This window comes from Callithrix jacchus, chromosome 15, assembly GCF_049354715.1.
Source record: "Callithrix jacchus isolate 240 chromosome 15, calJac240_pri, whole genome shotgun sequence".
Classification (NCBI taxonomy): Eukaryota; Metazoa; Chordata; class Mammalia; order Primates; family Cebidae; genus Callithrix; species Callithrix jacchus.
Genome location: NC_133516.1, coordinates 70,409,299 through 70,659,260, shown reverse-complemented (window position 1 = coordinate 70,659,260; position 249,962 = coordinate 70,409,299). Strand labels below are relative to the sequence as shown.

The 249,962-nt window shown below is 49.9% G+C and overlaps 2 protein-coding genes, 1 long non-coding RNA gene and 1 pseudogene across 16 annotated transcripts; 2 read left to right on the top strand and 2 right to left on the bottom strand.

Moving 5' to 3' along the window:
* Positions 1–9,844: 9,844 nt before the first annotated feature.
* LOC144579584 (uncharacterized) lies at positions 9,845–15,849 on the bottom strand. The gene is made up of 2 exons (XR_013527514.1): positions 15,770–15,849; positions 9,845–15,317 (listed from the first exon to the last, which is right to left on the bottom strand). It is a non-coding gene; the product is annotated as an uncharacterized LOC144579584 (long non-coding RNA).
* A 25,062-nt stretch (positions 15,850–40,911) lies between these two features.
* HDAC11 (histone deacetylase 11) lies at positions 40,912–66,617 on the bottom strand. Of its 8 annotated transcripts, XM_078351694.1 has the most exons (11): positions 66,395–66,617; positions 65,892–66,010; positions 64,608–64,756; positions 61,672–61,772; positions 48,786–48,902; positions 47,831–47,873; positions 46,073–46,149; positions 44,949–45,011; positions 43,965–44,061; positions 42,985–43,163; positions 40,912–42,790 (listed from the first exon to the last, which is right to left on the bottom strand). In XM_078351694.1, the coding sequence occupies exons 3-11, from the start codon at positions 64,672–64,674 to the stop codon at positions 42,575–42,577; spliced, it is 960 nt and encodes a 319-aa protein (XP_078207820.1). In that variant the 5' UTR covers positions 64,675–64,756; positions 65,892–66,010; positions 66,395–66,617; the 3' UTR covers positions 40,912–42,574. The 8 variants fall into 8 exon arrangements, with proteins under 8 accessions (XP_078207820.1, XP_008980427.2, XP_017820602.1 ...); XM_008982179.5 differs by lacking the exon at positions 65,892–66,010; XM_017965113.5 differs by lacking the exons at positions 65,892–66,010; positions 66,395–66,617 and adding an exon at positions 64,951–65,723.
* Positions 66,618–85,385: 18,768 nt separating this feature from the next.
* Positions 85,386–87,713, top strand: LOC100386829 (proline-rich protein 3 pseudogene; annotated as a pseudogene).
* Positions 87,714–94,066: 6,353 nt separating this feature from the next.
* Positions 94,067–237,115, top strand: NUP210 (nucleoporin 210). 7 transcript variants are annotated; one of them, XM_078351692.1, is made up of 41 exons: positions 94,067–94,248; positions 102,643–102,838; positions 139,634–139,770; positions 142,343–142,474; positions 148,297–148,393; positions 151,178–151,328; positions 153,818–153,950; positions 160,511–160,669; positions 161,243–161,311; positions 162,894–163,000; positions 164,011–164,151; positions 164,780–164,917; positions 166,500–166,655; positions 168,352–168,550; positions 171,909–172,054; positions 177,947–178,168; positions 180,058–180,231; positions 184,089–184,281; positions 184,534–184,640; positions 186,036–186,140; positions 186,239–186,340; positions 195,058–195,186; positions 196,219–196,346; positions 196,457–196,592; positions 198,221–198,283; positions 198,483–198,662; positions 200,303–200,383; positions 201,298–201,429; positions 202,537–202,695; positions 205,399–205,490; positions 207,490–207,664; positions 209,459–209,634; positions 210,933–211,153; positions 212,429–212,565; positions 214,888–215,011; positions 216,011–216,157; positions 216,515–216,765; positions 218,082–218,298; positions 218,732–218,827; positions 218,901–218,984; positions 220,256–221,785. In XM_078351692.1, the coding sequence occupies exons 2-41, from the start codon at positions 102,798–102,800 to the stop codon at positions 220,354–220,356; spliced, it is 5,538 nt and encodes a 1,845-aa protein (XP_078207818.1). In that variant the 5' UTR covers positions 94,067–94,248; positions 102,643–102,797; the 3' UTR covers positions 220,357–221,785. The 7 variants fall into 7 exon arrangements, 6 of the variants coding, with proteins under 6 accessions (XP_078207818.1, XP_002807652.2, XP_078207819.1 ...); XR_013527513.1 differs by lacking the exons at positions 94,067–94,248; positions 102,643–102,838; positions 220,256–221,785 and adding exons at positions 120,054–120,383; positions 232,444–232,570; positions 237,036–237,115; XM_002807606.5 differs by lacking the exons at positions 94,067–94,248; positions 102,643–102,838 and adding an exon at positions 120,054–120,383.
* The last annotated feature ends 12,847 nt before the right edge of the window (positions 237,116–249,962 follow it).

Below are 249,962 nucleotides of genomic sequence, written 5' to 3'. Positions count from 1 at the left end.
CCCAGAGTGTCTCTTCCCCCAGCCCAAGCCCACGCCGCTCCCTTTCTGGGTCTCTTTCGGGGTCTCCATCTCTGATCTAATGTGTCTGTCTCTGTAGGTTTGTCCCTCTTGGTCTCTACATCTCCCTCTGACTTTATCTCTTGGTCTCTGTGTCTCTCTGAGTCCTGGGGCCATACTGTGTAGGTTCTGAGGCTCAGAACCACCTCCCATCCCTGTTCAGAGACACATGGCCCAGCGGTCACCACCTCACATCTGAGCAGCAGCCCTGGGCCCAGAGTGTGCCCACCCCACCCTAGAGGTCTCCCTGAAGCCCAGGATAGGGATGAGACAGCCAAGAGCAAAGGCACAGGGCAGGGCAGCTGACTCCCCAGGGCCACACAGCAGACAGGGCGTAGATCCAGGAAGGGCCCAATGGCTCCTGTGGGGCCACCCACAGGAAAGCCAGGAGCGGATGGAGGGGCCAAAGCCTGAGCTGGCTGCCTGCACCTGGGCTGCCCCGGGCTTCTTTCTAACCCCAGGCAGGTCCCTTCCCTCTGGGCCCTTTCCCTATTGGAGCTCTGTGCTTGCTGTTCCCTCAGGGCCTTTGCCATTGCTGTTCCCTCTGCAGGGAATGCTCTTCCCCAGATCCTCCTGGCTGACTCATCCCTACATTGAGATGCAGCTGAAACGCCACCACCCCCAGAGAAGCCCTCCGGGAGATCCCAACAGGGGTAGCAACTCCCACTCTCCACGCTGGGACTCAGCCACACTCTATTTACAGTGCTTGTCACTGGCTGACTTCTTTTATTCATTTATAAATGACTATAAGTAGGATCACCTGGTCGTTAAGAAAGTAAACACACAACAGCTGTGTGACCCTGGGCAAGTTACTTTACCTCTCTGGGCCCTCATTTCCTCAACTGTAAATGAACATAATGACATCAGAGCCTCTTATGATGCTACTGGAAAGATCAAATGAACCGAAATGAGCCAAATCGAAAGTACAGAAGCTCCTCAATTATAATGGGATCATGTCCCCATAAACCCATAATAAATTGAAAATACAGTAAGTTGAAAATGCATTTTATCCACCTAACCTACAGAACATCATAGCTCAGCCAAGCCTACCATTGTTCAGAACACTCCCATTACTAGCCTACAGGTGGGCAAAATCATCTAACACAAAGCCTATTTATGATGAAGTGTTGAATATCACATGTAGCTCATTGAATGGTGTACAGAAAGTGAAAAACAGAGTGATCATGTGGGGATTCCAAGTTCGGTTTTTCCTGGGTGTGTACCACTTTCCTAACATCCTAAATTCAAAAAGTCTTACGACGAACCATCATTAAGTTAGGGATTATCTGTACTTTGGATGGGACTTGACCCAAGGGAGTACTCAGTAAATATCGGATGAGTAAGTGACAGATTGAATCCTTTCTCCTGTGGGGGAGGAGGGGCAGTGGTCTGGGGTGATCGAAGTGCCTCAAGACCTTGAGCAACTGCTAATGAGGCTCGCTCCACCGCACAGGGCCCAGGCCTGGGAGCAGAGGCACTGAGCCAGATGCAGCTCACCCTGCAGCCCAGGGAGCCCAAGGCCTGGCCGGCTTTCCACGAGATAAAGTGGAGACACTTCTCCCGTCCTCTGTTATCTGAGCCGGAGATGCGGCCAAAGCAGCCATCCCTTCGGAGTCCTTCCAGGGCTGTTATCACAGACAGAGCACGCATCACCCACCAGGAATTTGGGGCCCAGGGCTTGGCTGAGATACGGTTGGAGGAAGTTTCAGGCTGATAAGGCCTAGACAGAATGACCACAGTAGGCAGCGAAGTTATTTACATCAGCGACAATCTCATCAGCTCTCTGGGCACTGAGGTGCCAGGGCCAGCAGGCATGAGGCTCACTTGTCCCACCTGGGCAGCCTGGATTGGGAAGAGAAGCGTCGCTGGGCTTCCTGGGTCTGCATCCTCACTGGGTAGCCTTGGGGAGGCCACCTCCACTTCTCTGAGCCTCAATCCTGACATCTGCAAAATGAGAGTAACAATGATAATAACCCCATGCAATAATATAGATTTAGGAGCATGAGCTCTGGGACCCAATGGCTTTGATTTAAATCCACATCCTCCCCGTATGACTTTCAGCAGATGGCCTCACCCCTCTGACCTCGGTGTCCTAGCCTGTAAAGAAGTCCCTGCCTTATAGGATTGTTTTGAAGCTTTGATGCTCACAGCAGTATCTGGTATATCATAAGCTCTCCACTAAATGTTTGTTGTTGTTAATTACAAACAACATAAACTAACTTGAGCTGTTTGGATGGGAAAAGAGATTTGTGATCAAAGAGTCTCTGGAAGCCAAGCTTCAGGGGGAAAGGCCCAGCAACAGGGCCCAAAATCTCGCTGCCCATCTGGGACTTCTCCCCGGCTCCCTCCAAGGGATGCGGTGCCTCTCCTTCCCCAGCAGTGGTTCAGCCCTTCGCCTGCTTAGTCACCTCTCCTGACTCCCATTTAACAGAGGCTGCAGCTACAGTGGGGGCAGCATGGGTCCCCACCTTCAAGGGAGAAGAAAGTCAGTGTCCAGGCCCACCAAGACCCTCAGGGGGAGAATTGCACACAGTAGGAGAGATATCTAGACAGAGCCCCGCTTCCCTCAGGGGACAGCCCCACCTGCCATCCTGCTCCCCATCAAAGACCCAGGACAGCACACCTGCTCCCAGGCTTTAGAACAAGGCTTTTCAGCATCCAAATCATCTGGGGAATTTCTCTCTCTCTTTTTTTTTTTTTAAATACCACCGTCTACTAGCCTCTACTCCAGAACAATTAAATCTCAGTCTCCAGAGGGTATAAATACTTTTTTTTTTTTTTTTTTTTTTTTGTAATCCTCAGTAGATTGTAAGAGGCTGCCAGATGTGCAAAACACCACTTAGGGAACCTCCCTCTGGCCTTCTTCTTCCACCTTTGTCCCTTCCCAGAGTGAGGAGTCTAATAGAACCGGAGATGTGCTCACCAGGAGTCCCTAATGCCCTCCCCCATCTCCTTTCCAGATCGTATGCCAGGGCCCAGAGGTCCCTGCTCAAATAGCCCTGATCCCCAAGGTCTGCACGGGTCTCTTCCCATCTTCCTTCCTCCCAAAAGTGGACTGCACACCAGTCTACACACTCCAGGCCCAGGTCCAAGGGCAGCTGCTCGAGGTAGCATGAACCAAGCACGGACATGTGGGCACACAGTCACTCCTGGGAGCCCAGTTCAGGCTCTCTTTGGTCGGGATCCCCACCGCCTCTCCAGCTCTTTACTCATCCTACACCCCTGTCCTTACATCCCAGAGCCCTACTCCTCACTCAATGAAAAACTGATTTCTTCTCTTACACCAGGTACTGCCCCACCTCTCTGCCTTTCCATCCTACTACGAATGCTGTTCCACCCACCCAGATCTTTCCTACCCTGTAGCAGAAACCTCATCGGCCCCTACCATTCATGTAAGAAACATAAATATAGAAATTTCAGATGGACACATGGCTTCCTGGCTGAAGATTTCACTGCCAGCCTCCCTGGCAGCTAGGTAGGACCACAAATGTGTTGTGCTGTTGAATGGGGGCAAAGTAATGTGACCAATTTCTGGTTCATGGCCTTAAAGGAAAGGATGAGTCTTCTCCTTCCTTTACCCTCCTACTGGCTGGAAACAGCCACTTTGTATTACCAGATGAGAGGCACACTTGCATGGAAGGGGTCCCTGGGCAGCAGAGAGGCACCCACTTGACCTGTACCTTCGCTTGGGTCTTTTATAGCCTTGCTATAACTAGCAGCCTGAACTACACCTAACTAATAACCACCACTCCCATTTCAATATCAGGCTCAAATGCTCTACTAAGAAGTCATACATAGACATGCTGTATTCTTCAGTCTCCCACAAAAGCTCATGACTCAGAGCCTTCCAAGAAGACTTGTGCAGTCTACATCTTTGGTGTCTGCCCATTCCCATGCCCTGCACCAGCTGCCAGCCCTGAGTCTCCTCTGCAGAGCCCTCTTGGCTCCATTCTGGGTTCATTCAGACGGAGCTGATCCTCGCCGGCACCTGCGCCAGGTGTGGCCCACTGGGGGATCCCCTCTCCAGACACGGTGGTTGGCTCAAGGAAGGGCATGTGACCCTAGTGAGGGGCATCTGTAAGGGCTGGAGATTGTGCCTGCCCTGGAACTGGGGAGGGAACGCTTTTTCGGCCCTGTTGCTCAGCTGGAGGTGTGAGCCAGTAGCTTGGAGACCACCTCTTAGGGGAACTTGCTAAGAATGAAACCAGCTCAGAGGTAAGGGCTGAGAGGAGGAAGGGAAGGAGAGAGAGGCTTTCTGATGGCATGATGTTTAAGCTTATAGCTCGGCCTGAAGCCATCTTGCCCTTGGATCTTTCAGTTATAAGGGTCAATAAATGCTCTTTGGTGCTTCAGTCAATTTGAATTGGGGTTTTGTTTTTAAGTTGGTTTAGTTGAGGCTACAGCCAATTTAAGTTGGGGTTTCTTGTACCCGAGACTTGATGTGCCCACTTCTGTCACCCTAGAGCCTTGGCTAATAAAGTTCATCTCACTGAGACAACATTACCCACCAAGTCCAGCACCTGTACTTCCCAGGCCCCTTTGAGCACTGGTATTTGCTACTGGGGTTCCATTTTTTATGATGGCTAGGTTCTCTCCAAAGGTTTAAATAAAGGGGGCAGTGATTGTGATGAAAAATAAACTCATGGGGCCAGGCACAGTGGCTTACATCTATAATCCCAGCACGTTGGGAGGCCGAGGTGGATGGATCACGAGGTCAAGACCTGGACATCAAAGTCAGACTCCATCTCTTAAAAAAGAAAAACAAACAAACAAATGGCCAGGCGCGGTGGCTCATGCCTGTAACTTTGGGCAGATCACGAGGTCAGGAGTTTGAGACCAGCTTGGCCAACATAGTGAAACCTTGTCTATCTACTAAAAATGCAAAAATATTAACCAGGCATGGTAGCAGGCACCCTATTTGGGAGGCTTAGACAAGAAGAGTCTCTTGAACCTGGGAGGCAGGGGTTGCACTGAGCCAAGATGGCACCACTGCACTCCAGCCTGGACGACAGAGTGAGTCTCCGTCTCAAAAAAAAAAAAAAGAAAAGAAAAATAAACTCATGTCTGTTAACCATATACTGTGTACTAAGCATTTCAACAGGCACCTTACATGGATTAGTTCATTTAATCCTCTACACAATTCTAGAGGTACTAGATATTTCCCCCATTTTACAAAGAAATTGAGGCTCGGCAGCAGACCTAGGGCCCCACCCAGAGCAGCCCAACTCCAGAGTCAGCATGCTTTTCCCTGCCCTTCCAGAGAAAGAGGCGGAATATCGTAGTGAGGTGGTGGGAGGCTGGAGTGTGCAGACAGGTACTGGGACCCCTTGGCAGAGTGGCAGGAAGGGCTGAAATGCATGGAATAGAGTGGGGAGAGGAGTGGGGGAGAGGCACTACAACTTTTCTTCCACTCTGGAATTTCTTTGCACTTTCCCAAGTAGTCTATTTTTTCCAGGAAAGCCATCTGGCCTCACAACCCCCATCTGGGAATGGTCAGCCCTCCTTACCTCCTATGTGGCCCGGCTTGCTCGTGACTCACCCTGGCCCATTCCTTCGCCTGGTGTGATAAATTGTGGCCCAGCCTTCCTGTTGGGGCCAACTCTCCCAGCAGAGGAAAGGGTGAGGGGGTAGGGTGCTGGTCACAGAGGCTGGGATCTACCCAGCAGGCTGAAAAAATAGGCTGAGAGGCCTCAGAGCCCCTTCCCCACTGCAGCCACCCAGAGAGGGAAGCGACTTGCCTAAGGGCACACAGTGAAACCCTAAGGGGCCGAAGGAGGGCCGTGGGACAGCAAAGGCAGCTCAGAGACAGGGGGCCTGGTTCCAGAAAGGCTCTTGCCCACTTTCAACCTCAGTTTCCCCATTTGTGAAATAAGAGAGACTGGCTCTAATTTTAATAACCCAGTTAGAAAATACATATAATAAATATAATACATATAATAAAACATTTAACATTGGGAGATTCTATCTTCCCAAGGAATCTCTTCCAGCCACTTTTGTTTTTGTTTTTCGTTGTTGTTGATGCAGCAACATCTCAGAGAGACCCAGGACTCCCTGCACTTACCTGCTGGACAAGTTCCCAAGGCTCCCTTGTCATCCTGAAGTTTTTTGGAATTGCATCATGTTCCAAGACTCCTTCTCCACAAGCCTTCTTCCCCTTCTCCCAGCTAAAGTGGCAGCACTGTGCTGCCCTCTGAACCTCTCTCTGCCTTCTCCTGCTTCCTCCCTGCAAACTGTTCCTTGCACATCTAATCCTGTCCTGCCTGGCAAAATCACTTTGGGCTTCTAAACAGACTTGAACTAATGCAATGATAGAAATAGTAATGTTAAATACAGGGAGTTCTAAGTTTCTCTTCAAAGAATCGGTATGTCAGAGTCTTGCTCTGTCATCCAGGTTGGAGTGCAGTGGCGAAATCGCAGCTCACCGTAACCTCTGCCTCCTAGGTTCAAGCAATTCTCCTGCCTCAGCCTCCTGAATAGGTGGGATTACAGGTGTACACCACCACTCCTGGCTAATTTTTTTTTTTTTTTGTATTTTTAGTAGAGATGGGGTTCACCATGTTGGCTGGTCTCAAACTCCCGATCTTGTGATTGGGAGTTCACAAGGTCGGGCTTCCCAAAGTGCTGGGATTACAGGCCTGTTCTCCATTTTGAAGTTCAACTTCCTTATTCTCTTTGTCTCCTTGCCCCTAGTTTTAATAAACAACCTTCCCACTAGCTCTAATAAGTAGTTCACATCTGTTCCCCTGTTACCTGCACTGATTCCTCTCAATGAAACCACATGTTCCCCCAACACATCCCCCTTTTAACCCACATATTTAAAGTCCTGACTCATCGTGGTCACCTGCTTCATCCTGAGTCACCCCTGGTCACCTGCTCCATCCTGAGTCACTTTTAATCACCTGTTCCATAACCATCTTTCCTGCTCTGGCTTGTATCCCTGCTTTATTTTAAATAGCCAATCAGAATTAGCTTAGACTGCACGGTCCAACGCTAGCCAATAGGGCAACAACACAGCAGTAAGGGCTACCTGTGTCAGGGATATGAACCCCTTCCCTTCCCTTGTTCAGGTGTGCACTTGCTCCATCCACGAGACGCACCCTTCTATAGAAGCAAGTTGCCTTACTTCTATAGAAATAATATTAGCTAATACTTACTGAGCACTTACCACATGCAAGCCACATGCAAGTAAATGCTGAGAACATTTATGTTCAAGTTCTATTCCTTTTGCAGTACTGAAAATTAATAAATTTATTTATTTAATTATTTCCTTCTTTCTTTTTTTTTTTTTTTGAGATGGAGTCTTGCACTCACCCGGGCTGCAATCTTGCCTCACTGCAACCTTGCCTACCAGGTTCAAGTGATACTCCTGCCTCAACTTCCTGAGAAGCTGGGACTACAGTGTACCACCATGCCTGACTAATTTTTTGTATTTTTAGTAGAGATGGGGTTTCACTGTGTTAGCCAGGAAGGTCTCGATCTCCTGACTTCATGATCTTCCTGCCTTGGCCTCCCAAAGTGCTGGGATTACAGGCATGAGCCACCACACCTGGCTCTGAAAAGTTAATTCTAACAGTAACTGAAATCGTCACTGCATTATACAGTTTATGAAGCTCAGATACAGCTGCCTTTCTTGCATCTCCTCCACCTGCTGAAATTTAAACACTGTGTGTCCCCACTTCACAGATAACAAAACTGAGACAGCTGAGCTTGGGTCCCCCCAGGCAGCTTGGGTGAGCCGCACAGCCCCCTGGAGTCCCAGGCTCTTCTGTCTAGTCTCTCAGTCCAGACCCTGTGCCTGGGGCTGTCGACCAGCAGGCTTTGTGTTTCCCACAGGGCCACCAGAATGCCAGGAAAGACAGAGCCTGAAACCCCCTTCCTTGGGAGGAAAGAGCCCAGGTCCCCCTGCCCCAGCTGAACCCAGAGGAAGGAGCCAGGAACTGGGCTATGGGGTGGGAAAGCAACACCTTCTCTTCTTGAGCAACCCTGGATATTGAGAAAAAAGTCCTCTTCTCACACAGAGATGACCCCCTTCTGAGTTCCGGCCCCGCCCTCTGCTCCTCCAGGCTTGCCTGCTCTTCCTCAGCCAAAGCCTCAAGGCTGCTGTATTCCAGGCTGAGTCACCCCAGCTGCTCTAGCACCCTGGGGCTAATTTAGCTGTCCCTCTTCCAGGACTATGTCAGGGACTGAGCATAGGTCCCTGCGGTGGTCTGCATGGCCATAGAGAACTTTCACCTTCCACGTTCCAGCCTCTAGACTTCAGGCCATGTGACCTAAGCTGGCAGTAGTTATTTGGGGTGATGTATTAAGGTGCCAACACACTCTGACTCCAGGGTCCCTTGACCTCCAAGCTGAACATACAAAGCTGCTTGGCCATGGGTATCTGCACTGGGTTGCCCTCTGGTCTCTTCCCAGTCCCTCCAGCCTTCTCCCAGGTGCTTCAGCCCCTCCTTTTTCCAGGCCTCCTCACCAGGGCTCTGATGAGGGGGGAGGTGGGAGACCCACACCCTCTGGACCACACTGGCCCAAGCCCCTGGAAATCAAGAAGACCCCAGGGAGGTATGCCTGCATCCTTCATTTCCATCTGTCAGTCCTGGCCTCCTGACATGTCTGGGGCTTCCACGACTTGAGAGCCCGTCTCTCAAGAGGAGGTGGCAGGGCCAGACCTCATGGGGGAGCCTGTGGGCGTGGGAAGAAGCTTCGTGTTTATTCTGAGAGCAGTGGGGAGCCACTGGAGGAGGCTGGTGCAAGATTGCAGGTGGGAGATGATGAGGCTCAGACTGGTCTGGCGGCATGGAGGCAATGGTGGGGTTGGAGAGATTGCGGCGGGGAGAGGACACAGACTGGTATGATGCTAGGAGCCAGGGAAAGGGAGGGGTAGGCTCTCTCTCTCTCTTTCACACACACACACACACACACACAGAGACACGTTTCTGGCTCAGGAGGTGTGACTGACATGAGTTGGGAAAGGGTGCCAGCCTGGACTTTCGCTACAAGTCACAGTAACTTGACTCAAAGAGGCTTAAGTCAAGAAGGGAGGCCGGGCGCGGTGGCTCAAGCCCATAATCCCAGCACTTTGGGAGGCCAAGGCGGGTGGATCACGAGGTCAAGAGATCGAGACCCTCCTGGTCAACATGGTGAAACCCCGTCTCTACTAAAAATACAAAAAAAAAATTAGCTGGGCATGGTGGCGCATGCCTGTAATCCCAGCTACTCAGGAGGCTGAGGCAGGAGAATTGCCTGAACCCAGGAGGCAGAGGTTGCCGTGAGCCGAGATTGCGCCATTGCACTCCAGCCTGGGTAACAAGAGCGAAACTCCGTCTCAAAAAAAAAAAAAAAAAAAAAAAAAGTCAAGAAGGGAACTATTGACTTCAGTACTGACAGAGTACGGGGGTGGACGTCAAACACAGCACAATCCAGACTCTCTAATTTGTTACCAGGAGCAAGTTTCTCCCCCGTTGTCCCTCAACTCATAACCCTTCAAGTCCCGCCAGAATGCAGCACTAATGCACTGGTCTTAAGGTTCTCCCCAATTGGAGGGGCTCAATTCAGGTGCCCAAGCCTGAACCAGTCACTGCAGCAGAGATGGGCTGTGCTGACTGGCTCTGCCCAGGTCATACATGTGCCCAGAGGCCTGAGCAGATGGGAGGAATCTCCACATGGAAACTGAGGGCTATTCCCAGATACTGGAGAGTGATCCGTGAATGGCCCCGATAGTGGGGGTAAGTTTGCAGTCTTTAGTTTCAGGATAATTTCTTGGACATTAAATTCAGACACTGTCAGACATGTATTTAGCACACATTTTTTACATACATATTTTTTATTGTACTTTAGGTTCTGGGGTACACGTAGCACACATTTTTTTCATATGTTCTCTGTAAAATTTTCAGTAGACACAAGGGGACTTCATCAAGCTCCTCAGTGATTGGCTCTCAAGTCGTGGAAGCCCCTGTGATCCAGCCAAACAGAGCCCAGAGATACCCAGAAATACCCGGATCTCATAGGGTCATTGGTTTGCACTACGCTGGGAACCGAAGAAGGCTAGGCGCACAGCGAGGGTCTGATGGAAAAGCAAGTCGCCTGCGGTTGGTGACTAATAATAAAACAAGCAGGTTACACCCATTGCAAAAATGTTAGCCAGCAGGAGAGAATGTCACATGAGTCCAGGGGCTGATTAGGGTTATATGCAAACACGAGAAGGGGGTCCTGTGAAAAGCACAGGCTTCTTGACCTAGAAATCCTCTCTGGGGTCCCTTCCCAGTCATACTAACTCCCCGAGTTTCCTTAAAAGTGTTCCCACTTCTGTATGCCTCCCTAATCTGTTTAGTTAGGGCTATTTTCGAGCTTGATATAGAGACTCATACTTTAACTGATCCTCATTGCATTGAGGAGATGAGATGCATTCATCAGTGCTCCCAGGTGATCTTCATTCCTTTTCAGTGCTGTAGAGTATTCCACAGACCAGCTCTTGGATACTGAATGAGTCTCTGTCTATGGACATTTAGATTGTTTTCTGGTTTTTGTTTTGTTTTGTTTTTCCTATTACAAATAATGCTGCTATAGCTTCCTTGTGCCTGTCTCCCTGTGACATTTGTACGAGTCCTTTAGGGCAGGCATACAGAAGAGAGTTAGGTCACGGGGCATCCACATATTCAGGCTCATCAGCTCATGCCAAACAATTGCTGCAGAGCATTTGTGCCCACCTGTATTTCCACCAGCTGCTGCCAAGCGTGCCACCTCCTCACCAACTCTTGTGTGCCATGTAGTAGGTGTGAAATGGCACCTGGTGTGGTTTTAGTCCACATGTCCCTTGTCACTAGTGAGGATGGACATCTTGCCATGTTCTCAGCCGTCTGCATTTTCTCTTTTGTGAAATTTCTGCTCATGGCTTTTGCCCCTTAAAATATTGCTTTCCCCTTTGCAATCACTAATTTCTAAAGAACAATCTGGCCATGTGACTCCCTGCTTTCAAAGCCTTCCGTGGCTCCCTGTGGGCCTCGGAGTCAAGCCCATACCTGGCAAGCCTGGCCGGCAAGGCCCTGCGTGGTTTGGCTGCAGTCCGTGTCTCAGTTTTCGATGGGAGCTGTTTCCTGTCTGTTTCCGCTCAAGGTCTCCTCCCCTCCCCTCCCCTCCCCTCCCCTCCCCCGACTCCTGCTTCCTCCACTGGCTTGCCCACTCCCTACTCTCTGCAACCTCCCAGCTCCTGCTTGTGCTGTGCCACTTGCCAGGAGCACCCTGCCCCTCCCCCAGGGCCCCACATTCTTTCCTGGTTGCTACTTTCTCAACCTTCAGGTCTTAACTGAAACATCACCTCCTCCTGGGAGCTCTCCTGGCTCACTCCCATCCTCTGGACTGTGCAGCCACAGCACCTGTAAGCGCCTGTCTCAGGCCACTACTCCTGTGACATCAATGTCAGCGGGCTCATCAGGCCTTGTCACTGGGCAGCAAGCTCCCTGAGGGCCAAGATCATGACTGTTTTGTTTACACTCCCATTCCTGGTAGCTGGGAGTGTGGCTGCATGGAGCCAGCTCTCTGAAACTCTCCGTGGGAGGGCAGGAAGGAGGGAAGGATGGGCTGGAGGAGTGGGGTTGTTAAAGAAAAGTGGCTACACCAACACAAACTCTGGGAGGGACCCAGGGGCCCCCGGGAACCCACCTTAGGGTGGAGGAGGGGAGAACACTGGATTGGGAAGCAGGAAGCTAGGTTCTAGTCCTGCCCCCACTGCTGGCAAACTGAGCTCTCTGGACCAGTCTCTTGTTCTCTCTGCCTCAGTTTCCTCATCTAACAGAGGGTGACCCCTGGCTTCCTCTATCACAGACAGTTCCCCAAGATGCCCAGTGTGAGGTCCGACCCATAATTCCAGGCCCAGGGAGCAGGCAGACCCAAGACCAGACAAAGGGGCCTTGTTCCCCGGACTCTCTGGAGGAAACTTCCCCCAACAGCTTGGCTCCTGCTGAACAAAACCATATGCCAACATGTGGGAGGAGGGGCAGGTGGGCGGCCAGCATCCCAGCGTCCCAGCACCCTTTGCAATGTCTGGGCCCCTGCCCAGAATGCCAGATGCTGTGGACTTCGAGGAGAGATCCTTTCTACCCCCGCCCCAAGCCCGGCTGCACCAGGCCCTCATCTAAGTCTCCATGGGGCTGAAGGAGCCAGGCAAACATATCCCCTTCCTGTCCCACGCATGGCTCATGCCAACCCGCCAAGCAGGCCCTGCTCTCAGGACCATTTTACCAATGAGAAATGAAGGATGCTTGGAGGTGGTGATGTAAGCTCTTGGGCTCAGCCAAGAGGGACAGAGGCAGCCTGACCCCCCACAGCACGGCCACCCCAAGACTCCTTCCTGAGACCACAGTGTCCTCCAAAGCTCCCAATAAATTCCAAATCCCACATTGGCCTTCCCTCTAGAAGACTGGGCACGGTGCAGCCTCTCTGCAGCAAGCCCAAGAATGGGCAGGGAGAGATGTCACCACATGGCCTGCCCGACAACCTCAAGGAAGGAGCGGCTGTCAACCCCACGGCAAACTTCCCGCAGCTGAATCAGCTCCATGCCCCTCGGGGCTGCCCCCACCACCTACATCCCTCCAGAGAGACTTCAGCTAATATCCTGCCACCCACAGGGAGTGTGACGTGGAACAAGGAACTCCCTCCCCTCACCTTTGTGTTCTCATCTGTGAAATATGAACAGGGTGGCAGGAGGATGGAAAAGCTGAGGCTCCCCCTCCCCGGAACTGTGGAAGAGGCCAGAAATGCAGAAAATAACAATTGTGGACAAAGAAGAGAGGCCACAGGAATGCTCATCTGCCAGCGGGAGTTTCGGATGGTGCGACCATTGTAGGAAACTGTTTGGCAAAAGGGACCAAAGCAGGACATATGTGTGCACTGTGACCCAGAAACTCCCCTCCTCAGTTTCCACTCAGGAAAGTGTGTGTCCTCCAGGCAGGTGGCACAAACAAGAAGATCCTCAATAGGGCTGGCAGCAGCTCCCCAAACCAGAAGCCACTCCCCACCCACTGACAGTGGAGACGGGCAGATGCGTCATGGGGTCCCCACACAGCTGAATATCCACAATTCAAACAACTACACATGGCAAGGTGGATGTAGCTCACCGACACAGCCCAGAGCCAAAGAAGCCAGACTCAAAGGAGCACCCACCTAGGCGTATGCACTTGGTACATTTTGTATGAAGTTCCAGAACAGGCAACACTCATCTATGCTGTTAAAAGTTAGGAGTGGGTACGCTTGGGGTGGTGGCACCTGGAAGGGAGCACAAAGGGGATGGGAGCGGGGGTGCTGGTCGGGTTCTGTTTCTTGATCTGTGTGCCAATTCCACAAGTATGTTCAATTTGTGAAAAGCCGGTGTGCACGCACTTGTGATCCAGGCATCGGTAACTGATGAAAGACAGGGCTGTGGTGCACCATTCCCTGGGTGTGTTGATTTTGTTGTTGGTCTCTAAAGGGATGGCTAGAGTAGTTCAGGTCAGATGGCATCCTGCCTATCATCCTTCAGTCAGTGCTGGAGGTCACCGCAGCCTCATGGCTGGCTCCTGCACACAGACATGACTTCTCACCTACGCCACTGGCTGCGAGAGCTCATCCGGCCTATGTTGGCCAGGCAGCCCAGGCGTGTCCTGAGTTAGTGCCTCCAGGAGCCGCTCTCAAGCAACGTCAGGACAGGGGACGGCGGGGCTGGCAGTCTAGCTGGGACGATTCTGAGCTGTGCTCTACACTGTCCCTTTGGATTCCAGCTGGACTGAGCTCCAGCGGCTGCCAGTGATGACATTCATTAACATGCCTTTTCTTGTTTATAGAGACAGGATCTCACTCTGTCCCTAGGCTGGAGTACAGTGGCGCAATCATAGCTCACTGCCTCCTCAGACTCCTGGCCTCAAGCGATCTTCCTGCCTTGGCCTCCTGAAGTGCTGTGATCACAGGCGGGGCCACTGCACCAGGCCTAACACACCCTCTGTGGGCTTCTTCCTTTCCCTGCCTCACATCCTCACTGTGCTCTCTGAGATAAGCTCTCAAATAAACTACTTACACCCATTCTTGCCCCACGTCTTCTTTTGTGTCCCCAGATGTTAAGACAAGAGGGATTGTTCACATCTGGAAATCAAGAGGTGGGAATGCCAGTGTCCGAAGGAATCAGAACATACCACATGGCCTTAGACAGATCACCAGCCTTGCCTGAGCCTCCCACAGGAGAACGGGGTGTTGAGGGAGCCTTTTCCTTTTGCAGGAATTAGTGGCCAGGACCCAACGCTCAGGACAAAGAAGCAATCTGACGCCCACGTTCTAAAGAGAGCCAGCAGCCCTGCCAGCACCCCAAGATCCTCTCCTCAGCCAGCCCCACCAGTCTAAATATGCAGACATCCAGGAAGAGAAAGGGAGCTGGGAAATCACCAGGCTTGTGAACTGTTGCTACGGGGCAGGAGCTGCACTTCCCTTCCTACTCCAAAAAAAGCCAAAGTAAAGCCCAAAGCCAAATCTCCAAGAGACTGAGAGCACCTCCACGGCAGGGAGACAGGCACCCCCGTCTCAGCCTGGGTGTCGTCTCCTGTACCAGACCAGCTGTGCTGTGTTCTGGGCCCATCAGCACAGGGAGAGGAGGGCCGAAGAGAGCTTCAGGACAAGGAGGGGCAGCAGGGTCTGTCCACAGCCCATGGATTGGTCCCATGAATTTCTGCAAGTCGAATGTCACCACAGTAGGGAGCCTGGCATGGGCTGTCTCCCTGGTTCCGCACCATAGAGCGATGCCTGGCCATGGGGAGCCACAGCAGTAGGGGACCCTGACAGGAGTAGGAACTGAGCTGGTGGGATGGGGTCCAGCAGGAGCCAAATGCAGAGGGGGCCTCCCCCAGTAGCACTTCTGGAAGAATCACAGGAGCTCTGGTGGACAAAGGCCATACCAAGGGCATTGCTGGCGTTGATGACTGGTCAGTGCAGCCAGGAGGCTACAGAGACAGAGACTGGCCAGGAGAGTCAAACTCAGCCTCCTCCCTGCTATCTCCAGCCTCAGGGAAGGACAGGCCACACCCTCCCCTCCCCATCCCTGGTGTCTTAGGCCACTTCCATCCAAACCTAGTGGAGAGGGGAGGAGTGTGGAAGTTCCCAACTGAAGCCTGAGTTGGGATTTTCAATCTGCAAGTTCTGGGATGTCCCAGAGACAGCGATTAGGGCACACCAGAGTCCCTTTTCCGTTTGTTCTCCCGGAGAGTTCAGGCTGCTCCCGAAACTGGTGGTGCTTGGATTGGGAAGCTGCCCTGCAGGAATGAAGAAGGGGAGGGGAGCCAGGGATGTGGGGTTTATGGGGAAGGGGAGTTTGACTAAGGCTTAGCCACAGGAGCCCCCCACTCACCCATCCACTGCAACAGGCACCCTCCAGACTAAGGGAAGTCTCCATCACCCTTGGCGACTATGTCCCAGTGGCCACCAGCCTCGTGTCCAGGATCATTAACTCCCCTCCCCAGAGGGCCCCGAGCTCATGCCCACCTAGGGCCCAGGAAGCTTTGCCCCACAGCCCTGGCCAAGCTCTTGGTCTTGGTGGCTGGTCCAGCTCAGATAGCTGAGCCAGTGAGCATGGCCAAGGGTTGGGTGGGGAACGGGGTGGGGGTGATTGAGCAATAGGAGGTTGTAAGTTTAAGTAAAGGAAAGCACAGGCCAGCCTCATGCAGAGACAGAGATGCAGCGCCCTACAGTACAAACACTAACAAACCTGGTGCAGCCGCTTCTGAAGGCAGTTAGTCACCTGCCAGCAGGAGGCATCCAGGAAGGCAAGTTTCGCTTTGCCCTAGAAGAGCAAGGCATTTAGCTTACTAAGGTAAAGGAGCAAAGTGATATGATCTCCTCAGTAGAGACGGGGAAATGTTTATAATAAAGGCAACACCGGGTCATGCACATGGCTCATGCTTGTAATCCCAGCACTTTGGGAGGCCAAGGCGAGCAGATCACCTGAGGTCAGGAGTTTGAGACCAGCCTGGCCAACATGGCAAAACCCATCTCTACTAAAAATACACAAATTAGCCAGGCAAGGTGGTGGGTGTCCGTAATCCCAACTACTTGTGAGGCTGAGGTGGGAGAATCAGAATCGCTTGAGCCTGGGAGAGGGAGGCTGCAGTGAGCCAAGATCACACTACTGCACTCCAGCCTGGGTGACAGGTGAGACCTCGTCACACACACAAAAAAGGCAACAACTTACAAGCTAGGAGTAGAAAGGAACTGCCTTAATATCATAAAGTATATTTATATATTTCATTTTCTACAGAAAATTAAAGATAGGATCAGATGAGTGTGCAGGACCTATTTCAAGAACAGTTTGCTCTGGCAGGCAAGTGTCCCTCAGGACCTCTCAATGCCAGACACATCACGCAGAAATAGCAAGGGGCCCCTCCCTGGTGGAACTACATGTGCCTGTCCTGCCGCAACGAGGCCTTGTCTTGTTCCAGAGGTGACTGCCCCTAGGATCGGGGAGCAAGGCAGAGCCGACCCTGCCATGTGCCAGCTTCCTGGCCTGCCTTTCCCTTCCTCATGTGAATATCTGCCACTTTTCTTTACAAATTATGATAAAATACACATAACATAAAATTTACCATCGTAACCATTTTTTCTTTTTCTTTTTTTTTTTTTTGACAGAGTCTCGCTCTGTTGTCCAGGCTGGAGGGCAGTGGCACCATCTCAGCTCACTGCAATCTCTGCCTCCCAGATTCAAGCAATTCTCCTACCTCAGCCTCCTGAGTAGCTGGGACTACAGGCGCTACCACCACACCCAGCTAATTTTTTGTATTTTTAGTAGAGATGGGTTTTACCACGTTGGCCAGGCTGATCTCGAACTCCTGACCTCGTGATTCACCCACCTCAGCCTCCTAAAGTGCTGGGATTACAGAAAATTTTTAAATGCACATTTCAGTGGCATGAAGTACATTCACGCTGCCATGCAACCATCATCGCCATTCAGCTCCAGAACTTTTTCCTCTTCCCAAACTGAAACTCCCCATTCAACACTGATTCCTGACCGCCCCCTCCCCCAGCCCCTGCCACCCACACCCACCATTCTACTTTCTGACTCTGGGAAGTTGACTCCTCTAGGGATCTCACGTAAGTGGAATTATCCAGTATTTGTTCTTTTGTGACTTGGATGATTCCACTGAGTATAATGTCCTCAAGGCTTATCCATGTTGCAGCATGGGTCAGAATTTCCTTCCTTTTTAAGGCTGAATAATATTCCATTGTATGAATAGACCACATTTCCTTTATCCATTCATCTGTCGATGGACACGTGGGTTGCTTCTGGTTTTTGCTGTTGTGAGCAATGCTGCTGTGAACACAGGGGAACAAATATCTGTTCAAGTTCCTGCTGGCAATTCTTTCAAACCCTAGGACCACTGGCTCCTCCTCTCTCAGTAGCTCAGACACTGCAACTGGGGAGATTTGCTGCAGGACTGCTTTCCACCTTTCTGAGGCTTGTTTTTAAGAAGGGGAGGGATGTAGGTGGGCAGAAGAGTCAGGGGCTGCATTTGTTGGGGTCATCCACGCATGTAGTCTCAGCTCAACTTCACGGTAACCCCGTCTGGGCCACAAATGCTTTTGTTTGCTCTGGGTACTTTAAAACTCAGGACAGTTCAAGAATCTGTGTTTCTGGCTTTCTGTATTGAAAAGCCAGTGGGTGTGGTTTGGCCTGCATTCCTGCAGCGGGAGCCACGTGGTGGCCTTTAGTCAGAGCCTGCCCTACCACTCCCTGCCCTTCCCTGAGCAGAGGGCTGAATACCTTCTACGCTGAGCAGAGGGCCGTATACCACTGGCCATCCTGGGCTCGTTCTCCTCCCTGGAGACCCTGAGCAATGGAGCTTGTGAGCCCTTAGCTGAGGTTCAGGGAATGGAGGGCATCATTTTCCCATTTTACAGCTGAGGAAAGTGAGGCGGAGAGGTTAAGGAAGTCGCTGAGTCAGGGTTTGAACCCAGAACTCTCAGGCTACAAGCAGACACCAAATGAAAACCTGACTGTGGAAGTTGGGACTGGATGCTCAGAGAGGAATGTGGTGACTCATCCACAGGCCCTCATCTGTATCCCAAACTGCTCTCCAGTTTGCATCCCAGACTGTGGCCAGGAAGGGCCTTTTGGAAGCATGCACCTGCCTATATTATTCCTCTGCCCAGAAGTCTTCCTGAGCCCCCACCACCTTCAGGATGGAGTCTGAATGCATCAGCCTGGTCTTCAAGGCCCCTGTGAACAGGCTCAGCTGCTCTGCCTCCCCATCCCCCAACACCCACCCCTCCAGCCAGATCACACCATTCATGCCTCGGCCTTTGCAGATACTCTCCCCTCTGCCTTCACGCCCTGCACTCACTTTTTCTCCTGGTAAATTCCTACTCACCCTACAGAGCCCAGTTTAGGCATTGCTCTCTGCCCTGGGCTTCCTCCGTTATATGTATTCCTACTATCCTTCTCTCATGAGACTGAGCTCTGTAAGGGCAAGGAGCTTGTCTGAATCAGGCCTGAGGCCCCCATGCCCAACCTAGAGCCTGGCACAAATTGAATAAATAAGTGGGTAATGGGAGGAATGGAGGAAGGGAAGGATGGGAAGAGATGGGTGGGTGGAAGAAGGGAGGAATGGAGGGATACAAGGAGGGAGGGCTAGACAGAGAGAGGGATAGAAGGACAATGGATGCAGGAATGGAAGGAGAGAGAGAAGAATAGGTGAATGGAGGGAGAGAGGGGAAATGGATGGATGATGGGTTGAAGGAAGGAAGACTGGCTCAATGGAAGGAAAGAGGGAGGGATGGTGGGAAAAGGGGATGGATAGATAGGTAGAGGGAGGGAGGGAGAAATAAATGAGTAGAAGAAGGAAGGGAGGAACAGAGGGAGATATATAGAAGGATGGATGGATGTGGAAATGGAGGGAGGGAGAGACAGATGGAGGGGTGGGATAAAAGGGATTTCCTTACCCCACTGTGTGGTGAGGCCCTTGGGGAGGCAATGAGGTCTTCATGTGACCCAGGGGTCCTCCTTGGAGCCTAGCACAGAGGTGGGTACACAGCAGGAGCTGCGTGGAGTGAGGGGTAGCTGGAGCAGGGGTGTGCTGGAAGTGTCATTGGGAGTGGAGAGAGCAGCCTCAATGATGGTGGTGACCAGCCTAGGACAGGGGCTGGGGTCCAGGGAGGAGTGGCCAGGCCATCAAGGATGAAAAGACGGGGGTCATGGGACTGTCGGGGAGCATGGAACTGTGGCCAGCTGGGGCTGACATGCAGAGCCCGAGGACTGTTCCCCTAGGGTACCATCCAGGGGCAGTGCTGGAGCCTGGGTCAGTGCTCTGGACAGGAGCTGGGCTGGGGGTTTCTAACAGAGAGGGGGAGGGAACATGTGGGATTGAGGGAAGAAGCAAGAGGATAAGGCAAAACCTTGGGGACAGGAGAGTGAAGCCAGCCAGGAAGGAAGCCAAGAGAAAGGGGTGGGGAAGGGGGAAAGGGGTGGGGAAGGGGAAAGGGGTGGGGAAGGGGAAAGGGGTGGGGAAGCCCAGGAGGAGCCCAGGCCAGAAGGGGCTGGAGAGAGGGCATTCAGAGTTTGTTCCCTTCCCTTAGGCCTCTTCCTCCATCCTGTTCTGCCTTTGGGGTCAAAGAAATGATTGCAGAGAAAGGATGAAGGAGGTGAGGAGTGGGCAGAGCAGTTGTCATTTGCAGCACCAGGGCATCAGGGCTGCCTGCCAGCAGAAGCAGCCCAAGGGTCATGTTAACAGAGATGTGATGTGCAGAAAGTGGGAGTGCTGGGTGGCTCCTGGAAGACTCCACCACCCTGGCCTGTCGTGGCACCCCAGCCTCTGTTTGGCTTTCTTTCCCACCCCTACTTCAGCTGTGCCTTCAGCAGCCCCTCCCCAGCCCTGCCTTGCCACCCTATCCAGACCTGGGGTTCAGAGTCCCACACCTCAGGATCTTGCACCCCATCCGGGTTCTCTCTGTGGTGACTCTAGCCCAGTGGCAGACGTAGCACATCGGACACAGAGCCGGTCGCTTTTACAAAGTTACTCTTGGTAAAAATCACAAAATGAAAATACTGTGTCGATGAACTGAAATGTGCACTAACCAAGCAAAACCATTTCACCCTGTTTGCATTTGTTTCACTGTTTTAAATGTTAAACCCAAATAAAAACTCCATGTGGGCAGGCACAGAGAAAGAACGAAAGTAACCCAACTTCTGTTTCTTCGTTTCTCTCTCTCTCTCTCTCTTTTTTTGGAGTACAATGGCACAATCTTGGCTCACTGCAACCTCCGCCTCCTGGGTTCAAGCGATTCTCCTGCCTCAGCCTCCTGAGTAGCTGGGATTAAGGCATGGGTCACCATGCCCGGCTAATTTTGTATTTTTAGTAGAGACAGGGGTTTCTCCATGTTGGCTAGGCTAGTCTCAAACTCCTGACCTTATGTGATCTGCCCGCCTCAGCCTCCCAAAGTTCTGGGATTACAGGCATGAGCCACCACGCCTGGCCATGTTTCTTTGTCTTTCTAGTCACTGCACAGTCGCTGATTACTTCAAACCCACTACCTAAATACAAGAGTAGATAGCACCACGGGGAACCAGAAACACAAGCTGTACCTTAAGCTGCTCAAATGATCCTAAATCACCACAAACAGACTCTCCAAACACATGCTTGTCATTGAATGGGCATGTGTTGGGGCTGGCTGCATAATTGAGTTTTCCAATTAAATTCCATGTTTATTAAAACAAAAGTCAGCCGGGTGCAATGGCTATAATCTCAGCACTTTGGGAGGCCTATTATCCAAGCACTTTGGGAGGCTGACGCAGGCGGATCACCTGAGATTGGGAGTTCAAGACCAGTCTGACCAACATGGAGAACCCCATCTCTACTAAAAAAATACAAAATTAGCCAGGTATGGTGGCGCATGTCTGTAATCCCAGCTACTCTGAGGTAGGAGGCTGAGGTAGGAAAATCGCTTGACCTCGAGAGGCAGAAGTTACAGTGAGCCGAGATGGCGCCATTGCACTCCAGACTGGGCAATGAGTGAAACTCCATCTCAAAAAAAAAAAAAGTCACCAGAATATGCTAACGTGAGCATGCATATGTTAGTGAAACTTAACAGTATCTACCTCAATTGTTTAGCACAAAGAGCAATATTCTATCATTTACCTTTTTTTAAGATTTTTTTCAGAGCATGGTGATAATAAAAAGCAGCCTGGCTTTTGGCCCGGTTCATTACTGATTCAAATCATGTGCAGCAATGCACCCCTGACTGGCTGTCCCGGACAGATGGTTCCCACCTCTTGTCTTTGTCTGCCACAGCCCTGGCACCTCATTAGCTGTGAGGAAGGGTCCTGCCCAACTCCCCAGGCCTACCTCTCTGACCACGGCACAGATCCTGTGGCTGAAGACTGTCCCTTTTACCCTGGCCCACCTGGAGACACCAGACCACCTGGTCCTCATCCTGACTGTGTCCTGCCTGGGCAACCACCAACCCTGGTCTGAGTAGTGGCAGGGCTGGCCTGAGGGTGAGGTCTCTGGGGATGAGGGCGTTTCTGGCTCTGCCCTGTGACGCCAGGAGGACACTTGTCAGGGTCCCTCTCACTTTCCCAGGCCAGATGGCTGTGAGTCCACCCTCCACAGAGATGTGCCCCAGCAACCAAGCCTCGCATCAGCAGGGACGCCGTGCCCAGCAGGCAGCCTGGGCCAGCCTGTGCCTGCCCACCAGACTGATGACCCTAATCCTGTGTGCAGACAGGGCCGGCCTGAAACCCTCCCTTGCACAAAAGGCCTTTGTTCTGCTGCCCCTCCTCCCTGCCCCCCATGGCTGCCTTTTCTTCAACCAGGGAGGAAGGAAGCTCCCTGCCGAGCACACCACCTCCAGGCCTGGTGCCAGCAGTCCGTCCCCGTCCTCATCCCTGTCCATAGCTGAGAAGAGACTAGAAAGGCCAGGCATGGGTTTTTGTGTCAAACCTGAGAGGGTTTGCTCCTGATGCCATGCACTCACTTCACAAGTCCGGGCTTGTTCCTGCCTCTCTGCAAGCCCACTTCTTAGACATGGAGGTGTCCTCCTTCCTGGAACATATTCAAGCGCAGTAGGAGACCACACCTCCCTCCCTCCTTGCTGTGTCTCTGGCTCCCCAAGCCCCATCCAGACTCCAGGCCCTGACCCTCACCAAGCCCCGGGCCAGAGCCCTCCTCCCCCAGTGGCTGGTCCTGATGACATGGCCCCTGATCACATGGAACACTCTGAATTCTTATCCGACTTATTTTTCTTCCCAAGCAGCAGGTCTTAAATATGTTGCTCTCAGGATCCCTTTACGAGGATTGCTGGATTTACTACATAAATAAAAGTACAGAATGCCCAGTTCAATTCGAATTTCAGATAAATAACAAATCATTTTTTCAGAAAAACTATGTACCACATATTGCACAGGACATACTTCCATTTCATCTGGCAGGCCTATTCTCTATAGTCTTAAAAATTATCGAGGACCTCAAAAAGCTTTAGTTCATGTGAGTTATGAAAACTGATATTTACTGTATTCAAAATGAAGACAGATTATCAGTCTATTTTTAAAAGTAATAAACAATATATGTTCACATGAAGCATTTTTATGAAAAAGCTACGTTTTTCAAAACAAAGAAATCAGTGAGAAAGTGGTGTTGTTTTGCACTTTTGCAAATCCTTTTAATGTCTGACTTAATTGAAGACAGCTGGATTTTCGTAGCTGTTTCTTCATTCAGTTCGTTTCGATATGTGGTTTTCATTGAACTATGTGAACAAAATCTGGGCTTACACAGATATGCAGTTAGAAAAGGGAGGAGAATTTTAATAGCCTTTTCAGATTGTTATAAATGTTTTTCTTTGCTATAACACCAAAACTCAACAAGTGTTAATTTCTTAAACTTTATTCGTGATGTGGAATTTGGAACCATATGAAGAGCTTTTCATACTTGGTTACACAAAAATTCACCTGTCTTTTTTTTTTTTTTTTTTTTTTTGAGACCAGGTCTCACTCTGTCACCCAGGCTGGAGTGTGCAATGGCGAGATCTCAGCTCACTGCAACCTCCACCTCCCGAGTTCAAGCGATTCTCCTGCCTCAAACAACCTACTAGCTGGGATTACAGGCACATGCCACTACTGCCAGCTAATTTTTGTATTTTTAGTAGAGATGGGATTTCACCATGTTGGCAAGGCTGGTCTCGAACTCCTGACCTAGTGATCCGCCACCTCAGCCTCCCAAAGTGCTGGGATTACAGGTGTGAGCCACTACACCCATCATTTTGTTTTGTTTTGTTTTTTAAGATGGAGTCTCACTCTGTCACCCAGGCTGGAGTGCAGTGGCACACTCTCGGCTCACTGCAGCCTCCGCCTCCCAGGTGCAAGCGATTCTTGTGCCTCAGCCTCCCAAGTAGCTGGGACTATAGATGCACACCACCACACCTGGCTAATTTTTGTATTTTTAGTAGAGATGGGGTTTCACCATGTTGGCCAGGCTGGTCTCAAACTCCTGACCTCAAGTGATTCACGGGTTTAGGTCTCCCAAAGTGCTGGGAGTCACCTCATCTGGCCTGCCTATCTTGTTCTTTGAATGGCTCTTTTACCTACACACTTATTATAACAACATGTGTTGACCATTTAAATATTGGTTCCCTCACAGTTCAAATGTTGACATATCTTATTATTCAATAAGTAAACATCACGGTTTGCTGATATCTCTGCCAATCTGATCAGAAAAGTCTATAAGTATTGACTACTGGTGCTGGTACAAGTTTTTGTTTGTTACTTTGTTTGGACTCAGGGTCTCGCTGTGTCACCCAGGCTGGAGTGCAGTGGCCCAATCACAGCTCACTGCAGGCGTGCACTCAACGATGCCCAGCTACTTTTTGTATTTTTAGTAGAGATGGGGGTCTTGCTATGTTGCCCAGTCTGGTCTCAAACTCCTGGGCTCAGGCAATTCTACCAAAGTGCTGGGATTACAGCTGTGAGCCATCACACCTGGCCAGTTTTCTTTTTTCTTTTTTTTTGAGACAGAGTTTCACTCTTTCACCCATGCTGGAGTGGAGTGGCACAATCTCAGCTCACTGCAACCTCTGCTTCCCAGGTTCAAACAATTCTCCTGCCTCAGCCTCCCGAGTAGCTGGGATTACAGGGGTGTCCCATCTTGCCCAGCTAATTTTTGTATTTTTAGTAGAGATGGGTTTTCACCCTGTTGGCCAGGATGGTCTTGATCTCTTGACCTTGTGATCTGCCTGCCTTAGCCTCCCAAAATTCTGGGATTACAGGCATGAGCCACCAAACCCCACCACCTGGCTAGTTTTCTAACGTTCTAATTTTCACTTGAAAGCTGGAATCTTTTCACTGGCAACAATTCCAATCGTTTTCCTTGAACTGACAGCTCACTTTGATCATTTTCGAGAAAATATCTGCCACATCGCCAAGTCAGAATAACCACAGCTTGCCATTTTTATGGAACCCTAGGGTTCTATAAAAACACGGCTGGTCCGGGTGCAGTCGAGCATGCCTGTAGTCCCAGCTACTCGGTAGGTTGAGGCAGGAGACTCACTTAAACTCAGGAGGTGGAGGCTGCAGTGAGACAAGATTGCGCCACTGTACTCCAGCCTGGTAACAGAGTGAGACTCCATCTCAAAAAAAAACCGTGGCTAGTTGGGTTGACAACTCAAACGTCACGTGTATGCCTTCTCTCAGAGAACCAACCATCGCACTTGGGCTTGCTTTATGTGCACTTCCCACTTCGTCACATAGAATATTCAGAAGATGCGCACTCAAGGGTCAGGCTCAGCACCGCAGCTGGTCTGTGCTTTTAGCAAGGATGTGGCCCAGGTGTGCTGGTGAAGACGCTAGGGGCCACCAACAGGTGCGCCACAGTCCTGACTGCGATTTCTCCTCATCTCTGCATCATTCGTCCAAATGTCAGTGAGGGAAAGGGACTGATGATATCTTAGAATCATTATGAAAATCATTTGAGTGGCCAGGCACAGTGGCTCACACCTGTGAAACTTTGGGAGCCAGGACTCCATGTTTGGGTCCCCTTCCAAGAACACTCCCTTTATGGAAGCCATCTTTCTATCTCCTTGATTTCCCCTCTGGAGTCCCCTTCCACACTCTCTTGTGGAAGCCTCTCTTCCCCTCCTAAACTCCATAGTGCTCTCTCTCTATTCCCTTCCACTCAGTGTGGAAGCTGCTTTCCTCTCCTGGACTCCATCTTTCTGGATTCTCTCACTCAATGTGAGAGTGAGCTGTTTCTTTCTCTCTCCTTGTCAGGTTTCTCTGTCTCCATTAAAAAATAAAAAAATTAAAAAAAAAAAAACTTAGGGAGGCCGAGGCAGGTGGATCACGAGGTCAGGAGTTTGAGACCAGTCTGGCCATGGTGAAACCCCATCTCTACTAAAATACAAAAAAATGAGCCGGGCATGATGTGCCTGTAGTCCGAGCTACTTGGAAGGCTGAGGCAGGGGAATTGCTTGAACCTGGGAGATGGAGGTTGTAGTGAGCCAAGATCGTGCCACTGCACTCCAGCCTGGGCAACATAGCAAGACTTCATCTAAAAAAAAATCGGAGAACCATTCGACCTTGTGGATCTTCTTCTGAGAGAGGCTGAGGATGGCCAGGGGTCTGTGGACCACACTTTGAGAAGCTCTGTGTTGCATGGATTTATTTGTGCCTATGCCACTGGACTGTTGGCCCCACGAAGGTCAGGGTCTTTGTCCCCCATTTCCTGCTGTGGCCCAGCCCCTCAAACAGTGCCTGCCTCTCCTGGAAACACAGAATGGACAATCAGGGCTTCTCCTCCCTGCCCAGAGAGACCCACAGTCATAAGTTTGGTGTCTATGCTTCCAGGCGTTTTTCTGTGGGTTTCCATGCATGGTTACTCTCCAGGAAATAAATGACATTCATGCTACACACCCTTGCCGAGTGCTGACTATGCGCACAGTGGGGGGCCCACCAGGCAAGAAGGCACACAGATCTCCGCTGGCCTGCGTCTGACTGCTGTGTGGGGAGACCACCAGCAGGCCCGTCAGTAAGCCAATACGCAGAGGGTCAGCTGGTAACACGGGCAGCAGGACAAAGCTGGGCAGGGCTGTGGAGGGCTAGTACCGGGGAGGGTAAATACGAGACAAGTCAGGCAAAGCTCCCTAAGAAGGTGACACATAAGCAAACAACTGCAGACAATGAAAGTCACGTGGATTTTTACTGAAAGAACAGCAGGTGCAAAGGCCCTGAGGTGGGAACACGCTGGCTCCCTGTCATGGCCAAAAACACCTGGGATTCATTCCACACTCCAGAGACATTCCCGAGCACTGGCCATTTGCCCAGTGCTGCCTGAGACCCTCATGGAGCTCATTCCAGGGAGAGGAGAGAGACAATAAAAACCAATAGATAAACAAGCACATCTGTGTCCAAACTGGCGAGTGAAAAAAAGATACAATGGGCCTGGTACACTGGCTTGTGCCTGTAATCCCAGCACTTTGGGAGGAGGACAAGGTGGGGAAATCACGAGGTCAAGAGATTGAGAGTAGCCTGGCCAACATGGTAAAACCCCGCCTCTACTAAAAATACAAAAATTAGCTGGGTCTCGTCACAGGCGCCTGTAGTCGCAGCTACCCAGGAGGCTGAGGCAGGAGAATCGCTCAAACATGGGAGGCAGAGGTTGCAGTGAGCTGAGATCACACCACCGCACTCCAGCCTGGGCAACAGAGCAAAACTCCGTCTCCCAAAAGAATACGGAATAGCAGGATGGCTGTTTTCAAAACAGGGCCCAGGGGAGGCTTCTCTGCTGAGGGGACATGAGGAAGAGGTGGGGAAGCTCTGCTGGCTTCATTCCCATTTCACAGATGGGGAAACTGAGCTTCCGGCACTCACCAGCCTGCCCAAAGGCACACAGCTATAACAGGACAGAGTCAGGGGAAGATCTAATTTTCTCAGGCCCAACGTAGACTTCCCCTGTGCTGTGTCATGGCAGCAGGACCCGAACTCGAGTGGAATCTGCCAGAGCTGGGCAGGGCCTCCCTGCACAGCCCAACAAGGATAACATCCACAATTACAGTTACAGCTGGGGCAGCCCAGAGTACTTCCCCTCCGAATCCTCACAAGCACTGTGTGAGAGGAGTCCTCGTATTATCCCTACTTTACAGACAAGGAGACTGGGGCTCAGGGAGGGTGTCTCACACCTAGGGCCATAGGCACACTGACTCCAAGACCATATGATTTTTTTTTTTTTTTTTTTTTTTTTGAGACAAGAGTCTCGCTCTGTCACTCAGGCTGGAGTGCAGCGGCATGATGTCAGCTCACTGCAACCTCCACCTCCCAGATTCAAGTGATTCTCCTACCTCAGCCTCCAGAGTAGCTGGTATTACAGGCATGCACCTCCAATGCCCAGCTAGTTTTTGTATTTTTAGTAGAGATAGGGTTTCACCATGTTGGCCAGGATGGTCTTGATCTCTTGATCTCATGATCCGCCTGCCTCGGCCTCCCAAAGTGTTAGGATTACAGGCTTGAGCCACTACGCCCGGCAAAGACCATCAGCTTCCCTTCCTCCTACGAGGTCCATGGGCTGCAAGTTAGTACAGAGTTCCACCTATACGCTCCAAGTTCCTGCAGCTGAGACAGGGGCTGTGGCACTCTGCAGTCCATCGGGGTTGACGTGGGCACCCAGATCCCTGGCCCGGTCCCAGCCCTCCCCAGCAGTCTTCCCAATACACAGGCTGCAAAGGGGTGGGCACTTCTTGGGGACCTCAGCCCACCTCCTGAGGGGGCCCAAAGAGGAAAAAGGCCCCCAATCTCAGCTTGGCTGCCTGGTGGGAGAGGAGATGGGGGAGAAAGGCAGCGAGACTCCTACAGTGCCAGGCAGCCAGGAAGGCAGGAGGAGCAAAGATGGGGTTTGGGGGTTGGGGGTGCAGCCTTGGCCTAATCTTGCAGGTATTGGGGTGGCAGCATCAGCGCTGCTGCAGGAGGGCCTTCCCATCAGACACACAAACACCATCGTCCCGCTGCCCGGACTCTCCGTGTTTATTCCCCTCTTGTCCTCATCAGAAGATTTTCCAAACAGTCCAGCCCTGTGTGTCATAGGACCTGGGGGCAGGACGTCCAGCCACTCAGGGACCAGGGTATCAGAGGGAGGAAGATCACCCGGCTTCCCCCACCCCCAGCGGCCTGGAGTCACTGGGGAGGGAAGAGGGGACGCTGGAGACAAAGTGAGCTGAACCACTGTCACAAAGCTTCCCTGCACCCAGGAAGCCGCCCCGCCAGGGCCAGCCTTGGGGAAAGGAAGGACCAGCCCTGAGTTGTCCTCAGAGCCGCAACACCCAGGGCACAGTGAACCCAGAGCCCTGGTCTGTGAGGCCGAGAGGCTGGGCCCTGCCTGGGTCTTACCAGCCCTCCCAAGGCCTTGGCCCCAGGCCCTGATGCCTCGTCCCAGTTCCCAGCCCCTAGACTCTGCCAACCCTGGCAAGATGCCCTCCCCTCCCCTCAGCAGGCACCACATTCCTTCCCCAGCCTGGTAATTGTCTCATGTGTCCAGCCACAAGGGGAGCTCCTGGAGCTGGCTTTGCCCCAAGCATCCTTAGGGAACATATCTGCTCCCGCCTGCAGGCTTCCCCAGGCCTCCCGCCACCAACCCGCAGCAGGCAGCCCCACCGTTTGTGCTGAGCCCTGGCCATCAGTCCCTGGCACTGCTTCTGCAGGCAGGTGCCCACTCTTCACCTCATGCCCGAGACCTTGGCAGAGCCCTGGCCAAGCCTCCACCCTGCCCTTTCTCCTCCCCACCATCTGGCCTACATTCCTGGGATGGACCCAAGTTCCTGTAGGCAGAGAGACCATCCCTGTACTGGCATCATTTGGGAAAAGCATCAAGGACTCGCCTGGAGGTATCCAAGGACTCCGCAGCCAGTGCCAGAAGAAACCCCACCCGTGCCTGCTTCCATGGGCCCTCTGGAGGGATAAGGGGAGGTGGAGGAAGACAGAGGCACCGAGCTCCAACTGCAGACCAGGACTTTGATGTACATGAGAGCCAAGCCTTGCCTCCATCGCATTGTATTGGTGGCATTACTGTCCCGCTTTATTGATGAAATGGAGAAAAAGAGAGAAACGACCTGCTCAAGGTCACACAGCCAGGAAGTGGCACAGGCAGGATTTGAACCCAGAACCCATTTTCAATAGTCCTGAAATCAGCCTCCCATGATTGGGGCCTGGACCTCCCTTGACTGGGTTGGGAGAGATGGCAGCCTCCTTCCCGTCAACAGGTAGGGCTGCAAATGGATGGTCTTGGGCCATAGATTCAAAATGACCCTGGAGCCCAAGTATCCATGCAGTAGCTGCCTCCTCCCTGGATTAAGTTTATTAGGCCCTATAACTGGGCTCCTGCCTCAGTTTCCCTTGATGCCTAGAAGGCTGGGTCCCGCTGTTCCCCCTGGGTCCAGCAGACAGTTCCCATGTGGCTCCCCTGGCCAAGTTTGCAGATTCCTCACCTTCCGGGGGGCCCTGATGGCTCACCTGTCACCCCTGCCCCATTCTGGGGAGTGCAGCCCATTCTCAGCTCAGGCCCACCCTGTGTCAGGATGGGAGGCAAAGGGTAAAGGAGGCAGGGACTGTGGAGACACATCCCTGTATGATCTGGGCATCTTCTTTTTGCCTCCTAAGTGCCAGCAAGGGCATGAAGTTCTAAAGCAGCTCCTGGTACCAAGTACATACAAATCCCCTGGCCTCAACTCGGCCCCCACCGTGTACCTCCTTGTCCTCCTTTTCCTGGGTCTTGGGTTGGAAGGGCAGTGGGGACAGAGGGCTCTGCCCCTGGTTTCTCAGTGGGGGTAAAAGAAGAAGGCCAACAGAGGGTCAGGGCCTGCCCCAGGCCACCCAGCGCACAACCTGGGTCAGCCAGGGACTGTCCCAGGCCTGGGAGCTGCGGGAGGCGAGGGGAGGGTGGGGCTGCCGGGGGCTGGGGCTGATGACTGCTCTGTCTTCCAAACAACAGCAGCAAGGACAGCAGCCAGGCTGTCGGGACAGTTTGTTCCCGCAGCGGGGCCCAGGGGAACCTGGCCTGACCACACCTCAGCTATGCTGGGCCTGACATCTGTGCAGCTGCATTGGGTGACCCAGGCTGGCCCTATCCCTGCTCATTTCTTCTGAGGGCTGCAGCATGGCAGTAGCCCAGGGCCCACAGGTCCACCGTTTCCATAGCTGATGAGGCTGGGGGTCCTCCCTGAGGTCAGGGGACCCATCCGCTGCCTCTGGGGGCACCTGCCAGGCTGGTGAAAGAAAAAAGGGGAGGGAAAACTGAGGAAGCAAAGGAGGGAGCTGCCACCCACTCCACTTCTCCTTCCTGCAGCCTGTGTCACATCCGGAGAGTTGCTGTGGGCGCACACCATATGCAGAGGCAGTGGACTGGCTGGCCTGAGCCAGACAGCTGTGTGTGGCAGAACCCTCGCATCCAGCCTAGAGTGCCTGGAACAAGGGTCACCGTTGGGACCACTCACTTCTGGGCTTGGTTCTCAGTGCTTTACATGACACATTTATCCTCACAGCAACCCTGAGAGGCAGCTACTAATATTATCCCCATTTTATGGATGAAGAAAATGAGACCAGGGCAGTTAAGTCACTCATCCAAGGTCAAAGGAAAGTGGGCCCTGACCAGTGCCATCCAGTTATCCCAGTACTGGTGCCCCTGTGGATGTAAAGTGTGAAACTTGTTCCTCCCACCCCCGCTGTCATCTCCTCCAACAGCCCCCCCACCCCCCCACCAACCCGCCCGGCCTGGCTGCCAGCAACTCCTTGGACACTCCAGGTGGAAAAACAATTGTGGAGCTGGCTCAGGCAGCCGGAGCAGCCGGGAGCTCTGGGCCTGGTGTCCCACCAATGCCAAGCTGCTGGAGCGGGATGGGGGATGGGAGCACTTGCTCAGGAGCAGAGTAGGGAGAAAGGAGACACTGGAGCCCACCCTCCCCAGGAGAGGGATGGGAGAAGCAGGTCTCTACCGTGGCCTGGCCAAAGTAGGCTCTGGGCCTGCTCCCCATAGGCAGGAGGGCAGAGACAGCCCCCCAGCAGGCACCAGCCAACTTCCCTCCCAACTGGAGCAAATGACTGAGTCTTAACCAAGCGCCTGCTAAGCGCTGCAGGTCCTCTTCTGGGGATCGAGTCAGGGACAGACCCAATCCTGCCCCTTTACTGCCTGGCAGGAAGAGCAGGTAAAGAAATGTGCCTGCTTAGTTGTTTCAACTCCCTGGGGATCTCTGAGCTGAGGAAACTGGGACTCTGAGGGATGAAGTGAATTGCCCAGGCACTGAGCAAGACCAGGCTGAGATTCTGAGCCCTCATGCTTGGGCTCTGAACTCACCCAGGTCCCACTCTGATGCCAGCTGCTTCTCATTGAGCACCTACTGTGTGCTGGGTCATTCCCATGTCTGCTGACCCTCCCAGCAGCCCCCCGGGTAGGCCATTGCTATTTTAGGGAAGTGGTAACCGAGGCTCCGAGTGGGGGAACCACTTGCTGAGAGTCATCTTGCTGGAAGGGACTCCACCCCAGACTGTCTGACCCAAGCCCGCAGCCTCTCCTAGACTTTTTCTGGAAACCCCAGTCATTTAGGGGAGTAAGAAAGAGCTGTCCTGAGCAGGCCAGAGTGGTATTGGAGACGCTGCTGGTGGGGCCACCTCCTGCACTGGGGCAGCTGGGGGCTGGACCTTGGCTGACACCATCCTTTTACAATGATACGTTATTCATCTAGCTCAAGCCACACAGATGAGAACTCTCTAGATAATTTCGGTCTTTCCTTTTAGGCAACAACACAGTTATAATTTAACTATTTTAAGAGGAAATGAAGTCTACACAATGTCTTCTCTGTGTTAATTACCATGGTGAGCCATTTTCAGGCCACAGTCCAGTACAATAAAAGTCTTGGTCCTCTGTGAGATAGGAAAGGTTACTTGCACCTACACAAATGGCCCCAAACTGATATTTGATTGTTATTCTTGTTCTTATGACTGCATTTAATGGTTGTTCCATCTCCTCTCTTATTGTTGAGCTGTTATTTCTAAAAGCACTTAGGGTTTGCTCTGGAAAGTAGAAAAGCAAGCTTGATACATCTTGCAGGTGACTGAATTAACAATGGTTCTGCTGTGAGCAGAACTTCACAACAAAGGGAATTTACCAAAATAATAAATTCTACCAACTACTTACCAGGCTAGGGAAGCTCCGGGGACTCAAGGATTAAAATCAGCGAATTGATATGGCATGGCCACTAGCCTTTACAGCAATTGTTTGCAAATTTAAAAAAGGCTCCACTTCCTCAAAATACTTTACCAGTGTCTGCTAGAAAATTATCCTAATCAATAAACAAATCTGCTGTGATTACTGTGTAACGGCAGCCTCGAGAGTTGTGCACTGCACAACCTGGGTAGATGCTCATGGCAGCCCTATCGGGTTCCCTTTTTTCCATCATGCTTTTTTTCTTTTGCTCCCTTCATTTTACTATTTCATACCTCAGACAGGCTTTCTCTTTGTGGTGGGAAATAATGGCTTTTCTAAAACTTGAGAACTCAGAAGATAAAGTCCTTCCTCTTCCACTCAAAATGTAAAAGTAATGTAAGGACTCTTGAGTTACATGATATCTCCAAACCATCCCTGTGATCAGGGAAATGGAAAGTGTATCAGCCAGGCTGAGTAAGGTTATGCTGCAGAAACAAACCACCGTTAAGCATCAGGAGTTTAAGTAATGAAGGTATATTTCTCGCTCACACTGGATGTCAGCCCCAGTTTGACTGGGAGCCCTGAGTCGTCTGAGATTTCAGGGACCCAGACTCTTGGAGGCTACAGCTTGAAATGTGCTCCCTCCTCTGCTGTGACAAAGGGGCGTGGAGAATCTCACGCTGGCTCTAAAAGCTTCCACTTGGAGGGGACACAAGCCACTGAGCTCACGGATCATAAAACGAGTACATGCCACGTCTAACCATGCAGGGGATGGAGGTGCAGGCCTGCCTGGCCTGGAAGGAGCCTGGTCTAGGGTTATCTGAGCTGACACAGCGCCTGGAATCACAGCCTAGCAGGGGCTGGGCCGGGTGAGGAGGGCACTGTGACTGTTCCAGCCTGGGACTGGGGAGACGGGGCTCTTCAAGAAAGTAAGGAGGATGTTACCTGGTCCCAGGCAACCATGCAGGGCAGCTGTCCAGATTCAGCCAGCCCAGAGCAGCCACACCCAGCCTTTGGACACTGCAGCCAGAGGAGCCCAAAGAACCAAAAGGGACAAGAACTCCAGCCTAGCAAAAGCATGGGAGTGGCTGGGCCTGAAGACAGCTTCTCCCTGCAAGAAAGGCTTCAGACGTACAGCCCCTGGATTTGCTCTCACCCTCTGGGTCTGGAGGCAGCCATGGGTAGGCAGAGGCAGCGGGTGAGTAAGGAACAGTCGTCCATATCCCCTGCCATGGATGAGGGCTTCCTCAACTCCTACACCACACTTTCCAGCCAGGTTTCACAGAGCAGGCTACTGGGGCTTAGATGGGTCAAGAAACCTACTTCAGTTCACAGACCCAACTGGGAAACCTGCGTATACCAAACACCTACCACGCATCAGGCTTGCTTTCCATTCTCAGGAGTTCCCGTCTCTAGGACACAGGCAAGAAAGCACAGAGGCTGGCACATCGCAATCACAGTCAGGCGGGTCCACCCCCCGAAGAAGCATCTTCCCTCCCCATGTCACTCTCTAGGTAATGGGGTTGGGAGGGACCCTTTGGGGTTGGGGAGCCGAGGGGAAAAAGCAGCAGTCCTTTCTTAAAGGACAATCAGTATGACACGTGACCAAGGGACTCGTGCACCAAGTGGGCGTCTGCCGGCTTGCTCGTGTTTAAGGCACATTCCTGAGCTCCAAAAGGAGAAATAAAACTGTTCCCTTGTCTGCAAGCTGAAGAGACAGCAATATTGTGGGGTAACTAGGACCAGATGGGCTCTAGGAATTTCCAAAGGCCTTTTAGCATATTAGACAAAATAGCCTCCCAGACACACACCGTAACTTTGGCTGCCTGGTATCGGTTACCGAGAGGACTGTCGGGCTGCACACACTGGCTGGAGGGTCCCAGAAGGGAGCGGGCCTCTGGCGGGGCCCTTGAACACTCCCGCAGCAGGAGCCCCCTCATATGCAGCCCCTTCCCTCTCATTCCAAGATGAGGGCACACCCCGAGAAACAGCCTCTCAGGGTTGGCAGGGACTGGGAAAGTCCCAGAAGCTGGTAAGTCCCAGGCGGCTCCCACACTCAAGCCTCTGCTTGTACACCTTTGAGTGGTGTGGGAGGTCACACCCCACAGGACACCTAGAGTGGGGGTGACTACAGCTGGCTAGGTGTCAGCCCCGGGCTCTACCACCCTGGCTTTGGCAGGCCATCAAACCTCCCATGGTCCCCTTTCCTCATCTGCAAGACACAGTTACGTGAGGACAAAGCCGTTTGACGCAAACATGGTGCCTAGAGTGTGCTAAGATGCAAGTGCTCCATCTGCCCTGGTCACTGTTATGGTGTTGTGTGCACAGTTCCGGCTACGAGAAAGTACTTTCTCACTCTGACTTAGGCAATATTATTGGCTAATATTAACTGAGCAGTTGCCACATGCCCGGGCATCTGATGGGGGAAACACAGCTGAGGCTCATGATGGTGGTTGCCTTACCCAAGGCAGCACAGCTAGACCCAAGCTCTATTCACTGTGGACTGCCCTACCGAACCCGCCTCCCCATGGGTCCCAATTCCTGCTCGGCCCAAGGCTTCTGATCTCTCTGGGTCTCAGTTTCCCTATCTGTGGAATAAGTTGGTAATTATCTTGTTTTTACCAGTCTTTCTTAAACATACATATAGCTCACGTTTATTTCAATGTTTAGTATTAGAGGTGCTTCGTATTAAAGACGTTTGGTGTTTTTTTCACCGGAAAATATGCTGTAGGAACTTAGTTCTTGTTTATATCAATTAGCGTATGGTAAAATCGGTATTGTTATAACTGATGTATTAGTCCATTCACCAACTGCTCTTAAGAAATACCTAAGACTGGGTAATTTATAAAGGAAGGAGGCTTAATTGACTCCGTTCTACAGTTTTTACAGATAGCATAGTGCCTGCATCTGCTCAGCTTCTGAGGAGGCCTCAGGAAAAATACAAGTGGTGGAGGTGAAGAGGGAGCAAGCAGGTCACATGGCTACAGCAGGAGCAAGAGAGAGAGGAGGGAGGCACCACACACTTTTCAATGACCAGATCTCATGAGAACTTACTCGCTATCATGAGAACAGTATCGAGAGGATGATGCTAAACTATTCATAAGAAAACCACCCCCATGATCTGATCACCTCGCACCAGGCCTCACCTCCAGCACGGGATTACATGGGATTACATTTCAACATGAGATTTGGAAGGGGACACAGATCCAAACTATTTTTTTTTTGAGATGGAGTCTCGCTCTTGTGGTCCAGGCTGGAATGCAGTGGTGCAATCTCGGCTCACTGCAACCTCCGCCTCCCGGGTTCAAGTGATCCTCCTACCTCAGCCTCCTGAGTAGCTGGGACTACAGGTGCTTGCCACCGCACCCAGCTAATTTTTTGTATTTTTAGTAGAGATGGGTTTCACCGTGCTAGCCAGGATGGTCTCACCTCCTGACCTCGTGATCCACCCACCTCACCCTCCCAAAGTGCTGGGATTACAGGCGTGAGCCATCTTGCCAGGCCCAAACTATTTTTCTTTTGGAGATGGAATCTCAATCAATCTGTTGCCCAGGCTAGAGTACAGTGGCACAATCTCAGCTCACTGAAGCCTCCACCTCCGTGGCTCAGGCAATTCTCCTACCTCAGCCTCCTCAGTAACTGGGATCACAGGTACACGCCACCATGCCTGGCTAATTTTTGTAGTTTTTTTTTTTTTTTTTTTTTGAGACAGAGACTTGTTCCATCCCCAGGCACCAGGCTGGAGTGCAGTGGTGCGATCTCGGCTCACTGCAACCTCCACCTCCCGAGTAGCTAGGACTACAGGTGCATGCCACCAAGCCCAGATAATTTTTGTATTTTTAGTACAGACGGGGTTTCACCATGTTGGCCAGGATGGTCTTGATCTCTTGACCTCATGATCCACCTGCCTCAGCTTCCCAAAGTGCTGGGATTACAGGCATAAGCCACTGTGCCCGGCCTAATTTTTGTATTTTTAATACAAAGAGGATTTCACCATGTTGGCCAGGCTGGGCTCAAACTCCTGACCTCAGGTGATCCGCCCACCTCAGTCTCCCAAAGTGCTGGGATTACAAGTATGAGCCCCTGGCCCGATTCAAACTATTTTACGTGGTTTCACTTGAAGTCAGTTTCCAAGACCCTATCAAGGACTTAAATGTGGACTTACTGTATTGCTTTGCAGGGTAAATAAAGGTGGAGGTGGTGATTACAGCAAGATTGGCAACCCCTGCCCCTCAGTGATACAAGAGTTGAGGCTGATTAGGTGCAGTTCTGATGCTTAAATGGGTTTATTCCTTCTTACAACTACTCTGTGAGGCCGGTGCTAGTGTGAACCCTATTTGACAGATGGAAAAACTGAGGCATGGGGAGCTGTCACCTGCCCAAGGTCACATGGAGGGTAGGGGCAGCAGTGGGACTTGAATCTGCTGCCCTAGTTCCCAGAGTGTGCATGCACTGGTCATGCTCCCTCCTTCTTCAAGCTCACTGTCAGCTGGGTGCGGTGGCTCACACCTGTAATCCCAACACTTTCGGAGGCCAAGTCAGACAGAATCAGTAATTCGAGACCAGCCTGGCCAACATAGTGAAATCCCGTCTCTACTAAAAATACAAAAACTAGCCTTGTGTGGTGGAAGGTGCCTGTAATCCCAGCTACTTGGGAGGCTGAGGAAGGAGACTCAGTTGAACCTGGGAGGCAGAGGCTGCAGTGAGCTGAGATTGTGCCGCTGCACTCCATCCTTGGCGACAGAGCAAGACTCCATCTCAAAAAAAAAAAAAAAAAAGAATGTCACTGTCTCTCAGGACCAGCAGGGGTGACCTGTGAATTCTCGGTGATGAAGGGGACCCAGACTGGTGCTCTACCTGCCTGGCCTCCTTGACCCTCAAGCCAGCCTGGGAAAGGAAGGGATTATCATCCCCATTTACAAAGGAGGAAACTGAGGTACAAAGCGTGAAGTGATTTGCCCGCAGTTACCGAGAGCCTAGATTCAAACACAGACCCAAGTCCAGGCCGGAATTTTCCCTGTATGGGAAGAAGGCTGTCCTCCCACAGTTTGGAGATGTGACCTGCCCAGCTCCATTCCCGGGACAGAGGGCTGGGGGTGCAGCAGGCTTCGGGGAGGCTCCCTAGCATCCCGGAGGCCAGGCTTGATGATGTGTGTCCCCAGGTCCTTTCAGCTGAACAGACCCTGTGAACTCTACAGCCAGGAGCCTGGATCCATGGGAGGCTGGTGTGGGTTCAGGCCCGGCCTGAGGTAGGTGCGTGGAGGGCTGGGTAAGCTTTGGCCTGGGGCCCTGCCCTAAAGGGCCAGCCCCCACAGCCCCTGAGAGGCCCGAAACCAGAGATGGAAACAGGACTTTGCCCTGTTTCTGGGTCAAAGAGGTGATGAGAACAGAAGAGGATAAAGATGTTCATGGCCAGTGTCATATGTGTTATGCACCTGCTGTATGCCAGCCTCACTCCCACTGTTACCAGAGTCCTCTAATAGAGGAGGCAGTGAGGCTCAGCCCATGGCCACACCGCAGGTATGCAGCAGAGGCAGGACTGAAACCCTGGTTGAACAACCCAGAACTGCGTTCTTCCTCTGAAGGCCACTCTCCACTGTGAGCTGAAGTCCTGGCTCTTACCCACCCTGTCCACTGTGCCTGAGCCCTAATAAAATCAGGAAGTTCAAAGGTCAACACCAGGGTGGTGGTGAAGACTTACCACTCTGCTACTTCACCATGCATGGCCATGGGCAGGGGCCTGCAGGCCTCTCTGAGCCTCGGTGTTCCAACCTGGACAATGGAGCGAGAGGACCTGCATAGGGAGGCTGCTGTGAGGACGAACAAGGACCAGGCATGCAGAGAGTAGCATGGGCCTCGCCCTGCAGGGGCCTCTGCAATCCTCTCATTGATGTCAGGCCTGGCACATGGCACACGCTCACCACAGTCACCCTCACAAGGAGGCTGCCAGGGGAGAAGAGGAGAAGGCTTGGGCCCTGGTTTGCTTGCCAGGGGGTGCCAGGCTCCTTCAAGTCCTTCCTGGGCCTGGCCTTCCCCATCCACAAATCAACAACACCGACAGCCAGCACTAAACCAGGGTGAGCAGGCCTCCTCGAAGGACACCTCCCTTCTCATCCACCCCTGCACGCCCTGTCCAGCTGCAGCGCCGAGGCTGGGTCTTTGCACGTGGAACGGGCAGGTGGAACAGGTGGTCTCTAGGGCCTTAGCCCCAGCTGCATGCACCAATCCATGATGCATTTCTCAGCTGCCTGCTCTGTTTTATGATGATTTTTTAATTCACTTTGTATTTTGAAAATTCAAGCTGAAAGCCAATTGCCTTTCAGAAAGCCCAGTATATGTTTTCCAGCTGAACAGCATTTCAAGGGCAAGACGTGGGAGTGCTTATTTCTGTAGGCCCTAGCCTGAGTAGACAGCCATGTACCCACAGGTGCCACACTTCCTTCCACCAGGCCCTGCCACCACCACTGAGGGCCTGTGGGACTGCCTTTCCCCTCCAGGTCCCTGTCTCATCTGGACAACAGGGGTGCTGAGGCCTGCCTCTCCCAAGGCTGCTGGTAAGGGTATGAGGTGGGGAAGGGCATGGAGTCCAGGTGGCATATGGGATGCCATGCTCACCAAGACACTCTTTGACAGAGGGCCTGGCCATGGGGAAAGGGCACTAGTGTTGGAGTCACAGGAATGTGGGTGCATTCACTGGCTTTGCATTGCCCAACTGTGCAATCTTGGGCAAGCCTTTTCACCTGAGTTTCCGTTGCCCATCAGTAACAAGGTGGTCGTGATGACAGTGATGATGAATAGCTTGGTTGAGTGCTTACTCTTGTTTTAAGCCCTTTACAAACATTCGCTCATTTCTCTAACACCTAGGAGGTAGGTGCTATCATCCCCATTTTGCAGATGAGTAAACTAAGGAACACAGCTATCGAGGGGAGGAGGCAGAACTCAGAGCCAGGCTAGAGGGACTAGAGCCCATACAGCCACTCAGTGGGCCTCCCTAGCAATCATGTGACACTCCCAGGGTGGTGCAGAGCCTCCCACATTGGCCCTGGGCCTAAGCAGGGTGTCCCCAGCCAGTGTTGGCTGAGCTGAATGAAACCAACTCAAGGGCTGGCTGCCCTGGAGGAGTTCCTGGCCCTAAACCTCAAACGTTTGGCTGAGGAGCCAGGGAGGCATCATAAAAGTCTTCTTTTAGGTCTGCCTGGGAGTCCCACTAGGCAGGGAGGGGACCCAGGCCAGCATCCGCCTTTGTTTATGCCTGAGCTGGCAGGGTTGAGACATTCATGCCTGCCTCTGTCCCCATGCTGGGGCCTTATTAGCCTAGCCTGGAGGAGTGGGTCCTGGGCAGGGGCCAGGTTACAACCAGGCACTGCTGCTTCCTGCTGGAACCTCCCTGTGTCCAGCCGGTGGAGAACAGAGCTGTGACCCGCAAGATGAAATCCCTCTTCCCAAGCCTCAGCTGGCTCACTGGCCAGGCATGGTGCAAGGTCATGCCTCCCAAGGTCTCCCCGGATCATGAGTCTGATGGCCAGTCATCCCCAGCCTGTCCCTGCTCTTACCCAAGGCTGCCAGCAGCCACTAGGGTGCCAGGGCTGCTGTGCCACTTCTCAGCCACTTCATGAAGCTGACATGGGCTGGGGTCTGGGACAGCCTGGGATGTAACTTGGGGTGTAATTTACACACAGCAAAATGCACATATTCTGCAAACATATCCAAACACCACCTAGCCTCAATTCTTCAGCCTCACCTATAGGACACTCCTCCCCCTCACTCTGACAGTTACTGGGAGCAGCAGAAAGCCACCTGGTGTCCTGAGCGCCTTCCAGATACTGAGGCTCTTTTTCCAGGACAACCTCTTCCACGAGCATCTTTAAGGAGAAAGCAGCTCACAGGTTCTGAAGCTGGGGACTGGGCCCCAGCTTAGGGGCAACGGGCACTCAGCAAGTAACTTACCCCTTTCCTGCCTCTACTTCTGCATCTGTGAAGTAGGCATGGAAACAGTTCTAACCTTGAAGTGCCATGAGGTTCCATATGCAATTCCCAACCAGAGCCTGAATAGGGCCTGGCCCTTAGTACCCCCTGGTCAGCGTCAGCCTTCATCAGTCTCCTCATACCCAGCACAGGAGTGCCAAGCTGGACGCCTGCCCGCCACCCCTATGTCCTTATCCCTAGCACACTCAGGAGGCCACCCTGCCCCTACCCAGGCTGTGCCACTGATACTGAGGATGCTCTGGTCACTCTGCCCAGCCAAGGTTCTGCCTCCCCCACTGCCTGGACACCCCACCTTCCACCCCAGTATGCAAGTGTTCCAAAAGCACCCCAGGCCTAGAAGACGCCCCTTCCACCTGCTGCCCTGCCAGGGCCTCCTCCTGCTGTGCAGAGCCACCATTACAGCCCAGCTGTCCCTGCCCACCCATTCCCAGGCTGTCCCAAACCCCCGCCCAGTGACCTTATCCCCTAGGACTCTAGACCCTTCTCTGTCCAGAGAGTAACTCCCCAACGCCACCCCCCTGCCAAGTGTGAGGCAGCTGAGAACTTTTACTTTGGAATCTGGCAGAGCTGGATGCAAACTGGCTCTACCACTGTTGAGATCCGCTGAGAGGTACAGCCTGGGGCAAATTTCTCACCCCTGCCAAGCCTCAGTTTCCTCCTCTGTGAAATGGGAATCATTATCAACTCCACAGCACTCAGAGGATGGAATAACACACTAGCATTTATTGAGCAGCTACCCATGTCAGGCCTTGTGCTACAAGAACTTTCCATCTTCATTTCCTTTCACCACTAGAAGGTGGGGATTCTTCATCTCCAGCACACACAGCAGCCTGGGTCAATCAAGCCTCTAGGGCTCTCTAGGAACAGCTCAGCAGTGACAAACCATGTCTGTGGCTGAGCCCCAGAAGTCGCTGGCCTGCACTGGGTGTGAACAGATGTTAGGTGCCTCGAGTCAGCAACAGAGACCAACGGCAAGGGTAGGGATCTCAGAGTGCATTGTTAGAGCCTCAGGAGGCCGGCACTGTTGACAATTTGTGATCTTGGAACCCTCCCCCTGCAGCAGAGGGAGCATGAGGGAGGCTGGGAGACAGTGGAAGACCCCCACTGTAATGAACACAAGTCCTGTAGGGGGCTGATGGAGCAGGGACACCTCCACGGATCCACTTTCCCTCCCCAGCCCTGATTTGGTCACGGCCACAGCCGCTGGCTAGCAGGGGCAGATGCTCCCCGCATACTTCCTGAAGGGCCCTGAATGTCCCCATTAGAGTAGGGCTGGGGAACAGGCCAGAGGCCCGGCCTACCTGGGGGCCCTGGGCACAGAGAGGAATCGGGGCCTGGGCACTTTGGTGGGGCCAATGGAGGCCACAGCCCCACCCAGGGCCCTGCCCTGGCCACCTATGCTCACAACCCCCAGGCCAGGATAGAGATCCTCACTGCCCTCTACCCAGGAAGCCCTGCCCCGCCTCACCAGTGCCTGGGTCCCTCCCCGACCTGGCTTGACCACCAGCCTGCATCCCTGATTTCCACCTGTGAGCCTGGCCTGCCCATGTCCCCCACCCTTCTTCTGCCCCCTCCCCACCTGGGTCAGCAGCCCCCTGGAGGTTCCAGGGCTGAGGCCTGTCCCTGAGCTAAGAATTCCTCCCCCAAAACCTGCCCCTTGCACTGAACAGGACAGATTGCTGCCAAAGCAGGGATCGGGGGGCTGCAGATCTTCCCCACCTTCACCCCCACAGAAGGGCCTGGGAAGGCAAGTCCAGACCTTGCTTTGAGGGTGAACCCCACCTGTACCCCTTTCTGACCGCCCCTCACATCCAGGCCCAGGCTTCCCACCTGCTGCCTGAGAACCAGGCCCACCTGGAGACCTAGCCCCAGCACCTCCCAGGCCATCCACACCAGTGCCCATGGCTCTTCAGCTCTGGGGCAAAGAGGACAGCAAATCCCATGACCAAGGGTAGGGAGGGAGGCCCAGTCAGGATGGAGGTGGAAGCTTCCTCACTCTGAAATGGGTCTGCCATTCACCAGAACACCCCAAGCCCAGGGCCCTCGCTGTGGCTAGGATCTCGCCAGAACTCCCTGGTTCTCAGTGAACTGCCTGCCTCCCTGGGCCCATGGGCCCATGGGCCCATGACTCCATGTGGGTCCCCCTGGGACACAGGCTCTGCCTTCTACCTCCACCCATAGAGGCATCGAGCCCCTCTGGCATCCAGTGGGGAAAAGTGGAGGAAGGGCCAGCTCCAGGCCCCAGCCAGGGATGGCCCTGCCCCTCCATGCTCGCTGAAGGCTGCCTCCACCACCCTGAGAGGTTAGAATCAAAAAGCACTAAGGGGCGGATAGGCGGGGCCAAGTGACAGGCAGGGCAGCGAGGGTCAGGGCACTGCAGGGGGAAGCAGCGGTGTGTCTGAGTTCTGTGCCAAGATGCTGGGTGACTCAGGCCCAATGAGCCCCAGGCCAAACAGATTAAGGATGGAGTCAGCAATGATACGGGCTGTGCGCTTCTGGTACCCGCCTGAGGTCACCATGAGGATGGGCACCTGGCGGCCACGGACCATCCGGAACACCAATTCATCCCGCTTCACGATGCCCTATTGGGGGAAGAGGAGGGTGACTCAGGCAGGCCAGACCCCCATGGTGTCAGGAAGTCCTGCTGCAGGGCTAGCCTTGCTCCAGACTATTGCTTCAGCCCATCTCCTCCCTGACATGAGGCCGCCCAACCTTTCCTGCTGCTGCTGAGTCCACAGTGCAGACCCTCCCTATGGCCCCCAGGGTCAGGACGTACCGCTGGGCTGATGGAAAGTCCCCCAAGGCGGTCCCCCTCAAGGATGTCAGTGCCTGCATTGTATACCACCACGTCGGGCAGGTGTTCCTGGAGGGCCTTCTCAATGTTCCTCTCCACCTTAACCAGGTACTCATCATCCTCCGTGCCCCACTCCAGCTCCACCTTCCGCCTGATGGCCTCTGGGAGGGAGACATGGATAGTCTCAATTTGCAGAGAAGGGAAACTGAGGCTCAGAACAACACTGTGAACATGAGGCAAGACTGGAAACTGCTCTGTCAGATTACGGCACTGCTCAACCTCATGCCACCCAAAACTAAGCTGAAAAGGGCACTGAGAGGTACAAAAAGGGGACTGAAAGGAGAGGAGGGGCACTGGGGCCGAAACACTGCCCTGGGGGTGTGGCAACATCAAATTTCACTGCCTCCGCCGGGCCTTGCCTACACATGTGGACCCCCTGCCCTGCCCTCAAGCCCAGGCTCAGCACCTGTGAGGTTCCACTCAGAAACTGGTCCCTTGGGCCATACCAGCGGCTGACTTATCCACACCAGACTCACCACAACTGGTGCAAAAATGTCCCCTACCTGCGAAGGTGGGAGCCCTGTTTTCAAATCTCATCTGAGTCTTTGCCTTTCGACTGATGAGTTTAATGCACTTTCATTTTAACTATTATGCGTGAATTTATTTCTTATTTTGTATTTTCAAATTTATTCAAATTTTTCTTTTTTTTTTCTTTCATCCTTTACTGGTTTTTTTTTTGCCAGGCAGATGCATGTTTTTTGGACGGGGTTATGTGATCTTGGGTGGGTTGAGTGACTTCTCTAGGACTCAGTTTCCTCATCTGTAAAATGGAAAGGATCCCCACACAGGGATGCTGGGAACCACTGTGGTGGCTTCTGCAGGGCCTAGCAGACAGGAGATACGCAGGAGAGCACCTCATCCACAAGGACACACTCAGGACCAGGGGAGGGGCGGCAGCTTACGCTTGGCAAAGCGGTCCCCAGGGTAGATGTGGCGGTTGTAGACATCCATGATGTACACGCGCTTGTCGTCCATGAAGTCTCGCTCATGCCCATTGCCCTGTGGGGAGGTCACAGTAGCCACTCTTGGGCAGGTGCCCTAGGCAAGATGGGGGCTCCGCCACCCTGCCTCAGGAAACTCCCCATGTGCCAGGGCAGCAGGGCCTGCTCTCAGGGGCAGCAGGTCTCATGGCTGTTAAGGGGCAGAGCTGGGATTCAACCTCAAAACCAGGCCCCGAAACCTTCCAGCATGAGCTTGAACAAGCCCAGCCCTCTTAGGTTCCCTATCAGAGGAAGAAATCCTGCTCTGCCCCCTGTCAAGGCTGTGGTGGGACTGGCTGTGAAAAGCAAACTGTAAAAGACTGTGCACATGTGACCTGGCTCAGGAGCTCAGGGTCACGTGAACCCAAGGCAGGGCCCAACTCCCATAAAGCCACAGCAGTAGCAGTGTGAAGGGGTGCACCAGGTCCCTTCCCCATCTGACCAGAGGCACTGGCCTTGTTAGGGGTCCTGAGGAGGGGGTAACCCTCTGCTTTGACTCTTTACTCCCTCGGTGCTGAGTTCTTAAATGGGAGCCACCCTGAAGCCATGTGTGTGGCCATCTGCCTGAGGGGCAGGTTCCAGTGCTCAGCAGGTCTAGGCAGGGGGCAGTAAGCAATGGGGAGCCACAGCAGAGCTCTGCATGAGAGCAGTCCCATCAAGGTAGGCTTCAGGAAGAACCTCATGTGGCACAGTCAGGAGGCATGAAGGAGGACCCTCAGGAGCAAGGAGGACTCACTGTCCTGGACACAGTGGCAAAGACAGACCCTCCATTTGTAACCCAAGAGACAGAAGACAGAAGCTGTGAGAGCTGTGGGGACATGAGGAGGGAGAATCTCCTTCCCCAGGGAGATTCTGGAACTAGGGGCATCAGGTCCCCCAAGAGTCCAGCCCCTGCAGGGCACTCACCTGATGGGCATCAAGATCAATGATGGTGGCCCTGGAGATGCCCTCCACACGCTCAAACAGAAACTGCCAGGGAGGAGAGGGTAGACATGAGGACCTGGGTAGGCCAGAGGACCCAGCCCTACAGCAACTCCCAGCTGGCTGGTAAGGGGCAGGGCAGGGGCATAATGCTTGTGGGTAATAGGCCACCCAGCAAAGATGTCACTTGCCAGGGAGAGCTGTGCAGCTCCAGCTGCTCCATGTGTGCATGCAGGAGGTGGTCAGGGAAGGCTCCCTAGAGGAGGTGGCATGTCCTGTGCCCTGAAGGGTCATAGGTCAGGAGGCAAGTAAGTCACTCAGGCCCTGGATTTTCCCAGATCCCCTAGGAAATGTGTGGGGATAATCCCTGGGACTTCATCTAACCTTTCCCTCATCCTACAAGGCCAAGTCCTAAATGCCCCCTCTTCCAGGAAGCCTTCATTCCCTACCCCTCTTCCCCAGGAAGGTCTCCTGTGCTTCCCCCTTCTCCTAACGGCCTGCCTCCCCTATTAGTCTATGTGCTCTGTGAGAGCAGGGACACATGGGAACAGGTCAGCCTGTTCCTGATGCCCAGCACGAGGCCAGGCACAGAGTGGCAGGGGAGCTGTGGGGCCCCACAGACCAGAAGCCAGAGCTGGCTCTGCTCCTGCTAGCTGCATGCCCTCACCTCTGTGGGCCCCTGCCTGCATGTCTGCGAGGATTCAGGGAGTGAGTCCTGGAGCACAGCACAGGCTGAAGCATGCAGAAGTGCCCGCGGCTATCAGCACCATCGCTTTCCACTCCCTACACCCTTTGCAGCCATGCCCTTCTTCCTACAACTTAATATGTGGCTATGCAGCAGATCCTGGCCCTCTCTAGTCCCCTGGCTCTGTGGGAGGCTGGAATAACTCCCTTCCACCACTAGCAACCCTCCTAAGCACCATGGAAGAGGAGCAAGTGTCAGATCTGGATTCTGTTTCAGCCTGGCTGAGCAACCCAGACTAGCCCCCTCCCTGCTCCAGTGGAGGCCCCTTGTCTATAATTCAAGGTGAGAACAGTTAATGTGGAGCTGTGGGGAGGATTCCAGGGGGGGCTCTTGGAGGCGAGACCCCATATGCTCATAGACACACCTTGATGGCGAGCGTGATGTCCGCATAGGCACAGAAGCCCCCACCTCGGTCACTGGAGCAATGGTGGAAGCCACCCCCTGCAAAGGGCAGAGAGCGGTGCTGCTCAGAGCCAGGCTCCCAGGCTTAGTCCAGGAGTTCCTCCATCCCTTCACCTCCCCCAGCATCCTCCCTGCTTAGCATCAGGGACCAGTGCCTCGGACTCTGGGTTGGCAAACTGAACTGAGTGCCGGGACATGTCATCATCCCGAGGACAGAAGGCAGCCATCTCTTCACGGTGTCCCCAGCAAGTCCCCAGTGCCCACTCATACCCCCAAGTGACAGGGAGTTCATCATTCCCAAGGCAGAAAGCTGCTCCTTGTCCCCACCAAGCTGGGCCTGCCTCCATGTGTGGCTCCCCACACCAGGAAAGAGTGGTGGCATGGGGTCTGTGCAGTTTCTGCCAGTGGCCAAAGGGGATGGTCAGGAAGGGCACCTTCTGCTGGTCATGACTGCCCACAGCCACGAGGAGGGCCCTAGAGCCTGGGATCCATCACCCTTCAACCCTGAGAGAGCCTCAGAGCCCCAGGGCCCAGAGACCCCTTCCCCTGCAGCCCCTGGGATGGCCTGAGTTGCAGGGGCCCTCTGAAATGGAGCCCAACAATTGTCCCGTCACACAGTGTGCAGCTGGCCCCATGGAACCAGGAACTTGCCCCTCCCACGCCCTAGGAGGCTACTGTTGGCTCATAATGATGAATGGTAGCCATAGTGAACACCTGACTGGGCACTTAGCTGGGGACTAGTCTCATCACCCTCATTTTACAGATAAGGAGACTGAGGCACAGAGGTCAGCAACTTGCCCAAGGTCACACAGCCAGGTAACAGCAGAACCAGGATCAAACCTAGGGTGGATCAGGACCCAGGCTCTTAACCTCTACCAGGCAGTAACACTTGCTCTGGGGAGGGCCATCCAGGCCTCCTCAGAACCCCACTGTAGACAGGCAGGGCACAAATCACTCCTGGGTTTGTGCAGCAGAGTACCATAACATCATCACTACACCAGGCTGAATGCTGGGCATCTGGTGATACCAAAATGGAAGAGACCCAGCCCCTGCAGAGTGAGGCTCCCCCCAACTCTGGAGTGGCCCAGGGTGGCCACTCCCTTGCAGAGCTCACAGCCAAAGGCTGGGGGAACCTGCCTTGGGGCTCTGCACAAGCCCCTAAGCATCTCTCCATGTCCATTTCCTCATCAGTGAGACAGGCCTGACAATTATGCCCAGCTCAAATAAGAGTCTGGGTAAAAGCCAGGAGCGGTGGCTCATGCCTGTAATCCCAGCACTTTGGGAGGCCAAAGCGGGCAGATCACCTGAGGTTGGGAGTTTGAGATCAGCCTGACCAAAAAGGAGAAATCTTGTCTCTACTAAAAATACAAAATTAGCTGGGCATGATGGTGCATGCCTGTCATCCCAGCTACTCCAGGAGGCTGAGGCAGGAGGATCGCTTGAACCTGAGAGGCGGAGGTTGCAGTGAGCCAAAACTGTACCATTGCACTCCAGCCTGGGCAACAAGAGCAAAACTCCATCTCAAAAAAAAAAAAAAAAAAAGGAGGCCGAGGTGGGTGGATCACAAGGTCAAGAGATCGAATCCAGGTAGCCTGGGGACACCAGAGCCACTGAACTCACAGCTGCCACCTCCAGGATCCTTCTGCCCTCCTCCAGCCCCCTTTCAGGCCAGTTGCACCAAGCCCGGCTAGACATTCCCAAGGACATTCCCAGCACTCACCCACGTTGATGGCCCAGCCTCGTTCCACAGCCAGCTTCCCCGCCTTTAAAGACAAGCAGAGGGTGAGGGGCACAGGCAGCCAAATCTCCACTCATTCATTCACTGATTCATAGACTCATTCCATAAACACTGCTTCTAGTCAGCTCTGAGGGAAGGACAAGCTACAAGACAGGGGTGTAGAAAGAACTCCCCATCCCAAGCAGCAGTCCAGGAGTGCAAGACTGACTGGCATATGAGATGTATAGTGCAGAAGCACCTTTGCAATTGTGCAACGAAACTGGAAGAAATAAAAGTACTTATCGTCCATCACATATGAGCTGACAGTAATTTTGACGTGGCTTTCAAAGGGAAATTAAGTTTTGATCATAGAAATATAGTAGACTGGACAGGGCGTGGTGGCTCACGGCTGTAATCCCAACACTTTGGGAGGCCGAGGTGGGTGGATCATGAGGTCAGGAATTCAAGACCATCATGGCCAACATGGTGAAACCCTGTCTCTACTAAAAATACAAAAATTAGCTGGATATGATGGCGTGTGCAGCTACTCAGGAGGCTGAGGCTGAGAACCTGGGAGGAGGAGGTTGCAGTGAGCCAGATCATGCCACTGTACTCCAGCCTGGGCGAGAGAGAGAGAGAGAGAAATAAAGAAAGAAAGAAATTGGGGGGTGCATTAGAGTCACAGTGCTAGGATATCTGCTTTGGTGGGTGGAGAGATGTATTATATATTAGCAATTACAGTAACCAACAGTAGGTCACAGGAAAAGGAACAATGAGAATTCTATGTCTCAAAAGGGAAAAAAGGCTTTTGGAGAAAGGGTCATTGTTGCTGAACCTCGAGGAATATTTAAGATTCTGTTCAACTAAAGTGGGAGGAAGGCATTCCAGGGCAAAGGAGGTGAGAAGGACCCAGGGGTACGGGGGCTCCCAGCCCGGCCATGCCCCATCCCCCACCTACCATTATGGTTCCTCCTGTCTGGGTCCGAAGGGGCCTCAGCACCTTCCTCTGCACGAGGAAGTTGGGGAGAAAGATGACAGGGGGGATTTCTGTGATGGTGGCAACAGCAAAGGACCACTGTGGAAAAAGACACGGACTATTGGCCTTCATTGCCCCACCCCGAGGCAACCCGTGGGAAATCGGATCCTCGGGAAATGCCTTGAGGACAGTTTCCAGATGCCCTTGGGTGAACTCCCTTGTCAAGCACACTTCCTTTGGTAGAAAAGAGAGCCAGAGCCACAACCCTACCAGTCTCCTGCCAAGCTCTGGGCTCAGTAAAGAGCAGTTTGCACCATGCATTTCTTAAAGGGTTGACTGGGATTTCCCAGGTTTCTGAGGGCCTTGGCTGCCCTCTTGTGCCTAGAACAGGAGCTGCAGAGGGCTTCAACTCAGCAGTGCAGGCCTAGGACTGCTTTGGGAGAACAAACTGGTCCAGACCACCCACTGTACAAAAGAGTAGCAGGGAGACCCAGGCAGGGAGGATCTTCCCAAAGCCACACAGTGAGTCACTGACAGAGCCTGGACTGGAGCACTGGCCTCTTGCTCCCTTGCACTGCACTGCCTCTTCGTCCTCAGGAATAAGACCTTCTTGGCAAAAGAAATACACTGCCCTCATCTCCAGCCGCTGAGGCTGGGGGGTCTACAGTACCTGAAAGGCATTTGTACTAAGACCAGGACAGAGTGTGCCCCGTGACCTCCAAGTCCACCAGGTAAACATTCATGGCACTGGCTGCCCAGCTGCACCCAAACCCCAAGCCATATCCTGGCTGAAAATGCATCCCTACTCCCCACCCACCTGAGACAGAGCCACTCATTTTGTAAATATTTACTAAGTGCCTGCTAGGTGCCCCAGGTGGGCAATGATGGGCCCATCCTCATGCCAGGACAGTTGCAGGCACTTACTTGCAGTGTGATGAGCGTGGTGATGAACTGGGTGGGGGTGAGAGAGGCTTTCTGGAGGAGGTGACATCTGCAGGAGGTGAAGCGTGAATAGCAGTTATCTAGATGCAGAGGTCAAGGGAAAAAGGTGACTGTGGGCAGAGAAGTGAGTCCATGATCCAGAGGAGGTGGGCACAGCTGGAACAGGGCAGGCTGAGCTTATAACACAGGGCCTAGTCTGCTAGCACAGGCTCACACATTGTCATCAGAGCAGTAGGGAGCCATAGATGGTGCTATCCCAAGCTGCTCTAGCTATAGTAAGGAGAACCGATTAGAGGAATAAGAATAGAAGCAGCAGCCCCAGGGAGGAAGCATGAGATAAGGAGGCTCTGGGGTGGTAAGAAGAGCAGGTGTTAGCAGGCAGCATATGAGGACAGGGAGGGAGAGCCCAGGTGTCAAGTCTGGGGCCTGTGAGGGTAATGGCCCTCAGAGGTGAACCTAAAGCAGAGTACAGAGAAGGCACCAGGTTCTGCTCTCCATGGGCCAACTCAACCCCTGGAGCAGCCAGGTGAGACAGCTGAGGTTTAAGTGAGGCTAGAGCTCAGAACAGGGGCAGGAGAGTGGGAGGTGAAGGGCTGGGTTGGGACTGCAGGACTCCCGTGCTGAAGGGCAAGGCCCAGACAGAGAGCCCCTGGGGATAATTGAGGGCTTCCCTGGGACAGGGTGAGGCGTGGGAAGACCTGAGGTACGGTGCTCAGGAGGCCAGAGGGAGAGACGGTGGCTGGAAGGAGCGGGTGGAGGGAGGCACCAAAGCTGATGAGACATTCCATGAGAGGGAAGTGGGAAGTGTGGCCACGGTATTCATCAACCGGAAGGAGGAGTTTTAGAATGGGAGACCCGAGCATGTTTAATGATGGAGAGCAGGCAGCAGGGAGGGAGAGGGTGGCCAGGGATGGTGTGATGGCAGAGGGGGGATGAACCTCGGAGGGCCAGGAGGTGCCAGAGCCAGGCCACTCAGGACCAGGCAGGAAGTAGGACACACTGTAGGTCAGGCCCCAGGAGGGGCCTCAGGGCTTAGGCCCTGGTCACCAGGGCAGGCCTTCTGTTGTAGTGCTGGGGAATGCCTGTGGCCACCGGCCCAGGCCAGCAAGGGCGGCTGAAGGCTGGGGAAGCTGGCATCACTCCCTCACTCTGGTGGAGAAGCCAGTGAGCAGGGTCCCATTTGTGGTCCAGAAGGAGAGGTGGCCATGGGGCACCACTTCCATGAGCCCAGGCCCTCCGGCTGTAACATGGAGGCATTGTGGGGCCTGGGAAGGGGTGGCAGTTTAAGAGCTGGGACCAGGATGGCCAGACAGCTGCAGGACACACCCGTGTGTGTATATTTATGCACAAGTATGTGCATGTGCATGTATGCATGTGTGTGTGGTACAGGACAGACCCAGAGAAAAGAAGGTCCCTGCCCAAGGTCATCAGCTCCTTTTGTTCACCACACCCATCCCACTGCCCAGCACAGGCCCTGCATGTGGCATGGAACCATGGTTTTCCATGAATGAATGAGCAAACATATGAGCCACTGCAGGAGCACATGGAGTCACAGCCTCCCTCCCTCCCTTGGGAAGCCAGCAGGGGACAGCCTGGAAGACAATGAAGCCGAGAGGTGCATCATGGACACAAACCACGAGAAAGGCATCCTCTCACGTGTTGCACAGGTATGGGTCTCGAACACCACTCCTGGAGAAGGCTCCCACCAGCTAGTCATTTGAGAAGCCCGGCTTACGATGCCTGCCTCCTGAAGACTCGCAGCACACCATGGCATGCTAAAGGCTCTGAGAAGTTCCGCAGCAAACAATCCTCTCTAACTTTGCTCCCCCCAGGATTTCCCACACCCTCTGACCAGTGTCAGAAAGTCTGCGTGCCGTCTTTGCTTTTTAAGTCACATACACTAACCTTCTGCAAAGCTGCAGTGGCATGGGACACACTTGGGAACCTCAAAGAGGTTCCTTGCTATCCTCCAAAGGCCAGGTGCAGACTGTGGAGGATAGCAAGGAACCAGGGGCCAGGTGCAGCCACTCAGAAGCATGTGTGGGACTTGGCCAGCGGGACCAGCCCCTACAGGAGAAAGTACGTGTGTTTGCTGTGCCACCGTTCCCGGGAGATGAGCCCCTCGCGGGAGCAGCAGCTTTGGGCAGCAAAGAGGAGGCTGGCACCTGGGCCTTCTCCTGGTCAGCAGTTGTTTCTGTACAAGGCGGTGATGCGGCTAACAACACCTAGACCTGAACCATCCAATCCCATCAGCCACAGCTGGCTACTTATGAATGGCCGTAAATTCATCAATATTTTTAAAAATCCAAGTTTTGTTCTCTCCATAATTCAAGATCCATGTGCGGCCAGTGACAACTGGATGGCACAGAGCAGGTCTGAGCATTTCCATCATTGTGGAAGGTTCCACAAGGCAGCACTGCTCTAGAAAAGCCACCCATCAGTGGCTGAGGTGAGAAATAAACAGAGCAGGCAGGGCAGACTGGTGGCGGGGCCCTGGGTGAGGGGAGAAGAGAAAAGAGGGACTGGACTAGAGCAGGCTCTGTGTGGTCAGAAGTGGTGGCAGGTAGGAGGAGCTCAGGGCACCAACAGGTGACATCTGAAGATTCACTTTCTGACCAACACTTCCAGGGATAAGCCCCCAAGGGAGCTGTGGATGGGGAAGTATGGGGGTGCAGTTCTGCTAACAGATACCTTATCTGGGACTACAGGAGGCTGCAGTAGGACTGCCCAGATCTGCCCACAGTTCAGACTCCCTGATAGCCTCATCCTGGGCAAGGGCACTGGGCCAGGCTAGGACTGAGGTGGACAAGCTTAGAAGTCCCCCAGAGTCAAACTGGTTCAACTCTGGGTTCTGCCACAGGCTACGTGAATTTAGGCTTCACTTCTCTGTGCCTGTCTCATCTACGAAACAAGGCTTTGGATGAGGACTTAGATGTGGAAACCAGTTAGATTAGATGTCTGTCCTCACCATCTAATCTAAGATAGCCCTACCCGGCCAGGCACTGTGGCTCACATCGGTAATCCCAGCACTTTGAGAGGCTGGGGCAAACGGATGACTTGAAGTCCAGAGTTCACAACCAGCCTGGCCAACATGGTGAAATCTGGTCTCCATTAAAAACACAAAAATTAGCTAGGTGTGGTAGTAGGTGCCTGCAATCCCAGCTACTCAGGAGGCTGAGGCAGGAGAATGGATTGAACCTTGTGGGGGCAGAGGCTGCAATGAGCCAAGTTTGTGTCACTGCACTCCAGCCCGGGCAACAGAGTGAGACTCCGACTCAAAAAAAAAAACCCGGGGCCCCCTGGAGCCCACACCTTGGCTTCATTTTCCCACACAGCATTTCTCTTCCTGAGGCTACAGACTCAGGGAGATTATCTATCTCTCTCAAAAGGATGCTAGCTTCAGGAGGAAGCACTTGTTCTGCTCACTGCTATGTGGACAGTACCGAGGCCACGCCTGGCACACAGGAGATGCTGGCCGTGCATGCTGTTGATCCCCTATTATGGCTGGTGCACCAGAGCCCTTCTCCTAATGGAGGCCACCTCACCTGCACCATCCCGTGAGAGCCATGACTGATAAGGGGCTTTATCAGTCATGCCACATTCTTCTAGGCAAGGAAACCCTGTGGTGACATTCACACCCCAGAGCTCTCCACAGAATCAGGGTGAGGAGCTCAGGGCACCACCAGGTGACATCTAGACATTCGCTTTCTGACCAACACTTGTTGGTCAGAAAGTGGATCTTCCAAACCCGTATCTGTGCCCAGCTGCTCACTCTACCCACTCCCCACTGCCTGCACCTCTTGCAGGTTTCACCTAAAATCACCTGCACCATTTCAGGTTCTGCTTCAAGAGATGTGGTTCTCAGACCAGCAGCATCTACAGTACTTGAGAATGTGTTAGAAATGAAGATTCCCAGTCTCTACCCAAAACTACCCAGAGTTTCTGGGGAGGGGCCTAACCTGCTGGAACAAGCCCTCCAGGTGTTTTGGACACTTGCTTGGGTTTGACAGCCACCATTCTAGGGAACCTGACTTAAGGCAGTGCTGGGTGAATGAACATACTATATGAGCATAGGAGGTCTGCCCCAGACTGATGCCACCACATGCCAAAGGGCATGGGCTGCATCTGACCAGGTATCAGGGCTTCCATACTTCATTAGCCTCTAAGGGACATCAAAGAGAGCAGGACTTCCCTAGGGCTGGCCACACCTCTGGGACCTAATGCCCCATCCACTTCCAGATGCCTGGTTTCCTCAGGCAGACCCCCTACTGTCAGAGGTTCAATCCAAGAACTGTTGTCAGGGAAGAGATAGGCTGCAACCTCCCTAGGGCCCCCACTGCTTGCTTTTAGGTGGGTTCTTTCTACCAGTAGAAGGGGAGCAAAAGCAGAGAAGGGGAAAACACGATCTCTCAGCTGCTACACAAAAAGCCTTTGATAAAATTCAACAGGCTTTCATGATAAAACCGCTCAACAAACTAACAACAGGAGGGAACTCCCTCAACATGATAAAAGGCATTAAAAAAGGTAACCCCACAGCTGACATTACACTCAACCATGAATGACTGAAAGCCCTCTGTCTAAGATCAAGAACAAGACACGGGTGCCTACTCCACTACTGCTATTCAACATAGTACTGGAAGCTCCAATCAGAAAAATTAGACAAGAAAAAGAAATAGAAGGTATCCAAACTTGAAAGGAAGCTACCTCTATTCACAATGGTATGATGTTATACATAGAGGAACCTAAAGAATACACACACACACACACACACACATACACACACACACACATACACACACACACACAACTATTAAAGCTAAGAAACAGGCCAGGTGCAGTGGCTCACACCTGTAATCCCAGCACTTTAGGAGGCCAAGGTGGGCAGATCACAAGGTCAAGAAATCAAGACCATCCTGGCCAACACGATGAAACCCCATCTCTACTAAAAATACAAAAATTAGCTGGGCATGGGGGTGTGTGCCTGTAGTCCTAGCTACTCAGGAGGCTGAGGCAAAAGAATCACTTGAACCCAGGAGCAGAGGTTGCAGTGAGCCAAGATCATGCCACTGCACTCCAACCTGGAGACAGTGCAAGACTCTGTCTCAAAAAAAAAAAAGCTAAGAAACAAATTCAGCAACATTGAATGTTACAAGATCAACATACAAAAATAAGTTGTATTTCCATACAACTGATTATTGTATATAACAGCAATGAACAATCTTAACGGGAAATTAAAACAATTTCATTTATAATAACATCAAAAAGAATAAAATACATGGGAAAAGATTTAACCAAGAGGTGCAAGATCCCATGTTCATGGATTGAAAAACGAAATATCATTAAGATGGCAAAACTCCACAAATAAATTTACTCAATGCATTCCTGTCAAAATCCCAATGCCTTTTTTGCAAAAAATGGAAGTTGATGCTATAATTCACATGGAATCTCAAGGGACCTCAAATAGCCAAAACTGTCTTAAAAATGAACAAAGTCGGAGGCCTCACAATTCCAAATTTCAAACTTTGCTCCAAAGCCACAATAACCACAATAAGCTACAGTAACAATACCAAAATAGTGTGGTATTGACATAAGAACAGTGTAATCCCAGCACTTTGGGAGGCTGAGGTGAGCAGATTACTTGAGGTCAGGAATTCAGGACCAGCCTGGCCAACATGGCAAAACCCCGACTCTACCAAAAAACACAAAAATTATCCAGGCGTGGTGGCACATGCCTGTAGTTCCAGCTACCTGGGAGGCTAAGGTGGGAGAACCCAAGAGATGGAGGTTGCAGTTAGCCAAGATGAAGCCACTGCACTCCAGTCTGGGCTGTCGAAGGAGTCCAACCCTTTCTTAAACAAATCAAAGAAATGAATATAATTGAGAGTCCAGAAATAAATCCATACATCTATGGCCAATTGATTTTCTACAAAGTACCAAGACCATTCAACGGGGGAAAAACAGCCTAACAAATGGTGCTGGGAGAACTGGATATCTGAGTACAAAACAATGAAGTTGGACTCACCTCACACATATACAAAAATTAACTCAAAATTTACCAAGACCTAAATATAACTTAAAACTATAAAACTCTTAGAAGAAAATACATGACCTTGGGTTTGGCAATGGATTCTTAGATCCATTGCCAAAAGAAAAGGACCAAAGGAAAAAATAGATAAGTTGGACTTCAGCAAAATTTAAAAATTTTGGGCATCAAAGGACACTATCAAAAAAAATACAACCCACAGAATGGGAGGAGTTATTTACAAATTGTATGATATTCAGAATATATAAAGAACCCTACAACTCAACAGAAAGCCAATTTTTAAAATGGGCAAAGGACTTGAACAAACATTTCTCCAAATGAGATATACAAATAGCCAACAAGCACACAGAAAGATCCCCAGTGTTAATTAGCCATTAGGGAAATGCAAATTAAAACCATGAGATACCACTTCACACCCAGTAAGATGACCACACTGGAAAAAAATAAACAGAAAATAACAAGCATTGAAAAGAATGTAGAGAAGTTGGGACCTTGGTACATTACTGGTGGGAATGGTGCAGCCTCTATGGAAATCACCTTGATGGTTTTTCAGAAAATTAAACGGAATTGCCATGTGACCCAGCAGTTCTACTCCTAGGTGTAGACCCCAAATAACTGAAAACAGATATTCTAATAAATACTCTTTTTTTTTTTTCTTGAGATGGAGTTTCGCTCTTGTTACCCAGGCTAGAGTGCAATGGCACGATCTCGGCTCACCGCAATCTCTGCCTCCTGGGTTCAGGCAATTCTCCTGCCTCAGCCTCCTGAGTAGCTGGGATTACAGGCACTCGCCCCCATGCCCAGCTAATTTTTTTGTATCTTTAGTAGAGACAGGGTTTCACCATGTTGACCAGGATGGTCTCGATCTCTTGACCCGCCTCGGCCTCCCAAAGTGCTGGGATTACAGGCTTGAGCCACCGAGCCCAGCCCTCTAATAAATACTCTCATGCACATGTTCACAGCAACACTACTCACAATGGCCAAAGGCCAATAAACTAATGAATGGATAAACCAAATGCTGTGTTTTACAATGGAATATCATTCAGCTGTATAAAGGAATAAAGTACTGATACCTGCTACAACACAACACGGATGAACCTTGAAAACACTGTGCTAAGATAAGCCAGACACAAAAGGTCACACATTATATGATTCCATGTATATGAAACATCCAGGATAGGCAAATCCACGGAGACAGTGATTACCAAGGGGACTTAAGGGGGATGAATGGGAGCAACTGTTTAAAGGACACAGGGTTTCCTTTTGGAGTGATAAAAATGTTTGGAACTAGAGGTGATGGTTGCACCACCTTGTGAATGAACTAAACGCTACTGAGCTGTACACTTTACAATGATTAATGGCTAATTTTGTTATATGAATCTTACCACAATAAAAAAAAATGTTTTTTAAAGGAGAGAGGAGCCCCCTCAGGGAAGAAGAGAAAGAGAGTTGGAGACCAAGAGGAGCTCATTCCCCTAGGGGCCCCTCAGGGTCCCTCCAGGTGTTCCACAGAGCTATGGCCTGTGTCTCCTCTCCCACGCTTTACTGTAACTCACAGGAGATAGTTCTGCCCTGGGCCCTTTGCACTTGCTGTTCCTTCTGCTTGGAATGCCCTTCCCCAGATGACCACATCACCCACTCACCCACTCCCTTCCTGTCTGTGATCACGTCACCTGTGATCACAGGTAGTAAGCCCTTTCCTGACTCCTGATTTAAAACTGCCATCCTCTCACCAGCTCTCCCTGCCCCTTTCCTGCTGTCCCTTCCTTTCCTCAGGACACTCAGCACCGTCTAACATATTATCTCATTACTTATTACATTTATTGTCTGACTCTCCCAGCTAAATGCCAGCTCCACCAAGAAAGGTCTGTTGCTCCATCCCATCCCTGCAGCACCTAGATCACGGAGTGGTACCCTCTGAGCACTTGCTGGATCCATGCATCCTAAGCACTGCCCAATGAAAAGTGTACAGGGGCAAGATGTCAGACACCGCTCAGCACTAACCCACACTCCATGGCAAACTGTCACCTGAGAATCAACTAAAGGCAAGAGCCCAGTGCTGGCATGCTGGGGTGCTCGGGAGCTCAGCAGCCACCCTCAGAGAAGCCAACTCTGAACCTTACACACAGTAGGAGCTTGATGGGTTTCCCTGAATTGACATCATCTTGCAAACATCAAGCTCCTGCTTCTCCTTCAGTGCCTTTATTAAGTATCAAAGGCCACACCAGTGCAGAGTCAGGCATGAGCCTCCGCAGGGGGTGGAGGCCAATTGGGATGAGGCAGGGGAGAGGGTGGATGTTACACAGCACACACAGAATAATCAGGAAAAAGCAGCCTGAGAAACCTGCAGGACTCTCCAGGGCACTCTCTGGGTGCCCACAGCAGAGGAAGGAGAAAAAGAAACATTGCAGACATCTGCAGGAGGTGGGAGATGTTCCTGAGCTGCCCCCTAGGTGCCAGATGATGTCTGAAACAGGCTTAGGTCCCACCTGGACAGCAAGGGCATGTCACACCACATCACCCTCCTGCTGAAAACCCTCTTGTGACTGGCCAAGGTCCCCGGAACACAATATGCACTCCTCCCACAGCCTGTAAGACCCTGTGAGGCCTGGGGCTCTGGCCTCCCTACTGCACTGTGTATAAGTACAATGTTTTATTCCCTTCCATCCAGCCTCCCAAGCATTCTTCTCCCCTTTGGGAGACCAAGTCTCCTCCACCCTTCAGGCCTGGGATTCTGAAACATTCTTCCTTCAAAGCTATATATGACGGCCAGGAGTGGTGGCTCACACCTGTAATCCCATCACTTGGGGAGGCCAAGGTAGATGGATTGCTGGAGTTCGAGACCAGCAGGGCCAACATGATGAAACTCCATCTCTACTAAAAATACAAAAAATAGCCAGGTGTGGTGGCAGGCACCTGTAATCCTAGCTACTTGGAAGGCTGAGGCAGGAGAATCACTTGAACCTGGAAGTGATGGTTGCTGTGAGCCAAAATCACATCACTGCACTCCAGCCTGAGAGATAAAGCAAGACTCCACCTCAAAAATAAAAAAAGTTTTTAAAAAGCTATACATGAGTATCACCTGCTCCTTAGTTTAGTCTCAACTCAAACATCACCTCCTCTGTGAAGCCCTCCCTGACCACCCAATTACCCTCTATTTTTCACTTTCTTCATAGCCCTTGGTGCTCTGAAATGCTCTTGGGTAGCTGCTTCCTTAATTTTAATCTTCCACAACTCAAATGCAAATCCATGGTGTGTGCTCTCTGTACTCAGCACACAGCTGGCGTTCAACACAGATGTGTTGAATGACTACTTCTTCACCTTCATAGATGCTGCAGAAACCATCAGTTTCTCCTTTTGCTTTGGCTTCCAGGGAGCTCCAAGCCAAATATGCAGCTGGATCACCAACTTGGTTGACTTTTTCAGTTATCTGAATTCTCCTCCTGCCCCCAACCTCAGTTTTCTTCTTGGGACTCTATCTGTTAATGCTTTTTTTTTTTTTTTAAGAGACAGCCTCACTCTGTCACACCAGCTGGAGTGCAGTGGTGCAATCATAGCTCACTGCAGCCTCAAACTCCTGGGCTCAAGGTCTCCTGCCTCAGGCTTCCACGTAGCTGGGACTGCAGGCACATGTCACCACACCCAGCTATTCTGTATTATTTTATATCGCATAGTAAGCTGCTTTCAGGCTTTTGGAGGACCAAGCCCAGGCATGCAGCCTGCCCTACACAGTTCCCCTGAAGGCTCCTCGGATGCATGGGGTCCTGGAACCTAGGCCCCACCCCCAACCTGGTTCACTCACACCCTGGCCCCATTCTGCTCTGGTTTCTCCCTGCCCCAGCTGAGCGCCTCCTGTCTCTGCCTTCCCCTAACCCTCGGGACTCTGGCAGCCATGTGCTCCTGGCTCAGCCCTAGTCTGTGGACTGTGACCACGCATGCCTAGGGAAACCAGGGCAGCCAAGCCCTGGGCTTCCTGCCAAGGCCTCACACCCCTCTCTCTCCCAGGAGCCAGGTTTCAACCTCTTCCTGGTAATCTTTCATGAGCTCACACTGTCGTGGCCCCATCTAGAATTCTCACAGCTCCGGCTGGAGTTGGGGAGCAGGGAGGCAGCAGTCCTGACTGGGAACCTAGAAGACTGGCCTGGATGGCCTGCCAGGCCATCCAGTTGGCCCCAAGGCCTGGCCAACTTCCCAGGTGACGTTGAGAGAGTGCAGCCCCTTTCTGGGCCTAGGCTTTTCCACCTGTTGAGCAGAGGGGCCTGCTGGCCTCAGACATCCACTGTGGCTCTGAGTCTAAGGTGAGCCCAGCCAGGGAGCCTGGGGGTCAGGGCTCCCACACTCTTGGGGCAGATAACCTAAGGCATCCCTGACCCTGCTCCCACCAAGGCAGGCTGACAGCCCCAGATTCCGATGCAAGCCCCTGACCCAACCTCCCTCTGTTCCCACAAAGAGCACTGAACTGAATGCCTTGGCCTTCAGAACCTCAGCCACTAATGGGAGCTGTGTCCTCCCCTGGAAAAAAGGTCACAAGCAGGCAGCCAGTGTGCCTAGTTCCGTCTACAGGTGGGCTTTTACAATGTTACAATGAATGCTACATTAAGAAATCAGGGCCAGGTGTGGTGGCTCATGCCTGTAATCCCAGCACTATGGAAGGCCAAGGTGGGTGATCACCTGGGGTCAGGAGTTTGAGACCAGCTTGGCCAATATGGTGAAACCCTGTCTCTACTAAAAATACAAAAATTAGCCAGGCACAGTGGCAGGTACCTGTAATCCCAGCTACTCGGAAGGCTTGGGCAGGAAAATTGTTTGAACCCAGGAGGCAGAGGTTACAGTGAGCTGAGATCACACCACTGCACTCCAGCCTGGGCAACAAGAGTGAGACTCTATCCCGCCCCCCAAAAAAAAAAATCAGGAAATGTCACTTAATAATCTGGATTCCTGGCTTCTCTTTGAAGACCAGGTGCTCTGGCCATGCGGGGCCCACAGTGGAGCTGAGTAGCAGCCCCTTGGGAAGGGGCAGGAATTCTCCAATTTACCCCAGACTCTACCACCGGCCCTCCCACTTGTTTCTGTTCTCTGCTGAGCCCTGAGGGTTCCAAATTAGTTTTTAGACCAACAATTTTCAACAAATCTTTAACAGAAGTCCTTAGACCAGAATTTTAAACTTCAGCCCAATATAAAAAACAGGGCGGGTACAGTGGCTCATGCCTGTAAACCCAGCACTTTGGGAGGCGGAGGTGGGCAGATCACCTGAGGTCAAGAGTTCGAGACCAGCCTGGCCAACATGACGAAACCCCATCTCTACTAAAATACAAAGAAATTAGCCAGGCATGGTGACATGTGCTTATAATCCCAGCTACTCACTCAGGAGGGTTAGGCAGGAGAATTGCTTGAACCTGGGAGGCAGAGGTTGCAGTGAGCTGAGATCACACCACTGCACTCCAGGCTGAGTGACAGAAGCAAGACTCCATCATAAAAACAGAAACAAAAAAACACAAATGAACAAACAAAAATAAGCCAAAGTGAAAGAGCTATGGTTGGATAAGGACAGGGGCTGGACTCTCTGAGGCCTGTCCAGGGAGCACAGACTGAAAGTCATACTCTAGAAGCCTGAAACTTCTATGAAGGTTTTCATACACCCTGGAGGAGGGAAGGTCACCACCTTCATAGTGGCCTGGACCAAACTGAGGTCCGCCTTTTTATGACCTCGCTCCTTCTCTTGGGGACCACAGACTCCCACGTTCCCCCAACACTAGGGACATGAATGGGTGCCCTGTGAGGCTGTGCTTCCCCAGGCTGAGCTGCCTCTTGCCTCTGGCCAATCCTGGCTAGCAGCCCCCGCCCCAGGCCCACAGCACCCCCCCCAGGCCCGCCGTCCTGTACCTTGAGCTCGTTAAGATAGCGCCTCGTGTGCACCACCAGCAGGTCCTCCTCCGAGGCCTCCCGTGCCTCCACCAGCATGCTGTCAGACAGAAGCTTCTCTTCTGAAACCACAGAGGGAGCACCCTGCTTCCCCGCTGACCTCAAGGCCAAGGCCAGCCCCAGACCCTCCTACAGGCTTCAGACTTGGCCTCTGGCAGCACCACCCCGACCCCGACCCCGACCCCCCCCCACCGCCCCAGGGGTAGGTAGGTGGGCACTGCTGGCTTATGGTCCTTCTGAGAAGGGGCAGCCTCCCCAGCCATTGTGGTCAGTGGACAGTGCCTCTGGCCAGGGAGCACTGAACATTGTACACACAGCGATCCCGTGTTTCCCAAGCCACTGATAGTCACAAGGAGAGCTCAGGTGTGCCAGGCAACCTTCAGAGATAAGTGGCACAAGGGGCAGAGATGTTGACCCTCAGAGTGAGAAAAACTCTTCTTAGGAATTCTCTCTTCACCTTTTTAATCGCTTTTTCCCCTTTAAAGAGACAGGATCTTGGCCAGGTGTGGTGGCTCATGCCTGTAATCCCAACACTTTGGGATGTGAGGCCGGTGGATCACTTGAACCCAGGAGTTTAAGACCAGCCTAGGCAACACAGTGAGACCTAATCTCTATAAAATGTCAAAAAATGAGGTGGGAGGATCACTTGAGACAGGGAGGTTGAGGCTGCAATGAGCTGCGACTGTGCCACTGCACTCTAACCTGGGTGATGGGAGTGAGACCCTGTCTTAATAAACGAACAAATAAATAAATGTGAGACAACCTCTTACTCTGTAGCCCAGGCTGGAGTGCCGTGGCACAACCATAGCTCACCGCAGCCTCGAGCTCCTGGGCTCAAGCGATCCTCCTGCCTCAGCATTTCAAGTAGCTAGGACTATAGGTGCATACCACCACCCCCAGCTAGGTGTTCTATTTTTATTTTGTAGAGACAGGGTCTTGCTATATTGCCCAAGCTGGTCTCAAACTCCTGGACTCAAGCGATTCCCCAGCCTTGGCCTCCCAGAGTGCTGGGATTACAGGCATGAACCACTGCGCCTGGCCTCCCTCCACCTTCTGATGACATCACAGGAGGCTCAGTGAGGCATGGCCTCCCAACACCTGCCTGTGCTTTGCTTATCTTCCTTTTGAACCAGCAGTCAGTCTCACAGCCTGCAGGCAATAGTAACCGCCTGAATTGAATTAAACTGTTGTTTTCATTGCATTTCTTTTTTTACCATCACCTATTTATGGCAAGTAAAATTGCCTTTTCCCATTTTGATGACATAATGTTTCCTTTTAAAACAAGTGTTTTTGTTGTTGTTTTTAGACAAAGGCCAAGTCATTAAAAATAAGAAGAGTAGTTTACAACTGATAAAGGGGAAACAATGCCTTATTTCCTCACCCCTTGCCTACACCAGGCAAGATGTGCTCCATTTAGCAAAAGAAGAAACTGAGGCTGAGAGCAGAAAGTGCTCTAGGGCACTGTGAGAACCGGACCATGATGCTCTGGGTTCTAGGGAAATCTTTCAATGAGTCACCCCTAGTAACTAACCCTGGTAGAACCAACGAGTTCCATACATTTTCCACATATAGCTCCAGCCAGGACTTCTCTCCCAGAACATTGCACAGTCCCCACTGCCTTCAGGCACAGGATCAGCTCCTTTTCTGGCACAGCATCTGAGGCCATCTGCTACATGGCCCCTGCCTCGCCTCCATCCTCAGAGGAGAGAGGAGGGAACTCAGGCCAACTGCTGGCTCCAAAATGAAGGAGAGGAGGGACCTTTCCGTTGAGCTACTTGGCGATGCAGAAGCCCAAGGGGACCAATGGGGAGAACTACTCCAGCTGATCCTGCTGGAGACACAGTCTGAGGACTGTTTAGGAAGGCAAGAGAACAGCAAGGTGGGAGGTGGGCTGGCTCCACTCACCTCGCCAGGACTCTCACCATCACTGCACACCACCTGTGCTCTTTTCTACTTAAGATTTTTCTTGGAACTCTCATTCTGGTTATGATTGCGGATGAAAAGTTAGTATCACTTGCCATAAACAGAAGTTAAACAAGAAAAGAAATACAATACTAACAAGGTTATTGATCTCCAATTCAATCCTATTTTCTGCAAGACACAGAGCCTGAGGCTTATTCTAGACTTGTTAAAAAGGGAGATGGGCTTAGGTATTAAGATGGGCTAGCGCCAAAGTGAAATTTACACACAGTGTGATCACAAGGGTTGTGTGATTCTAAAATGTTCAGAGCTGCATCTGATGCCAGGCAACATCTCCTACTTCCCTCAATTAAAGAACCCCTGATACAGGAAACAAAGGGAATATTTATGCACCAGCCTCTGGTGATGCCTCAATTTCCCACCTCAATCAGGCCCCTTGATCACAAACCACAGTTAAAATGATGTGCTCTCCAAAGTATCATTTTGCTCAAGGGGATGAGCCCTAAAGATGGGGCACCTGGAGCTCTGAGTTCCAAACCCAATTCTGACTCAGTAGCTGTGTGACTGTGAGCATGTTTCCCAACCTTTCTGGTCCCCAACTTCCCCCACGTGTAATCAAGGGGGTTGGGGTGGAGGTGCTCTACCTCCTGACTCTCTAAACCTCAGGGAATGGACTCCTCCAAGCTTCACCTTCCCTGTGCCCATCAGTAATCAGCTGTCCTTCCTCTAGGCCTCTTGGGCAGACGCAGGAATTAGGTCCATAGGATGGGAAGCCAAGGAAAGTCTGAGTCAGGAACATCATATCGTGCTTAGGAGTCTGTGTTGGAAATACCCTTTTGGGGGGAAGCATAGGTATAAGGCAGTCCGTGGGCTAAAACTGAAGATGGAAGAGCCTGAGGCTTATGTTGGGGATGAGGACGGAGAGGGCAGGTCGGTTGGAAGCAGCAGATGAGAGTCCAAGGGGGGCCCTTCCATACCTTTTAGGAAATTGATCACTTTGCCCCATTTTCCAGCATCAAAGGGATGCAGCTTCTCCAGGCCCATGAAGGTGATGTTGTAGCGAGGCGAGTACACGATTGGCCAGCGTGTCTCTGGCACATGCTGGTACAGCTGGGTTGTGTGTAGCCTACCGTGTGGAAAAGGACAGAGGCATAGCTGAAGCAGCTTCAGCAGAAAGCAGCTCCCTCCCAAGCCCGCCGGGATTGACCCACCGGCCTTCGCCCAATACCACTAGCCCCTCAGCCACAGAGAAGGGCCACTCAACAACAGCCGTTTATACTGGCTGTCCTTCCACAAACCCAGTTCCAACCCGGTCCTCACAGCAGCCCTGGGGGATAGGCACCACAATCGCATCAGAGGTTCAGCGAGCAGACTAGGTGTGCCCAAGGTCACAGGGCAGGTCTGCGGAGAAGCAGGCGTGCACTCGTGGGTCTGCCTGCAAGGCAGTCAGTTTCCTAAAAGGTATGGAAGGGCCCCCCTTGGACTCTGCACTTCACCTCTGCACTGCAATCACTGCCCCCACAGATGTGTGGCCCTGGGCCCGGGCTGCAAAATGTGCGGCTGTTGTGAGGACTCCGAGAATGCAACCGAGGAGCTGAGCACAGCAAGCGCTCAGAAACGCAGTGGGGACCTAACGGGAGCCAGGGCAGGGGGCCCTTGGCCCCGCCGCGCGACTGACCCCTCCCATCACAACCAGGCAGTCGTCACCCAGGGACAGAAATCCGCCCCAGTGGCTGCCGCCGTGGGGGCGTCCGCGCAGCCGGGGGGCCGGGCAGCGCAGACGTCAGACCTGCGCACATCGCCTGCCCGCTCCCGGTCTGGGCCCGTGGCCGGCGCGCGTCCCTCGGGCCACCGAGCAGGGGCTGGCCTGGCGCGCCGGGAGGGCCTGGAAGCACCCGGCCCTCGCGTCCCTCATCCGCAAACCTGGACCCTCACCTGGCGCGCCCTCCCGGCCGCCCCAGCCCTCACGAGCCCGCCCAGAGGGACCCCGGGACGCCCGAGTTGGCCTAGACGTCCCACCCCCGCCCTCGCCCCGCGGCACTCACATCCCGGGGCCGGCCCTCCCAGCGCTGGCCGCGGCTCCGCGACCGGGCGGGGCGGAGCGGGGCGGGGCGCGGGTGGGGCCCGACCGCGTCCTCTGGGGGCGGAGCTCCGGCCGATTTGACCCGCCCAGCCAGTACCTGCGTCACAGAGGGCCCGCCCTCAGGAAGGCCACCCCCGACGCCCGTCAAGACCGAAGTCCCGCCTCCGCAGGTAAATACCCAATGGCATCCCGCGTGGCTCGGAAGCCCCGCCCTCTGGCGGGGGGACCGCGCGGGTTTCACCCCGGGCGTAGCTGAGGGAGCAGCCTACTCTCGGTCCTGTTCCAGTGTTCCCCAAGCTAAGCAGAAACAGTGAGAGGCTGGGGGTTAGAAACGCCAGGTCCCTGGCGGGCTGAGAGGGCGGGGGGACCGCGCGGGTTTCACCCCGGGCGTAGCTGAGGGAGCAGCCTACTCTCGGTCCTGTTCCAGTGTTCCCCAAGCTAAGCAGAAACAGTGAGAGGCTGGGGGTTAGAAACGCCAGGTCCCCGGCGGGCTGTGCCGGCGCCTCGCTGAGTGACCTTGGGTTGGAGTCCGCGCTCTCTGGACCCTTGTTTCCGCGGGTTAAACGTAGGGGCGAGGGAGTTTCTCTGGCCCTGCCGCCTGTGACCTAAGGAGCCCCGTGACCTCTCCAACCCGAGCCCACCCCCGGCCCCGGCTGCGGCAGCTCCGGGACCAGCACTCACGGAGAAGGCATGTAGGCTCTCAGAGCCTGCGTTTCGCAGGCTGCGTCTCCGTCACCGACCCGCCCCCCACCGCCCGGGGAAGCTGAGCCAGGCCCGAGCGACAGCTGGGGGTGTCCGCGGGGCTGCAACCCAGGAGGAGGCCCCAACAACAGAGCCCTAGAGTACGGAGACAATGGGCCTCTCTGTCGGCCCAGCTGTCCCCGCCAACCAAACAGAAGCAGCTGACAGAGGACTGCCGGGCTGGGATTCCTGGGCTCCGCGGGGGCGGCGGTGTGCCAGGGCGGGGCGCAAGGGAAGCGCACAGACATTCGAAGAGTGGCCCCCGTGTGCCTGCCATGATTGCGTAATGGCATTTGAGTCTCAGAACCTAATCCTGAGAGAGGTGCCATCATCACCCCAAATTTATCATGAGGAAACTGAGGTCCCGGCCTGAGTTAAACCCAGACTCTGCCACCTGCCAGCACTGTGGCTTTGGCAGGTTGCTTCAGCCTTCTGGTCCTTCATATCTGCATCTGAAAATAAAGTACTGGGCCTGGCGCAGTGGCTCACGCGTGTAATCCCAGCACTTTGGGAGTCTGAGGCAGGTAAATCACCTGAGGTCAGGAGTTCCAAACCAGCCTGACCAACATGGTGAAACCCCCTCTCTACTAAAAATACCAAAAAGTAGCTGGGCGTGATGACGGGCGCCTGTAATCCCAGTTACTCAGAAGGTTGGGGCAGGAGAATCGTATGAACTCAGTAGGCGGAGGTTGCAGTGAGCCCAGATCACACCACTGCACTCCAGCCTGAGTGACAAGAGTGAGACTCCGTCTCAAAAAAAAAAAAAAAAAAGACAATGAAGTGCTGATTCCACTTCATTCTCTGGACTTCATGGGGAAGTCCAGAGAATCAAGAGACAATAATGTTGATTATTATTCAGAGAGTATCTGCATGTGCTAAGTTCAAGTCCAAACACTTTTTGTTCACTGAACTCTTATAACGGTCCTAGAAGGCAAACTATTGTCACCTCCATTTTATAAATAAAGAAATTGAGGCACAGAATGATGAGGTAACTCACTCAAAGATCAGGAATGTGGACAGATGTAAACCATAGCCACAGAAGGAATCAGTACTATTTTATAAAGTGATAGAGTGCATGCAGTGGCCCTGTGGCATTCGTGAGAGTCCGACTTCCTCTCAGAACTTGCTCTGTAGTTTGAGGAGCCACACAGATGAGCCTCTGGCTGAGAGGAGGATGATCTGAGGCAGCCTGGACCTGAAGCTGAAGCCAAAGAGAGTGGGATTGGTCTGGGTAAAAGGAGTTTAAAATTTTTTTAATTTTAAAATTATTTTTTTCAGAGACATAGTCTCATGATATTGCTAAGGCTGGCGTCTAACTCCTGGGCTCAATCTATCCTTCTACCTTGGCGTCCCAAAGTGTTGATATTACAGGCATGAGTCGTAATGCCTGGCCAAGGGTTTTTTAAGTTGTATCCTGGTAGCTAAGGAGGAAAGTGGTCTGCAGAGGCCCTGGAGCTTGTAAACATCTTCAAACCACCATGCCAGCCTAGGCCACTGACCCACATTATCACATTTGGGAGAAGTAAGTGTTATGCATGCTGCTGTGTTTGGGGGCCTCTTCGTTACAGTATCATAGTGTGTCTGCTCACTAAGACATCAGTGGGGAGGCAGCTGCACACAAAAGATGAAGTCAGAGACCCTCTGTCAAGCTCTTAGTAGGAGAGACAAGCCTTAACCTAGGAAACAAAATTGTGATTACAAAACGTGGTAACTGCTGTGAAAGGCACAGGCTGAGACTTGAGAGAGAAACTAACGGGGTCCCTAATTGGACAGCCGTCAGGGAAGTCCCCTTTGAAGAAATAGATTTTTTTTTCACTTTTTAACCATATGTATTTTATTTTTAAATGGCATTTAATGAAACAATACACTGACTTATTGAACATTGTAGACTTATTTTTTTTCTTTTCATGCAATCTTGAAATATATTTCAACTTAAAGTCCCAAATATAACACTTCTCTTGAAAAATATAGGCACCCAAAGGACATTACAGAAATACACCAAACATGAATTATTGGCACAGATCCAATATTCCAAAACAGTTAATATTAATTAGATGGAGATACCTTTTTTTTTTTTTTTGAGACAGAACCTTTTTTTTTTTTTTTTGAGACAGTCTTACTCTGTCACCAGGCTGGAATGCAATGGTGCAATCTCAGCTCACTACAACTTCCGCCTCCCGGGTTCAAGCAATTCTCCTACCTCAGCCTCCCAAGTACCTGGGACTACAGGTGCACGCCACCACACCCAGCTAATTTTTGTAATTTTAATAGAGACAGAGTTTCACTGTGTTGGCCAGGATCGTCTCAATCTCTTGACCTTGTGATCCACCTGCCTCGGCCTCCCAAAGTGCTGGGATTAAAGGCGTGAGCCACCACACCCAGCCCAAGACATCTTATTACAATATTAACACCATGTCCTGTAGGGTTGATGGCCCCACAGGGTCATGGGGTGAGCCTTATGCTGTGCTGAGGCGCAGTATCCAAGAAATAAAGAAACAGGACACAGAAGTACAGGAAAAACGCAGCTGGGCTTGGGGGGGCACGCCACCTATAAGCAGAGTCAGGTGAGGCTCCGAATGTCCAGAAGCATGAGTATTTATTGTGTGTAGGTTAGGGGGCAGGGCAGTGAGTGAAATCATCTTTAAGGATAGTGATAGGGTTGTGAGCAATAAAACATGGGGTCCACCCGCATTAGGTCACCTAGGGCAGGAGGTGGACAGTGCGCAGCAAGGGGCCTGTTCCCACGAAGGCAAGGGCCCTGCGCAGTAAGGGGTCCACCCCCAATAGGTCACCGAGGTTTGAAGGTGGGCCGTGCGCAGTGTGCAATACTTCTATCTATGGTCAAACTACTTCTAAAAAGATTTATAGGAGGATGCTTTAAGTCACATAGCAGTGACAGAGCTGTCAGGGTTACTGCCACCTTCTGGCAGCTTCCAATGGGTTCTATGGGAAGATGCTTTTCAAGCAGCACAGTAGCAAGAGCTGATAAAGTTAGTTCAATCGCCAAGGTGGATTGCCAGTCTGAGGGCAGCCTTCCACAAGAACTGGAGCAAGGTCCTACAACTCCTTTATCAGGAGGAGTGGCTCTTGCTCCAAGCCTGCCATACAGTGGGTATCTTTACGATAGTGAATGCTGCCACCTGGGCCATGGATTCTTGTCCTGGCATAACTGTTTTTCCCTTAAATCATGCTTTGCACTATGTCTGCTCTAGGCATTCCTCTGATTATTAGCTGCTTATTCCTTAATTTATGCTCTGTACTGTGTCCACTCTAGGCACTCCTCCGATTATGAACTAAGATATAATTATAGGTATATGTGTAGGGAAATATTCTTTAGGCACTCATACTATCAACTATTATATGATTATATATAGAGGATTATATAAAGGGATTCGTCAAGCCCTAATTCTATAAACTAATATATGATTATATAAAGGAATATATAAAAGGAAATAGCTGAGTAGTAACACTATGAAGTGAGATATTCCTCAAGCCCTAACTGTGCTAGGGTTCTGCTTAGCTCTCATTCCTCGGTGCCTATATGGGGGGTTACCCAGAATGTCCCTTTCAATTCAGGTGAGCACCTCTATTTCCATTCCAAGACCCTGTGATTTTATACCCATTTAACACAACAGCAACAATAACAGTAATGTTAGCTAGTATGTTATGCGCTTCATGAGTGCCACGCTTAGCTAAATATGTAAAACATGTTTTGTTTGTTTTATTGGCCAAGAGATGATTTCTTAAACAACCAGAAGATACTGTAAGTTCAAAGTCCTGGAGGCCAGAAGGAGCTTGTATTCAAGAAGCAATAAAGGAAATACAAGAAAATATATTTTCTCAAGGAAACATAAGTTGTGTTTCTATGTAACTCTGTGCACCAGGAGGGCCCCCGCAAGAAAGAGAGATCTCACTCTACAGGGTTTACTGAGAAAAGTTTAGTGAAGGGGCCATTTACCTGAAATGTGGGCGAGGTTGAGGGGACCAACAGGAGATGGCGCAGCACCTGAATTGGCAACAGAGGAGAGGGAGCTCTCACCCCTAAACCTGAAGGGAGGAGGGGGAGTGGTTTCCTGGAACCAGTGAGAATAGCTGGCTATGGGTCACCTGGAAGCCTGAGAGGAGGTTTGAGGCCACACAGTCACTGCCAAAACTGGGGGTACATGGGGAGAATACCCCACATTTGCTCTCCTCCCAGCCTCCTATGCCCTGCTGGCACTTCCCATTGGCTGGATGAAACTGGAACCCCAAGATCAAGGAAGCCTCAGGCATCCATGGGGGTCGGCTTTGTGGGGGAACACTGAGCAGGGTGGAAAACCCTGGTGAGCAGGTCTGCAGGTTGCAGGTAAGCAGAGAATGACTACTGATGTTCTGAGCAACATTGGAGATTCCTCCAGCCCTCGTGAGCCAGCTCCAAAAGAGGAGTGAGTGAGCTTGAAAAATAACCCTTCCTCCTGTCCCCAGTACTGCCTGCAAAGGTCTTGTTGACCTGGAACATTCACATATCCTGTCACTATGGAAACCTGACACTCACTCTTGGCTATCTCTTCCTACCATCTATACCAAACTGGTGGCCAAGAGGATGAGAAATCACTGCACTGCTAGAGCCCCTATTAGAAGCCCCAGTCCCCACTCTAGGCTCCTGGCAATAAGCAGTTTGCTCCAACTACAAGGACTGGCTCCAGGGGAACTCATAAGTCCACACCATTGCCAATGACAAACTCAGCACACACTCTGGGGTGCTCCCTCAGCTGCACAGATGGAGGGAGACACAGAGCCCACAGCTACAGGCACACACCCACGGTGCCAGACTCAAATGCACACACACAGGCACAGACAGAGACGCACCCTCACAGTGAGTGCTGCCATGCCCCAGCCCCATGTCTGGCCACCCCTGCCAATCTCCCAATCTCCATCTCCCTGATTGTCCCAGGATAAAGATAAAAATGCGACACCCCAAAATACTGAACATCTTCCCTGCTGTGTCTGTTCTCCAGAAAGGGAAGTTCCTGGAGCACAGATGTGACAGGAAGGCAAATATATAGCTGTGGATCTAGATATACATATGCCAAGGACAGAGTCAGGGTTTGTGAGGCCTGATGTTCCTACAGTGTGGGAGGGACAGCTCTTAAAAAACAAAAAAGGCCAATGCAATGGCCCATGCCTGTATTCCCAGCACTTTGGGAGGCCAAGGCGGGTGGATCACCTGAGGTCAGGAGTTCAAGACCAGCCTGGCTAACATGGCGAAACTTTGTCTCTTCTAAAAATACAAAAATTAGCTAGGCACGGTGGCAGGCACCTGTAGTTCCAGCTACTTGGGAAGCTGAGGCAGGAGAATCACTTTAACCCAGGAGGTGGAGGTTGCAGTGAGCCGAGATCACACCACCACTCAAGGATGGAGGACAACAGTGAAACTCCATCTCAAAAAAAAAAAAATTAAAACTATGAATACAAAACTAGAAACCTTGGAAGGAGCCCTGAAGCTCAACAAGAAATCTGCCTGATGCATGCAGGACACAGAGAGATAACCCCATAAACACATGTGGGAGCAAAGACACAGACACTCCAGGCTCCTCAAGCCATATACATTAACATGCACAGACACAGGCATGCACACGCACACACACTCCGTGCCTCAGGCGCTCTCAGGGCAGCCTACGAGGCCTCTGTGCACCAACCTTCAGAGAGGTCGCTGCAGCCCTGGCTTAGACCTTAGGCTTCCCCTAGCTGCTTCAACACCCACAGGCATCCTCTGAGACCCTGCACTTTACTGTTTCAGAGGAACCAACCCTGCTCCCCACTCCAGCTTTTTCACCCATGACCTCCAGCCCCAGGACAAGATGAGCAGGAGGAGGGAGAGCTACCCAACACTCACTGAGGAGTCAGCCTCTGGACCTCAGAGCCAGCATCACCCCCCTGCACTCACACCCCCACCGCATTCTGCAGCCTTCTCCTAAGGAGGGGAAACTGAGGCCCAGAGAGAGAGTGCATGAGCTCTAATTCCAGTCCTCTGGGATGACAGCAGTACATCATTACATGCACACAAAGAACCAACACACATTTTTCTGGAATGCAGGCTATTTTAAAAGGTTTTCTTTTTTTTAATACGTCTTTTTTTAAGCACAAAGATGAAAATGGCCTGTAATGCTGCCGCACAGATAATCGCAGTGGTATTTTTAAAATAAAGTTAATGAATGCCTACGTTTGCAAAATTCAAACCATACCAAAGGATTATGAAATGAAAACTAAAACCTTTTCCATCACAGTCGCTCTCCCCAGAAACGATGCCTCTTTGTTTCCTTCCTGAAGACATTGGTATGCCAGCATTTTTTACCTATAAAAAGAAGATCACTCTGCCCACTACATTGGACCTTGCCATATTTTCACCTAAAACACATCTCCGCAGATCTTTTCACATCTACCCGGCTAATCCGCCTCCTTCTTTCTAACGGCTGTGCTGTACTCTGTTGTATGAGTGTGCCTTCTGTGGGTGTGTATTTACCGTATTTCCGGTTTCTTTCCTCTTACAATGCACCAGCAGAACGCTGAGGTACCTGAATATACTGCAAATGTTTCCGCAGGGAATATACTGCACATATTTCCACACAGGCAGAGGCGCTGGGACAAAGGGTATGTGCATTTTTAATTCTTGGCAGGTCTCTTGGCTCATGCCTGTAATTCCAGCACTTTGGGAGGCAGAGGCAGGTGGATCACCTGAGATCAGGAGTTCAAGACCAGTCTGGCCAACCCAGGGAAACCCCACCTCTACTAAAAATACAAAAATTAGTGGGGCATGATGGTCTGTGCCTGTAGTCCCAGCTACTCAGGAGGCTGAGGCAGGAGAATTGCTTGAACCAGGGAGGCAGAGGTTGCAGCGAGCTGAGATCATGCCACTGCACTCCAGTCTGGGCAACAAGAACAAAACTCTGTCTTAAAAAAAAAAATTCTAGTAGAGCTTGCCAAAATGCTCTTCAAAAAGATAGCATTCATTGACACTTAGCAATGATATTTGAGTTTGTCTCCCTAGGCTTTTTTTTTTTTTTTAGAGAAGTCTTGCTCTGTCCCCCTGGATGGAGTGCAGTGGCACAATCCTGGCTCACTGCAACCTCTGCCTCCCAGGTTCATGCGATTCTCCTGTCTCAACCTCCTGAGTAGCTGGGAATACAGGCAACTGCCACCATGCCCAGCTAATTTTTTGTATTTTTAGTAGATACAGGGTTTACCGTGTTAGCAAGGATGGTCTCAATCTCCTGACCTGGTGATCCGCCTGCCTCCGTCTCGCAAAGTGCTGGGATTACAGGCATGAGCCACCGCGCAAGGCCTTTGTTTTTTTCTTTTCTTTCTTTTTTTTTTTTGAAACAGAGTTTTGCTCTTGTTGCCAAGGCTGGAGTGCAATGGCACAACCTCCACCTCCTGGGTTCAAGTGATTCTCCTGCCTCAGCCCCCCAGTAGCTGGGATTACAGGCATGTGCCACCATGCCCTGCTAATTTTTTATATTTTCTGTAGAGACAGGGTTTCTCCATGTTGGTCAGGCTGGTCTCAAACTCCTGACCTCAGGTGATCTGCCCACCTCAGCCTTCCAAAGTGCTGGGGTTACAGGTGTGCAGGCGTTAACTACCTTGCCAGGCCTTTTTTAAGACAGAGTCTCACACTATCACCAGGCTAGAGTGCAGTGATACAATTTTGGTTTAAGCAATTCTTTGCCTCAGTCTCCTGAGTAGCTGCGATTACAGGCGCCTGACACTACACCTGGCTGATTTTTGTGTATTTTTAGTAGAGATGGGCCAGGTTGGTCTTGAACTCCTGACCTCGTGATCCACTCGACTTGGCCTCCCAAAGTGCTGGGATTACAGGCATGGGCCACTGTGCCTGGCTGTCTCCCTAGAGTTTTCATCAGTGTTGCCAATCTAAGGAGTGAAAAGTCCCATCTCAGTGGTTTTCAACAGGTTTATTTTTATATAATTCACATACTAGACAATTCACTATCCAATGGCTTTTAGTATAGAGTTGTGAAAGTATCACCATCAACTTTAGAACATTTCGATTACCCCCAAAAGAAACCCTATACCTTTTAGCACTCACTCCCCATTTCTTCCCTTCCAGCAGCCACTGGAAGCCATTAATTCACTTTTTTGCATCTATAGATGTGCCTATTCTGGACGTTTCACCTAAATACAATTGTGTAATATGTGACCTTTTCTGGGAGCAAAGGGGCACAGGAGCTGCTGTGATTGGAGCACCCGGCACCTGGAGCCTCGCTGGTTCACACTGCCATGCCGTTGGGCACACAGGCCCACAGAGCAGAACTTGATATCTAGCTCTCCACACCCATTCATCCTTCCTGGTCAAATGCCTGCCTAAGATTGCCTGCTGCGAGGGAGGGCAAAGGGCTGACTTTATGTCCCCTGTCATCTTCCCTACCCTCAGCTGGGTCCCAGCAGGGTGCCTGGGCACTGCTTCCTGGCCCTGCAGGATTAGCATGACTTTAAGGGGTTTTTCCCCCCTTCTTTTTATTATGGAAAATTCCAAACATATGCAAATAGTATAAATGAGCCTTGTGTACTCATCATCTGTCTTCAGTACTGATCAGTTCAATAATGATCAGCTCAGCTGGGCATGGTGGCTCACACCTGTAATCCCAGCACTTTGGGAGGCCGAGGCAAGCAGATCATTTGAGGTCAAGAGTTCGAAACCAGCTTAGCCAACATGGTGAGACCCCTGTCTCTAATAAAAATACAAAAATTAGCCAGGCATGGTGGCAGGTACCTGTAATCCCAGCTATTGGAGAGGTTGAGGAAGGAGAATCACTTAAACTCAGAGGTGGAGGTTGCAGTGAGGTGAGATTGTGCCACTGCACTCTAGCCTGGGGGACAGCGAGACTCCATCTCAAAAAAGAAAGAAAGCAAGAAAGAGAAAGAGAGAGAAAGAAAGAAGGAACGAAGGAAGGGGAAAAGAAAGGAAGGAAGGAAGGAAAGAAGGAAGAGTACTCGTGTTACTCCCACCTGAAAAGTGTTCCCAGCTGATGGAGCCTACACCAGAAGCTGTATGAAATAAGCCATCCATGGACTGGACGTTGCCACTTCAGTGACAAGTAGGAATGAATTTGGCAACATGGAAGGGTAAGGGAAGCATTCTAAAATTTAACAAGATTTGGCTACCAATGTCTGAATTTTAACTGTGGTAGAAACCAGCAGTTGCGGTGGTTGAACATGGATGAACCTTGAGGACATTATGCTAAGTGAACAAGCCAGTCACAAAAGGAAAAATACTGAGTGATTCCACTTATATGAGGTACCTCATATGAGATACCTAGGGCAGTCAATTTCATCGAGACAGAAAGTGGAATGCGGGGTGCTGGGGCCACGGGAAGGAGAACTAGGGAGAGGCAGTGAGCCAAGATTGCATCAGCACAATCCAGTCGAGCCAAAAAAGAGTGAAACTCTGAAACTCTGTCTCAAAAAAGCCAACTTTACCATATTAACCATGACTAAGTGCACAGTTCAGTAGTGTTAAATATTTTTGTACAACAGATCTCTAAAACTTTTTTTTTCTATTTCTTGTTTTTTTTTTTTTTTTTGAGACCCAATTTCACTCCATTGCCCAAGCTGGACTGCAGTAGCACAATCGGCTTACTGCAATTTCCACCTCCTAGGTTCAAGCAATTCTCCTGCCTCAGCCTCCCAAGTAGCTGGGATTACAGGCACCTGCGACCACACCTGGCTAATTTTTGCATTTTTAGTAGAGATGGGATTTCACCATCTTGGTCAGGCTGGTCTTGAACCCCTGACCTCAGGTGATCCTCCCACCTTGGCCTCCCAAAGCATTAGGATTACAGGCGTGAGCCACCTCGACCTGCCCTCTGGAACTTTTTTATCTTGCAAAACTAAAACTCTTTACTCCTGATACACTAACTCTCTATTTCTCTTTCCCATTGCCCTGGCACCCCCCATTCCACTTTCTGTCTCTATGAAATTGACTGCCCTAGGTACCTCATATAAGTGGAATTACACAGTATTTTTCCTTTTGTGACTGGCTTGTTCACTTAGCATAATGTCCTCAAGGTTCATCCATGTTGTAGCATGGCTCAGAATTTCCTTCCTTTTTAAGGCTAAGTAATATCCCATCATATGAACAGAGACATTTTCTTTATTCGTTCATCTGTCAATAGACATTTAAGTTCTTTCCACCTCTTGGCTATTGTGAATAATGCTCCTATGAACATTTGTGTGCAAATATCCATTTGAGTCTCTGCTTTCACTTCTTTTGGACATGTACCCAGAGGTGGGATTGTGGATCATATGGCAATTCTATGTTTAATTTTTTCAGGAGCCACCATACTGTTTATGCCAGTTGATATTCCCACATCAGAACAAGGCTTCTAACTTCTTCATATCCTTGCCAACAGCTGTTATTTTCCATTTTATTTCTAATAGTGGCCATCCTAATAGGTGTGATATTAATAGAAGTGACATTCACTGTGGGGTAGTTTATTTTATTTTTTTTTATTTAATTTTTTGAGACAAGGTCTCGCTCTGTCACCCAGGCTGGAGTGCAGTGCAGTAGGTTGATCTCCGTTCATTGCTACCTCCGCCTCCCTGGTTCAAATGATTTTCCCACCTCAGCCTCCCCAGCAGCTGGGATTACAGGCATGCAAACACGATTCCCAGCTAATTTTTGTATATTTTGGTAGAGACAGGGTTTTACCATTTTGGCCAGGCTGATCTTGAACTCCTGACCTCAGGTGATCTGCCCACCTCGGCCTCTCAAAGTGCTGGGATTACCGGCATGAGCCACCATGCCACACCTTTTAAATGGATGGCATATAATGGCCCATCCTGGGAGAATTGAGCTGAAAGAAATAATGTAAGAGAAAGCTTAAATCATTGTACCTATCTATTTTGTTTGTAGAAGCAACAAAACTGGAATGGACCCAAATGCCAAAGGATAGGGAAATAGTTAAGCCAACAAGTAGAGTACTTTGCAGTTAGGAGAAGTAAGTTCCCAGATGCCTCCAAGGAAATGGAGAAATGTGTACCTTAAACAACAAAACTAAGTGGAGGCCAGGTTTCTAAGTAAACACTGACCCTTGTTACATAAAAGCCATACACAGCATGCTGGTCAACTGCCCACAGGCACTCAGGTCCATTTCCACTCTGCCCTTGTCCTCTGGCTTCTCATTCAACCAGTGGCCACTGGTGCTGGAACGCTGAGGGTGGGAAGAGAGGATAAGCCAGGGCATTTCTCCCCTGGGTGCCCTTTGACATCACCAGGAGCGGGAGGACCTTCTCTGTGGCTTTAGCTCTGCCTGGTCCCCCTGGGAACTTCAGTGGTCCCATCACCTACCAGGAAGGCCCTTCCCATGGCTCTAGCTTCTGCTGGGTACCCCAACTCCTGGGTCACACCTACTACCATCTCTTTGTTCCTAGGAATGAGAGTGGCCTCCTGCTGAGCTAATTCCTCTAACCTGACTGCCACCACCTCCCTCACCAGAGCAACCAATCCCCTGTATTAAATTCCATGAGAGAACATTGTGTTTTCCTGGCTGGCTCCAGGCTGATATTTGCACTAATAGATAAAAATAAGAAGTGTTCTTTTTTTTTTTTTTTTTTTTTTTGAGTTGGAGTTTTGCTCTTGTTACCCAGGGTGGAGTGCAATGGCACAATCTCGGCTCACTGCAACCTCTGCCTCTTGGGTTCAAGCAATTCTCCTGCCTCAGCCTCCCAAGTAGCTGGGATTACAGGCGTGTGCCACCATGCCCAGCTAATTTTTGTATTTTTAATAGAGATGGGGTTTCACCATGTTGACTAGGATGGTCTCGATCTCTTGACCTCATGATCCACCTACCTTGGCCTCCCAAAGTGCTGGGATTACAGGCGTGAGCCACCACGCCCGGCCAAGAAGTTGTTTGTTTGTTTGTTTTTATTTTGAGACAGAGTCTTGCTCTGTTGCCCAGGCTGGAGTGCAGTGGTGTGATCTTGGCTTACTGCAACCTCTGCCTCCTAGGTTCAAGCGATTCTCCTGCCTCAGCCTCCTGAGTAGCTGGGACTACGGGTACATGCCTACCATGCCCAGCTAACTTTTGTATTTTTAGTAGAGATGGGGTTTCACCATGTTGGCCAGCCTGGACTTGAACTCCTGACCTCAGGTGATTCACCTTGGCCTCCCAAAGTGCTGGAATTACAGGCATGAGCCACTGTGCCAGGCCGAAGTTTTTTTTTTTTTTAATATTATAAATGATATGTGTTCATTGTACAAAATGTAGAAAATTCAGAAATATATACAGTAGAAACAAAATAAAAATCAGCATAGCCAGGTACAGTGGTACATGTACTTGTAGTCCCAGCCACTCAGGAGGCTGAGGCAAGAGAATCAGTTGAGCCCAGGAGTTTGAGTTCAGCCTGGGCAACATAGTGAGACCCCATCTCGTAAAAAAATCAGCCATAAACTTACCACCTGAATTCAACTACGATTACCATTCTCTACTTTTTTGAACATATGAGATCATATTCTTATGATTTTGTAATCTTTTTAGCTAACAGCATAACACAAATATTTTCCAATGTTGCTTATAAATTCCTTGTAAATGTTTTTGAACAGCTATATATAACTTATCAAAGAGATATATCCTAATTTACTTAATGAAGCTGTTAGATATTTTAGATTTTTTCTAATATAAATAACACTATAATTAAAATCTTTGTGTACAAAGGTTTTTATTTTTTTATTTTTTTCCCCAGATTTTAGATTATTTCCTTAAATAATTGTACCAAGGGTGTGAACTATTTAGAGGCTTTTGGCATACATTATCAAATTATATTCTACAAATATTGGTCCTGTTTGCATTGCCCAGAATGTCATGAGATGGCCTTGATCACCACTCTGTAATGGAACATCCTGTGTCTCAGATGCCACAGCTCTGTCAAAGGAAAGCTTCTCCTATGCATGCTATTCAATGCCAACAACCCCGGTGGGGTCTAGGAAGCAGGGAGCAGGCCCTGGAGTATAGGGAAAAATCATGTATCAGTTAGCTATTGCTGAATAACAAATCACTCCAAAACTTTAAGGCTTAAAAACATTCATTGTTTCTAATGAGTCCATAGGTCAGCTGGGTGGTTCTGTTAACCCGGGCAGCACTTGACTGATCTTGGCTGCCATCCTGTAGTGAGCTGGTAGGTCAGCTGGGACACCTTGGCTGGGATGACTCAGCCCCCGAGTTAGTTGGCCGTTAACTCTTTCTGTGTACCTCTCACAACGTTCCAACCTGCTAGCCTGGGTGTGGATGGGCATGGACTCCTCCTGGGCTCATCTCTCCAGCCCACTTCATGGCAGTGGCAGGATTCAAGAGACAAAACCTCAATGATCAAGGGCTTTTTCAAACTTCAATTTGTATTAAATTTCCCTCTATGCCATTTGCCAAAGCAAGTCCCATGGCCAGCGTGGGAGGGAAAGGATGCTGTACCGAAGGACGTGAATATTGGGAAGCAAGAAAAATCGGGGCCATTATTGCAATCAGTTGCTACATGCTGCATCCTCGGCAGATGGGAATGTGGTCTCCATGGCAACCAGCAAAGACCACTCCTAAGGCCCAGATGATACCTTAGTGGAGGCTACTAACCCCTCCCCACGATGACTTAGCACCACATTTAATCCCTCAAGTGTGTAGGTGCATCCTAGAGATGGAAAGAGAAGAAATGTTGAGTTGCCACCCTACAGGAATAGGATCTGGGAAGAGAAATTAGGATATAAAAATTAAAGAAAGGTGTGATTTGTGCACACCTGAGTTTATAGATTAGAATCCAAATCCACTACAACTGAGAATAATTGCCCTTCAGTGGAATGCAAAGAGGGTGATAAAGACACTAGAATGCAGTGGGAAATGTTCCAGCACTGGAGGGAAAGAATCCTCCCACTCCCTGGAATCACCCACTTTGAGGTCAGCAGGGTCCTTCAATAATCAAGCAGCATGACCCCCTCATTTCATAGTCAAAAGAACAGATGTCCAGGGAGGCTCAATAGCTGGCCTGAGATCTCGCAGTCAGTGAACGTGGGGAGCCAGAACCCGAGCCTGTGGTTTTCTCTGCTACACTTGGGTGGCTGCTAGGGCTTGCTGCAAACACCCAAACTGCTTCTTAATTGAAGTCTCCTGCTTAATTAGCTGCTTCCTGAGCAGCCTGTGCTCCCTGTCTGAAAAATCTCAATCAACACCGTCTTCTCTAAATTGTTGTGACCTCGCTCTTCTCATCTCCTCCATGCAGGGATTCACTTCTTGGTTTTGCCCAGTGAGACAGCTGGGGAGGCGATAGGCCATGTGGGCAGCCTCTGCAGAGAGAAAGCAGCTGTTCTTACCACCATGCCCTGCTCCAGGGACTTCAGATGGCTTCACAGCCACCCCAAGAGGGTCAGGACTGAGGAACAGGAAGACTGGGTCCAATCCTGGATTTGCCAGTAACTCCCCTTGTGATCTCAGGAAACCGCTGTCCCTCTAGGGGGCTTCAGTGACCACTAAATTATGATTTTTCCTCTAAATTAGGGTTACTAGGTTTAGCAAATAAAAATGCAAGATACTCAGTTACATTTGAATTTCAGTGACCAACACAATTTTTTAGTATAAGGGTGTCCCATGCAGCAAGTGTATATGAGATATACCAAAAAAAATTTTTGGTATCTGAAATTCAGATTTAAGGAGGCATCCTGTATTTTACCTGACAATCCTACCCCACATGGAAAAATTCTCTTCCATCTGCTCTGTGGCGACAGCCTGATGAAGCACACACAGCACAGCTTGAGGGTGAGGCAGTTCTGAGGGTGAGTCCCAGACTTGCCACCTGCTTGTGTGATCTTGGGCAAGTCAGTTGACCTCTCTGAACCTCAGTTGCTCAGACCAGAAAATGGATGTATTAATCACAGACTGATTATCTCTCCAGACTGATTAGTTCTCTTTCAAGACTAGCAAAAGAGACCAGATGCAGTGGCTCACACCTGTAATCCCAACACTTTGAGAGGCAGCGGCAGAAGGATTGCTTGAGTCTAGGAGTTTGAGGCCAGCCTGGAGAACATGGGGATACCCCGTCTGTACCAAAAAATACAAAAGTTAGCCAGGCATAGTGACACAGGCCTGTAGTCCTAGCTATACTCAGGAAGCCAAGGTGGAAGGATCCTTAGAGCCCAGGAGATCAAGGCTGCAGTGAGCCATGATCATGCCATTGTACTCCAACCTGGACGACAGAGCGAGACCCTGTCTCAAAAAAAAAAAAGATGAGTGGAAGGACATAATTAAAATCCCTTTACAGACTGCAAAGCATGCAATAAACTTGAAAATTGATTAAGAACCTGCTTATACAACATATTCTACCAAATATTATGGGAAACAGAGATAACAGTGCAATTTGAAAGACTGTAAGAAAAGCCCAAGACTATTTTTCACAGAATCCTTCCATGAAGTAAAAGTCCATCAATAATCTGGATTTGGACTGCTATGAACTGATAAGAAATTTGACGCTTCAGGAAAAAAAAAAAAATGTGTGCAGTCTTGGGAAACAGTCATGTCTGGGCTTGGCGACAGAAATAGCTGGAGAGATTCCCTGAGTCAGGCTGGACTTTCACACTCCCACCTGGGAGTATCCCTTGGGAGGAGACCTGGCTGATCTAAGGTGATCAAAGTCATCAGCTTAGGTGGGATCTTTCTTATCTTGCCTTGGGCCTGGCAACCAGCAAAGACCACTCCTGAGGCCCAGATTGCCTTGGGCCTTGGAGATGCCTCAGCTATCAGGGAAGAGCAGGCTTCATTTGGTTCCTGCCATCCAGAACCCTAGAATAATGGGGGTTGGTGGAATTGCCAGCCCAGCACCAGTCCTCAGGGAACCAGCTGTTCCCCTCAGTCCAGGAGGTTCTCCAGGAGTGGGAATTTAATCCACACGTGGCCACTGCAGCGAGTCAGAGACAGGCATGTGAGGAAGACAGGATTCCAGAATTGTTTGAACTGGGCCTGAAGCCAATTCCCTGAGTCAGTAAATTCTCTTTGTACCAGTTTGAGCTGGATTTTCTGTCACTTGCCACTGATGGACACATTGCTTCAACATGCTCCCTGCTTGGCTAGCCGCAAAGAGAGAAACCCAGCATGAGTTAAAGTATGCAGGGAAAGCTTCAAACAGAGAGAAAAGCCACCCAGGGACTCAGCCCGATGTTTGTGAAGGACTCACACACAATTTTCACACAATCAGCATCTGCTCTGTTAATGGGCAGTCTCCACTTGCGTTCAGGACCCAAAAGCCACACTTTTTTGGCCAACCCGAGTGGGGCTTTAGTGGATGTGCTGTCTCCTGTGTCCTTCCCTCCCCACCAAGCTCACCCCTCACAATGGCAGTAGAGGCACATCCTAAGTTGGCACCCCTCCCAACCCAGCACTCTAATCCAGAGCGGCCCCACACTGTACACTTCAGTCACATGCTGTAATCCCCGAGACACAGGCTATGCTTCCAGCGTCTCCACCTGGCCTCCTCCTCTACTACTTCTGCCTGACACCCTCTGTGCTGTTCACCCCCATCTTGAACTTATTAAGTATCTACAGAACAAAGCTCCTGGTTGCCTCTCAGAACCATGTCCCAGCTTCCCCTCCCCGATAGGTGCTTATCTCACTCTGACAGCCTCCAAGAGCCCTGGGTCTGAATCTTAACCAGAGGGTATTATTCTGCCATGTCTTTGGTAGCAGGGCCCAGCCTGAGTCTAAGCTGAGCTTGCCCCTGGGGATCAGACCATCTGATGAGCCAACAGAGCTTGGAAGAGGTCATTACATGGCCATTCTTGTCTCAAAGCTAAATATAGGCTCTCTCTGATCTTCAGTTTCCACATTTATAAATAGCAAGCAGGAACAAATCCTACCTGCCTTATGTAGTTATTGTGAGATTCAATGGCATAACATATCCATCACTACTATGTCCCACATTACCAGTTACTTGCTGGAATTATCATATGGTCATTCAACTTGCAGCCAATCAGACATTCAGGGTGGAAGGTCATTGGCTTTTTTATTTTTATTTTTTTGAGACAGAGTCTCACTCTGTCACACATGCTGGAGTGCAGTGTGGTGCAATCACAGCTCACTGCAGGCTCAGTCTCCTGGGCTCAAGTGATCCTCCCATGCCAGCCTCCCAGGTAGGGCTACAAGTGCTCACCATCATGCCTGGCTATTTTTTTTTTTTTTTTTTGAGACGGAGTTTCGCTCCTGTTACCCAGGCTGGAGTGCAATGGCGCAATCTCAGCTCACCGCAACCTCCGCCTCCTGGTTTCAGGCAATTCTCCTGCCTCAGCCTCCTGAGTAGCTGGGATTACAGGCACGCGCCACCATGCCCAGCTAATTTTTTGTATTTTGAGTAGAGACAGGGTTTCACCATGTTGACCGAGATGGTCTCGATCTCTTGACCTTGTGATCCACCCGCCTCGGCCTCCCAAAGTGCTGGGATTACAGGCTTGAGCCACCACGCCCGGCCTTTTTTTTTTTTTTCATAGAAACTGGTCTTGCTATGTTACTCAGGCTGTTCTCAAACTCCTGGCCTCAAGCAATCCTCCCTCCTTGGCCTTCCAAGTGCGGGGATTACAGGTGTGAGCCACCATTCCCCAGGTACAGCTATTATGAACCCCTTAGCTCTCCCCTTGTTCCCACCATTCAGACTAGACCTTACTCCTCACTGTCCCAGAGAAACTAGAGCATAGCCAAGCTGAAAAGAAGAAAACGTTATTTTTAGCTTTTGAACTCACAGGGACCCTAAATTCTGTTAATTCAAGGCTGTTTAAGGAATTTACACAGGCAAATTAACTATAATGTAAATTGGGTTTAGGCTTTAGCACCTAAACTTCACATAAAGCAGAAGTCCCTTTACATTCTCCTTGAGGCTCATCCTCCAAAACACTGGATTTAGGACCCTGAGGACTCACTCATTGTAAAGGGACCAGTCCAAGTTGCTAACACCAGGCAGAGAGGACCACAGCCACCCTCAAAGTCCAGTCTACAGCCTTGCTGCCACCACAGGGGGCGCTGCAGAACACTGGTGCTGAGAAGTCTGGGGGAACTTCCTCCTCTGCCAAGGCGATTCCACCTGTGCCTGAGGCCCAAACAGTTCTGGGAAGGTAAGTGTGCACGTGGTGGTCAAGGCAGCGGGGGGGGGGGGGGGGGGGCGGGGGGGAGGACCTCACATGTTTACCATGACAGGTGCTGTGATGATCGGTGATCATTTATTTGGTGTTGCCGGTGTACAATTAGAGAGACTTGAGGGTTTGCTTTTGTAAGTAAAACAAGTGGTATTTTTCTTCTTTGTCTAGGTGAACTAAAAACGTCACTGTAGAGCTAATTGTGATTTTGAGAAGAGTCATTAACTGGCTCTTCCGAGGTAAATACAAAGCAAGCATGGAGGGGCCTTGGGAAAAGGAGATTGTAATGGGACCTGCTAGCTACTCAGAGCTGGCAGCTGGGGAAAAGTTGGCAGTCTTGCACTGAGGTCAGATTGCCTCCTGGACACAAAGTAATCAAGATCCCAGCCCTTTCTCCTTTGAGAATCCACTATAGGAAGCCTGTCTGACAGATTACAGTGTTTGCGAGAAGGGATTTCTAGAGCCTCGAGAGAGAAATCACCTGGGGACATAAAAACTCATGCTCCGTGCCAGCTCTGTGTATGTGGAGGGAGAGCTATACATTGTGCCCAAACTAGTAACCCTGACATGGGGTACACCATCTGGGGGCAATGGCTGAACATGAGATTATAAACCAAAGCCCAAAGCAGTGTGGGCAGCACTGTGGCCAGCCTAAGGGCCCAGGCCAGTGAGAGCATTAGCACAACCCCAGGTCACACAGGACTGGACAAAAGTCATAACAGCCAAAAACTGCACCCTGCTAGAGGCTTGGTCCAGTTCTTTCATTAAGAGTTCCTCTGGCCAAATCCCACTGCAGCCATTGCTGTCGCCACAATGCCAAAATGAAAGAAGCACAATCAGCACCAGCCCCTGCCACAGCAGCAGCCCCCACTGTCCGAGTGGGAAGAGACTGAAGGTAAGGAGGATGGGAGTCCTGTCGGACCACACAGACTTCATGGCCAGTGGAAAACCTGGTGACCCTAAGTCAGCTCCTCATAGAGTTCTTCCAGGAGCAAGGGGACAGCTGATTCCATGGCTCCTGAGTCTCCCACCTCCACCTCAGGGTAGACGCCCAATTCCGGGAGGCCTTGGCCCCATGCCTACCCATATAGCTGTGGTTGGTGGGGAGTCAATGCTGAACCTCCTTTTCCGGGTTCCCGCCAGGGGAAGCCTTCACAAAGAACAGAGAAACCCTCGAAGGCTCAAAAGCTGGTCTCTTATCAAGAATAGCTGCCTGACCAAGGATGACCCCTAGGTTATGGAAGACAAATCCCACCGCCCTGTCTGTGGACATTTTGCCAAAAAGGGCCACTGTTGATATGAGGATCTCTGTGCCTTCTACTACCCGGGTGCCAATAGCCCTCCTCTGTGAGACTGTGCCCTCCCAGCCAGGGTGGAAGGAGCCCTCTGTGACCAGAGGCCATGTAGTTCCTTGTGGCCCTGTGATGACTACTCTGAAGCTCTTTCAACAACCCCAACTAGTGACACACCCACCCTATCTGCCTGTTCCCCCATTTGGGGTTCAGAGTTGTGTTATGTCACTAGGGCTCGGTGCTTGCGCTTCTTCTGACGCAGCTGCTACAGACTCACCTTTGGGACCCATCGTTGCTCCTTCCCTTCAGCTGCCTCCGGGATTTTTCCTTTGTCAAATGACTGCTGAACAGGAAACCTCTTTTTTCTTTCTTTTTTTGGAGATGGAGTTTCATTTTTGTTGCCCAGGCTGGAGTGCAATGGCGCAATCTTGGCTCACCACAACCTCTGCCTCCCGGATTCAAGTGATTCTCCTGCCTTAGCCTCTTGAGGAGCTGGGATTACAGGCATACGCCACCATGCCCAGTGGATTTTGTATTTTTAGTAGGGTTGGGGTTTCTCCATGTTGGTCAGGCTGGTCTCAAACTCCTGACCTCAGGTGATCCACCCACCTTGGCGTCCCAAAGTGCTGGAATTGCAGGAGTGAGCCACCACGCCAGACCCAGAAAACCTCTTGGGGGCTGTTTCTTGTGCCTCTGTCCAGCTGTTCCCAGTATTGCCCTCCATTCCTGAGAGCCCTGGAGCAGTTTCTTGCCCTTCCCTTCTTCTAGCTGCTTGTTTTAAGTCCTTTTTCATGTGACACCCCTTACCCCCAGTGTTGTTAGCTGCTCATGGAACTCAGCCAGATTGTCTAACCTGGGGTCAAGTTTGAGTGACTGATACAGAGTTACTTCCAAAGGGCCACTCTCCCTGCTTTTGGAATTCGTAGTTTCTCTGTCAGTAGCACGATCCCCACTGCTACGGTCTGTGATCTCTGTGCTTTGTGAAACTCTGCATTCCCTCGCAGCCTTTCTCAGTATCTGTGGCACGTCTGTGGCTTCCCAACACTAGGTTAAGTTTTTCTGCCAAAATGAGTAAGGTTCTTGGCGCCCTCTAAACTTTCCATCTCCCAATATGGGAGGACTGTGACCTCTCCATCGGACTGCCTCCCTGGTCCTCCCCATTCTTCTCTTGTTGGTCATTCTGGGTCTGACACAGGCGCATGAGACGTTTTGTAAAGCCTCAGATGGCTTTACCCTACCTAGATCCTTTCCAGCCCATTTGAGTTAGACTGTGTCATTGGGAGGCCACCGGTCCTTTCATTTGAATTCTGTGAATCTCTACCTTGCTTATCTTTGGGTGGAACCTGGGCAGTACAGTCACCCTCTTCCAACCCTCTTTCCCTACATCCCTGGCACTGATTGTTTTCTGTGAAAATGGCAGAGAACAGGTTCAGTTTCAAACTGACCTTGAGGAAATAGGCCAGAAGTGGCATGGGCAAGAGGGTGGGATGAGAGCTGTTGGAGAACTGAGAATGAGACTTTTTTTTCTTTTTAACTTTTTTTTTTTATATTTGTAATAAATGCAGTGGAAACAAACCAGAAAAAAAAAAAAGGCATTCTGGGTCCAAGCACAGCACTTTGGGAGGCTGAGGCAGGAGGACTGCTTGAAGCCAGGAGTTTAAGACCAGCCTTGACAAACACAGCAAGATTCCATTCTACCAAAAAAAAAAAAAAAAAAGTAAAAAAAAAAAAGAAACAAGTGAGCTGGGCATGATGCTGACACTGCAGTCCCAGCTGCTCGGGAGGCTGAGGTGGGAGGATCATTTGAGCCCAGGAGTTTCACACTGCACTCCAGCCTGGGTGATCAAGCAAGACCCTGTCTCTAGTAAAAGCTTTTTAAAAATAAAAAAGTTCCTTTAAATTGCTGGACTGAGTAATTCCCCAAAGCTGTCCCAAAATTTGGGAAGAGTAACAACACTTGTCTAGGCTGTGCAGGTTCAGGCCTGTTGTAATTTGCAAAATTAGAGGTAAGCTTGACTATCCCCCCAAGCTGCTAATAAAGCACAAGACAAGTTACCCTTCATTTTGTTGTTAAATTGTCTTTTCAGTGAAGGCCCCATCCTTTAGACACAGCACCTGCCTGGGGTTTCTCTTTTCCTTTTCTTGTTTGTTCCCAAGTCTGTGGCTGTGACTGCAAAGCCATGGGCTTGATTACTGGGATAAGGTTTGTCTCCCACTTAAAATGAAAAGAGTAGACCTGGCCAGATACACATCTTAGATAATTAATTCCAATTTTTTCCAGCCTCAACATCCAGACAGGAGCATGACACTCATCCTCATTTTAATGATGATGCCAGGTGTGGTGGCGCTTGCCATAATCCCAGCTGCTCAGGAGGTCAGGGTGGGAGGATCGCTTGAGCCCAGGAGATCAAGGCTACAGTCAGCCATGATCACGCTGCTACACTTTAGCCTGGGTGACAGAAGGAGACCCTGTCTCTAATAAATAAAAATAAAGTTGAGGTCACTGATACTCGAAGACGTTAATGCAAACGGGGAATGTACCACAGTTTAGGATCCAGGTGTGGTGGATCACTTGCAAAAATGGTCCAGATCTTCCACCAGTTATATCCATGCCTGTTTTTAAATTTTCTTTTCATTTTGGTAAAATACATATAACATTAGTTTACCTTCTTAGGCATTAAAAAAAATTTTTTTTTTTAAGATGGGGTGTAACCATGATGTCCAGGCTGGTCTTGAACTCCTGACCTCAGGTGATCCACCCACCTCGGCCTCCCAAAGTGCTAGGATTACAGGCGTGAGCCACTGTGCCCGGCCAGGCATTTTAAAATTAGTCCTGTCTAACTGAATGGAAACTTTGTCCTGTTTAACTAACATGTCCCCGTTTTCCCCTCGGAAGCATTTTTGTGAAGTACATTCACACTGTTGTGCAACCATCACCACCATCCCTCTCAGAACATTTTCATCTTCCCAAACTGAAACTGTTCCCATTAAAACACTACCTTCCATCCCCATTCCTCCAGCCCCTGGAACCGCTTTCTGTTTCTGAGTGTTACTATTCTAGGGACCTCATAAAAGTGGAATTGGCTGGGCGCGGTGGCTCACACCTGTAATCCCAGCACTTTGGGAGGCCAAGGTGGGTGGATCACGAGGTCAGGAGTTGAAGACCAGCCTGGCCAATATGATAAAACCCCGTCTCTACTAAAAATACAAAAATTAGCCAGACATGGTGGTACATGCCTGTAATCCCAGCTACTCAGGAGGCTGAGACAGGAGAACTGCTTGAACCCGGGAGTTGGGAGTTGCAGTGAGCCAAGATGGTGCCACTGCACTCCGGCCTGGGTGATGGAGTGAGATTTCATCTCAAAAAAAAGAAAAAGTATAATCATTCAGTATTTGTCTTTTTATGACTGGTTTATTTCACTGAACATGTATTTAAGTTTCATCCATGTAGTAGCATGGGTCAGAACTTTCTTTCTTTTTAAGGCTGAATAATATTCCATTGTATGGATACACCACATTTAGTTTATCCATTCATCTGTCAATAGACACGGCAGATACCTCTTGGCTATCGTGAATAACGCTGCTATAAATATAGGGGTTCTGCCAGGGGTAGTGCCCCATGCCTGTTATCCCAGCACTTTGGGAGGTCAACGCAGGCGGATCACCTGAGGTCGGGAGTTCAGGACCAGCCTGACCAACATGGAGAAACCCCATCTCTATGAAAAATACAAAATTAGCCAGGCATAGTGGCACATGCCTGTAATCCCAGCTGTTTGGGAGGCTGAGGCAGGAGAATTGCTTGAACCCAGTAGGTGGAAGTTGTGGTGGGTGAAGGTTGCAGTGAGCTGAGATGGCGCCACTGCATTTCAGCCTGGGCAACAATAGCAAAACTCCATCTCAAAAAATATAAACAAACAAACAAACATGGGGGTTCGAATATATGAGGTCTTGCTTTTCATCCTTTTGAGTATATACCCAGAAGTTGAAGTGCTTAATTGCATGGTTTTTTGTTTGTTTGTTTGTTTTTGGAGACAGAGTTTTGCTCTTGTCACCCAGGCTGGAGTGCAGTGGCAGTATCTTGGCTCACTGCAACCTCTGGTCACTGGGTTCAAGCGGTTCTCCCTCCCGAGTAGCTGGGATTATAGGCACCCACCACCAGGCCTGGCTAATTTTTGTATTTTTAATAGAGATGAAGTTTCACCATGTTGGTGAGGTTGATCTCAAACTCCTGACCTCAGATGATCCACTCAACTCAGCCTCTCAAACTGCTGGGATTACAGATGTGAGCCACCTTGCCTGGCCAGTAATTTTTTTTTTTTGAGACACAGTTTCACTCTTATTGCCCAGGGTAGAGTGCAGTGGTGCCATCTCAGCTTACTGTAACCTCTGCCTCCCAGGTAGAAGATATTCTCCTGCCTCAGCCTCTGGAGTCGCTGGGATTACAGGCACGTGCCACCATGCCTGGCTAGTTTTTGTATTTTTAGTAGAGATGGGGTTTCATCATATTGGTCAGGTTGGTCTTGAACTCCTGACCTCAGATGATCCGCTCGCCTCAGCCTCCCAAAGTGCTGGGATTACAGGCCTGAGCCACCGTGCCTGGCACCGGCCAGTAATTCTATGTGTAATTATTTGAGGAACCACTGTCTGTTTCCCAGCACTGCCCCATTTACATTCACAGCAACGGTGTGCAAGTGTTCCAGTTTCTCCACGTCTTCACCAAAAGACTTGTTGGGTTCTGTGTTTTAGATAATATCTGTGCTAGTGAGTGTGAGGTGGTATCTTGTCATTTTAAATTGCCTTTGCCTAATATCCATGCCTTTCCCAGTGTGACATGGCAGCTCCTCCCATCAAGTAGTGACATCTGTGGCGGCTTTATGTCTTGCTTTGGTCTTTAGAATGTGGTGGAGTGAGGTTGTACTGTGAAAGGAAAATAAGTCTTCCAAAATCACTAAGCCAGAGGGAAAAGTCAAGCTGGGAACTGCGAAGGGCAAACCTGCCTCACATTCCATTCCTAACTAAGACAGCTACAGGTATTAATTTTATTTTATTATTTATTTACTTTTCAGACAGAGTCTCACTCTGTGTCACCCAGACTGGAGTGCAATGGCACAATTTCGGCTGGAGTGCAGTGGCACGATTTCATCATGTTGGTGAGGCTGGTCTTGAACTCTTGACCTCAAGTGATCCACCCGCCTCAGCCTTTGTATTTTTAGTAGAGATAGGGTTTCACCATGTTGGTGAGGCTGTCTCAAACTCTTGACCTCAAGTCATCAGCCTCCCAAAGTGCTGGGATTACAGGCATGAGCTACTGTGCCCAGTCAAGATTTTAAAAAGCTACATACCTCCCTTACAATTACCCACAAAGAAATTCCTTGAGGACAAAGAACAGGCAATACTTGAAGTCATCCCTCTGCTCATGTAAGACAAATACATATCTGATTGCTTCCTCTGCCCTATCGTTTCACTAAGCCAAACTAAGGCATAAGTGACTATTCCTGTAAATTGTGCATTCAGCGAAAAGCTAATCAGAAATTCAAAAGAATGCAACTGTTTGTCTCTTATCTGTGACCTGGAAGCCTCCTCCCCGCTTTGATGTCCCACCTTTCTGGGCCAAATGTACATCTTATATATATTGATTAGTGTCTCATGTCTCCCTAAACTGTATAAAACCAATATGTGTCCTGACTACCTCAGGCACATGTTGTCAGGACCTCCTGCCAATGGCAGAGGTGTGTGAGGCTGTGCTAGACCTGCCAGTCCAGCTGAGTTGCTGGATGACTGCAGTGGAGAGCCCAGCCAGGGTCAGCCAAACGTGGCCCAGAGCAGAATCACTCAGCGGATCCAGAGAGTCATAAACAATAATAAGTCACTGCTTTCTTAAAGCAATGAAGTTTGTGGTGGCTTGTTATGCAACGATTGCTAAATGATATGTCAGTGTCCTAGCTCCTGCTCCAGGGTTTTTACCATATCCCAAGGACAGACTCCTGAACTGAGACAGAGCAGGCAAAGCTCTCACCTAACTTCTGGAAGACATCAGAGCAACCCCTTACCTGGGGTGTGGGACACAGAGGTGGAATGACTCTCTCAGAATCTAATCTTAAGTACTGCTCTTCATGAGACTCTCCCCACAGGGACCTGGGAATCTTTACTTTCAATATGCTCCCCAGGTGGATCCAAGGTGCAGTCAGGTCTAGGTACTGTGGCAGAAGGCCAAGGGGAGTTGTGAAAGGTTCACGCAGGTGAGGTGATTGGTCAGACTGTCAGCAAATGCAAGTCTCTGCTCACCGGTTGGAAGCCAGATACGAGAAGTGAGATGGGGTAAAAGGAAAGCGATTTTAATAATCAAATGCAGAAATTAGGAAATGGCCAGGCTCATGCCTGCAAAAGACCATTTCATATTTTGGCCTGGGTATGGTAGTTAAGAAGGGAAACTTGGTATGAGAAGCATGCAGGAATGTGCGGGATATAGGGTCTGTGTGTCTTGTGCTACCTTGAGTTATTGTCCACCTGGAGCAGCACAGGCTGGGGCTATCTCTACACTGTCTGGGTTGTAGATTAACAGCCTTGAGGCCATCTCCAGATGGGGAGGATTCTGCAACTGGGTCTTCACCCCTGGTTTATTTCAAGATCAGTCCCTGGAATTTCTAAGCAAGCCCATAGTTAGATAAACTAGCCCAGTACAGTGCAGGGAGTATCTGGTGGGAAGGGAGAGAAACAAAGAGTATGTTTCAAGGCCAAGACTAGAGAAAGGGAGAAAAAAGGTTTTTCAAATGTATTTTGAAGCTAAGCTGCTCGGTTATGAGACCATGTTGTAGGGCGAACCCTGCCCTTGCCCCCAGTGGCCCTGATCTCACTCCCATAACAGAATTTCTCCCACACCCACCTCACCCTCCCAGGTGGAGTTAGGGTCTTCCCCCATCCATCCCCCATGGACTAGGCACGGCCTGTGGTCATCACCACCTCACACACCGTCTTCTCCTTTGGTTTGTGGGCTCCGTGAGGGCTCCCAGCAATCAGCCCAGGGCCCAGAACAGGTAACACTGGGATCAGAAGCACAAACCCCTGAAGCTGAATAAGTCACCTTCCCATCCTGCAAACCTTGGGCAAGTGTGGCTCAGGTATTTTGCATTTGTGTTTTCTCATCTAAACAATGTGAATAGTAATAGTACCCACTTAAGGAGGTGCGGGGAGGATTCAATGACAGCCGCACACAGGATGAGCCTAATAAATTGGGACATATTGGGTGTGTCCATGTCCAAATGTGTTTAGTTATCAAAATTTCAAATCCAAAAGAATTATATTTTAGTGAAGGTATAATACGCAGGTCTTAAGTATATATGTACGTCCTCAAGCTCCAAATCAAGATACAGAACCTTTCCTCCGCTGAAGAAATTGTCTCTTTCCAAAGAATTTCCCTCCCCACTAGAGGCCACCACTGCTCTTACTTCTAATGTGATCGGCTAGTTTCGCCTGTTACTGAACTTCAAATAATGGAATCTTAGAGTCCTCAATCTCTTTGCGTGCAGCATTCAACAGTGGCCGGGCATCGTGGCGCGAGCCTGTAAACCCAGTACTTTGGGATGCCGAGGCTCCTGGGACCATCGCTTGAGCCCAGGAGTCTGAGGCTGCAGTGAGCTATAATCTCACCACTGCACACTCCAGCCTGGGCGGCAGAGCAAGACCGTCTCTTAAAAAACAAAACCACAGTTATGCCTATGGGATTTTCTCATGCTTTCAAGTTTACCAGTAGTTTCCTCCTTTGTGTTGCTGACTAGTATTCATTTTATGAATACACCACAATTTATGCATTCTCCTATTGACGCATATTTGCGTTACTTCCAGCTGGGCTATTACGAACCTGCCCTACTAACGCAGGACAGGTTCTTGGCTTGCCCAGTAAAACTTGAAGAGCCAGCCGGAGGAGATAGAAGAAAACAGCTTTGCTGAGGCGGCGGCGGCGGCACTGCTACAGCTCCAATGACTGTTCTAGCATAGCAAGACCTCCCCCACAGGAACTGTGCAGAGGGTAGCAACCTATGGGCAGTTTTGTAGGCGTATTTAGGTCCACTGCGAAAGATACGTTAGTTAAGAGGATAGTCATTCAGAATTAGCTAGAAAGTGGGCGGGAGCTTCCGGTGTTGCCTCGGCAAGGGGCAGTAACGTCCGGGTGTTGCCACGGCAACGGTAAACTATCATGGCGGTGGTGGGCGTGAGTCATGGAGTGGGGCTTTTAGCGCCTCTTCTCAGTTTCCGCCAATCTTAAAGCTGTTCTGGAGTCCTGTCCTGGCTGCCTCCTACCTCACAATGAACATTTATTTGTGCTCGATATTTTTTGGTGAACGTATCATTTGACTTGGGTAAGTAGTTAGGAGTTGCTTAAGTCTTAGAATTTGTTTAACTTTATAGGAAACTGCCAAACAGTTCTCCAGAGCAATTGTACCGTTTCAAAAACTCACGCCTGCTTGACCCGGCGCAGTGGGAAGCCGAGGTGTGCGGATCACTTGAGGTCGGGACTTCGAGATCAAACTCACACCTGCAGCGTTCCACTTGTTCCACAACCTTGGCGGCATTTGGTGTCACTCTTCATTTGAGGTGGTGCTGATGGATAGGAAATGGTGTCTCTTGGTGGTATTACTTTGCATTTCTCTGATGGCTAATGATTGTGAGTTTCATGTACTTAATGGCCATTCATAGATCTTTTATGAAGTGTCTGTTCATTTTTAATCTTTTTTTTTTTTTTTTTTTTTTTTTTGAGATAGGGTCTTGCTCTGTTACCCAGGCTGGAGTGCAGTGGCATGATCATGGCTCATTGTGGCCCCAATCTCCCTGGCTCAAGCAGTCCTCCCACCTTAGTCTCCCAAGTGGCTGGGACCACAGGCCCACACCACCACTGCCTGGCTACTTATTTTTATTTTTATTTAATTTTGATTTTTTTTTTTTTGAGACGGAGTTTCGCTCTCGTTACCCAGGCTGGAGTGCAATGGTGTGATCTCGGCTCACCGCAACCTCCGCCTCCTGGGTTCAGGCAATTCTCCTGCCTCAGCCTCCTGAGTAGCTGGGATTACAGGCACGTGCCACCATGCCCAGCTAATTTTTTGTATTTTTAGTAGAGATGGGGTTTCACCATGTTGACCAGGATGGTCTCGATCTCTTGACCTCGTGATCCACCTGCCTCGGCCTCCCAAAGTGCTGGGATTACAGCCATGGGCCACCTCACCCGGACATTTTTTTTTGTAGAGATGGGGCCTCCCTATGCTGCCCAGGCAGGTCTTGAACTCATGGACTTAAGCAATCCTCCTGCTTCCACCTCCCAAAGGGTTAGGATTACAGGCATGAGCCACTGCGCCCTGAGTTTTTCCATTTTAGCCATCCTAATTGTTATGTAGTAGTAGCACACAGTGAGTTTAATTTGCATTTCTTTTTTTCTTTTTATTTTTTTGCGAGACAGAGTTCTACTCTTGTTGCCCAGGCTGGAGTACAATGGTACAATCTCAGCTCACTGCAACCTCTGCCTCCCAGGTTCAAGTGATTTTCCTGCCTCAGCCTCCCAAGTAGCTGGATTAAAGCCATGTGCCACCATGTCCAACTAATTTTGTATTTTTAGTAGAGACAGGATTTCACTATGTTGGTCAGGCTGGTCTGGAACTTCTGACCTCAGGTAATCCGCCGGCCTTGACCTCCCCAAGTGCTGGAATTACATTTGGATTTCTATTTTGACTAATGATGTTGAGTATCTTTTCATGTCACCCATGTAATCTTCATAGTGAATATCTGCTCAAATCTGTTGTGCATTTTTAATTTTTTATTTTAATTTTAATTTTTTGGAGACAGATTCCCCCTCTGTCACCCAATCTAGAATGCTGTGGTGTGATCATGACTCACTATAACCTCAACCTCCTGGGCTCAAGTGAACTTCCTGCCTCAGCTTCAAAAGGAGCTAGGAATACAGGCACGTACCTTAGCACCTGGCTATTTATTTATTTTGGTAGAGACAGGGTCTCATCATGTTGCCCAGACTGGTCTCCAACTCCTGGGCTCAAGCAATCCTCCTGCCTTGGCCTCCCAAAGTGCTGGGATTATAGCATTAGTCACGCACCTGGCATGTTGTGCATTTTTAAATTCGATTTTTAAAATTGAGTTTTGAGAGTTCTTTGTTTATTCTGAATATAAGTCCTTTATCAGGTGTATTATTTGTAAGTATTTTCTCCAGTCTGTTTGTCTTTTTATTCTCTTATCAGTGTTTTCAAAAGAGCAGAAATGTTAAATACTGGTAAAGTTCATTTTATCCAATTATTCTTACATGGTTTTGTGACTTAGAAGATGGCCAGGCACTATGCCTCAGGCCTGTAATCCCAGCATTTTGGGAGGCAGGCAGACCACCCTGAGGTCAGGAGTTGAGACCAGCCTACCCAGCATGGAGGAAACCCCGTCTCTACTAAAAATACAAAAATAAGCCGGGCATGGTGGCGTGCGCCTGTAATCACAGCTACTTGGGAGGCTGAGGCAGGATAATCTCTTGAATCTGAGAGGCCAAGTTTGCAGTGAGCCAAGATTGTACCGTTGCACTCCGGCCTGGGTGACTGAATGAAACTCTGTCTCTAAATTAATCAATTAATTAATTAAATTAAAAAAAGAAGAAATTGGTGCCTACTTCGAGCTCACTAAGGTATCCTTGCTTTCTTATAGAAGATTCATGATCTCAGCTATGTGTGAATTTGGTTATCTAGTTGTTGTAGGACCACTCTTTGAAAAGCTTTCATTTCCCAACTGAATCATCTTGTCCTCCTTATCAAAAATCATTTGACTGTATGTAAGGGTCTATTGTTCGACTCTAATTTGTTATGTAGATCTATTTGTCTGTTTTTGTTGTTGTTGTTTGAGATGGAGTTTTGCTCTTGTTGCCCAGGCTGGAGTGCAATGGCTTGATCTCGGCTCACTGAAACCTCTGCCTCCCAGGTTCAAGTGATTCTTCTGCCTCAGCCTCCCAAGTAACTGGGATTACAGGTGCCTGCCACCACACCCAGCCAATTTTTTTTTTTTTTTTTTTGAGAAGGAGTCTTGCTCTGTCGTCAGGCTGGAGTGGGAGTGCCGTGACGTGATGTCGGCTCACTAAAACCTCTGTCTCCCGAGTCCTTGGCCTCCTGAGTAGCTGGGATTACAGGAGCGCGCCAGCGTGCCTCGCTAATTTTTTGTATTTTAGTAGAGATGGGGTTTCACCATGTTGGCCAGAATGGTCTCGATCTCTTGACCTCGTGATCCTCCCACCTCAGCCTCCCAAAGTGCTGGGATTACAGGCGTGAGCTACTGCACCTGGCTTATTTGTCTGTTCTTATCTGATACTGCACTGTCTTCATTACTATAGCTTTATAGTGAGTCTTGAAATTAAAAGAAGTAAGTCCTCTGTAGGGCAGAGGGCCCCACAGGGTCATGGGGTATGCCTTATGCTGTGCTGAGCCGCAGGATCCGAGAAATAAAGAGATGGGAAACAGAAGCACAAGGAAAATGCAGCTGGGCTTGGGGGGTCACGCTACCTATAAGCGGAGTTAGGCGAGGCCCCAAATGTCCAGGAGCATGAATATTTATTGTGTGTAGGTTAGGGGACAGGGCAGTGAGTGAAATCATCTTTAAGGATAGTGATAGGGTTGTGAGCAATAAAACATGGGGTCCACCCACATTAGGTCACCTAGGCCAGGAGGTGGACAGTGCGCAGCAAGGGGCCCGTTCCCATGAAGGCAAGGGCCATGTGCAGTAAGGGGTCCACCCCTGTTAGGTCACCAAGGCTTGAAGGTGGGCTATGAGCAGTGAAGAAGGTACAGTGTGCAATACCTCTATCTATGGGCAAACTACTTCTAAGAGGATTTATAGGAGGATGCTTTAAGTCACATAGCAGTGACAGAGCTGTCAAGGTTACCACCACCTTCTGGTAGCTTCCAATGGGTTCTATGGGAAGATGCTTTTCAAGCAGCACAGTAGCAAGAGCTGATAAGGTTCACAGTCACCAAGGTGGATTGCCAGTCTGAGGGCAGCCTTCCACAAGAACTGGAGCAAGGTCCTACAACTCCTTTATCAGGAGGAGTGGCTCTTGCCCCAAGCCTGCCATACAGCAGGTATCTTTACGATACTGAACGCTGCCACCTGGGCCATGGATTCCTGTCCCAGTATAACTGTTTTTCCCTTAAATCATGCTTTTTACTGTGTCTGCTCTAGGCATTCCTCTGATTATTAGCTGCTTATTCCTTAATTCATGCTCTGTACTGTGTCCACTCTAGGCACTCCTTTGATTATGAACTAAGATATAATAATAAATATATGTAGGGAAATATTCTTTAGGCACTAATACTATCAACTACTATATGATTATATATACAGGATTATATAAAGGGATTCTTTAAGCCCTAATTCTATAAACTAATATATGATTTGTAAAGGATTATATAAAAGGAAATAGCTGAGTAGTAACACTATAAAGTGAGATATTCCTCAAGCCCTAACTGTGCCAGAGTTCTGCTTAGCTCTCATTCCTCGGTGTCTGTATGGGGGGTTACCCACGGTCCTCCAAATTTATTGTTTTTCAAAATTGTTCTGGCTATTCTAGACTCTGCATTTTAAAATAAATTTTAGGGCCAGGCATGGCGGTTTATGCCAGTAATCCCAGAACTTGGGGAGGCTAAGACAGGAATTGCTTGAGCCCAGGAGTTGAGACCAGCCTGGGCAACATGGTGAAACCCCATTTCTACCCAAAATAGAAAAAAATTAGCCAGGCAGTGGTGGTGTGCATCTGCAGTCCCAGCTACTTGGGGGGCTGAGGTGTGAGGAACATTTGAGCCCAGAAGGTCAAGGCTGCAGTGAGCCATGATCATGCCACTGCATTCCAGCCTCAGCAACACAGGGAGACCCTGTCTCAAAACAAACAAACAAATATTGAGTATCAGCTTGCCAGTTTCTGCTAAATAGCCTGCTGGGGTTTTTAATTGAATTTCTGTTGAAACTTTAGGTGAAGTTGGGGAAAGTGAACATCTTAAAAATATTCAGTCCTCCCATCCATGAACATAGTGTATCTCCACATTTATTTAAATATTCTTTAATTTCTGTCAGCAACATTTCATAGTTTTCAGTGTATGAATTATATGTTTATTCATTAAAAGTTGATAATTTTGATGTCATTATGAGTGGTATCTTATATTTTTCCAATTGCATGTTGCTAGTATATATAAATATGGTTTTTTCTTATATTGATCTTGTAGCCTGCAGCCTTGCTAAGTTCACTTATTAGTTCTTGTATGGTTTATCTATTTTTAAATAAACTTCTTTGAGGTTTTCTATACCTAGTATCATCTTGCCTGCAGATAAAAACATTTTTATTGCTTTCTTTCCGATCTTTTTTTTGTTCTTACCTTGTACTGAAACTTTCAGTACAATGTTGAACAGAAGTCATAAGATTAGATTTCCTTGCCTTATTGCTGATGCAAGGGAAAGATTTCAATGTTTCACTAGTAGCCAGTAGTTAACTATATATATCTCTTGGATGCACTTTATTAGATTGTGGAGGTTCTCATTTCCTTGAAAGTTATTAGTATGAATGGGTGTTGATGGCCTCAGATGTTTTGTCTAACTCAATGAGATGATCATATGATTTCTCCTTTTATCTTGTTAATGTGATGATATATATTGATTAAAGTTTTTTGTTTGTTTGTTTGTTTTTGTTTTTATTTTCCTCCTGGGTTTGAGTAATTCTACTGTCTCAGCCTTCTGAGTAGCTAGGACTACAGGTGCATACCACCATGCCCAGGTAATTTTTGTATTTTTGGGTAGAGATGGGGTTTCATCATATTGGTCAGGCTGGTCTCAAACTCCTGACCTCAGGTGATCCACCCTCCTCAGCCTCCCAAAGTGCTGAGATTACAGGCGTGAGCCACTGTGCCCAGATATATTGATTTTTAAATGGCAAACCAATTTTGCATTCCTGGGATAAATTCTACTTGGCCATGATGTTTTATATGCTTTTCTTTTTCTTTTTTTTTTTTTTTTTAAGACAGGGTCTCACTCTGTCATCCAGACTGGAGTGTAGTAGCATGATCTTAGCTCACTGCAACCTCCACCTCTCAGGTCCAAGTAATTTGCATGCCTCAGCCTCCTGAGTAGCTGGGATTACAGGCACCCACCATCATGCTCAGCTAATTTTTGTATTCTTAGTAGAGACAGGGTTTCACCATGTTGGCCAGGCTGGTCTCAAACTCCTGACCTCAAGTGATCTGCCTGCCTCGGCCTCCCAAAGTTCTGGGATTACAGGAGTGAGCCACCACACCCGGCCCATGATGTATTATATTCTTATATTACTGGGTTCTGTCTCCTAATATTTTGTTAAACATTTGTATGTTCAAGAGGGATATTGATTTGTATTTTTCCATTCTTGTAATGTCTTTGTCAACGTTTGGTATCAGGGTTCTGCTGGCCCATTAAAAAGTAAAGAAAGCCAGGGATGGTGGCATGTGCCTGTAGTCTCATCTACTAGGGAGGCTGAGGTAGGAGGATTGCTTGAGCCCAGGAGTTAGAGGCCAAGGTGGGCAACATAGTGTGACCCTGTCTCTTATAAAAAAAAAAAAAAAAAAAAAAGAATAGAGAAACATGTACACCTCCTCTATGCTCTGAAAAGGATTGTGTAAATTTGTATTATTTCTTCCATAAATGTGTGTTAGAACTCCCAAAGATGCTATCTTTACCTGGAGTTTTCTTTGTGGCAAAGTATTTTATTGTAAATTTAATATATTTTTTACAGATAGAGAACTATCGATATTTTAAATTCCTTTTTGTGTCCATTTTGTTATGTTTTTAAAAAGTATTTTTTTATTTCATCTAGGTAGCCAAATTGTTAGCATAAAGTTAGTTATTCATAATATTAAAGATTTTAACACCTCCCTTCAGTAGATAAAAAAGTAAATGGAACATTAGGAAACATATATTAATAGAATATTTTTTAAAAACTCTAAAGAAACTTGTCCTAGTTGATATTTGTAGAATATTACACTGAACAGTTGTAGAATAAACATTGTTTTCAATTGTTCATAAAATATTTACTGTACATAGACCACATGCTAGATTATAAAACCAGTCTCAAAAATTGCATTAAATTAGGCTGGGCGCGGTGGCTCATGCCTGTAATCCCAGCACTTTGGGAGGCCAAGGTGGGTGGATCACGAGGTCAAGAGATCGAGACCATCTTGGCCAACATGGTGAAACCCCATCTCTATATAAACATAAAATAAAATAAAAATATAAAAATAAAAATTAAAAAATATGTGAATGTGCTTAATGCCACTGAATTGCACTCTTAAAAATGGTTAAGATGGGCCGGGTGTGGTGGTGTGCCCCTGTAGTCTGAGCTATGCAGGGGGCTGAAGCTGGAGGATCTCTTGAGCCCAGGAATTTGGGGATGTAGTACAAATCACACTTGTGAATAACAACTGCACTTCAGCCTGGGCAACATAGTGAGACTCCATTTTTTTTTTTTTTTTTTTTTTTTTTGAGACAGAGTCTTGCTCTGTCGCCCAGGCTGGAGTTCAGTGGTGCAATCTCAGCTCACTGCACCATCCACCTCCAGGGTTCAAGTAGTTCTCTGTGTCAGTCTCCCAAGTATCTGGGATTACAGGCAACTGCCATGATGCCAACTAATTTTTGTATTATTAGTAGAGACAGGGTTTCACTATCTTGGCCTGGCTGGTCTTGAACTCCAGACCTTGTGATCCACCAGCCTAGGCCTCCCAAAGTGCTGGGACTACAGCCACTGTGCCTGGCCAAGACACCATCGATTTAAAAAAAAAATGGTTGTTCAGGCATGGAGCCTCATGCCTATAATGGCAGCCTGACCAACATGGAGAAACCCCATCTCTACTAAAAATACAAAATTGGCTGGGCATGGTGGCCTATGCCTGTAATCCCTGCTTCTTGGGAGGCTGAGGCAGGAGAATTGCTTGAACCCGGGAGGTGGAGGTGGTGGTGAGCTGATATGGTGCCATTGCACTCCAGCCTGGGCAACAAGAGTCAACTGCGTCTCAAAAAAAATAAAAAAGATTAAGATGGTAAATTTTGTGTTATGCGTATTTTACCACAGTTAAAAATAAAATTAAAAAGCTGTTCACAAAATCCCCAAAATATTTGAAAATCAAACAAGCCACTTATAAATAAAAAAATGAACAAGAAACAAAGTCACAAGAGAAATTTGAAAATACTTTGAATTGAATGATAGTGAAAACACAACATTTCAGAATCTGTGGGAAGCCAAGAAAGCAGTGCTTAGAAGAAATCAATGGCTCTGCTGATGGTGGATTGTATGTGTCAACTTGACTGGGTCACGGGAACACAGACATTTGGTCAAATCTCATTCTGGACGTGTCCCTGAGGGTGTTTCTGGAAGAGATTAGTATTTGAGCCTGTAGACTGCATAAAGCGGATTTCCCTCACTAATGTAGATGGACCGCATCCTATACTTGAAGACCTGGATAGAATGAAAGGCTGCGCAAGAGGAACTCCTTCTACCTGACAGTTTCGGCTGGGATATTGGTCTTCTGCCTTCAGACTGGAACTTGGCTTTCCTGGTTCTCAGACCTTCACTCTCAGATTGGAGTCTGAGCACTGAGCACTGGCCCTCCTGGGTCTCCAGCTGACTGCAGATTTTGGGACTTTTCAGCCTCCATAATCATGTGAACCAATTACTTGTACAAAATCTCAGTCTCTCTCTCTTTCTTTTTATACAGTCACATGTCACTCAATGCAATGCGTCACATGTTGTTCAGCTGTTTTGTTGCTATGGGAACCTCACAGAATGTACTTACACAAACCTGGATGACAGAGCCTGCCATATGAGGCTATTGCTATGGCCTTTTGCTCCTAGGCTGGAAACCTGTAGTTCATGTGGCTGTACAGAATACTGGAGACAACTGTAACACAATGGTAAGTATTTGGGTGTCTAAACGTAGAAAAGGTACAGTAAAAATATGGCATCGTCTTAACAGGACCACTGTTGTATAGTTGGTCCATTGTTGACTGAAATGTCATTATGCAATGCATGACTACACATACATCTACATATACATATGGATTCTGTTTCTCTGGAGGACAGAGACTAATACAGCCCTAAACACTTACCTCAGAAAAGATTCAAGGCCCATAATCAACTCTCTAGGACAGGAAGGGAGTTGGGATTGCCTGGTCAAGGTCTCACAGTGAGTGAGGGAAGGTGCCAGGACTCACATGCTGCCACCGTATGGTACCTCAGGCTTGCAAAGGACCAGCACTTGGGAGGGCAGTGATCATGCTGACACTGTGATGTTCTTGAGGGTAGAACTCAAACTAATGGATGAAGAGGAGCTATAGGAAGGAAGATTAGGGACTGACATAGGGCAAAATGAGTGGACATCTCATCTTGCTGAGATGCTAATGAGTCTTTTGTCCTTGGAGATGTTCCACAATGAAGTCAGACAATAACTTTTCTCTACTCCCAGTCAAAACCTATGAATAATTTTGTGTTCATACAGATAATTAATGAATACTCTTCAAGAAGCTATCATGGCTGGGCACAGTGGTTTATGCGTGTAATCCCAGCACTTTGGGAGGCCAATGCGGGTGGATCACCTGAGATCTAGAGTTCGAGACCAGCCTGGCCAACATAGTGAAACCTTGTCTCTACTAAAAATACAAAAATTAGCTGGGCATGGTGGCAGGCACCTGTAATCCCAGCTACTTGGGAGGCTGAGGCAGAAGAATTGCGTGAACCCAGGATGCAGAGGTTGCAGTGAGCTGAGATGGTGCCATTGCACTTCAACCTGGGCAACAGAACAAAAATTCCATTAAAAAAAAAAAAGAAGCTATTGTGCTATCATGATTGTCCTAATTGGTCATGGCTTTTTCTTTTTTTTAATGGTCATCTTTCACAAGCCATACTTATCTGGTCATTAGTCTAAAGACCATGATGATATTTTAAATAGGAACATGATCCATTTCCATATTTGCAAAGGAAATAATTACATGAATAAACAAACAGAACCACCTTGTCCTGAGGAGTATAGAGAGGGGATTCTTATTATTTATTTATTTATATATTTTGAGATGGAGTTTTACTCTTATTGCCCAGACTGGAGTGCAGTGGCGCAATCTTGGCTCAAGGCAACCTCCACCTCCCAGGTTCAAGCAATTCTAGAGACGGTTTCATCATGTTGGTCAGTCTGGTCTGAAACTTCCAACCTCAGGTGATCTACCCACCTCAGCCTCCCAAAGTGCTGGGATGACAGGCATGAACCACCAAACCCAGCCAGAGAGGGGATTTTAACTCAACCCAACGTCCACCCCCAAATACAGGAAAGTACACTGTGCTCAAGTTCTGGATCAGGCTCTATGGGATTATGGGCAGTGTTTTTCTACCTTCCCAGACCTCAGTATCCTCCTCTGGAAGATGGGCATTGTGTTAATAAAAGTGTGGCTCAAGCCTGTAATCCCAGCTCTTTGGGAGGCCGAGGCGGGTGGATCATGAGGTCAAGAGATCGAGCCCATCCTGGTCAACATGGTGAAACCCCGTCTCTACTAAAAATACAAAAAATTAGCTGGGCACGGTGGCGCATGCCTGTAATCCCAGCTACTCAGGAGGCTGAGGCAGGAGAATTGCCTGAACCCAGGAGGCGGAGGTTGCAGTAAGCCGAGATCACGCCATTGCACTCCAGCCTGGGTAACAAGAGTGAAACTCTGTCTCAAAAAAAAAAAAGCGTGCACTTAGGCTGGGCACAGTGGCTCATGCCTATAATCCCAGCATTTTGGGAGGCTGAAGTGGGTAGATCACCTGAGGTCAGAAGTTCGAGACCAGCCTGGTAAACATGGTGAACCCCCATCTGTACTAAAAGGGAGGTTGAGGCAGGAGAATTGCTTGAACCCAGGAGGCAGAAATTGCAGTGAGCCACGATCGAACCACTGCACTCCAGCCTGGGCGAAAAAATAAGACTTCACCTCAAAAAAAAAAAAAAAAAGTACACTTGCCAGATCTCTTGGAAGCACTTTCCCAAATGCTGTGTCTTGTGTTATGGTTTTTGGTGAGGATAAAAGATCACAGATGCAAACAACATCTGAACAGTCAAATGCTGAATGCACTTGGAGGGTGTAATTTTTTTCTGCCTGGGAGGAAAAGAACCATATCTTTAATTTCAAAGCTTTTCGGGTTATCAGCTCTTTAGCATCCAAATGTAGCCCACTTTTGCTAAAAAACACAGTCTGTGAAAGGCAAACTGCTCATCCCACCTCAGGGATCAGACTGGAATTTGAGAACATTAAACCCTTCACAGCAGTTCCAGGACAAGCTTTTTATTTTATTTTATTTTATTTTTTTTTTAAGACTGATATCTTGGGTTGCTCTGTCGATGAACTGACCCAAGCAAAATAAAACAAACTAATTGAGTATAGAAGACAGAATGCAGACAGGCCCAGTTTCTATGTTCATGGAAAATAACATCTCAAAGTTAAAGTAAGAATGAAAACAGGAAAAGAATTCTAATTTTCTGTTTGAAAAATGTCATTGTGAATCTCCTTAGCAGTGGCTGGATGTCAGGAGAATTGGGTTTGAATTCTTACTCTACCAACTAAGTGGTTGTGTGATGTTTCAGAAGTCACTGTGCTTCTCTGAGGCTCAATTTCCAGATCTGTAAAATGGGGTTGCTTTTACTATGTAGTTGTGAGGAGGAATTTATGTTAGCAAAACAAGCTTTTTTTTTTTTTGAGATGGAGTTTCGCTCTTGTTACCCTGGCTGGAGTGCAATGGCGCGATCTTGGCTCACCGCAACCTCCGCCTCCTGGGTTCAAGCAATTCTCCTGCCTCAGCCTCCTGAGTAGCTGGGATTACAGGTACGCACCACCACGCCCAGCTAAGTTTTGTATTTTTAGTAGAGATGGGGTTTCACCTTGTTGACCAGGGTGGTCTCGATCTCTTGACCTCGTGATCCACCTGCCTTGGCCACCCAAAGTGCTGGGATTACAGGCTTGAGCCACCGCACCCGGCCCGAAATAAGCTTTTTTTAATATACCCTTCTTAGGGGAAAGGGAGATGGGGAAGTGTGGATAAGGTTGGGGTAGTAAATGATTTTTAAGGGGAATTCAGTGGGCTTCAAGAGCATACAGTGTCCTGGGACAAAGTCTGTTGGGCCTGCAGAGCAGACAGTGGTTTGTGACAAAAGTCTGTCCAGGTGTGTTACAGGCATTTGAACTAGAGCAACTCCATCTTGAATAGGGGCTGGGTGAAATGAGGCTGAGACCTACTGGGCTGCACTCCCAGACGGTTAGGCATTCTCCATCACAGGACGAGATAGGAGGTCTGCACAAGATACAGGTCCTAAATGTAACCGCCCAAGGGGTTCACCTTGCCTACTGCCTAGCCTATACAGAGCCAATTCATCAAGACAGGAGAAGTACAACAGAGAAAGAGTAATTCATGCAGAGCTGGCTCTGCAGGAGACTGGAGTTTTATTATTACTCAGGTCAGTCTCCCAAGCATTGGGGAGCAGAGGTTTTAAGGGGAACTTGGTGGGTTGGGGGAAGCCAGTGAGCCAGGAGTGCTGATTGGTCAGAGATGAAATCATGGGGAGTCCTAGCTGTCTTCTTTCACTCAGTCAGTTCCTGGGTGGGGGCCACAAGATCAGATGAGCCAGTTTATTGATCTGGGTGGGGCCAGCTGATCCATCAAATGCAGGGTCTGCAAAATATCCCAAGCACTGTTCTTAGGAGCAGTTTAGAGAGGGTCAGAATCTTGTAGCCTCCAGCTACATGACTCCTAGACCATAATTTCTAATCTTGTGGCTAATGTTAGTCCTACAAAAGCAATCTAGTCCCCAAGCAAGGAGGTCGGCTTTGGGAAAGGGCTGTTACTGTCTTTGTTTAAACTATAACTGTAAATTAAGTTTCTCCCAAATTTAGTTCAGCCTATGTCCAAGAATGAAGAAGGTCAGCTTGGAAGTTGGAAGCAAGATGGAGTCAGTTACGTTGGATTTCTTTCACTGTCTCAGTTGTAATTTTGCAAAGGCAGTTTCAATCCCTCCCTTTGGGTTTTATAACACCTTCATCTTAAGGTTATGAAGGCTAAGAAGATGGGAAAAGGCCTCGATTGCTCTGGCTTCTTCCTGCTGACAGGGGATATAGTGGGAATGGGAGTAAACCCCAAGGTGAGAAGAATGGAGTCGATTTGCAACTGTCTAGGTGTACCCATGCACGCCTGGCTGGGCTTCCCAGGCTTAAACACTTAAACAGTGTTTAAGTGAACAGCCTATTACAAGGTAAATAACAAGTCCTAGGATGAGAAGTACAATTCCCAATTTTAAAAGCAAAGATTTGAAAACATTTGTTTGAGGACTTCTAACCCATGAAGAATTTAGAATTTAGTCTAAACTGCAGGAAAAAACCTCAAGAACAGCTAACAACAGTGTATTAAGTTTTTCTTTTCTTTCTTTTTTTTTTGTTTGTTTGTTTGTTTTGAGACAGAGTCTCACTCTGTTGCCCAGGCTGGAGTGCAGTGGTGCTATCTCAGCTCACTGCTACCTCTGCCTCCTGTATTCAAGCAATTCTCCTGCCTCAGCCTTCCAAGTAGCTGGGATTACAGGTGCATGCCACCATGCCCGGCTAATTTTTGTATTTTTAGTAGAGACAGGGTTTGACCATGTTGGCCAGGCTGGTCTCAAACTCCTCACCTCAGGTGATCTGCTTCCCTTGACCTCCCAAAGTGCTTGGATTACAGGCGTGAACCATCATGTCCAGCCTAGTTTTTCTTTTGAAGCATAATTTTTCTCTCTCCAGTCCCTATTTTTATTAAAAATAAATCATGATAGAACTGAGTTGTTTGCAAAATAAATTTTAGTCTTACTGTACTTGGCCTGATTATTTGCATAAAGTACAGCAAGAATAATTATTTTTCACTTAGGATTTTTTTTCTTTTTCTTTTTTATTTATTTACTTTTTTAAGATGGGGTTTCACCATGTTGGTCAGGCTGGTCTTGAACTCCTGACCTCAGGTGATCTGCCTGCCTTGGCCTCCAAAGTGCTTGGATTACAGGCCTGAGCCACCATGTCTGGCCCACTTAGGATTTTTTAATTGGCTTTGATAGAACTCTGTTCCATGAAGAATCTCAGATAAGACTTTGAAAAGCCAAGTCCAACTATGCGTTTGTACCCTCAAATATCTATAAGTTGGGCAAATTCCTCTCCTCTTGAGGTCCCAAGATAGCTTGGAATTCCTGGGGCTGTTAGAAAGTGACATTCTGTATTTGCCACATGTTAGGAACCTTGTACAGGGATTCTGTGTGAACAAGAATAGCGTGAATGGGAGTGAACCCCAAGGTGTGAAGCCAGATTCCCTGATGAACTTTAATTAGCTGTATAAGTCAACTTTGAATCTTTAAAGAAAGCATGCCATTCCATTCAAAGCCTTGGTAAAATAACCAATTTCTCCAACTGTCCTGTTACAAAAGAAAACATTCTTGGCCGGGCATGGTGGCTCACACCTATAATCCCAGCACTTTGGGAGACCAAGGTGGGTGGATCACGAGGTCAAGAGTTCAAGACCATCCTGGTCAACAAGGTGAAACCCTGTCTCTACTAAAATTTTCTTCCTGCAATGTGGAGTTCCGTTAATGAAAAAATAGCGAAGGGACTGGAGGTAATTGTTTTCTTCTTTGGCAGGTCCAGACTTTTGGCAGTTAAGGGAACTTCAGAGAACAACTTCATCCTATGCTTTGGGACAGACAGGAGTGGGAGAAAGGTCAGAGAGACCTTAAGGCTGTTTCTTCAGTTTAGCATGTCAAAGCTCCATACTTGGGGAGCTGTGTGTTGCTGAGTGTGGTGGCTCATGGCTATAATCCCAGCACTGAGGTGGGTGGATCAACTGAGGTCAGGAGGCCAACATGGTGAAACACTATCTCTACTAAAAATACAAAAATTAGCTGGCCGTGGTGATGGGTGCCTGTAATCCCAGCTACTCCAGAGGCTGAGACAGGAGAATCACTTGAACCCAGGAAGTAGAGGTTGCAGGGAGTCAAGATCCTGCCATTGCACTCCAGCCTGGGCAACAAGAGTGAAACTCTGTCACACACACACACACACACACACACACACACACACACACACACACAATTTGGCTAGACTAATTTACGCTTCTACCAGGGACATGAGAGAGTTCTTTCTTCCATCTTTGCCCAGACTTGATATTGTAAGACTTGAAAAGTTTTGCCAATCTCATCAGTGAGAAAAGACAGCTTGTTGCTGTTTTTTTAGACAGAGTTTCGCTCTTATTGCCCAGACTGGAGTACGATGGCATGATCTCAGCTCACCACAACCTTTGCCTCCCAGGTTCAAGCAATTCTCCTGCCTCAGCCTCCCGAGTAGCTGAGACTACAGGTGCCTGCCATCACACCCTGCTAATTTTTTTGTATTTTTAGCAGAGATGAGGTTTCACTGTGTTGGCCTGGATGGTCTCGAACTGCTGACCTCAAGTGATCCGCCCGCCTCAGCCTCCCAGAGTGCTGAGATTACAGGCGTGAGCCACGGTGCTGGCCCCTTGTTACTGTTTTAATCAGCATTTCCCTAGTTATTGAGAAAGAAAAGCAGATTTTCGCATGTATGTTGACCATTTGAATTTTCCTCTTCTGGGAATTGTCTGTCTTTATGTCTACCCAGCTTTTCATTCTTATTTCTCCCTTTCTCAATACATGGAGAAGTATTTAGGGCCTGCATTGTAAAAATGGCAGGAAAAGTTTCTCTCCTTTTCTCCCCAACTAATTAGAATTTAAGCTCATAGCCAGGCACCGTGGCTCATGCAAAATTTAGCTGGATGTGGTGGCTCATGCCTTGAAGGGAGGCTGAGGCAGGAGAATTGCTTCAGCCTGGGTGGTGGAGGTTGCAGTGAGTAAGCTGAGATTTCACCACTGCACTCCAATCTGGTCACAGAATGAGATCCTGTCTCAAGAAAAGAAAAAAAAAATTTAGCTCATACAATTTCTGATGAATACAAAACCTCCAAACATAAATTAATTCAGTCAAGCCAGGTAATTAATTAAAAGACATTACAGAGCCACCTGTAATCTCAGGACTTTGGGTGGCCAAGGCAGGTGGATCACATGAGGTCAAGAGTTGAAGACTAGCCTGACCAACATTATGAAACCCTCTCTCTACTAAAATACAAAAAATTAGTTGGGTATGGTGGCGGGTGTCTGTAGTTCCAGCTACCCAGGAGGGTGAGGCTGGAGAATCACTTGAACCCAGGAGGCAGAGGTTGCAGTGAGATGAGATCACAGCACTGCACTCCAGCCTGGGTGACACAATGAGACTCTTATCTCAAAAAAAGAAAAGAAAAGAAAAGAAAAGAAAAGACATGACAGTTTAATACAGTCTAATATGTATATTTATGATGTAAGTACTGAGGTATTGTCAACCATTTAGCTGAATTTCCCTGGCTAATCACGCAAATGATTAACTTAAGCCTACTTAATCGTACTTAGTTTTAAAGTAAGCTGCTCCTTGAGCAGAGAGGAAGACTGGGACATTTTACAGGAAGTCACCCTCCCTCTGACAAGATAGGAAGACACCTGCCCCCTAAGGAAAAGTCTCAGATGCAGGGCAAACAATCTGAAAGCTTCAAGATCAGCAGAAGAAAATTGTTGCTTCCTCCTAGGTGAATACAATGGAAAGTTGTGGAAAACCTAAATTCCCATTTGATCATTTTGTTGATGAGGCTGTGGGTGAAATGAAAGTTTCCTAACAAGTCTTTTGTTGCCTGGGCATGATTTTTTTTTCTTTTTTTTCGAGACAGAGTTTTGCTGTTGTTACCCAGACTGGAATGCAGTGGCATGATCTCCGCTCACCGCAACCTCCGCCTCCTGGGTTCAAGCGATTCTCCTGCCTCAGCCTCCTGAGTAGCTGGGACTACAGGTGCGCACCACCATGCCCAGCTAATTTTTGTATTTTTAGTAGAGATGGGGTTTCACCTTGTTGACCAGGATGGTCTCGATCTCTTGACCTTGTGATCCACCCGCCTCAGCCTCCCAAAATGCTGGGATTATAGGCGTGAGCCACCGCGCTCGGCCTTTTTATTTTTTTTTTTTTCTAGACAGAGTCTCACTTTGTTGCCCAGGTTGGAGTGCAGTGGCACAATCTCGGCTCACTGCCAACCTCCGCCTCCCGGGTTCAAGTGATTCTCCTGCCTCAGCCTCCCGAGTAGCTGAAATTACAGGCACCCGCTATCATGCCTGGCTAATTTTTGTATTTTTTTAGTAGAGACAGGGTTTCGCCATGTTGACCAGCCTGGTGTCGAACTCCTAACCTCAGGTGATCCACCCGCCTCAGCCTTCCAAAGTGCTGGGATTACAGGCCTGAGCCACTTCACCCAGCCTGGGCATGAATTTTTATTCATGAGTAATATATAATCTTATATATGTACTCATTCGGGATGAAAGGACTACATTCAAAAGAATGAAATCAGAATATTCTGGTCTCATCTTAATCAGAATAAGTGATTATTTATATTAGAAGAATCCTTTACTGTTAACAACTGCTTTTATATTAACTATATTATTTATTTATTTATTTAAAGACAGAATCTTGCTCTGTCATACAGGTTGGAGTGCAGTGGCACAATCTTCGCTCACTGTAACCTCTGCCTCCTGGGTTCAAGCAATCTCCTGCCTCAGCCTCCCGAGTAGCTGGGACTACAGGTGCTCACTACCATGTCTGGCTAATTTTTGTATTTTTAGTAGAGATGGGGTTTCACCATGTCTCAAACTCCTGACCTCAGCTAATCCGATCTGCCTGCCTGCCTCCCAGATTGCTGGGATTACAGGCGTGAGCCACCAGGCCTAGCCTTCCTTTTTAAGACTAAATATTATTCCACTGAATGGATAGGACACATTTTGTTTATTTATCCATCAGTGGATGAATCAGATGGCCTTCATCTTTTGGCTACTGTGAATAATGTTGCCATGAACATGGGTGTACCATATGGGCTTTCAGTTGTGTTGGGTATATACCCAGAAGTGGGATTGCTGAACCATATAGTAATCCTACATTTAATTTTCTGAGGACATATCATATTGTTTTTTATAGTAGTTGCATCATATTACATTCCTTCAGCAGTGCACAAAGGTTCCAGTTTCTCCACATTTTGTTTTCTGTTTTTGAGGTTTTTTTTTTAATATAGTAGCCAATCTGATGAGTGTGAGGTATCTCATTGTGGTTTTTGAAATGCATTTCCCTAATAATTAATGATTTTGAACATCTTTTCATCTGTTTGTTGGCCATTCATATACCTTCTTTGAAGAAATGTCTATTCAACTCCTTTGCCCATCTTTTGATTGAGTTATTAGTTTGTTGGTGTTGCTGAGTTGTAGGAGTTCTTTTATATGTTCTAGATATTAACCTCTTATCAGATATGTAATATGTAAATATTTTCTCATATTCTGTACATTGCCTTTTCATTACATTGAGTTGTATCCTTTGATGCACATGCTTTTACTTTTTTTTTTTTTTTTTTTTAAGACAGAATCTCATTCCATCACCTAGGCTGGAGTGCAGTGGCATGATCTCAGCTCTCTGAAACCTCCACCACCCAGGTTCAAGTGATTCTTGTGCCTTAGCCTCTGAGTAGCTGGGATTACATGTGTGCCATCACACTTGGCTAATTTTTGTATTTTCAGTACAGACGTGATTTTACCATGTTGGCCAGACTGGTCTCGAACTCCTGACCTCAAGTGATCTACCTGCCTCAGCCTCCCAAAGTGCTGGGATTACAGGCATGAGCCACCATACCCGGCCTGTTTTTACCTTGATGTAGTTCAATTTATTTATTTTTTACTTTTATTGCATTGTTGAATTTTGATAACATACAAACTTTAAAACTTTTTTTTTTGAGACAAGGTCTCAGTTGCCCAGCCTAGAGTACGCTGGCGAGATCATTGCTCCTGGCAGCCTAGAACTCCTGGGGTCAAGTGATTCTCCCACCTCAGCCTCCTGAGCAGCTAGGACTACAGGCGTGTGCCACCATGCCAAGCTAAATTTTTAATTTTTTTTTTTTTGTAGAGATAGGGTCTCACTATGTTGTCCAGGCTATTCTCACTCTCCTGGCCTTAAGCAATCCTCCAACCTTGGCCTCCCAAAGCACGGGGATTATAGGCATAAGTCACTACATTTGGCCTAAAATAAAACTTTAAAAAAAAATTGATCCTTTATTAGCAATGCATTGTACATGGATGTCAATTTACAGAATGCCTAGAACAGAATGGCACCCAGATACATCAATTCAGCTCATGCGTTTGTTCCTGGAGTAAGCTTATAACTTTTTGGAATCATTTGAGCTTGCTTCAGGAACAGTTGTTGCCCCCAACCCTTATGGTACTATACAGTGTTGTGTTTAAACAGTAGATTTGAGATAACCAGTGATAGCACAGTGACTATAAAGACAGATTTGAATTACTGCTATTCAGCTATCCTATGCTGAATGTAACTAAAAATACATTAATGTAATTTTCAAAATATTAAGCCACTATCTTTTCCTTTTTGGCTATAATAGTTATTTTGTTTAAAAATTTTGCTGGCTTGCTGATATATATAAAGTTTAATAAAAGAAAATGTTATTTTTTCCTAGAAATTATTATATTTCATGTTTATTAGTGAAAATAATCTTGTCTTATAAAGGAGGAATGGTTCCAAATGATCCTCCCTAGGGGGTCCAATTTGCTAGTTGTGCTATGGGAGGTGTGAACTACCCAGGAGGGGCCAGGCCAGAGGAGTAAGTGTGGCAGGCAGAGGTGAGAGAGGATGCCTCAGAGGGCCTGGGGACCACAAGCAGGAGTTTGAATTCTATGTCAAAGGCACCTGGGAAGCTCTGGAGGGCTGGATCCCTGAGGGGTGTGCCATGATCTGTGTTGACCACCCTGGCACTTGAGAGGAGCTCAGAAGCAGCAAAAGTCTATTAGATTCTCCAGAGAAACAGAATAACAGTGTGGGTGTGTGTTGGGGGGCACTTTGTAGAGAGGGGAGAGATTAGGGGAATTGGTTCACATAATTATGAAGGCTGAGAAGTCCCAGAGTCTTCTGACTACAAGTTGGAGGCCCAAGGAAGCTGGTGATATAATTTGGTCCAAGCCTGAAGGCCTTAGAGCCTGGAGATATGATGGAGTTCAAAGACCTGAGAGCCTGGGGTGGGGGTGGGGGTGCTCATATAAGTTCCTGAGTCAAAAGGCCTAAGAATCAGGAGCTCCAATATCTAATGGCAGGAGAAGACATGTCCCAGCTCAAGCGGACAGTTAATTTGCCTTTCCTCCCCCTTTGTGTTCTAGTTGGGACCTTAAGTGATTGGATGATGTCCACTCATATTGGTGAGGGCAGATCTTTACTCAGTCTGATTCAAATGCTAATGTTATTCAGAAACACCTTTACAGACACACCCAGAAACCATGTGATACCAGCAATCTGGGCATCCCTTAGCCCAGTCAAGTTCACACACGAATTAACCATCACGAAAAGGGACTGTGCTGCTGTGTGGGTTGGGGTAATTCTAGAAAGTAAGGAGTAGAGCCTGCACTCCTCTGGTATTGGTGGCCTAGTGATATCTGAGGACCCACTTGTGTGTCCAGCTAGGTTTGCTGGAATCATATTGAGGTGGCTGGGATAACACACGTGTGCCTGGACTTCCAAGGAAGGCTGAAGGTGTGACAAGCTGGCTGCCATCACTTATTCTGCAGCCATCATCATCTAGTGACACCTGTGGGGAAGGATCCAGGGACCTGCAGGAAGCAATCGCCAATCCCGGCAGAGGCTGAAGGTGGCAAGTGTAAGGAACACATTCTGAGAAAGAGTAAACACATCCAGAAAAGCTGCTCACGGATGTGAGCGGGAGGCAAGTCTGGGCATTGACGTAAGCAACAATTTCTGTAATTAAGTGGTGCCATTCTCTTAAGTATGACGGGGTTTTGGAAAGCACTTTGTAAAGGTGGAAGCCATTCCAGTGCTCCTGGTGTTTGCTTTCTTTTTCCTTTTTCCCAAAGCCAAGGTTTCCAGATCAGAGGTGATGCTGAAGGTCCCCAGTGGGTGTCCCTTTCCTCCATTTCCAGAGTCCATGAATAAACCTGGGGCAGACTTGTGTGAAGGGGATACCCCATTGCTGCTGCAATGGGTGGGGCCTGGGGTGACTGCAGGGCTCAGGAGAGGTGGGACTCAGCTTGGGGGTGTGTGAAAACACAAATGTCTACTCCAGAGATAAAGGGGCAACATTTAAATGCAAGGGAAAAAAGAGAGATGGGGAAGGAAACCTATAGATTGAAAGAGGCTTAAAAGACATTTCAGTCAATTCCAATGTGTGAGCTTTACTTATATCCTCATTCTCAAAGCATAAACTGTAAAAAGGCATTATTACATGTATGAGACAGTTGGAAATTTGAACTCTAACAGTAATTTATGACCGTAAGATTACTGTTAATTTTTGTGTGTGTGATAATAGTATTGTGGTTATATTATATCTATAAAAGGATTGTTATCTCTTAGTGATACACACTGAAATACAGATGAAATGACAGGATGTCGTGGATTTGTTTCAAAATGAGATAGGGTGGGGCCTGGGGTGACTGCAGAAGCAGCAGAATTGACTGTGGGTTGTAGCCACAGGACTGGACAGTCATGAGTTTCATTATACCATTCTGTCTACTCTATGGCTCTTTGAGGTTCCCCATTGTAAATGATTCTTAAAAATTACTGTTTGGCCAGGCACAGTGCCTAATGCCTGTAATCCTAGCACTTTGGGAGCCTGAGGGGGCAGATCCTTTGAGCCCAGGAGTTTGAGACCAGCCAGAGCAACATGACAAAACCCTGTCTCCACCAAATAAAAAAAAAAAGCAAAAATTAGACGGGTGAGGTAGCACACACCTATAATCCCTGTTAATCGGGAGGCTGAGATGGGAGGATTGCTGGAGCCCAGGAGGTAGAGGCTGCAGTGAGCCAAGCTAACACCACTGCACTCCAGCCTGGGCGACATAGTAAGACCTTGATTAAAAAATAAATAAATAGGCCGGGTGCAATGGCTCACACCTATAATCCCCCCGAGGCGGGCGGATTACAAGGTCAGGAGATTGAGACCATCCTGGCTAACACACTGAAATCCCGTCTCTGCTAAAAATATTAAAAAAAAATTTAGCTCGGCATGGTGGCATGTGGCTGTAGTCCCAGCTACATGGGTGACTGAAGCAGGAGAATCGCTTGAACCTGGGAGGTAGAGGTTGCAGTGAGCCGAGACCATGCCCAGCCTGGGCAACAGAGCAAGACTTTGTCTCAGTAAATAAATAAAGAAATAAAAAGATATAAATAAAAATTACTGTTGTCACAAAAAGATGATGGATAGGCTCTAATAGATAGGACAACATCCTCCTGGGAAAAAGTTAATGGCCTTGAAAAACCTCTCCATACTTGTATGCTCAAGGAGAAGGGTCAAGATTAGTATGGTTTGTCCTCAACACTGCCTTGTCATCTTCCCACTGAAGGCCCTGAGAGCAGGTCTTGGGCCTCAGCCCTGAGCAGGCAATAGTATTCAACAGTAATTAGAAGACATTCTGTTGTTTCGACGTATTTATTTTATGGCTACTTCTATTATATTTTGGGCTTTTGTTTACAGAAGAGACAAAGTTTGCTTCTTAAGTAAATATATGTAAACACTTTGATTTAAAGATAGGAAGTAAGAGTGCTAGTGGCACTCAGATATTATTTTTAAAATGTTTTAAGGGTGGTAGAAGTTTGGAAGGCACTGATGTGGGTCAGGAGACATTTTCTATCTGGTTTTAGTTATCAGGTGAGTAACCAGCTCACTCAAATCTGTTGCTTCTTCCAGCCCAGAGGGTCCCTGTGCCCAGGACAGAAGGCGCAGAGCCCATCATCCATGGCTGCCTCCCTGCATCTCAAACACTGACACCCAGAGAAGGGGCCCAATGCCAGGGAGTGGAAACAGCCCACACAGAGGTGGGGGTGGCCTCTACCATGGACCCCTGGCTTGGCCCCAGATACATTCCATACCAGGGTTGTATGCAAGTGAAAAGGGGGTCTGGGGTTCAAGTTTAAGGACAACGTAAAGGGATAAAATCTCAAATGGAAAATGTTTTACCCATCATTTTGTTTTCTTCCTTTTTTTTTTGAAATGGAGTTTTCCTCTTGTCTCCCAGGCTGGAGTGCAATGGTACGATCTCAGCTCACTGTAACCTCTGACTCCTGGGTTCAAGTGATTCTCCTGCCTCAGACTCCCGAGTAGCTGGGATTACCAATCCCAGTATGCAGCTGGAATTACCAGATGCATACCACCATGCCTGGGTAATTTTTGTATTTTTAGTAGAGATGGGATTTTGACATGTTGCCCACGCTGGTCTTGAACTCCTGGCCTCAGGTGATCCACCCACCTTGGCCTCCCAAAATGCTAGGATTATAGGCCCATTTTGTTGTCTTCCATGGGTTGCTCTCTGCTGGGAAAATATCCTGATTGCCTTAAATCACCTGAAACATAGCTGTTTAGCAAGCTGTGTCCACTCAGATATGTTTTGCTGGGCCAGTCTGTATGATTCTTTTTTTCTCTGTGTAATTAAACCTTTTTTTGAGATAATTGTAGATTCACATGTAGTTGTAACAAATAACACAGAGGGATGCTATAATGTGTGCCCTTTACCCCGTTTCCCTTAGTGGACATCTTGCAAAACTATGGGATAATATCACAACCAGGAACCACACATTTATACAGTTAAGCCACTGAGCATTTCCATCCCAGGGACTCCTCATGTTGACCTTCTATAGCCACATCACTTCCTACCCTGTGCTGTCCCTGACCCCACATTGACTCACCTTGCCTATACTTCTATAATTTTGCCTTCTCAAGAATCTCGTATAAAAGCAGTATACAGTATGTAACCTTTTGTGCTTTTGTGATGTTTGTTTTCCAGTCAGTATAATTCCCTGGAGCTTCATCCAAGATGGATGTATCAACAGTTCATTTATTTTTGTTGTTGAATAATATTCCATGGCATGGATGTGCCACAGTATGTAATCATTACCCATGAAGGACCTCTGTGCTGTTTCCAGTTTGGGCTTATTTGAATACAGCTGCTATGATGAACATTTTATGTACAGGTGTTTGTGCAAACATTAGTTTTCATTTCTCTAGGATAAATGTCCAAGAGTGAGATTTACCTGCTTGGCAAGACATATGTATGTGTGTATATGTGCCATATTTCATATGTACATATGTGTGTGCCGTATTTTACACACACACACATATATATGCTTGTTTATACACAATATTTCTCTGGATATATACTCAAGTGGAAAACACTGATTGCCTGTGGGGAAGGATATTGGGTGATGGGGAGGGAGAGGAATCACTTTCACTTGGAACTCTTTTGAGCTTAAGTTTCAACCATCTGTCTGGATTTTTGGAAAACAAATCAATAAAACGTACAACCCGCAAGACACCCGCAGACTTCCTCACAAATACTCACTCTGAGGCTGCCTTTTCTGCACAAGTCTGTCTTTTATTTCTTTAAAGGGAGCCCGCTGGAATTCCCCTCCCACAGGACCTGGTTCCACACGGGGCAAACCATCACCCCCTTAGTTCTGGAACCTCCAGGTTTCCCCCAACACACGTTCCCTGGTCTAGGGCCCTCATGCTTTAAGGGTGACCTTAAACACCCTGCATCACCATCCAAAAGCCCCTTTTGATCCCTGAGGGGCAGGCTCAGCCCATGCAGGCCTCGCTGAAGCCCAGTGCGGTGCCCATGCCCAGCCCAGGGACCACCTTCTCCAAAAAGCCTTCCGAGCTTGACTGACATCCTCTCCTTCCTTGTCACCCCAGTGGCATCGTTGTGTGTCTTCCTGGCTAAGCAGCCTCCACTTCCTGCACTCCTTACACAGTCGGCCTGTGCACCTCACTCTTCCCTTTCCTGACCTCCCACTAGGCTGGGCCTTCTCTGCAACGCTAGATTCATATTTTAGCGGCACCAAGTGCAACTCACGACAAAGACGGCTAAAAGCCACAGAGCACAGCACTGAATCTAAGACCTTCCATGGGTGTGCGGGTGGATTCCGTGGTGCTGAACTTTCTTTTGTGGGTGTGAGCGTCGTGGAGAGGGTTGTGCTTTGGCAGTGCTGGCGCCGGAAATGACCTTTGGGTAACCTATAATGGCTTCCGCAGCGGGTGAAGCAGGACAAGGGCGTGGGGTTCTCTGGCTGAGTGATCTGGGCACCTTTCAACCAGTTTTCTCCTGGAGAAGTGGGGATCTTAAGGCCTCTCTGAAGGATTCTGCCCGGGGCCTGAAAGCTTGGGGGGACACCTCCTCCCTCCTCAGGCCCCATCTCCAGGCACAAGACCACTTGAGCCAGCAGCGTGTGTCAGCAGGAGAGCAGAAGCCAGAAGAGGGCAGGCCGGAAGACAAGTACCCCCAGAAGGTCGAGAGAGAGACCTTCCTGGTACCGTGTAGCAGTTAGGTCGGACTGGGACACTTCCCGTCTACAGGAGACTGTAAGACTCCTGCCTCGCCCTCACTTGGGGCTGACGCCATTTTAGGCCTCAGCCCGTCTGCAGCCGGGCTATCATTAAAACAGCATGTTGCTCCACACCATCTCGTGTTGTTTGTTGTTGGCGCTTTCTCGGGGATCGAACCGATAACAGAGCCTTGCAGTGAGGGGGCTGAGGAGGAGCAGCCCCGGGCCTTCAGCCCTTCAGCAGGTGGCTTCCCTTTGCGAGCCCGGGGTCTCTCTTGGAAACATGGGCTGGGACAAGGCAGGCGCCGGTTTTCCTCATCCCAAATGTCCTGGGGCGTGTGTCCCATGGTTGCTGACCGTGGGTCGGGGCCTGAGCGCAAGGTCCACAGCCGGCGGCCTGGCTCCACCGCCAGGGGCGCTGACCTAAGCGGGATGCATGCTGCGGGGAAACCGGGGGCTCCCTCTACGGCCTTCTATGGTCTAGAGGTCCCCACAGGCGTGCGCGCTGGCTCAGCCTTTATCCGCGCGGGCGCGCCCCAATTCCTCTCCCTCAGCTCCCGGGGCCCGGGCGCGCGCCCCATCTCCCCGCCCCGCGACCGGGCGCGCGGGCCGGGCCGGGCCGGGGGTGGGGTCGCCGCGAGCTCGGCCCCTAGAGTTCCCGCGCTCGGGCCCAGGAAGCGGCCGCAGGAGGCGGCCCTTGCCCCGCCCCCGCGCTCATCACCTGCTGGCCTGGCGCTCACGGGCGGGGGCGGAGGGCGCCAGGGGGCGGCGCAGGCGGCCGGGCGCAGGGTCGCAGGAGTTGACGCGCGGCGAGGATGGCGGCGCCAGGTTTGGGACCGCTGCTGCTGGCGCTGTCGGTGCTGCTGGGGCTGGGCCCCTCCGCCGCGGCGGCCAAGCTCAACATCCCCAAAGTGCTGCTGCCCTTCACGCGGGCCACGCGCGTGAACTTCACCCTGGAGGCCTCGGAGGGCTGCTACCGCTGGTGAGAAGCGCGGCCTGAGGGGCGAGCAGGCGGGGGTTGGGGACCGTCTGGGGCCTTCGCGCTGAGAGGCCGCGAGGGCCCTGAGAGGCCGGCAGGTGCGCGGCGCGCTCTCGCTGAGCGCCCGGCGGCGGCTGCCGGAGCGGCGGGTGCGCGCTGGTTGCCACCAATGCTCATGGCGCCGCCCGGGCCTCCGCGCCGCTGAGGCGCGAGCTGAGCCTGCCGTGCCCCTAGTATTTTGGGTTTTGCGGGAGGAGGGGTGTCCTGGGAAGGGGCGTCTGGGGCCGCAGGGCCCGGGCCGACCTGAACAGGAAGGGGGCGCCGGGGCCGCTGGGTCGCACTTCCTTTGCCTCCCTTGCCTCCGGGATCCCGGCTTGGGTTTGTGTGTGACCGCCCTCGCCTTGGCGTGGGAAGTGGGTCTGTGGGAGACGAAGCGCAGCGCCTAGCGTCGCTGGGAGGCATGGAGACCTTGGAGGAAAGGAGTTGGAGGGGAGCCCAGGGGCCGCTTTACAGAGGCCAAGTGAGGCGAGGCTGGCCGGCGCTTCCCCTCAGGCTGCCTCCGCGCGGGTCCTGAAGCTCAGGGCATTTCAGTCACCGTCCCTCCTGGGTTGGGAGTTCTCCACGGGCTTGAGATGTGGAGTGTGACCCTGTGTCACCAGAGGGATCCATGAAGCCTGAGGCCGACACTGACAAGGCGGTGGGGTCCAGCCCTTCCCTTTTGCAGACCGGGCGAAATGGAGCTCCTGCCCCTGGCAAGGCTGAGAGGGCGCGACTGAGCCTCCCAGCCCTGCTGGGGGTGAAAAGATGGGATTCCGCCCTTCCCACCGCCTGGATACCCATTGGTTGCTCCCTTTATTTCTCTGTTTCAAGGCTGAATCAAGGTTGAGGCAGAACGTGGACCACATGACAGCGCCACGTGTGTGAGCCTGGACATGTGTGTGTTTAAGCCCGTTTGAGTATTAGTCTTTGCGTGTACGTAAGTGTGATGCCTGGAGCTCACACCAGCCAGCTTTCTCTGTTGCTTGCACTGCTTGCCCTATTTCTTTTGTTTCTTTCTTTCTTTTGAGACGGAGTCTTGCTTTGTCGTCCAAGCTGAAGTGCAGTGGTGCAATCTGGGCTCACAGCAACTTCTGCCTCCCAGGTTCAAGCGATTCTCCCGCTTCAGCCTCCTGAGTAGCTGGGATTACAGGTGCGGGTCGTCTGGCTAATTTTTGTGTTTTTAGTAGAGACGGGGTTTCACCTTGATGGTCAGGCTGAACCCCTGACCTCAAGTGATCCTCCCGCCTCGGCCTCCCAAAGTGCTGGGATTACAGGCATGAGCCACCGCGCCCAGCCTGCTCTATTTCTTTTTTGAAGGTCTCATTCCTGAAATCAGGATATACTAGGTCAGCCCATTGCATTTTGGGATTAGTGCTTTATGCGCCTGCAGGCTCCAATTTCTGGCCTGATGTCAGAGACTGAACTTGAGCGTTAGGTTTTCTGTATCCCAGTCTAAGTTCTTGTCTTGTGTGGGAAGATCAGCCGTTAGTCAATATTGTGGCGGGGATACATGCTCATTCTCTTGTTGAAGTTGTCTCTCCTCTTAGTATATGGGAAAGAAAGAGGAAGCTGATTATTGAAAACAGCTAACTTCAGGTGAATCCCTTTGGATATATTTGTGTGCTACATTCTCTGAGATTCTATAGCTGTACTTTTTTTTTCCCCTAAACTAACCCCCCCCAAAAAAAATCACTTTCTTTTTTGAGAGGAGCTGAATGGTGTTGGTGGATTTTAATTTACTTGGTAGGAGAAAGGGAAAAAACATTTCTAATCTCTGATGCATCAAAGATGTGCTCAGAAGTACCTTATAACGTGTTTGGCGTTGATCTGTAGCTTGTATTGCAGATGTGTGACTGCTATCCAAAGTGTCTTCTCAGGGGTGTTTGGTGATTGTGATTTCCCCTTAACTTCCCAGGAAGGCATTCTGTCAGTCAAGCATTGAGAATATTTTCTTTATTTTTAGTAGTGCTGTTCCTAGTATAGTCATCTATTGCTCCAGTTTTGAAGAATCTCCTCTGGAGATTTTTAAGAGCTGGCCTGTAGACATATATCTGCAGTCCTCTAAACCTGGGAGGAACATTACCTCTTCATCCAGAGAGTTCATTGTTAAGTCTCTGAGATGAAAAAGAAAACGAAAATTCTTCCAGAACCTGTGGAACATTTGCTCATCCTTTGAATTTGCAGCTGAGCTCCAAGTTTACAGAAATCACTGTGTGTGCCTGAGCCAGCAGCTTCACGTTTACTTTTCCTATTTTTTTATATTATAGCATCAAAATTGGATTGTTTTAGCCAGGGGAACCTAAGAGATCATCTAGTTTAAACAGCCTGTGTTTCATATGGGAAAATCTAAGCAGCAGAAAGGGAAGTGATCTCTGGGATTTCTTGTAGTGATGGAGACTAAATTGGGGCAGGAGCTGCTGGGACTCCTCCCTGTCCCACCCCATTAGACCTGGGGACTTTGCAGCCTCTGGCTAATTTGCCAGGCTCTAATTGAGCCTCTGCAACTGCACTCAGCCCGAACTGGTTTTGTGACAAGTTCCTGATTCCTTTTAGATATTTTACATTATTGAAAGTGCTCCATAAAGTATATTTCATTTGCTCCTTTTAAAGGTATCCTTTTATATACAAAATGACCTTATATCGAAAACTGAAAGAATAGATGAAAAAAAGAAATCATGCAGGGCAGGGAAGGGCGGCTGCCTGCAGGTTGTCCTGCCTTCAGGCAAAGAGACCAAGCTTTGAGCTTTTGTACCCACTGTCAAGCAGCCATTGATTCCCTTTGGGAAGGGGGTGTTGTTTCACTTCCCAGGCCTCTGGCAGAGACACCCTGTTGTGAATTACAACCTGCAGCTCCCCTGGCTGAGGTGAGGAGGGGATGTGGACCTGCCTGGTGAACAGCATCCGGATATAGCATGCATAGTACGCGCCATATGGAGCTGTGCACAAACTTCTCCTTTCCTGCTCCTGACAGTCTCTCCTGGGCACCTTGGAGCTGCCTAACCTTGTCCTGCACCAGGGTATACTCCCTCTCTTACATGGTCTGGGGCACTTCTCAGTCACAGGTGTAAGGATTCTTAGTCAGGTGAAAGCCCAGGAGGGCACTGGTCCCTGTGCTGTGGAGCTTGGCCTTGGAGCGTGCTATACCCCAGGGAGCTCAGATGACACCTGGCTAGTCCTTCTGTCTTTGCTGAGGGGTGACTGTGGGAGGCCAGAGGCCAGCACCACCCTTGGGTATGGACATCCCAGGTCCCTCTCCCTGCCCTGGCAGGGGAAGCTTCAGCAAGTCCCCTCGAAGTCCTTCATGGGTGAAGTTGGGCAGGAAGGGTGAGGGAGGGGCTTCCTCTGGCTCTTCAGGAGACCTCTCTGCATGCTGAGCCAGGTCAGAGTGTCATTCAGCCCAGCACCCTGAGCCTCCAGGACAGGGGCAGGTCGGCACAAACTAAAAACCGCACAGGTGAGGCAACAGGGCCTGAAGAAAGTTGCCACAAAGTCAAAATAAAAAATTCACAAAGAGTGGCTCACGCCTGTAATCCCAGCACTTTGGGAGGTCCAGGTGGGTGGATCACCTGAGATCAGGAGTTCAAGATCAGCCTGATCAACATGGTGAAACCTCATCTCTACTAAAAATACAAAAAATTAGCCAGGCGTGGTGGTGCACACCTGTAGTCCAGCTACTCGGGAGGCTGAGGCAGGGGAGAATTGCTTGAACCTGGGAGGTGGAGGTTGCAGTGAGCCAAGATCGCACCATTGCACTCCAGCTTGGGCAATGAGAGCCATACTCTGTCTCAAAAAAAAAAAAAAAAAAAAAAATTCACAAAGTGGAAACAACCCAAAAGTGGAAGTTGAATTTGATGGGAGGCCCCCATTTGCTCTTTGCACTTCTTTCATTTGGCTTCTCTGAGCCCATACGTGTACTTCTCTCTTCTTTGAAAGTGTTTTTTCCCTGCATCGCTCAATTTGTGTGCATGGTGCGTCCCCCACACATTAGGCCAAATCTCTGTCTGCCTTCTTATGCCCGGCCTTAGAGTCACAGGCTTTGATCGATTGTGTTATCATCTGGGCCTATTTGGTGGCATTTCTGGCAGTTAGAAGGTGAGGTGAAGATGCCACAGCTCCCACAGGGCCTGGGAGAGAGCACATGGTGAAGACCTGTCCTGCCTGAGCACCAGGGAACATGCACTAGATGGACAACACCTTTCACCAATAAGGGCTGGAGAGTCACTGAATAAGAGGTGACAAGTGTCTGTCACTCTTACTATGAGCCAGACACTATTTGAGGTCCTGGGACGTGATAGTGAAGCAGCAGGAGATGCCCTGCTTTCCGGGACTCACAGGTGGTTGCAGGAGTTAAACAGTTAATTAAGATGAGATCTGTGGATGCATCTGAGACAGGAGTAAGTAGTGAAGAAAATAGAACTGCAGGGCGTGGAATGCATTTTGGGAAGGGCGCCCAGCATAAGCCTCTTGAGAGTCGAACTAAGAGTAGAGTGAGATCGAGCTGGAGGGACAAGTGCAAAGGCCCAGAGGAGAGGCAGAGCTTGTGGGACGTGCACAAAGGAAGCTCGTGTGGCCCAGGCTGGGGGACTGGGAGGTAAGGTGGAGAGATCGGCAGGGCGGAGCTCTGTGGGACCTTGTGGGCTGTGGTTAGCAGACAGGAAGGAGACTGCCAGGTCAGGTGTTAGGCAGGGTTAGACTGGGCCGGGTTTTTGGGCCTTGTTCTCCCTTGGCCCCTGAGGGCTGTCTGTAGCTGTGGCCTCTGCAGGGCTGGATCAGGCCTTGCTCAACTCCCTTCATCGGGCCTGCAGCAGGGAGGTGCCAGGAAGTGTCTGTGGACTTGGGTTGACCTGGGCCTTGGGTGATTTTCTTCCTGCTTCCTTTGTGGGTCCCCTACTCTGTCTGAGCTCTATCAGCCCCACAAGGTGGCTTCCGCTCTGCAGACCCTGCCTTTGTGCATCGTTAGGGGCTGGACCCTGAAGGTGGATGGGAAGTGGCCTGTGTCATCCCCGACCCTCACCCATCCTCATTCTTTCTTTGTGCAACTCTCACTTCTCTTTTCTTTTCACTGTTGCCTTCTGGCCTGACCCAGGTCCCTGAGTTCCCCTATGCCCTGCCTACCTCCTGTTCCTGTGTTGTGAAGAGTACCCTTCACCCTCTCAAAGGCAGTGCCTGCCAGACGCCAGCATGTTCTGTGTGCCAGTGGGGCCTCATACAACAGTGGGAATGAGAAAGATTTACTCTAAAAACTCACTGTCAGTCCTTCAATTTTCCTTAAAATAAAAGTTTTCTTCTGGTGTCCATATGTGGTTTACATATTTTTTTATTTGAAATTGTGGTAAAATATATACAACATATAATTGACCTCCTTAACCATTTTTAGGTGTAGAGTTCTGTGGCAAGAAGTACACTCACAATTGTTGTGCAGCCACCTCCACCATCCACCTTCAGAGCTCTTTCATCTTCCCAAACAGCGACTCTGTACCCATTAAATAGTAACTCCCTATTTCCTCCTGCTTGGTCCCTGGCCACCACCTCCTTTTCATTGCACTCTTTGATGTTTGCCTGTCTCCCAAGAGAACAGGCAGACACTCAGAGTCTTTGTAGGCGACAGCTTCCCTCCAGGACCTAGTGACACTGCTGCGAGTCATCTGGATGGATGGCAAACAGTATGAGATTTTTATTTACACTAGTGTGTGGTTTCCTTTTTATTTTATTTTATTGAGATGGAGACTTGCTCTGTCACCAGGCTGGCACCATCTTGGCTCACTGTAACCTCTGCCTCTCAGGCTCTCAAGTGATTCTTCTGCCTCAGCCTCCCGAGTAGCTGGGATTACAGGCATCTGCCACCACACCTGGCTAATTTTTGTATTTCTAGTAGAGAGAGGGCTTTGTCATGCTGGCCAGGCTGGATTCGAACTCCTGACCGCAGGTGATTTTCCCCCTCCTTTGTCCCCACAAAGTGCTGGAATTATAGGCATGAGCCACCGCACCTGGCCAGGGTTTCCTTTTAAAATAATTTTTTAGTAAAGGATCCATTTAAAACAATAAGAAAATGGCCAAGCGCGGTGGCTCATGCCTATAAACTCAGCACTTTGGGAGGGTGAGGCAGGAGGATTGCTTAAGCTCAGGAGTTTAGGACCAGCCTGGGCAACATAGCAAAACCCTATCTCTACTAAAAAAAAAAAAAAAAAAAAAGAAAAAAAAGCAGGGTGTGATACAGGCACCTATGGTCCCAGCTACTCTGGAGGCTGAGACAGGAGGATTGCTGGAACCAGAAGGTCAAGGCTGTAGTGAGCCATGATTGTACCACTCTATCCAGCCTGTGTGACAGAGTGAGATCCTATTAAAAAAGTTAGTCTGGATGCGGTGGCTGGCCAGGCACACTGGCTCATGCCTGTAATCCCAGCACTTTGGGAGGCCGAAGCAGGTGGATGACCTAAGGTCAGGAGTTCAAGACCAGCCTGGCCAACATGGCAAAACCCTATCTCTGCTAAAAATACAAAAAAAAAAAAAAAATAGCTGGACGTGGTGGCAGGCACTTGTAATGCCAGCTACTCAGGAGGCTGAGGTAGGAGAATTGCTTGAACCTGGGAGGCAGAGGTTGCAGTGAGCCAAGATTGCACCACTGCATTCCAGCCTGGGTGACAAGAGTGAAACTCTTTCTCAGAAAAAAAACAATTAATACAAGTAATACCTGGATGTGACTGGGCTAGGATGGATGTCCAAACAAGAGGAGCCTAACGGTGGGGAAGAGGGGCTGTCAGTAGGCGCAGGTGTCTAGGCAGCTGCCCCTGCTGGCCAGAGCCTGCAGATCAAGAGGCAGGGGCTTCATGTTGCAGAGGGGATGTGGGGTGGGGTATGGCCAGAGGGAACCAAAAATGAAAGAACCAATTTTTCTGTTAATTTCTTTGCATACTATGCCCCCGCTTAATCTTGACAATGAACAATTAAAAAATCTTTGGTAAGAATGACTGCACTCTATAAATGAGCCTGGGACAAGAGCCTCTCAGCTGGTTAGTGGCAGAGCTGTGTTTAAAACCAGCCTCAGATCCAGAACCACACTCACTCTCAGGTACCTAGGGAAATGTGGCACCCTTCTCAGCTGATTGTTGGTTTACCCAGTCTCCTTCAGCTGGGTTTTAAAACCTCAGTTGTACTTTTGTTTTTTTGAGACAGGTTCTTGCTCTGTCACCTGGGCTGGAGTGCAGTAGCACAATTATAGCTCACTATAACCTCAAACTCCTGGACTCAAGTGATCCTCCCGCCTCAGCCTTTAGAGTAGTTGGGACTATAGGTGTTAGCCACTGCGCCCAGCTAATTTTTAAAATTTTTATTTATTATTATTTTTTTGAGACTCACTATTGACAAGGCTGGTTTCGAACTCCTGGCCTCAAGCAATCCTACCTTGGCCTCCCAAGGTGCTGGGACTAAAGCTGCATGCCACGACACCTGGCTACCTTTTTTTTTTTTTTTTTTAAAGAAATGGGTTCTTGTTGGTCGGGTGAACTGGCTCACGCCTATAATCCCAGCACTTTGGAAGGCTGAGGTGGGCAGATCACAAGGTCAGGAGATTGAGACTATTTTGGGCAAAGTGGTGAAACCCTGTCTCTACTAAAAATACAAAAATTAGCTGGGTGTGCTGGTGCATGCCTGTAATCCCAGCTACTCAGGAGGCTAAAGCAGGAGAATCGCTTGAGCCAGGGAGTTGGAGGTTGCAGTGAGTTGCCATTGCATGCCAGCTTAGCGACAGAGTGAGCCTCCGTTTCAAAAATAAAAAATAAAAAGAAATGGGGTCTCACTAAGTTGCCCAGTCTGGTCTTGAACTCCTGGTCTCAAGTGATCCTTTTACCTTGGCCTCTCAAAGTGTTAGGATTACAGGTATAAGCCACCATGCCTGGCCCAATGGTGCTTTTAAAAATCCGTATTAGCCAGGAGCAGTGGCTCCCGGCTATAATCTTAGTACTTTGGGAGGCCAAGGTAGATGGATTGCCTGAGCTCAGGAGTTCGAGACCAGCCTGGGCAACACAGTGAAACCCTGTCTCTACTAAAATACCAAAAAAATAAAAATAAAAATAGCCGGTGTGGCAGCATGCACCTGTAGTCCCAGCTATTCTGGAGGCTGAGATAGGAGAATTGCTTGAACCTGGGAGGCAGAGGTTGCAGTGAGCCGAGATCACAATACTGCACTCTAGCCTGGGCGGCAGAATGAGACTCCATTTCTAAAAATAAAAATAAATTAAAAGTTAAAAAAAAATTAGTATTAAGGATACATTTGGAGGTGGGGGCTGATTTATGTGAATGTTAAAGCCATCTTCTGCTTGGGTCTGGAGGCAGCACCAGGTAAAGGTGGGAGGCCTGTGGTCTTGTTTTGAACTCTGTGTACTTTAGCAGAAGGGAGCTGGAGAGTATCTGGACTAGGGGTTCTGAGCTAGACTACACCAAGGCTGTTTGTAGGGATGTGGCTTCATGAAGGTCACTTAACATCCATGCAAAGGATTCCTCATGTATCAAATGTGGGTTTTAATAGGATTATTGGGAGGCAAATGAAACATTTATGGTATGTTTCCCTCTGTGATTGACACATCATAAGCATAGAATAAATGAAAGTTGCAAGATCGATGCCAGCATGGTCAGGTTCTGGTGAAGACTGTCTTCTAGGTTTTAGACTGCCTCACAGTCCTTGCAGCATCCTGGAGTGATGGGAAAGGATGAGCAGCTCTGTGGGACTTCTTTTATAAAGGCCCTCAGTCCATCCATGAGGGCTCTGACTTCATGACCTGATCATGCACCAAAAGTTTCACCAGCCAACATATATCATCACTTTGGAGGTGAGGATTTCAACATCTGAATTTTGGGGGAACACAGACATTCAGACCATAGCAGGCAGGCACCCACAGAAAAATTGAGTGCTGTTACTGCAAGGTATGTGGAGGCTGGGCATCCAGTATGTGTCCCCCACAGAAATGACACTCAGAGTTCAGCTACTTGCCTGTTGACAGCTGTTTATGGGAAGGGCAGGGGAGGCCTACAGACCCTGGGATTACAGGGGAGCTGGTGTGATCAGGAATGACATCGAGCATAATAGAATCAGGTGCCTCTGAGGAGGCAGGCTGGCTGTGTAACAGTATCAGAGTTCAGTCTCAGTAGCCATCAGTGGCATACCACACCTGCTGCACAGAGCTTTTGGAATGCTCTGAAACCACTTGCAAAGCATGCAGCCCTAGATGCCTTCTATTCCACTTGGTACATTTGATAAAATTAAGTTTGTAGTTAAAAATCTTTTTTCTTTTTGAGATGGGGTCTTGCTTTGTCACTCAGGCTGGAGTGCAGTGGCGCGATCTTGGCTCACTGCAACCTCCACCTCCCGGATTGAAGCAATTCTCCTACCTCAGCCTCCTGAGTAACTGGGATTACAGGCACGTAATTTTTGGCTAATTTTTGTATTTTTAATAGACATGGGGTTTCACCATGTGGGTCAGGCTGGTCTCAAACTCCTGACAGCATGATCTGCCTACCTCAGCCTTCCAAAGTGCTGGGATTTCAGGCGTGAGCTTACAAACAATCTTATAAAGAAAATTCTAAGCCCAGATGGCCTTGTCTATAAATTCCCTGAAACATTTAAAGAAGAAATGATACAGGTTCTTTACAGACTCTCAGGAGAGAGAGAAGGAGCAATGGTTTCCTAATTCACTTTTATGAGGACAATGTTACACTCACTGCAAACCAGATAAAAGCATTATGGGAAAATACCCCACAGACCAAAAGGACAAAAATGTTAAATACTAGCTAGTCAAATCCAGAAAAATAAGAATAATATATCATGACCAAGTAGGGCATATCTGAGGAATGCAAGGTTGGTTCAATATTTTAAAAAATCTGTAATTACCATTTTGACAGAAAAAAGAAGAAAAGCTATATAGTTATCTCCATGGATGAGCATTCACCACCCATAAATGATAGAGCCCATGCCTGCCTGTCCTTAAAGTCTCTGCTTGCACAGTGCCCCCTCAGTGATGCCTTCTCTGAGTGTCTGGGGAGGATGACAGCCCTGGCCCTCCTAGCATTTTATCTGTCCTTAGCCATTACTATGATCCCATCTTCACTCACTCATTTTGTCTTTTCTTGTTCTCCCACTAAAGTGAAAGCTCCTTGAAGGTAGAGGTTAATGTGTAGTTTGTACTTAGTTGCATCCTTGTCACCTAGAATACTACCGTAAATATCACTAATGCCCAATATTTACAGTTTCAATAAGTGGATGAATGCCGTAGAGACTTCAAGGAGAACGAGCAATGTCATGGGAGCTGACAGGAGGGGCATGGGTGACGCAGATTGGGATAGTCCATGGAAGGGTTGCCATTTTCGGTGAGCTGAGAAGGTTGGACACCACACCTATGGGTCAAGAGGTCATATGAGGTAGAGGGATCAGCACCTGCAGATGAACAGAGGCAGGGAAGCTGGGAGGGAGGGACGGAGGGAGGGGCTTCGGAACAGCTTGGACTTGATGGCAGGTGATTCAGGCTCTTTCCAGCAGCGTGACCTTGGGTCAGTACCCTGTTTTGGGCCTGAAACTTTGATCCAGGCTCTAAGGATGCCTTGGTGGTGTGATTGGGAGGCCCATGAGGAGGGCCCTGACCCTAGAGCGTCAGGGTCAGGCTTCAGGGAAGACGAAGGTCAGGTTCAAGCAGGAATAATCACAATGCCTTGAACTCTTGGGCTCAAACCATCCTCCTGCATAATGAGAATTATAGGCACAAGCTACTATTCCCAGTTTTTCTCCTTTCTTTAAAAAGCAAAGTTCTTGTGGTCAGAATCTTACTGAACATTGCAGGACTACAACCCCTTCATTTGGGACCCCCTTCCTTTTCCCTAGATCTGAGAGCTGTGACAAGAGCTTTTTTAAAATTAATTAATTAATTAATTAATTTATTTTTTAAAAGGAGTCTTGCTCTGTCACGCAGGCTGGAGTGCAGTGGCGTGGTCTCGGCTCACCACAACCTCCACCTCCCAGGTTCAAGCAATTCTCCTGCCTCAGCCTCCCAAGTAGCTGAGATTACAGGCACCTGCCACTGTGCCTGGTTAATATTTTTGTATTTTTTGTAGAGACAGGGTTTTACCATCTTGGCCAGGCTGGTCTTGAACTCCTGACCTCGTGATCCACCTGCTTTGACCTCCGAAAGTGCTGGTATTACAGGCATGAGCCACTGTATCTGTCCGAGCTTTATATTTATTATCCCATCTAATCCAGCCCAGCACTTTGCAGTAGGTGCTATTTTCATTCCCATTGTGCAGATGAGAATGTGGTGGCCCAAGGTGGTTAGATTGTTGGTCAAGGTCATGCAGCTGGTTAGTGGCAGCACCCATCTGTCTTACCATTCCGCAGATACCAACAGATGAGATACTCGAGTTAGCCGCATCCCCATCACCGAGGGCTACTTGTTGCACTGCATAGGGTTCCCTGGGAAAGCCACAAGCAGCACTACTGACTGTGAAGCCTGCCATGTATGCTGGACAGGGCGTGGGGAGGGTGAGGGGGGTGTTGGTGAGTGGGAGTGTGGGACAGACATTACGTCTACCTGCTGAGGTGCAGGGAAGAATGATGGGTGTGCAGGCAAGAGGAGCAAGTGGTCTTTTAGAGAAGTGGAATTCATTTAAACTGGGCTGGGGAAGTCTCTTCCCCCGGACTCTGTTTCTTTGGCCAAACCTAATGTGGAATCCAAGTGAATTGGGCTGTGAGCAGGCTGACCTAGCTTTGGTGGGTGGCAGGTGAAAGTGTTGGCATATCAGCCAGTGAGCCCTGTGTGCAGACCCTGCCTTCTCTGTTTAGTGAGGCCCTGTGTGTCTTTGAGTGCCACATCTCCAGACCTGGTTGTGAGCATGGGCTGAGTGGCCTCATGGGCCACCTATGGCCTCTTCCAGTGGTTCCTCTGTTCCTCACAGTGGGTCCCAGCCAACCAGGGAGAGGCCTGTCTGGTGTTTAGAGCTCCTTATATCAGTGTAGGGCATTGCCCTGCCCTTGTGCTCCCAGAAATTGGAGAATAGTAGCTTATATCAGACTATGCACAAGAGGGAAGGCATGGCTGGCATTGTGGGGCTTAGTTCCCCTCTTCCCTTGACCCACGCTTCCCAGAGGTGTGCCTCAGTGCTGAGCAGTGGGGACTGCAGTCACTTGATTGCCACCATTAAAATGCTGCCGCTTTTACATACTACCTATCCTAGAATTTACTGAACATTTCCTTCAAAATGACTATGTTTTAAAAAAACATTGACATTATCTTTCTTATTAACATTTATGAGCTCATGATTTTAATACATTTGTTTTTCCTAAAACACTTTTAAATGAATATGTAATAGTTAAAATGCATAATGAGTCAGTTAAAAAATAGTTCATCTGTGCATCATCTAAACTGGTGGTGGGTGTGTCATATCCTGGGGAAAATGCTCCTGGAATGGGAGAAGTATCTGATCTGGAGTCACCCAGGCCTAGCTTCGATAGCTGGCCCTGCTGCTGACAGCTGTGTGGCTTTGGGCAAATTACTTAACCTCTCTGAGCCTCGTGGTTTGGTTCCCCCACCCCCGTAGGGCTGCTGGAGGATTCAGTGATTTGATAAATAGAAGTGTTGGCCAGGTGCAGGGCTTACACCTGTAATCCCAACACTTTGGGAGGCCGAGGCAGGCAGATCACCTGAGGTTGGAAGTTCAAGACCAGCCTGACCAACATGGAGAAACCGTCTCTACTAAAAATATAAAAGTAGCCAGGCATGGTGGTACTTGTCTGTAATCGCAGCTACTCAGGAGGCTGAGGCAGGAGAATCACTTGAACCTGGGAGGTGGAGGTTGCGGTGAGTGCTGATTGTGCCATTGCACTCCAGCCTGGACAAGAAGAGCGAAACTCCATCTCAGAAAAAAGAAAAAGAATTGTTTAGCTCTGGGTTTGGGTTTGACACATTAGGTACCTTTTCCTTTCCTCAGTTGCCATTCTCATTTCTTATACCCTCCCTGATTAGTGAGGGTTTTCTGAAGAAACAGAACCAATAGGACATATGTAGGTGTATATCATCTATGTATCTCATATGCATATATTCAATAGGCTATATATATAGCATATATATATATATATATATGTCTTATACACACATATTCCTCATATGTATGAGAGATTTAGTAAAAGGGATTGGCTCACATGATTATGGAGGCTGACAAGTCCCAAGAGCTGCATTCAGCTAGAATCCCAGGAGAGCTGATGGTTTAGTTTTAGTCTGAGGGCCAGCAGGCTGGAGACCCAGAAGAGCTGACATTTCAGCTCAAGTCTGAAGACAGAGACGCTGACATCCCTACTCGATGACTGCAAGGCCCAGAGTGGGAATTTTCTGTTGCTCAGGCTTTTGTTTCGTTCAGGCCGTCACCCGATTGGATGAGGGCCACCCATATTAGGGGACATCTGCTTTATCAAAGCCACAGATTCAAATGCTAATCTCATCCAAAAACACCCTCAGAGAAATGGCCAGATTAATGTTTGACCAAATATCTGGTCACTCTGTGGCTTGGTTAACACGTAAAGTTTTTTTTGTTGTTGTTGTTTTTTTTGGTGAGACAGAGTTTTGCTCTTGTTTACCCAGGCTGGAGTGCAATGGCACGATCTCGGCTCACCGCAACCTCCGCCTCCTGGGTTCAGGTAATCCTCCTGCCTCAGCTTCCTGAGTAGCCGGGATTACAGGCATGCGCCACTATGCCCAGCTAAATTTTTGTATTTTTAGTAGAGACGGGGTTTCACCATGCTGACCAGGATGGTCTTGATCTCTTGACCTCGTGATACCCCCGCCTCGGCCTCCCAAAGTGCTGGGATTACAGGCGTGAGCCACCGCGCCTGGCCAACACGTAAAGTTAATCATCACATTCCACCAGCACGTTTTTATTTTTAATTAAAAAAAAAAAAAAAAACAGTAGGTCAGGCGTGGTGGCTCACACCTGTAATCCCAGCACTTTGGGACGCTGAGGCGGGCGGATCATGAATGAAGAAATTGAGACCGTTCTGGCCAGCATGGTAAAACCCCATCTCTACTAAAAATACAAAAATTAGCCAGGCATGGTACCTGTAGTCCCAGCTACTTGGGAGGCTGAGGCAGAAGAATCACTTGAACCCGGGAGGCGGAGGTTGCAGTGAGCCAAGATTACATCACTGTGCTCCAGCCTGGTGATAGAGCAAGACTCCATTTCAAAAAAAAAACAAAAAACAAAAAACAGTCCTTGCCTTGGATATCTTAGTGCTGCTCTTCAGAAAGGAGCTGTTTCTGCCTGCCCTCACCTCTCTCATCTCCTCCTGCACTCCCTGTCTCTCTGCCTGGCTTGGTTTGATCAACCACCATGTCTGAAGAATTACCCACCCTCCCTCCGTGTAGATGTAATTCTTCCCTCCCGAGATCCAGGAAACAGAAACATTCCCAAATTGCACATGACTGGCCAGCTCTTTCATTCCCAACCTGGGAAACAGCCAGCCTGAATTTCCAGGAACACCTATAGGGTTTTTCTAAGGCCCATCCTGGAAAGCTGTGAGGTGTAGGGGCAGCCCTTAGGAGGGAGGGCGCTACTGCATGGCCATGATAGCAGAAAGCATCCTGCTTTTGGGCCTGGAACCCCTGTGGCCTCTCCTGGCCTCCGAGCCTTAAACCAGTTCCCTTTTCCTAAGCCTGAGTTTACCAATCTGTAAAATCAGGGCATAACAGCAGTTCTTTAAGTTACAGCTAACATTAGGGGGAAAATATTTTTATTTAGAAGTTAGAATAACACAGAAAAGAAATAATATAATGAATACTCATATTCCTACCATAGAATTAGCCATCGTTTAACAATGTATATTGGTTTCTAGTCTTTTTTTAAAGAAATAAAACCTTCTGGTTAAAAATGAATTCCCCTTTACTGCCCCCACCATTCCTCCCCACCCTCTCTTTGAGTTTGGTGCAAACCTTTCCTTCTGTAATTCTCTGGCAAACACTTCTGTTGTGCTTTTTCATCCAGCATTATACACCACTGAGAGGGAGGCAGGGTGGGTGGGGGCCCTTACAGATGAGGACACAGAATCAGTGGCTTTTGTGGTTCTTCTGTGTTCCTTAAAGGTTGGGCTTAGAATGCCTGGGAAGGAAGTCAGATAACTGAAAGGAACATTTGCACTGGTCACAGGAAAACCAGCCTGAGCTGCCTGCAACCTCCGGAAGGTGTTGGGATGGGCTGCTTCTAGCTTCCAATGTGGGTCCTGACCCAGAGAGAGCTGGCCCCAGGGGAGCAAGGATCTGGGGAGGCTGGAAGTGGACAGTCTGCTTGTGGGGAGCACTGGGAGGATAGTCTCACTTCTGCTGCACAGAGCTCAGCCAGAAGGAGAGGGGATGCAGGGATCAAGTCCCAGGCCACAAGGCCTGAGGAGTGGGAACTACCTTAAATGGCTGAAACCAGTCTTTCCAAGCCAGGACAGGCTGCTTTCTCTCTCCCCCAGGCTCTATTGTCAGCATTGAGGAGGGACTTTCTTAGATGGTCACTAGCACTCAGCACTTGCCGCCTCCCAGGTAGAGCCTGGGCAGAGGTCGGAGGTGTCCACAGGGACCCCAGTACATGAGAGCCCTGTGTCTGCGCCAGGAAGCCAGGCCAGCGTTGGTATTACTCACCATGAGAACTGTGTCCCCCCAGACTCATGTGTTGACACCTCATCCCCAAGGTGATGGCATCTGAGGTGGTGCCTTTAGGAGGTGATGGGGTCATGAAGGTGGGGCCCTTGTGGTTGGGATTAGTGCCCTTATACAAGAGGCCCCAGAGAGCTCCCTCATCCCTTCTGCCATGGGACAACAATGGGAAGGTAGCAGGCATGAACCAGAAAGTGGGCCCTCACCAGACACCCAGTGTGCCAGCTGATCTTGGACTGCCAGCCTCCAGAACTGTGGACAATACATTTCTGTTGTTAGAAAAGCACTGTTTGTGATGTTTTGTCATGGCAGCCCCAAAAGACTAAGATGTGTGACTGTGAGCTCCACAGTACCACATCAGAAGCATGATATTTAGGATGTGTTGGGGTAAATCGCATGCTTTCTTAAAAATATGACTTTTTAGTAGGAATTTAAAAATCGAGAGAAATAGGCAGGGTGCAGAGGACTTCTAGGGTAGTGGTACTGTTCTGAAGGATACTGTCATGGTAGGTGCGGACCATTATCCATCTGTCCAAACCCCCAGGACATGAAATACTGAGTATGCACCCTTATGTCAGCTGGGGGTTCTGAGTGATTCTGAGGTCACTGCAGGCTCTTCCACTGTAACCAATGCACCACTCTGGTGGGGATTTTGAGGGAGGTGCTGTGTATGCGTGGGGCAGGGTGTGTATAGGAATGCTATACTTTCCACTCCGTTTTACTGTGCACCTAAAACTGCTTTAAAAAACAAGGTTTATTAAAAATTAATCTCACCTGTTACTTTTTGACAGAAAATGAAAACGTGGCCTGTGTTACATGTCTGTTGTGCAGGGCTATCTCAGGCCTGTATGGGTCCTTAATATAGCCCTGCCAAATGGTCATGAAAGGTGTGGTGACTGTAGCGGGGCTCTGCAGGCTGCCCAGGCATCTCAGTGGCAGCCCAGGGAAGAGCTTGGGGAGTTTTGTAAGGAAAATTTCAGGCATCTTTTACTTAGATAGGAAGAGCTCTGTTTGTTTTATTGGAACTGTGTCTGAGACTAATACACTGCTGTTAATGGAGTGAGAAAAGCAGTGGTTGTCTCTATTTTGTTGAGAAGACAGAGGCTGGGAGAGGGGGGCTGGGATTTACAGGCCAGACCAGGATCCCAGATCCCGGTTCTCAGGTGTTTTAAAAGGCAGGAGTGGAAAATGATGAATTCTTTTCCCCCCGCATAGACTTTATTTTCTTTATTCTTCATATTTATTCTACTTGTTTGCTTGAGACAGGGTCTCATTCTGTCACTCAGGCAGAGTGCAGCAACACAATCATAACTCACTGCAGCCTTGACTTCCTGGCTCAAGTGATCCTCCCACCTCAGCCTCCCATGTAGTTGGAACCACAGGTGCATGCCACCACAACTGGCTAATTTAAAAAAAACATTTCTTTTGGTAGAGATGGAGTCTCACTCTGTTGCCCAGTCTAAAAATTTTGGGCTCAAATGATCCTCCCACCTCAACCTCCCAAAGTGTTGGGATTACAGGCATGAGCCACTGCATCCAGTAGAGCAGGCTTTTTTTTTTTTTTTTTTTTTAAATAAAGTAGTTTTAGGTTTATGGCAAAATTCAATAAAAAGTACGGGGTCCTTTTTCTGTCCCCAGATGGAATCTAGGACCCAAGATTTGTTGTTTCCTTAGTCTTCACTGCCCTGTATGAATTTTCTAATTTGTCCTCGTTTCCACACTGTGTTTTGCGTGCTGGTGTGTGGGAAGTTCCTTTGAGGAACACTATAGGGCCCTAGCGCTGTTGGCAGTTGGATGGTTGGACAGAGTGTTTCCAGCAGGCATGGGCCATGTTCACAGGCACCTGCTTCTCATCTCCTTTGTGCACTTGTGCCTGCTTTGCTGTCTTCCTGGAGTCTGTACTGTGCTATTTTCTTGGAAGAAATCCAGAAGGGGCACAGATGCACTTCCTTGGGGGTGTAGATTGCTTTCCTTAACTGATGGTGTGGCTTATTTTCCGTGAACTTCCAGTAGGGTGGTCCAGGCTATAAGGTTCCCCTGCAGTCCTCCTGCTGCAGTCCAGCGTGGCCAGGCAGTGTTGGAGTGGTCAGCGTGCTCAGGTGTGTTGGAGGAGCCCCTGTGCAGGCCTGGCCTGGGGAAGACCTTTGGCATGTCTGCCTGGGTGTGTTCCATACCACTGCTTTTTTTTTTTTTTTTTTTTCCCGAGGCAGTCGCCGTCTTTTGCCCAGGCTGGAGTGCAATGGCGTGATCTTGGCTCACTGCATCTCTGCCTCCCAGGTTCAAGTGATTCTCCTGCTTCAGCCTCACAAGTAGCTGGGATTATAGGTGCCCGCCACCACACCTGGTTAATTTTTTGTATTTTTGGTAGCGGGATTTCACCAAGTTGGCCAGGCTGCTCTCAAACTCTTAACTTCTGGTGATCTGCCCACTTTGGCCTCCCAAAGTGCTGGGATTATAGGCATGAGCCACTGTGCCCATCCACACACCACTGCTTTTTGACACCAGGCAGTTTCTGACAAGTCTCCTTCAAAGTACTTGCTGCTGTGGATGTTCCAGTGAGTTTTGGCAAAGTTGGGGAGGATGCAGAGACCCTGGAGTGCCTGCTCTGTATTGGGTACTGTGCTGGGTGTGGCCTCTGGAGACAAGTGCTGAAACTGCTTATCGGCCCCTCCTGGGGCCTTGGTCACACTATAAACTCTTTGAGGGCAGCATGACCAGCTGCTTCCCATGGCCCTGCTTCACCCCAGGTCCTGTGTGGCATTCTTTTGGAGGCCCTGTGCTAGACAGCACGTGCTAGCTGGTTATGCTCAGTGTGGAGTCTGCTGTCCTCTGCCACTCGTCCCCTTCTCACCTGGGCCTGGGGTGGTTATCTTTGGCCATGGATGAGAAACTGAGGCACTGGCACCAATAGCTTACCCCACACATTTCTCTTCCTTCTGTTATCCTTGCCGGGGAATTAGGCTTACAGACGTCTGGGCTCATTTGTGAATGTGTTTATCTGTCTGTCTCCCCACTGTGGCTATAATATCTGCTCTGCAGGCGCCGGGAGCTCATGATTGTGGTCATCGTTACAAGTACTGATCTTCAGGGTTAGTGAAACCTGTTGGGGTTGGAAGCTGATGCCCAGAGCCTGCTGTGTGCCAGGCCTGGGCAAGAGGTTGGCCAAGATGCCTGTGCCGTCTCCCTGTGTGATGAGTCCCTCATAGGATCCCTTTCCTGCTGATATTGAATAACTCCCACATCTTCTTGGACAGTGGCCATCTGTTGAACCTTGAGTTCATTTCCAGGTCTGAGGTCTCCTGTTTGATTTGCTCCATGGGGACTGTGTGCACAGGGCCCAGGGCCCTCAGCTTGTGGAGGTCTTAACTGGAGGAGCCTGGCAGGGCCCCACGTCTCCTCTAGGTTTGAAGCTGGTGTTAGGCTGCCCACCTCAATTCTGTCTTTGGGTCCAGGACAGCACCCCAGACGGGAGCCATAGTATGGTGTCTGGACCCTGCTGTGCCTTGCAGCACAGCTGCACAGAGTAAAGGCTTTCTTCTTCCACTGCAGGTTGTCCACCCGGCCGGAGGTGGCCAGCATCGAGCCGCTGGGCCCGGATGAGCAGCAGTGCTCCCAGAAGGCAGTGGTGCAAGCCCGCCTGACCCAGCCTGCCCGCCTCACCAGCATCATCTTCGCAGAGGACATCAGTAAGGACTGAGTGCTATGTGTGATCCCCAGTGGGAGCCAGACACAGGAAAACACCCCACTGAGACCAAGGGCCCCAGAGGCTACCTGAGCCCATGGCAGTGCTCTTGTTGAGTGGCAGGATGCCCAGGCAGGAGGCAGACACCCAGCAGGCAACACCCATCCCGGGCCCTTGTGCCAGCACTTTGTACCGTGTCCCCTTTTGTGGAGGCTGGCTTGCTAAATTTCTAAATTATTACTTGTTACCTAAATAACTCTTAATTGATACCAACTCATTACAATGACAGTTGTCCTATCTATGAAATCACTCCTTTTTCTTCCCTATATCTAATTTATTATATTGGTTGTAAAATAGTTTGACAGCAACAATGTGATATTCTATCATGCTTTTCCCTACTATAGGACATTCCATTTTACCATACAATGATTTTTTTTTTTTTTTTTTGAGACAGAGTCTCACTCTGTCATCCAGGCTGGAATGCAGTGGTGCGATCTCTGCTCACTGCAACCTCCACCTACGGGGTTCAAGCATTTCTTCTGCCTCAGCCTCCTGAGTAGGTGGGACTACAGGCAGGCATCACCACACCCAGCTAATTTTTGTGTTTTTCATAGAGACATTGTTTCACTAAGTTAGTAAGGCTGGTCTTGAACTTCTGACCTTGTGATCCACCCACCTCGGCCTCCCAAAGTGCTGGGATTACAGGTGTGAGCCATGGCGCCTAGCCCATACAATGATTTTTAATGCTGAATAATATTCTGTTTTTGTTGTTTTGAGACAGTGTCTTACCCTGTCACCCAGGCTGAAGTGCAGTGGCTTTAACACTGCTCACTGCAGCCTCAACCTCCTGGACTCAAGCAGTCCTCCTGCCCCAGCCTCCCAAGTATTTAATAGCTGGGCATGCCACCATACCCAGCTAATTTTTAAAATTTTTTGTGAAGATGGAGTCTCGCTATGTTTCCTGGCCAATTTTTCTTTCTTTTTCTTTTCTTCTTCTTTTTTTTTTTTTAAGAGATGGTAGTCTCCCTATGTTGTACAGGCTGGTTTCAAACTCCTGGGCTCAAGCAACCCTCCTCCCTTGGCCTCCCACAGTGGTGGGATTACATGTGTGAGCTACCACACCTGGCCCAAATAATAATCTTAATAGGAGGTTGTCCTATAAGCATTTCCTTGTATTGGGCATTTAGAGTGTTTTCAGATGTTTGTTTCAGTGTTACATATAAAAATAAATGGTTTTATATAGAGAACAAATTAGAGTTCTTTTATGTTATTTCTTAAATTCCCAGTTTTACTGGGTCACAGCCTTGAATATTTTTATTTTTATTTTTTGATATGGAGTCTTGGTCTGTTACCCAGGCTGGAGTGCAGTGGTGTGATCTTGGCTCCCTGTTACCTCTGCCTCCCAGGTTCAAGCAATTCTTCTGCCTCAGCCTCCCATAGCTGGCATTACAGGTGTGTCCCACCATGCCCTAATGATTTTTCTTGTATTTTTATTAAAAATGGGGTTTCATCATGTTGGCCAGGCTGGCCTTGAACTCCTAACCTCAAGTGTTTCGCCTGGCTTGGCCTCCCAAAGTGTTGGGATTATAGGTGTGAACCACTGTGCCTGGCCAAACTTGAATATTTTTAATGCTTTTGGTACATGGGACTGTATTGCTGTGCAAGAAAACAACACTAAAGTTCACAAGTATTTTTATATGATGTCTGGAGAATGGTCAGGATAATTTTGTATCTCTTGCTGCTGTCCTTACACTTGAGGGTTCTCCAGATAATGCCATTTACATACCTTATTTATGGAGCAAGTAAAAAAAACTCTGGGCGTGCCCCCCAGCCCCTTCTGTACTATAGTTGATAGTCTTACATAAAAGACTATCAGCAGGCCGGGCACAGTGGCTCAAGCCTGTAATCCCAGCACTTTGGGAGGCCGAGGTGGGTGGATCACGAGGTCAAGAGATCGAGACCATCCTGGTCAACATGGTGAAACCCCGTCTCTACTAAAAATACAAAAAATTAGCTGGGCATGGTGGCGCGTGCCTGTAATCCCAGCTACTCAGGAGGCTGAGGCAGGAGAATTGCCTGAACCCAGGAGGCGGAGGTTGCGGTGAGCCAAGATCACGCCATTGCACTCCAGCCTGGGTAACAAGCGTGAAACTCCGTCTAAAAAAAAAACACCAGCATATGTGAAAATCGAAAACCACCAGCGTAATCCCTAATCTCAGGGAAGGGACAGGGCTCTCGATTTTGGGATGGGAACTCATAATACTGTAATCCTTGTCACTTCACTGAATGGTCACACCCTGAACAAAACAAAGTTTTCCTGGAGTTTTCTTTGCCCACAGGTTTAAATGCTGGTGCCCTGCTGGAAAGGCCAGAGTGGGTGGTAACAAGGCCCCCACAGCCTTTCCTTTTTGGAAGTCCCTGTTAACTTTCAGTGGGGCTGTGTGCAAGGCAGCTGCTTGGCTTCTGAGGGTAAAGTTGGTGGTAGGGTTTTTGCCAGAGTGAAAAACTGCAAGGCTTGGAGGTAGAGCCGGGGTGGGGACTGTCTTTGGTGCTGACCCTCCCTGGGGTCTCTCCAGCCACAGGCCAGGTCCTGCGCTGTGACGCCATCGTGGACCTCATCCATGGCATCCAGATTGTTTCCACCACCCGTGAGCTCTACCTGGAGGACTCCCCGCTGGAGCTGAAGATCCAGGCCCTGGACTCTGAGGGTGAGGATGTCCCCCTGCCTGTTTGTCCTCTGCAGCCCATGGTGGATTGTCCCCCCACCATGACCCTGGCTTCTCTGCATTCTCCTCTCCACTGATGTCCAGCCCTGCAGATCCTCTAGAGGGCAGCTCCCATTAGGCAGCTGAAGTTGGTGTGGGGGGAGATGCTGAAGAGGCAAAAACCACCTCTGAGGTGGACCTCAAGCCCTAAGTGGCATCAAGTCATGGTCACTACTGGCACTCAGGAACCCCTGCAGCAGGGCCTATGTGCTCTGAGCTGTGACTCTGTGACCCTGGAGCCAGACCCTGTCTGTCATGGTGCCGTTCCTTGGGGCAGCACATCTTGAGGAAGCTACCATTCTTGGCAGCAATGGGAAGCTGGGAGAGGCTGTCTGGGGCCATGCTGCCTGCTCTGGCTCTTAGGGCTGGTGGTGGCTTCCTGGTCCAGACTGCTGAGCATGTGTGTGGATCAGATTACATCTACACCCTGGCCCAGGGCACTGCCCTCACATCTTCACCTCGCTGGAGTCAAATATGGGCTTGTTCCAGGCTGGGATTCTTCTAGGTGATCTCTTAAAGGAAGTAAGGGAAACTTTTTTTTTTTTGAGATGGACTCTTGCTCTTGTTGCTCAGGCTGGAGTGCAATGGTGCCTCTTGGCTCACTGCAACCTCTGCCGCCCGGGTTCAAGTGATTCTCCTGCCTCAGCCTCCTGAGTAGCTGGGATTACAGGTGCCTGCCACCATGCCCAGCTAATTTTTTTTTTTTGTATTTTTAGTAGAGACAAGCCTTCACAATGTTGGCCAGGCTGGTCTCAAACTTCTGACCTCAGGTGATCCACCCGCCTCAGCCTCCCAAAATGCTGGAATTATAAGCATGAGCCACTGTGCCCGACCACGTAAGGAAAACTTTGTAGGTTAAAATTCTTGCCTATTATCCCATCACTTTAATCCCAGCCAGCTGTTCGGGAGGCTGAGGCAGGAGAATTGCTTGAACCCAGAAGGCGGAGGTTGCGGTGAGCCGAGATCGTGCCATTGCACTCCAGTCTGGGTAACAACAGCAAAACTCTGTATCAAAAAAAAAAAAAAAAAATTCTTGTCGGAGAAAATAAGGCAAAAGATGTCTTTCAGATGATCTACCCCAAAACCAAGTTCAAACCAAGGCTCACCTTGTCTTTGAAACCTTTTCTGAGAACTCTAGCTCCTCTTTTTGAAAAAAAATTGTAGATCAGGATTCTTAGCCTAGATAGTATTGATTGACATTTGGGGTTGAATAATTGTTTGTGATGGGGGCTGTCAGTGCATTATAGGGTGTTCAGCAGCATCCCAGGCCTCTACCTACTAGATGATAGTAGTATCTCCCAAGCCATGACAATCAAAAATGGCCCAGACATGACCAAATGTCTCAGAGGCCAAACCACTGTTTAAAACACTAGCAGACCCCTTCTTCCCACACTTACTCATTCATCAGATAAGGCCCTTAACCTCTGACACTGCCATCTGACCTGTGAGATTGAGATAACGATGCTTGTCCTGGGGACCGTAAGGACTTAGTGAGAAATATGTAAAGTGTTGTCTTGCATGTCTTACTCAGTAAGCCAGGGGGTGTTTCTCAGCACTTTCTGCAAACTAGACATTGTTCAGGCACCAGGGCTGCTATAGGGAAAGAAGGACCTAGCCGCTGCCCCCAGAATCTCAGACACAGAGACACAGGCACAGCCTTAGATGATATGAAAATGAGTGGGCACATTATTCTATCTAATGTGTTCTAATGTGGCTGTGTTCTAATAAAGCTTTGTTTATAAAAATAGAGGGGCAGATTTGGCCCAGGGGCCGTAGTTTGCCAACCCTTACTTTTGACTACTCTGTTGTTTCTTCCCTTAAGTCATTTAAAAAGAGATGTTTTAATTGTATTGAGATTTATATCTCATGAAATTTTACCTGTTTCAAGTGTACAATTCAGTGTTTTTTGTAGATTCACACAATTGTGCAAACATCACCATTGTCTAATTTCAGAACATTTTCATCACCCCAAAAGGAAGTCCCACACTCATTACAGTCACTCCCCATTCTCTTCTCTCTCCAGCCCCTGATGACCTTGAATCTGCTTTCTGTCTTTGCATTTGGCTGTTCTGGACATTTCATGTGAATAGAATCACAGTGTGTGTGTGCAGCAGTATACAACCATACATACAGTCTTTTGTGACTGGCTTCTCTCACTGAGCACGTTTTCAAAGTTCATCTGTGTTCTTAAGTGTGTCTGCATACTTAATTCTTTTTTTTTTTTTGAGACAGTTTACCAGGCTGGAGTGCAATGGTGCCATCTCGGCTCACTGCAGCCTCCGCCTCCTGGATTCAAGCAATTCTCTTGCCTCAGCCTCCTGAGTAACTGGGACTAAGGTGCATGCCACCATGCCCGGCTCATTTTTGTATTTTTAATAGAGACAGGGTTTTACCATGTTGGCCAGGCTGGTCTCGATCTCTTGACCTCAAATGATCCACCCACCTAGGCCTCCCAAAGTGCTGGGATTACAAGCACGAGCCACTTCACCTGGCCCGTGTTTCATTCTTTTTGTGGCTGAATGACATTCCATTGCAGGGGTCAACCGTGTTTGTTTCTCTGCTCATCCATTGATGGACTCTTAGGTTGTTTTCACATTTGGCGGTTATGAATAATGCTGCTGTGAGCATTCACATGTAGACATGGGTTTTCCGGTCTCGGGTAGGAATGGAATTGTCGGGGCATAGGATAACTGTGCTTAACTGTTTGGGAGCTGCCAGGAGGTTTCGCAAGTGGCTGCCGTGTTTCAGATTCCTGGGGGAAGTGTGTGAAGGTGCCGTGATCTCCACATCCTGGTCAGAACCTGCTATTGTTCATCCTTGTAGTTCTAGTTAAACCCCCTTTAAGTCACTTTTTGCTTGAATGTGCATCTGTCCTCCCCAGGCAGGTGGTGGGGATGTTGGGATTGGGGAGATGCCTGCCCAGGCCTTCCCAGGTCAGTGTTATGCCAGGAGGGTGCCCAGAGGCCTGGATGGTTTCCTTTCACACTCCCTGCACTCCTGAAGGGTTGATGGCCCCTGCGGCCAGTTCCAGAGTAGGACGTCATCTATTCTCCACAGACTGAGTCATTCACCAACAGCCCATGTCAAAGCCCCACCTTTGCAGCAAGGAAATGGTTAACTCCCTTCCTTGTCCTCATCCACTGTGAGGGTGTCATGCTTTCTACTGGGTCCTCATACTTTGATGAGTACCTTCATCATTTCTTTTGCCTTTTTTCTTTTTCTTTCTTCTTTTTTTTTGAGATGTGAGTCTTGCTCTGTCACCAGGCTGGAGTGCAGTGGCACAATCTGGGCTCACTGCAACCTCTGCCTCCGAGGTTCAAGCAATTCTCCTGCCTCAGCCTCCCTAATAGTTGGGATTACAGGCATCTGCCACCATGGCTAGCTAATTTTTGCATTTTTAGTAGAAACAGGTTTCACCATGTTGGCCAGGATGGTCTTGATCGCCTGACCTTGTGATCTGCCTGCCCTGGCCTCCCAAAGTGTTGGGATTACAGGTGTGAGCCATCGCGCCAGGCCCTTTTGCCTTTTTTCTGAGCCTGCAAACTCTTTTATGGTCAGAAGTCTCCTCTGTGAAGATGAACTTGACCTTTAGAACCTTTGAGTGTCTGTCAGTCCCAGAAATGATGTGCCTTATCAGATTGATGAATGTCAAGAAAGATAATTGCTCAACAAACAGTGGCACCCTGGCTGCCCATAGATGCCAGGCAGTGTCTTGTTCCCTTTGTAAGTACAGTGTCTTATTGTGCTTATAAATGGTCTGATGCCCACTGTATAGACAAGGAAGCTGAGGTTCAGCCTCAGTAACTTGCCCACAGTCACACAGCTCATGGGTGGCCAAGCAGGGGCTGGGATCCAGGATGCCTGACTGTTGCCTGAGCTCTTTTCCACCTGGATGCACGGGCTGTCTCCTGCTGCTGCATTTTCCTGGGCATTGGGGGCCCTCCCAAGTGGCTGGGATCTGCCTTTTTGGCCAGAAGCTGCCTGTAGAGTGCCTGCCTCCAGTCAGTGTTCTCACAGCTATTTCCTGGGCCACTCATGCCTCTTGCATGAGCAGAACTGGACTAGCTCAGGGTCTCCAAAGATGCCCTGCCTCACCTTTCCTTATGCTGTCTCTTCTGCCTGAAGCACCTTCCCCTCCTGAACTCTGCTTTCAGAAGCCATGCTTCCTCTGGCATTGCCTCTCAGGTGTGCTCTCCTCCAGGAAGTCCTCCTTGGCTGCCCAAGGTGGGACTTGTTCCTCCCTTCACTTTCCCTCAGCTTTTGAGTGGCCCCTTCACTGACCCTGGGGTGCCAGACATTTTCTACTGTGGCTTTTTGAGGTCAGCGCTTGGAGGACTGAGATCAGTTCATTCTTCTGGACCCTTTTGTGTCTGACACTGGACTTTGCCCAGCTGGCATCAGGTAAATGTTTGTTAAGTTGAATTGCTTAACATTTTCCTGCAGCCATCCTGCAGGACAGGGGAGGTAGATCATCTGGAAACCGGACTGCTGGCTTTCATGGTTACTATCTAAACTTGGCTGTGAGGCTTCAAAGTCAAGGGCTCTGTCTGTTGCACATAGTAGTACTGACAGCTTTTTTTTGGGTGGAAAAAGCAAAACTTTGGGCAGAAGTTTCTTGAGAGCTTTCCCTGCCTCCTTACTCCTCAGCAGGCCCTTCCCCACCTCCATCCATAAGCGGGCTGTTGTGAACTGTAGACATGTCACTAAGCAATGTTTCATGTGAGACTTGAGACTTCATGGGGCCAGGGATAGGGGTGAAGAGAAGCAGGACCCCAAGCCTGTCCAACTCTAAATACCTTGCACTTTGCACTGTAGAAACAGCATTTCTTGTCCCCCAGATACCCTGTATTGGGAGCTGGTTAGAAAGGGAATGTGGATGAGGGATGTGGAACAGGTGTGGGGTATCAGGGGCTGGCAGATAGTGTGGGGTATCAGGGGCTGGCAGATAGTGTGGCATGGCCCCTTCTAGAGAGGGCGAGCAGCTTCTGGCCCTCAGGGAATGAGGTCGAAGTGGCAGGATCTTCAGCCTTTCAAGGGAAGGTAAGAACTAGGTTTCCAAGTGGCATCTGTTTCTTGATTGGAAAGGACAGGTCAGAAGGCTTCCAGGCAGCAAGCCAGGACATTAGAGCTAAGGCTGGCTAGGCCTGGCCCTCCACTTTTAAAAAGGGACCGTGCTTTTAAAAAATCACGTAGCAGATCATGAGGAAAGCAGCACAGTTGTGAATACAAGCTCAGACCTGGAGCCTGCACCAGCACTGGCTAAGGACCTATGTGGCCCCCGTAAAGAGACAAGAGTCGTGTGACCCTAGACAGTTGGGGTAATGCCCCTCCTCCCTGGATCCCTGCTCCTGCACAGGGAGGGAGAGGAGTTTACTATCAGGAGGTGGTGAGCAGAAGCAAATGGCCCAGGTTTCTGAGCAGCCTCCTAAACTCTGGAATGCTCACAGACGTGTGGGGCAGCAGTGTTAAGCACTGCACTGAGCTGGTCTTGCAGTCAAAGGCAGGGAGTCACAGCAGGAAGAGCACAAGCTTTCACCTGACAGCCCTGGGTTCAAATCCTGGCCTTGCCCCAGTGATCACATGATTGTGAAGGTCTTCATTCCTTTCAGCCTCAGTTTTCCCTCCTGACATGCAGGTCATGACACTTGCCTGGTGGTGGGTGATGTGGAGTGTCGTTCCTGTGTGGGGCAGAAGCTCCTATCCCACCTCCCTCAGCCCTGGGGAATTAACTCCATGCCTATCTGCCCCCACGTCTGCTCTTACAGGGAACACCTTCAGCACCCTGGCCGGACTGGTCTTTGAGTGGACAATTGTGAAGGACTCCGAGGCGGACAGGTTCTCAGACTCTCACAATGCACTGCGGTAAGGGGTGCCTCTGTCAGGCCTGACCCCCTTTGAAGGGAAGCGGGAAGCGGGATGTCTGTGAGGTCCACACTGGCCAGGGGCTTTCATCTTAATCAGTGTGGAGCCTGGGAGATTCTCAGGATGCCTGCAACATTCCAAGTGTCTGATTAAGGAGGAAGGTTCACTTATACTATTGTGCGGGAGCCTGGATGCTTCTGCAGCCCACAGAGAGTGTCGTGTGGGAAGTTGTCAGAGGCTTGGGACGTCCAGCTGGAGAAATGAGACACACATGGCTGTCTCAGGGTGCAGGGGAAGTGTGGGTAGCCCCAGGCTGCAGTTCTGGGAGGCTAGTTAAAGGGTAGCCAGGTTTTGGCTGGCGCATGGGCCAGCTGTGTGTGCCAGCCTTAGGTGGAACAGGGTTAAGTCCCCCATATGGCAGTGTAGCCAGACTTGTTTTGAGGTGGACGCCTTAAATGTCTTGACCTGTGTCATCCTCCTGGCTGCCATGTGAGCTTGCACACAACTGTGCTCTCCATCGAGTGTTCCCAAAGGCTGAGACTTGGAGAGGCCGATTTGCTTGTCTGAGCTCAGGAAGGGCAGAGCTGGAGTTTGAACTCAGATCCGTGGATCTTCACTGTCTCCATGGGAGAGACCAGCCGTGGGAGTCATGGGCCCCAGGGCTATTTATTTGTAGTTAAAAAATGAGCGGTTCAGTTCTTGAGATGCTCTAGTCTCCTGTCAGTGGCTCACTGTGCTGCCACGTGTGGGTCAGGGCAGGAGGAGAGCCACACGGGTCCTTGGCTGGTGCTGGTGCAGGCCCCAGGTCTGAGCTTGTATTTGCAACTGTGCTGCTTTCCTCATGTTTTGCTATGTGATTTTTTAAAAGCATGGTCCCTTTTTAAAAGTTGTTTTTGAATGTTTTTCTCTTTTGAATGAGTCTCTTTTTGCAGCAACTTTAGGCCTGTAGAAAACCTGCCAATGCAGTCCAAAAAGTGATTTCCCTCACTCACCTGAGAGCCTATTGCCAGCCTCATGTCCCGTCACCCTGATGATTTTCATGTGCTTTACAACCATCAAGGACATTGTCCTGCACAGCCACCATGCAGTCATGGTGCTAGAAAACGAACATTGATGCTGACCATCTTCAGACCTCACTTGAGTTTGGTTACTTGTCCCAGTTTTATCCTTATCAGCAAAAAGAAAAATTGCAGCCCCGAGTCACCTGCCACATGTGTTCTGTTTCCCTTAGTCTCTATCAGCCTGGGAAAGTCTCCTGGGCTTTGACTTTGGACACCACGATGCTTGTGAAGAGGACAGTCTAGTTATCTTTAGAGCAGCCCTTGTTTTGGGTTCATCTGCTGTTCCCTCACGGCCAGGGTCCGAATGTTGTGTCTTTGGCCAGAATATCTCAGAATCGACACTCTGTTCTTGTACTTGCTTCTGATCTGGGGAAGTACCTCTCTCACTCCTTCATAATGCTAAGTCCTTTGTTGGGGAGTTTACTGTCTGGTCTCTCGTTATGCCATTAGAGTCCAGGTCTAGGCCGGAGGGGATGTTGGGGATGTGGTGGTCCAGGGCTCAGCTCACAGTGACTCAGGCAGACATCTTTACATCCTGATGCCTTTGTGAGCCAAGCAAGTTGCCCTCCTGGAGGCAGAGCCTTCTGGACCAGCTCTGTGGTTTCTGGTGTTTTGAAAACCATGACCATGGGCAGGGGAGTCAGAAACTTGGATTCCAGTCCTGGCTTTTTGGCTGTGGTCTTGGTCAGGGAACATTACCCACCCGAGCCTCAGCCTTCTGCCCTGGGAAACACAGCCGGAGGGGATCTCTTGCCGCCTATGAGGGCCACTGTGCAGCTCAGCAGGTTGATCTAGTCAGGGCCCCTCTCTGGGCCTGGCGTGCGCTGGGTGTTGAGGGGATACTGATTCCCTGTCCCCTTCTAACAGCCCCGTTGCCCAGCACGTTAGGCCTCTTGAACTTCCAGGTAGCTCTGCACCTGAGCCAAATGCTAACGGAAATCCCATATGCCAAGACAGATTGGAGTTGGACTGTCCTGGATTTGTAGTCAATTTGACATGTGACGCCTAGAGTAACCAGGAGAGGAAATAAATCATGGCATGGCCCAGCATTGGCAGATTTTTCTTTTGCAGGGGAACAGTTGGCTTGTTTGTAAACGCAGGCTGAAGTGGGAGGCTGCATGGGAAGGATCCCTGAAGCCAGGCCTGTCCAGCAGCCCACACTCCAGGCTCCACCACATCCGCAACATTTCCCCAAGCTGGGATCCAGGGGTAGTTAGACGTGGTGCTGTCCGGTTCCCTGGGCTAGGGGACCAGCCATGGAGAATCGTTCCCCAGAGCTGGGCACTAGGCCGGGGAGGTGGGACAGGAGCAGGCAGCCTGGGGGAGGCGAGGGTGCTGCTGGCCCCGCTGCAGCTGGGCTGTGCTCTTGGGCCTGCTGCCTCCTCTCCTGGCCTTGCTGTTCCCATGTGGACTCAACGGCTGATCTTGCGTGTCAGTGTTTATATCACGTGTGCATGTGGATAAAATGCAGATTCCTAGGCATCTTGCAGATAAAGCCTGGGCCAGTGGCCAAGAATCTGCATTTTCACAGGGACTTTGGTAGTTCTGATGTAGGAAGCTGCAGGGACATGTCTCTAGGCAGCCCCAGCCCTGACTAGGGTGCCACCCCTTATTTCTGCATCAGCCCCAGTGGGAGGTACTGATAGGGAATGCTTTGGTAGAGTCTGATGAATCTCGTGTTGGAGTTTGATCAATGAACTTTGACAACATGCTCCTTTTCCAGAATTCTCACTTTCTTGGAGTCTACGTACATCCCTCCTTCTTATATCTCAGAGATGGAAAAGGCTGCCAAGCAAGGGGACACCATCCTGGTGTCTGGGATGAAGACCGGGAGCTCTAAGCTCAAGGCTCGAATCCAGGAGGCTGTCTACAAGGTGGGCCTGGGGCACTGGGAGGCAATGGGCTTCCTGGGGTGGAATCAGGCTGATGACACCTGCTCACCCCCACAGACACATTGAATAGTGGAAGTGAGACACTGTTCCATGATTTTAGGATGTGGGTTCATATTTTTATGTGTTTGGTTTGGTTTGGTTTGTTTGAGCTTCAGCTTACAAAGAAAGTTGATTGAGGCCCCAGAAAGCATCTGTAGAGGTGCAAAGCATTTGCTCATTCTCAGTTCCTTTTTTCCTTTTTTTTTGAGATGGAGTCTTACTTTGTTGCCAGGCTGGAGTGCAATGGCATGATCTTGAGTCACTGCAACCTCCGACTCCTGGTTCAAGTGATTCTCCTGCCTCAGCTCCCTGAGCAACTGGGATTACAGACACGCACCACCATGCCCAGCTAATTTTTTTTTTTTTTTTTGAGACTGAGTCTCACCCTGTTGCCAGGCTGGAGTGCAGTGGTGTGATTTTGGCTCACTGCAACCTCTGCCTCCCGGGTTCAAGCGATTCTCCTGCCTCAACCTCCGAGTAGCTGGGACTACAGGCACATACCACTATGCCCAGCTAATTTTTGCATTTTTAGTAGAGATGCAGTTTTACCATGTTGGCCATGATGGTCTTGATCTCTTGACTTCATGATCTACCCGCCTCAGCCTCCCAAAGTGCTGCGATTATAGGCGTAAGCCACCACACCCGGCCAGTTTTTGTATTTTTAGTAGAGATGAGGTTTCACCATGTTGGCCAGGATGGTCTTGATCTCCTGACCTCGTGATTCACCTGCCTCAGCCTCCCAAAGTGCTGGGATTACAGACGTGAGCCACCATGCCCGGCCCACTCATTTTCAGTTTCTAGGGAGGTCCAAGAGCAGGAGGTTCTCAGTAACTCACCTATTTCCAACTGGCGCCCCCACTGAGCTGGTATTGGGGCACTCCCAAGCACTTGGGGCTTTGACAAAACCCAGGCTCCTGGGTGTTTTCTGTGCTGTCTCTCCTGTGCCCCCATTGGAGCCCTGAGACTGGTGGCCCAGGGATCCCATGTGTAGATCTCCTCAACTCTGCCCCAGCCAATCCCATGTCTTCCTGGCCTCACCAGCATCCGATTCTCCGGGTAAGCAGTGGGGGTGTCCAGAGGAAAGGAGAGTGAGGAGTTGGTCTATCTAACGTCCTGGTTCCTTCCTTTTCCCTGTGGGCTAATGTCCACCCCACATGTGCCTCATTTTGAGCTGTAACCTGGAGATCTTTTTGTTTGCCTAGTAGTGCCTGGTGCATAGGCAGGAGCGCTGTGGTTCTTGGCCTGCCATTTAATTTTATAAAGTGGCAAACAGAGAAATCCTCTTCTGATTCACTCTCTAGTGGGTTTGCTGCATTGGAGAGTCCCGGAAGGTTTTGGAAACATAGGGACATGCCATGTTATAGGGGCTAATCCTGCAAGACTCTGCAGTTAATATTTGGAGACAGTTTGCTCCTGCATAGGGCCCAGGGCTGGGATGGGGTATAGCTCCACCGCTAAGCTGGAAGGCAGACTTGGCTGTCCTGGCCACAGACATTCAGCGGCCTTCCCTGCTTGTGTGCTGGAAAGCATCCACCATAGAGCCCTGCCCATGGTGGTACCTGATAGGCTTGTCTCTTTTGAACACACCGAAGATATTATTAACTAGTTGTTAAATGAGGAACCCGTCAGATGTGACAGCAGGCTTAAAGGAGAATCCAAAGAGTAGCCACAGTCCACCAAGTACGCTGAACTGAACTCACAAAAATGCAGAATGCCCACACCCACAGGAGGGCAGTCAGCTGTGCCTCCAGCAGAGAAAATGTTTTTGAGTTTCTGTGGACAAGAATCGTTTGCTTTGCTGTCACTTTTCTACAATGTACAGCTCCATCAAACAGCCAAAGTCAATGAAAGGTGCAGGCCTCTGGAGAATCCAGTACCTGGGGGTGCACTCGATAGGGCACCTCGTGATCTTTCTCCCATCGGGAAGTTGCTCACAGGTTTTCCTGAGGAGGGAGGTGGTCACAGGTTGGGGGTGAGAGGTGGGCAGGGGAAGGGGCCAAGGAATAGCCGCTGAGGGCTCATCACAGCACATGCGCATCTCCTGCTTTTTACATTGGCCTAGTGCTTCTCAAGATCCCTGGACCTTTTGTGGGGAGAAAACTTGAGCTCCTGGTGGCCATAGTATCCCTAAAGTTTGCCCTGGCTCCCCTCTTTTAATCCCATTTAATCATGTTGTACATAGAGTTAAACCACACGCAATGTACAGCTAGTGTGAGGGCTCAGTCTGGGTAATGCTTTTGGTGTCTGCTGTCCTTACGGAACTCCCCTGGGACCTCCGGGGTCTGAAAGTAAGGATTTGGGAATGACTCTTGTTTCTTTGCTTTTAACTTCCCTATTCCTATGTTTAAAACAGCTCTCTTTCTCTTGTTTCCTCCGCCACTCCTCCATTCCCTGTCCACACCTCACTTTATCCACCTTCTCTTTATGCCAAGAATGTACGCCCTGCAGAAGTCAGGCTGCTGATTTTGGAGAACATCCTTCTGAACCCGGCCTATGACATCTACCTGATGGTGGGAACCTCTGTTCACTACAAGGTGCAGAAGATCAGGCAAGGGAAAATTGCAGGTGTGTCACTGGCTCTGCCCTCATGGCAGATGCTTCCCTCCTTTTTTTTTTTTAATTTTGATTACATATATGTAACAAAATTTACCAAGAGCAAATATCTTAACCGTTTTTAAGTGCTCAGTCGGGTAGCATCAAGCATGCTCTTGCAGCCATCACCACCATCCACAGAACTTGTTCATCTTTCCAAACTGAAGCTCTGCATTGTGAGAACATTAACTCCCCTTCACCCTCTCCTAGCCTTTGGCACCCACCATTCTATTTCCTGTCTCTGTGAATGACTACTCTGGGTACCTCATATATGTGGACTCATGTAATATTTGTTTTTTTATGACTGGCTTTTGTCACTTTTTTCTTAGCCTGATGCTTTCAAGGTTCATCCATGTTGTAGCAAGGGTCTGAATTACCTTCCCTTTTAAAGCTGAATAGTGCTCCATTGTGTGGATGGATAGACCATATTCTGTTTACCCATTCATCCATCAACAGACACTTGGGTTGTTTCCACTTTTTGGCCATTGTGAGTAATGCTTCTATGAACATGGTGAGAAAATACCTGAGTACCTGCTTTCAAATTCTTTGAGGTATATGCCCCTTCAGTGGCAGCAAGTCCAGAGCTGTGGACTTTGTGTTGAGCTGGGCTTTGCCCCTGGTCTGCAACTGACAGCTGAAAACTTGGGCATGCCACTGCTCATCTCCAGGGCTATTTCTCATTGAAGCCTTTGAGGCCTTTCTGCCTGGGCTGTGAGGACAAAATGAATCAATAGGAGTGGAGTTATACTGTGTACTTGTGTTTAGATAGTGATGGTTCTTAATGGAGTGCCAGTCCTCCTAAGGATCGTTATCATTTTGTTTAAAGCTATGTATGTTTAACAGCCAGAGCATAGGACCTGGAGGGTCCTGGTCACAAGAGCTCAGGGCCAGTCCATCCGAGGGCCTCGGGTAGGTGACTTTGCCAGGTTGGCAGGTTGGTTCCACCTGTGATACAGGGTGTCATTTAAGAGCAGGCAGATCACACTTCAACATAACAGCAACTTGAGCAGTGTCCCCAGATGATGGGAGGTGCTGTGCTCTTTAAGGTCCTGCTTAGCTGAGAGCAGTTGTCTGGTTGGTCATGCCTGCGTGGCAGAACACTTGGTCTCTCAGGAGGACAAGGAAGCTGAGGACAGGCGCCCCTGCCTTTGGGCCCAGTTCTCTCTGGCAAGGGGGTCCTAGCTGAAGGGAAGCAAACTCATGTTTCTTAATTCTGGGCAGGCAGCATCTGCCCTTCTGCAGGGTGTCAAGTCAACAGGGAAGGATGGCCTACAGTAGGATTTGTAGGAAACCAAGTGTGGGTGTCCTGGTCAGAGGCTGATGTTTACCCAACTTCAGGAAAGCAGATTCCAGGACAGGGACAGACTGAGATGTGGCTTTCTGAGACTCTGAAAAGGGATGAGGCTCCAAGGTAGAGTTCTGGGGACACAGACACAGCAGCCTAAAGACGAATGCAATAGGGGAGCATGTTGAAAGGCCAGAGGGCACAAACAGGAGGTCTCAGAAGTATAAAATTATCCATGAACCCTGATCAAGAAATGACACTGTGGCCTGGAGTAAGATGCTTGGAGAGCCTGGTCACTGCTAACAGCACCTAATCATGACTGAATATTTCCTCAGTGTTGGGCAGTTCTAGGTGCTTTTCTTTTTTAAACTACTTTTATTTTTTAGAGACCTGGTCTTGCTATGTTGCCCAGTCTGATCTCAAACTCCTGGCCTCAAGCCATTCTCCCGCCTCAGTTCTGAGTAGCTGGAATTACAGGTGTGTGCCTGGATATAACCCAACAGCACTATGAGGTGGATTTCATTAATACCCTGGTTTCATACATGAAGAAACTGAGGCATAGAAGACCTGAAGCTCACAGAACTGTTGGGCTCCTTAGCCTTAATCACCCCTATAGGATCGATTGGAATTTCCCTCTGCCCCATCTCCCCAAAGCAAACCCAGAAAAAAGGTAATTATAACAACACGGGCGGCCCAGCGCAGTGGCTTACGCCTGTAATCCCAGCACTTTGGAAGGCTGAGGTGGGTGAATCATGAGGTCAGGAGTTCGAGACCAGCCTGACCAACATGGTAAAAACAGGTCTCTACTAAAAATACAAAAATTAGCCAGGTATGGTGGCACGTGCCTGTAATTCCAGCTATTCAGGAGGCTGAGGCAGGAGAATTACTTGAACCTGGGAGGCGGAGGTTGCAGTGAGCTGAGATTGCGCCACTGCACTTCAGCCTGGGCAACAGAGCGAGGCTCCATCAAAAAGAAAAGAAAACAGAACAAAACGAAAAACAGGGTCTTACAGTATCTCAGGGCAGCAGTGAGGTGGTCTCTTTGCATGGGACTCAAGAGGCATGAAACTGCTTCAGCTGGGCAAGCAGAGCTCATGTGGTTAAGAGGGGATGGACTGGCTTCAGAAAGAGCTCGTTCTAAATTAGCTCAGGTATCACAGCCCAGATGAACTGTACCTCCCAAGGTACCTGGAAAACTAATGGGCTTAGCCACTGAGCTGACTGCCACAGAAGTCAAGGAATTGGAGCACACGAAAGATTCCTTAGGACAGGAAAGGAAAGAGGCAGGCCACCTCCCTTTCATCAGTGGGGTGATGAGATGTGAAAGTACTCCAAAAATACACATTCCTGTGCGATTGATAGCACTGGATGCCACGGCACTGCAGTGGATTCCAGATGGCAAATGGAGAAGGGCCAAGCTAGCAAAACTTCCCCATGAACAAGACACACCAACAGAAACTCCTAAGTCTTTTAGACGAATTGATTTGGGGTATTTTTGAGGGAGAGTCTCACTTTGTCACCCGGGTTGGAGTGCAGTGGCATAATCATGGCTCACTGCAACTTTGATCTCCCAGGCTCAAGTGATCCTCCTACACCAGTCCTCTGAGTAGCTGGGACCAGGGGCACATGCCACTATGGCTGGCTAATTTTTTTTTTTTAATAGAGATGGGGTCTTTGTGTTGCCCAGGCTGGTCTCAAATGCCTGGGCTCAAGTTCTCTCTCCTACATCAGCTTCTCAAAATGCTGGGATTATAGGCATGAGCCACCATGCTCAGCCTAGTTGGATTGATTTTTTACTGAAGTATAATTAACATGACTCTGTTGGCTTTTGCAGGTTTGCAACACAGAAAAGTGAGGGAATGGTGTCTTCACAGGGGACCTGAATTTCAACAAATCCCTGTCTAGCACGGCACCCTGTGGAAGGCTCAGAGCATTTTAGGTTGGATGACAGTTACATGGGGTTACTAACATGGGATGATTATAACTGCTGATTAACTCTATATTTTCTTTTCTTTTGGGTTTCCTTCCTTAAAGTATTTTTTTCTTCTTTGGTATTTTTATTTTCTTTATGCCTGCCTCTCTTCTTTTCTCTGGCTGCTCCCTTTCTTACAAACACACTTCCTGAGCATCTGCTCTGTGCCACCCTTTGCTGGGTGCTGAGTGCACAGTGATTGGCAGAGCTGCCTGGTTCCTGCCCTTCTGAAGCTCACAGCCTAGTGGAGGCGGATCACAGTCAGTCACATCATGTCTGCAAGTGAGGCCTGTGAGTGGAGGAGATGGGCTTCTGGGCTTATAGCAGGGGCATCTGTGTTGCTTATAGAAGGATGGGCTTCTAGTGGGGGCTGTGGTCTCCATCTCCAGTCTGCAGTCCTTAGTCCTGTTGGTATTTGGATTGGTTGCACACATGACTGCCACAGCAATCAAGTTGTTAGATGTAACAAAAATGTGGGAAAGACATGCTGGCTGATAGAATCAGTATCTGAAGAGAACTTGATAGAATGGTAGAAATTACTGAAATAAAACGTACTCATTTTGCAAAACCAATGGCATGAACATGTGTTAGGCTGAGGTTCATGTGTCAAAAACTCAGTTGTGAAGGGACTTTGAATCTGTTAGGCACTTAACTATGGCTGCTCAGAACTAATGGATCTCGGGCTGCATGAGCAGGGGCTGAGGTCAGAGGAAGGGGAGTGAGCTCTCCATCATCCCTGACTCAGACCCCACTCCTCAGGAGCTCCATGGTCATCCCTGGAGCTCATGTAGAGCGCAAGGTCCAGGAGTAGGGGTGCTGACAGAAACACATCTTGGGGGATCATCCAGGGCCAGCAGAGGACAGAGGTCATGTCTTTTAGAACAATGTGGGCCTCTTGGCCTATAGAAGGGCAGCTGTTCACCCCTGCAGATCATAGCAGGGATGATCTGGGGCCTTAGGAGTAACCTTTCTGTTGTTGGCCCAAGAATTCAAAGACAGGAACTGGGCAGTGCCCTTAACATCTACAAAGACTTCCACATTCAATGTCTTTTATAAGGAGTGAGTTTCAGGTTACAGGGGGTATCTAAGGCCAGGTATGGTGACATTCATTGGTAGTCCTAGCTACTTAGGAGGCCAAGGCAGGAGGATCACTTGAGCCCAGGTGTTCCAGGCTACAGTGAGGTATGATTGTACCTGTGAAAGCTACTGCACTGCAGCCAGGGCAGCATAGTAAGACCCTCTGGAAAGAAAGAAAGAAATAGAGAGAGGGGTTGGGGAGGGAGGTATGTAAGGAGTCTGTCAAAAAAACCTCCTTATTTTCAGTCTTAGGATTTGCAAGGTGGGTTACATCTGTGCTATGTATAACCCCTTCAATGTAAGCATTTTCATTTCCCAAAAGGACCTTACTCATTTAGAGAACTTGAAAATAAACAAGGGAGGAAGCTAGTGCTTCATTAATCAGTATAAAGTAATATTGCTTCATTGAGCGACTGTGTTATTTTATTCTGACATTTATCTTTGATGTGCTGCTCTATATTCTGAACACTGGATACATAATCTGCAAGAATCACTTGATTAGAGATGAGGACGTGGGCTGTGCACTCCCTATGGGATTCTCAATTCTAGCCTGCATCAGAATCACCTACAGGGCTTGTGAAAACAGAGCTTGCTGAAGCCCACACCGGTGTTTGATTCAGCAGGTCTGGGATGGGGCCCATCATCTGCAGTTCCAGGTGATGTTGATGGTTCAGGGACCACACTTTGAGGACTTAGTGTTCTAGTGAAAATTATTTAATGCTTATTAGATCACACAAAAAATACCCCAGGACAAAGGGCTAGGCAAGTTGTCTCTCTTTTAGAATTCTCATCAGAATCCCTGGAGATTGTGAAACATGCTTTAGCTGAAATTCCTCTGGGAGCCCTGACCTGGCATCCTGTATGGCGTATTGAAGCCCTGAGCTGGCCTGAGAGGAAGGCCAAGTAGGGATGTTGTTTGCTGTTCCCTGTGTCCTATTCTTTTGCTGGCGGGCTAGACTGTTCCACCTGTGGGGACAGTGAGTAGGTGACTGGTTAGGAACCTCCACGGACTTAGGAGAGTGAATGTGGAAGTGGTCAGGCTCTCTGGATCAGAATCCCAGCTGTTTTCCACTAGCTGCGCGACAGTGTGGAGGCTGCTCATCTGATGTCCTCAGTCCCCTATCCACAAAACATGGCTCTCATTAGTGTGGGCTATTGAAGGATGAGGTGAGGGAACATGATCACGAGACACTGCATTGTTTTGAGGCATCTTGATCCCTTGTCAGCAGTCACTATTGCTATCAGAAGTGCTTGTGGTCTCTGCCCAGAGGGCAAGGAAGATGGACATTGATGTGGCCCACTTTATAGAACTGTTATTTCCCAGGGAAACTGTTCTCCATCCTAGCTCACTTTCTCAGTTGGGCAAGTTATTTTTCTGCCAAGTGGTTATGAAGAGCAGGGGCACACTGAGGCTGGTGAGGATGGCAGCAGGGTTCATTGTTTGCAATTACAGACTCCTTGGAAGAGCAGTGACCAGAGCTTCTTAGGAAAGCCTTAGAGGCCAGACAGAACCAGCAAGAACCCTAGTGCCGCCAAACAGCTCCCTCTACGTAGAAGCAAAGAGTTCACTTTGCCATGTTCAGAAATGGTGTAATGTTGGTATTCTCCAAGCAGCTGGCAAATGGAATGTGGTTGACTTTTTTTTTTTTTTTTTTTTTTCCGAGAAAAAGTCTTGCTTTGTTGCCCAGGCTGGAGTGCAGAGACAGAGACTTGGTTCACTGCAAACTTCGCCACCTGGGTTCAAGCGATTCTCCTGCCTCAGCCTCCCGAGTAGCTGGGACCACAGGTGCCTGCCACCATGCCCAGCTAATTTTTTCCGTTTTTAGTAGAGATGGGGTTTCACCATGTTAGCCAAGATGGTCTTGATCTCCTGACCGCACGATCCTCCCGTCTAGGCCTCCCAAAGTGGTGGGATTATAGGCATGAGCCACCTCGCCCAGCTGATATTTATTTTTAACAGCTTACAGCAGACACATAAAAACTGATTGCCTCTGAAAATTCATGGAGTGTCAGCTTTGTCCACTAGCATGGAGAACAGTATTAAAATTTAAAGCACTGAAAACAATTAAGAAAAAAATGCGGCAGCTGTACTGACAGCAGGGTGCAGAGATTCGGGGTGGCGGTGGGAGTGTATTGGCTTCTAACATTTTCTGTCTTTGCTCTCTTTTTCCCTGTTATTTTTTGTTTCTTGGTGACCAGAACTCTCCATGCCTTCTGATCAGTATGAGCTGCAGCTTCAGAACAGCATCCCGGCCCCTGAGGGAGACCCAGACCGGCCGGTGGCTGTCTTGGACCAGGAGACGTCAGTGGTCACTGCACTGCAGCTAGGACAGAGCAGCCTCGTCCTTGGCCACCGGAGTATCCTTTTCTCGGGATTGTGTGTGTGCATAGGCATGGCGGAGCTGCTGTTTGCAAGTCAAGTAGTTTTTTCCCTGAAAGCTTGGCAGGGCTAAAAATAGCCATTTCCCCTCAACAGTCTGAAAAATCAGAAAGAACTGAAATAGCACTGCTGAGTGGAACTGCTCACGGCTGTGGGTGACTCACCCCAAAGGCTCCCAGTGGTGGGAGGTGATGGCAGGAGCTGAGTGTCATTTCTCACCTCCAAAACTTCTCCAGTACCTGCAGCCTTCTCAGAGGGGGCCTGGCGGGGGCTGTTTCCATACTAGCATAATGGAGTATTGATGCCCCAGACTTGGTGTGTCCTGTGTGGTCCCCAGTGTCCCTCGCAGAGGTTCCCCTTTGCTAGTGTAGCAAGTGCAGTGTGACCTTTGATTCTGAAAAGTGCCTTTGCTCTTTGTGGCTTAAGCCAGCTGCGTTTTCATTCCTTCTCTCCATGTGACGTCTTGATGATCAGGATTCTGAGCCAAGCTGAAACTAGCCACCAAGCTGGTTTATTTGCTGTTGTGTGTTGCCCCTTAATTAAAAACTCAGGTATTCGAATGCAGGGTGCTTCTAGGTTACCCAACAGCACCATCTATGTGGTTGAACCTGGATACCTAGGTGTGTGGGGCCTCCTAGCCTTCCTGGATTCTGCTCTATTGTGACTATATGAGTTTAAAAAATAAAAAAGAGGCAATAGCTCCACAGAAAATGCTTCCCTCTGGCCAGCTCTGCCACCTGCCCAGGGCACTCACCAGCCCTTCCCTATTTGGTGCAGAAATAGGTAATGTGAGCCCAGCCAGGCAGGCGACAGGCTCAGCAGGGAGAGAAGCAGAACTGGGTAGAGTGGTGACTCCAGGTTTTCATACCACAGCTTTGCCCAGAACTGACCATTGCTATGGATAATTGGAGATTGGAGCACAGTGACAGCTCAATTATAGAGGGACCCTAAGGTGATGTGAGAGTAGGCAGGTGCCTTAGCAGGGAGGGGAGGAACCTGATGATGGTATTGAAGGCAAGCATTTTCTCAGAGTTTTTGTGGGAAGGTGACCTGTCAGGTAATAGGTTAGGCAGTGGTGTGGAGATGAGAAAGCACAGGGCATCTCGGGACAGCAAGAGTGCTGCAGCATCCCATGTGGGAGGGGACTGAGGGGCCTAGAAGGGCAGGGCTGACTCATGGCAAGAGTGTTCAGTGACAGGCTTCAGAGTGTAGACCTGCTGAGGGTTCAGAGCAGAGACCTATTGTGAATTCAGAGCGTAGACCTCCAGAGGGTTCAGAGTGCAGACCTGTCGAGGAATCAGAGCATAAACCTGCTGAGGGTTCAGATGGTAGACCTCCTGAGGGTTCAGAGGGTAGACGTGCCGAGGGTTCAGAGTGTAGACCTGCTGTGTGTTGACAGAGCTGCTGTGGATTCTGAGCATAGACCCAGTGATGACGAGAATGAGTTTGAAGAAGCCTTGATCAGACAGTGGGATGAGTCCAGGGTTGGTCCTGGAGAGGTCAGTTCAGGACTTAGGGCTGAAGGTGGCCGTCAAGCTTCTGCTCCTCAGCAGCAGGTCCCTCTCCACAGAGGAGGCAAGGGCCAGAGTTGTGGGGCCTGCAGGTGGGTGGTGTGGGGCCTGCAGGTGGGTGGTGTGGAGCCTGCAGGTGGGTGGTGTGGGGCCTGCAGGTGGGTGGTGTGGGGCCTTCAGGTGGGTGGTGTGGGACCTGCGGGTGGGTGGTGTGGGACCTGCGGGTGGGTGGCTTCAGGTGGGTGGTGTGGGGCCCTTAGGTGGGTGGAGTGGGGCCTTCAGGTGGGTGGAGTGGGGCCTTCAGGTGGGTGGTGTGGGGCCTTCAGGTGGGTGGTGTGGGGCCTTCAGGTGGGTGGTGTGGGTCCTGCAGGTGGGTGGTGTGGGACCTGCAGGTGGATGGTGTGGGGCCCTCAGGTAGGTGGTGTGGGGCCTGCAGGTAGGTGGAGTGGGGCTCACAGGTAGGTGGAGTGGGGCCCACAGGTGGATGGAGTGGGGCCTTCAGGTGGGTGCTGTGGGGCCCGCAGGTGGGTGCTGTGGGGCCTTCAGGTGAGTGGAGTGGGGCCCACAGGTGGGTGGTGTGGGGCTTCCCAGGTGGATGCTGAGGGCTCCTGTGCTGAGGGAGGTGGTCCCATTCTCTTCTGCCCTGATGCCCCTGTGGCCAGAGTGCTCAGCCTCCTCCTTTCTGTTTTAGGATTCACTGTTCATCCTGGTGACAGGTGGGTGCTAGAGACTGGCCGCCTATATGAAATCACCATCGAGGTTTTTGACAAGTTCAGCAACAAGGTCTACCTGTCAGACGTGAGTTCCCGTTCAGGTCCTGGCTGGGGAATGAGGTGGGGTCATTGCCTAACTCAGCTGCTGAAGAGCAGCCCCTACAGCAGCAGGAGCCCCCTCCCCATGCTGGGGCCAACTGGGGAGGGATCCTGTTTCTAGTGGCACTCCCAGGTCTGTGGGAGACACACTAAGGTGTCCCGGGGTATCTCCAGAGCCTGCAAGTCCTACAGCAGAGCCCCTACAGGACTGGAGGGCAGAGGGTGCCACAGTGGCAGGGCTCCAGGAGAGGGAATAGGGAGGAGGCCTCTGCCTGCCACCTGCCCGCCCCCTTCTCCCCAAGCTGGGGACCTCAGAATCCAATTTCTTGCCCTGCTCCTTAGGGAGGACATCCTGACTTTCTCCCTCCTGGGCTCCACCCAGAAATACCTGGAACCCTGGGTGACAGAGGCTGAGCTCAGCACACTTTCTGATTCTGGAAAGGGGTATCAGACAGATGGGGAAATGTGCAGGGAGTCTCAGCCACCTTTCTCTCCCCTGTGAGAAATTCCAGGCTCATCAGTGAGCACCTCCAGACCCTTCTGGGTGGCGTTGAAGATTTAGGAGAAGGAGGCGAGGTTCCCCTTAGTGTCCTTGCAGAAGTCATTGCTGTGTTCATATTATCAAACAAGGGCTGGGATGGCCACCATTTGCATTTAGCTGTAGGGGACATGATGTCCTTTTTCTGTATTTATTGGTTCCTTATTGAGACCTCAGTAGACTCCAGGCTGCCCCAGGTGCCACATGGGGAGCTGAAACAGGAGCACAGGTCATCGGGCCACATAGGGAAGACAGCCTGGGTGGGGACAAAGGCCAGAGTGGTCAGAGCTCCATTCCAGGGCCCGACCCACCCATCTGCCCCTAGTGGAGGCAGCTAAGCCCCAGGTGGCCTGTTGGTCTGGCCTGGCTGCTGGTTTCAGTCCTGTAGCTTCGTGCCCAAACTCTGACTTGCCAGTCACCCCAGAAGCACCTCTAACCTGTTCTGCCTCGCTTTCCAGAACATTCGAATTGAAACCATGCTTCCTGCTGAGTTCTTTGAGGTGCTCTTATCCTCCCAGAATGGGTCATATCATCGCATCAGGGCACTGAAGAGGGGCCAGACGGCCATCGACGCAGCCTTCACCTCTGTGGTAGACCAGGCAAGTTGGTGTCTTCCCTGCTCTGTGCCTTGGCCTCTGAAACCCCAGGTGGGTCATGGGTCCCAGGGAGTCAGGCCACCAACGTCTCTTTGCCTGTCTGGGCCACTTGCTTCCTGGGGTCTTTTTTGCCTTTGTCTTTAAGAAGCCAGTGAGCCTCAAGGAGAGCTTTGCTGATTGGAAAATCAGCCTGGTGTTCCTTTTCCTACCGCACACAGAAGCCCCCTTGGTCTGGAAGGGGCTGCAGTCTATAGCAGGAATAAACACTGACGCACCAACAGTGACTCCTGCCAGAGTTGGTTTTCTCAGATCTTGGGGTTGGACATGCTGCTTGAGCTCTCAAACCTCACTTTCCCCATCTGTAGAGTGGGGTAACACCACATCTATCCTGCCAGCGTGCTCTGAGGATTCAGTCAGGCAGTACTTCCAGGAGTGGCCCTAGCAGAGCTATAGAAACCCATCCCTGTGGAGAACGAGAGGGCGACAGGGTATCTGGCACCTTCCTTTCCACTCTCCCCCAAAATCCGTCTTTGTGGCCTGATCCTCAGGGAGGGTCCGGGGTAAGGTGACTGGGAAAAACTGCTGGTGACATGGTTGTCATGGTGATATGTGGCACCCTCACCCCTTGTAGGATGGAGGGGTCCACACACTACGGGTGCCTGTGTGGAACCAGCAGGAGGTGGAAATTCATATCCCTATCACCCTCTTTCCCAGCATCTTGACGTTTCCTTGGCAACCAAAGACGGGTGCCTATCAGTACACAATAAAGGTAGGTGAGACCCCCACCTCTGGGTGCGTTCCTTTGATGCTTCTATGGGATTGTGGCTTTTTGTACATTTTATTACTTTTAGTATTCTCTAGTGGTCATAGAGAATTTTAAATCATAGTCTTTATGATTTTTGTTGTTTCCTGAGGTTTCCATCATAACAATGCATTTTGTAATCAGGAAAAAAAAACAACAATGAAAAAATTGAGAATAAGGCAAGGTAGAGTTCTAATACCTGCAGTCCTAGCACTTTCAAAGGCTGAAGTGAGAGGATCACTTGAGCTTAGGAGTTTGATACCAGGCTGAGCAAAACAGGGAGACCTCCATTTCTACCAAAAGAAAAAAGAATTGAGAAAAAATACAATAAAAACCTGGAATAAGATTTGAATTTCATGAATGTTTATTTTTCTAAAGATTGTTTTTTGAAAGGGATATATTTACACACTCTTAGAGAAAACATTCAAATTTAAGTGATAAGTATCTCCGACCTCGTCACATGGGACTTATCACTGCTCTGACCTTAATGCTTCCACATGGTATTAGCCGGTGGGACTCACCTCAGATGGAGCTTTAGTCTTCTTGGTCAGCTCAGGGCGCATCAGTCCTGCTGTCCCTTGGAGTAGTGACAGGTGTCCTGTCTGTGCACTGACACTGGCTCTCTGCTCAGCTGTGTCACTGTCCTGGCCTCTTGGGTTCTGGGGTTGTTGCCCCTGGTCTGGGGGCAGAGGCCTGGTCACTGACCTCCCAGCCGATGATGAGGAGCAGGCAGAGGTGTGTGCTGGGAACTTGTGTCTGATAAGGGAGGCAGCATCCTACAACTGGCTCCATGACCTGGGGTTCTCCGCACTCCAGCCTGAGCTCTGGGAAGTGCTACCGGGTTCTAGGGCCTCTGTCATGGGCGTGGTATTTGTATGTGTCAGTCTCAAGGTCCCCAGAATATGAGGACAGAAACGAGACAGGACGGAGAGGGTGAGGGCAAGGGGAGCCTCCAGGCAGATCCCAGCTGATGCCACATTTTTCCCTGCGATGGGCATCGACCTTATGTGTCAGTGAGGAAGTGGCCACAGGTGTTTTAGAGTCTGTGAGAGTGTGTATGTGTTTGAGTGTATTGCTGTGAGTGTTATATTTGTGAATGTGTGTGTGAGAAAGTTTGAGTGTGTGCATATTAGGATAAGCTGGTGGGAGTAGGTGAATGTACATGACTCTGCTGTGGGTGTGAATGGTGAGTGGGTGAAAGTGAATGTGAAGGTAAATGTAAGTGTGAGCATCTGTATGAATGAGTAGGTGTATGTGTGTCCATTGTGGGTATGAGTGGTGAGCATGAGAGTAAATGAGTGTGTGTATGAGTGGGCAGGTGAGTGCACTTTGGGTGTATAAGTGTGAGAGTGAGTGTGTATGAATGAGTGGGCAAGTAGCTGTATATGTGAGTGTGAATGGTGAGTGTGTGCCTGGGTGAGTCCATGAGTGTGAGCGTAAATGCATATGAGTGTGAGTGCGTGCATGCACACACATATGTCTCTGATCCCTGGCTTCCCCAGCAGGCTGAGGGCAGGCGGCCAGTTCTATAATGGCTTTTCCTCTGCAGGCCCATGGTGGCAGTGGGAACTTCAGCTGGTCTTCGTCAAGCTACCTGGTTGCCACAGTCACTGTCAAGGGTGTGATGACCACAGGCAGTGACACCGGGCTCAGTGTGATCCAGGCACATGATGTGCAGAACCCACTCCATTTTGGCGAGATGAAGGTGAGAGCTCAGGGCCAAGACACCCCGTGAGGCTCAGGTGTTGGACTCCAGCCACCCACTCTCAGTGAGCCTCAGCTTCACACAGAAACACCCCCAGCCCTGAGTCCTGTACTTAGGAGCTCATGGCCGTGTCAGGAAGATGGACAGGATGTGTCTCACATCAGGCAGCAATGGTCCTAGAGGGGCCAGCATCCACAGAACTGGGTTTCTGGAGAGGAGATCATCTAAGAGTCATTCTAGAAAATTCCCTAGACCTGAAAGGTAGGAATCTCAAATTGGAAGGTCCACCAAGCACTGGGTTGTAAACTCACAGTGAAAGGGCACTGCCAGGCTTCGAGAGACCAGGCCAGACTCCTCTCCCCTCACTCACCTGCGGATACGAAGGCAGGTGTTCCCCTGCACAGGTCCCCACACCTGGCTTTTGGCCCTGAGGGATATGGGGCCATCTCACTTCACAATGGCACCAGGTAGCAGAGGTCACAGCTGAGCCTCTGCCAGCCCCATCTGTGACCCCTGACTCCAGGCAATACTTGCCTGGTGCTCTGACCTCAGCCCCTTTATTCTTTCATTTGGGGCAGGAAGGGAAACCCCATGGAGTCCAGCTGCAGCCTGCTCTCACAGGGATGGATAGGCTGGCCAGTCTTCCACTTGAGACCCATAGCTGCCTCTGTCCAAAGCCAGGCCTGATTCTCATGGAGAGGGGCTCTGCACCAGCCATTGAGACTAAGCATGAGGTCCAGGATAAACTGGAACCCCCATCCCCTCACCCCAGCTTCCCCTTGGTAAATGTTCCACTGTTCGCCCAGCAGCCCAGCCAGATTCTGAGGACAGTTCCTCAGGAGGCAGCATACATCCTGGGTAGAACCTGGCTTTCAGGGCCAGCCTGCAGGGCTCTCACTCAGACCCAGCATACTGTAAGGGAGCTGGCCCTTTCCCATCAGGCCAGCGCTTCACCAAGTAAGTGGAATTAGGGAGATCCCTCCTTAAGCAGCAGGTAGAGAGGACTGAGGGAGTCAGCAGTGCGCTTAGAACAGAACCTCTAGCACAGGGACTCTGGTTTTATACAAGCATGGCTGTGCTTACCTCTCCTGGCTTCAGCTGCTCTACCAGTCTATCCAGTGAACCAGACATTCAGAACTCATCCCACATCTCACTGGTCCTGACAGGCCCATCCTGGCTTACGCTGCCGCATCTCTCACTGGGGCTTTCCAGCAGCCTCCTCACCACACTGCTCACCTGGCTGCTGATCAGTACACAGAAGCCAGGGTGTTGGGGAACCTCTGAAGTTCCCCAGCTCAGCCACAGTGAACATGGACTCCTCATCATGGCCACCAGCCCCATCTCTTTCCACTGCCCCTGTGCAGTGCACTTCGGCACACTGGCGTCCATGATCCTCCAAGGCACTAGCCTGGTAGGTGCTGCAGGGCATTTGCACTCACCTTCCCTTCACCTGGAGTGTCTTTCCCTCCAGCTTTGCCTGGCTGCCTATGCTATGGCTCTCAGGTCTGGGGTCCTAGGCTACTCCTCAGAGAGCCCTCCCTTGCTCTCTGTCCCTGAATCATCCCACTGCCTGGGACAGGTGTCTCACAGACATATCCTTGGTGCCCAGCACACAGCAACTCTTAGGAAATCCAAGCAACAGAACTTGCCTCTCCCATGGAGGCTGCTGAGCCTAGTCCATGCCCCTGTCTTCCAGGTATGTGTGATCGAGCCCCACAGCATGGAGTTTGCCCCGTGCCAGGTGGAGGCACGTGTGGGCCAGGTTCTGGAGCTACCCCTGAGGATCAGTGGCCTCATGCCTGGCGGGGCCAGTGAGGTGGTCACCCTGAGCGACTGCTCTCACTTTGACTTGGCTGTTGAGGTGGAGAATCAGGGTGTGTTCCAGCCACTCCCAGGTAAGCCAGCAGTGCTGAGCAGGTGCCAGACACTGGGACTGGGGCCAGATTGCCTGGCTTCTCAGCATGGACTGCCCAGATCCCAAAGAGAGGCTTGAGGCAGCAGAGGAGATGCAGTGTAAGGAATGGCAGTTGTCTCCTGATTCACCATCAGCTCTGGTCTGGCCTGGATCTTGCCCACTGTGACTTTGGCAAATTGCTGGCTTCAGTCAGCCTCAGTTTTTGCATCTCGAAGCTGTGTGTCATCTACATAGAATCAGATCAAAGTGCCTATTTCAGTCCCTGGAATGCAGCTGGTATTCAGAATGCATTGTCAATAGGGGTTTGGTTAGTTCTAGAGTCCTCTCACCTGTGGCAGGCAAGGCCCACCCATCTGTTCTCTGCTTTGGGATTTTGGTGGTGACATGGGTGGAGTCTGCCTGTGACAGTTCAACCCTGCCAGGACAGGACAGGTGCATGCCTGACCTCATTAGGACTTTACAACCACCCTAGGAGAAGGATCTGTTGTTGAGCTATGTGACAGATGAAGAAACTGAGGCTGTGTAGCTGTAGCTGCCCAAAGTCACACATGGCCTGGGATAGGGATGGAGGACAGATCTGGGTGTGGCTGACACTGACCCTGGGGCTTTAGTCACCTGTGAAATGGGCCCTAAAGATAAGGCAAGGAAGAGAAGCCTCTCTGATTTGCAGAAGATCAAAGGACCAGCGAACTATTGAATATGAGTAATATTTGGGCAGAGTATTGGAAGTTAACAGGGACACCATTTGGTGGGCAGGGGTGCCTGTCCCAGGGCCTGGAGGTGGGCAATCTGTGGTGCTTGTGCACATGGAGGACTGGGAATGGCAGGACCCATTGAATCATGGAGGGCTTTAGAGGGCTTGGACCTAGTGTCCAGGCAGTGGGGAGTCACTGAAGGTTTTTGAGCAGAAGAGTGATGTAATCCCAGCAGTGTTTAGCCAGCTTTATTGGCAGAGGTGTTTGTAGAATCGCTTGTGATGCCAAGTGGCTGTGTATGCAACTGTAGCTGTAATGGCATGCAGAACTTTTGCAGTTTGAAGGAGGCCAGTATCTGAAAAATCCCTGAGCAAACTGCATCCAGGAGAAACTAAGCTCATGAAGTCTACAGTGTCATCTGCCAGGTAAACTTTTAGGATGCAGGAAAAAGCCTTGTGCGTGGGAGAGGCCTGCTGACAGCAGGACCTGAACCATTACCCCCCTTTCACTGCCTGCCACAACCGTCCCGGAGGGGGAGTCTGCAGGTTGCTGCCTAGGCATGGGGTCAGGTTCCAGTGAGTAAAGTTCAGGACTTGGAGTTCCACAGGTCTGGGTCTCAGCCACTCTATTCCCTTGCTGGCTGTATGATGCCGGTGTGCTGCCCAGCTTCTCTGAGCCTTGAGTTCTTTAACTATAAAATGGGATGACAGCTCTTGTTTATTGTGACAGTTACAAGTGATTATCCCTCAGCACAATGCAGGGCGTTTCTCCAGGAGTTTGAGTTCTGAAAACAGCAATCAAGATAGGAATCCCATGGTATCAAAGTTCTCTTAGGAAGTGGCTTGCACCGCCCCTGGTATGGAGTGTGCATGGTAATGTTTAGGGAGGTGTGTAGGGCCCAGGCTGTATGAAAATGTGTATCTTAAAGACCTGGGCCCTGTCAGGACAGAGATGCTCACCCCATGGGGCTTAAGAGCATGTCTGGTCAGCAGGTTGACCTGTCCCTATAATGCCTACCCTGGAGCTTACTCAGCTGTGGAAACAGGTTTGATCCTATATTAGGTAAACTCCCTGTGCCACCTCCCAGGCTTAGAGTACCAGTGGCCAGACTCTGATCATGGCTCTGAGGAAGAGCCCTGGCAGCCCTGGTCCAGGCTGGCCTTCCCTCTGTGGCTCCCTCTGCTTACTGCAGTTGGACTTTATGGTCCCATTTCTGCCTTGCCTTCTTGGTTGGCATCTTCTTGAAAGCCCCTGGGCACTACTGTGAACCTCTCTACAAGGTGCTGGCATAGACAGAGTTATAGAATATATTGAGCCCAGATAAAAACCTACTCACACAGGGTGAAATGATTTTTGGCAAGGGTGCCAAGACTGTCCAATGGGGAAAGGACAGTCTGTTTACCAAATGGTGCTGGGACAACCGGATAGTTACCCGCATGCGTATGAATGAAGTTCGACCCTTCTGTAACTCCATACACAAAAATTAAGTCACAGTGGATCAAAGACCTAATATAAAATTGAAAACTACGAAACTTCTGAAAGAAAACTGGAGGCAAGCTTCAGGACATTGGAATTGGCATTGATTTTTTTTTTTGGCTATAACACTAGATGCACAGGCTACAAATTTAAAACAGCTCGGACTACAACAAAAATTAACAAGTAAACCAGGGGTCGTGAGTTCAAATCTTGCTGGGGCCTCCAAATGAAGTATTTGGGTGAACGTCAGCCAGGCGGTCGCTTATCCTCCACGGTGACACTCTGGGGCCCTGGGGCAACTCGGGGGGTGCCTCCCCTAGAGGCCCCTGAGGTGGGAGCGGCCGCCCAGGCGAGACTCTGAGATGGCTTTTGTCTGGTGATAAACAAAAAGAATAGTATCTCGCTGTGGCCTCCAAATGAAGTATTTGGGTCACGTATAAAATTATCAACCAAGACAAAAGTATGCCAAATTGCAGGGTCTTTATTGCCAGCGACCACAGAGGACTCACATCTCTCCAACCCGTGGCCCCAAACTCAGGGGGATCAGGGTATTTAAGCTGAAAAACCACATTCTGGTTTTAGGATTGAGTGGCTGCAGGGCAAGCAACTTTACAGTAACTACTGTTAAGCAAAGGCCAGACAGTTTATTCTTTAGAGCAAGCCAGCAGTTTTGTTTACAGAAGCCAAGGTCAGCAGTGATTGCGAGGAGAATGGGGCAGATTTTTGGAAAAACAGCTTGGTCTTATAAAATGGCGTTGCTCAGGTTCTAACTCTAGGCCCGCTATAGCACAGACGCACAGGCTACAAATTTAAAATAGACAACTCGGACTACAACAAAAATTAAAAAGTTCTCTATATCAAAGGACACAACAGAGTGCAAAGGCAGCCTACAGAATGGGAGGAAACATCTGCAGATTGTAAAAGGGGTTCATATCTAGGATATGTAAAGAATTCCTAAATGTCAGCAGCAATAGCACCAACAACCCAGTTAAACAGGGAGACGACTTGAATAGATATTTGTCCAAAGATGATACACAGACCACAAGCACAAGGCGGAGGTTGTAGTGAGCCAAGATTATGCTAGTGTACTCCAGTCTGGGCAACACAGTGAGACTCTGTCTCAAAAGGTGATTTCAGGGTGACCATCTGGTTCTCTCCTTTGTGCAGGGAGGCTGCCACCAGGCTCTGAGCACTGCAGCGGTGTCCGGGTACAGGCCAAGGCCCAGGGCTCCACCACACTCCTTGTGAGCTACAGACATAGCAACGTCCACCTGAGTGCCAAGATTACTATTGCTGCCTACCTGCCCCTCAAGGTGAGTCAGGAGCCCTGCCCTTCACCACCCACCCTGCCCACTCCTTCTGGATGCACATTACCCATTTGACGAATTTGCATGACAAACCCAATTCCTTCAAAACAGCTTTTGGCACAACTCCCTCTCCTGTGATTTCTGGCTAAAAGCAGGATCCATGTGGAAGGGGATGAGCCTCCCTGATGGGGCAGTGGTTGCAGGCGTCTCTGTGGTTACACGAGACAGCACTTGGCAGGCTTGGCAGGACACCAACCTGCCAGCCTCACCCTACGAAGGCAGGAGTGTGGGCTGCAAGGGCTTTGGAAGTGTGTTAGGCAGCGGTCAGAATAGAGGGGCGCTTCCGCTTCACTCCAGAGCTACCTACCCTTCAGCTTCCCCACAAAGCCCTAGAATTGGGACAGCAGCCCTGTGGTGTGGCAGATGCTGAGGCCTCCCAGACTGGGGTCAGGGAGGATCTGCCCTGGCCTAGTGACAGTCCATCCCACTTCCCATCTGAGGATGGTGGTGGCCATGACCTGTGTGAAGCAGAACCCATAGCTTCAGTGTCCACACCACCCTCCTGAGCTGAGTCCAGCCTGACCCTCCACCCACTCTTGGGCCTCACATTCCCTGCCTGTAAAATGGTCCTGAGACAGTACCTGCCTCATAGGGTCATGAAGAGGATTCGCTGAGTTCGAGAATTGAATGGGCTCAGAATGCAGTCTAGGGGTAGTGCAGGCTCAGGAAGGGTTAGTTATTAAACATGGATAAGAAAGAACTGGGCTGTCCTCTGGTGTGGGTGTGAAGGCTCCATGTGAGGGTTGCCATGCAGGAGGCTGTCTACTGTAATCATTCCTTTCGTTGAACTCTGCCTAGCATGTAAAAGGGGCAGAGAGGGTTTGTTGGTGAGGCGTTCCTACTCCTCCTTCCGAGGAGGGCTGGAGGGCAGTCGTAGGGGAGCCCCAGCCTCCCTGGCTTAGCCAGGCAGTCCTTGCATTTTTCTGCTCCTGGGGTCAGCCTCGAAGACAGCTTTGGTCCCCATGGTTTGTATCATTTTTTTTTCTTCCTGTCACGCATTGGAAGCAAACTTGGTGATGTTAGGATCTTTTAGCTCTGAACCCCCAGCTCTGGGGTTCAGTGCCTGGCACAGAGCAGACAAAAACGAAGGGTGGTTTTGTTTATAATGAATGATTGAGGAAATGTTTCCAGGGTCACCCAGCCAGGGCAGAACAAAGCTTCCTGACTTCCAGAGCAAACATAGGAGATACTTCTTAGATGTCCATTAGTGATCAGAGGCCTAGCCCTGCTCCTTGTCCTCCACCCATTTGTTCCTTCAGCACATAGGCATGAATACTTACGTGTGCAATCCCTGCTGCAGTCCCTAGAGATGCATCAGGGCAGAAAACAGAACTTTGTCTCCACGAAGTGACATTCTGGCTATAAACAAAGCAAAGAATGTGGCTGGGCGTGGTGGCTCATACCTTTAATCCCAGCACTTTGGGAGGCTGAGGCAGGCAGATCACGAGGTCAGAAGTTCAAGACCATCTTGACCAATACTGTGAAACCCCATCTCTACTGAAAATGCAAAAATTAGCCGGGCGTGGTGGTGTGCACCTACAGTCCCAGCTACTTGGAAGGCTGAGGCAGAAGAATTGCTTCAACCCCGGAAGCAGAGATTGCAGTGCGCTGAGATTGTGCCACTGCACTACAGCCTGGGTGACAGAGTGAGACTGCATCTCAAAAAAAAAAAAAAGAATGTATTTTGCCTCTGCTTGCCGTGGATAAAGTAGAGCATGAAGGGGTGATGAGGGTAGGAGTTTAAAATGAGGAGGTCGAGACTTCCCCCAACCCCTACTCAAGCAAAGCACTGCAGAATGTGAGAGTGTCAGAGAGCAGAGTGGAGAGAGTTGAAATCCCTGAGGACAGTAGGCATTCTGGGGTTGCCTTGCCACACCTTTTGGGAGCTGGAGTGTTTTACCAGGCACCTGGGGAGAGGTTCTTTGGGGCCCTTCCTGGATGCTGGCTCTGGATTATCAGGATGTTTGGCTGGAGCAGCAGAAGCCAGAACCTGAGCTCACAGTCCTGATCTGGGATGTAAGGATGAGGATAAGGTGGATATGTCCCTCAGTGAGGTGGCTTCCTGACTGGACAGATTATAGAGAAAAATGGATATGGTTCTCTTCTCCTTTCATCTCTCTTCTTCCTAGATAGCAGTTGAGATCAGGTTTATTTACAAGGAATAAAAGCCAAGCAACAGGGACTTAACAATACTGGAATTGATATTTCTGTTGCAAGTGAGGAATATTTGGAATATTTGGACTTTGACACCCGCTGAGGAGCCTGCACAATTCATGAGCGTCCTTCATCAGCTGCGTTGTTAACCTGTCTTCTTGGCACAGGGTTCTATGACACTTTTATGCCTGAGGGAGAGAATTAAACAGGAAGGTGATAATTCCTCATCCTCCGGTTGTTAATCGTAGGACACAGGTCCTTCCAACAGTTCTTTGTCTTCGGGGTGGTCATGAAAATATCTTTGGAAAGATATACAGTGGCCTGCTTTGCCCATAGTGGGGTTTTGTTGGCTGTGGCCATGAGGTGTGGGTAAGAGCATAGGATCAAGAGTCAGAACAGACCTGGACCCACCAGCTGGGTTAGCTTGGTTCAGTGTCTTCATCTGCTGGGATTCATCCTTTCTGTCTATAAAATGGGAATGACAGTTAATGATAATAACAGTTGTAACAGCAGGGGTCATTGATTGAGCATGTACTAGTCACGTGTTCAGGACTGAAACAGCCTTGTAGACATTAGTTTTTTTAAGGTCACACACTAGCTTCATTCCAGTGGGGATAGAGAAGCAAATGCACAAATGATGGTATATCCAGTGGTGGCTGATGGGTGGAGATAAAGAGTTGAGCTGGAAAGGAGGTGACAGGTGAAGGGTGACCCTGTCCAAGAAGGTGACACCCAGGCAGAGGCTTGAGTAGTGAGCAAAACTGGGTCATGCCGCTGTCTCTAGTGCGGAGTTTTGAGAGTAGCAGAGGTGAAAGCCCTGACTGAGCATGCTTAGTGCTTCTCCTGCTGGAAACAGGCCTCGCCTGGGTCTGTAGAAGGTGGAGTCCGGGAATGGGTTTCAGCAGGGGCACCACAGACTCCTTGGAATTGTTTGTGTGCGAGCACATGTGTGCAGGGAGGGATGCCCAGAGACAGTTGATAACCTATATCAGATTCAAAAAATGTTCGTATTGAAAAACAAAGTCAAAAAGACAGAATTCTCACTTGAAAAGTGTCATAGTCTGTTCAGGTCACCTTAACAAAATACCCTGGACTGGATGGCTTATAAACAACAAAAATTCATTTCTTGCAGTTCAGGATCTGGGAAGTCCCAAGTCAAGGCACCAGCAGATTTTGGTGACTGTTGAGAGTTTCCTTACTTATAGATAGCCATAATTTGGATGTTTGTGTGTCCCCAAATACATATGTTTAAATGCTGACCCCCACAGCAATAGGAGCTGAGGCCTTTGAGGAGTGACTAGATCATGAGGGCAGAGGCTTCGCAGCTGGGATTAGTGCCCTTGGAAAATAACCCAGAGAGCTAGCATGACCCTTCTGCTGTGTGCGGATGTGGTAAGAGGTTTTTTGTGGGCGGGGAGTAGTCTTGCTCTGTCACACACTGGAGTGCAGTGGTATGATTTTGGCTCACTGCAACCTCCACTTCCTGGGTTCAAGGGATTCTCTTGCCTCAGCCTCCCGAGTAGCTGGAACTACAGGTGTGCGTCACCACTCCTGGCTAATTTTTGTAGTTTTAGTAGAGGCAGGGTTTCACCGTGTTGGCCAGGATGATCTCGAGCTCTTGACCTTGTGATCTGCCTACCTCGGCCTCCCAAACTGTTGATGTTACAGGTGTGAGTCACTGTGCCCAGCCTGGGAATATTTTTCTTATAAGATTTTTCCTTCATGTGGTTAAGATCATGCCACGGACGCAGAAGGAAACAGACACATCCTACCCTCCACGAGCCCATAGCCTGATCGGGGAGACCCCCAAGCCATGAAGCTCCTTCAGGGTGAGGAGCACCAGGTGAGGTGGGGGCCAGAGAAGAGTGACCTGGACCACAGGTTGGCACTGGGTCGGGGAGGAAGCAGGGCATTCTGTAGACCAGTGTGCTGAGCCCTGTGGTGTGAGGAGGGGTCGCCTGAGTGATTAGGGACAAAGGCAGGAGGGCAGCTTCTGCAAAGACCTGGGGACAGCTGAGCATGGCTCTCTGGAAAGATGCCAGTAGTGTGATGTTGGGACTGGGGCCAGGTTGGGAGATCCCAAGTTCCTGGACAGAAGCTCAGCCTGTATTCCGAGGGCTGTGGGTGCTGTGGAATAGTTTAATGCACAAGAAACATGGTCAGGTCTGTGTCTTAGGTAAGGGACACGCAGCAACTGTTTGAGGGTAGAGTAGATTGATAAGTGAGGACTTGACAGTCACCACAGTGAGACCCTCTGCAGTGGGAGGTGAGTGCAGCTGGGTGAGGAGTCAAGGAGCAGGGCTGCAGGTCCCCTCAGAGTGAATCACTCCTCTCTGCACCCCTGCTGTGTCACTGGAGTGAGGGGTCCTCCTGTGGAGTAACCACATCTTCCTGGAGGTTGGGTGGGAATGACACCCTGTTACACAGAATCTAAGCACTGCCATTGCCCATACTGGGAGGTCATGGGGCCCTTGGCACCATGGTTGTCCTAGGCCGTGGAGGAATTGAGAACTTTTTGTGACATATTACTTTAATTATTCCTTTGTTTACTGGATACTTTAAGGACTCCACAGTTTTACTTGCCAACTCGCTTTCATTCACCAAATAATTGTTGAGCAACTACTATGTGCCAGGCATGGTTCTAGGTGCCACAAGACCCACCCTTGATGCGTGTGCATACCTGGTACGAAGTGTGGGAAGCCTGGTGGCTCAGAAGGAAGGGAACAGACCACTGACAATGATGCCACCTAGGACATCATGCAGATATCTTGGTCACTTGGCAGATATCTCTTTAGGATGGTTTTATGCTTTTTTTTTTTTTTTTTTTTTTTTGGGTGAGATGGAGTTTTGCTCTTGTTGCCAGGCTGGAGTGCAGTGGCCTGATCTCAGTTCACTGCAACCTCTGCCTCCTGGGTTCAAGCGATTCTCCTGCCTTAGCCTCCCTAGTAGCTTGGATTACAGATACCCACTACCACACTGGCTAATTTTTGTATTTTTAGTAGAAACAGGGTTTCATGATGTTGGCCAGGCTGCTCTTGAACTCCTGACCTCAGGTGATCCACCCACCTTGCCCAAAGTGCTGGGATTATAGATGTGAGCCACCATGCCTGGCCTGGTTTTATGCTTTTTATAGTAACATGGTTGTGATCAAACTGCACCATCAGGTTTATATCCTGTGCTTGTAGATCTTTGTAAAGACTGCTTTGGGGACCTGCATAAGGTTCTGCCATTGGGAAACACCATGAGAACTGAGTTCCTTGTGCTGGATTGTAGATTGTTGTTATTTGCTGTGGAAAATAATAGTGTGATGAACATCTGTCTGCACATTGACATGTTTCTCTATTGTGTTGTTAGGTTAGGTTCCAGATGGGGAGTTCCTGGGTTCCAGGGCTGTGGGTATTTTCAAGGCTTTTACCAGATTGTTTTACAAAAGAGGCAAATCCATGTACATCCTCCATCAGTCTGTCAGAGTGAGGGCTTAATTCTGTGTACACCCCACTCCTCTTGATCTTTGCAACGATCCCTATGAGTGCTGCAGATGAGGAGAATGAGTTTCAAACAGAAGACGGGGCTTGCCTGGCCACCGGCGCCCACAAGCAGGGTGAGGATGCAGGGCTGGGATGCCCGGCTCCTGCCGGTGCTGACTTAAAAGAATGCCAAGTCTTCTGCCTTTTCTGTCCCCAGGCTGTGGATCCCTCCTCAGTTGCCTTGGTTACCCTGGGCTCCTCAAAGGAGATGCTGTTTGAAGGAGGTCCCAGACCTTGGATCCTCGAGCCTTCCAAGTTCTTCCAGAACGTCACCTCTGAGGACACTGGCAGCATCAGCCTGGCTCTCTTTGCCCCCCATTCCTCCCGGAATTATCAGCAACACTGGATCCTTGTGACCTGCCAGGCCTTGGGTGAGCAGGTGAGTGGGCAGCCGCCCCAGACCCTCCTTGCCCTAAGGCAAGGGTGGAAAATGACTCTCTGAGTACTGTTTTATTTCATCCTTGGAATAATCCTGAGAGATAGCCACTCTGATTGTACCCATTTTACAGACAGGCAAACTGAGGCATGGTAAGGTAGAATGACTGAATGAACACCAGGCAGGTTCAGCAGTGAGGACGTCCCGCTATGCCAGCTTTCATAGAGCAGGTCAGTCCTGTGGCTTGCCACCTCCATGGGCTTCAGCATCCCCGACTAATCAAACCAGAGCTGGAGGCTTTGAGATCAGGGATCACAAGTCCAATGTCTCTAGGGTTGTAAATGAATGATGCTATAGACCCAGGTTTGACACACCTTGTTGGTTCTTGAGGATAACCTGGAAATCGCAATATTTTTTGGCATGGGTAATCTCTTAAGTTTTCTAATGCTGAAAACCAAAAGCTTAAGAGGCTGAGGGGACCAGACAACATATGTGTGACCTGAATCCCCACATGCTGGCTGGCTGGCTGAAGGTCATCTTGCTGTTTAGGCGTTCTGGGGCCTGGCACTCCTTCCCTGGGGAGGGTGGGCTGAGAGCTTGTGGGGCTCCTGGTGGGCATCTACTGCTCCATTTCCAAGGCAGGGAGCCCAAAGCAACAGGCGTGTTTGGCAGGAAGCAGGAAGAGGGGAGAGAGCCTGTTTCTTTGGGAAGCGAGGGATATTCCTGCATGTGTAACAGGACAGAGAACATCAGTTGGCAATAAAACACACATGCATGCTTCCCATGATGCCCTTATGGCATCAGCCATGCCACAGCTGCCCTGGTATGGCCAGCAAAGATGCCCAGTGATAGGTCCCACTTACATTGGAATGGTTTTGGAAAAACAATAAAGCAACAGGAATAATAACAACATCATAAAAAATAATACAATAAGAATAAAATTCCTCATGAATTAAGTCGGATACATTTTCTATCCCTGGCATGACCCCAACATCCCTGTCCCCTCCCAGGGCTGTAGGAGTTTGACCTCCCTGCCCCCCGCCCGAAGAGGGATTACCTCTAGGACCTTCCCCATCCAGTGCTCTCTGGCTCCCTCAAGTGGGGTGCTGGCTGCAGACAGAAAGCCTGTGTAGAGTCAGGGAGGACACTACCCTTGGTCCTACCTCATGGTCAGGAGGGGTTGGGGCTTGTGTCCTCCACAAAGTTCATGTCATCTGAGGAGGCTGAGGGCCCTCCCTCAAGATGGGCCCTGAGCTGTGGTGCTCCAGAAAAGAGGAGGTCAGATATGATTTCTGAGGTCCCAGCTCTCCAGGCAGACAGGTTTCCCTCTTTTCTTGAACCATGGATTTCCCTCTCTGCAGCAGCCTGTGGAGCACAGATCGTGAGGAGGCAGAGGACAGGCTTCAGCTCCTCCTGGGTGTTGTCCCACAGAGCTCCTATCTGACTTGCTTCCCTGGTCATTCTGCAGCACGCACTTCCCACGTCTATCCCTCATTCCATGGGTGTTTTCACCTCAATATGGACTCCTTGTTGAAGCATCCTTGAACTTGTGAATTTGCTAATGCGACCATGGGGTTTTCCTAGGGTCCTGGGAAACCATGAAGCCTCACCAGGTCTACCTCTTCCCTGGGATAGGAGCAGCCAGTAGTTCTGGCTGACATTTGCAGAGGGAACGTGGGCTCCCATCTGAGAGTCTTTTAAGTGTTGAGAAAGTGCTTTCTCACCCATGTGCCACTGGGCCTCTGTTAAGATCCTGTGGTGTGAGTATCATCATCACTCCCATCCTACAGAGGAGAAAACTGAGTCAGAGGGAGCTGGGATGGGTGTAGCACAGCTCAGAAAGGAGCGGGAACTCAAGCTTGGGGGTCTGATTGTCCACTGTGCCCTCCCAGGTCATCGCCCTTTCGGTGGGGAACAAGCCCAGTCTCACCAACCCCTTCCCTGCGGTGGAGCCTGCTGTGGTGAAGTTCGTCTGTGCCCCACCGTCCAGGCTCACCCTCGCGCCTGTCTACACCAGCCCTCAGCTGGACCTGTCCTGTCCGCTGCTGCAGCAGAACAAGCAAGTGGTGAGTGAGGGCTATGCTCGGGAGGCGAGGGTGCTGCCTACTTGGGCAGGAGGACGTTGGTGGCCTTGCCCATGGTCCTGAGCATTGTAATGGACATAGCTCTATGCTGCACTGCCTTTGTCTCAACAGCTGGCCCTGTGAGGGCACTGGTTTCATTTGTGTTTTATATGCAGGGGACACATGGCTTGGAGAGGTGAGGGACATACCAAAGTCACAGCTACTAGTGACAGTGCCAGGTGAAGATAGCATGGAAGTCCTCTTCCACACTCTGTCTCTGGCACTTGGTACTTTAAAAATATCTTGTCTTCTGTGCCTTGAGGGTGTTAAAGTGGGGCTTGCTGTCTATGGACAGAGTGTGTAGGGTCAGGGCGGGTGTGGAGGCTGCCGAGGAGATGTGACCAGCTGCAGCATCCCCACAATGTGGGGGACATGGGGGAGCTGTGTTTCATAAGTAAATGTTGGGAGGGGAATAAAGACCCTTGGGGGTCCATTTAACAGCAGGGCTGGATGGGGAAGCCACAGGTCTGCTCCTCTTGGACTTGAGATGCATCCATGCCTTAGTCCCTAGTGCATTCAGAGCCCAGGGTGCTGAGTATGTCCTGTCTAAGGAACGAGGGACACCCTCTGGCCAGCACCAGCTCCCAGCGCCTTCTCGGAGGAGGCGAAAAGGTGGCTCCTCACTCCTTGAGCATGTACTTACGGAGCATGTCCTCTGTGCCAGAGTCTAGGTTTTGTGCCAGAGTCTAGGTCTAGGTTTTGGATTGCAGGACAGACAAGGAACCTGCCTCCTAGAGATGACAGGGAGACTAGGAGATGCACAAATAAGATGTATTGGAGGTGGCAAGTGCTGCAAGGGAAGTGAAATCAGGCAGCAGCAGAGCACGGAGGAGGCCGCTCAGGAGGAGCAAGGCAGGGCTCTGAGGAAGGCATGTGCAAGCTCACCATGATCTAACGCTGTGGAGCTGACTACATTTATTCTTTGTGAGTCCTAGAGCAGACCCTGGCTCATAGGAGGAGCTCAGTAACTAGGATTGATGGATGAATGAACCGGCGAATGCACTGCGCATGTGCCACTCCTGTCTTCACCCATGACTCTTGCAGATTCATGGGTGGAAAAGCCACACAGGGATGCTGCTAGAGAATGGGGCAGGGAGTAGCTGAACTGGAGAGCAGGTCCTCTCTGGAAAGGCATCCTGCTCAGCTCAGGGACAGCCAATTAAACCCCTGTTTTGGCCCAGCCTTCCTTCTCATTTTCAAAGAAAAATGAATCAGAACTATGTGCATCTTCCCTTTCCTTAGCGTTGGCTGTGAGCTGAGCGAGCCATGTTGGGGCTGGGTTGTGCCTGGTCTGTCTGTCAGCCAGGACATCTGCTCTAGCCCAGGGTTGTCTCTCAACTTAAAGATGATGGCTGCAGGGCTTGCCTCTGAACTGGCTTTGTGCATAATAGATGCTACCAGAAAATAATGGACCTCAAAGCTGGAGTAGCCATGTGATCCATCAGTCCCCAGGTTCCCGAGCCACCAGCCAGCCATTCAGGCGTGACCCTGCAATTTAGGGTCTCTCATTAGGGAACTTTGAGAAAGATATATCCCTGCAATGCAGCCTGGGTGTAGGATCAAGGTAATTTTATCCTCTCCAACTTCAGAGGCCATGCAAGATGTGTTTCAGAGTAAACTATTGGTGAGGAGAGACACCAGAATGGAATGACTGATCAGAGTGACAAGGTGGAGCCAGGCTCAGCCTGACCCTGGCCCTCTGAGCAGGTCCTCCGGCTTATGGCTTGCTCACTGTGGGTGGGCACCAGTTGTATGGGACTTATTAGGGGTATGAATGGGGCCGCCCCCAGGTGAGACGCCAGGGATTGGCCACACTGGATCAGGGAGGTCCTTGGGATCTAAAATTGGACCAGCTGAGTTCCACCCCTAAACTTGTGTGACCTCAGACAAGTCATTTAACTTCCATAGACCTCAGCCTCCCTGTTTGTGACGTGGAGTTTATGTTGTTGCCTCAGATGGGCCAGTCAGCTTGCAAGTGTGCTTGGCAGGTGTCAGTGTTCGTCCCTGGAGGAACCTTGGTTTTCCAGCCAGGGTTGCATCTAGGGGAGCCATGGAGCACCTGGGATAGGCTCCTGCAGCCCCTGCCCACAATCCCAGCGCCTATATTATGAATAATGATGAGACCTTTGCATGCCTGCTGATGGTGGTGGCCTGCTCTTAGCAAGGCATGAATTAAGAATTTGTAGCCTGCTTGGATCAAGTGTTCTTTTGGGGCAAGAGAGCTAGAAGGAGTTGGGAGGGGCCCTCATGGTACAGGTGGAGTGTTTAGTGACTGTATCAGTCAGACAGGCTAGGCCTGGCCTGGCTGCCACAGCAAACAAGGCCACATCCCGTAGATTCACATGGAACAAGCTCATCTCTCACCCATGCTGCATGAGCCTTTCTGGTTGGCTGGGAGACCCTGCTTTGTTTCATTGTGATCTTCATCCCAAGACATGGACTGTGGAGCAGCCACCATGTTGATCGTGGCAGGTGCCATAGTAGAGAGAAAGGGAACGTGGAAGGTCAGGATCTTGCAGTGAAGCTTCCCACTAGTCCCATTTCACTGGCCAGAGCAAGTGCCTTGGTACTTTTAGCCAGAGGGTTAGAGAAGGGTAGTTCTTCCTGCGGGACCACCCCCCAACACCTACCCCCACCTTCCCACACCAAATAGAAAACTGGCCCTGTGTGTGAATGATGCTCATGGCCGTCCCCTTTCCTACCTGAATGTAGGAAGGCTCTCTAAAATGACCTTGCAGTCCCCATGTTTAAATCCACAGCCTCGAAGGTGGGCTCGGTTGTGCTTTGTGTGTCACAGCTGGAGAAACTGATGCTTGGGGAGTTCATAACTTGCCTGGACACTGAGAGGTGGAGCTGGGGCTCAGTCCTAGTTGTGGGGTCAGATACACTTGGCCTCTACTGTGTGGCCCTGCCCACATTGCCCCCATGCCATGTGGTCAGAGAAGGAAGGGATGGCCTGCAGGAATGAGGCTTGATTCAGCCCAGTTTCTAAGGTGAGAATCTGCTTGGGGTGTGAGAGATCAGGGCAGAGTGGTGGGAATCCAGGATTTGTACCTGCATCCTGGAGCTCCCATCCCAAATCTCCTTGGATGAGCTCTTTTTCCTATCTGGGCCTCAGTTTGTGCTGCTTTCACGTCGGGATGACCCCTCTCACTTCCCTGAGACATTTAAGGATCAGGCAAGAAATCCACTTTGAAAGGAGCTGTCCAAACCCAGTGGCTCTGGGATATCTTAGCTGTTGGAATCTGCATTCCTGTGAAACTACCAGTGGTACCATCTTAGAGGCACTGATATGTGCCTGGGTGGAGGATGGCAATCGTTTGGAAAGGTGAGGGCAGAGGAGAAGGAAAGCATCCTGCCCATGGTAGTAGGCCAGGGTAGGGGTTCCCAACTTCAGCACTCTTGACCCTTGGGGCCGGACAGTTCCTGTGGGGAGGCTGTCCCATGTATTGTAAGGTGTTTCAGCAGCATCATGGACTTCTCCCGACTAGATACCAGTGGCAACCCCCTGACCCATCTGTGGGGACAGTCAGAAATGCTTCCAGCATTGCCGAAGGCCCTGTGGTGGTTCTCATTTCCAGTTGAGAGCTGTGGTCTAGAACCAGAGGCCAGTTTGGACAGACCATGGGGGTACCTTAATGGTGGGTAGCAGTAGTGAGGATTGCTTTCTGGCTCATCCCTTTCCCTCACCAGCACCCCCAAGAGGCCATAGAGCAGCTGCTAGCCTCAGGGTGCACTGTGTGGTCAGTGTCTGCGTCCAATCCTGGATGTGGCTGAAGCATCTAACCTGTTTCCTGCAGGTCCCAGTCTCCAGCCACCGAAACCCCCTGCTTGACCTGGCTGCCTACGACCAGGAGGGCCGCCGGTTCGACAACTTCAGCTCTCTGAGCATCCAGTGGGAGTCCACCAGGCCACTGTTGGCCAGCATTGAGCCTGAACTGCCCATGCAGCTGGTGTCCCAGGATGATGAGAATGGCCAAAAGAAGCTGCACGGTGAGCTGAGTGCAAGCCCGATGGTCCAGGCAGAACAGAGACCAGCCAGGAAGCCTGCCAAGGCAGGCCAGTGCCTGTGGGAGCTTAATTATCTGCACTTAGGGCCTGTTAACTCTTACAGTCCACATAGTTTCAACACACTCGGTTGTCTGTTTTCAGATTCAAAACCGCAAATCAGAAGGAGGGAGGGGCTGCTTCAGGGGTGCTGATGGGACAGACATCCAACGGTGGTTTCCCTCTTCCTGGTCTCAGGTTTGCAGGCCATTTTGGTTCACGAGGCATCAGGAACCACAGCCATCACTGCCACCGCCACTGGCTACCAGGAGTCCCACCTCAGCACTGCCAGAACAAAGCAGCTGGTATCTCCCAGGGCCCAGTGGTGGGTGGGCCATGGGTAGCGGGGCAGGCCTCCTACTTCTTCTTAAACTCCACCAAGTGTCACAATGACTTGAGCCACTGTCTGCTCAACTGCTGCTCCCCGACCCCAGCCTCTTGGGAACCTCAGGAGAGGGACCAATAGGTACACTGGAGGTGGGAATGGGAAGGGCTTCTCAAGAATAGCCCTTCCTGGATGACAGCCACCTCATGGGAGGTATGGCCACGAGGAAACGTAGGTTTTGAATAAGGTGGAGGCAGCAGGTGCAGGCTAGAAGGGGAAGGTCGGGCTGGATTCCCAGGGTCCCTAAATGCCAGAATGAGGTGCTTCTATTGCCCTCCTGGGAGCAAGCTTTGGAAGAGTCTGGGGCCCTATGGGGCAGCACTGGGGAGGCCAGCCTAGAGGGAGGTGGTTGCTGAAGGGGCACACCTGTGCCTGTCTCTGATGGTTTAGTCCTCAATGGCACCAGGAATCTCTTGATTGGGAGTGGGGGAGCGTCATGGCTCCTGCCTGATGCCTGAACACCTCAACATGTTCCCCCAGGACTTTACACTTCCTTTCGTTGGCCTGACACCCCCACTTCACCCCCCATGGCTGAGTCACTCAGCTTCCTCCCCTTGCCATCTCTTCTCCCTGAGAGCTGCTCTCCCTTGCAGACAGCCTCCTTGTCCTTGTCACCCACACTGCACACCTTTCTATCATTAACTCACTCTTGGCTCTTGCATCCATGCATTGGAGTCACTTCTCCCTGTGGGCGATTACTGTACTCTGAGTGCCTGGCACAGGCACACCTGTGGCCCCAAGGAGGTGCTCAAACATGTGACCCTCTGGGGGCCTCAGATCTGGGTAGCTCCCTTGTGTGATATGTGGTGGGAAGCAGAGCTCAATGAGTCATGTGCCGCCCTAGGGGTTGAGGGCTGTACTTGTCGTCTTATGAGCCAGCCTTGGCCACTCTTCCAGGGGACCCTCCCCCACTGCCTGACCTGACTGGTGGCCTCCCCATCCCCCACCCCAGTGGTGGTGTCTACCACACGCTCCAAAGCTGGGCCTTTGCTGTGAGATCCTGAAAGGCAGGACGTGTGTGTGAGTTGCCCACCACTGAGGCCTGGGGGGGCTGGGATGATGTCTTCTAAGTGGGACTGCTGCCAACCCCCTCCTCAGTCTGGAGTGGAAGAGCTGGCAACTCACTGCACCTCAGGAGGCTGAAGGGAGGCCTCAAAGGGTCTGTGGCCTTTCCGCTGGGCGCAGGAGCACCAGGGGCATATCAGAGCATGTGGCTAGCAGCAAGGCCAGGCCCTGGGGCCTTTGGGCCTGCTCTTCCTGAGGGGCAGCCTGACCATGGCCTTCTGAATCTGATGGCCTTGCCCTTGCCCTTCAGCATGACCCTCTGGTGCCTGTGTCGGCCTCCATAGAGCTCATCTTGGTGGAGGATGTGAGGGTGAGCCCAGAAGAGGTGACCATCTACAACCACCCTGGTGTTCAGGTACAGCCCTTGCCCTGCCACCTTCCTGGAAGAGACCCACCGGGGACCCCTTGCCCTCCCACATATGGCCCAACTCTCCCTGCATCTGTCTCCTGCAGGCAGAGCTCCGTGTCAGAGAAGGCTCGGGTTACTTCTTCCTCAACACCAGCACTACAGATGTTGTCAAGGTGGCCTACCAGGAGGCCAGGGGTGTCGCCCTGGTAAGCTTGGGCCATTGGTCCCCACTGCTGGTTTTCATTCCTCATCTGGGTTGTTGTGATTAATCGATTTATTATTTTAAAAGCTGGCAGTTGGTTGGGTGCAATGGTTCACACTTGGAATTCCAGAACTTTGGGAGGTGGAGGCAGGAGGATCACTTGAGCCAAGGAGTTTAAGACCAGCCTGGGGGCCGGGTGCAGTGGCTCATGCCTGTAATCCCAGCACTTTGGGAGGCCGAGGCGGGTGAATCACGAGGTCAAGAGATCGAGACCATCCTGGTCAACATGGTGAAACCCTGTCTCTACTAAAAATACAAAAAATTAGCTGGGCATGGTGGTGCGTGCCTGTAATCCCAGCTACTCGGGATGCTGAGGCAGGAGAATTGCCTGAGCCCAGGAGGCGGAGGTTGCGGTGAGCTGAGATCGCGCCATTGCACTCCAGCCTGGGTAACAAGAGCGAAACTCCGTCTCAAAAACAAAACAAAAGACCAGCCTGGATACTATAGTGAAACCCCCATCTCTAAAAAAATAAATAAATAAAAATAAAAAAACTGGGGCTGTGTGCAGTGGCTCACACCTGTAATCCCAGCACTTTTGGGGGCCAAGGTGGGTGGACCATGAAGTCAGGAGTTCAAGACCAGCCTGGCCAATATGGTGAAACCCTGTCTCTACTAAAAATACAAAAATGAGTCAGGTGTGGTGGTGGGGGTCTGTAAGCCTAGCTACTCGGGAGGCTGAGGTAGGAGAATTGCTTGAACCTGGGAGGCAGAGGTTGCAGTGAGCTGGGATCCCACCATTGCACTCTAGCTGGGGCGGGGGTGGGGGCACAATGAGACTCCGACTTAAAAAACAAAAATTAGCTGAGCGAGGTAGCACAGGCCTGTGGTCCCAGCTACACAAGAACCTGAGGCAGGAGGATTGCTTGAGTCCAGGAGGTTGAGGGGTGCATTGAGCAGTGGTCATCCTCCAGCCTGGACAATAGACCTAAGTGAGAAACCTAGACCCTGTCTCTAAAAAAAAAAAAAAAAGCTGGCACTTAATCACATCAGCTATAATTAGCAAGGTCTTTGACTCTCTGACTCATTCTACAACTTTAGTCATTCTCATAAAAGCTTTGTGATTCTTATTCCATGTCCACAAACTATTAGTTACCGAATGGTTTCCTTTCAATCAGTCCTTTAATTAAAATTAAAATTAAAATATTATTCCACAAGGAGCACTATAACAGCCATAAAGAACATTGCTTTTAAAAGATGTCTCACCTTTTTCTATTTTCCTGTGTTTCTCTCTTGACCCTCTCCCTATTCTTGCAAGTATTGACTTAGCTGTGCTCATGACTGGAAGGATTCTTCTGCTTTTATTATGGTATTTTAAGTTTTTTGTTTTTCATGTTGCTAATGTAAGCAGAAGTCCATCTTCAAGTTTTTATTGATATTCTTTGTGATTATGACATTGTTACCAATCTTCCTTTACTCCCTTCATCATTTTTTGGAATGCTTTGCCTGGTGAATCTGATCTCTGGCAGCCCTTACAGACAGTTTCTGTCACTGCCTTTTTCCTGGAGTATGGGTCACATTTTCCTGTTTTGTTTTTTTTTTTAATGTCCTATAGTTGTTGGAAACTGGACATTTTAGGTAATGTACTATAGAAACTCTGGGTACTGATCCCCATCCCCACGCTGGAGCTTGCTTGTTATTGTTATTTTGCTTGTTTACTTCTTTAGTAACTGGCTGTGTTATTTTGTTGAAGACACACACACACACACACACACACACACACACACCCCTCCCTCTTTTCCCCAATAAGAAGTCTCTGATATTGCTCTTAGGGAACAATACCTTGGTATGTCGTTTGTCACTCTGGGGTGATTGTGGCCTTTGCAGGGCTTTTTCTGGACTGTCTTTCACTGACCACTCAACTGTCAGGCTCCACCAATGAGGCTGATTGCTCCATCATCTTCAGTAATTCCCTGGGGCACACATTCCTACACAACCCAGTCCAATCATATTTAGGATCCTTTGAAGGGACCCTTTCCCTAGATGTTTAAGGTTTGTTCTGACCCCAGGACAGCTCTTCCCAGCTGTCTCTGTTTCTGTTTCTCTCTGGCAGACTTGCCGGCTCAGTGTAGCCCACGCTGCCTGGGACTCTGGGCCTTTCAGGTGCATTTCAGCACAACCTCCACTGTTTTGGAGAGTGTGCTTAGGCTTGAACTTCTTCGAGCTGTGTTGCACGTGAAGTCAGTTCCTTCGGGAGTGACTCACACTTTCTGTTTTCTGCCTGCTGCTTTCCCAGGCAAACTCTGAGCCAGAGCTATGGAGCTGGTCACACTAGTGCATCTCTGTCTGGTGACACCTGTATGTTAGGAGCTGGGCGCTTGGTGAATGGGGCAACCGCCCCAGTGTTCCTCGGCTGGCCTCTCTCTGCATGGAACCCCACCCCATGAGCCAGGGAAGGGCTGCTGGACCCCAGTATTCTCACAGGTGCTGCACCCAAGGCAGAGCCTCCATCTTACAAATGGGGTTTGGGAGGAAGACAAGAGCCTCCACCTCTCAGCCCAGTTTCCTGGGATTCAGCGTCAGCAAGCAGTAGCTGGGGCATGATAAGAAAAGCTGACATACTGCCCCTCCTAGAGCTGGGGGTGAGGGAGCCCTGGAGTCTTGGAGGAACCAGTCTGGAGTAGAGCCACCCCTCGCTGGGGTTGAGGAGTCAGGGAGGATGGGCATCTTATTTCAGACACCGCAGGCCCTTGTCGTTCTTCCCAGGCATTAGTGGGTTTTCTTGGATAAACACTTCTTCATTTGCTGGGTGCCCTGGGAATCATCCCAGAGATTCTAAACGGCTGTGTATGTGTTTCATGGGGAGGTCTGTGGCCTCCTTACACTGTCCTGCAGAACTGGCACCTCCAGATGGTTTTTGATGTGTAGGGGTGTGGGCCTGTGAGGCAAGAGCTTCTGATTTTCAAGAGAAAATAGTTTTTGTGTGAAACATCCCTTGTTTAAAAAGTTTTTTTTTTTTTTGAGACGGAGTTTTGCTCTTACTACCCAGGCTGGAGTGCAATGGCGCGATCTCGGCTCACCGCAACCTCCGCCTCCTGGGTTCAGGCAATTCTCCTGCCTCAGCCTCCTGAGTAGCTGGGATTACAGGCACACACCACCGTGCCCAGCTAATTTTTTGTATTTTTAGTAGAGACAGGGTTTCACCATGTTGACCAGGATGGTCTCGATCTCTTGACCTCGTGATTCACCCGCCTCGGCCTCCCAAAGTGCTGGGGTTACAGGCGTGAGCCACTGCACCTGGCCGTTTAAAAAGTTTTTAAGTTCAGTTTTGTTGTTTGGTGTTTGGGATGTTTTTGAAAACCTTCCTTCAGTGTTTGACCTTGGTCTCCAGCTGTCTTGTAGAGAAGACATTTTCTCAGCCCTGTCCCTCAGGGAGGGGGAGGGAGTCCCGCTGTTCCTGTTCTTCTCAGAGGCAGACCCTTGGATGGCAGGATGCCCTCAGCACCTGGGAACAGGCATGTGGTTGGAGGACCTGGAGGAGGCGAGGAGCCTGAGACCACAGGCAGTGTCCCCTAAGCATTCTTATCCCCTCATAGAAGAAAGAATAATTCCCCAGCTCTTCTTCCAGCCATGCCAGTGAGGAGAACCTCACATCTTAACTCTGGCTGCTTGACATATGCCTTGTTTTATTTGCTTTTCGATATTAATAAAAACTTCCTCATTACCAAGAAAGTTAGGGAAAATGTGTACAGTGCCAGTGAAACCGGGACACCTACTCATTCACATTTACCTTGCACCTATCACGTTTTGCAAGCCTTGAGGGTAGACTTGTGAGTTCCTAGAGGTCAGTGATGGACTAGGCTGTCTCTAAGTAGTGAGCTCCCTGTCTTTGGAGGCATTTGAGCAGAAGCTGGGATGCTTGTCTTAAAGACTTAAGGTGGGATTCCAGCATGGGAGTCAAGTCATCCCAGGAGACCTTTAAACCCCTGTTGAATCCTAAAATGCTGCGATTCTAAGAGTGCCTCTGCAGTTCTGTTTTACAGGTGGCCACAGGAGAGCTCTGGCACTCTCTCTGGATTGTAGACTGGCCCCTGGGCTAGTTGAGTGGCACAGAGTGCCAATTGCAGGCAGGATCTGGGACGAGTCTCCCTTATGGCAAGCAGCAGCCCATACAGCAGGCCTTGTGAACTTCTCTGATCCAGAAGTTTCCTTACATGGAGGTGGCCTGCCCACTGGGGTCTTCACCTCCCTTCATTTTGGGCTTATGCCAAAGATCCTCGCAACTCCAAGTGGAAATTAGGCTCTGGTTCCTCTGGTCTCTTCAGAAGCATGGGGGAGGAATTTTCCAGGGAGCACTGATGTCAGCAGCACGTCCTGGTTGCTTCAGCAACGGTTGCAGGCGGCTGTTTCCGAGGGATGGTTGTGGTTGTGGCTTTTTCCAGCTGCTGAGCAGCAGCACAGAGACAGACAAGCCCTCAGCACTCCCCAGTTAGCTCACAGAAAGGGTTTCTTTCCTTCTTATTGATACACATTTGAAACATAAGGATGGCTTGCGGGCATGTGTGGCTTCGGAGTATCTCTGGTGGGCTCTCTGGGGCTCACACAGCCCCAAAATGCTCTATTAGGGTCTTATTTTATTTTCTGCTGGTTTGCACATAGGCATGTTTATTCTATATAAACCTAGATTTCCTTCTTCTCAACAATTCTTTACGTTTCAAACAAGTCCTCCAGGCAGAACCCATGAGATGACCAAAGCAGGGGAAGGAACCTGCTAGGCGCTTTACACGTTTCATTAACTCGTGCATTCAGTGATGCTGGAGTGCCTGTCATGTGCCAGGTGCTGTGCTGTGCTGGGTGATGCCGATTCAGGAGGGAATGAAGTGGGGTTGGAGGTGGCTCCTATGAGCTGCGGCTGTGTCTCTCCATCTCCTGGGTCCTGTGAGCCACAGTTGTGTCTCTCCATCTCCTGGGTCCTTTGAGGTGCAGCCAGTCATGGAGCCATTGTTCAGGTGAGGACACATATCTGGAATGAGGGGGGAGTGGGTGGCAGCTGTGGTGTCTGAAGTCAGCTGCATCCTCTGTTTCCCTGAGACTGATCTGTGGACACTGGTACATGTCCCCAGCCCTCGCTCTTGGGAAGGTCACAGGGCTGATTGGGTCCCTGTGTGAAGTGTCATCCAGCGCCCAGGCCAGGGCCACACTACCTGTGATTTTCGTGTGAGCTTAGGTCCTCCCTGCTGGCCTTGAGGGTGAGTAATCAGGGGCACACTCACATGGCACATTCTGGCCCATCACGTGACATTGACAAGCAGCCTCCAGGAAATGGAAGCTGATGGCTCCGGTGATGTTCAGAAATAGCTGCAGGGTCCCTTCTCCCCTGCAGTCACCACCTGTCAGGGACAAGACTAAAATGTGATCAGGGCTCCAGGAAGTGGGGGCCGAGATGATGCAGGCAGAGCCGTGGGGCCTGGCAAGCTCTGAGGTATGTGACAGTTTCAGCCCCCACGTGCGCAGAGCTGCCTCTGGCTGCACTCAGCATCTTAATGAGCAATGACGCATTTGTCATCTCTGACTTGATGACAGGACTTTCCCCTTGGCTCGGTGTTTCACGATGTTCTCAAGTGGCACCTTCAACACTTAGAAATTAGAATTCATTTTGGGCATTAACCACCACCTCCTTCTCCTTGCAAACGTTCTCCTGTGTGTCAATCAGGAAGCAGGTTTATCCAGAATGCACGGAGAAGCTGTATGGTGTGAGCTGCATGCACGGTGCAGTTAGGAGTGGGTGCAGGTCCCACTTTGCCACCAGCTAGCAGCCAAGTGCCCTCCATTAACCAGGCCTGGTGGGTGCCCCCTTACAGCATTGCTATGGAGTGCATTTAGCTATTGCACCAGCCTGAGGGGCAGGCCAGGCTTTGAGATGATGGCCAGATGTCCATCCCTTGGGAAATCGAGTGGAAGAGCAATTGATTTCCCTACTGCCATTTTATGTCTTTGTTTAAAATGTGCAAGATGGTTCTTCTGAAGAAGAAAAAGAGAAAAAGCCCTTCTCTGCATTGCCCTGTGTTTCCCTTCATGGGGCTCTGCAGTTGGAGTACCGTGGAATTTCTTCACATTGTGGAGGACCTGCCCACTCCTGACAGCAGTAACTTTTGTAGGAATTTCAGGTTGGAGCCTTAAATTGGGTCCTCAAAGAAAGTTCTCATTACTCTCTGTAATTTTTCATTGAGTTTTCTTTGAGAGAAATGTAATAACCTGGGGAGAATCAGCCCCAGCAAAACCAGAGACCTGATGGCTCCTGGACCCCTCTCCTCAGCCCATATTGACACCAGGCTCATGTGGCGATGTCTTGAGTCACAAAGCTATTGTTTTGGAGTATAAGCATGACATCCATTCTGGGATCTTTATTAATCTACTATAATTGTGTGGAATAACCCAGGCATGCTTTTGTCTGTATTAATGTACTCATTACATGGGTGGTGTATGCAGCTCAGGCCAGCTTATTGATCTTCCATGCCCCCAGCCAGCCATGGGCCTCGGCCTTTCTCAGCTTGGCCTTTGCTTTTGTCCACTCTCTGCCTCCCCAGCCCCTAGTTCCATTCTGGCTCTAGGAGACATCCAGCCCCATTCCCCTGGGAAGTGGAGAGTTGGGGGAGGACCCTAAACTGGGAGTTGAGGTATCTGGTTCTGTCCCCAGCTCTGCTTTTTCAAAACCACATCCCAGTCTCATCATCTGGGCCTCAGTTTCCTCATTTGCACATTTAAGAGGTTGGACCAGAATCAACACTTTCCAAATAAGTGAAGATTCATGAGGTTTGCGGCAGTTTTCAAATTTTCCAAGTCTTATCAAAGCTGGTTTTACTCTGTAAAGCTGAACAGGCTGGAGCACCAGATTCCATTACCTTATCTAGAATTACTTAGAGCAGCGGCCCTGGATCTTCATCCATTCAAGACGTGCATAGGGAGCTAGGCTGTACCAGATGTGGGACTGAGTCCCAAGGGTATGTGAGTGCTGGGAACAGCCTGGAGGGGAAGACCAAGTGCACTGTGGAGCCATCAACACTTATGGCACATAGTAAGTCCAGCCGCCGGGATAAGGGAGCAGAGGCACTGGAGGAGCTGACCTGGATGAGGGAAGACTGTTCTGAGGAAGGACCCTGGATCTGTGCCTGAAGGATGACTTGGAGCCAGCAGGTGGAGGCTGGGGAAAGAGTCCAGGTCTTTAAGGTGGGCTGTGAGGCCCGGAGGCAGGCAGGCAGCAGCTAGCTGGCTGTGTGAGTAGGAGAGAAGGCCCCCATGGCTGGAGCATAAGCATAAGGGTGGAGGAGTGTGATGTGCATGGAATCTGGAGCAGAGGCAGGGGCCTGGCCATGCCAGGCTTTACAGGGCATACTAAGGCTTTGGGCTCACTCTCAGAGCACTGGACAGCTGTTGAAGGGTTTTCACCTGGGTGTGATATGATCCTGTTTGGTTGTCTCCTTTGGGTCAGAAACATTATTATTATTTTTATTATATTTTTTGGTAGGTTCTTAATATTGAAACTCTAGCTTTGCAAACCCTGAAGTGCTTACTTTAAAACCCCTTGCTCCCCACCCTGTGAATATGAGACCACAAAGAGCAAGCAACAAAGCCAGTTAGAGGAGTGGGGCAACCAGGTAGACTCAGCCACCAGCTCCATGGCCTGTCCCTGGCTGCCCAGCTCCAGGACCCCCCCAGGGGGAAATACACGCCTAAGCAGCAAGACAGTCTGTGTGAAGTCCATCATCAACGGACACCGTACATGTGTGAATGCCCATCTTTTGCAGTATGAAAGAGTGATTGTGATGTACTTTCTTGGAGAGAGAGTCTTGAAGGTAGAATTCTTAAAAGCAGGTAGAGAGAAAAGGATTAAAAAGTGGGCTCTTGCCTTGAGCCCAGAAGTTGTAGTGAGCTGTGATCCCATCACTGCACTCCAGCCTTGGGGACAGAGTGAGACCTTGTCTCTAAAAATAATAAAATAAATAAATGTTAAAAGAGTCTTTGGCAGTGAAAAGGCTGGAAAACACTAGCTCTGATTTGTTCATTCATACACAATGCCTTGGCAGTCACTGCTTTACACAGAGCTGGGGCTGTGAGGAGACACGAAGATGAGCGAGATGCACGATTTGTACAGAGCTCACGCTGAGGTGGCTTTGTGGGCCACTCCCAGCCCCTACAGTTCAGTCCGTCTGTTTCGGACTTCCTGTGCAAGCTGCTAATGGGAAGCATCTGCCTCGTTTCTGCCAGCTCCTGACATGTGGTTTCACAAGGGCTGCAGCAACAAATGGCCAGCTCGGGATGTGGTGTCCTGGGACTGCATCCTCACTCTGCCCTCAAGTTGCTGCACCTCCCAAAGTTGCTTATTGCCCCCTTTGGAGCAGCTTCCATTTTCTTTTCTTTGTAAAATATGCAAAGTGGAGATCAATGCTCTGTGAGATCCAGCCCGGCATTAACGTGTTACATCCCAAGCCCATCCCCTGGCCAGCAGTGGGGCTCATGCCTAGAGGTTGGAAAGGTACTATTTGGGGGTATAATTTCCCTTGTCCACTGCTTCCCAGTGCTAGCCTGGTGGGCTCTGCCACTGGCATCCCATGAGGTAATAGGCTGGTGCTGAGGGCAAGGCACTGCTCACGGACCTGAGAAGAGGAGGGCCCTGCAGCCACATAACCCAGCACCCGCCCCTCTACCCCTGCCCCAATCTTGCAGGTGCACCCTTTGCTCCCGGGCTCATCCACCATCATGATCCATGACTTGTGCCTTGTCTTCCCGGCCCCAGCCAAGGCTGTCGTTTACGTGTCAGACATTCAGGAGCTGTACATCCGTGTGGTTGACAAGGTCAGTGGAAGCTTCATGATGGGTACCCCTCAGCTGACCTGCAGGAACTGGGAGCGAGGTGGCTATGGGAGGAATGTTCCCCATGACTGTTGCTTTTGCTCCTAGGGTCTGCATCCCTCCCCCTGTAAGCTTGCAGAACTGTCTCCCATCTCCTTTGCTCCCTGTGGAGGGTACAGAGTCCTTTCAATAAAGGACTTCATCCCAGGTGACATCCCCATTCGGCTGCTTGAAGTTGCCTCTAAATTAGCCATGACCTGAGAATTCATGTCTTCTGGCTGGTGTAGGTTATTAGCCAGTCAGGCACATGCCTTGCTGAGCATGGATTTTCTTCCCAGAATATAGGTTTTGGGTTTTTGGGTTTCCGTGGCAAGTGAGTACAACTGTGCCAAGTGCCATTGCAAAAAGACAAGGAAGAGATCTCTGTTTATCTTTCACACCAATAGGGAATTTTTATTACTCCAGATGTCTGAGGTGACTGAAGCTAGGCTTCCATAGGGTTGTGGTCAGGTTCCTGAGTGGATAGAAGGGCTGGTAATTAAAATGGGAGTGTTCATGTAGCTTAGGCACCTTAAGAAGCTAATATGCTCTACCCTGCCTCACAAACTCCTCCTATAATCTTATTTCCACTGCTGTTTGCTAATTATCTGTTTCTTTGCTGTATATTTCTGACTCCCATTTCCTAAGGTTCTTACTGTGTTAAACACTACCAGGTGTGAGCTGTTCAATTAGTGAGCCTTTATTGAGGTTCCACTGGATGCCGCTATTCTAAGCAGTGTCTTATCTTCCTAATTAGTATATTCATTATTTAAGAGTAGGGAGTGGAATTTATACCTCTAAGTATCCCCAAGTTTCCCCTCATCAATTTTCATTTGCTGACTGGCTGATAGTCCAGAGGTCAAACTGGGTGACTCTCCTGATTCCCAGGTCTGTGGGGTGAGGTTGGTGATGCTATCTCAGAAAGTCCTGGGGCACCATAGGTAGTAGGATTGGTCTTTTGGAGGCCACCCTTGAACCTCTGTCCCCATGATGCAGGTGGAGATTGGGAAATCAGTGAAGGCGTACATCCGTGTGCTGGACTTGCACAGGAAGCCTTTCCTGACCAAATACTTCCCCTTTATGGACCTGAAGCTCCGAGCAGCCTCCCCGATCATCACATTGGTGTGAGTCCTCCTGGGGGTCAGAGGAAGGCACCTCAGAGTCTGCTGACCCCAACTGCAGCTTTTCCCACGGGTTGGTGTCAGAGAATTCCCAGCCCTTCCCTCTGTTTCAGGGCCCTCGATGAAGCCCTTGACAACTATACTGCCACATTTCTTGTCCACGGTGTGGCCATTGGCCAGACCAGTTTAACCGCAAGTGTGACCGATAAAGCCGGACAGAGAATCACCTCAGCCCCACAACAGATTGAAGTAAGACGGGTTCTTCCCACACCACATGGGATCCACTCAGTGCTGGGGGTTGGGGGTGTCTGTATAATGATAGGCTGGGAATTATTGTCACAGTTCAGAAAGCTGCTATGGAGAAGCCATATAAAAGTCTGTGTCCAGCAATGTTCTCTCATCAAAAGGTAGCTGTCACTAGCTCCAGGATCTTGGAGGCAGCAAAGCAGAACCAGAGGGAGCGGGGGCTAAGTGACTTTACTTTTTTATGTGACATGAGGGGACTGTGTGGCTCAGAGAAGGGCTATGCCTCATCACATGGCAAGGGGACATATCAGGACCATTCCCAGAAAGCACTGACTGGGCGGAAGCTTAGATAGATGCTGGCTCATGTGTGGAAGAACTCCTTAACCATTGGCTCTGAGCCTTAGAACAGGGGCTCCGAGGGCAGTGGGCGCCTATCATGGGGGCTCTGCGAGCAGAGGTGTCATAAAGGGAACTCCTGAAGTAGGTGATTCCTGGATGAGGGGAGCTCTGAGGTCCCCGCACTGGCTTTGTATGTGGTATGCGGCTGTCTTGGGGTGTTAGGTTATGACAGGAGCCCCACTGCAACCACAGGCTACAGCAGTTGTGACCCAGGCATCGTTCCAAGTCTATTCACAGAAGCAACATTAAATCAGCCCTGCAAGCATCCTCCCTGTGTCTGGGCCATATGGGGGCTGGTGAGCGTCATTAATCTGTGATTCAAGCAGGTGGTGCCATCTATGTCTCTTGATGGATATATATCTTTCTTCTCCTGGTGATGAAAAATTCGTTCCTTTTTTTTTTTCTTTTCTTTTTTTTTTTTTTTTTTGGAGACAGTTTCACTCTTGTTGCCCAGGTTGGAGTACAGTGATGCAATCTTGGCTCACTGCAACCTCTGCCTCCTGGGTTCAAGAGATTCCCCTGCCTTAGCCTCCCAAGTGGCTGAGATTACAGGCACCTGCCACCATGCCCAGCTAATTTTTTTGTATTTTTAGTAAAGATGGGATTTCACTGTGTTTCTGTCCATCAGTAGCACAGCTGCAGAGACTGATACTCCCAACAAGTAGCACCCTGGCCAACCCTGCACTCACTCACCTACTCCTGCCAGGTGTGCACTTGTAGAGGTTGCAGGAGGAGCAGGTGGGGGCTTCGCCTGCTCCACAGAGTGGCACTGGCGTCTCTGGTCTCCTCCCATGCTAATCCGGAGGGCATGCTAGGATGCAGACAGTGGGGCCACCTCTGGCTCCGTAGGCCAGGTGGCTGGAGGGTATGCATTGCTAATGTCTCCCCGGGTGCTGCTGACATTGCTGGTCAGTGACCACACACTGAGAACCCCCACTCTGAGGGGATGGTTCAGCTGCCTTCCCTCCAAGCTTGTGGGGTTTAGCTTCTAGGGAAAGTGAAGCACAGTCACAAACAGCAAAACAAACCCCAGAGAACCAGGGAGCCTTGACCAGTGGCTGGGAGACAGCCCCCAGCATTGGCCCAGAACCCTGGGCCCTACTGGTCACTGCTCACAGAGGAGTGGATGTCCATGCCCCAGGTTTTTCTCTCATGAAACATGTAGCATGTGAGTTATGCTTGGCGCTGGGAGCTTGGGGCACAGCAGTCCTTTCTCTCCTGTCTCCCCACAGGTCTTTCCCCCGTTCAGGCTGATGCCCAGGAAGGTGACACTGCTTATCGGGGCTACAATGCAGGTAAGATCCAAGAGGCCATGTCCTGCTCCAGCCCCAGTGCAGGCCACCACCTGGTTCCAGGCACACCGCCTCTGGCCCTGCACGCAGTGACTGGGAGAAGGCAGAAGCTGCCTGCACTGGGGCCCTGGCTCTCCTAGTGGGAGATGTGGGCTGCCTGGCATGACGGGCACTGATGTGTCTCTGTTCGCTTCCTGCCTAGGTCACTTCCGAGGGAGGCCCCCAGCCTCAGTCCAACATCCTTTTCTCCATCAGCAATGAGAGCGTTGCGCTGGTGAGTGCTGCCGGGCTGGTACGAGGCCTCGCTGTCGGGAATGGCACTGTATCAGGGCTCGTGCAGGCAGTGGATGCAGAGACTGGCAAGGTGGTCATCATCTCTCAGGTAACAGAAGTGCTATTGGAGACTGGCACTATCCAAACCCCCTGGGACGGCCAGCTCTGGTGATGGGCCCACTGCTTCCCCAGACAGCTATGCCTGGGACAGAAGCCTCTTTACTGTGTTTGGATTCTACCTCTGAGGACCACCCCTCTCTAAGGGTGCTGCTTCTGCCTCCTGGGTGTGCAGTCCCTGCCAAGGACCCTGATGCAGGACAGCCCTGCTGATATGGGAGCACCCAGACCCCCAGAGGTTGCTGTTCTCCAGGCTGAGTCTTCTAGCCCTTCCCACTGCTCCTTTCGGTACAGGGTTTTCAGCAACCTGAGTTCAGAGCCTATAAACACAGCACCCTGGGAGCTGGGGAGTGTACCGCCCTAGAGGGGATTCAGGGAAGTCCTCATTCTCAGAGACTGACTTTGATCCATCATTGAATTCACTGATTTACTCCTTTTCCCAGTGTGTCAATTCTGAAGACAAAGAGAAAGCTTAGGGATGTTAAAATTTATCCTGGGATGGGGCAGGGTTCAGATAGGCTTCCTGGAGCATCACATTCAGGACCACAGGAGGCCTTCTGTTTTTTTTCTCTACAAAGGATTGTGGCCTCAGGAACTGGCTGATATATCTCCTCCCGAGGGTGTAGGTGAAGGACAGCTGGCTAGAAATTCAACCAGAGGGGCCCTGCTTATTCCTTGTCTTTGTGGTCTAACCTTGCTGGGTGGGCACCCTTCCCTCTAGGTTCCCCCTCTGGCAGGTTGAGGAGGTACTGGGGAAAGGCCCTGGTGGTCCCTGGCAGGTAGAGGGGCTGCACCACCAGCCCTATCTGAAAGGCATCTTCTTTAGCCCAGGCAGGCTGGGGTGTCATCTAGGGCCCCCTTGTCCATGTCCGGAATGTGACTCTGGTCAGTTGCTTCCAGTTCCATCTGTCCAATCCAGGTCACACAACAAGCACCCCAAGGCCACAGGGTAGGCCAGGACTAACAGGAGGAGATGGAACAGAAGAATGAGTGAAAGGAGGGGAATGAGTGCTTATCAAGAACCTACTATGTGCCAGGCATTAGCCCAAGTCACGAAGCTCACAAGGTGGGCTCAGCATGAGCACATGTCAAAGGGCCTAAGGGTTTTAATAGCCTCAGTTCAGCGTGACTCAGCAGCACTAGGAAGAAGCCAGGAAAGTTAGTCTTTGGCCAGATTAATAGGAGTGTGGAGTTCAGAATGAAGGATGTTGTAAGGTCTGATCAGACTCTACAGGGCTCCTGCATTTGTCCCTGTACCCAGCTCTAGAGATAGGCAAGCTGGATTTGGGGTTGGGAGGGTCTGGAGACCTGTTGCTTGGGGGCCACCAGGCCTAAGGAAGAGCAGGCACCAGTCCCTGGCCCCAGGTCTGCAGTGCTCACCTGAAACAGCTGGATCAGATGGGGCAGCAGCCTCAGGGGACCGGGCTAGGACTGGCTGGCCCATGTGGGGTGAGACGGCCACAAAGCCAGGCCTCCCTGGGCAGAGGAGCATGGTGCTAGGCATCCCGAGGGGCCTCCTTACCACGGACTCTGAGCCACAGCCTCGTTCCCTAGAGGATTCCCTTCCTGAAACCTCTGGGGCTAGCACAGCATCCCCGTGCCCTGTACCTGAGCACCATGCTCTTTCCCCAGGACCTCGTGCAGGTGGAGGTGCTGCTGCTACAGGCAGTGAGGATCCGCGCCCCCATCACGCGGATGAGGACGGGCACTCAGGTTAGGGGGACCTTCTGGGGTCTGAATCCTGGTTCCCAAAGAGCCATTGCCGGAATAGAGCGCTTCTCCACCTCCTCCATTTGCTTGGCCTGGGTATCTAGGGGTGCTATGCCTGTTTCCCACCTGTCCCCGTCCAGGGAGACACCCTTTGTTGCTCTATGGCAGTCACTGATGAAGGCCTGCTTCCTGCTAGCCTGTCACCTTCCCACATCTCCAATAGCACCAGGCTCCTAAGAGGAGCACAGTGACTATGGCACTTAGTCCACTCTGTGCTGTCTCGGACATTAATCCGTTTGGTGTTCATAGCAGCCCTGGGAGGCTGGTGTCAGAACCATCCTCTTGACATGTCACAGATGAACAATTGAACACACAGCAAGCTTAAGACCTGTGCCCAGGGCCACACAGCTAGGAAGTAGTGGCACTGGGAGTGGACTGGGCAGCCTGGCACAGTACCTGCTGTGGCCTTTTGCTGTCTTGGTTCCCCCTGTGCCCTCAGGCCAACTCAGCAAATAAGAGACTGAAGGAGCTAGGCACTCCACCCATGTGTGCCTTGTGAGCAGGGACCCCAGCTTGATTAGGAGAGAGGGTCCTGGAGGAACCAGCAGTGTGAGGCAGTATGAGCTGTACTGCTGGGGAACCCCCAGCCTCCTAGAGCTCCAGGGACTCCTTCCAGAAATGAGCCTCGGCCATGCGGAGGCGCAGCCCGCTGCAGGGGAGGGCCACATGGGGAAAACAGTCCCGCCTCTGCTTTGCTCATTTGGTATATCATCCAAACTCCCGAACCTGTGCCGTACCAGTCTCTGGTTGGGGAAGAATTGGGTACATCTCCCACTGGTTGAAGGAGGCAGCAGAGCTTCTGGGGACATTCCCAGTCCTGGGACCCACTAGTCACCAGGCCTGACTTCTCCTCCTAGATGCCTGTCTATGTCACCGGCATCACCAACCACCAGAACCCTTTCTCCTTTGGCAATGCCGTGCCAGGCCTGACCTTCCACTGGTCTGTCACCAAGAGGGATGTCCTGGACCTCCGAGGGCGGCACCATGAGGTAGGTAACCACCTGCCCAGAGCCCACCTCCCACCCCATCCCAGACCAGCACCCCGAGGGGCAGGGAGGGTTCCCACCATATTGTCTCAGAGTAAGTCCCCGCCCTCACACCCATAGAGGCCCTCCCACTTTCTGCCCTCTCCCGAGGCTCATCGGGATTCCCTTGTCCCAAGCGCTAACCACGCAGATGGGGTGAGTAGGTAGCTCTCCTAACAGAAGCGGCAGTGTAGGGAAGTGACACAAGTCCTGGGAGATCAGCGTCTGCAGCTTCTGACCATTTTCTGAGATTATGCCTTGCAGCCCTCGGTTTCTCCTGGTTTATCCCAAACTCCCCTTCCCTTAGCCCAGCGAGGGGCCTTGGCTTCTCCTGAGATGTCAGAGCTGGAAGGTGCCATGGAGAACCTACTAAGTCCTTTTTTGTGTTAACTGAGGCCAGAAACAGGAAGGGACTTGTGCAGGGTTGCCCAGCAAGCCAGTGGGGAAATGGGACTGGGCACTCCACTCCAGGCTCAAAGCCAGGTGGGCCTTGGGCACACAGGACCCAAGCAGAGGGTGGCTTGAAAGGTTACTTCCAGTCTGATCCAGGGACAGTGGGGATGGAGGCATGAAAAGAGGGTACCCAAAGCTCATCTAGTATAGGATGAATGCCTCCCCACCCTATCCAGTGGGAACAAGGTCCTGTCCCTGGTGGCTGGGGGGCTCCCCTAGATTGCACCCACGAAACACAGGTAATGAGACTTATTAACAGATATCCCAAAATGGAGCAGTCTGCAGGGACATGCTGCAAAACCCAGCATAACTCTAGGTGATCTACACGGACTGAAGGCTGAGGGACATCCTGTCATGAAGATCCCTGGCTTATATGGGTGGCTGGCCTAGTGTTTTTCAGACACATCTGTGCACATTATGCGATGCAGGCAGGGCAGAGCCCATGTGCCCATGCTGGTGAAGCCAGGTCTGCACAGCTCTGGGGTCAGCAAACCCAACCCAGGCATGAAGGCAGGGCCTTTGAGAACAGGGGGGTCTGGGGCTGCTGTCCAGCTCTACCTTTTTGAGGACACAGGGACCCGGGCCTCACCCCTGAAAACGTGTTTGATGTCTTCCCAGGCGTTGATCCGACTCCCATCACAGTACAACTTTGCCATGAACGTGCTTGGCCGGGTAAAAGGCCGGACCGGGCTGAGGGTAGTGGTCAAGGCTGTGGACCCCACCTCAGGGCAGCTGTATGGCCTGGCCAGAGAACTCTCAGATGAGATCCAAGTCCAGGTAGGAGGCAGGTGGACAGGCAACAGGGCAGGGGGAGAGGAAGTGGGCAGGGGCTGAGGGAGGCCTGAGAAGCTCTCAGTCTGTGGGGGTGACAGTGGCCCATCGCAGTGGGGTGATGGTCCGGGTGTGACTGGTGCTGTGGGAGCCCAGAGCTGGGTCCAAGTGAAGGCTTCACAGAGGAATGATGTTTCAGGATTGGAGAGGCTGGCAAAGGCCTGGAGGTGGGAACTCACTTGATATGTGACAAAAAGAGCAAAGAATTCTGAGCTTGGGCTCACTGTGTCTGAGTGGCAATTAATTTAATTATCTGTATTTATTTAACATGCATAGAGCACCCAACAGGCTGGGTGCTCTTGCATGCTTTTCAGTATTGCCACCTCTGGCCCTCAGTTGAAGCCTGTGGGGTAGGGGCTGCCACCTGCTGATGATACCCTTGAGGCAGGGAGGGTCAAGGTCATGGTGAGTGAGGGATGGTCTCAAGAGGCCTGGGGAAACAGGCCTGTCTGCATTTGGAAAACAGCCTCAGAGAGGGAGGGGCCTTATTCAGAGCCATGGGGTCAGGACTGAGTCCAGTGGCTCTTCTGCCTGGGGTATAGCCCTGGGTCTGTGTCCAGCTGTCCCTGCTACTTACAGGATGGGCCCTGGGTGAGTTCCTGCCCCTCTGGGCCCCTCTGCAAGGTGGGAACTTAGCAAGTTGGCTCTGAAGAGCATTTTTGTCTTCAAGTGCTTCTTTCTGCTCCTTTGGACTTCAGTTGCCCCCTGGGTCCTCCTAAGCTGTAAAGTAAAACAAAAAATATCCCCCACATGTCCTGAGATAAGAAACTATCTTTGCCTCAAGAAGAAATAAACTATGTCTAACTCAAGAACGTGCCTGATCGGGGAAAAGAAGCAAATTTTTCAAGAAAGAAATACCCACAAAAAACAAAAACCCACCTATTTGCCAACCCCTCACCCCTGCCTGCACACACACATTATACATGCACACACATACATGAAGACATGCATACATATACATATATACAGACACACAGATACACACAACATCCCTACACTCACCAAATACATGTTTTTCTTTGTTAAAAGGAAGTAAGTTCTGGAGCCTATCATGGAATTAAAGTCAGGGCTTTGCAGCTTCTAAATTCTGTGACCTCATTTGGGTCACTTGACAGCTCTGTGCCTCTGTTTTCCTATCTGACAGCAAGTGGAGTTTGAGTAAATCAGAAACTAGGAAATCTGGATCCAGCCTACACATGTGTTTTATTTGGCTCATTCAGGCCTTTGAGACAGCTTTTACTTGCTGTCATGTAAAGATAGGAAGATTCTACGTAAAAATATGAGATGTGGCATGTCCTAAAGATACGGTGTCTGCCCCAGCAAAATCAGCAGACGATGAGAAGCAACCTCGACTATGTTATAGATACGCTCTCCAGTTTGCCGCAGGCCCCACCACTCCCTGTTGTTTCTCACCATTCGGGAAGTGCTGTCCCACCCAGCACCTCATATGGACTCCTCAACTCTCAAGACAGGCATGGAGAGGGTGTTAGTTGTGACCATGTTACACACAAGGAAATCTAGGCTTATGTGGACAGAGCACAGAGGAGCTAGGAGGAACGGAATCAGGGCCAGTTTCATTTGGAGACTCACCCATCAGATCCAATGATACCGGCCATAGGCCCAGGGCTCAGGCCCGAGGCGCAACTAGCTGATTTGCTCAGAGGCCAGTGGGGAGCTTGGTACAGCTTCACCGGCCAGTGAGTGACTGCCCCTGGGTCAGGCTGGGAGGCCTCGGAGGCAACAGCCCCAAGGGGCCTTAGAGAGGGGACTTATACAGGTGGTGGACACATCTGAAGTCTTGCAGAGAAGAGGTCTGGAGTTCCCAGGTAGGTGTTGAGGCCATGGTCTTGGGAAGCCACCAGGGCCTCAGAACGCCTGGGCTTCCCAGGATCAGATCTGAGCCGACATCAAGAGGTTGATCATCTGCTAGACTGAGCTCCTCGCCAGGCCCCTACATGTGTCTGTGTGGATCCTGCAAGAACGTAGCCAGAGGGGCCTGAGAGGTGGAACAGTGGGTGTTCTGAGTCGGTGGCAGTGAGGAACAAGATGTCTCTGTGAGAGGAAGGAGCAGTTAGGTGGCTCCTTGCCCAGGCTCAGTCCTGGCAGAGTTATCCTGAGCAAGACCCCAGCACTGGAGTTGTGCATGCTACCCCTCTGAGCTCACGTCCTGGCAGGTAAAGTTCTCTCTCACTGGACACAGAGGGAGAGGCCTGTGTTTCCAGGCTCCTTGAAGGAGCTTCCATTAGGTTGCATGAATGTGAGCCTGCCTGCCTTTGGCCTCTTTTTTTTTTTTTTTTTTTTTGATGAGATAGGGTCTCGCTCTGTCACTCAGGCTGGAGTGCAAGCCTTAGCCTCCCAAGTAGCTAGGACTACAGTTGCACGCTACCATCCCTGGCTGACTCTTAAAATTATTTTGTAGAGATTGGGGATTTGCTGTGTAGCCTAGGCTGAGCTGCTGCACCCGGCTACACCTTTGGCCTCTTAAAGGTCAGCCCTTCCCATCATGTCACCAGTGCCCTGACAGGCAAGAAAGCTGCTTTTCTCATCTCTGCTCCCCTCCTCAGCTCTTGCTGATAGGATAGAAGCAGACACCTGGCCTGGAGGTGACTCCAGTGCCCCATCAGAAGTGAAACTTGCCCTCTCTTGCAGGTGTTTGAGAAGCTGCAGCTGCTCAACCCTGAAATAGAAGCAGAACAAATATTAATGTCGCCCAACTCATATATAAAGCTGCAGACAAACAGGTACGTGACTCAGCTCTTGTTTCCAGCAAAGCTATGAAGCTGTGCTTGCATCTGACAGCCTATGTGTCAGCACTGTCAGGAGCCATGGGTGTTTTCAGGGAGGTTTTCTCGTGCTGTGCTTTGAATGGGTGAGGCCTCTGCCTGTTCCTTCTCTTCTCTGTGGAGCTCCTCTGCTTCTTAAAATCACTTCTCATCATAAGACTCCTTTTCCTCCCTGTAGCCTAGAAACATTTTCATGCTAGCTACTAAAATTCAATTTTTAAAAGGGAAAAAAGCACCAGCTTAGAAGTGTTGTGTTTCAGATGCCTCTGTGTTTTCAAGACTTGCCACTCAGGGTGTAGCCCATGAGCCAGAAGCATCAGCATCACTGGAAGGAGGAGATACAGCTCTCAGGCTCCACCCCAGACCTGCCCAGGGAGAGAGAAGCTGCACTCTAAGGAGATCCCCAGATGACGGAGCCACATTAGTAACACTTGGGAAGAGCTGTTTAAAGCCTGTCTGCAAACATAATTTCTACCTTTGATTCCAAGGGGATGCCTTTTTTTTTTTCAATCACAGTCTTGCTCTGTTGCCCAGGCTGGAGTGCAGTGGCATGATCTCGGCTCACTGCAACCTCCACCTCCTGGGTTCAAGCAATTCTCCTGCCTCAGCCTCCCAAGTAGCTGGGACTATAAGCACCTGCCACCATGCCCAGCTAATTTTCGTATTTTTTTTTAGTAGAGATGGGGTTCACTATGTTGGCCAGGCTGGTCTCAAACTCCTGACCTCTCGATCCACCCTCCTTAGCCTCCCAAAGTGCTGGGATTACAGGCGTGAGCCACTGTGCCTGGCCCCAGGGATGCCTTTCTTAACAGTGGCTTGCATTTGAACAGCAGTTGCCAAGCTGGAGACTCCATGGGCCACAGGACACTTATGTGTTCCATGAAACACATTCATGTTTTCATTCAGCCAAAAGTAACAAAGTGCCAGACTCCATGCTGGGCTCCAGGAACACAGATATGGGTGACATAGGGTGCTCCGGCGGAGGGTAGCAGGAGAAGGCTATTACAGAGCAAGGTGTAATATTCAAGCCAGAGGCCAAAGAAGGGTGCTTGCCATGGGGATTTAGGGGAGGCATGTCCCAGATAGAGATGCTTGGGCTGGAGGACTTGAAGGATGAATAAGAGTTCCCCAGGTTAAGAGGAAGGGGTTGGAGGGGGAAGAATGTTTAGGCAAAGGCAATAACATTTGCTCCTAGTCATCTGTAGGGCTGGGGAAGAGAGAGATGATGGGGACTAGTGCTGGGAGCTGGAGGCCTTTCCTTCCTGTGTTTCTTTATGATATTAATGAATATGTAAAAGAGTATGAGATACGGTGTAATGCACTTCCTACCTAGTGCATAGTATCAGTAGTGTGCTCACCGTTTTCTTAGTAGGTAGCCTATTTTTATCCTGTTAACCGTCCTTAGAAATAGGAGAGGACATGATCATTGTGCACCTTTCACCATGGAGGAAGTCAAGACCGAGAGAAGAAGGGACATAATGTGCACACAGCTGCTGGCAGGACATGTCAGGACTGGCTCTGGATTCTATCATGCTGAAAGCCCCATCCTCTCCACTATGCCAGGCTGCCTTGCTTCAGTAAATTGAGAACAGCTTGCTGCAGAAATCATCTTTTACAGTAACTATGCCATAGAGCTGATGAAAGAAACTGCCCTTACAGTCTCTCCCTCCCTGCTGGCCGACCCACGGCAGGTGCTGCTCTGGGCAGAGTGAGAAGCCACACTTTGCTCAGAACCATTGGATTTCTGAATTAGTTTTCTGTGGGTGACTGATGAAGCAGCAGACAACTGACAGCACGTGGTCCTAAGGGCCACGGGGCCAAGATTGGGCCTTTTTTCTCTCCCGGGAGCAGGGGGAGCTGCAGACTCCTAGATCTCCTGGCATTGTATCCGGGCCCTCGCTAAAACCTACTCCTACTGCTGCCATCTGCAAAAACAGTTCTGTTTTGTTTTCCAAAGGGATGGTGCAGCCTCGCTGAGCTACCGCGTCCTGGATGGACCCGAAAAGGTTCCAGTCGTGCACGTTGATGAGAAGGGCTTTCTAGCATCTGGGTCTATGATCGGGACATCCACCATCGAAGTGATTGCACAAGAGCCCTTTGGGGCCAACCAAACTGTCATTGTCGCTGTAAAGGTAGGGTTGCATTCTCTTCCTTTTTGTAGTAGTAAAAGCAATAGCACTGAGGTAATATGCCTCTCAGGTGTAAAAGTGAATATATTCACCTTCCAGCAGAGAAACTGTAGATAGGAATTTAAGAATAACTGGGGGGTGGCAGAGTGCAGTGGCTCACACCTGTAATAAACTTTGGGAAGCAGAGGTGGGTGGATCACCTGAGGTCAGGAGTTTAAGACCAACCTGGCCAGCATGGTGAAACCCTGTCTCAACTTAAAATACAAAAAAATTAGGTAGGTGTGGTGGCAGGCGCTTGTAATCCCAGCTACTTCAGGAGGCTAAGGCAGGAGAATTGCTTGAACCCAGGAGGTGGAGGGAGGTTGCAGTGAGCTGAGATCTCACTATTGCACTTCGGCCTGAGCAACAAGAGTGAACCTCTGGAAGAAAAAAAAAAGAATAACTCAGGGACAAAGGTCCTAGGTAGATTAAAAAGCTAAAGCATCTGGTCATCAGAGCTGAAAATCCTTGGGAGATCATTGATTCCAAGTACATCATTTAACAGATGAGGCCCAGTGAAGGTCCATGATTTACCTAAGGTTACAGAGCTGGGACTGGCACCACAGCTTCCTGACTAGAGTGTTGGCACTCCACCCACCATGCCTGGGCACTGACGTTATCACCACCCATGGTGGAACTCCTGTTCTGGGCCAGCCCAGTGCCTAGAACATGGTCTGTTCTTAAAGCACTGAATGATGTGCTCACTACCTGCCATGCAAGTCCTGACAACCAGCACATGACATCCACTGTGATTTTGAGAATCAAGTGGCCAATTTTCCAGACAAGGAGACTAAGGTTGAGTAGGAGTGACTTGCTCAAGGTTGCCTGGGGATTGAGAGCTGGAGTCTGTCTAGTTTGGGTGACATCATAGCACTGCCTTCTGCCATTCTGTGTTCTTTAGGGATGGGACCTTCTCTGTCAGCCTCCCTGGGTCAGGTCCTGGGGTTTTGCTGAATGGAATTTTCTTTCCATGTCTCATCATCAACACTTGGATGACAGAAGACATACACTCACTTAAATCTTTAGACTACACCTGGGTCACAGACTTCTTTCATTAATGCACACCTTTTTGTTTCAAAGTGGGTGCCTGACAGCAGACCCCCCGCTCTAGTTTTTGGTGAGTGAAAGTGACTGACTGCTCATCCTGTTTCAACAAATATGTATTGACCACTAGCTGTATACTAGACACTGCACTGCTAAACTTTGTCAAAGAAATTCAGACCTTTGGAGGATTAGCTTTTGGACCTGGATAGATTTTCAACTGGAATCAGAGAAACAGGCTGCTGTTTATGGAGCTTGGGTCCTTGGGCTCCAGAAATCCCCATTTCCCTCCTTCCCCTGGTGGCCTGCAGGCATGCTGTGGCTTGCTTAGCGCTGCCCCAGCGATCCAGTAGGATGTCGTTTATTTAAATCCCTCGAGAGCCAGATTATCTGAAGAAACTGGATATTTGCAGCCCAGGGGGCCCTTTTGCAATATGAAAAACGGTCTCATTTTTCAAAATCATGGACTGGGACACTCCTGGGTGGGCTTTCTCGTAGTGATGCCATTCTGCTGTGTTGGGAGGTAAGAACCTTGTCATTAGGTTAGGACGCTCTAGAGAGTGTGGCCTTTATTCTTTTGGGACCCCTAAGTCCAGCCCCATATTGTTCCTGAGGAGCATCCTTCTCGGGGCAGGTGTCCCCTCCTTGGGAGGTGGGTTTTCCTGGAGGCCAGTCCCTGGCACTGAATCCTCATCATACCTGTGTGTTGTCCTCCAGGTGTCTCCTGTTTCCTACCTGAGGGTTTCTATGAGCCCTGTCCTGCACACCCAGAACAAGGAGGCCCTGGTGGCCGTGCCTTTAGGAATGACCGTGACCTTCACCGTCCACTTCCATGACAACTCTGGAGATGTCTTCCATGCTCACAATTCGGTCCTCAACTTTGCCACTAACAGGTGGGATGTGGGTGAGGGTCATTTCTCCTGTGAAGTCCTATCTGGTACCTGGTAGAGACACTGGGCAACACAGAAAGGGTGGACTGCTGTTAAAGGAAGATGTTTATTACTTTGGTTTCCAAGAAATGTGGGCATGCTGCACCATGTTGGGCCACGAGGAAGCACCACCGCCCTTGGGGAATACAGACCAGCTCAGAGGAAGACAGACAGGCATCAGTCCCCAAAGGAGGGAGCAGGGCATGGGGCAGCTTCAGGGAGTGCTCCCTGAGGCACGAGAGATTGGCCCTTCAGCCTTGGCTGCCCACAGGTCCTGCCACAGATATGTTTCCGTCTTGCTGAATGCATTCAAAGACAGGTGTTGGGGGTTTAGAATCGGGCCTGGTTCTAGCCCCAGCTCTGCCCTTTGTGGGGCCTGTGAGAAGATCACCATCCAAAAATCTGTTCCCACACCTATCCCGTTGGGCAATGTGGCCTAGGTTCCAGGGCTTTCCTTCAGCTGAGGGAGTGGTCATGAGGGCCTCTGGCAAACCATGGCGCTCTGTGTGTGTGCACAGAATTGCCGTCTGTCAGTCTGGGGCATGTTCTGGAGGAAAGGAGCCCAGTTCTCCCAGTCTCTTGGCTGCACTGCAGGTTATTCTGGCCTTGTGGCAGGAGCACCTGATAGAGACCCAGTCAGTGCTCAGGGTCAGAGGTGTGATGGAGGCAAGGATGCAGCCACGATCCCTAACCCAACTCTCACCCCACCCAGCCCACACTTCTGCACCAAAGCTGCCATTGCCGACACTGACTGAGCACCTGCCCTGTGGCAGCTGCCTCCCCTTCGCTGACCTCATGTAATACACCAGGCCTCTGTCATGGGCATGTGATGATCCCGTTTTGCAGAGGAGGAAAGGAGCAGAAACCACATTCTGCAGTCAGGTTGCATAGTAAAGGCAGCCTGTTCCTTTCTGGTGTGTCCAGTGCTCTGGTGGGAAGAACATGAGGAAGCACTCTGGATCTCTTTCCCCTTGGGGCCTCAGTTTCCTTTCTGGAATACAGGGATGGTGCTACCATCACTGCCTGGCTGCAGGCTGTGTGTGCTTTCTGGGGTGACAAGTGAGGAGGTCAAGCCTGTGCTGCCTGCCTGCAGTGGTCCCTCATCTGGGGCTGCTACTTGGTAACCTTGAGTTGGGGCCCCATATGGGACTTCAGTCAGTTGAATGCTTTGCTCAGCAGAGGATCTGGACTGCATTTTTCCCTCTGGGAGTTGGAGGCTTCTTTCCTGAGACTGAGAGCCCTCCTTTCTCTCCTGTACCTAGAGATGACTTTGTGCAGCTTGGGAAGGGCCCCACCAACAACACCTGTGTTGTCCGCACGGTCAGTGTGGGCCTAACACTGCTCCGTGTGTGGGACGTAGAGCACCCGGGCCTCTTGGACTTCGTACCCCTGCCTGTCCTACAGGCCATCTCCCCACAGCTATCCGGGTCTGTGGTGGTGGGGGATGTGCTCTGTCTGGCCACTGTTCTCACCAGCCTAGAAGGTAAGACAGATCCTGATCAAGGGAGCGTTTGGAGTCACAGACACTTGGAAAGCTGGGCGAGGGCTCCCTGAGTGGGGGCCCGGCGCCAGTCATGGGTGCCTGTGAGCAGACCTGCAGGATACTCAGGAGCAGTGCTTCAAAACAGGTACAGGGTGGATCTGGAGACCAGATCCACCCTGAACCTGTTTTCTGCAAGTAAATTTTTGTTGGCACTCTGCTGCACCATTACATTTATGTATGGTTAGTGCCTCCCACTGCCAGATTGTGTGGTCAGAGCAGGGATTGTATGGGCTGCGTAGCCCAAATGCTTATGTCCACCCTTCACAGAAAGCGTTTGCGAGCCCTTTTCTGGAACAGCGCTGCTCAGGGGATCCCCTGCTCCTGTGGGGCATCCTGCCTTTGCATAGTCTCATGCAGTTCCTCTAGCCAGGAGATAAACACAGATCTCCACTGCCGCTGAGGAACTGAATTCACCATTTTAGTGAATTCTGTGGGAAGTGGCTGCCATAGTGGACAGCACAGGCTGGGAGACTTAAGCAAAGAAGGACCCTGGGTTAAATCAATGGCTTCCAAATTTCAGCCATGCCCAGGCAACCTGTATACATCCATGGAACATGTGTACAGTTTACTTAGTTTTTATTTTCAAATTGTTTCCACTTTTTTTTTTTGCCTTGCTAAATTTATTTTAAAAGGGGATGAAATACTACCTTTAAGGAAAAACAGATATAATTTGCTATATATAGAATGTGATTGAGTCATTTAATTGTATTTACTGTATAGTGTGATTGGCTTTTAACTCAGAAGTACTGTGTGGTGAAAGCTCTGAGCCTCACACCTGTTGTCTGTTTGCTAAAAAGGAATTGATAAGGTGGCAGGGGATGGGGAGAGGCTGTGCTTTGGTGGAGGAGCTATAGAAGGCAGGGCCTGGCGGCAGCACCCAGACCATTCCCTGGCAGGGGTCAGGTAAATCTTCGTGCCAGGATGGTCAGGAGATTCCAGGCAGGGAGGTGTGGGTCAGGAAGAGCAGGTGCTGGGGGGCACAGCCCTGTAGAAGGTGGGCGCAGCAAGGTAGGAGAGCTGACGGCCCATGTGGCCAGAGCCAGGAGCATGACCAGCACTGGGGCAGGCAGCGTGGCTGTCTCCTGAGGCTGCTGAGTGAGCTGCCACAGGAGTAGTGGCAGCCAGTGAGGAGGCTGGCCATCATCCAGGTGAGCCAGGCTTTGGCTAGAGTGTCCAGCCATGAGAAGGGGGCTGACACCCACAATTCCTCTCTAGGCCTCCCGGGAACCTGGAGCTCCTCAGCCAACAGCATTCTCCACATCGACCCCAAGGCAGGTGTGGCCGTGGCCCGGACTGTGGGATCCGTGACAGTTTACTACGAGGTCGCTGGGCACCTGAGGACCTACAAGGAGGTAGGCTCCAGGCAGTTGGAGGCACACGTGGCTCAGTGGCCTGTGAGGCAGGCCTGGCCTTCTCGGAGGATTATGAAGACTTTTCCTTTTAGGGAAAAGCTGTCTGAGGGGTTGGGGTCTGGGAATAATGAGTCTGAGACTGGCCACTCGCTGACTCTGGCATGGGGACAAGCTTCCTTTTCTTTCCAGGCCTCAGTCTCACCATGTTCAAGATGGTATGATGAGGAGAGGCAGCCCCGTGGGGTGGACTCCAGCTCCCATGGGCTTGGGTCTGGCAATCCCGGAGTGGGCACTTCCCCGGTGCTTCCCTGTCACCTGCAAGGTTAAGGCTCCCCGTACAAGTCACCTTTCAAGTCTGGAGGCAACAAAACCTGCTCTCTCTTCCATTCATTTCCAGTTGGGAATGAATCAATGGGCCAAGTCTGGCTGAGATCCAAATGCATCTCATTTTTAGAGGCAGCATGTGCTTTATAGAACCCAGCAGTTTAACTTAATAGTTTGCATATTTAGTGCTGTGGCTCTGCAGTTTGGGCAAGCCAGTTGCAGACAGAGGCACCCTGTGACAATACAGCTTTGCTCTCTTGGAAGGAGTCTCTGGTCAGGATATGGGGTGGGATGGGCAAAGGTGTTCGGGGTTCGAGGGCAGAGCCTGAGGGGGCTGGAACAGAGGGTGTGGGGGGACGCGTGGTCTGGCTTTGTGATCAGATCAGAAAATGCACTGAATTCCAGGAAGTTTGGTGCAAGTTGAGGGTGGGGCCTCTAGAGCCAGACGGTCTAGGTCAAATCCCAGCTTGGTCACTGTGAGGCTGTGACTGCTCACAGTCACTGAGCCTCGCTATGCCCTGGTTTTCTTCCCTGTATAATGGTATTGTGAGGATTCGAGTTAGCATGTGGGAAGCCCCTAGGGTGGTGCTCAGCTCACAGCCAGTGCTCAGCAGATACTAGCTGCTGCTGCTGCTGTTGCAGGGTGAAGAGGTGGAAGCTTATGCCACACTCAGTGGAGTTTTTTAAACAGTGATATAGACCAAGGCTGTGTTTGCAGAGGTTACCTGGTGCCTGGCAGAGCTAGAGAGAGTAGTGGCTACAGGGTAACGGGCCAGAGGCTGAGGCCAGGCCCTCAGCTGGGACCATTGGCTGGGACGGAATCTAAAGGCAGGTTTGGGAGAGATGGGAGGGAGAGGGTTACATTGGAGCTTCATGAGCATCCACAAGTGGTGCTGGAGGAGAGGAAGAGCTTGGGGTAACCAGGATGCTGGTCCTTTGCTGAAAGGGGCACACAGAGGTGGGTAGGCCTGCAGGGAGGTGAGGAGCTTGGGCCGGGGAGCTAGAGATGTCATAGCTCTCCCAGGTGAGGCAGGGTGTGCAGCTGGCCGGGTGAAGCAGGAGCTCCGTGAGGAAGACTGGACAGGGTGGGAGCCTCAGCCCAGAGTTGGCCTCTGAAGCCCTGGGAGTAGGTGGGAGCACTCCGGGAGTGCAGGCAGGAGAGGGGCCAGGAGACCTGAGGCACTCTCTGAGGGTAGACAGGGAGGAAGGGGAGAGGAGAGCCAGGATTGGGGGTTCCGGACTAGGGAGTGGGACACAGCCTCTGTCAGTCCCTGGGAGTGAGTGGTGGTGAGCCCTGGGAGGAGCCTCCATGAGTTTGACAGTGATGCAGGCCTGGTCACCTACCACTTGCATGGGCCACAGCCCTGGGAGCTGCAGGGGCTTCGATCCCATCCCTGCTCTGCAGATCACATACTGGTAGAAACCAGACCCTTCAAAGGCAGGGAGCACTGGTGCCTACTGAGAGAGGGAGGGGGACCTTCAGCTGCAGGAAGTGGCCTTGGGCCTGAAGGGTAGATGGGACTGGGCTCTGCAGTGAAGGTGGGAGGGCATCCTAGCAGAGGGAGTGCAGGGAGGTCTGCAGCATGGGGCTGTTTTGGTGTAGCCAGGTGGGCCCAGGGGGAACAGCTAGGTAAATCTGGGCAGACTGGATTTTGGATGGAGGATAGTGCTGTATTACAGAGAAGTGATCATGGCTGTCGCAAGAGCCAACATCCTAAGCCCACCCAGACCCATTAATGAAGTCAGGCCCACTGCTCAGCATCCAATTGGCTGGTAGGAGAAGTAACTTGTTCAATGGGAGAATGGGGCTGTGATGTCTGACCAGCCTGGGCTTGAACCCCCTCTCTGCCACATTCCAGCAAGGCATTTATGCTTGGAACCTCAGTGTTGCCACCTGTGAAATGGGTGACACCGTGTCACAGACTGCAGGGTGGAAACCGCCAGCATGGATGGGCACACAGGCAGCACTTCATGAAGCTTCCTTGGCTCCCTCTCTAGGTCACTGTCGGTGTCCCTCAGAGGATCGTGGCCCGGCCCGTCCACCCCATCCAGACCAGCTTCCAGGAGGCTACAGCCTCCAAAGTGATTGTTGCCATGGGAGACAGAAGCTCTAACCTGAGAGGTACTTAATGAGGGACTTGGGCAGTCTTCAGAGTTCCCTGGAACAGGGAGGTGGCTTCTTGTGTCCTCCAGATGAAGTTTGTCTGCTTTTCCTGTTCACACTCACACCAACTCCAGAGAGGGCATTTAGCCCCCGCTCATCCACTCCTCCCAGCGTTTCTGAAGTTGGAGTCCTCCACAAGCTGAGCCAGTGAAAGGAATCATAATAGAGCCCAGCTCCCAAAAGGTGCCTGTTCTGCACTGAAAATGTGACTCAGCCCAAGGGCACCCGAGCAAAGAAAGCCACAATTTCCCACCATGAATCCCAGAAACTAATAACTTAGCAGGACTGGTCAGTTAATTTTTAAAATCAACTGGTCAGTTGATTTTAATTTTTGTACTGACCTCTCCCAGGTCACACATAGAACATCGAACCCCATCCCCTGCCCATGACAGCCCTAAACAGCAGCTGCGAGAAGTAAGTAAGTCATGAGGGCTGTTTTATCTTAAATCACTTCACTGGCAGGATGAAGCACCGCCCTTCTCGTCATGATTAACGAGGCAGCTTTGTTCCATCACGGCAGGCTGTCCTCCTTTGTCAGCACAAGTGGACAGCACTGTGTCATTGCTGAAATGCTGCTCAGGTGTTAGTGGAGAACTAGTTGCCCTCCAACTAGTTAGTGGAGAACTAGTTGCCCTCCAATCCAGAAGTAAACTGCCATTTCCCTTGCTGACAGGGACAGGAAACAGGCATTAGTGGGCCCAGCCCATCTGCTGGGCCCCTGGAGGCAATGTCTGGAGCAAATGCTGAAATTCTGACCTGAAGCTCCCTGTGATGTGAAATGGTGCCCTCTTTTATATGATGTGTCCTTGGCTGCATCTCAAAGCTTTGAGCGGCCCTGGGGTCCTGCTGGAAGGCAGGCAGGGGCAGGTGGCATTTGCAGCCCAGCCAGCCTGTGTGGGCCTACTCTGCTGCCCTTGTTCAGGCCTGGCCACACCCTCTCGTGTCTCCCCTCTCTAGGCGAGTGCACCCCAACCCAGAAGGAAGTCATCCAGGCCTTGCACCCAGAAGCCCTTATCAGCTGCCAGTCCCAGTTCAAGCCAACTGTCTTCGATTTCCCACCTCAAGATGTGTTCACTGTGGAGCCCCAGTTTGACACTGCTCTGGGTAACTTTGCGAGGATTTGAAAGTGAAAGGAACTTGGAGAGACAGTCTGTCTTCTGGGCATCTTGGGGCTTCCACACACCCAGCTCACTGTGGCCCTCTGTCCAGAGGGCAGAGGTTGTCAGGAGCCCAGCCTAGGGACTGACAGCAGAGGGGGATTAGGAGGACTACTTGTCATAGAGGATATCCTAGCTTGGCCAAGGCCTTTAAGGGGGATTCCCAGGAGGACTCTTGGAGGAGATGACTTCTTACCCGGGCTGTAGAGGATGCATAGGAGTCCCCTGGTTAGAGAAGCAGGGAGAAGGAATGACAGTGCACAGGCGGAAGAGGGAACAAGGCAATACATTCTTGTCTCCGCAGGCCAGTACTTCTGCTCGGTCACAATGCACAGGCTGACGGACAAGCAGCGGAAACACCTGAGCATGAGGAAGACAGCTCTGGTGGTCACGGCCTCCCTTTCCAGCAGCCACTTCTCCACAGAGCAGGTGGGGGCCGAGGTGCCCTTCAGCCCAGGTCTCTTTGCCGACCAGGCTGAAATCCTTTTGAGCAACCACTACACCAGCTCCGAGGTCAGAGTCTTTGGTGCCCCAGAGGTTCTGGAGAACTTGGAGGTGAGTGGCATCCGAATCAGGCCAGGCCAGAGTTGGGGGCATCAGGAAGGACCTGGAGGAAGAGGGAATGTGGTGTGGATGTCCTGGGCCAGCCCCCCTTTTTTTTCTTTTGAGATGGAGTTTCACTCTTGTCACCCAGGCTGGAGTGCAATGGTACGATCTCAGCTCGCTGCAACCTCTGCCTCCTGAGTTCAAGCAATTCTCCTGCCTCAGCCTCCTGAGTAGCTGGGATTACAGGCACGCACCACCCTGCCTGGCTAATTTTGTATTGTTAGTAGAGACAGGGTTTCTCCCTGTTGGTCAGGCTGGTCTCGAACTTCTGACCTCAGGTGATCTGCCCACCTCGGCCTCCCAAAGTGCTGGGATAACAGGTGTGAGCCACCACGCCTGGCCCCTCAACTGTCTTTAAAATTTATGTTTACCATTAGAATTTTTAAATCAAAAATACTGTTCTTTTTCCATGGCACTATTGCTGTCTCTCAGGCCATGTGCTTGTATTAATTGTTCTAACCTCTGCTGGTCTTTCCCAGCTACAAGTTAAGCTTGTGGGGGCAGCACTGAGAACACAGAGAAGGTGCCAGTGAGTGTGTGGTGCGTGGCGTAGAAGAATTCAGTGCAGGAGCATCCACCACAGAGCAGGGAGGAAAGCCCTAATTCCTGCTGAGCAAGTCCCCTCTCTCCCGGCCTCACTTTTCCCGTGACTAAGTAGAGGGGTGAATGATCCCTCAGGCCCGGAGCCTGGCAGGCTGGCAAGAGTTCTGGGGGGAGAGAACCCAGGAGTTCCTCGGCTTTTCTACCTGCCCTTCCTCCTGCCTTGCCGCAGACAAGTGTGGCCACCTGTCCTCCCATAGAAGCAGAGAATGCCCAGCACCACTGATGAGGGAGGAGGGCCGGCCCACTGGTGGCTGCTGGAGACCAGCCGTGAGCAGAGCTTGGCTGCTGCCTTGGAGAGCTGGTGCTTGGTGATACTTCATGTTGGTTTAGCATTTTTTTAAGCAGCACTTGATTAGAATTGAATGGGCTTGAGTTTGATTCTGACGATGTTCATATTGATTTGTCCTTCCTTCAAAAAGCACCCTGAGTATGGACAGGGCTTCTTGACTCTGCAGAGCATGCTGTCCCTGAGCAGTGCCCAGGTGTCTCCACCCATACCCTTTGGGTCCCAAGATAAAAGCCCAGCATGTCAGGCTGAAGCCGGGAGTGCTTCCAGAGATGGGCCCCGCAGAGCAGCCCTCCTTCCGGGGGGTCCTGAGGCTCCACTTGGTGGTCCCTCTGCTCTGCAGAATGTGCACCCCCAGCTCTGACCTCTCTTTCAGGTGAGATCTGCGTCCCCCGCGGTGCTGGCCTTTGCAAAGGAGAAGTCTCTCGGGTGGCCTAGCTTCATCACATACACGGTTGGCGTCGCAGACCCTGTGGCCGGCAGCCAGGGGCCTCTGTCCACTACCCTGACCTTCTCCAGCCCCGTGACCAACCAAGCCATTGCCATCCCAGTGACAGTGGCTTTTGTGATGGATCGCCGTGGGCCCGCTACTTGTGAGTTGTGGGATGATGTCATCTGGGACAGACCACCGTGGGGAGGGACAGGAGTGGTCCTGGCTATCTGTAGAAACCTGGGGTGTAAGAAACAGAGGAATCAGAAATGCAATGTCCCTCAAAGTGATCACTGCTCACTGGGACCATCATGCAGGCTTTAGTTCCCCAGCTTTCCCATCTCTTCTCAATGTGGCAGCCACAGGGACAGCGCCCCTCCTCTGCTCAGCAGCCTGCACCAGGAGAGGAAGCACCAGGGTACCAGGAGCAGCTGCAGGCCCAGGCCTCCAGCAGGTGGCCTGGCCCTCTGAGACCCCATCCTTATGTCTAAGAGGGGGCTGTGGATTGCCCTACAGACGTACAGTAGTGCAGGAACACGAGGGGACACCGCAGTGGGCCTGATGATTTTGTTAACTCATCTTCCCATTGATGGCAGATGGAGCCAGCCTTTTTCAGCACTTCCTGGATTCCTACCAGGTCATGTTCTTCACGCTCTTTGCCCTGTTGGCTGGGACAGCGGTCATGATCATAGGTGAGGAGGCTGCATGTATCTCTGGGTCTGTTCCCCTGCCCCTACTGCTCTAACCAACCACGTGCTCTTGCAGCCTACCACACCATCTACACACCCCGGGATCTTGCCGTGCCAGTAGCCCTCACACCTCGAGCCAGCCCTGGGCACAGTCCTCACTGTGAGTAGCTTCCCTGCAGGCACAACCAGGCAGAGCTTCTGGGAAAGAGAAGAGCCCTGGGAGAATGGTCAAGGCTCCTGAACCCCAAGTCTCAACAGGCCCTTGCCTGGGCCAAAGGAGCTTGAGGCCCAGAGGACAGATGTGGGAGCCAGGAGGGTTGGGGCAGATGGGACTGCCAGTCCTGGGTCAGCAAGAACTTTTCCCATACAGAGCCATGCTGGGTAGAGGTGTGGGCAGCAAGGAGCTCTGTCTAGGCAGGGGTGCATGCCAGGACTGGATGCCCACTTGGCTCGGGCTGCCTCAAAAGGCTCTAAGCTGGGGTTGGAGTCAGCCATTGGGCTGACTCACAGATGGGATTCTGGGTAGTTCTGATGAGAAATTTCCCAGAAGAAGGGCAGATTCATTTCTTTCAATGGTCCAACTGTCTCTGGTGACCCCGAAGCCCTGGTGAGCCTGCACAGCTCCAGGGAGCACCTCACTGTGTGAATAGTTTCTCTCTAAAACAATGCAGTACCCATTCTGTGCAGCTATACACGAAGACCCTTTATGTTTCCTGATTCCCCTTTGAGGATTATCTCCCATATACAGAGTCCTTGAGCTCATGTCTGCTGGCATGGGGGCTCATGGACAGGCTTCAGGGGGATCCCTGATTTTTTTTATAAAGAAGGCCCAGATGTGTGGGTAGAAGCACTTTACTGGGTAAGAAGAGCCCACACGCCCTTGCCTTCTGCCTGGTGGCTTCTCCACCTGCAAAGCAGTGCCCAGGGGAGGGCATGGGTGCTTGGCCTCCTCACTGCTCTGCTGCCTTCTGCAACTGCTCTGGCAGCAGGCACCTGCCCTTTCTAGCTGCCTCTCCCAGCATGCTCCTCCCTGGGTTTTGGGGAGCTGCGCCTGGATCTCTGCAAGGTCTCTGGAGCACTGCAGAACCTCTGCTCCCCTTGGGGTCTTTGTTTCTGTGGAGGTCTAGCTCAAGGCTCTGTTGCATTCAGATGCACAGGCCCTCCCTGCCACATGCCCCCTGGACAGATGCTCCTAAAACTTGAGACTTGTTCTCCCCAACAGGCTCTGCATTCTGGGGTGTTAGCCTCTCTGTGTGGTTGAACCCAGCTCAGCAGGCACCTGTGGACTTCGCTTTGCTGGCCGGGGAGGTCTTGGGGCATCACTAGGAGAGTGTCCTGGGTGAGGCAGGTGCCTGCTGATGCTGGCTGTAACTGAGGAGCACACCACTCTCCCTGGCTTTGCTGCTCACGTCGTCTCTCTTCCCACCCTAGATTTTGCTGCCTCATCACCCACGTCTCACAATGCACTGCCTCCTGCTCGTAAAGCCAGCCCTCCCTCAGGGCTATGGAGCCCAGCCTATGCCTCCCATTAGGCCAAGTGAAGGTTCCCAGAGAATGGTCCTCAGCTGAGCCTCATGCACCCCCAGGATGGGACATCCCTGCTGCGTTCACACTGGAATAAGCCCCTCCAGATGAGTGCCCCGGCCCCAGGCCAGCTTCACTGCCACCTCTGTTCACAAAGAACTATAGTTGCGGCTGTGCCCAGTAGCTCATTCTTTTATGTAGGAGTTTTAAATATGTGGTTTTTTGCTTTCAAGTCTTACAAAGCTAAAACTTTTTGGCCCATTCCTTTCTGTATGGCTGTCTTGGATTTCTGGACAATGTGCTGTTGCATTTTTATTTTTCTAGCCTTGCTAAAAATCACTCCCTTCTCAAGACTCTGAGCAGTTAGAAGCGTTCTTTAGAAGTTGTCTGTAGGTGATGTTACTGTAGTGGTCTCAGGGAAAGGATTATCCAGTTACTTTAGGTGGTTTTTTGGTGAGGTTTTTCTCCCTGTGAAAACTTACTTTTCCCCTAGTCTGGCTACTGCTTAGGAATTTTGGGGAGCAAAGGGATGTGAGTGTCCCTATGTCTTCCCCACTGCCACAAGGGAAGCCTCAGGAACCAGCACCCTGGAGGCTGGGATAGCCAAGCCCTGGGTGGGCAAGAGACTGAAGTTCATCCAGGGCCACTGTGAATAGACTTCAGGCCTCTATGGTTTTTTGTTTCAATAAGCTGTTGAGACATCTGGTAGACTCGGCTTAGGCCCTGCTGGGACATCCCAGGTGTGATCCCTCTCACTCCATCAGGACACCAGGACTGTCCTTAGGAAAATGTCCTTGAGATGGCAGCAGGAGTCGTCTTTTCTGTGTGTGTGTTTTGGAAAGACGCCGTGTCCTGCCTCAGCACAAAGACCCAGTGTCATTTGCTCCTCCTGTTCCTGTGCCACTCCAGAACCTCAGCAGATCTGAGCCACCGCCTGCCAGTGTGAGAGGTGGCCACTCTCATGGCAGCTCGTCAGGCGCAGGGCTCCAGGCAGCTTCCCAGCAGGCCCTAGAGCCCAGCCTGGCCCAGCAAGGAGGGCGGCCACCAGCCCAGGGCCTGCCCATCCAGCAGAGACTCCCCAGGGGCTGGGGGAGGCAAACCCTTGGAAAAGTCCTTTCTTCCCAGCTCCTGGTTCTGGTTCTGAGACTCTCAGATCGCAGCCCCCTGTGCTCTAGGCTGAGCACCCTCAGGGAGATCCAGAGACTCATGCCCAGGCCCATCCATACGTGGACGCTGTATGAAGAGACCAGGATGACTAGGGATCTTGCACAAGTCCCCTTCAGTCCTTCAGGGCTGGGCCACGTGGTTGACTTTTCTAAAGCTGGTGAAAGGAAGAATTGTGCCTTGCATATTACTTGAGCTCAAACTGACAACCTGGATGTAAATAGGAGCGTTTCTACATGGTTTATTTAATAAAGCTCTGTGATTTTTTTTAAAGGGTGTGATCATTCCTGGGATTTCTCTCTGGTGGTGATGGTTTCTTCTCTTTACCCATCTGTGATACTCTGGGGCCTGGCAGAGATAGAAGTCTGAGCTTTATTCTCCCCAAGGGGTGAGCATCATTTTCAAGCACATTCAAGCTGGCAAATGCAAGTGCATCTGGACACCACCAGATCTTGCCAGCAAGTGAGTGTGCCCAACAAGGCATGTTGACAAAACCAGGTGATGCCGCACAGTTCAGCTTTCTGTTCCCAAGCTAACCAAGCGATTCTCTATCTCTAATGGGTGCCAGAAAAGGCTTTTAGCACCATTTAGCACTAAAAATATAGTATTTCATATAGATTTTTATTTTCTCTAGAATTTTTAAGTCTGGCCAAAAGTGATCTCTTGTTCTCTGTGTTTTTCTCTGTTTGCCTCTGTGTGTCTTTGCGCATGCTCACATGTGCGTTCTTGTATCCTGGAAATGTTACATCTCAAAGTCTGTGAACACTCACTAGCAGGGAGCACTGAACCTGGGGCATCCAGGGTGGTAGCTCCAGTCTAGGCTGGAATTGTTTATCTCTCTGGGCCACAGTAGTTTCCTCACCTGCAAAGGGACCTGACATATGTCCTACCCACCACCCACCCAGAGTGGCTCCCAGCAGGAAGCAGGTGCTAGATGGCATCACTGTTCCCAGACCCTCAGTCTCCCTCTGAGTATGCCCTCTCTCACATGCCTTTGCAGTTCCTCCTGCTCATTGAGGCTAGGAGCGGTCATGTGACTTGCTTTGGTTGGCATGGGTGAGAGGGACCGTGGGTCAGTGCTGGGCATCCCTCACCCTCCTTGTGCCCCTGCCATTGATGTAGTAATCAGGAAGCCGGGGTAGCTGCACATTCAAGCAGGAGTAAGGACACCTTCGAGGGACCTGAGACACACCTGCCCACCCCAGATCACCTGGCCTGCAGCCCATGGCTGTGAGAAGAGTGATGGTTCTTGGGAACAGTATGGTAGACAGCAGCATTGCAGCAACCCGTGACAGAAATGAAACATGCAGAAACATCCCTTGTGGCAGATGTTTTCTGTCTCGCATTCCCTCCCTTCCATGGGTTCCCTCTGGGCTGTCTGCTGGGCGCTCTCAGCCCATTCTGCTGGGACAGGGTTTCCTGGGCATCCCTGGCCTCAGGCCTAGCCAGGCACCTAGTCAGGAGCCTTTGAGGATGGGGCACAGGAAGACTGTGCAACAGTGGGCCTGTTCCTCCTGCACTCCCATCTCCTCTGGACAGCGGTGTGGTCAGCCACACACTAGAGGCTGCTGTGAGGGTGGATGGAAATGTGGCTCCACAGGACATGTCACTCCATCAGTGTGGGTCCTGTGCCCACACAAAACCATCCTGCCCAGCCTCACCCTCCATTGCAGCCCTTGTGGCAGGGCCACAATGGGAGGGATGTTCTCAGGATGGCTTGTGGAATGAATGCATGAGTGGATCCCATGAAGGAATAAATGATTCTGGGTTTCCCAGCTCTGGGGCTCTAGTTTCTGGAACATCTTGAGCCTCAGGCCAGTGTGGAGAGGAGCAGGGGCCAGGGGTGCAGGTGGAGGCTGAAACTCAACAGTCAGAATGCCCACCAGACAGCCCAGGGAGGATCTGCTGAAGGGAGGGACCACAGGACAGAAAACTGAGGGCTGACTCAGTCTCCCCCAAACCACTCCTCTTGGCCACCTCCAAGTCACCTGGGCCAGAGCAAAATGAAGCCAACTTGGCAGAGCCACCTCTGACCACCAGCATAGCTCCCAGCAGTATATGGACCATTGGAAGAAGCCGGGAGGCAGGACGAATGCTCAGAGCAGGTGCTGTTTTCTGCACGCCACGTGCCAGCACATGCTGAGCACTTACAGTCACTAGCTCACTTCGTCCCTGCCACAGCCCTAGAAGACAGGCTTAGCCACCTACAGATTGGGAAACCGAGACCCACAAGGTGAAGCCACTCACCTGGTCATATGCTGGCAAGTGGCAGAACCAGGATTCAAATCCTGGTTGACTGGCACCAGAGTTTGCTCCCAACACATGTTCCTGCCTCTGCCTTCCTGAGTGGAGGCATCCACTGTGGCAGCCTTGCACCCACTTCCCTCAGACCACCTCAGCTGTGGACTGTCTCATGGATTATTTTATAATCATAAGAAAGAACTTTTGCTGGGCATGGTGGCTCACACTTGTAATCCCAGCACTGTGGGAAGCTGAGGCAGGTGGATCACTTGAGGTCAGGAGTTCAAGACCAGCCTGGCTAACATGGTGAAACCCCATCTCTACTAACAAATACAAAAATTAGCTGGGCATGGTGGTGTGTGCTTATAATACCAGCTACTAGGGAGGCTGAGGCAGGAGAATCACTTGAACCTGGGAGGCAAAGGTTGAGTGGAGATCACACCACTGCACTCCAGCCTGGGTGACAGAGCGAGACTCCATCTCAAAAAAAAAAAAAAAATTTATTTTATTTTATTTATTTTTTTTTTTTTTGAGACGGAGTTTTGCTCTTGTTACCCAGGCTGGAGTGCAATGGCACAATCTCAGCTCACTGCAACCTCTGCCTCCTGGGTTCAAGCAATTCTGCCTTAGCCTCCCGAGTAGCTGGGACTACAGGCGCGTGCCACCATGCCCAGCTAATTTTTGTATTTTTAGTAGAGACAGGGTTTCACCCTGTTGACCAGGATGGTCTCGATCTCTTGACCTTGTGATCCACCCGCCTCGGCCTCCCAAAGTGCTGGGATTATGGACATGAGCCACTGCACCCGGCCAACAAATTTTAACATAAAAAAATTTAACATAGAAAAATACTTTTTACGAGGAAAAATTTTGTTCATAATTTTTTTAATAATTTTTTTCACTCTGTCACCTGTAGTGATGAGTCTTACAGGCATGAGCCACCACATCTGGCCCATAAAATATTTAACAAAATTTTTAAATAAAGAATGTAATTTTGCCGGGCGTGGTGGCTCAAGCCTGTAACCCCAGCACTTTGGGAGGCCGAGGCGGGTGGATCACGAGGTCAAGAGATCGAGACCATCCTGGTCAGCATGGTGAAACCCCGTCTCTACTAAAAGTACAAAAATTAGCTGGGCATGGTGGCGCGTGCCTGTAATCCCAGCTACTCAGGAGGCTGAGGCAGGAGAATTGCCTGAACCCAGGAGGTGGAGGTTGCGGTGAGCCGAGATCGTGCCATTGCACTCCAGCCTGGGTAACAAGAGCGAAACTCCGTCTCAAAAAAAAAAAAAAAAAAAAAAGGTAATTTTTGGCTGAGTGTGGTGGTTCATGCCTGTAATCCCCGCAGTTTGTGAGGCCAAGGCATGTTGGCCAGGCTGGTCTTGAACTCCTGACCTCAGGTGAGCCACCATGCCCCGCCAAAAAAATTTTTTTTCCAATTAGCCAGGTGTGGTGGCACGTGCCTGTAGTCCCAGGTACTCAGGATGCTGAGGCGGGAGGATTGCTTGAGCCCAGGAATTTGAGGCTGCAGTGAGCAATGGAGCCACTATACTCCAGTCTGGGTGACAGAGTCTCTACTACTGCTACCATCACTAATAATTTTTTATTAAAAATAATTTTTATAAAAATTTTAATGATAAACAATGTTTAACCCAGAAAAAAATTTCATAATCTCTTTTTTTAATAAGAAAAAAGTTCTGGCCAGACAGGGTGGCTCATACCTGTAATTCTGGCACTTTGGGAGGCTGAGGTGGGCAGATCATTTAGGTCAGGAGTTCAAGACCAGCTTGGCCAACATGGTGAGACCCTGTCTCTACGAAAAATGCAAAAATTAGCCAGACGTGCTGACACGCATCTGTAATCTCAACTACTTGGGAGGCTGAGGCAGGAGAAAGCTTGAACCTGGGAGTCAGAGGTTGCAGTGAGCTGAGATCACACCACTACACTCCAGCCTGGGTGACAGAGTGAGACTCTGTCTCAAAAAAAAAAAACTTTTAACATAACAAACTCACATGCCTACCACTCAATGTAAGCTCTTGTTAACATGATTTTATAGGCTTCCGAGGTGTGTTTTTTGTTTTGTTTTTCAAAAAATAGACAAAAACTATTAAAACTTGTCTCATTAGCCTCTACCTTCTAGCTCTTCATCTTTCTTCTTATAGGCAATTACTTCTGTAAATTTGGAGCCAATCTTTCCAAAGCAAGTCTTATTCTTTAAAAGCATCAGTAAATACAATATTGTTTTGTGTGTCCTTTTTAAATGTTACGGAACTGTGCTCTTATTTTGGAACATTTGGTGCCATTTACCTTAGGTGTTGGCTACTTTCCCATCATAAAGCTGCACCTCAGTTTGATTCCTCTTTTCCCCATTGTTGGACAGAAAGGTTGTTTCAGGTCTTTGCTATGGTAGACAATGCTGCAGTGAACTTCTTGTCTAAGACATGAGTACAGGGGCCAGAATCTCTCTAGGGTGGATAGGAGGGAGTGGAATTACTGGGTGAAACAGGTGCCCGTTATTCATTTTGCTTGATGCTGCTCAATTAATTTCCAAAGCATTGTACCAATTTGCACACCCACCAGCTGGATATGAATTTTTGTTTCCCCTTCTTTGCCAACACATATTGCCATATGCTTATTTTTGCTTGTTTGGTAGGTGAAAATGGCATATTATGAGTTTGATTCAAATTCCTTGATTACTAGTGAGACCGAGCTTTTTTGTTTGTGTATTGGCCTCTGTCAATGTCTGTCCTCCACTCAAATGTTTACTTTTTTTTAGTTATTTCTCTATCACTCCAAAAGAGAGATGCTATAAAATACCTAGTCATATGCCTGATCTTGTATTAGGTGTATCAGTTATTGCTGTATAACACACCACCCCAAATTTTAGTGACTTAAATCAGCTAACTTCTTTCTCACGAGTCCGGGCTCAGCTGGGAGTGGCTGTACTCTGTCTCTCATCCTCCTTCAGCTGGGGACATGTCCTTCTCATGGTGACAACCCAGGTGTGAGGAAGCAAGTGGAAACACAGAGACCTCTTGAGCTGTAGGCTGGCACTGGCCTGCTGTCATCTATACTTCACTCTACTAGACAAAACAAGTCACATGTCTGAATCTAATGCCAAGGGATGGGGACATAGACTCCATCTTTGATGGGAGGAGCTACAAAGTCTCCAGGCAAATGGCGACTTTGCATTTGATTGGTTCTTACTGATTTGTGGCAGCTTTTGCTTTAGGATACTCTATGGTGTTTTATATATTGATACCTTCTGTGGGGCAGTCAGCTCCTGTATTAGTCTGTTCTCACGCTGTTCTAAAGATGCTACCCAAGAGTGGGTTACTTAAAAAGGAAAGAGGTTTAATTGAGTCACAGGTCCACATGGCTGAGGAGGCCTCAGGAAACTTACAATCATGGTGGAAGGCAAAGGAGAGGCAGTTACCTTCTTCACAAGGTGGCAGGAGAGAGAGCAGGGGAAACTGCTAGACACTTATCAAACAACCAGATCTCATGAGAACTCCCTCACTGTCACGAGAACAGCATGGGGAAACTGCCCTCATGATCGAATCACCTTCCACCAGGTCCCTCCCTTGGTGTAAGGATACAATTCTAGATGAGATTTGGGTGGGGACATGGAACAAAACCATATCAGAGCTTCCAAAATTAAATGTTGAAACCTTCCGATCCAGTTCAACTCCTTTATTGTACAGATGGGAAAATTGAGGCCCAGAGATGGGAAGGGATGGGCCGAGGGTCACACCTGAGTGAGACACCATGTCCCAGCTTCTTCTGACATTGATAGTTGCACCAGTCCATGTTGGCCACAGCATCTCTGGCAGTTCATGTGGGCATTCAGCAAATCACTGTGTTTTCTCAGGAGCCGGTTTAGAGCCACAATTTTAACATCACATAAAGCAAGCAATCTCAGTTAAAGAGTGAGGAAAAAAAAGCAAAACCTGACGCCCTGGGTTGGGCGATTGTCTATTACTTTGTTCGGTTTTATGTTGTATGTAATTAGTAAATGAACCTCTGTGGAGGATTTCATCGCTCATCAGGCAACCACTTTCATCTGGAGGGGCTTTACTGAAACCCCATAAAGACTGTTGACAAGAACTAGGAAAGTGAAATTTGAAGGACCCCTTGCTTCCTTGCTTTCAAGCATAGTAGCCCTGGGGCAGCAGTGGTTTCCTTGTTGGGGTCTTTCTCAGTGGATGGGGAGAGTCAGCAGGGAAGAGCAGTGGCCAGTGAGCCTGGTGGATGGGACCCAGGTGCAAAGCAAATCGTGCCTCTGCTACTCACCTGCTGGATAACCTTGGAAACTTCATGTTTGAGCCTCAGTTTCGCTGTTTGCAAAATAGTAATTATATGACCTCCTTCACAGCGTTGCCACGTGGGCATAATAAATTCCTGTGTTGAACCCCCCTCCCTCCACCACAGCCCACAACAGTGGTGAGTAAACATTTGGTGTTTAATAAATGTGAACTTTTCTTCCCTCCTCTCCCTGGGTGGTCCAGGGCAGCCATCTGTTAGATATAAATGCTCAGCACCACAAGAAGGAACCAGCACTCAGGCAAAAGAGTTTTCTCAGCAAGGCAATTTACTTCTGCAGAAGGGTGCTGACTGCGTCAGTCACAATCGCAAGAGCACACCCAACAAAGGAGAGTAGGGGTTTTGATTCTTAACACAGACCTTGCTTCTGTGTCTTTTCCCTATTGGCTGGGGTCAGACCACACAATCTAAACTAGTCCCAATTGGCTAAACACTTAAACATTTTTAGATAAGGTGGGTGAGTGATGGAGGAGAAAAAAGGAGAGGAGAGGGTCGTCTACAGGGAACTAGAAAGCTAACATATTTCCGAATAAGGAAAGGAATGCAGACTGGGGCTGAGACATGTTCTGGCATCTTAGGGAAGGCCAATAGAGAAGGAAGAGATTGTTTGCAGTGCCAGTGACTGGGGGCAGGGAGGTGCAAGGGAATCAGAGAGTAAAGAATGAGGAGTCTAAGCAAGCTGTTTGAAGAGGAATCTGCTATACCTAACACATCCCCAGTCTCTTGGGGACCGTGACATACCTTCTCCAGGTGTTGTTTCTTAGCACTCCCCTCCATACACTAGACCAATGGAAGCAAATCAGTAATCAAGTCCAGGGCTCACAAATATGGATGCTGCCGGGCCAGGTAGACACACTTGATCCAGGGGGTCAGAAGTAGAGGTGCTGTTGACCTGGACTGCATGGCCTCACCTGCTTGGCTCCAGCTACTGTGGCCAGATGGGAACAAAGCCCCACTAGGGCCAATTCTGCTTTTCCAGACTCCCTAATCCAGCTTTCTTGGGATGAAACCTAATAAATAAACAATGGCAATAAAATTCAAGTTTTAAAAACTATAAAAAACAACCTACAGTGAGCCAAAAACACCTGTCCTTGGGCCACCAGTTTTGTGTGTGTGTTGCTGTTGTTGTTGCTGAGACAGAGTCTTGCTCTGTCACCCAGTGGCGTGGCACAATCTCAATCCACTGCAGGCTCAACCTCACGGGCTCAAGTGATCCTCTTGCCTTAGCCTCCCAAACTGCTGGGATTACAGGCAAGAGCCATAAAGCCCCACCTGGCTACCAATTTTCAATGTCTGAATTTCTTTCTACTTGGTAAAAGCCATCGTGCTGTCTCCTCTGGCCTGGCAGATATTGCAGTCGCTCCCATCACTCTTTCCTGCAGAAGCACAATTCCATCAGACTTCCTTACAACACAGGCTCCAGGTGGTCACCACCAATCAGCATGTGCAGGCAGAGCAGAGGAGACCACCGTTGCCTTAGTCTACTCCAAGCCGTTATTGCAGAGATGGAAGGACTGGCTTTAGCTCACTCATACTCAATGACGGTCTCAGCTTTTCCCTGGCAACTTGCCCAGGATGAACACAGAGGAAGAGAAAAGGGAATGGCTAGAGGAGGCTGTGCATGTTAGGTTTCTGTTTTTCCCCTCAATATCATGGGTTTGGAGCCGAAGCATCTTAAAATGGGAAAGAAGCAGGTGACAGTTGCAGTTCCGGCCACCTGTGTCCACTCCCCACAGGGTCCCTGGAGGCAGTGGGCAAGCAGATTGTATCCAGGGGAAGGCAGTTAAATGTGACAATGTAATCTTTTTGTTATGTTTTAAGGAACGACTGAAATGGCAGTTCCAGTCATTGGAACTGAATGCAGGAAGGGAATGGGGGCTCCAAAAATAAAGGAAAAACAATTTATTTTTTTGAGATGGAGTCTCGCTCTGTTGCCAGGCTGGCGTGCAGTAGCCTAATCTCAGCTCACTGCAACCCCTGCCTCCTGGGGGTTCCAGTGATTCTCCTGCCTCAGCCTCCTAAGTAGCTGACTACAGGCACGTGCTACCATGCCCAGCTAATTTTTGTATTTTTTAGTAGAGACAGGGTTTCACCATGTTGGCCAGGATGGTCTTGATCTCTTCACCTTGTGATCCACCTACCTCAGGCTCCCAAAGTGCTGAGATTACAGGCGTGAGCCACCGCACCTGACGATAAAGGAAAATTATTAAGGGCTGTTTCTTGGACACCTGAGCTGGAGACCGAGTCCTGTTGACTGCCAGGTGGATAATTTTGTCCCCAAGCCAGAAGAGTTGACTTGCCTTTATCGCCTCCTAGGGACGTTGGCATCTACTCCTCATGCCCTGCCTGCCCATGTATTTATTTCACTGCCCTTCATTAGCTCACGTTATATGCTGGCGGCGTCCTGGGGGTGGGCTGGGAAGGGGCAGCGCCCTGAGTCAGGCGGGACTTCTCTGGGTGGGGCAGCAAGGGAGATACCCCAGGCTCAGAGGACCTTCACAGGATGGAAGGTTCTGGAGCCTTGGAGAAGAGGCTGTGCCGGGTTGGTGGGATGGAGGAGGCTCTGGGAGGGGTGAAGTCGGAATGGGGCTGAAACAAGGGGTATTTGATAAGGTGGGGGGAGGGGCATTTGGCAGCAAGGTCAGAAACTTCTAGGCTCCTGAACATGTTCCAATAACAATTAGCCCTCATTGTTTCATTGATTGATTTAAGATAGTCTTGCTCTTGTTGCCCAAGCTGGAGTTTAGTGCAATCTCGGCTCACTGCAACCTCCGCCTCCTGGGTTCAAGCGATTCTCCTGTTTCAGCCTTCCAAGTAGCTGGGACTACAGGCGTATGCCACCCCATCCGGCTAATTTTTTGTATTTTTAGTAGAGACAGGGTTTCACCATGTTAGCCAGGATGGTCTTCATCTCTGATCTTGTGATCTGCCCACCTCAGCCTCCCAAAGTGCTGGGATTACAGGTGTGAACCACCACAACTGGGTATTTTTTTTTTTTTTTTTTTGAGATGGAGTCTTGCTGTTGTTGCCCAGGCTGGAGTGCAATGGTGCTATCTCAACTTACTGCAACCTCCACCTCCCAGGTGCAAGCAATTCTCTCCCTCAGCCTCCCAAGTAGCTGGGATTACAGGCACCTGCCACCACACCCAGCTAATTTTTGTATTTGTAGTACAGGCAAGGTTTCACCATGTTGGCGAGGCTGGTCTCGAACTCCTGACCTCAGGTAATCTGCCTGCCTAGGCCTCCCAAAGTGCTGGGATTATAGGTGTGAGCCACCGTGCCTGGCCAGCTCTCATTGTATTTCATCCTGTACAATGTTTAATAGTTTCTAGTTCCTATTAATGAAAGTATAACATTAAATAGGATGAAAAGTTACAGATATCAACTTAAAATGTTGGGGGTATAGTTTTGCTAAAATTCTTTAAGGGAACAAAAAAGAAGTCAGCCTTCTCCTATAGGCAGTGGGGAGGGGTGGATGGTGCCTGAGCAGAGGGGTGGCGTGTTTGGAGCTGGGCTAGGAAGTTTGTTTGAAGGGTAAGTGTTGGGGGGGGGTGCACTCTGCTCTGTGGCAGCTGACGGGATGACTGGCAGCTTGGGGCCCTGGATGGGTCTGTATTTGGGGAAAATGTTCATCCTTGCCTTGCCACTGCCTGTTTGTCATGTAACCCAGCTCCCTCTGCCACCCCAAGGGGCAGTAGGAACAGGCCCAGGCTTCTGCGTCTAGTCCTGACTGTCCTGCCAGGCTCTGCCTGCCTGGTTCCCATCCTTTGCCTGCTGAGAGTCCTAGCAAGGAGAGGACCCAATCCTCAGGCCCCAGCCTGCCCCATCAACCAAGCCCTCAGGGAGCAGATGTGCTGAGCTCCAGGGACTGCTCTGCCCTCGGCAGGAGGGAGGTGGGCCCTCAGAGCCCCTGCTGCGCCCGTGGGACAGGGGCCGTCCCCTCCCCAAAGCCCAGCCCAGCGTAACCAACAAATACTGCCTCTGGGATCTGAAAGACACTACCAACTTGTCGCTTCTCGCTGCCTGATTCAGGACATGTGAGAAAGGGACATAGAGAGCAAGTCTTGAGGAGATGCCCGAGAAAAAGCCATCCCCGAACTACGCCTGCCTCCCCACCCAGCAGTGCAGCCTTGTGCTGACAGCTCTCTGTCCACCCTTCATGATGCAGGGCCTCCTCCCATCCACCGTGCCCCGGGAAGCTTCTGGGCAGCATCCGGGTAGTCTCCTCTCCCTTGCCTGGCACCTCCACTGGGGACTGACAGATGGGCAGAGGCCTCGCCGCCTGTGCAACTGCTCTTCTGCCACTTCCCCTTCCCTCTTGTCCCCTTTCCTCGTGCTCTCTAACCACCTTCTCCTCCTTCTTCATGCAACAGTCTTCAGCCTCGCTGCTCACACTGGGTCCTCAGATCACAGCATCGGCACTCGGGGAGCTCACCGGAAAGGCTGATTCTCCGGCCCCAGACCTGCTGAATCAGAACCTGCATTTCAACAAGCCCCTAGGTGATTTCTGCCCACTTTTCTAATCACAGAGTAATGGGAGTTAATTAAAATAGAAAATACAGATAAGCAAGAAGAACAGAGGCATCACCTGCAGCCCCTTTGCTGATTGTGACTCCACTTCAGTGTGCTGCTCTTTTCTCCAGGACTCTTTTCCTATGTGTGCCCTGCCAATAAGTACAGGCCTGTATCCATTAGTCATTCATTCATCAGACGTTCATTCAACAAATAGTAAGCGCCTATTGTATTCCAGGCACTTTCCTAGATTCTGAGTTTCCACTGGGAAACAAAACAGAACAAAACAGATCTATTTCTACCTTACCGGAGTTTACAGTCAACTAGGGGGAAAAGATACACCAAGCTTCCCTCTAGAGGCAGACCATGGCTGCTGCGACACGTTCCTGGAAGAAGACCCATGTTATTGGGGATTTGACCTGGTCAGGGAGGGATCTCGCAGGGAAGTGATGACTGGGCTGGCATTTGAGAAGTGGTAGTTAGCCACGTGAGGATGGGCGGGTGGGGAAGAGCGTTCCAGGCACAGGTACAACTGTTCAAAGGTTCCAGACTGCGAGTGTGTGGCTATCGTGACTGATCAGCAGAGAGCAAGGGAAGCTGCAGCAGAGGTGTGATTTAGCATTGGTGGCCTCACCCATCCCCACTTAATGGGCACCCAGCTTGCTTCTAATGCATCAGTGTCATCAATAATGCTAAAATGCACGTCCGGGTGCAGACAGCTCTGCCCTCATCTGGTTATTTCCCTCGGACAACCTCCTAGACATGGTGTGCGTTTTCCTCTAGGTTGGTCTGGAGAGGCATTGAGCCAAAAGTCCTACATGGATTTTGTTCCTGCCAGCCCCTCTGGGAACCAGCCACCCCAATTCTCGTCTCTGTTCCAGTCCACACGAGAGGAGTCAACTCTGGTTGGTCAGGGACAGTCTGGGACAGGGACCAAAGTTATTCTGAGGACAGGAAAGATGAAAGAAGCTGAGGTTTCACACTGATGAGAAGATGGACCTTGCAATTCTGCATTCATCTCTGTGGTGCTGGGACTCTGGGAGACCTTCCACCCACTCCATGCTTCTGAGCTCATAGTGTGACAAAGCGCAGGCTTAGACCAGGGCCGGAGTGGGGCCAGTGCCGAGGAAGCTCAGAGAAGACCTCACTCCAGTGGAGAGGATATGGATGATCAGGGTGGGCTCCCTGAAAGTGGCATCCTGAGTCTTGCTCAGGCATCTTATAGGAGGAGTAAGAAGAAAACAGGGAAGGAGGTGCGTGGGACTAAAAAAAATCACCCATTGTTTATCTGCAAAGACGAGCAGGGTCAGGAGCTGTGCTTTGTGCTGGGCAGTGGTGGTGGTGGCATGAAGGGTGAGGCTGAGGTGAAGAGAGGGCTGAGGCTGCATGGCCAGGGCGGGCCTTCTGCAGGTCTGCTGAGTAAACACTGAAGTTACTAGAGGGCTGGACCAGTCCACTGCTTGATCTGCCGGGGCTGGAGCCAGAAGGCCTGCATTCCAATCGTGGCTTCACTTGTTATCAGCTGTGTGACTGTGAGCAAGCTGCCTGCTCTCTCTGTGTCTGTTTCTACACCTGGGAAATGGAAGCACCTCAATCGGTCGGGTTGGAAGATTAAATGAGTTAATTAAAGAAAAGCAGCCGGGCACGGTGGCTCACACCTGTAATCCCAGCACTTTGGGCGGCCAAGGTGGGCGGATCATGAGATCAACAGATGGAGACCATCCTGGCCAACATGGTAAAACCCCCATCTCTACTAAAAGTACAAAAATTAGCCGAGCATGGTGGTATGTGCCTGTAGTCCCAGCTACTTGGGAGGCTGAGGCAGGAGAATTGCTTGAACCCGGGAGGTAGAGGTTACAGTGAGCTGAGAAAAAAATATCCAACATCAGCTAGGCACAGTGGCTCACGCCTGTAATCCCAGCACTTTGGGAAGTGGAGGTGGGTGGATAACCTGAGGTCAGGAGTTCAAGACCAGCCTGGCTAGCATGGTGAAACCTTCTTCTAAACCTCTCTACTAAAAAAAAAAAAAAAAAAAAAAAAAAAAACCCAGAAATTAGCAGGGTGTGGTGGCAGTAATTAGTAAGCCCAGCTACGTGGGAGACTGAGGCAGGAGAATTGCTTGAACCTGGGAGGCAGAGGTTGCAGTGAGCCGAGATCACATCACTGCATTCCAGCCTGGGCAACAAGAGCGAGACTCCGTCTCAAAAAAAAAAAAAAAGAAATATCAAACATTGTGGGACACACATGCGTTGGGCACCGACTCTGTGCCCTGCCCTCTGCTGGACAGACTTGGCCTCTCTCACAGAGCTGACGTGTTTCTGAGGCGGTGCCAAGTGCTGTGAGAAAGGTAAGACAAGGCCATAGGAGGGAGTATGGTGGCACCCCCACTTCTGTTTGGTGCTCAGGGAAGATGGCTCTGCAGCAGTGACATCTGAAGTGAAACCTCAGTATCAAGGAATTGGGTTGGGGGCAGGGGTGGGGATTCCAGGCTGAAGGAATAGCACAAGCAAAGGCCCTGTGGTGGGAAAGTTATTGGGATTATGGGACAGCGTGGCCAGAGTAGGTTGCCAGATTGCCAATTACTCTGAAATTTCAGGTAAGCAATGACTGATTTTTTTTAAAGTGCAAATGTCCTGAAGTTGCATGGGACATACTTGTACTTAAAAAATATATATATGATTTGTTGTTTATCTGAAATTCCGGGGTAACTAGGTGCCCTGTATTTAATCTGGCAACCCTAGACTAGGGGAGACAGTCAGTTACAGGGCAAGGCCAGGCAGGGCCCTGGAGGCCTGGGGAGGTGGCTGGACTTAGTCTAAGGGTCTTGGTCAATAGGAGCTGAGTCCTCCAGCCTCCAGCCTGGTTCAGTGCCCCTGGGTTGGTGTTCTTTGCTTACTGGGGAAGTGTCTGTCAGGGATCTCAGGAGAAGCATTGCCCGCATTACAAAGAGCCCTCCAAAAGATGACTCATCCTAAGCAACAGGCAAGAGATTCGGGCTGCATCACACTCTCGGGAGGCAGAAACATCCCTTACATAAATGCAGGGGAAGGGGAGGGAATGGAGGTAGTAGAGAGGGATGTTAAAATTAGAATAACTGTGTTCTCTTAATTGGAAATGCAGCGGGTGCCGCATGAATCTGTAATGGGTTTCCTTGCAGACTTCTGGAAGCGGGAGGGCTGGGTCAGCCATGGGAATATTCATGAGGGGTGGGGAAGGGTCCCTGGGGATGCTGGCCTGCCTGCTTCCAGGAGGGGCATGGCCAGGGAGTCTGAATAGTGATCCCTGCTCTGCCACTGGGTAACTTCAGGCCTGCCCTGTCTTCTCTGGGCCTCAATTGCCCCATATGTGCAAACAAATACCCTGCCCTGGGGAAGATGGATAGAGAGATGTCCAGGACAGGACGCCCAGAGATGAGAGTCAGAGGCCAGGGAGGACTGAGCCGCCCTGGGCAGGGTCAGAGACCCTTCATGTGGGCTCTTCTGGCTTCACAGGCTCATTAGTGCTTGCTGAATGAATGAGGGCTCTTTGGCAAACCCCTTCTTTTTCGTGGGCAGAGCTATTTTAAGACCTCTGCTAGGTTCTAGTTTGGCATTTCCATACTGCTTCACATCAACGTATTACAAGGCACCCACATGCCTCATTAAATAAAATTTATGTATAACTACACAAGAGTGGAGTTGAGATGCAGTTGACTAGTTGACTAATGTTATATTCTGTGGGCATTTAATTAAACATTTATTCGTTTTGACATGTCAGTGTGGTTTTTTTTCCCTCTCTTCCTCACTCCCCATCCCAAATATGTTCACGGACCTCTGATCAGCTCCTTGCTAAGATACTGTGCCCAAGGGTCTAAGGGAGGAGGCCTTGCCTTTGGCCTCAGTCTTCCCATCTGTAAAAGGGTCAGGTTGCACGAGGTGACCCTGCAGGGCTCTTCCATCTCTGGCTTTATAAATGGCACCTTCAGTGCCTGCTCCAGGGAGCAGAGGCCCTGCTGGTGGGGTGGGTGGACAGGTGGGGAGCAAGACAAGCCCAGGGCTATGGTTTGAATGTATGTGTCCCTCCAAAATTTACATGTTGGATCTGAGAACCTGAGGCAGTGGTATTAAGAGGCTGGGTCTTTGGGAGGTGATTGGGACATGCAGGCTCTGCCCTCACAAATAAGGCTCTGCCCTTATATAAAAGAGGCTTCAGAGAGCTGTCTGGGCCCATTTTGGTGGCTCACGCCTATAATCCCAGCACTTTTGGAAACAGGCTGATTGCTTGAACCCAGGAGTTTGAGACCAGACTGGGCTAAGTGGTGAAACCTCATCACTAACAACAACAAAAAAAACCATAGCTGGACATGGTGACGTGTGCCTGTAGTTCCAGATACTTGGGAAGTTGAGGTGGGAGGATGGCTGGAACCCAGGAGGTGGAGGTTGCAGTGAGCTGTGTGTGTGCTACTCCTTTCCAGCCTGAGCAACAGAGACCCTGTCTCAAAAAAAGAAAGGAAGGAAGAAAGAAAGAAAGAAAGAAAGAAAGAAAGAAAGAAAGAAAGAAAGAAAGAAGAAAGAAAGAAAGAAAGAAAACCAACAACAAAAAACAGAGAGCTGCCTGGCCCCTTCATCTCTTCTTCTGTGTGAGGGCAGAGCAACACCACGTCATTTTCGAAGCAGGGAGCAGCCCCCACCAGACACCCAAGCCTGACAGGACTTTGATCTTAAGACTTCCCAGCCTCCAGGACTGTGAGTAATAAATTTCTGTTCTTTGTAAATTACCCAGTCTGAGGTGCTTTGTTACAGCAGCAGCAGGAATGGACTAAGACATCCCGGTTTCCTGCAGAGACAGAGGCCTCAACTGATAGCCAGGCAGAGGAGGGGGTGTCCCATCCAGGGAAGCAGAACTGCCAGCCTGCCCACGTGGCGGGCTGTGAGCGACCTCATGGAGGATCCAGAGCCTGACGGCTGCCGAGGGAGCAAACCTCCCAATGGGGGCTGGGGGAGATGCAGAGGTGTCCCCTCCTTCAGGGTTTGATGGTGATAACACCTCTAACACCACAGGGGAGGACATGCGTTGGGGATTTCCATGTTGCTTTACTCGGCTTCTCGGCTTCCAACATCCCTCAGCAGTACAAATTTTGATCCCCATTTTACAGATGGATAGGCAGGGACATGGGGTGGGGAGGTTAGGACCAGCCTTTGGGGCCCCAGGACACCTGAGACAAAGTCCTTGAGACTAGGAGATGTGCACAGAAGCACATGAAGCAACACGGAGTGACAGAGAGAAGGGTCCATCCTTTTTCATTTCTCTTGCAATCCTTCTGATTATACAAAGCAGAGCGAGACTCCGTCTCAAAAAAGGTAAAAGTAGAAGGTCTCAGGTATGTGCTGATAAGTGTTTAACACCTCTCTAGTGCTTGCAAATCTCCCTTTTTTGGAGGTGGAGAGGACAGAGTCTCACTCTGTTGATCGTGCAGTGGCACGATCTCAGCTCACTGCAACCTCCGCCTCCCGAGTTCAAGCAATTCTCCTGCCTCAGCCTCCTGATTAGCTGGGATTACAGGTGCGAGCTGCCATGCCTAGCTAATTTTTGTATTTTTAGTAGAGACAGGGTTTTATCATTTTGGCCAGGCTGGTCTTGAACGCTTGACCTCAAGTGATCTGCTCACCTGGGCCTCCCAAAATTCTGGGATTACAGGTGTGAGCCACCACCACACCTGGCCCAGATCTCCCTTTTTGACAGAAGAAGAGCAGTCTTCGAACTTACAGTTTGAAATGACAACAGTTTCTAACCAAAAACATGTCTTCACCCCATTCATTTTGTGAGTTACCTTCAATTTATGGCAAGTGACATAAAGTTGCTTTATGGACTAAGTATATTTTGGTAAGGAAACTTTTCAAATGAAAGATATTTTGTCAGTTGGGCCCAGGGATGTGTGCCTGCAGTCCTAGCTACTCAGAAGGCTGAGATGGGAGGATCACTTTGAGCCCATGAGTTTACACCCAGCCAGCTTGGCTAACAGAGCAAGACCCTATCTCTAAAAAAAAAAAAGAAAAAAAAATGTTGTTAGCAAAAGAAAATAAAGAAAAAATAACAAAAAAAATTGTTAGCAAAAAAAAAAAAAAAAGAAAAAACATGGGTTTAAGATTGTACTCTGCTGTGGCAGAACTCATGACATCAGTATTTGAATAACTACATTTGGGATTATGTTGGAGAGGTCTGCCATTAACAAGCTGTGTGTCTTTACACAGACCATCTTCTTTGGATCTCAGTTTCCTCATTTGTAATAAAGGATAGCCCAGATAGCTTCAGCTAATAATCTCACTCTGATGACTCCTTTTTCTGGTCCCTTTTCTCTATTTTATTTATTTATTTATTTATTTTTTATAAAGACAGGGTTTCACCATGTTGTTAAGCTGGTCTTGAACTCCTGACCTCAGGTGATCCGCCCGCCTTGGCCTCCAAAGTGCTTGGATTATAGGCATGAGCCACCATGCCCGACCCCTTTTCTCTTTAAGGGGAGTTCAGAGTCTCTTATAAAGGTCCAGCTGAGAGTAGGCTGAAGATATTTATACAGGGCTGAGTCCGGATACTGCGCTCTATGTACACGTGCTCCAGAACTTGGCCCTGGGGACAAGAGACAATGCAAGGGTCTGTAATCCTCTGAGAGGGGTGTGCAGCTGTCCTAGGGTCTCCAGCAACTTGTAGCCGGTTTCCTCCTCCTGCAGTGTGTTTCAACTCAGGAATGAGCATCCTTCCTGATTTGCAGAAAGGAGGTGATGGACAAGTGGCTGCAACCACCAGCCCACCCTATCTTGAGTGACCACAGGGTGCTCCTCAGTGACCCAGATCTTTAGCTCTGAGGATTTAAGGCTAGGAGCATCAGGGCAGGAAAGGTAATGAGGAGTGCATAGAAGGTGGCAGGCAGGAACTCCAACACCAAGGAGCTCTTGTGATGCTTTGCCTTACTTATCAACATATAGAAGCTGGGCTTCATAAAGAGCCTTTCTGAGAGTCTCTGCCTCTTAATAGGTAAGTGGAAAACATTAACGCTTATTGTAGTTGTTGATCTGTTGGGACTTATTTAGCCATCTTCCTTTATATGTTCAGTTAATTATGATTTCATTTTCTTTCACTTTTAAATTGATTGAACTGTCTTGGTTCTATTTTGTTTTTCCTCTAGTGGTTTGGAAATTATACCTTCTATCTATATTTTTCTAGTGGTTACTTTTACATTTTAACATGCAGATGTATAGTTTTCTAATCATGTTTATTGTTTAACATGTCTGCATTCCAACTTGATCTTTGTGGATTCTGATAAATCTCAGAGCCAGGGGTCAGGCAGGAGTGACAACACATGCACCTGCCATGTGCCAGGCACTTTCCATGTGTTTCCATAGGTGATCTTATTTCATCCTCAGAGCCACCTGGCAACGTGGGGCGGGGGGAGGGGCAGGGGATGTTAAATTGCCTGTCCACAGACGACGACTGGGAAGCTGGGATGGACAACGAGAGCTGCCCGGGGCTCATCAGCACATTGGCAGCCATGCACTGTTCCTAGTCTTGGCCTCTTTCCGGCAGCCCATCCCTCCCATGCCTGACACTCCCTCAGTGAAGAGGCAGATAAGCAGAAAGAGTGGAGACAAGAAAGGAAGTTGAAGATGAGCGCGTGCGGGGGAAGGGGAGAGTCCTCCATTGCCATCTGGCCTCCGTTCTCTGCCAGTGTGTGTTCTGGGTGCTTGCAAGCCTTAGGAAGCCCTGCATGGGCTACTTTCCTGCCTCAGGCTTAGGGGAAGAACACCTTTACTGATTCAGTTCTGAGTGAGGAATGCAGGGGCCACCCCAGCCTGGTAATATTATTACAGGCTTCTCAATCATGCATTCTGCATTCCGTTCATTCATTCATTCATTTGCCAGATGTTTCCTGGGCTTTTCTTGGTGGCAGGGTATGGGAGCTGAGAGTGTAGGGATTAATCAGACAGGGTCCCTGCTCTCAGAATCCAGGTTGAAATAAGAGGGAGACAAGCATAGAGAGTATCACACCCACGATCATCATTCCCTTTCAGTTTATCATTATGGTTACATTTTGAAAAGGTGATATGTGGGGCTGGGTTTGGTGGCTCACACCTGTAATCCCAGCACTTTGGGAGGCTGAGGTGGGCATATCACGAGGTCAAGAGATTGAGACCATCCTGGCCAACATGGTGAAACCCCAACTCTACTAAAAATAGAAAAATTAGCTGGGCATGGTGGTGCACACCCTCAGATCACACCACTGCACTCCAGCCTGGTGACAGAGTGAGACTTTGTCTCAAAATTAAAAAAAAAAAAAAGAAAGAAAGAACGAAAGAAAAGAAAAGACACATGGAAAACAGTACCTGAACTTTATGAAAGGTTATAGACTCAGTCTCCTTCCGACCTCAGGCTACTGTGATTTTGTGAAAAGGTGAAATATACATGAGGAGGTATAAAAAGCCTGGAGCTACCCACTTAACATTACCTGGGGTGTGTCTTGGAACTAGCGTGTATGTATCCAGGCTCATGATGCTGCACATTGCCTCAAACTTCTGCACTCCTAGGGACATCCCACAGCCACCATCCTGGGCCAGGCTTTTGTCATGTTATCCTGAGGGTCACCCTCATCAGCCCACAGAGAGCCTCTCCAACCTCACGTGAGGCTGCAGAGGCTCTGCAAAAGGGGCTTTCCAGGATTCTACTGAGAATGTGAGTGAGCATATCTGTGAATACATTCTTAAAATTGGAACTCCTGGGTCAAACTGTGTGTGCATTTGAAATCCACCTCAAGATTCTCCAGTTGCTCTGTGAGGAGGTTGTGCCATTTGTCACCCAGCAAAGTCTGAGAGTTATTTTTATTTTCCCATATCCCCATCAAACTGGTGAAGACCCTCTTTTAAAAACAGCGGGGTGGGTCAGGTATGGTGGCTCATGCCTGTAATTCCAGCACTTTAGGAGGCCTAGGCAGGCGGATCACCTGAAGTTTGGGAGTTCGAGACCAGCCTGAGCAACATAGAATCCCTGACCCTGTGACTGTGTGCAGCTCTCCAGAAAGAAGCTTCTAAGACAAAGTAGGACACAGCATGCAGCTCCTCACATCTCTTGCCTGAGCCACTATATGGTGGCTCACACCTATAATCTCAGCATTTTGGGAGGCCAAGAGTTTGGGACCAGCCTGGCCAACATGGCGAGACCCCATCTCTACTAAAAATACAAAAATTAGCCAGGTGCGGTGGCGGAGACCTGTAATCCCAGTTACTCAGGAGGCTGAGGCAGGAGAATAGCTTGAACCCAGAAGACAGAGGTTACAGTGAGCCAAGATCGCACCACTGAACTCCAGCCTGGGTGACAAGAATGAGACTCCATCTCAAAAAAAAAAGAATTAAAATAACCCCAGTCTTTGCCTTTTCCCACACATAAGATAACGTCTGACAGGGTTGGTGTTTATGCCTCTGTGATTGTAATCTCTAAACACATCCACTCCCACACTGAAACCTAGGTGTGACTCTGCTGTAACTTTTGAACACATTGAATGTGGATTTGTATGCATTAACCCTCTACCACCTGTATATAAGCCATGGGCTGAAACGCTGTGTAGGAACACCCTGATGGAGCCTCTTTAAAGGGCTGCTCCCAGCTATAGGCCTCAGTCTACAGCCCTCAGTAAGGCTTCTACATAAAACTGACTTTATTTCTTTGACAACTTGATCTTTTCTTTAGTTGACAATCGTGGCAACCACAAAGGGACTCAGACTAGACTGCCCATGGTTATCAGGAACGTTGTGCACACAGCACCTGGTATCAGCACAGGGCCTGTGAGCATCTCTGCTTTCACCACGGTTGCAGAAGGATGAGTCTCTTCTGAGTCTCAGACCTCCGACTTAGTTGACAGTCCTGAGGTTTTTTTTCCAATTCATTGCTCTCACTTCTTGATGTGAGGTGAGGTCTTCCTCGAGAGTTTTCATTCCTCCAGAAGGGGAATTCTCCTAGTTCAAAGGTATTAGGCAGGAGCAGATAGGCGAGGCTGTGTCACTGGCTGGGCTGTGCCACTGCTTCCTTTTCAGTTTGCCTCCAAAAACAAGGCTCGGCTGGACAGACACTATTACAAATCTCTGAGGGTTTGGCCTCTGTCAACTCTGAAGACAAGGGACACTCGATCCTTCAGCCAGATTCTGATTTGGCATCTTCAGGTGACTGGAAATCTGTAGAAGTGTTGGAGGTACCATCTCTGTGATGTGTAGCAGTCCCACAGGAAATTCCTTGTCACAAGTAATAAACAGCTCATCTGGAGAGGCACACAGGAGGTTTAGTCACCCAGTGCTCTGAGCCCCCACGATTGCTTTAGGCAACCCACGAGAGAAACCGAGACACGTAGACAGCCATTGGCAGAGCTCAGAATAGCACATTTTCTTTTGGTTTGAGACAGAGTCTTGCTTGGGTGCCCAGGCTGGTATGCAGTAGTTTAAGCGATTCTCTTGCCTCAGCCTCCCAAGTAGCAGGGATTACAGGTGCCCACCACCATGCCAGACTGATTTTTTTGTGTGTGTATTTTTAGTAGAGATGGGATTTCACCATGTTGGCCAGGCTGGTTTTGAACTCCTAACCTCAAGCAATCTACCCACCTTAGCCTCCAAAAGTGCTGGGATTACAGGTATGAGCCACCACCCCCAGTCAAGACAGCACATTTTCTTTTGAGAAGAGTCTCACTCTATCTCCCAGGCTGGAGTGCAGAGGCACAATCTCAGCTCACTGTGGCCTCCACCTCCTGGGCTCAAGCAGTCTCCCTCCTCAGCCTCCTGAGTAGCTAGGACTACAGGTGCACACCACCATGCTTAGCTGTTATTTATTTATTTTTTGTAGAGATGGGATCTCACTATATTACCCAGGCTGGTTTTGAACTCCTGGGCTCAAGTGATCTTCCTGCTTCAGCCTCCCAAAGTGTTGGGATTACAGGCATGAGCCACAGTGGCCAGCCAAAGCAGCACATCTGACCCACTGCATTTCTCACTAGCATTTCTGCTTTGCTGGGCTCTCACAGTGGAAAATAAATCATCCCAAACTGAAACAACCGGGGCATTGAAAAGCCAACCTCCAGTCAGTACTCCAGCAGGCTTTGTGTGTAACATATGCAGAGCTTACACTGGCAAGTGTCTCCCTGAATGGGAGGACTTTACTAAAGGAGATTTAAATTAAAATGGCCAAAAGTGGGATTTTGCAGCGTGTCCCTGGAACCCCCCACAAATATACCTCTCATCTTGTGCAGATATTAAATGATTTAAATTGTTTGGTAAGTTGTATGGAAGGCATTGTCAAATGATAAATGATACTAGATCTTTCAATTATATTTATGGGTATGTTATTGATATAAATGTTCCAAAAGTCATATAAATTCATAAAAATCTCACGTTATCAGTAATAATTTTATTGTTATATTAAATCATTTATATTTGTGTGGATATGTTGTTAATAGAAATATTCCAAAAATCATATAACTTTTATAAACATCAGGCCGGGTGAGGTAGCTCACGTCTGTAATCCCGCACATTGGGAGGCTGAGACAGGCGGATCACCTGAGGTCAGAAGTTCGAGACCATCCTGGCCAACATGGTGAAACCCTGTCTCTCCTAAAAATGCAGAAATTAGCTGGGCATGGTGGGACCTGCCTGTAATCCCAGCTACTCGGGAGGCTGAGGCAGGAGTATTGCTTGAATCATGAAGTTGGAGGTTGCAGTGAACTGAGATTATGCCACTGCACTCCAGCCTGGTGACAGAGAGAGACTCCATCTCAAAAAAAATATTATAAACATCTGATGGTCCTGATAAGACATTATCAGTCATAATTCTGGTTGTTATCTTAAAATGCTGCATGAAATAGAAATAACTAAATTTCCTTGCCGATTAAAAACTTTCATCAGATTTTAACCATGGCTATTCTAAGTTTTCTTATCCACAGTTATTATTATAAATTATTCTCTAAAAACATTTGCAGGCTGAGTGCAGTCTTGCAGGCTGAGTGCAGTCTCATGCCTATAATTCCAACACTTTGGGAGGCTGAGGTTGGAGGACTACGTAAGCCCAGAAATTCAAGACCAGCCTGGGTACCACAGTGAGACCTAGTGTCTAAAAAAATTTAAAATTTATCCAGGTGTGATGGTGTGGGCCTGTAGTCTTAGCTACTGAGGAGGCTCAGGTGGGAGGATAGCTTGAGCCCAGGAGGTTGAGCCTGCAGTGAGCTGTGATGATGGTGCCACTGCACTCCAACCTGGGTGGCAGAGTGAGATCCTGTCTCAAAAACAAAAACAAAAACATTTTCAATCAGCTCTAGTCCAAAATTGCTTTTCATGAAAAGACTATAATAAATATGGGCACCAAAAGGGGAAAATATTACAATTGATTTTAAAAAAACTATACAAATGTATGTTCCAGTTTTGTGAAATGGTTATCATGGGTTTTTCAATCTGTAACTCATTTTAATGCTATTAAATATATATTGCTATGTATATTCTGCAGTATCCTTGTAATAGTCCTGTTGAGGTACTGTGTTAGGTACAGAAAAAGGCAATGTCACAAAGAACAACAACAAAACCCCCAGCTCATGCTAGTTAAAAGTAGATGCAATCTGAAGTGTGTTCTTTGCAAAATAGGCAAGTATGCATGCTGAGCCTGATAAAACTACCACCGAAGCTTCCCGCCTTTCCAGGCAAGAGTCTTCCTGGCTACATAGGACAATCGGTATTTGTCTTGTAAATGCAGCTGATAGTTGATTTATGAGCAAAAGAGGGAACTTGTGAGACAAAGTAACCACCATAAGAAGCCATGTTTGCTCATTTTGGCTTGTCAGCATAAAGTGTAGCTCTCCAGAAAGACGTTTTGAAGACAAAGCAGGATAGATCACAAGGCTCCCACGTCTCTGACCCAAGTGACTATTTTTTAGAAGTGAAATGTTCCCAGTCCTTGCCTTTCCCACACATTAAGATAATGTCTGCTGAATTTAGTGCTTGTGCCTCGAGTGCTTATGCCTCTGTAATCTATAAAGACATGCACTCCTACACCCAAACCTAGGTGTGACTCTGCTGTAATGTAACTTCTGAACAAGTTGAATGTGGATTTGAGCACACGGACTCTCCACCGCCTGTATACAAGCTGTGGGCTGAAACGCTGTGCAGGAATGGCCTGATGGAGCCTCTCTAAAGGGCTACTCCCGGCTACAGGCCTCAGTCTATAGTCCTCAGGAAGGCTTCTACATAAAACTGACTTTAATTCTCTAAAAGCTTGATCTTTTCTTCAGTCAACAGAGGGTAAGGGTTCCATGGCCCAGTGCCCTCCAGGAGTTGGTAAACATGACCACATAAGCACCCAACTTGATCAACAGCAGAGGGCATCCGATGGCAGCCAGGTGGGACAGCCACAGCAGGGAGGTGGGTTCCTGCTGCCGCTTCCAAGGAGCCAGGAAGACTGGGTGTCCTGAGGGTGCACCCTTTCCCTTGCCCTCCATCTTCCTGGCTTCAAACCAGGCTACAGGGAGGGGACAGCTGCAGGAGGTGACAGTGTCACTTATGGAGCCCCTGTTGTGTGCCTGGCTGGCCTCTTGACTTGCTTTAGTCAACAAAACAGGGCAGAGGAGTCATTGAGCTGGGTCTGTGCCTCAGAAAGCCTCCACACCCCACTGTGGCAATGCAAGGAAGGGTGGACTGTGTGGGTGCTAGGACGGTTCCGAGTCTTCAGCATCAGGGCTGGCAGGCCTGTGGGAAGCAGAGGTGGGAAACTCAGGTGCTCCTGTAAGACGGGTGAAGGAAAGGCCTCAGGGGAGGTGGCCACCATTCACCTGGAGACAACTGCAGCCAATGGGACCTGTCCAAGAGATCCCCAAGGCTAGATTCTTTGTATGAAATCTCCTGCCCTTAAAATGGTGGCAGCGGATACTCATCATGTTAAACTCATCATGTTAAACGTCACAGCTCACTTTCTGTCTTGTGCTGGGATGGCAGCTGCCCCATTTGCAACCTTCGTCCTGGGCTCAAGTTCAGTTAATGGGTCTTAGAGCCATGTTTCCACTGTGCCTGTGGCACTGATTCACACATTTATTCCTTCGAAAGGACCCACTGATCTGTGATCTCTCTGGGCTAGGTCCTTGGCTGGAGGTTGCAGTCTTGGTGAGAGGCTGGCAAGACTTCCTGGACAGGTGTGTCTAGGGCTCTGACCTAGTACAGGGCTCCTGTGGCAGGGGGCTTCATGCTGAGTGTGGGGAAGCCAATCACCTACCCTCACTGCACCCTATCGCCCTACTCCAGAGTAAGCCCTCACAGGAACGCTGGAAGAAGAATGACCAATGTTCTTACTTTAAGCCAGTCTAGTTGGTATGCAGTGGTATCTCAGTGTGGTTTTTTCCTGTTAACTGTTCTACTGAGATATATAGTAAATGTGCCAAATGACACCATTTTAAAGTGTGCAACCCAGTGACCTTTAGAGCATTCAGAGTAAGTGCAACCATCACCACAATCAATTTCAGACCATTTTCATTACCTCATAAGGAATCTTCACCCTCCACTCCCGCCCCTAAGTTCTGGCAACCGCTAATCTACTTTCTGCCTCTATAGAGGGGCCGTGCTGCACATTTCACTGAAAAGGAACCATACAATGTGTGGTCCTTTGTGACTGGCTTCTTGCACTTAGCATGGTGTTTCCAAGAGTCATAATGTTTTTCCATTCTCTTGGGTATATACCTAGGAGTGGAATTGCTGGATCATGTGGTTTAAATGTTTACCTGTTTGAGGAACTGTCAGGCAATTTTCCAAAGCAGCTGCACCATTTTACATTCCCAACAGCTGTGTATGAGAACGCCAGTTTTCCTGCCTCCTCACCGACACCTGTTAGTGCCAGTAGTTTTTATTCCAGCCAACCTAGTGGGTTGCACCTGGTGGGTGTAAGTGGTTAAGTGGTGTGTCAAGCTTTTGATTTGCATTTCTCCAATGGCTAATAATAATGTTGAGAATCTTTCCTTGTGCTTATGATATACTCTTTGTGGTAATGTCTATTCAGATCCTTTCCCATTGTTAAATTTTTTATTATTGAGTTGTCAAATTTCCTTATTATCTAGATACATGTCTCTAATCGACATGTGAACAGCAAACGTTTTCTCTTCTGTAGGTTTTCTCTCTTCTGTCTCTTTCTTGATTGAAGTCCTTCAAAGCACAGAAGCTTTCAATGTTGATGTCTCCCAGTTTATCTCCTTTTCCTTTGTTGCTTTGCTGTTGGTGTCTTCTCTAAATCTCTGGGGTTTTAATTTGCATTTCCCTAATGACTGATGATGTTGAGCTTCTTTGAATGCATTTATTTGGCACTGATATATCTTTGGTGAAATGTCTCTGTAAAACATTTGTCCATTTATAATTGGGTGTTTTTTCTTGTTTTTATTGAGTTGTAAAATTCTTTATATATTCTACACACAAGTCCTCTGCTGGATATCAAGTTTGCAAGTATTTCCTCCCAGACTATGACTTACCTTTTTATTTTCTTAACAGTGTCTTTTGAAGACCAAGTTTTTTACTGTAGTGAAGTCCAATTTGCTGATTTTTTTCTTCACTTAGAGTTCATACTTTTGCTGTCACATTTAAGAAATATTTGCCAAATTCAAGGCCATTAAGAGCTTTTCTAGAAGTTGTACCTATTTAGTTTTTACATGGGGTCTGTGATCTAGCCCCAGTTAATTTTGCAGATACTCTGAAATGGAGGCAGAGGTTCATTCTTTGGATATTATCCCAGCAATTGTCCCAGCAACACTCATTGAAAGACTATCCTTTCTTCAATTGAGCTGCCTTGGCATCTTTGTCAAAAATTGATTGACCACCTATGTGAGGGTGTACTTCTAGATTTTATTCTAGTCTGTCAATTTATGTGTTTCTCTTGACACTGGTACTCATTGTTTTGATTACTCTTGCTTTATAATAAGTGTTGAAATCCAGTAGTGTAAGTCCTTCTGCTTTGCTTTGCTTTGCTTTGCTTTTTAGTGATGTGAATGGGACAGTTTGGATGACACTCCCTGTGCACTGTATCTCAGGGCTCTGCCCATTGAATATCAGAACATCGCCAGTCATTTTGATGACCAAAAACATTCCCCATGGGATTTTCAAATGTTCTGGTCAGGGACAATACCCTCTGAAGAGAATCTCTTCTTTAAAGGAACAAGAATCAGAATGGTAACAGTAGCACTAGGTGATGGAGGAGAATGGAGCAAACTCTTCCATGTTCTGAGGAAACTGATTTTTAACCTGGAATTCTATACCCAGCCAAACTACCAATCAAGTCTGAGGGCAAAGAAAATACTTTCAGACATACAAGGACTCAGAGACCTACCCACAGGCTGTGTCTGGCAGAATTGCCTGAGGATATACTCTGCAAAGTAGAAAGTGAATCCAAGAAAGAGAATACACAGGATCCAAGAAACAGTGGACCCAATCCAGAAGTGTAATGCCAAGAAATCCCCAATAATAGCTATGTAGTGGACCCAGGAAGTAGCCAGCCCAAATTATAGTAGTGAGTCAGAGAGTGCTCAGGGGAAGATTTTTAAGGAAAAACATGAATTTCTTATAAAAAAGATAATATTAAAAAGATTGATGATCTTACTGAGAAGCTGGATGTGAATAACAGGAAAATTAACAAGTAATCATACATAGTATACTTCTGCTTTCTCTGTTTCCTCCTCCATATTTTTGTAACCTTTATTTTTTCAGAATGCACACTCACATCTTCCTTTCTGCAGTTGAATTTAAATTACTTGGCCTCGAATTTACCACATTGGAAATGCCGGTGATCAGTTTTTCAGGTGGTAGAATGTATCTGTATACAAAGCAGGGAGAACTTAACTAGAGTTACAGACCAGCATGCACATCCTATAAACCCTAACAAGGTCAGAGGAGTGGTATGAAGACGGGAGAAGGGGAGGAGAGTGTCCTGGGTCACCTCCCAGGGAAACATTCTGAGAGGGAAGTTTGTGCACAGGAGGTGTCCTGGGAAGAGCTCAGGGGCCAACACCAGTGAGGGAGAGAAGAGGCATGATTGGCAGAGGGAGAGGCTGGGCCATAGTGTGAATCCTACAGAGGCTCAGCTTATCCCATGGGACCTCTGGAGCTAGGATGACCCTGCAGAGTTGCCCAAATTGAGGCAAGGGGGCTGGACTGTTTTCCTCCTGCACGGACCAGTCACTATGGGGAGCTGCCCTGGGAAGGGGAACGTAATCTTGCAGATTCCGTCAGCGCAGGGCAATTTCCTGAGACGGACTTTGGTGTGACCTGGTGCGAGGCGAGAGCCTCACCCTGAAGGGGGAACCTGGGCAGTGACCAGAGCATCCAAGACACAGTGCTCCTAGGACTCTACAGGCTCTGATTCT

What these genes read in the sequence shown, in the direction of transcription:
- HDAC11 (XM_008982179.5), bottom strand. An exon ending in GCTATCTTAACGAGCTCAAG is followed by an intron (nt 48,903 to 61,671) that starts GTACAGGACGGC and finishes CTTTTTCCACAG; the next exon opens with TGGTCCTTTGCTGTTGCCAC. An exon ending in AGACAGGAGGAACCATAATG is followed by an intron (nt 47,874 to 48,785) that starts GTAGGTGGGGGA and finishes TTGTCTTTAAAG; the next exon opens with GCGGGGAAGCTGGCTGTGGA.
- NUP210 (XM_002807606.5), top strand. Translation starts at nt 120,217, where the DNA reads ATGGCGGCGCCAGGTTTGGGACCGCTGCTGCTGGCGCTGTCGGTGCTG. An exon ending in ACAACCACCCTGGTGTTCAG is followed by an intron (nt 186,141 to 186,238) that starts GTACAGCCCTTG and finishes TGTCTCCTGCAG; the next exon opens with GCAGAGCTCCGTGTCAGAGA. An exon ending in ATAAAGCTGCAGACAAACAG is followed by an intron (nt 205,491 to 207,489) that starts GTACGTGACTCA and finishes TGTTTTCCAAAG; the next exon opens with GGATGGTGCAGCCTCGCTGA.